We start from the raw sequence: 265,502 nt of genomic DNA, 5'->3' as shown, positions 1-265,502 counted from the left end.
AGAAACAACACACCTTATTTCTGCGTGATCAGTTATGCCCGTATGGAAAATGAGGAGAGTATTTCACAATTGGACAACTTAGATACAGTTGTAGCTCTTCAAGAACCTGATGCTTGTACTCTAGAATATTCTCTTTCTGTGCCAAACTGGTAAAATTAAAGCAGAGATCCAGAAGCCCTGAAAGGAAAATCTACTGGTTTGTTGAAGAACAGGTGGTCTTTTCTGGCAATGTTTGTTTCAGCTTGTTGTGGCTGTACCATTCTTTTAGCTAATGATTAGCATCATTTGACTATGGAAAAGCTGATATGGGATAGAAACGTCCTAAGTGACGAGAGGATATTTCTGTGGTGAAGCTGAGCTGAAGGGAGTGGAATTCATGCAGTGTAAATGATTTAGGTTTGGCTGGGTGTTTTTTCAGCTGGTTTGTTTTGGAGGTGGGTGCAACCGGTTGCTTGTTTTGTGTGGCTTTCTCTCTGAAAATTCGAGTTCTTGTATGTTACCCCTTAACTGCTACTGTTGGTCATTGTTCCCTATGAGGGTGAAGGAAACAAAACGCTTTAAAAGCTGATGGAGTACCTTCTGAATCACTTCCCTGTCCCCTGTGTCAGATTGCTATATGTGGACCCAAGACCACCCTACTTACAGCTCATCCCATACAAAGCAGGCTGCTTCAGTCCCTTAGGAAGATGCCTAGTGGGAACTGTGAGGTAGGCTTCTGCAGTTGTGACCCATGTGGGTCTACAATGGCTCAAGAGCCACTGTCATGGTGGCCCAGTCCATAGGCATATATAGCTTTTTTAAAGCTGTAAGAATTCCTATTTCCTATAATCCTCAAAGATGAGAAGAAAGCTGCCTCACAATGTGTTGTATTTTACTTCTTTTACAGTTGGACAACCTCTGCTTTGTGGGCAGAGGCACGTGTGGGTGTGCCTCCCATGCAGAATAGCACCGTATGATGATGCTTGATGGAGGGTGTGCAAAACCTAGTGTGGTCTTGCTGCCTGCTGGAGCAAACCCAGGAGCACTCTAACCACAAAAGCACTCCTGGGGTTTGTCTAGGGAAGGAATCTGCAGTTCTATGTAAGCAATCCTGGCAGTGCTCCAGCACCTGGGTACTGCCGGAGGTGGAGGAAACTGGACTCCCGAGTAATAGGAGTTGAGCCACCCTAACAGCATCAACATCTTTGGGGGAAACAACAATAGCTTGTAAGGAGCAGCAGGTACCAGACATCCACTATTAAGATGACCTGAAAAGAAGGACACCAACACATTTAGTGAAGTGAGATGGAAGAGCAGCAAGATGTCCTAAGGGCTGGGAGATGCATGGCCCACCACACTCACCCTAAAGGAAACAAAAGGCAGAAGGGAAAGACATGCCTCTCTCCCAGCTCCATGGAGTAGTCCAAGAGACATGCTTCTCTGCTGCTTTCCCACTACCTCTTGTCGAGTAGTTACTACTGCCCAGTGGGGAAAACAGCATGAGGACAGCAGAGATCAAGAAAAAAGTCATGATGGCTGGAGACAAAGAGCAAACTGGATGATGGTGTGACCAGAGTGGGTGGTTTAGGGACAATCAATCCTGCCTTGGGGGCAAAATACAGATCAGGGAATGGCAACGCTTTCAAGGTTATGACACCAAGCTCTGGGTGTTGGTTTTTTTTTTTTATTTCCTAAAATAAATTTGAGAATTGGGAGATGTTACCTCCTAACCAGGGCAGATACTGACAAGCGTGTCAACAAGCTACTTGTCAACTGGTTTGAGTCTTTCTTTAAGCCTGGAGCTTGCACAAGTCCCTCTCTTAAGAAGGCAGACTTCCAGTTCTCAAGCAAAGTATCAGTAAAAATATATCTGTGTGCATGTCCTCTGGCATTCATCCTTGGTTATAGATCAGATAACTTCTTGAAAGAGTTTCCTTGTGTCTGTTGCAAGGTTCTGCCGCACTAATGCTGGTTAAAGTTGTGATCTCTTCTCCTTTTCAAGCACACTTGAAACAGTTGTGAAGTGGAATAGCCTTTCACCACTCAAAGTCCTAAAGCTCCAAAATGCCTGAGAGGTGTGCTCAGATTAGAGAAATGCTGAAGGCTTTTCCACTGGTACAAATACTTCAAATTAGCTGTCAACAACCCTCTACTAAAAACCACCTGGGAGTGGGTATGCTGGGGCACTCAGTCTTGTGTCAAAATAAATGCTATCAAACAAGGCCCGCCCCTCTTGTTTGTGCTTGTTCAGCTGTCTCACGAAGTTTTGTTTCTGTAATGAACATAAAAAGGCGTGTGTGGGCAGCCTGGGCAGGGACTTGAGGTATGTACTGTGCTTGTGGGTCTAAACTGTCTGTATGACCCATAGGGTGGAGAGCAGCACTATCAACTGCAGATGTTGTCTTTCAGGAAGCCTTATTCTGCAGCTGGCTTGGGGTGCTTCTTGTTTTTTAGTGTGTGAAAGCTCTTGCCTCTTTCTGAAAAGTTATAAACATATTTTCATTATCTCCACCTTTCTTTGATGTCCACTGCCATCAAGCTTAGTCAAGAAGAATGAAGCAACGGGGTAATGATGGTTGTTACCAGAGCAGGCTACTTTCCTACCTGAAAGGAGGACGGAGCAAGGAGGTGGCTGGTCTCCCAAGTAATGGGATGACAGGAAACAGTCTGAAGCTGTGCCGGGGGATATTAGATTGGATATTAGGAAAAAAATCTTCACCAAAATGGTGCTCAGGCATTGGAACAGGCTGCCCAGGGAACTGGTGGAATCACCACCCCTGGAAGTGTTCAAAAACTGTGTAGATGAGGCCTCAGTGACATGGTTTAGTGGTGGACTTGGCAGTGCTGGGGTAATGGTTGGACTTGATGATCCTAAAGGTCTTTTCCAGTCTAGCTGATTCTGTGATTCTGTGAGCTGCCACAGAACTCCACAGGAGCGAGCAGCAGGTTACTGTGAAAAACTTCAGAGATTGCTATTTATTGAGAAACAAAGGCAGCATCCATTTCCTCATTACTGTAAAACACAACTCCCCAATGCCTTAAATTAAAAATTGAGTGAGATGTAGAAGTAACTAAATACAAGCAGAGTCAACTGATGAAATGTGTCTTCTGACACCTGTGCTAAATCATTCTGCTTTTCCTGTACAGTGGCTCTCCTGGTTGCATCTTCTATTCCCTACCAGTGTTCCATTCCCAGGCATGACTACAAAGCAGCACAGCTTTAGATAAAAAACCAACCCTTTTACTTCCTGCTCCCCTCTCGATCACATTATTAACAGCCTTGTACCTCACATGCTTGGTATTGCATGTACAAGCATGTGCAGCTTCCCCCACTCCATCAAAGCGCCATGTACACACTCCTGTAACCAACACAGCTTTTCAGTTTGCCACTTTGCTGCAATATTCCAATCAAGGGGAAGCTCCCAAGGAAGCTGTGGCTGCCCCATCCCCAGCAGTGTTCAAGGCCAGGTTAGACGTGGCCTTGAGCAACCCAGTCTAGTGTAAGGTGGAGGTGCCTATGGCAGGGGGGTTTGAACTGGATGACCTTGAAGGTTTCTTCCAACCCAAACCTTTCTCTGGTTCTATCCACCACTACAGCTTTGCCTTTGTGGCCCCCACTATGCACACTGGGAGGTTTTTGCCAGGAATTACACCATTCTTGCGTCATTACATCACACCCTGTAGCTAACACGCACCATCCCCGTGGCTGCCGCTGCACACAGCCAGCACGTGAGGCACGCAGTGGTTTCACACCCTCAGAAATTCGCACAAGCGCAGGCCCGGCCTCGTTCGCAGCTGGGCCCCCAGCGGCCACGTTAACAGCAAACTTCCACGTGGATTCCTGCAGAAGCCTCGTTTCAGCAATGGCGGCTGTCAGCCTACTTGCTGAAGTAACGGTCGGGCAGTACGCGAGGAGGAAGCACGGGCAGGATGTTGTGGCAACCAGCCGCACCGCCCTGCCCCGCGCCCCCAGACACCGGCTGGGGCTGGCTCCTCAGCCCGGCCCTGCCCGCGCCGGCGGGCAGCCCCGTGTCCCGCAGCGATAAGGGGGGACGCGGAGGCGCCGCGCGCCTTCCCGCGCTTTGGCGGCGCGGCTCTACAGGCCGAGGACCGATCTCGCGCCGATGCTTCCCGCGCGCCCGCGCCGCAGAGGCGGCGAGTCGGAAGGCGCGAAACTCCCGCGCATGCTCCCTGCTCCCCGCGGAGCGGGCGGGCGGTTGGCTTAGCCGCTCCGCGTGTGCCCGTGCAAGGCACGCTACACCCCGTGACGTCAGCGCGCAGCGTCACGCCGGGGGACGCACAAAAGTGTAAGTTTCAATTTTTTTTTTTTTTTTTAATTTTTTTTTTTTTACCCCCTCCCCGTTTGCAGGAGAAAGAAATTAAAATAAAAATAAAAAAAAAAAAAAAAAAGAGGGAAGAGCGGCGGGTTGGAGCGCGCACGTCCCGCGGAGGGGTTGCCCCCTCACTCCTCTTCGCCCCCCCCACTCCCCGTGCAGCCCCTCGGTGGCTGGGGCGCGGGCCGGGACAGCGGCAGCGGGCAGGTGTGCGGGGCCGCGGCCCGGGTGCGGGTATGTGTGTGGTGGGACCGGGGGGGGCGCCCGCCAAGCTGGCGACCGGCGGGGGCAGAGGCGGGTCGGGAAGTGACAGCCCGCCCGCCGCCGGCGGAGACCCCCTCCCCCCCCCCAACTCCTCCTGCCCCTTCCCCCCGCCCCGGAGCGCGCGGAAGGGGGGCGGGCCCAGGCGGCTCCCCCCCGCGTTGTCCCCCCCCCGTTCCCCCGCCCGAACTGCCGTTGGGGCCGTTGGTCTCCCTCCTCCCCTGCCCCCTCCCGCCGGGCTCGCCAGGCCCGCGCGCGCGCCGCCGCACATGTGCAGTTGGGCGCCTCCGCAGCGGCAGCAACAGCAGCGGCGGCAGCAGCGCGGCGGCGGGCGGGGGGTGCTGCTCCCGCTCCGCGCTCTGGGTCCCTGTCTGCGGGCGGCGGCGGGGGATGGAGCCGGAGCTCTCCGCCTTCGGCCGCTCAGGTGCGGGCAGCCCGGGCCGGCCTGCAGCAGGAGGAGGATGGGGAGCGCTGGGGGGTGCGATGGGGTTGTGGAGGAGGTGGAAGGGGGTGCTTGCTGCCGCCGGTCGTACGAGGAGGATGGGGACGGGGTGGACCGCGCGCCCCGTTCCCCTCCCCCTACCGCCGGCAGTGCAGCCCGGCGCGCGGGCGCGTCCCCCCTTCGTCGTGCCCCCGCCGCCTCTGAGGCGATTAGCGCGGCCCCTCGCTGCCGGGGCGGGGGGAGGCGGCGCGGGGCTTAGGGCTTCGCCCGGGCGGTGAGGCCCTGGTCTGGGGGCGCGGGGTGCGCGGGGTGGCAGCTGCCAGCCTCTGCCGTGTGCCCGCTTGCCTGCGAGGAGGAGGAGGAGGAGGAAGAAGAGGAAGGGGGGGTTGCAAGGCCCCGAGGGGGAGCTGGCCCCTGGGGCCTACTTGTGCCTGCTGCTAGAAATGGGGGTGGGGAGGAGGAGGAGGCGGCCGAGGGAGGGATCGCTTCCCCCGCCGCGCCCCGCGCTGCGGTGTTGTAAGGGGCGCAGCTGGACAGGGACCCCGCTGGGGTCGGGTCCACGCTGGGCTGAGCCCCGCTGTCGGGAAAGGAGGGTTTCCCACACGTGATCGTGAGGAGGGGGGGGCCTTAGGGGATGAATTGGTGATGACAGGAAACTTTTTCCTTTTTAAAACCGGTTATTTGAACGCTGAATTGTGTTTGGCAGTAGTCAATAATTGTAAAAACTTTCCCTCCTTTCATTTTTACAGTTGATGTTGTCTTTACTTGTTTTCCAGAAAATAGCACCATTGTCTCTGTGTCCTGCAGCTGTCAAGATTTTAAGAGGACTGATATCTAGTCTTTGGTAACATGGCAAAAGATGTAAGTATGTTTGTAGCACATCATAGGTGGAAGCATAGCTCATGGAGTATCTTTGTTTCTGTTAACAAAAGCAAGCAAGGTCATGCTTTATGATAGCTGGGATTAATGAGTATATGAAACTTTGTACATCAGGCCTAGGCTGTGTTTCTCTGTAGATGCAAAAGCATAAACCAGCTTCAGATCTGCAGCCATTTTTTTCAGAGGAATTAATCTTAAAAATTCACTATGTTCATAAAAGCACTTGGGCTTTTGGTGTCATGTGCATTCATACTGAACACTAAAACAACTTGGTTTTGAATTGATTAAAAAAAAAAAACCAGCAAATACTGTTCAGATGACAGATTTGTCATTGACTATTGTAGTCAACTAGCATTTCCTTTCTTGAGTTCAAGGAGGCATCATCTATATTCAAGGGAGTGAAGATGGTTCAGTCTCTGTAAGTGTTCATTGTTTATCTACCAAAAGGTGCTAGGTAGTGTATGCGAAAACAGGCTTTGGGGACTTTGATCATGGACTTACATTACCATTAGCATTAGTGGCTCTGATTCAGGAGCCTATGTCTTGAACTGTATTTACTCTTTACTCTTTCTAATACTTCTAAACAAAATTTAAACAGGTTGTGCCTTTAAGATGTAGTCCATTGTTAATACTTAACAAAATGTGGCTTTCACATTTCCTTATTGAAAATAAGATACTGCTCCATATTCAAATTCGAATGTATATCCCCTTCAGAGAAAAAAACAAACCTCAAAAAAGTAAGAGCATATAAGCTAATAAAAAGTGACACAATTCAAATTCTTAACCAGCAGGTTACAATCTAATACGACTGTGTTAGGTTTCAGATGGCAAGCACTTCCATGAAATAGCGATCAGTTTAACAAACTAACCTTGTAGTGAGTTTTAGTAGTTCAAAAGCAATTGAAAAACATCTTAATGCGCAGAGAAGCAACCAGAAATGCGTAGTCGCTCAGAGCTTGCCTGGAAGAGATAAGGGTGGCCAAGTACGTTGCAGATAGCAGAGTTCAGGGAATGAAAGGCCGTATAAGCGGGAAGAAAATGAAAGGGGAATGCTAAACTAGATGAAATTGAAACAGTTCAAATTAACTGAGCTACTCAAGTGCAGTTGTTTAATATTAGCTTTTGGGGGAGAAATCAACTAAGTGAAGAAGTGCTAGCACCTGAATACAGATGAATATCCTGGGAGGTCTAGGGGAGCAGAATGAGAATAAGACGTTTAAGAACAAGCCTCATTTTTGAAAGACATAGCTTATTCTAGAAAAGGGAGGAATGAGATATGATAATAAATTTCAGAAATGGAAGAAGATGCTACAGATAGAAAAAGAGAATGTTTTCAGTGTCTATTGCAAGAATTAATCAGCTGAATTTGGAAAAATGAAAATCTAGGTCAGGTTTTAGGTAAAATATTTGGTGTACTTGAGCGCCCTATTAGGGTAGATAGAAAGGGTACGCAAGCTTAAGTGAAGGATTGTCTAACCTGTTCTTAAAAACCCCTGTACATACTTAATCCTGCCTCAGGGAGGAAAGATGAACTGCTTAGCTTTTTGCAGACTATTACATACCCCACCATTACATGATGTCTAAAACGTGTAGTGAATGCTGGGAAATGTTAAATTTCCAGGTCTGATTATGGGTCATATTAAGTTTGGTTTAATGCTGGAAAATAGAGATGCCATTTACTATAGCTCTTTTTCAGAAGAGAAGAGAATTATTCCCGTATTTTTTGTCCAAAATCCAAGTTCTTTCCCAAGGTAAATAGTGGCATTAATCATGATAGAGACAGTATCACTGAATTTCTCGGTAGTGAATCCATGAAGACCTGCACCACTGTAAATTTAAACATTCTGACATGGAAATACGGCTGTGATGAATGGCTCGTGGTTCTGCCATGTCACCTATCAAGTGCACTAACTGACTGTGAGATGTAGTGGAGAAGAAGATGGCATAGTTGATGACTGCCCCCACCCCTTCCTTCCCTTTTTCTCAGCAGAGCTGAGATGGCTAAACTGTGGTAAGAACCGTGCTGTTACTATGCTAAGTCTGGGTTTCAGGTGGCATTTACATGGCCAAACATGCTTCAGTGTGCCTTGGAACACAGGCTTGGTGCATGTCCTGCTGTTGTGCTGCTGTGGCCTGTGCTTGCTGTGGCGTGGCTGCAGCAGGCAGCTCTGCAGAAGAGGAAGGTGTGGAGCCAAAGCGCCAGGAGAGAACATGCTCCTTCTTAACCCCTCCTCCCACCTGCCACGGGAGAGAACACTTTCCCTTTTGTTGCTCTCTTCCAGCTCTTCTTCTGATACCTCTTTACAAAAACTGTAATTTGAAAAGATTTCTTTGAAAAGTCAAATACTTGTAAAAGTTTGCAGACTAGGACTTTACTGGGTAACTGAACAAACAGGGAGCATGATGGAGAATACCAGTAAACTCCAGTGTTTTTATAAAGGATTAAATAATTACAGAGGTACAGATTAGGTAAAATGGCAAGATAATGCTCATCAGCTATTTGACCCAAGTCTAAATTCTGTTAAATATTACCTTAAAAATGTATCCCTCTAATGCTTTTCAGAGTGTACAATAAAAAGAAATAAGCAACAAAGCATTTTTTTTTTCCAAAATACTCCTATTTCCTCAGCAGTGGTCAGGAAGCTATTTGGGGCAGGGGGAAAGATACCTTCATATGGAGCACCTTAATTAAGAGCCTGGAGGTGGAGTTTTAAGAGCATAATCACAAGTAATGTTATAGCAGGATAAGTTGAAAAGTAATAATGCAAAAAAAATAGCTGATGAAGGTTAAAGTAACTGTGGGTATATCAATATATTTAAAAAACCACAAACATTTTATATAAAGTGTAGGGTATCTGGAATGCAGTAAATGTAAAGCGGGAAAAAAGAGAAGTGCATTGTGGCCTGGTAATAGCAATAAGCATAGCAATTTTTTAGTTTTATGCAAATGATCATAGTGTGGTGGAGCTGAGAAGCAATTCTAACAGAATCAGGCAGATTGGCCATGGAATATCATTCACTCAGTTCAGAAGCCCTTCATTATTTCATTAGAAGACTACCTTTTGTGTAATTTAAAGAAACAATGAGAAAACCCACATGTGGACAAGAGAACACCAATTACAGTATCTCAAGGACTTGTGTACCTTGGGAGTGGGATCATTCTATTGCTTGTCAAGAGGCTGAATGACAAATGAAGTTGAGGTCAGTGGAGTTTGGTACAGTTTGACACATACATTTGCACTGTGTGGGAAGTTTCTTGGTCTGAGACAGAGGGGGTCATCACATGCAGACAATCTCCAGAAACTCCATCTTAGCCATCCTCTCTGGTTGATCAGGGTCGTTTGCTAAGATTGCTGAGTCTACTGTAAACTCTTTCACTGCTTACAAATGTGGCACCTTTCAGACAGGACCTGGAGGAGCAGAGCCAGATGTACGCACTGGGGTCCTCAGCTGACTTCTACTGCTCACTGCATTCATGAGATTAATAGTTTGGTGAGGAGCGCAGTTCTCTAGGTGGAACTGTGACCTGTCCATCCTTGGCATGCTTAAAATTAGGCAGGAGGCATCAAAAGAAGAAGCAGGAATTACCGTAGCAAGAAAGTAAATTTGGTAACTTCCTTTTTTTGTCTTTTAGTTCCCACTCTTACGACTGAGGAATACTTGCTGGGCACCCTTATATTCTGTTATGTATTGAGAATTATCAGTAAATTAAGGCAGCAAATACTTTCTAGTATCAACAGTTAACATACCTTCCATAACTAAATTAACAATTCCTGTAGCGTAGCTGAAGATCCAACTTGTGCTGTGACTGTGTTTTGCCTCTCAGGTACTTCTGTTGCAAATGGACTGTTGGGGCCTCTTAAGCAGTCATAAAGAAGGAGAAGCTTGTGGGTCTTTTCTCTAAGACCTACTGTTTAGGTAGAAGAGAAGAAGCAGGAGTCACTTGCAGGAACTGTGTCTGTTAGGGGGGGTAGTCCAGTGAATGGTGTTACTGCGGGTACTGAGGAGAAAGGGGCTAAACAAAAGGAATGAGTGGCATTCCTTCTGATCTCAGTAATTGCATGTATCAAAATAGGTAAATTATATAAACAAAATACTGTCTATATTAGCAGTTGCTTATGATCATTTCAGTTGTTCACCAGCATTGTATTGACTCTTTCCCGTCATTTAAAAAATACATAATTGTTCATGAAGAACAGGTAGTTGAAAAACTAATTTGGTATTTCATGAACTTCTTAAACTGACATACCACTGTTAGCCTTCAGAGTTTCTCACAGACTAAGATATCTTTCTTGAGAGCTGTTCTTCTGGAAAGCTCACGCATTTCAGTGTTTCATAGGTTGCTGGCCATGGCACTGGCTTTTGAACCGCTCATTCTAGAACTGGATTATAATTATTTTTTAAATTATAGTTTACTAACGTCTTTTACTTGAATTACATTATGAAGGATTTTTCTCTTCATCTCTAGGTTGCATAAAACTTACTTTATCTCTTCAGTATTTCCTGGTGCTTTTGTTAATCTTACTGAATAGCAGCTATGACCCAGGTATCTAACTTTTTGCAAAGAAAGCAGTGTGCACATGTGTAAATCTGAGGGATACCATGTAAGAAGTGCTGCCTGAACAAAGTTCAGAACCTGAACTAACATTACTGTGTAAGAGGCCTAGAGATATAGGGATTAATGTTGATGCTTTATTTTAATTGAGTATTCGGAGTACATTTGGGTATGTAGTTCAATCCAATTACATTATTTTACAGTATTAATAAGTATTTCCCTCAAAGGATATTCAACACCCCACAGCAAATTCATTTCTTACCGCAGCTTTACTGGGTAGGTTTGCTAAATTTTGGGGAAAAAGCTCTGCACTTCTGCGTATTAATTTTGTGAGAACACCACAGAAGTTGTACGTAATAACTTTCCTGTGGTGCTTCTACATCAATCTTGAGCAAGTCTTTGTGGTCTGAAAAAGTTACATTTGGGATGGATTAAAAAAAAAGCCTAATGGAAGTAGGAAAAAGATGTATTTTGGATCTCTTTTGCATGATGCACTTTCAGTGCCTAGAAAGTATTGAAATCTTCAAAATGTTTTTCAGACTTTTCTTAAAATACCAGCATGTGTTTCTCCTTTTATGCTTATTTTTGGTTATATACTGGGAATTTCAGTGAGGCAGACTAGAAAAGTTAAGTCTTTAGTGAATCTTAAGTGAATCAGCTTTTTTTTTGATACCATTTTAGTTCAGTGACTTCTCAGTAGCTTGATATATTTCTGTTTGCCCTTAGTGAGTTCTGAAGTGTTCAGAAGATTGCAAACTGAAGAACAAATAGGATAAAATTATGTCTTCTAAAAAGGCATCTCAGTCTGGGATTTCGAATGTTGTTAAAATTTTAAAACATGCTTTTCCAAAGAAGGCAGAAGGGAAGTGATCTTTAAGATTTTTACATCCCAATTACACAATAATAGTTTCCCCTTTTTTCCCCTTTGTATTTGTAAGTCAGAAAATAGCAACTCAGAAATTGGCCTTTCACCTTGCCAGTTTATTTGTATAAATAAAGCATTTTCTTTTACCTTTCAAGTTTTTTAACTTCTTTATTAATTGTATATGTTAGTTAATGACAGTATAGATATGTATTTGTAGTATTATTGGGTAAACACACTGTGCTGTCAACTTAACACACTAAACAAAAATGCAGCTTTTAAAAGTTAAGTTACACTAGGGATCGCTTACTTTAGTGTTTGCCTGGGTATCATTTAATGGATATTTATTGTGGCTAATTAGAAGTGAGGAGAAATGGGCCAATCTTTGATAAAGGTCTCTGTGTTGAAGTGGTTCTCAGACAGATAGCAGACAGCTTGATTTTAAAGATTGTCAGTGGTCCATATCCCCACAAATGCTTCTAGCTACCTGTCTTGTGTCGCGTTACATTTGCAAAGTGTCCCAGTATTGCATTAACGGTTACACAGTCTTGCTTGAAAATTACATTGTGGGCTGCTGTATCTTTATAATAGGCTGATAAGGAGGTTGGTGAGGCAAATGGCATTGGAACAAGTCCTTTTTAACAACAGTTTGTTGGTTTCGGCTGTGGTTCAGATGCTGTTGAACAAATGGCAGTAAAGATTTAATTTGGCTGGAAAAACAAAAGTCTGTTAATGTCAAGTCTAGAATGGCACCCGGAGCTTGCTGTGGAAGTGGCTGCTGGTGGTACCTCTTTGCATATGAGTGTTTGGTCCAGCACGCAAATGATGATTTTTATTTTCTGATTAGTTTCTGTGGTAAAGTGGCAAACCAGTGTTTTGGTCATGCTCGCCGTAGGAATCTATTTTGATTCACTATTACAGCTTCACCGTTAGATTTTGGGGTGTCAGCTTTAAATTTTGCAAGACTTGTATCACTTGAGCAATTGAATTACTCTTAAGAAACAACACAGTGTAATGACTTTAGCTCCAGTGGTATTTTTGGTCTGTGCTGCTGCTTAGACTGGACCAATGTTTGACTTTTCTTCAAAATGAATTCTTCACTTAGTTTTTGCAAAATTCTAGATGTGCTGCTCTGTGTGTTCGGAAAGAACAGCCAAGAAAGCTGAGGAATGGTCCTGATACATCCTGCAGTAAGGAGACCTCAGGTGTCATTCTTTGTACGCTCAGTGTCCAGCTTATGCGTAGATTTGGTAGAGCCTATATTCAGACCAAAGTTTTATGTATTTAACTGAGATACTAATCTGTATTTAGCTTTTATCTTTGCAGTTCTGTGTGATCCAGATCTTTAATATCTAATGCTTTTACTAGCCCTTGCTGGTTAAAGTGCTAATAATTCCAGTATACTTTTTTGAAAGCTTGTTTCTATGGTATAGCTCATCTCTGGCTGACAAAACACATTAATCTTGAAGGTGGTGCCATCAACTAAGGATGTGGTACGAGCTCTGTTTCAGAAGGCAGCTACTAAGACTCAGTGAAGTAATACATCTGAGGATTTTGCAGGATCAAACTCCTATAGCCTGACTATGAAAGTTCTTTTGTATTAATTTATATAGTAAAGAATAGTTCTTACTGACTTCATTTGCAAAATGAAATTCTAATGTTTTAAATTTAAGAACTTTGTTCCCTTTGCTTCAGTCCTCTACTTCTTAAGTGCCTTTTAATTTCTGTGAAAAATGAATTCGATGTCCCATAAAAAATAGTTCCCTGCAGTTACGTGATGATTCATTTCCAGAGCATGTTTGCTTTGGTCCCTGAATGAGAATCCAATGGGAAAAATAGTGCATTATCATCTTGTTGCAAATGACATGCGCTTGTGTTTTTTCCTGAACTCAGGACAGGCTGAAAGAAGAATTAAGGTTGCTTAAAGAGTGTTTGTAGCTGTGCTGATTTTTCCCTTGTGTTTGTTTGTTGCTTCCTAATATTAAAGTAAGGCAAACAAAAAAAAAACCCAAAACAAACCTCAACATTGTCAGTGGCATGGCAAGTAGCAAAATTGCATGTCAAAAGGCCTTTACATTTATTGCCTACTCTTAACCAGCGAAATGCGTAGAGGTTGTCCTCGTGTACCGATTGAGTTAGGTGCGGTTTGCACAAGATGGGTGGTTGTTGACTAACAGGCTTTGCAAACACCTGTAGACAGGAGAAGCATCCTGATGATGTCTTTGACAACCTTCGGGAGGAAACGTACTCTTAACAGGAGTACTGTTCCTTTCCAGTTCCTCTGTTTTCTGGTTCTTTCTTTACTGTTTCTTTCGTGATACATTTTTAAGTTCCCAGTCTGAGTCCCAGCTTATTTATCCTTTCAGTCATAGTTTAGAATAGATTTTGTCTTTCCAGTTCCCGTGTTCTTCCCTTCTCCTCAAAGGATCCAATCTCTGTCTAGTGAAGATTTCTCATAGATTCTCCTCAGTTCTGTTGCCTGTACTTTTTCAGTGACTCCCAGTTTCTCTACCCTTAATCTGCCATCTTTCATCTAATTTTCTAGCTCATTTTCTGTTTCTTTCCTAGACAGTGCCCAGGTTGTCTGGTTTTCTGTCTATCCCATTCTGACTCCCAGTCTGTAACAATTATTGTATATTTGGGATGAGCACCTCGTGTTTTGTTGGGGAACCCAGTGCTTTGCTTCAATCTAGAGGGCTTAATCTTCTGTTAGCAGATTTCTATTCTCAGTAGCTTTTGGCAAATACTTCTCTTTCCATTTCTCTCTGCCCATTTTGCTCTTCTTTCGTCTCTTTTTCATGGAGTGTACTTAAAATGGTCTTGTTATCTGAAAGCAAGACAGAAGAGGGATTTCTGTGACATAAAAGCACCCTTCGATTCCCCATTTTAGAGTAGTGGAGAGACCTTACTCTCATAAATGTGATAGACTTACCATGTGTACATGTCCAGTCTTGTTTCAGTTAAGCTTCTTGGTCATGCTTTTATAGGTTGCTTGTCCTTCAGTCCACATTCAGCTTGAAGCTTTTCTGTTCAATGTAAAAGTTTAGTGAATAATTTAACATCAGTTTTTATTAAAAAATCGACTTGGCGAGTCTGAAAAGCTGTGGAAGAAATGATACTTTTGTCGTGAGAGTGTTTCTGGTGCATAATTTCTGGCTTGTTAGTAAGATACTAAATTATTCTGTGATAGTCTGCACCAAGGGATTTATTAAATAAGTGCAATTCTGAGCAAATTTTGTTTCAGATTAAATTTAATCCCAACAAAAAGATGTTTCCCAGTTTAGTGACTTTCAGGCTGAGGGCACTTTTAGTCTTTTTAGCTTTTCCTTGTAAACAAAACAAAAATAGACTTTCCAGCCCTTAGTCCCCTGGCGGCTGATGACCTCATAGCCAGCCAAAGCTAACTTCAGTTGAAGTTTTGATATGTTTAGAGCATCAATTGATTTCTTTTCCTTAGAAGTTCTGAAGGATGTGATGAGACAAAGCCCAGGTAATAGTTGGGGTCTCCACTCCAGCGTAGTTTCCACAACTAAAATTACCAGACTTACTTATTTGTCCAGTGGTCTTTAACCTTATTCCTCTGATTTGTGGAAAGGAGATCTGAAGTTACTACAGTTTAGAATCTATGTTGAGTGTCAAGATTTTTTAAACATTTTTTTGAATTGCTGATTTTGTTGTCATGTGACAAGGATAAAGGGTATGTCTGTTGCCTGTTTAGGATGTTAGGAGATTCATTATGTAGCCAGAGAACTATACCTAGCTAGCCACAGTGTCTCTTTGAAGAGGAAAGCGGTACTAAATTGTGAAGTTGTATGCACTTAATAAGCTTTCAGAATTGAGTATCAAGAGCATGGTATTATTTCAAGCAGCCCTACTGTTATCAAAGGAAGTAATGCATCTTGAAATTGAGAATCATGGAAAGATAAGAAGAAAATGTGGAATCATAATAATAATAAAGGCGTTATCAGATGAAAAAAATAAAGTACCTTGTAACAAGTAGCTTGATAAGGCCTGAAAGCTACATGTTTATTTTCCCATCAGAAAAAAAAAAAAATTCCTTGATGTCTAAACCCTCCTTGGCAGAAGGTCACTTTTCCATTGGGGAAAAGCAGATACTTCTTGCTGGTGTGTTTGGTATTGTTGCTGGGGTGTGTTGTTTTGGGGGAGGGGGGTTTGGTTGTGTGGGGTTTCTTTTTTGTTTGGTTTTTGGTTTTTGTTTGTGTATTGTCCCTCCCCTTGTGAATCTGTGACTGAGATAGACCTCATGGGAGCTATGGTCACATTTTCCTGTATTTCTTTTCTTTCTTTCTTTTGGGCACTGTACTATGCTATGTAGGTTACAGGGGAATAATCTTGGACTCCTGTCCCAAATAACATGCTTGAAAAATGGTGGGAATTTATCTGAAATACATGGAAATATTTATTTTAGTATTTCCATTTTAGAACAAAGACACCAGAATTTCATGCACGACGAGTTTTGCAAAAGCAAAAAGTTTTGCTTTTTTGTTTTCTCCCACCAAAAGCTTGTATTTGTGACTGAGAAGACTCAAAACTAGTGGTAAATTTTGATAACTTTAGAATTGCATAATGTATCCACAAGGGTGAAGAGCATACTAAGGCTAGAATAACAGGATTTTCATTAGAAATTAGTTTTCATTATCAATAATAGCAGCTGAGGGTGCTATTTGCTGTGGGATTTGGTTGTATTCTTTCCAAATAGTTCTCTTGGAGTCTTTCCTATGCATACTCTTACAAATAAGTTGGATATTTACCAGGTATTTTTAAGTGCTAGAGCTGAACCTTCAGTAAGACAATGGTATGGAAAGGTGGTGGAATATTACTGCTGTACTCTTCATCAGTGTTGTGGTTCTTGAAGGGATTAATCTTGTCTTTCAGTGATTGCTGTTCTCTGATATTTCTCAAGTTGTATTCCTGTATTGATTAAATGCAGTGTTTTTTGCAATGTCCTCCAATTTGTCAGTGACTTGCGTAATTCCAGTCACACAATAGCATGGTCCAGGACATGTAGGACTAACCTGACCCTTTGTAATGCCAGGTTAGCTTGTGGGTTTTGGAGTTGCATACTGTTTTGGCTAATATGTATCAGTGTATATTTTAATTAGGTAGAAGAAAACTTGAAGCTTGTAACATTATTTGATACTAGGGTATAGTGGTTGGTTAAATACTTGAGGATAAAATTAATTAATAGAAATGGTTATATTTGAGACCATAATAGTTAACAAAAATAGGAAGGGACCACTAAGTAGCTGATTACTGAACTGCCTGATTTGTAATTGCTGAAATAGTGTTTTGTATTTAATACTTGAGTTTGCTGAATATCACAGCTTAAATATTTGGCTTTGGATTGTCATTGTAACTGATGTGTGAGCTTGATGTAAGTCTGCTTTTGTGTATTAAACCGATGAATGGATTTAATAATTCAAAAATATTAAATTCATGTGCTTCTAAAAAGAAAGACATTACAGATTAAAACAGCCATTTTATTCATGGTCCATTGATCACAAACTCAATATACTAAATGTCTTTCCAGTCTCATTGATATCTTCTTGATTTTCATGGAAAAGCGAATTTGCAGGAATACTTGCAGGAGTATAAGCCGCCTCTTTCTATTGTTGAATAGAAATTGTGAAGGACTGCATTTAAAAAAATAAAGGCAATGAGACTGCACTTCCTGTGTGGTTTAAACACTCCTGTTGTGAAATTGAGGTAGAGTGGGAATATAATGTAACACTCCAAAATTCATCTTCATATAGCCATTGGGTTCCAATGTTCTAGAATGTCAAATTGCCGTACAATGTAGCTGTAGTAACATCTTTGTAGGTCTAGTAACATCTTTGTACATGATACCAATTCATGCTGATGAGTATTAACATCATTCTCTGAGAGTGTCTGCTATAGTCTGTTACCCTTCTGAATTATGTAGTAAGTGTGACGAAGAATTAAGCTTATAAAAAGCTCTGGTGCCTGAAGTAGGGCAGTATAACTTAATTCCTTCAAGTGGACCTTTGCATCCGTACTGTGGGCAAGATGGAGAACAGGCACTGTTTGTATACTGGTAAATTCTTGAGGTTGGCTTAAAAAAAATGCTGATTTGATACTTGGTGGTTCAGGAGGGGAGAATTGGGAGAATGGAGGACAGAACTGCCACGTGCTGCTCTTCATTCTACCCATCAGTTCTGCTGTCTCCTCACTTATGTTTTCTTCGTGCTACCAGACCCGCACCATTGCCATGCCGTTACAGGCCACTGCTCTTTATGCTTCTATTAGTAAAATTTCTCTTCTGCTCACTTTCCAGCCTGTCCCCAGGGTTCAGTCATCTTTTTCTTCTCTCTCCACTTTCTTTCACCAAGGATAGAAAGTTTCCTGTTTTGTGAAGTTCCCTGTCTTAGAAATCGTTGCTGTCATACACCTGGCAAATAACAGCACCACAGCATCCTCTAGCGGCTCGCTTGGTTTGCTGAGCTTCTGGCAGAACATGACTAGGGCTCTTCAGGTAGACTATGAAGGGAAAAAGCTTTGCTGCTTACTGACGGCAAACCACTTAATTGTCTTTTGAAGACTGGCAGACTTGGCAGCCAGCAAAAATGCCAGCTATGCACAAAATGCGGCTAGGGACTTTTCAGCCTCTGTAACACGACATGCTAAATTATGGTTAAGTACAAGTGTTAACTTTTGTGCTGTTCTTTCTAAATGGAAACAGTCTGTATGTCCTGTGTTCTTTTTTTTTCTTTTTTTTCAGAACTGTTTAGTCTGAAGATGCCAGGGAATTACTGCGTCAAGTACTTAATGTTACTAATAAATGTTTTCTATCCAAAACTTATTTTTAAAAATAACTTGTACTGTGATCTTTCTGAAAGGATGTTGATTATTTTATGAACATAGCTCTTCCACTTAAGGGCTCAGCATGTTTCTTCTTAATGCCTTTTTTCTGATTAAAATGGGTTAAGGTGCTCTTTACCACCTCTACTGTTTTTGCTGTAATGTTTTTAACTTCTGTGATAGGTAAATAGTATCTCCACAGAGAATGGTGTTGTCACAGATGTCAATGGTTCTAATTAGAAGGGTGTTCAGATGCCTGTTAAAACCGTGCATGTACACTGTAAGAACTTAGGACAAAATAGCAAAGTAGGTATAAACTGATTTTCTGCTTGCTTTTTAAGAGTATGGTATTTAGAAAATCAAGTTTTAAAAAATTTTGCAAATACTATGCCACAAACAGTGCCATTATGTAGTGTCAGTTCTGTGACCAATACAACTAGTAGCAGCAGAGACTTCTGGTATGTTATCTTCCATTGTTAACGGTAAAAGGTATCTCTGTTTGTAAGTTTAATAAAAGTTACTTTCTTTAACAGGCTGGACTAATTGAAGCCAATGGAGAGCTTAAGGTGTTTATAGACCAAAACCTAAGTCCTGGAAAAGGTAAGAACACAATTTTTAGTAGGACTCTCCATTTTGTGATTTTTAGTTGTTAACACTTATTACTGGCTTTGAACTATTTAAACTTAGCGTAGTTTTTGTAAAGCTTTTCTAAGTTATAGCACATAATCGGCAAGCAAACTGTAGATTTATTTTTTTTCTGGTTTATCACTGTCTTTAAACTGTGTGAAGTTCAGTGGTAGTTTGTTATCCCATGTGTGATCTCCTTAGTGTAGCTTGGGTTTAAGTGTAAAGGCCAGGATGGTCTTAAACATGGTTTGGCTCTGTGTTCTAGCAAATGGGAGAAATGCAAGAGTGTAGAAGCTTAAAATGGGTTGTGACAGTTTTTATGATAGTGCCTACACATTAGTGCAAGCCTATCTGAAAAAACATTTTCAACAGAACCGTTTTGGACTTTCCGATAATGGCTGTGCGTGCGTGATAGTGTAATGTAATCAAGCAGTTTAATAAACCACAGGCAATAAACTTGAATTTGATATTTAAGCTGAAAACCAAGAGTATCTTAACTCTTGGGGAGTCAGGAGCTGGACTTTATAATTAGCATAGTGGGAGATAAAAACAGAAGCACTGCTGAGTTCCATTTGCCTGCAGTTCTGGACAGCTGTGTCATACAACCTCTTCTTTAAACTGATGGTGCTGTACATGAAGATTAGGTTTTTATTCCCTGTATTCTTGTGGGAAGGCTGTTGCATAATGAGACTGTAGAAATATTCTGTGATTTCCAGTTAAGTATATTCTTGCCAGTTTATGCATTTTGCTGGTGGCAGTGTTATTTTTTCACTTAATATTTTTCTCCAGTGTGTTTACGCATTCTTTACAAATAACAGTAGGGTGTCTGAAGAGTTTCTAGTTTGAGAGGCCACCTAGCCACTTTTCCTAGTTTCCTGAGTACGTAAGTTCTTTTTGTCCTCTCTATTTTCATTATCGTCCCTCCTTGACCCTGTTTGATGGCTTTCATTAACGTTCTTGAACGAAAGTGAGCATATAAGATATACAATTCCCAAGTGACGTGTCAGTCCTATTTATATGGAGGTATCAGTAATGTTTTTTATGCAATGCCATGTTTGGTTCACAGGCATCTCACAATACATTTTGGTGAAATGGCTGTTTTCCTTTGTTGTTGTTTCCAAATTACAATAGTCGAGTTTAATCTTGTGCGTGGCAGATGGCGTGCTTTGATAGGCTGTACCAGGTAGGGTAAAATTCAATAGGACAGAGTCACCTACTTATTGTCTGATGTTCTCGTAAACCTCACTGTTGACAAATCTATTGACTTTATGCATTATTGGTTCATGATAGTACTTTCAGATTAACCTGTAGTCCAGTACAGGTGATCTCCATTAGTGTTATTGCTCTAGCCTTTTATATACCATTTCAGGAAACCCATTTAAACATTTGCTTTCACAGCGTGCAGATCTAAACAGTTTCTGTTGCCATCAGTTTAACTTGACAGTTTTTCTAGTTACATCAAGTATTTGATTGGAATCTCACTTGGTTCTCTCTGTGACATTCCCTTGTCTAAAATATACATTGCTTCACAGAAGTGGGCTGTCTGACTAATTGCCGTGATCTGCTTTTGATGAAGAAGGCGCTAAGGGTTGAGTAAGTGACACTTACTAACTGGTTCACATGTATGTTCATTGACGTAGTCTCATACACCTGGACAAAAAAAGTGTGCTAGTAGATACCTGTTCCTTAACAGCTATACCATTTTCCCTACCCCTCTTGGCAGTAAAACCTGTGTTTTTCGTCAAGGCAGGTACTTAGAGAACATTTTGCACCCGTGTAGGTATCTTTGTCTAGACCTTGTTACAGTCTTGTTACAGTAGGGAGGTAGTCAAAACAGGTAGTGCAGTCTAGACAGCAGGAATTGTAAATGTTAATCTCCCATTATTACGTAGCTGTTTAAATAGAACTGGGCAAAGTAAAGGCCATTTTGTTGTTTATAGTATTTCTAATATGAATTCAGGGGAATTGGCTTGCAGCTCCCCCAGTTTGAGAGTCGTTGAAGCTCTATTCTTGGTGTATATCAGCATGAATAATATAAGTAAACTAAGCTATCGTTGAATTTCTGTACCTCACTGCTTTTGAGGGACTCTCTTAATATTCATAGACAGCAGGTAAATCTTGAAAAGAAACAACTGTTTCTCTTGGCTTGATCATTTTACATTTCTTGCCTCTAAATCGCCTGTGTTTTATATGCAGGCTCTGTAGTCTTAATCAGAGCTTAAAATAACTAATATTTTGTCACTAAAGTACTCAGATATGTATGAGAATTTATTCAGTGAAGTAGTATTCATTTTCTGTTGCCACTTTTTTATAATTTTTATGGGGGTTGTATAGTCTTTACATGCTGGAATTTAAAATGTAACTGCTACACACAAAATTAGTACGTACTCTCTAAAAGTAGCTGTCTACGTTACACACTATTATATGAAAATGTTCGGTCCTCTGCTGTCTTGCTAAGTTTGTGCAGAATTTCAGTTCATTTCAGAAGTAATAGGATTCACTCCACAAGAATATATTTAAAAAAAAAAGCACCAAACAAATGCAAACCCCAAACACAAAGGAAGTGTTTTGCAGGGTAGCAGAAGTGTATCTGGTGTACCACTTAAGATAAGTTGAAGGAGGTCAGGAAATAATCTTTCTTTTCTTCTCTTTTGGTCATCATTAAAAGTGGAAGGGTTTTTGTCGTTTGTTTTTTGTCTTCCCCTTTGGCTTTTTATTTTTTAAAAGGAAATAATCTTTCCTGGAAATTACGAGTCAGTCACAAGGAAAGTTTGAGAACTGCTTGCATCAAATCTCCCTGCTGTCAGATGAGTGGTTTGCTTAGCCCAGTCTGCTGCCCCCAACAACAGTAATGGGGCAGGCTCTTTGTGGGAGAGTGCAGGAGCTTGTCTACTTTTTGAAGTTAATTCTCCTTATGTTCTCATAGCACTCAGGGTGTCATTGGATTAGTAATATCAGAAGGTGCATTCCACCATTTTTTTGAATAGTCCAACTTTGAACAGCTCGGCAAATTCAGAATGCAGCCTTGACAAGAAACTTAAGACTTGATTCAGTTTGCACATGTTGCCAGCCAGATGTGAAAGGAGAATGCGCTCAGCTGTCAGAGGAATAAAGGGTTTAGAGGGGTGGTAGAGGACAAAAAATGGCTTGTCTGCTGGGTCATAAGGACATGCTTGCATGAATACGGTTTGGGAGAAAGCAGAATATTTTTTCCTGAAGTGGTTCCTCAACACTTAATTAAAGTTCTGTAAGGTGTGTACGGGATGAAGTAGGTATATGAATCAACTCTGAAAGATAAGCAAAGGTTGACTATTATGACAAAAACAGGTTATTATGCAACAATTCTTACAGCCTGAACAGCTTTGCTGCAACACTTTCGGAATAGCCTGTGAATGGACTTACGTAAATTTTTAATTTGCACTGGCAAAAATCTGGGGAACTGTGAATAGCTTATTTTTAGACTGAGCTTAGTTAGGGTGTGTAGTGGTTGTTCCTTAGATGAGTGACAGAAAGGGAACATCACTCATCTTGCTCAGCAGTTACACTGAACAGTTATGCTGAACAACCTCTGGCTCATAAAGTCCTAAAGCTGTAGAATCTGGAGATTTGTTCTAAGAGGAGAAAGTAGTAAAAAAGAAACAACTCCAAAACCCACAAAACTAGACCAAAAAACCCAAACACGCAAACCAAACCCAAGAAAAACAAATAAAATCCCCCCAAAACAAACAAGACCCAAACAAAACATGTATCATTTATAATGTATATAATTTTGAGAAAATTGGTCATGGACATAAAATATCATTCTAGAAAATGCTCCAAAATTGTCCATCTTTGAAAATCTATATGTGGTGAAAAAGCTTGCAAGCTTGTGCTTCTTCTAGTGCTTGTACAACTTCCAGGAGAGGTTGGGTATAAATTAATTTTAGATGATTCAGAAAGAAAATTCAGATTTGTCATGCCACTAGGTGGCATTATTGGTATGTAACTAGAGAATACTTGTAAAAGTTGTCCTTAGCTCCTTTCACCTCTTACGCTTTAAGATAAGGTTTCATATTCTGTGGGCATAAAAACTTCGGTTTTATTTTCGTTGCAGACTCAGTAATTGAAAAAATGAAGTCAAATATGTAGATTTTAAAGGTGTATTTAGACTGTCACATTTCAACGCTGCCTAGCTGTAAGATTGTCTTGTTCTTTTTATTTATATGACAAACTTTTGCAGTGTAATGTTACTGTTAATTTGATTTGCAAGATCAAACTCTCTGGTTTTTGGCTGTGTCTGCAATTTTTCCTCTAAAAGAGAGCTATTTCAGAGCAAGTGGTTCAGGCTTTAGCAAATAGATATATGCCTGAACATTGGTTATAACATGCCTGTGTATTATTGCAGCTGAAGTAAATCCAATTATTACTGTTATCGAAAGTCAAGGTCTGGAAAGAAAATTGTTGCTGCAAGTAAGAACAGTATTTTGGAAAGTCTAGAAAGACTTTTAAAATTCTAAAGGTAAACCACACAGTTTATTTCAACACAGACATGGAAGGACAGGTTTGTAATAGCCGAAGTATTAATAGTCATATCTAAGGATGATAAGAATCACCTAAAAGTCTTGAGTTGATGTAAGAAATTACTTAAGACCTTAGTAGTACTAGACACTGAGGAAGATTGATGTCTTTGTAAAAAATGTTCAAAACTGCTGTATGAGCATTTTTGTTGTCTTAACAGGGTAGTGTGATACGTTTAATGGGCAGAGATATTTTTAATTTATTTGGCACACGGAGACAATCCTGTGTGTGTTGTCTCACCTTATGGTAGATTGATACCCTCAGAAAAAGAGTTCAGTGTGAAAATTAGCATACAACTAACTAACCACAGAGTATCTGTGGTGTTTGAGGGAGAGATGTTAAAAACGGCAACTTCTCAGGAGTGCCGTCTGAGGGGTCAGCTCTTGGGATATAATTGTCACCTCTGTCTTCTTCCCCACATCATCTAATTACACTCTTTATACATATTCTGTGTATATATGTAATCTAATAATCTAAAAGAAAAGAAGAAAGCAGTGTTTTAGGGTCAGTGATTTAGGGTAGATTTTGTAAAGCAGAATGCACTGAAAATACTGTAGACAGTCCTAGAGGACACTACTTAGCATTTGATTTCTATTTCCTTTGTATCTAGTGTTGGGATTGAATGACATCATTGTCATGTATTGTGCTGGACACTGTCGAGACAGGTTAATGGATTTGAGACTTTGGTACACCATTTCGTGCTGCCGTGATGCTTTGAGGTGGAGAAAGAGGTGGGAGATGTAATTCGTAGAGAAAACTTTTCTTGTTTTGATGTTGATATGGTACCTTGTAGTTTCAGGATGTTTCTTTTAGACCTTTCTTTTGATACCTGTTGTTCAGTGTTAGTTGCGTAGATGAGTTGGGCACTCCTCTCAGCCTACTTGGTTGTGTCCTGATGGCTGTACCAGCTTTCTGTACCTCTGAGATTCTTACTTTCTGTGCATTATTTCCCATCTTGACTATGGATGACATTCTGACCCCTGCTTCACCGCACAGGTGCCCAATCTCTGAAATGAGATAGAGAATTAATCCTGTTTTGGACAGCAGTGAAGATTTGGAGCCTTCCAGAGATTCTTCCACTTACCAAAAAGAAGAAAAAATCCACATACAGAAGACTGAATTTATAACTTTTTTTTTTCCAGATAATTCTCATGGCTTTTATGTCATCTTATATCAACATTTGCATCTGAAGCAGGGCAGGTACTCTGGCTTTGGAGAAGTTCTATTCCTATTGTTTTTTTTTTATTTATTTATTTTCTAAATTCACAAACTAAAGAATGCAATATTCCAGATGGCACATGCCAGAAGTGATGATCACTATGGAATTTAGTGTCTGTGTCAATTCCATAGACCTTTTGTTCATGGAAAGTCTCACTAGTCTCATTTGCTTTCCCAGAAGAGACCTATTGGTTCTTCAACTGATACTCCCTTAGTTATGAGTTCTTGCGACTTTTCTTAAAATAACCTTTTGCTTAACTCCTAACCACTGATCATCTAGAGTATTTACTACAGATTTGTCTGCTGGACAGAGTTTGGTTGAGACTATTGCAGGAGACAGTAGGAATTACTTTGCATTCTGACAAGCCACTCTTATTCTGTGCATTCTTTTGGGGAGGTTATAATAATTCAGGAAGTGTTTGCAAAATTACCTGCTTACCAAATCCAGTTCTTGCCTGTACTATATTGCTTCTATGCTAGAAAACTGACAAGACTTAGTTTGTTAAAGACTTCATTATCAGGAAATAGACTTGTTCTGTTGACTGCTCTCTCTTTTGTAAATAAGGAAAACACAAAGACAGATTGTGTCAGAAGATGGTGGAGCACTTAAAATGGATGAGATTTCTGCTTATGAAGCTAGGAGTACCTCAGGCTATCCCCTTTGATCTGAAGTGGCAAATTCAGAGCTGGTACTGTTCCATGAACTGGAGCAGTCAGCTCTTGCAGAGATCTACTGCTTTGTCTGTAGAGGGCAGTCCTTTCTCTACTGTTAGATGTTCTGTGTCTTCCTGTGGTTTCAGGCTGTTTGAAATGTTCATAATTGGCTGTATCACCAGTCCTCTTTACTGCTAAAATTCTGCAAAGGGTTCTGTCGTCTTGGTAAAATGATTTGATTTATTTCTATATGCAAGCAAAGGTCCAGTTCAGAAGGCCTCCCCTAAATGTAGCAATTAACCAAAAGCTGTTTACTGCACGCTGTATGAAGAGAGCACTTGCATGGAACAGTTTATGGACAGATAAATAACAGATTTTGTTAAAGGGTGCTGCTCCTTCTGCTGTGCAAGTTTTATTCTGCATTACTCCTTGATCCTGTCTGTATCATTATCTTCTGTTTGGAAGCATTCTGGAACTTCATCCTGATGGAGCTTTATTTCCCCATAGGGTTAGTGATTGCTTATAAGGTACTAAGAGTAATCTTCTAATCTGGTGATGTTTGGGAGACTGAGAATAGTAGTTATATCCTTCTGTATAAATTTATGTTGTGCTTTATTTGGCCTTTTCCCATGTTTTTTGAGGTCTTCAGAATGGGGGATGGGAGGGGTGGAAGACTTGCCAGAGCTAGCAATATTAATTATGTTTTTGTTTTGAAAAGGAAGAAGAGTCAAAAAAGAGACAGCAAAGCTGTTTGCAAACTTGTGGTTTTATTTCTACATGCTGTTACATTCACCATATGCTGGCCACAGAGTACAGGGATATTCGGATTTCAGTGTTTGCTGTTAAGAGTAATTAACAAATAATCAGTAAAATTCTTCTGAGAAACTGAGCTGTCAGTCACTTGCAAAGTGAAGTTAATAAAATAAGACAAACAAACAGCAAAGCCACACTCACAAAAGCACTCTGAAACAAGAGCATTGTGAGCCTTTGATGAAAGTGCAGGTGCATATGAGGAAAAGGCTTGCCCATGAGGTAAATGAGAAAACAGTAGGATGCACTTGGGCAGAGGCAAATTGAAAACACCCCTTGGAAAAATAAAACAATAAAAAAACCCCAACACACCACAGCTCTTCCCACACACATGAAAAAAACCCCAGAACTAAACCCAAACCCTCAAAACCCACCACCAGATGCCCTCAATTTTGTCTTTTCTCTCTCCCCACCCCCATTGTTAAGCAGTTATGCTCTTTCCTATTTAGAATTTCCTTTTATAGCTTGACTTTGACTTTGCTTTGAGCTGTGAATTGTGTTACTCTTATTCCAGTGACATTTGTCTTTCCTTGCCAGTCAGTTTACGTTGCACTTTCTGTATAGAGCCAGGTTGGTTTAGGTGTGAGATTAACTCTGGCACAGAATCACAGGAAATACTAATGTAGTTTGAAGAAGCATATAGTGTGCTTTTCCCTTCATGCAGATTCAATATAGCTGTTTGCACTCACAGGATGAAATGAATAAGGAGGTTGGAAGCCATCTGATCTAACCATACAATCAAACACGGCCAGCTTCGAAGCACAGAGTCTTCAGTAGTTGAATATTTCTGTATATCTCCAGGCAATCTCCCAGACAACCTGTTGCTGTGCTTTACTGTTCTCATTGTGACTTTTTTTTCCTCATATGTGGTTGGAATTTGCTGTGCAACAACTTGTGACTGTTCTCTCTTTTCCTTTTCTTGTGTGCTCAGTCAGTCTCTAGAACTCTCCGCTTAACAGAAGGCAGTTACTAGATTCCCACAAAAAAATCCCAGTCCTTTTCTGCACATTGAACCCTGATGTGTGCTGTTGCGTGGAGTCACAAGTGCATTTTGTCTTTTTTTAAGTCATAAAAGATTTTAAGAAAAAACATGATAGCATAAGGAATTACTTTATTCTTAAACGCACCAGAAGAACGATGTCTCTGAGTGCATCTAAGTGTCAGTAGATGGTCAAGATGATTATGGGGAGTCTCAGGGCAATACAGTTCTGTATGAAGTTGTCCTACTAGTGTTGCTAGAAGCTGTTGTCTTAAGAAAAACCTGATGACGTGAATGGTTATAAATCACCTTGTCCAGAGAATTATCTTACCTGTGAGTTCCTAAAGGGCCTAGCAATGGTACTTCTGTGCTGCTAACTCAGTGTATATATATAATTCATATAGTACCAGAAGGATAGAAAGCCACATTTCATGCACCAGTTTCTGAAGGGCTCAGGTAACCGCAAATGAGTAAGTCAAACTTTAGTTAGGCACATTGGCTGAGCACATAACAGAGGAGTAAGACATATGGACAAATGTGATAATGGGCAGGCATTAACAGGGCTTTTCTAGAGGGAGAGGAAAAGGGAAGTTGTGGAGTTAATGTCTTTTCAAAGTCATGCTTTGAAAGAGTCAACAACCATGTGGATAAGGGTTATCTTATCAGTGCCATGCCCTTGGATTTCTTAAAAGTATCAAAAAAACTTTGGCTATCAAGGTCCTTAATCAGCCTGTTAAAGAAACTAAGGTGTCAGAATGGGACAGTCCTCCCCTGGATTAATAATTAGTGAAAATCAGACTAGATACAGTAAATGTCCCAAGTGGAGCTATTAGCACTCTAGAAGATCTTGAAGTCATGGCAGGATATGTTATTCAAGTGTTGTATCAGGGTTTGGTGGGGAACAAGCACATTGAATTTTGAGAATTGTTTGGAAAAGAACAGGCAATAAAATAGAAAATGTTCTATGGAGTTTTCTGCTATAACAAAGGAATGCCATATGCTACAACAGCATATGGCATTCCTTTGTCATGAACAATGTGTGTCCATCCCTGTCCTCTGCAAAAATAAATCTCAAAGGCTAGGAGAACTAGAAAGTGTATGGGCAACAAGAACCATCAGAGGTAAGGAGAGGTGATCAAATAAATGATGTGTTTTAACACTGGAAAGCACTTACAACTCTGATTTTATACTGGAAATATAATCTTCAGGTTGCTTTGATGTTTTTAAAGCAGTGAGAGGAGGTTAAAAAAAGACATCCAGGACATCCAAGAAGCTGAGAAGATACACAAGCACTAATAGCCAGTGTAGTTTATATTGCTTTGCTGTGTTTTGCAAAGAAGAAATGCTCACAGAAAACAGGCTGTGCTAGTGATAGGTGTACTTGAAGGGAACAGGAAAGAATAAGACATCTATTACAAACCAGATAGCTGCTGACTCTCTGAAAGAACACTGGAAAGTTGGTTAATAATGGAAGAATACAGGCTGCTGTATGCAGGTTTGGGGGACTGAGAATAGGTTCTTGTGTGAAGCTATTGGTTTGATGTGGTGTAGTAATAGCAGCTAAGAAGTACAAGCCTTTTGGAAAGCAAAGGCTTAAACAAGATTGGAGTTGTCTCAACTCTCTGTGGACTACCTGAATGCGTAAGAGGGGTGGTAGGCACAAAGGACTCATTAGGGCCCCTCTTGATGAAATTGTTGTAAAGATGTTTGCTTATTGCTTCTGTATTGTGTAACATGGAAAAGGAAGCAGAATGGGAGTTGTGCCAAGCTCTTCTGGCCTCATTGGCCCCTTTAAATGTGATCTGAGGGAAAGAACTGCTGATGTGTGCCCTTGACAGCCACATGACAGATGTCTCCAGTATTTTAAGACTTGTTTGTCCCATTATTCTTTTTCTGCAGTCAGTCTTTATTGCTTCTTTTCTTTGTTTTGTTTTTTAAACTGGCTTGGAGCATCAAATTGCTGGATACCTGAGTTGGTATTTGGTAGCTGAATTTTTGGTTTACATGGCTTACCTATTGATGCTCATTGTGGATAGCTTAGGAACAGAGAGAGAGCAGCTTTCCCTGCAGGCTTAGTCTACTGTGTTGTATATATTTTGCTTGAAGACTTTTGTTCTGTAAATCCCTCCTTCAGCTTGGAGGGAATACTTAGGGGAAAGTTGGGAATACTCTCTCGGAAAGGTGTGTGCTAGCCAAATCTTATTTATTGGAGCCCAGTGTGTCTCAAGACGGATATGTCCTACCCTGGGACATTGAGCTTGTTTTTCAGGTGGTGTGGGAAAAGATTTCAATTGATACAAAGAACAGGGATAGAAGAGGAGATGATTACGCTGTCAGGTGCCCATTGCCTCTACTACTACGCTTTAAGAGAAAAATTCGGTTACAAGAAATTCAAACATGTTCGTACTAGGCTACTGACTTATAAAGCTACATAGGAGAAAGTTTGAGAGAACATACTATAAATCTTGATTTCTTCTTTTGGTTCAAATGTGTGAATGTTACTTTTATATTGACTCTCTATGCAGTTTAGAGCTAGTTTTTATTAAGATGCATTGGTAGTATAGATGAAACTGGAATTACTAAAATAATACAATGTGGCTGACCTGAAGCTATCTACTTGTATTTTAGGGGTTGTTTCTCTATTGGCTGTTCATCCTTCTACAGTAAATACGCTTGGAAAACAGCTCCTGCCAAAAACATTCGGACAGTCTAATGTCAACATTGCACAACAAGTGGTAAGGAGACACTGGGGTTTTCGTATTGCTTATACTATTGCTTACATGTACTGTAGATCTGACCTGTAGTTTGGTAGTTGGTACCACTTGTCATCGGTAGACAGTCTAAGCTTGTTTCTGATTTCAATAAACTTATGTTAAAACAAATGTACTTTTGCATAAAGAAATGCAAAGATGACTCTCAAAGCAACATGCAGATACCTGAATATTCAGGTGGCTTTATCTTTTGCTAGTCTTGGCACTTAAAATGGGTGGCTCACTCAGGCTCTGCTTGGGAATCTGACATAGGGAAATGTAAATGAAGTCCAACAGCACATGCTTACTGAACTTGAAGTTTGTTGGAATGAAACTGAAAACAGAGCTGCTTTTCTTAGTGCGTAATTTAGATACCCTTTTGCTTAAATACTTAATGTGAGCTTTGAGTGAGGAACATGAAATTAAGAGGTTTTGAAGAACTAGTAAAGCAATAAATAATACAAAGATTATGAGAAGTAAATTATAGTGATGAAAATTTAGTGATATGAAAAGAGTTGATCTCAGTTCATGTTCTGGAAGGCAACTGTAACATGTAAACATTTGAAATGGAATTTCTTATATTGGGGGTCCTTCTTGATAGGAAAGCAGTTTCCCATCTGCCTTTCCCAGCTCTCAGCTTTCAGGAGTGGTCTATAATTGAGGATGCATGAATCTATAAACTCTGCTTCTTCAGCTGTACAGATGTAGTGCAAGTCATTCACTGTGCTGTATTTCCAGCAGTGGCTGTGAATAAACTACTTGCCAGCAGCCACTTGGAAGTGTTGCTAAATGAGTTTAACTGAATGAAATTGTTCCTTCAGTTGGAGGTCTGTTATCAGTAAATTTCCAAATGAGGAAATTCAGAGTAGGTAGGCATTCTTTTAATTTAAAATCAGTAACCAGAAGTAGGAAAATAATATTTTAACTAGATATCATAGGTCGTAATGGCACAGAGGGGGTCCCTTCTGGGCATTGCTGTGAGACTGTGTGCACACTTGAGTTGAATGTTGTAAATGAAGTGTTCGTTCGAGTAACTGAGGAAATATTTTCTTAAAGTGCCAAAACAAGGGGATAACAATGAAATTACCAATAATCTGATGCTTTTTTAACTTTAAACAATCAGAAAATTAATTTTTACAACAGTGTTGATATACCTATAAAATAAATCCTTGTGTCTTCCATCACAAGTTTAAATTGACAAATCCTCATCTGTATTATATTATTCTGTGATTCTGTGGTATTATCTATGATGAATTTTACATGGTGGTGTTATTAAAAAAAGATGTGATTCTAAAATAACAGCTACTCTTAATAGTGGTTTTGTTAGTATGATTACTGTGGGAAATTTACATTTGGCAATCATATTTTTCAGCACTTCCTTACTCAAATCATACTAGCATTAATTTTTTTGTGAAAGGAGGGGCCCATATCAGCATATTTGCATTGGCTGTTAGCAGTTCAAAATTAGATGCTTAGTTGTATGTCATTAAAGAAGAGATGGAGGTTTTGGCTTGTGTATATATAGAGAGAAATTTTGGCTAACTTCCTATTGACTTTATAGTCCTTAAGGGGATAGCCAGAACTATAAAAAAAACAAGTGCCTTTAGAACCCTGAAAACAAAGGGGGGTTGAATTTTCTGTTGTTCTTGGGAAGCAGAATTGAGGAGTTGGCTTGTGATCCTGCTCAACTTTTTAACCTTTGAGTGGTAAACTCACATTTTTAATACTTAAGTACTTCATTTTCTGAACCTGTGTTCTTTGTTCAGTTAGTCTTTCTTTTTCAAAGACTGTCCCATGTAAGTTTTTCTGTTAAGAACAGCGGAAGTGGAGTGTATGGGCTGTCTTGCTGCTTTCCCTGTTGTCCTGAACTTTTTTATTATTGAGGAGCTAAACTGTAATCTTATTCAGTTTCCTGATTTCAAAAGGGAAGAGAAACCAGAAGCCCTTCTTTTTCTACACCCCCCCCCCCCCATCCCTTATTCTCTAAAACTATCCTCTCTAATTCTGTCTACAAGCTTTAATTTTAGGATGTTCCCAGTGACTTTTCGTTGATGCTCTTTTCATTGAAAGTCATTGTTGCTTATGAACTTGAGAATAAAAGTAGAGGCATCAATGTTTCTATTAAGGAGCCAATGATACTAGGTAATTCCTTATGAGATTGTGAAACTCCAGACTCTAGGGAAGACCCTTAATAACAATACGTTAAAGCCTACAATTCTGGCTGGTTTGCAGACTTTTGTGAGTTAAAATGTGGGGCAGGTTTTGAATCTATTAAACAGAGTTCACTTTTCCACTTGAGAAATGAGCCTGTGAATTTGTACCTGCTTCCTACTTTATTCCTTTTTTCCTGCTTTTGCTTCCTGCTTTTTCCTTTGTACTCTTGAACACTTAAAGACGCTACGGAGTGTGGTACATGCACAGGGTTTGCCGTTACCAAATGGCTTGTTTTCTTCTTTCCCCTGGCTTTCATGTTACTGCAGTTGTACAAATTCTAGATATGGCACCAAGGTGATGGTGGAGCTGCTTGTGGAATTAGGAAGCTAGGGAATAGAGTGAGACCCTCTGATTTTTTGCTCCTGCAAGCAAGATGTTAATATCTCTTCTAGTCCTCTGTAACTACATTCTAGGGAATAAAAACTGGCTAACAGCTTTCCTCTGTTCTCTGTATTGTCTGTTACTTGAATAGCACACGGGTGGTTTTCAGTCTTTTGAGACATGTGGTGAACCAGACCAGTCAGCAGCAGAACTGGCAGTATTATTTTCATGGGGAGAAAGTGAGCTGGTTCATGTCTCTCCTGTGCCTGTTTGGCATCCCCCACCCTCATTCTCTTTTCCACAATCAGAAGTTTCAGTTATAAATAGTAGTAGAGGAGATTAGATGACTTTCTTTAAGAATTAGAAACAATTTAAGTATGTAAAAAAAGCTACAGGAAAGAGGAGGAGGACCTGAGATTTTCCAGCTGTCAGAAGAAGGTGTAATGAACTTGCATGCTAACTACTCAGGTGGCATTATATAAAGAAACAGTAGTATGGGAAAGATCACAGGCAGCTGAAGTCTGACGCATCTAATAGTCACTAGACTGCTTTTTGCATTCTGTATTTAAAGGTTATTCAGATTTGGTTTATTTTAACTTTAATGCATAAAATATTTCATTTTGGTTTTTTCAGGTTTTCTGTTTTACTCTTTGAGGCTAAGGTATTGAAGGTAGCCTGAGAAAGAAATTTTTGTTGGTGAGGCAGAATGTGGCTGCAGAGCGTAGCAAGCTTCTGGATGTAGGTTCATTTGATGTTTGTTTCATATGATGCCAGGGATGCAACATACTGTTTCCACTGGGAGGCAGACATACCTCCGAAAAGTTGTCATATCTTTCTACAGAATAGAAATCTGTACAGTATCATTTTGTTTTCCTCAAAACATATTTTCTAGAGTGTTAAATTTATAAAATTTTGGAGATAGAAAACATCATCTGCAAAAGTGGAAGTTCTGCTGCAGCGAGTTTCAGTTAAGGAGAGCATGGCTTCATGTGCAAATGTATGTATTAATTTGTGATCAGAATAGCACAACTTCAGGACTAAGACTGTGATCAGCTGAGTGTCATCTCATAACATGTTCAGGATGGAATTGTTCTGCCCAAATTGGTCTCATTCACTGCAGTGATAGAGAAAGTTGGCTGCTATTCTTCCTCACCTCGTAACATTTTGGTTCTGATTCTGTAGTGACAGAGACTTGACTGCAGGAGAGAAATTGGCCTTTCTGGCAGTATCTCTGCATTTTCTTTCTGCTTTTACTGATTTTCAGATCCTACTTCCTGTATTTACTGCAACTTCTTATACATAGTCTGGTAGGATTTGGGGGTTCTCCCCCTACCTTTATCCCTTTTTCTATTGCGGGAGAGGACTTGTGTGTGTTGATCTTGTCAAAGTTAGTGTTGAATAATGTTAAGAAATCCAGGAAGCATGAAAAATTCATGGAAGGGATAATACATAAATACTCACTACGTAGGGAGTGCACTAACTGTATAATCTGTATAATCTGAAGGGTTTTGTACTAATGTGTATAAAATCAATGCATCCACTAGAAGTAGGTAGAAGAATAGTAGTGTTTGCATCGTGCATCATTTGAATCATGCAGCATATGAATATCTTGGAATACTTCTGATAATTTTCCAAATTATTTTATCTTTACTGTAGGTTATTGGTACACCTCAGAGACCTTCAGCGCCAAATACTATCCTGGTAGGAAGTCCACATACGCCTAACACACATTTTGTATCGCAGAACCAGACTGGCGATTCTTCACCGTGGTCTGCTGGGTGAGCAAAATAAAAGTTACAAAAGACTAATACATTATTTGGAACTTTTGTTCTAAAGGTTAACTGTGGCAGTGTATGTACTTCTCAGGCTAGCAGCGTGAGAGACATGGTGTGTTCACCTTTCCACCCAGAGCACTTCAACATTAAGTATATTCTATTAAGTGAGGAGTAGTTGCATAAGAATGAATACTCCCTCATTTGTCACAAGAGGAACGAGAATATTTTCTGTAAACACTGATAGATATTCTCACGTTACTTACATTTAGAGGATTTTGCTCCTAAAAGAACATGGATTCATCTGACTTGATTAAGCTTTTAATTTGATATTGCTGTTTTGCTGGTTTATTAGAAAAATACAGCGCCTTTCAGATTGAACAAGTGTATCGCAAAGTGTCATGTGAAATAAGAATGTAGTCCTTATTGTGGAAAAAGTATTAGATAAAATTAATGCATTCCTCTGGTGTCTTTTCTCATGCAAACTTGTTTTTAAGGGTCTCTTGTGAAATGTAGGGGTTACTTTTAGGACAAAATTTATCATCAGTGTCTTGTTACACATAAATAGATTTCTGCTTTGGAATTGTACAGTGAAGTGAGATGTAGAGAGTTAAGAGAGGTTCCATTGCTGATAGTAATTTTGTTGATATTTGCATTTTTCTTCAAGTTACAAGGAACTTTTTGTTGATACTTACGCTTTCCCTCAGGTTCAAGGAACTTTTTATTTAGAAGATATGCAGAAAACTTTTATAGTTACTATATTTTGTGACTGGAGTTTTCGTAGCAACTTCATATACTGTGTAACTTCAGATCTGCAGTTTGGTAATCATGGAATGTTTAGTGAGTTGAGCCAATATCAGACTTCATCTGTTCAGTCGGTATCAGACTTATGCAGAAAATGCTCAATCAAGTCGTCTTTTTTTTCTTGTGGTCAACTTAGATGGGCTATTTAAAGTTATTTCCTGTAATTCACCTTTCATGTTTTAGCATTTATCCCTTTATTCCTTCTTTTTCTTGATTGGAAGATTAAAAGGGTTTTTTTTATTGACTTCTTCAGGGGATATCCCTGTTAAATTATCTGCTACTGGAGCTAGCAGAGTTGACAAAAGAATGAATTTGTACTGTGTTTCAGCATCAAGACACTAGAATTGTTAATTAGTGGAAATTGTAGGGGAAAACATTATAGGAAAAAATGCTGGGAAGGGGTAAAAGCAGAACAAAAGGGAAAGCTTGGTTTTATGCAGCAGTGTGCCTGTGTTTGAAAAAGAGACATTAAGTATTCCAAGGTTAAAATCATCTTAAAATATGTATTATGCGTATATTTAGGAAGCGGAACAAAAAAGGAGAGAAGAATGGCAAGGGTTTACGTCATTTCTCTATGAAGGTTTGTGAGAAGGTACAAAGAAAAGGAACTACCTCATACAATGAGGTGGCAGACGAGTTGGTTGCAGAATTCAGTACCACTGATAATCACATTTCACCAAATGAATCAGTAAGTATATGGGAGGTCAATTACATGTGAACTGAATGGGGGAAGAGAGATTCCTTATGAGACTTTTCTGTCTTTTCCTACTGCTAAATTAAACAGTTCAGACATTACCCAAGTTTACCCATCTACTGTGATGTATTTATTTTCAAATATTTTTGCCACAAGTATGTTTGATTAATGAACTATGTCTATAGCAGGCTTATGACCAGAAGAATATTAGACGACGTGTCTATGATGCCTTAAATGTCCTTATGGCCATGAACATAATCTCTAAGGAGAAGAAGGAAATCAAATGGATTGGTCTACCTACTAACTCGGCTCAGGAATGTCAGAATTTAGAGGTATATTTATTAGGAAGTTCACAGTGGCTTTGTGTCTGAGTAAATGTTTACATCCTTAATTTGTTCTGATACAACAGAACGTATTCTTGCTATCTCCTGAAGTAACAAAGTACGATAGTATGATCCCTTTTGACTCTCTTATTTGTATTTACAGAGTGCACATTTAAATTTCCAGATTGTTTTATTGGTTTTGGTTGGTTTGTGGTGGGTTGTTGTTTTTTTTTATTCTTCTGTGTCAGAAATACAGCTCTTGTCACAGCTTTTAGATTATATGTGAAGTGAGTGGAAGTTAATCAGACTGAAAGATTAATGTGTATTTCCAGCATTGCAGTGGTGCTAAAGAGTTACAAAGATTATTTTCTCCAGAGGCCAGACAAATAATACATCTGTGATGATAGATTTTGCATGTAGTTCACCATATATATGCATTGCTGCTCTTTTATTGCTGCAGGACTTAAGTACTTATGACATGTAGCAGCCCTCAATTAATTTTTCTTAGTTTTTACTTTGTACAAGGTTTGCTTTTAGTATTGAGTCATTTGTGGCAGTGAGTATCAGGTGCATTAGAATCTTCTTAGTCCGTGGCTTAGTAATTCAGATTTTTGGCTCCTGGGGTGTACTGAGCTGAATGTTTTTCTAGGTGCTGTAATTTGTATTTTTGAATATAATTTTTGAATATATTTTTGAATGTCATTTTATTTCTAAAATATGCATGGATGGGATTATGTTTTCTAACACATACACATTACCAAAAATAATGATGTAATCACTCAATGCTACAAGACACTTTCAAGAGGGCTTTATGATGAGCTGTCTTACTACACCAGATGACCCAGCATTGTCAGCACAGGCTGACATCACTTACAGATAGGAACAGCCTCACGCTTGAAGGCCCTTGTCCTCATGGGGGACTTCAACCATCCTGATATTTGTTGGAGGGATGGTACGGCCCAGCACGTCCAATCCAGGAGGTTCCTCAGTTGTGTGGAAGACAACTTATTCCTGCAAGTAGTAGAGGAGCCGACAAGGAGAGGTGCCATGCTTGACCTCGTGCTCACCAACAGGGAAGGGCTCATTGGAAATCTGATGCTCCAGGGCAGCCTTGGATGCAGCGATCACAAGATGGTTGAATTGGAGATCCTCAGGACAGTGAGAAGAGCGTGCAGCAAGCTCACTGCCCTGGACTGCAAGAAAGCAGACTTTGGCCTCTTCAGGAACCTGCTTAGTAAGGTTCCATGGGATATAGCCCTACAAAGAGGGCAGGGGGGCCCAAGACTGTTGGTTGATATTCAAGGATCACCTGTTACAAGCTCAGGAGTGTTGCATCGTGACTAGAAGGAAGTGCAGCAGGATGGCCAGGAGACCTCCTTGGGATGGATAAGGAGCTGCTGAGGAAACTTAGAAGGAAAAAAAGAGGCTTATAAAAGCAAGGACAGGTGGCCTGGGAAGAATACAGTGATGTTGTCCGGGAAGATAGGGACCAGGTTAGGAAAGCTAAGGCCCAGTTAGAATCAAACTTAGCTAGGGATGTTAAGGAAAACAGGAAGGGAGTCTATAGGTACATCGTGAGTAAAAGACAGACTAGGGACAATGTGGGCCCCTTCCAGAAGCTATCAGGAGAATTGGCTACCCTGGATTTGGAGAAGGCTGAGGTTCTTAGTGACTTCTTTGCCTCAGTCTTCACTGGCAAATACTCCGACCATACCATCTAAGTCTTGGAAGGCAGATGCAGGGGCTGTGAGAATGAAGACCTTGGGCCCACTGTAGGAGAGGATCAGGTTCAAGAGCATCTTAAGAACCTGAATGTACACAAGTCCATGGGACCTGATGAAATCTGTCTGTGGGTCCTGAAGGAGCTGGCGAATGAAGTTGCTAAGCCACTGGCCATCATATTTGAAAAATCATGGCAGTCAGGTGAAGTTCCTGATGACTGGAAAAAAGGGAAATATAACCCCCATTTTCAAGAAGGGGAAAATGGATGACCTGGGGAATTACAGACCAGTCAGTCTCACCTCTGTGCCTGGTAAAATCTTGGAGCAGATTCTCCTGGAAGGCATGCTAAGGCACATGAAAAACAACAAGGTGCTTGGTGACAGCCAGCATGGCTTCACTAAGGGGAAATCCTGCCTAACCAATTTGGTGGCTTTCTATGATGGGGCTATGGAACTGATGGACAGGGGAAGAGCAGTTGATGTCATCTACCTGGACTTGTGCAAAGCGTTCGACTGTCCCACACAACATCCTTCTCTCTAAATTGGAGAGATATCAATTTGAGAGATGGACCACTCAGTGGATAAGGAACTGGCTGGATGACCACACGCAAAGAGTTGTGGTCCATGGCTCAATGTCCAGCTGGAGACTGGTAACGAGTGGTGTCCCTAAGGGATCGGTGTTGGGACCAGTCTTGTTCAACATCTTTGTCGATGACATGGACAGTGGGATTGAGTGCGCCCTCAGCAAGTTTGCCGATGACACCAAGCTGTGTGGTTCGGTTGATATGCTGGAGGGAAGGGATGCCATCCAGAGGGACCACGACACACTTGTGAGGTGGGCTGATGCCAAGCTTATGAAGTTCAACCATGCCAAGTGCAAGGTCCTACACCTGGGTCAGAGCAATCCCAGGCACAGCTACAGGTTGGGCAGAGAAGAGATTCTGAGCGGCCCCGCGGAGAAGGACTTGGGGGTGCTGGTCGATGAGAAAATGAACATGAGCCGGCTTCAGTGTGCGCTCGCAGCCCAGAAAGCCAACCGTATCCTGGGCTGCATCAAAAGGAGTGTGACCAGCAGGTCGAAGGAGGTGATCCTGCCCCTTTGCTCTGCTCTTGTGAGACCTCACCTGGAGTATTGTGTGCAGTTCTGGTGTCCTCAACATAAGAAGGACATGGAACTGCTGGAACAAGTCCAGAGGAGGGCCACGAGGATGATCAGGGGGCTGGAGCACCTCCCGTATGAAGATAGGCTGAGAAAGTTGGGGCTGTTCAGCCTGGAGAAGAGAAGGCTGCATGGGGACCTCATAGCAGCCTTCCAGTACCTGAAGGGGGCCTATAGGGATGCTGGGGAGGGACTCTTCATTAGGGACTGTAGTGACAGGACAAGGGTAACAGGTTAAAACTTAAACAGGGGAAGTTTAGATTGGATATAAGGAAGAAATTTTTTACTGTGAGGGTGGTGAGGCACTGGAATGGCAACAGGGAGCTTGTGAATGCTCCATCCCTGGCAGTGTTTAAGGCCAGGTTGGACAGAGCCTTGGGTGACACGGTTTAGTGTGAGGTGTCCCTGTCCATGGCAGGGGGGTTGGAACTTGATGATCTTAAGATCTTTTCCAACCCTAACTGTTCTGTGATTCTATGTTGTCATGTAGCTATTCATTTTCTTATTCTGATCCACGGTAATTTGAGTTAACAGTCTGTAAATGAAGTCCTTGTTGGAATCTGCTGGTGAGCTTCCTACACTGAGAAAGCTGTTTATTTCCTACTGTTTTGTCTCCTATCTTTTATGGTATTAGTATGCATTTAATACTGTGAAGACTTAACCTTGGGCTCCATAGAAACGTCATTTCTTTTAAGCATCTTTTATGGATCTTCTCCAGTATCAATAGACTACATGAAGAGCCTCTTTGCCTCCTTGAATCTGGATATTTTTCTGAGGCATAATTTCTATTTGCAAAGATGTTTTTACCCTCTTGCAGATATATTTTACTTTATTCCCCGGTGTTCTAATTCTGCACTTTGTTACAGTAGTACTGATGTGAGTCTCAATAGTTAGAGCTCTAAATTATCTGTAGAACATTAATGACTGACATCATATGCCCTACCTCCAGTTCTCTGGTAGTGAGATGATTTTAAGGGGAGAAAATGTTGTTATAAAATGCTACATAAAACCAATAAACCAAGCAAACCTTTTTCTGTCCTAAGGTGGAAAAACAGAGAAGACTTGAGAGAATAAAGCAAAAACAGTCTCAGCTACAAGAACTCATTCTACAGGTACAGTCAAGGTACTCTTGTCTATAGGGCAAGGTAACTTATCTATATTCCTGTTGTTTTATCCCAGTGAGGGATGGGAAATTTCTGTGAGGTGAATTTCAGGATAAGGCATATGAAGTTTTAATTTTGCAGTGTAGCTTAGCTGGGACTGTGCTGTTGCCCGTTGCTGTTGGGAAGCCAGCAACTTTCCATGAGTTATGATAAATTATGTTGCAGCTTAAAGTATGTTCAAACAGGTTTTATGCTGACAGGAGCTGTAATTCATACTCTGCTCTCTGAATTTTCCAGTTCAGTTCCTGTATCTAGAATGTTTTTCTGTGCTCTAGAGTCCATAGGTAAGATCAGATGACTGTGGAGGCCATGTCTTATAATTCTCTGTGTCTTAGCTTTCTGGGACATGACTGCTTGTGCTGTGTAAGTAGGTTCACCGCTGCAAAACAGTTGCTGAGCTCCTTCACCCTAGTACACTGTGTGATAGGAATGAGAATCTCAAGGAGAGTATGCAGAAAGAAAGAACAGACAGCTGTGGGACAGCAGTCTCAACAGCTGTCTGATTTTTATCAGCCTCTGTGGTGGCTTTGGATTTTGTTTTTAATTTGTGTATATTTAATTCGATTCCATGACTAGAAAAATACTTTTTCTTAGTTTGGTGTCTTAAAAGATTTATACTTGAGTTTCAATGATTAACTTGAGCTTTTATTTTCTACAATTGCCAGTCTTTAAAACATGAATATTCCATTCTGAAAAGCAGTTTTGTTAAGATCTGAGAGTAAAGTCACTAACCTTAACTGAGTAATTCGGAAACCTAACATCAGATATTCAAATTCCAAATGTTAACTGGCTTTTAACGTATAATTTCAGGAAAAAGACAGTATTAATCCTTTGACTGTTCTTGTGGAGTGCAGTAGCTAACAGGGAATGGTGAACAGTGAAGTAGGATGCTATATGAAAGTTCTTCCTCCTAGTCACTGTTATTTCTTCATTCTGTCAAGGATCTGTCCAAGAAACTGTCCTGATGTAGTTATTAGAATATGCATTTTTATTTTCAGTGAAATTTTATTGCGTTGCATTTTTCAGTACTCTCATTTGTCTCTCTTCCTGCATCTTAACATGCAGGAATATGGTGATGATTCTGTCCTTTTCTGCATTTACTTGCTGCAGCTATTTTTTGTAGCTTGCTGGTATTCTTTAGCTGAAGGATTTTGTTGTTAACAGGATCTTAAAAGTTTAATTCATACTTTTTGTATCACTGTTGCTTTTTCTAGCAAATTGCCTTTAAGAACCTTGTTCAGAGAAACCGTCAAGCAGAACAACAGGCAAATCGACCACCACCTTCCAACTCTGTCATCCATTTGCCGTTTATCATTGTGAACACCAGCAAGAAGACAGTGATTGACTGCAGTATTTCAAATGACAAGTGAGTTAACAAAGTTTTCTCTCAGGCTTTTGGTATTACGAGTTTTATGTCCATGCTAAAGCATTCATCTAGATTTGTTAAAGATGAAATACAAATAAATTTACTTGTGCCTTTTGTAGATTGAGAACATGCAATTTCAGTTTTATAAAGCTTTTTAATAAATAGGATAATTGCATTCATAGAATCATAGAATAGTTAGGGTTGGAAAGGACCTTAAGATCATCTAGTTCCAACCCCCCTGCCATGGGCCAGGAAGCCTCACTCTAGACCATGTTGCCCATGGTTCTGTCCAACCTGGCCTTGAACACCGCCAGGGATGGAGCAGTCACAACTTCCCTGGGCAAGCCATTCCAGTGCCTCCCCACCCTCACAGTAAAGAACTTTTTCCTTATGTGCAACCTGAACTTCCCTTAAGTTTTAACCCATTACCCCTTGTCCTATCATTACAATCCCTGACAAAGAGTCCCTCTCTGGCATCCTTGTAGGCCCCCTTCAGATACTGGAAGGCTACTATGAGGTCTCCATGCAGCCTTTTCTTCTCCAGGCTGAACAGCCCCAACTTTCCCAGCCTGTCTTCATATTTAATAATTTTTTTTTAAGGCATACTATGGATAGATGTTAGAAGCAAAATAAGGCAGCTGTGCTAAAGTTGTATATCATACATACACCGAGGAGTGTTTTCCTCTGACTTCAACACAGGGAAATGCAGATAGCAGAATTGAAAATGGATTTTGTTTTCAGAACTGCTGTCCTCTACTTTTGGTTCAAAAAGCTGGCTTTTTCATTTGCTAAATAAAATCTGAATGTAGCAGTGTATTCTTGCGCTATTAGCTTACTAGAAAACCATAAAAACAGGGAAAAAAAACCCAACTCCAATTTCTCTTCCTACTCTGTAAAGAAAAAAATATCAGGCATGCAAAATGTTTAATTAAAACTCTGTATCTCTTAAACCTGTTAAAGATTTATATAGTGTATATAATGATGGTTTTAGTTGCTTGCTACCAAATACATGTACCTTGAAAAATTTGATTGCTTAATGTGATGTATTGCTAGCACTGTGTGTTGAGCTTTTGAAATGCTGCAATTCCTGAACCTAGAAAGTTACTTAAAGTCATTGAAGTTAACAGAGATATTTTTTTCTCTCCAGATTTGAGTATCTATTTAATTTTGACAATACTTTTGAAATTCATGACGATATAGAAGTACTAAAACGAATGGGAATGGCTTGTGGGCTAGAATCTGGAAGCTGTTCAGCAGAGGACCTAAAAATTGCAAGGAGTTTGGTTCCTAAAGCTCTGGAACCATATGTGACAGGTCAGTTACTCCAAGAAGAGTTGTTTTGTTAATATGAGACTCAAAAAGCAATGTGAGAATACCTGAGATCAGTTAATTTAATTTCCACTGGTTTGTTATAAAGATTTCTAACAAATTGTCAAATAAATACACTTTTTAGCATACCTTAGGGATCATAGAGAATGAGCTATTGCTTTTCACAGAACCATGTTTTGCATTATACCACACAAGTAGATCTTTGCATTATGCAATTCATTTAAGAGAACATTTAGAGTTGATGCAACTGCAAAAGCAAGGGATAGTAAGTGCGAACATGGTCATGGCTTCATTTTATATTACTTTATTGTTTTCATTATATAAGCAGTACTGGTGGCTTCTGACTTGCTCACTTCAAAATTAAATGTTGGGGTTTTTTTAATGTACTTTGAAATTTTTGCTGTTGCACTAGCTCCTTGTTTTTTAATTATGCTGTTTTTGATATAGTACATCAGTATGTTCTCTTGGTTTGGTTGCAAGTCTCCTTTCTGGACTTTAAAAGGATTAAGCATTTACCTGAATTACATGAGTGTTTTGAAGTATTCTTGAAATACGTATTGTTCGTTTTACAGAAATGGCTCAGGGATCGATCAGCAGTGTATATGTCACATCTTCATCAGGTTCTGCATCAAATGGCACAAGATTTTCAGCCAGGTGGGAGGAAATTATCATTTTTTAAAATCTGCGATAATCAAATAAACTTAAGTAGGGGTTAAATACTTGATGAAAAAAGTTTTGTTTTGATTAAATGTGGTATTGGTATGTGTTTTAAGTTTATTCTCGGGCATCACTTTTACTTGAGTAGTAGTAGTTCTTACTAGTGTCATTAAAAAAACCTGTTCCTGTATAGTGGAAGAGAAATTGATTAGGCAGTGTTAATCTTGAATGTATTATTTTTGTTTAGTTTGGAATTTGTGACAAGAAAATAGATACTTCCCTAAAGATACAATCTGGGCAAGGTTCTCCATTGATCATTAGTGTCTAACTTAAAAAAGGGTTCTTGGGTTTTGTGTTTTAACCATTTTCAGAAATTGGTAGAGTGATAAACTGCAACTTGTGTTTAGCTCTTTGTGGACGTATGTAATTTCTGAACTTCAATATTATTTTTCTCTTGCTGTGTAAGACACTTTTCCTTAGGTAGTCACTACTGGATAGATTCTTGGTGTTGCATTTATCAACAAGTTGTCCTTGTTTATAAGCAAGTTCTACTAAGCTGTAAAATGAGTTAAACATCATATTTTTTCTTTAACTGAACATACCGTCTGTCTGTTTGAAACTCTTTCTCCTTGTCTGTCAACTGCATGTGCTGGTAAAACATCATTCTCAGTATTTCTTACAAGCTCTCTTTGGATACTGGAAGGCTGCTATAAGGTCTCCCTGGAGCTTTCTCTTCTAAAGGCTAAATGAGCCCAGCTCTCTCAGCCTGTCTCCGTAGGAGAGGTGTTCCAACCCTCTGATCACCTTCATGTCCCTTTTCTAGACCTGCTCCACCAAGACAGTATGTGTCATGTGTTGGGGGCCCCAGAGCTGGATGCATTACTCATGAGAATGGAGTAGAGGAGTAGAATCACCTCCCTGAACTTGCTGGCCATACTCCTTTTGATGCAGCCCAGGATACAGTTGGCTTTCTGGGCTGCAGGGCCATATTGGCATTTCGTATCTAGTTTTTCATCCACCAGTATCTCCCAGGTCCTTCTCTACAGGGCTGCTCTCAATCCATTTATCCCCCAGTCAGTACTGATACTGGGGATTATCCTGACCCAGGTGTAGGACCTTGCACTTGGCTTTGTTGAATTTCGTGAAGTTCATGTGGGCCCAACTCCTTCCCTCAAGTTTTATCAGCAGCACCATTCTGCTTTGTGTGATCTGCAGACTTGCTGAGTGTGTGTGCTCAGGACCACTGTTAGTCATTACTGAAGATGCCAAATAACTCTCGGTGCAGGTGTGGACTCCTGAGGGACACAACTCATTACTGGTTTCCATTTGGACATGTAGCTGTTCACTATAACTCTTTGGCTATCGTGCCAATTTCTTATCCATCAAACAGTCCATCTGTCAAACTCTTTACTTCTCCAGTTGAGAGGTGAGAATGTTGTGAGGGACTGTTACCAAAGGCCTTCTGGAAGCCCAGGTAGATTACTTATTCCCTTGTTCATTGATGCATTTACTCCATCATAGAAGGCACATTTTGGCCCTCCTGTAAACCTGTAATCACCTCCCTGTCTTTTATATATGTGTCAGCGTAACTTCCAGAAGGACCTGTTCCATGATTTTAGCGAACACTGAGATGAGCCTAGAAAGGAGAGAGCAAGTTCTAGATTACTTCACATCTTTCTACAACGAGTGTTTTATGTTAGAATCACTGTCAGGCTCTGCCTTGTAAATTATTTGGGAAATTGCTATACCATGAAAATTCTTAAGGAAGTCCTAATTTTTAGGCCGTTTAATCCATTTGTGTTTAAAGACAAAAATCCTGTATTGATGGCATTTCTTTAGACAAGGAATACAGCTTTATTCTTGTTCTCCAAAGATAATCTGGCAGCATTTCCTCTCCCATTTGCCTTCTGTCAGAGTTGGAAGGAGGTCTTTCTAAAGATACAGTATCTGGGTTACTTTAAAAGGATGATACAGTTACATTTCTGAAAGCATTTTTCTAGTCAAATGCCTTTTATAGATAACAGGTTTACTTGAATGCAGGGTAAAAAGAAATAACTTGAAATAGTTAAGCTCAGGGATGGGCAAGACTAGCAATGGTGAGGAGCGTGGTTCATGCTGCAGCCCATTCCCGCAGCCCAGAAGTGTGAGGAATTTGTCCTGTTCTGTGTTAGGGTACTGAAGCTGAGTGAGGATATTGCTAAAATATCTTTAGAGAAACAGAACTTACACAATATATGAAATCTTATGTTCTTACTGAGGTTCCTTCTGTGTTAATGTACATGGAGTTAGTGAAAAAGAGCCCATGTATTTTTAAGACTTTGAAATTAGAATAGGCCACTACTAGCTAAGAGACCAGTAGAAAAAATGGAGGCTGACTGTAGTTCATAATCTTGGTGAGAAGCACGAGAACTCCTTCTACCTCTGTTTCTTAGGAGGCTGGAAAAAGGGAGTGACAAATAATGTCTAATTATAGTACATGTATAAATATTCATGGCAGTAGGAAACTACAAGATATGTAGCTTTTCTGGTACCAAAAACTGTCAAAGAAAGGCTGCAGAAGACTGAAGATGTTGCTACCGATGCCTTCATTCCAGTTTCTTTGTCTTGCTAAGAAGCTCAGGTTATGAAATCCAGTTCCATGTTTATCCAGAAGAGGGGAGACAGGTTTTGGGTTTGTACTTTCCAAGTTCACAGGAGCACAAGCATATTTTTTTTGTTGTTGTTTTTGATGCTGCTTCTGCAGATAATTCTGGAGAATATAAATTACCTGACCAGAGCTAAACAGGTATCTTACTATCTTCCTTCTGAGTAAGAGCAGCAGAAGCTCTTGAAAGTGTCTCACTGGACATACGTTTTCCATGTGAGCTTCTGGGGCAGTTTCATTCTGTGTGGTTACAGACTGTTGAACTAGCTCCGTACAACGGTGTGCATGATAGATTATGTACATCAGCTGGATTGAAAAATGACTAGCAAACATATTCTTGGAAGCAGTTTAAAAATGACGAATGTCTTCCAAGTTGGAGATACTGTTTCTGTGAATTTCAGAAAAACATTTTGTCAAGAATTTGGGACCACATTTGATAAAAAAGATTGGCAAAATAGCAAGTAGTACTGGAGGCAGGAATGTTTTGGCTCTTAAAATAAAATACCTCTGGATACTCATCTAAGTTAGATACTCATCAATTAACTCATCTCGGAACAAGATATTTCAGACCATATTTACAATGCATGTGTGTATTTTGGTGGAAAACGAATCCCATTCAAGTAAGAAAATAGATACTTTCCAAATCTACTTGCTGATCCAGGAGATATATTTTCAGTGTCAGTGAATTTTCAGTGTACGTAGATGTCTACAAGAGGGAAAAATACAAGCTGTCAAAGAAGTATGGTTTTTTTTTCTCTTGGGGAGAGTATTGGTTTTGGGGAATTTTTTCGGTTGTTCTGAGGTTAGTGGGATGGGGTTTTTTGTTGCAATTTTTTGTTGTTATACAGTGTTTTTTTTTTTTTTTTTTTTTAACTAGGAAAGTATGAGAAGAAAACCATTTCAAGTTAAAAATACGGCACATGTAGCAATGATAGTTTGCCATGTAATAACAAAGTATTAAGGAGGAGCTCTTAATACCCAATTTTCCGAGTCTTTTGAGTCAAGATCAGTGCTTAAAGATAGGATTCACTTGTGATGCAAGTGTCCTGTGCTACTTAAAAATAGTAAAGGGCTTAGATAGTTCTGTAGCTTTAACACTAAATGTACTTCAGAAGTTACCTGGAAAGCATACCTCTAAGGCACCTGTGAAAGGATTTAATCCTTATATTAAACCTAAAGGAAGAAACACGGTAAGAACCACTTCAGCATTACTTAAACTGTTTCTGCTTTTGAGAAATAATTTAGTCATGTTCAATACAGTTTATAAAATAGCAGTGTCAGATTCATTAAAGGAACAGACTAGGTGCATGATTACATTTAAGAGCACGGTAAACTGGGAAAAATCATTACTTAATGCCAATTGACCTATGTTGTTGGGTTTTTTTGTTGTTTTTTTTCCTTCAGTGACTTTTCCAACGGTGGAGATGGGATGTTGGCTACAAGTTCCAACGGATCTCAGTACAGTGGCTCCAGAGTTGAAACACCAGTTTCTTATGTCGGGGATGACGATGATGACGACGACGATTTTAATGAAAATGATGATGACGACTGATGCCCGTTGCTTGTAGACTATTTTTTGTTAAAATTCAGCAAGCTTCAGGAATAAATTGTTCTAGGGAGAAGTGTCTCAAATAACTTTGCCCCATCCCTCAAGGAGAATATTGGTAAGCAGTTCTAAGTTTAGAAATTGCACCTCTGATAAGCAAACAAGGATTGTTTTATGTAGGATATTTTTAAATGTGGTGTGGACGTGTGTTTTTGATACCAGTGTGTTAATGCAGAGCCTTTATTTACTCTTGTTTTAGGGGGTTTTGGTTTGTTGGTTGTTTCTTGTTTGTTTTGGGTTTGCTTTTCTTTTTTTTACTTGAAGGAAAACGGATTTTGCCCCAAATGTTCTTGCGAAGTTTGCTAAAGAAAATGTAGACACATCATTGAGAAATAAAATGCTATCCTTCTGTGGAAAATGAATACACTGAATGGCAATTTATTTGGAGTGTATTTTGATGATGCCACTTTTGGAGGAATAGTGAGCTAATGTAGTAGTGTTTTTTGTTAATCACGCAGTGTCCAAAGAGCCAAGCAAGAAAGATACGTCCTACTTTTTTACATGTTAAATTCCAGAAATGTTGTTGTGAACTTATTTTCCCTTAAATTATATCTAACATGATGATTCCCTCAAGTTTATATGCTTTTCACTGTATGTCGGGACATATGAGTAACAAAGTTTTTGGCAAATGTTTACTGCCAGTTGGTGCAGCTATATAAAATGTCTTGAAGGTTTGGAATGATTTATTGCTTATGGTAAAATTTGCCTGATTTCTTACAGGCAGACTTTGGAAACTTTTTATTATATAGTTGTTTACATACTTATAAGTCTATCATATAAAGACATGTACTGAAACAAATGTTTGTATTTGTTTCATAAGCATCTTCCTGTAATCTATTATAAAGTTGAAATTAAATATAGAGAATGTTTTAAGTTTTTTAACTCAAAATTTGTCAATCATTTTTAATAGTTCATTTTTATAAAACGAATTTCAGGGCAGGTGGTAGTCTTTTTGAATTTATTCACAAACAATTAACTGCACAAATACTGTCAGCTGCCTCTTCTAAGACAGTAGTCTTTTTATTGAAACACAAATAAACTTTTCTGTAATATTTTATGGAATATAAAGAGACTATAATTGTTTGACTTGTTTAACCTTGGCACTGTTAGTTTTTATTAATAAAACGCGCATGGGCATTTTTAACAAGCTCTGTGGTTTTTCTAATTTTAGGGTCATTTTAGAGCATTTTCCTTCCTCTTGTCACAAGACCTAGAACTAACTGTCTCAGCGTACTGTATCTACACTACAGAGGTCCCAGATTTTTTGCTTTGATGTAGGAATTTGTCCTTACAGCTCTTGGTAACTTATGATATCTTTATACTCTATTCTTTCATATCTCCTTACTTCAGTCATGTTGCTACCCAGCGTGCCAGGCCAGTCTTAGTAGTCCAGTCCAGCTTCTCTGTTTAAAATTGCAGATTTACTGTCCTGACTTTTCATCCCATGTTCCTCAATCCTGGCTTTCCATTGTACATTCCCATGTCCTCAAAACAGATCTTCATTTATTTTCCATATATTTCACCTTCACCTAAACATTTTTTTGCTCTACTCACCTGAAAGTGCAGCTTACAGACTGGCCCAGTCACTCTGCAGGTGGCTGTCAGTCAAGATTTGTTGTTTCCACAAACTCCAGGAAGTTGCTCAGAGGTAACTTACAGTCTAATAACTGTGCTGTCTGTGATAAGGGATCCTGGATACTCTTAAACCCTGTGGTAAATATGAAGTATGTTACATGTGTTTTTTTTTCTCTGAAAGACTGTGTCGTCACTTGTCTTACCACCCTTCTGTGGTAAGGGGGTGTGGGTGCTTACTACAGAGCAGCTGATACACAGTGAACTGTATCAAACCTTGTAATATGAGTGAAACAAGCGAATTACTTAATTTTATGGGCCTGGGAAAACCATTTAGTGGTAGGTAATTGCATGCTTGGCTTCTCACCAAAGATGCCATTCTTTGCAGTGCTAGTGCTAGAAGCAAGGTTCTTATCATGGTTGAATCAGCTGATTCAAATTATCTTTGCTGTTGAATGGCAGTTTTCTGTGTGGAATCCAACAATAGTTATCATCAAGGAACTTCTGACAGGCCATAGGGGTTGTTTTTTTCCCCTTACATTCGAAATCTCCATTGTATGATCGAAGATTTACCTGCAAAGAGTACAGGGATGCTGGGTAAGAAAAGCTGCAAGCATCTGACAGTTTCCTTTTGGTTCTCATTAGTGGAATAGATCTCGGATGAGACAAGGTCAAGCTGGGAGTGGAAGTGTGCAGAACATAAATTTTCTAAGACATTACTTTGCTTTTGGTTGCTGATGAATCTCTGAAATGGAATTTGAGAGTTTAACGAAAGAGCATTGGAGTGGTCTAGGGAACAAATCTAATTATATGGTTGGACTTGATGATCTTAAAGGTCTTTTCTAACCTAAATGATTCTTTGATTCTATATTACCATGGTTTCAGGAGAGCATTCTAGTAAGGGTGACTGCCAGTAACAAGAGAAAGTTTATTGAATTTCTAATTACGTGCTAGATTTTGGGCAGTTAACCTGGTCATTGTGTTTAAGTCAAAAAGGAGGGTGAGGAGGGAGAAAAGAGAGGGTGAGGATGGAGGTGGAAATGAGGAAAGCCTTCAAATCAAGGAGACTCTTAAGAAGCAGTAGGAGGGGGCCAGAAAAGGAAGAACAGATTGAAACGTAAGTTTTCACAGAGGGAAGAAGGTGAAGTTAGGAAGAGTTAATGAGGGGAAAAAAAAGACTAGTAGTAGAAACTATTCAAACAGGAAAAAAAAAAAAAGGAGCAAATATGTAGTACAGGTGTAATAATGTCTGGTGCGAAAAGAGCTAGAAGGTAGGAGATAACTGCATGGTTCTTATCTCTGAAAAGGGTGACACCATAAGTACAGATGGAAAAGGAAGATCAAAAGCAGGAACGGAATGCCAGAGGAAACCATGGACAGGAAATTGTTGAGAAAATCTGTGGAAGTAGAAAATACTGTAAAGAGAGAGAAGCTAGAATTCAGTTTAAGGAAGATTAAATGATGGAAAGGTGATAAGAATAGTAATAAGGGCTCAGTTTGGGGAAAAACATTATAAGGAAATAATGTACTGTTCCTGTCTTAATCTGTCAGTACTTTTTGTGATCTGAAGAAGAGGAAAAGTCACAAAGTGTGTATTTGTATCTCTGAAATGGTTCTGCAGATAAATCCTGGGACCAATGTGCATCTTTCACTGTTTTTCTAAAGTGATACTGAGCTTCAAAAGACTGCCCCTCTGTTTTGACATGTAATACGTTAAGAAGGATTTCTTAGGTTGTTTCAGAAGTAAACTGGTTTGCTTTTCCTTTAGGAATTTGATTGTCTTAACTAAAGAGAAGCAAGCGTGACTTTGGAAACTTCTTTAAAATCTTCCTTCAACGAAAAGCAAACCATTGCGGAGAAGAAAAAATCAATGGAGCTGATAGGACACAGGTCTTTGAAGATGACCTTTTATTTGTTTATAGAAGGAGGTAGCTGTCATAAGATTAATCTCTGTTTCTGTATTAGTGAGCACATGATACATTGTGAAATCTGGACATTAATGGGAAATCTGAAAATAGGAGGCTGCTTTAACTTAAAAAAGGAGTGGGGGGAGAGCAGTGATGTAATACTACTGGAATGGTCATCAGTAGAAAGGAGAGTATACACAGTTTTTTCCAGATAGTTCAATTGCTTCCTGTAGGGTTTTTTTTTTTTCTCTCATCTGCTTATGAGAAGAGTGCTATTTATCTTGACTGCTACACTGAGTTAAGAACTTTTCAGCTCTTCTCAGATCTGTCTCCTTCCAGAACGATGTGGATATCATCACAGGTGCTTTATTGTTAAAGCCTTGCTTGTTTTACTTTAATTGTTGTTCACTTATCAAAAAGCCAGCAACTTTGAATGTCATTATTTTGTAAATTTGGGACTTCAGCTTTTTCAAAGGTTATTCTTGGGCTCTGGTTCCTCCTTGAGCTTCTGTGGGTTATGGAGGGTTACCAAGATGCTCAGGGGTCTGGAGCAGTTGCTGTATGAGAAGAGGCTGAGGAAGAAGGATTTGTTAAGCCTGAAGAAAAGGTGCCCTCAAGAGACCTAATGGCAGCTTTTCAGTACTTCACGCAGGTTATTGCAAAGATGGAGTCAATCTACAATGATGCCTGGTGGGAGGATGAGGGACGCACAACACACACAAATGAAACAAGATTATTTCCATTGGAGTTAAGCTGTGAAACAGGTTTCCCAGAGGAGTTGTGCTGACTTAGGGTTCTCAAGACTAGATGGGATAAAAGCCCTGAACAATGTAGAGTCGGACCTCCCAGCAGACAATGTTTTGAGCAGGGATGGACTAGAGATGACCTGAGATGCCTTCCAGCCTGAATTACTATATGGATCCCATAAGAGAGATGAAAAGAAAACAAACAACATTTTAGAAAATACTATGTATCAGTGTCATGAACAGACTAACAAGTGGGTCATCTGGATTGCCTGCAAAGACTCAGCAGGAAAAGAATGGAAGCTCAGCTCATACTCAGAAACCATCAAAAGTTGCCGAACTCCTATGATAGAAAAGGTAGCTAGATGAGGGGATAGAAATGAAACCTGTCTTCCTTTACGGTGAGAGTTCTGAAAAGCAGAAGTGCAGCTGATGCTGAGAGCAGAATGAAGAAGGGCAGTAACTGACATGCATGGGGGTTTCCTACTTCCAACATTTGATTTCACTGGTAGTTCTGGCATCATGGTGGTCGTCACCTAGCTGCCTCTGCCTGTCCCTCAGTTGGGGAACTGCTGTGTCCAGAGAGACATTCAAAGTATGTCAGCACTAACAAGGGAAACATTTGTCACAGAAAACTATGATTGTTGATTCACAGCTTTGCTGTGATAAAGGCAGAATATCCTGATATGGCAGAGAATAGAGACTGGTGTTAATCAAGAATCACCCATGAAATACCTTTACAAGTACTTTTCTTTGTTCTGCTATGACTTCTGTTCGATTTTTGGATGTTTTGAATGGATTGAAATCCAAACTTAGGCTCAAAGATTTGATCTTTTAACACATCACTGGGTACGCATCATGGTACATCGCTGTAAGTAGTGCAATGGCATGAGCCCTGACCTATCAGGAGGGCTGCTTAGAGCAGAATGGAAAGTTTCTGCATTGTAGCATGTTAAAAGAATCATAGAATCATCGAATAGTTAGGGTTGGAAAGGATCTTAAGATCATCCAGTTCCAGCCCCCCTGCCGTGGGCAGGGACACCTCACACTAAACCATGTCACCCAAGACTCTGTCCAGCCTGGCCTTAAACACTGCCAGGGATGGAGCATTCACAAGCTCCCTGTTGCCATTCCAGTGCCTCACCACCCTCACAATAAAGAACTTCTTATATCCAATCTAAACTTCCCCTATTTTAAGTTTGGACCCGTTACCCCTTGTCCTGTCACTACAGTCCCTGACTAAGAGTCCCTCCCCAGCATCCCTATAGGCCCCCTTCAGGTACTGGAAGGCTGCTATGAGGTCCCCACGCAGCCTTCTCTTCTCCAGGCTGAACAGCCCCAACTTCCTCAGCCTGTCTTCATACGGGAGGTGCTTCGGTCCCCTGATCATCCTCGTGGCCCTCCTCTGGACTTGTTCCAGCAGTTCCATGTCCTTTTTATGTTGAGGACACCAGAACTGCACACAATACTCCAGGTGAGGTCTCACAAGAGCAGAGCAGAGGGGCAGGATCACCTCCTTCGACCTGCTGGTCACGCTCCTTTTGATGCAGCCCAGGATACGGTTGGCTTTCTGGGCTGCGAGCACACACTGAAGTCGTCTTGTGCTCATTTTCTCATCGACCAGCACCCCCAAGTCCTTCTCCGCGGGGCCACTCTGAATCTCTTCTCTGCCCAACCTGTAGCTGTGCCTGGGATTGCTCTGACCCAGGTGTAGGACCTTGCACTTGGCATGGTTGAACTTCATGAGGTTGGCATCAGCCCACCTCACAAGCATGTCAAGGTCCCTCTGGATGGCATTCCTGCCCTCCAGCGTATCAACCGGACCACACAGCTTGGTGTCATCGGCAAACTTGCTGAGGGCGCACTCAATCCCACTGTCCATGTCAGTGATGAAGATGTTGAACAAGACCGGTCCCAAGACTGCAAAAGACAACAAAGTTGCAGACTTTCAGGAAGCTTTGTGTTCTTTTATCATGTGAACTTCAGAGAATGTGTTCGAGTAGAACATTAAGCCGGTACTTGAAGCTTAATGCTCTTGAAAGAGGCAACCCAGGTAGCTGATGCTAGGTAGGGTGGATCTCTACCTTTCCAATGCTGATTTTTGATGAACCTTGAAATAGCGACTTCTTAAAGACTAAAATAATGCTTGAGTGCCACTTTTCAAAATGATGTGAGGAAGTCCTGTCCAAATGTAGTCTAGACAGCCTGAGGGCAGCTCTGAGCCTCATTACAAAACCTGTTGAAGGAAACAGCTAAAAGAAAATGAAAGGCCTGGAAGGTTAAGTGCTAATGGCAAAGTACGGAATAGGTCTTGTCAAATGAATTTGGGAGGAGATTGCAAGTTTTTAGACAATTATGGATGTGTTTCAATGTATTTGAGCCTTTTCTCCTTCCTTGCATTCCGGTTTTAAGTATTTTATGAATGTTTACTGCTGAATCAAGGTAGGTTTTGGGCATTATCAGTGACTGAACAGCTGTATCAGGTAAGATTGTACTTCTGTTTGATGTTTTCTTTAATAAATCAGAAGAAAAGTAAAAAATATTTTTAAATTATGCTGGTTAAAAAGTAAATTTTGAAAAGGACACATTAATGCGGATTGCTTGGCAAGCAGAGCATGTCCAAAAATATGTTATGGTTAAACTACACATCCTTTGAACAAAGAATTCAAGCTACACTTGCAGGAGGTAAGACTAAATGCTGAAAATACAGGATCCTAAAAATGACCTGGGTGTCAAGGTGGACAAGAACTACATATGTCTTCTATGTGGTGTTCAGAGGAGCTAGCTCATCTGATTTTAGATGTAGAGATGAAACTAATAATGGATTAGAAAGGGGTGTTGCATCCAAATACATACACTGAGACCAATAGTGAGCACCTTATGTATGTTTTAGCATTGTCATTTAAAAAGGGTATTGTAAGTATAGGAAGAGACACAGAAAAAAGCTCTTCTCCCAGTTACTTGATACTTAAGGCCAGGATCTTTTAGTAAGAGACTTAAGGAACTCCATCTTGGTATAGTAAGAAAAATAAAAAGGAGACCTTACTGTATTTATGTCAAGTCACACAAAAGGCTAGCATGTTACCAGGCTGATCAGCACTGGAGAGACAAGTGACACACGATTTGTGGACTGGGACTTGAAATCAGAAAAATCAATGTTAGTTATCTAGTTTATAAAGATGGTAATAAGTCCCTGGAACACACTGCAGTTGGAAAGGTAGAATTCCCATTTTGGTAACAGTAGGACTACATGTAAATACACACGTTAAGTTGAAGGGCGTTATCCCAAGGGTCTTAACAGAATTCAGTTGCTTCTCATTTTAGGCCAAATGAGAGCGATATAGTGGAATCCTAAAAAGGGAATTTTCCACCCAGTTTCTGCTCTTAAACTAAAACTTACTGGATATAAAAAATCATGGCATGTCACTGTCTTCCCTATGCTTCTTCTCGTGGCTAACCTCTCCTGCACAGCCAAGAGAAGAAAGGGAAGACAGCCTGGCACAGGCAGATGCCCAGTTTTCTTCTCTGGTAAGGGCTGCCTGCCCCCTCCGCTGCCCCAGAGACGTGGACTGACTGCTGGTTCTGTTGGGTCACCCAGAAAGGCTGCGGTTCTCCATCCCTGGCAGTGTTCAAGGCCAGGTTGGATGGGGCTTGGAGAAACCTGGTCTAGTGGAAGGTGTCCCTGCCTAAGGCAGGGGGTTGGAACTGGATGAGCTTTAAGGTCCCTTCCAACCCAAAACTTTCAGTGATTTAATGATTTTACTGTTTTCCATGTTACTTTGGAAAGATGAGCAGGGGGAGACCTGTGTTCCGACAGGGATCTAAAGTTCATTTTCATTCGATCTCTTAGAGCGCAGGCAAAGCTCCACCATAAAAGTTTAAATATGAAAGGTTGGGGTGTGGGGGAAAATTCTTACATGAGGATGATTTTTTTTACTGTTTCTGAAATGCAGAATGTCCATTTTTTCTAAGAAAGGCTCAAATACCATTTTTGGTGTTGAAACAAATAACTCTCCTCCAACTGGTTTCTTTCTGTGAGTTGGCTGTCTGAATATCACTGTAGTAAAGGAAGTCAACCTGTTCCATCTTCCCACCTCCTAAGATGTCCAGGCAGTGAAGGTGTAAAATTATTTCTTCTCTTTAATACCTTTTTGCTTGTGTGTGTGATGTTTATTCTCTGGTGGAAGCCTCCTGGCCTTCAACTAACATAAATGAACTATCAGACACAGCAGTCTTGTGTCTCTGCACCATATGTGGTTGTTAAGACTTCTCTGATTTCAGATTAACTTAAAGATTCAGTCTTACTTCAGCATCTTTCAGATCATTCCAAGTAACCCCAATGTTATCATTGCAATACAAGGCTATCCTACTGGAAAAACAAACAAATGACAGCTTCAAGTAGTGAAACGAGCACAGTTCTCCCGGGTGTAAGTGGATGTTACAGTCTTACCAGACATTTTTATTAAGTTATATACAAACAGAAATTGCAAGTGGTACAATAAAAATCTGTAAGCTAGAGGACAGATTTCAATTTCTTTTGCACCCATTGATTTGTCAACTACATAAACCCAAGTTGGCTGTCTAGTAAAAAAACCAGTGCATTGGGATACAGATAATTTTAATATACTTTTATAATTTATACATCCTATACAAGACAGACTGAATTATGTGACTTACTAGTATCTCAAAGTACCAATTAATTTTTCTATCAAATTATTTCTCGATACCCACCATTCAGTATCATACATATATTATTTATTATGGTTTGAAAAGTGACAAAATGTTTTGATCCTACACTTATTTTATATGAATGCACAGCTGCTCGGTTTAGAGGAAATTTGTTTTGTACAAATACCTGCATGAAGGCAATAGCATACAATAGCCATGGAATATTAAACTATGTACATCGAGTTAAACCTCATCTCCTTCATTGACTGAGAGTGGTATCTTGATTTTTAGCTATATGGCTCATCTTTTAGTAGAAAATGTCTCTTTGCACTGCCGTTTGCATAAATTTATATGGGAATCATAGTGAGAAAATAAATATGGATGAATGTGCTAAGAGGTGAGTTTACTCTTCACATGTGTTTTTCAGAAGTGTCTTTGTTGCTGCTCAGTCTTCGATTTTCAATTTAAATTCCACTTTTCCTTCATATGGATCATGAACGTTATCAAAGGTAATTCCAGCTCCAATGACTTTGCACACTATTCTATGTTCTATGTTCCTCGTAATGTTGAGAAATTTCACAGCTACCAAAGGATTGCTGTAGCTGGGCTAGGAGGAGGGGGAAAAAAAGTACTTTAAATTTACCCTTAGCAATTGAAAAATTAAAGGCTTATAATTAGCCTTCTCTCCAGTTCTTGTAAGACTGAAGAAATGCTCCATATGTTTCACCTAATGCAAAGGTAAAGAAGAAAAGTGATACCGAAATATATGAGCACTCACCTGTGCCTTTTTTCCATAGTAGGGGAAGTAGTGCAAGTTGAAGGTGCCATTCGCAGGGTAGTAATCCACTTCCAGCAGGCGAGACTCATCACCCTGTTTGTAAAGTAAGGAAGACGCTTCACTGGTTAGGCAGTTAGAAGCCAGCCCTGGGAACATGCTTTGCTACTGCCGGAAGCTGCATAGTCTGTAGTAAAACTCAAGTTCAGCAATCTGGTTAGCACTGGCCTGAGCGTTACTTTCCGAATAAAAGAGAAAATCTCCTTCTGTTACTATTGCCAAGGAAAAGAGTCAAGTGTTCTTTCATAGCAGTTGTGGATTCAGTGAATGGGGATCTGCTGAAACGGGCAGAGAACCTGAAGGAACTGTGCTGAGGCACAAACTTCACTACTTGGAGCTGAGAGAAAACAACAAATGTTCTCTGCAGCACACAAAACCAATTGTGATGTAAAATAAAGCAGACGTTTGGTTTTGGTGTGGGTGGTTTGATTGGTTGGTTGGGTTTTGTTCTTAGGCTGTTCTTAGGACAGGATGGGGCTTTAAGAAACCTGGTCTAGTGGGAGGTGTCGCTGCCTGTGCAGGGGGGTTGGAATTAGATGATCTTTCAGGTCCCTTCCAACCCAAACCATTCTATGATGCCTGCTGGTGCAAGACCTCACACAGAACTGAGAATACTCCCAGTACTTAGCCAGAATGATCTGATGTCCAGAGCTGCAGGGCGATCTTTCTGGTTGGAACTGCACTTGACTCATTCCCAGAGCTGCAGTGATTGAAATTTTTGAGACTCGGACCTCATACACTTACCACATATGTGCAGTTCACCCTTGGTGCAGTGCCATTGCCAGGGAGAAAGTTGATAATCTGAAATAGGAAACACACATTTGGTCATCTTGGGAATTGTTTTGAGATGAAAAAGAGCAAATTATTATCTGAGCTTCAAAGGATGGCTGATGTATTTCTGCATAAAGCACTGTCAACCAGATCATCTCATCTTATGTACCTGGGTTAAAAGCCATGTTATGGCTGGGTATTTGGGAAGCAGGGCTCTGCAGTGCCCGAGATGGTCATGGCAGATGGGCTCTAGCCTGGATAGGGCAGGTGGCTCTGAGCTTCCTGGCAGGTCCAGCCCATTGACCCACATGTGCCACTTGTTCCTGATGCCCAGGCAGCCGGGGGTCTCTTAAACCAGCTAATTGCCTGACGACAGAGGAAAAGCTGAATTTCTTTGGTTTTCATCTTATGCCTTGTTAGAATACTTTGGCTTTGGCAGAAACCCCTGGGTCCATTTGATCCTGCAAAAATAGTGGGCTTGCATCGTATAGAAGCAAAGGTGGATGGAAGTAAAGCTTCCCAGGCACTATCCTGTCGTCTGCCAGGGCTGGTGTGCAGCCTTGCTGAAGGCAGCACAGACTTTTCTTGGAAAAGCCTGCCAAAACTAGAAGCACAGCTCTCCTCTCACAGTCAGATCTTGCACAGATTGTTGAAGATGTTGAGGGTGAAAACCAAAAAACAAGTGATTTTACCCATCAGGAACTGGAGGACAATTTGAGCTCTTTCTACCAAAACTGAGCCAGAAGGCTCAGGATTTTACCTGAAAACAAAATAAAATGCTTATGCTTCTGTCTGTGTCCTGAAAAAGAAATAAATAAAGGAAGCTTAGAAGATTCCCTTTTCCGTCTCCAAAAAACCCACGTGTTGGTGGTTTTCACTGAAGAAAATATCCACTGGGTTTGAATTCTGGTTTTGTAGTTCTGCTAAATGTTTTCTTTGCTGCCTGGAGAAATAAGTTGTGCAAGTATCACCTCTCTGGAATCACTTCAGTTCCTATCACATCTTAGTGCCTCAGCTGAACGCACATGATCATGGTATTGCAGAACAAAACTCTTTTAGGTGATAGTTCATTTGATGAGAGTGCTATGGAAAGGTTAATAAAACTAAATGAAAGCCAAAGCTTTAGAGAGTCAGTTCAGACATCACTTTGACCTACGTTACTTCTCTAGGGGTAGTGCGCAAGTCTCATTGTTTGCCTGATAACACTGGAGTTTTCTTTGGAAAAGCATATGAATTTCTCCTCCCAGAATAAAGCAGAGATCAGAACCCATGGCAGCAGGTGAAACAGCAGCTCCCCAGCACAGACTTGAGCTATTAGGGGTTTCTTGGTGCACTTTTTTTCTCTTCAGCACCTTGAGCTTGTACTTACCCTGTTCATTTTTATGATAAAACAGGGTTTTCCTTCTGGAAATCCAAAAGTCGGATCTGTGATGCCAGAGCAGTTTTGAAGCATATCTGAGGTAAATTTGCAGGATAGTTTTGTTTTATTTGGGCCGTCAAAGGTGTCCTGGAAGAAGTAGGTGTCACTGGTGCAGTTGATGTTCAGGTGCTGAGCAGCTGGCGTGTATGCTAGATGTGTGAAGGGAGAAAGAAAAATTCCCCTCTGAAGTTCTTTCATGTGTAAGTTATACATCCCAATATCAGGCTGAGGGTTATATCATGGGAACATAGTACCCAGACAAAGCAAGAAAAAAGAGATCAAATGGAGTTAATACTGTCAATTTGTGTTGATAGCTCCATATAAAGCCAATTTCAAATGAGTTTTTTTCAGTATGGGTATGAGATGATATATAGGCTCAAGAGGAACATAAATGCATTAAGATATAAACAGGCAAATGGAGCATCTAACCTTCTTTGACTATACTCCCTGATGGCACTATGCAAAGGCTTCACAAGACTTATTAGGGCACTTTGATATTTGTAGTCATGGATGGTATTAGATTAATTTAGACAGACTAGTTTCAAAGACCGTTTTTTCCTCGCTCTTCCTTCAGAATTTTTATTGGCCTGTTTTATTAAGGCTACTTAGGATTAAACAAAGTAAAAGCTCTGAAGCAGGGCTCTGCTTTTAACAGACATGTTTAAATATGTTTGATTTATAAATTCATGAGGCGATTTGCTCGGCCCTTTTAGAAGATGCAACTTCCACTCAAAATCTGTGATTTCAGAAGGACAGATGTAAAACGGAGACACTGACTTAAGGTCCTCAGACCTAACACAGGAGATGTGACAGCACAGCTCTTCAATACTTATGCAGGAAACCTCATTTTACCTGTTAGGAAAGTCTGAAGAGTTGTCACTAAACCTTCCCAGGTTTTGTTGTCAGATACGTTGTAATAGATTTGCAGTCCTCTATCCCCATAAACATCGGGTCGTAACGTTACACCTTTATGGGAGAAAAAAGGGAAGGCAAAGCGAAGGAGAGGTGCCAGACACAGATTTGTTTGTTTAAACTGACAGCAGCTATCACACTGCTTCAAGACTCATTATTGTAAGTGTAGGAGATTCCCAGGCTTTGCTGGGGACGATTTAACCCTGTATGGAAACCATCTCAGCAGTGAGTTGCTCAACCAAAACCATAAAGCCTCTAGTGCTACTAAACCCTATTCTTTCCACGTACGTGTGCTGTTATCAGAACAGCTTGCAAAATCATTCCAGCAATTGCACTGGATTTCCCCAGGACTTGTTCAGAATCACAGCTGTAAGAGTCACATCAGGTTAAAAGAAACAGATCGCACTGCAGTCACACGGAATATTTTACAGGAATTATTTTGCCAGCAAACACCAAATTTACTGAGTGTTGGAAACTTCAGAATACAACAGCAGTAGCTGTAAAACACCACTGGGGGGAGCGAAGTTTTAGCAGTGTGCACTGACGCTCTCTCACTGACGATCTTCCCAGTCTCGTTTCGTGTCCCACAGATCTTTATTCCTAATCCCAAGTGTCTTTGTCTTCTGTTTATGTGCTTGGCTGCTGGCACCGCAATCCCGCTGGGAAAGGGTTTCTGCTGTCCCAAGACCTTTCCGTGCTGCCGGCAAGCACGGAAACCCCCCCCCAGGCAGCTCACCCCAGCACTTTCCGCCTTGGCAGGCAACCCAAAACCCTGGGGCGCACATGGGGGCCAGAACAGAAACCAGGAGTCTCCCAGGGGCTGACCCCTGCCCTGCAGCTTGGGAAGGGCTTCCCCACTTGCAGGTGACTGCTACAGGCAGGCACTGGTTGTCTCAATGGCATGATGAAATATAGATTCATTTGTATCATATTGCATCATATTAATGTGTTATATTTAATTAATATATTTTATATTATATATAAATATAAAATATATAACAGAACAAATGAAATAAATGCACCAATGGTTTTTTTTTAAGCCTTAATGTTTTTTCAGACGGAGGTTACATTTTGCAGGGGATGTTTGGGCAGGATCGACCTGATCCATTCCACATTTGTCTTCCCTTGCCACCCGGGCTCTGCCAGTGCCTCTCAGCCCTGCCCCATACAGCCACTGCAGGACCCTGGGGAGCTTTAGCTTTCCCCCTGAGCAGCAGGTGCCTGGACCATGGCAGTACCTGGGGATTTCAGCTGGTCTTGGTAATCCGGCTCGTATGGATTCACTGTCCTCATTAAAGAATAGATGGAGAGTGCGAAGAGCCCTGACATCACCACGTAGAAAGCCAGGTAGTACAGGCTGATCCACACTGTGGGAAGAAATGGGGGCAAAATCTCATTTTTCAAGCAAGGTGATGCAATGTTCCCTCCGTGGCTGGGACCATCCCGGCAGCAGAAGCCATCTCCTATCTGTCCTTGCTCCTGGGGATGCTTTCCCTGCAAAGGAACAGGTGTTGTGGATCTTCTTCTCTACACCCAAAAGAATAATCTCCTAGAAAATTTTGGCTGTAAATTTGTTCAGTTTCACAAGGATTTTTGCAGTACTTGGTGCTTAGCTGTGACTAGCTTAAAGACTGTGTGGCTTCTTGAAGTAACTTCATATAGTAAGACCATTTATCTACTTACTACATATGGACTAAGCAACACAGTTGAGGTATTTCTTCAACAAAACCAAGTTGCTCTTGTGTTATTTGGATGACATATGTCAGCATTTCAGGTGTGCTGATTGCAGACCTGTATCACTTCACTGCCTTTTACAGCTGAAATCACCTTCAGCAAAATGTGTTAGTTTTTCCTCTTATTCTGGTGTAAGATGCAGAATAATGTTGTGTTCCTGCCTGTGCGCGGTTTTTGATGCAGCTGTATCCTGGGCTGCATCAAAAGGAGCGTGACCAGCAGGTCGAAGGAGGTGATCCTGCCCCTCTACTCTGCTCTCGTGAGACCTCACCTGGAGTATTGTGCGCAGTTCTGGTGTCCTCAACATAAAAAGGACATGGAACTGCTGGAACAAGTCCAGAGGAGGGCCACGAGGATGATCAGGGGACTGGAGCACCTCCCGTATGAAGACAGGCTGAGGAAGTTGGGGCTGTTCAGCCTGGAGAAGAGAAGGCTGCGTGGAGACCTCATACCAGCCTTCAAGTGTCTAAAGGGGGCCTATAGGGATGCTGAGGAGGGACTCTTCGTCAGGGACTGTAGCAACTGGGCAAGGTGTAATGGGTTTAACCTTAAACAGGGGAAGTTCAGGTTAGATATAAGGAAGAAGTTCTTTACTGTGAGGGTGCTGAGGCACTGGAACAGATTGCCCAAAGAAGTGGTGAATGCTCCATCCCTGGCAGTGTTCAAGGCCAGGCTGGACAGAGCCTTGATCAACTAGCCTAGTGTGAGGTGGCAGGGGGGTTGGAACTAGATGATCTTAAGGTCCTTTCCAATCCTTTCTATGATTCTATAATATGTCTTACATACAGCTGGTTGCCCTACAGGAAGCCAGTCGTTATTTGTGGGGGTGGGTGTCAGAAACTGACTCCCAGTAATTAGCACCTCATAAGATCTTCTTCTCTCCAAACTGGAAAGGCTGATTTTGGTTTAATTTTCTGTAAAAATCTGGTGCTAAGAGTAGCCAATAAGCTACACTCATGGGCTTCCCAGCAAGAAAAAATCACCTGGAAATTTGCAAGAGCAGGCATCCTCCTTACAATGGTTAGGGTTACCCTTCCCCGAATGTAGATCAGAAAACGCCTCTTTGTCATAGACACAAGTTTGGCTACAGGCAAGGAGACTCAGCTGAAATACTCACTAGCATGCGGTGATTAGAGATCAGAAGAGCTACTGAGCAGACGATAATTTTAAAAGGAATTTTGGAAAAGCAGAAAGTGTTTCAAGAGATTTGGACAAAGCCCACCAGTTAAGCAGAATTCTCTATCAGAACCCCTTTTAGTCAACAATGTCAGAAGCACGTTGTAACCATCACCCTCAGCTATTAATAAATTAACTGTTAATGTGTAAAGTTTTGTCCTTCTGAAGTATTTGGTCCAAACCCAGTTTTAAATCTTCTTAATATTTGCAGGAACTGCTTGGATCAATGTTTTGATCTAGTTGATTCTGAATGTGGCTCAGAAACACATATAAGAACTGGTGTCTTCAACGTTTCCGACATATCTGACACCACATTAATATTAGGATGGCCCTCCACCCAAAGTTTTGAAGTGCACCAGAAGGAAGAGAGGACTCTTGTTCGTGAAAACGTACCCCAGTTAATTAAGGTCCTTCCCATGAAGAGCTTTGTTTCTGGATTCCAGACAAAACGACGGAAATTTTCCATCCGTTCGCTGCAGGTCTTTTTTTCATTTAAAGTTGCCATTTTCTCACAAAATTTCCCCAAAGGTGTCTTCCTTTGAAACTAAGAAATTCAACCAATGCCCAAACAGTCGTCTAAGAAAAACACTTTGGTTTTTATACCTTCCCCACTGAAGGTCACCGAGATTACTTCCTATACCAGTGAAAGCCCCTGATCACTATTATCAACCCACAGCAGATACAATTCTTTATAAAGGGTGTTGATAATGCTGGGGTCAAGGCTGGCGAGGAAAAGTTAGTTCCTATCAAATGCCCTTCTCTTTTCTTTTGACTGCGTTAGCAGGTCAGCAGAGTTACGCATTTTGCCAAGTGCCTGTAGGGTTTGCGATAGACTTACGGTGATAGCTGTTATCAGAGCAGATAAAGTGAAAGGGAACTTGTTTCTCTCTGAGCTTTCTTTCTCTTTTTTTTCCTTCCCATTAACCTGCAAATGGTGGCTACAATTGTGCCACTACAACCCATAGCCATCTGTTGGGATATAGAGGATAACAGCAGGAGTGGGTGAGGGAAGAGCACCGTTTCCCAGAGCGTTTGCCATGTTGCACAGCTGGGGAAATGCAGATCGCTGTTATGCTGTTTTCTGCAGGGAATGTTTTTGGATCTCTGATAATGCTAACTCAGCTGCAAAGTATGTATAATGAAAATTTTGCCATGCAGCTATATGATGAGGCAGAGCAGATAACCTACAGGTGTTATCTAGCTACCTTTTCAATCTGCTTTAAACTAAAGGCTCCTGTGCCCTCAGAGGCAGACACCCAACCCTAACCTCCACTGTGCCCACAGGAGCAGGACTGAAACTGTTCCCAGCACCTTCACACAGATAGAAAAGCAAAGGACTCATGGCAAATGGCAGAGCCAATGGGTTCTCTAACTGCTGCTGCTGCAAGGGGAGACTGGGTTTTAGAAAGCCCTTCTGGGCTCACTGGTATCCTTGCTGCTTGTCAAAATTGTTTGCTCGTGCTCTTACTCTGTTACTGAATCCCGTTAATATCAAACCCCAAATTGCCTCATGAATTCAGCAGGGCCAGGGTTTTATCCTTTCTAACTAGGTATATTGATGTGCCTGTCTTTCACTCACTTCACAGGATGACTAGTGGGGGTGAAATCTCTAAAATGGGCACATATATAAGGTTAGCTGAGAGACTTCGGATTAGTTGGACATTGAAAGAGCTGCAACTGAGCCTGTCAGCTGGAAAAATATGGCTGTTCTGTGAGTTAAATACTGCTGAGTTTCTGAACAGAGGTTTATTGTGCTTTTCTGCCTCAGACCAGGCAGCGTGATAGTTTAGTGTAATAGCCACCATTTGGGGTGATTTAACTTCTTTTCAGATGATGAAATAGGAGCCAGACCAAGTAAAAGAAAAATTAGATTTACAGACATTTGACCAGTTTCTATTTCCAATAGAAAGAAGAAGAGGATGAACAGAAAGGTACTTGCAGTCACTGTACCATGAACTGGCTGATTTTCAGGACAAATAAGTATATATTTTTTAAGTTAAAATAAGACAAGGAGATTGGGCAGTGGCCTGAAAGTGATGGTAATGGAACAGGTGCACAGAGGTTAAAAGGCTTGTGAAGGCTCCCATGCAGCAAGACCAGAGGCTTGAAGAAGTTAGGGGGAAAAGCAAGGAGGGATGTAGCAGATCTTAAGCAGGATTCAGCTTTTGAGCAGGAGCCCTTCAGGTGAATCCCATGGAGGAGAGCAGCTGTACTTGAGATGTGGAGTTAGAGGCTTTCTGGAGAAAGAGAACTTTCTCCTGGCAGAAAGGTGATACTTTAACAGTACACAGACTTCAGCGGGCAAATAAATGTAAACAAATTAATTATTAATAATTACATTAAATCCCAAATTATGTTCAAAAGGAAAATGTTACTTCTGTTTTCACACAGTGAAGATAATGTAGGTATCACCAGGGTACTAGTGTCTGTACCGGAGGCAAAGTGGAGCCTCTCGAAACTTAGTGGTTTGTACTCTAATGAAACTGAGGTCAAGGCTTTTCATGTGCTCTTCTCTCTTATATTATACCTGTCCCCATCTATCATTGGCTGGGGAACCTAAAGCTCTGCTGAGTTCAGCAACACTTGCCCAGCTGCGGCTGCATACTGTGAAGGAGACTGCAAAACCAGGAGGGCAGAGCCACGTGTGGGAGGGTAAGAATGGCACAAGGCATCCCAGGGGTACCATGTGGGCAATAGAAGAGGAGAAAAGTTGAATGCTTTCATTTCAACTGGGTCAAAGAAGTTCCTCAGGATTTGTATACTCCAGAAGAGGCAGGGAAACGGTGGTTGAAGGAAAAGCCAGATTCCAAATGGACGGGGAGTGCCTGGCTGCTTTTAATGCTGCCTGTAACCTGTACATAATTTGCTAGCCTAGATTCAACAGTGCTGGCCCTATTAGGCAAAAGTAAGAAGGCCACATGATTCAAGTGGATGATTTAGATTATTCCTCCTTATTTATGAACCAGGGTTAATAAAGTTCAGCGAAAACTGAAAACGAAAAAGCGTCACTTTAACAGCAATATCTACAATAAAGGGTAAGAATAAAGCAGAGAAACAGTACAGATGAAAATCTGTCCTGACTAGAAGCTACAAAAATGTAAATTAGATAAATGCATTAACCACATTAATCTAAAAGTGCAAATAGAATTAGTATGGCTTTATTGTATAATACGCCCTGTACATAGCACAAATTATATACATAAATATGCTAAGCTAAATAAATTACAAAAATATGCATTTACATGAAAAACAGAAATAAGAAAAACAAAGTCATGTAAGAGTGGTCGCTTGTATTAAGATGGTTTCTGTCTTAGATTTCTCCTCCAGTATTGGAAACTGGTAATGAAAATGTCAGATATTTCACAGTGAAAATTAAAGACATCAGTATTTGGAGAGGGAGTGATACATCAGTAGATACAAGCTGATAAACTTGCGTTTTATTGATGAAACCACCAGGACTTCTGAGCCAGCAATCGAACTTAAAAACAAGACTTGCTTGTGGAAGTGGTGCTGTCTGTGCCACCCGCCAACTGCTCGTGGCAGTCGTTTGGTGCTTGCGAACAGGTACTTTCTATTTAACACTGGTTGAATAACCGCAGAAACAATTTTTGTTAAAAACCGAATTTCGCTTGCATGATTTTGGCAACTTGACTTTGAAAGTGAAAAATATTAATTTTCTAGGTTTATGTTTATTAAGTAGCTTGTTAAAAAAGCCCAAACAAACAAAACCTCAGCACAAACAGCAAACAGTGTATGTAATTCGTATAATACAGGTAGAATCAAGCAACAGGACCTGGGGATTGCAACTACTGCTAAAGAAAAGCGTCAACAAGCCTGGTCACCCAGGTGTCTGAACCCCATCCCTGAGCATGCAACAGGTCCCCTCTGCTTCATATCAAAAAACCAGGCCGATGGACTGCCTGCTGCAAGACTTAGACCTGGAAAAATGTGCAAAAATATTGATTATGTCTTCAGTGAGACCGAAGAGACACCATGAGGGGCTTGGAGGAGACTCAGGGCTGTGTGCTGCATGCTGTGGATGCAGCCTGGTCCAGGGACTGGCACAGCCATGTTGCCTTCATGGGCTTGTCCTCTCTCCCTCTTCTGCTTCACAGCAGCAGAGACCACGAGAAAAGAAGGAAGAGCTGCATCTTCCTATGTGCCTGAGTGTAGAATTTGGGGTTTTCCACCACCCTGCAAAGAAACTGACTCAGAACCTGGTATTTCCCCTGAAAGGCTGGAGTAAAGTTAGGGATGAAAGGAGCAGAGATTTCTAATGACAGATTTTCCTCTGGGTCTTTTCTGAACATGGAGAGAAATCTGTCTCCACAGAGCTGAGCAAAGTCCTTGACACCTTTATTTACCCACTGAACTGCACAGGAGGCCAGGGGAACCTCCTCCCTCTCATCTCCTGCCACATGAGGTGGATGAAATACTGGAGATGGAAAGCTGTGAGCAGAGGGTACTGACACCTGTGTGTGTGCAAATGTGGGGTGTAAGGAAGGGTGGCAAACCTGCCGGAGGAGTGGGAAGGGAAGTGTTGGTGCACAGAGCTGAAATCAGAGCTCCATGCTACGCCATAGCACGGCTGAGCCATGGGCATGACCCATGTGCAGCTGTGACAAATATGGAATCCTTCTGTACAGTTTGTGAATGCAAATGAGCACTGTCTGTCTAAGGGGGTTTATCAGGGTAGGATGGAGTGATGGCTGCTCTACGGGATCTGCTGAAGGGCTCCTGGCCACTGCAGTGATTTGTCACTTGTCACTGACCAGGGGACAGCTCTTCACAGCCCCATGGGAGGATTACTGGTCTGAGCACCCTCTTGCTGTTCAGGACTGAACCAGTGCCTGCTTTCCTCATCCGACCATACAGGTCTGCCCTCAGTACCCAGTACTGTCCCAGTGCCCTGCCTTTGTGGCACCCGGTCCTGGTGCCTTTGCTGTGCCAACCCCTCAACCCTGAGCCTTTTGTTGTGTTTAATGTACCCAGAGCTGCTTGAAGAAGGACTGATGTTTGCTTTCCTTGGCTGGTGCTTATTGCCTGCATTGATGACCTTGGGCTGGCCAATGAAGGGAAGGACGGCTGAAGGAGAAGGTGGCACAGGAGCACGGGGTGAGACCATGGCCCCGCTTCCCCTCCCAGGGTGGGCAGCCGTGCTAGCACCAGTGTTACGGTTTGCTCAGGGCACACTCTTCCGCTTACTCCGGGCATGGTGTCTTGCAGGACAAAGCAGCCTCCATTTCGTTTTCCCTGTGACCTAGGTGCCAGCAGGGCGAAACATGGGCCTGGGGAAACCCCGACTCTCCAAACCAGTCATGGACAATGCGCACAGGACCGCCGCACCGCTGTGATCGCAGGGAGCTGGGTTCCTATGTGCAAAGAGGGAGATGAAGACCCTTCCTCACCTGATGGTTTGCACATTTAGCGAGCTTGAGGAATGAGCCTGAAGGCCACTTCTGTAGCACCATGCTTTAAAGTTTAGATCCGGGCTGAGGGGTTATCTCCTGGAGATGGTGCCCTGGGCAGAGCTGTGTGCTGGCACGCCGCAGCAGGCTAGGCATGCTTTACACAGAGCTCCTGACACTCCGAACTTGCATGAGCTGCTTTTCGTTTGCTCAGCACCGAATACATCAGCATTAATAAAGCATTAACTTTGTTCGCTCGTGATAAGAGCACTGATTCCTTGTTGATGGGCAAAAGGGATTCTCATCAAGTAAAGCCAAGAATTTATTGTTAGTGTAACTGAAATCTTCAGATTCTATTCATTATTGCTCCAATCCAGCTTATAGAGGAAACAATAATGATATCATATGTAAATAAAAAACAAGGAAAGCAAACATGCCAAGGACACCTGGCCCACTAGAAAAGCTGCTGCTACAAATAAACCAAGTAAACCAGAGCTGCTGGGACGTTGAGAGAGGCCCTCACTGAATGTGCCTGATGGGCCTTGCTCCTGAGACTCGTTAGCAAGCCCATGGCTGGCCAGTGGTGATGGCAGCCCTGTACCAGAGCATCCTGTCACCCCTGGGCAAGACAGGCAAGTGTTGTGGGTGGCAGGGACAGCCAGAGGCATTCCTCACTGGAGAGAAATCCCATCTTATTGAAGTTATGGTACGCTCAGCCTTCAGATCTGTCCAGGTGTGCCAGGCTGGGCTTCTCCGCATCTCTGCCCCCACCGTAGCTATAGAGGCACTGCCACTTTGTGATATATTGCTTCCCCTCACCATCCTCTCCTTCCTTTAGGCCTCCCTGCTTCAAAGACTGTTGAGAAATTGCTTAGCTAAGCTATTAATAATGTAATAACTCTTCCATCTTACTTCCTAAGCCAGCTCTCCTACACTCTGTTACTGCCACTTTCCTTTGAATTTCTCCCAGCATGTCAGTGTCTTCAGGGTAATAAGGTGCCCAGAATTGAATGCTTTGAAGATGTGGCCTCACCAACCACAAACCCACTAAAACCAATGGCAATGTGCCCATTGGCTTAAATTTACTTTGGGATCTGTCCAAAGAGAACACTGCTTTTCAGCTTGTTAACATGATGTCTCAGCATGAGCCATTCAAAATGACTTAGGGCTTGCTGTATTTTTTTACACAGCCCGATCAAATTGCAAATCCATGTGTAGTTGCTATTCAGCAAATTCTCCAAACTGCTTCGAGTGCTGCTTCTTTACACAGTCCTTCCTTATAGCTGTTCATGTATTTTCCCTCTAGTTTTGTATCTTGTACTTTGCCACACTGTTATTTTCTGTTATTTGGCCATGTTATTTTGCCATGTTATTTTCTGTCCAAGTTTCTAACCTGCGAGATCAACTTGTGCTCTTGCTCCATTTCTGTTGTGCAAGTCTGCTGCAGACAGGCTGACCATTTCTTTTGCACCAGTACTAGATGCACACTGATTCTCAGATGGGTTTATGAAGCTTTTGAGTATGCTGTTTTGGACATTAACTCTGCATCAGATTGGGCAAGCAAGCAAGGGTCAGTTTCAACTGGGCGAGAAAATAATACTGAGTAGAAAGCAGCATCTCGAGCTGTGGGTATTAAAATACCATTGGGAAAATACACTTTTACAGATGCCCCTCATGCTCATTGAAAATTTCCCTTAAGTATGCATGGCTGATTCCTCCTCTGTTATCAATCTAAGTAATACTGTATTTGCCAAGAGCTAAGTCCCCATAGGCCTTATTTCCCCTGCTGGTGCTAATGAAATATGTGTGTGTGTATATATATATATAAAATGTATACATCTATGTATTTTTTTCCAGGCTGATACACGGAAACAAGGCCAGCTAGAAGTGCAGTATTTTCTTCCAGTATAACCACATGGCTGTTCAGTGGCTAATGAGCTCATTTTAGCATGCAGGCATCCTTTGACACTCCCTGTCTCTCTGGAGCTGCTCAGCTGTCCTCCTGGCCTTGTTATAACAACAGACCGATGCTCCTTTAATTGGCATAGTTTCTGTTGCTGCATAAAGAGATATTTGTTTGCTTTGAATAAAGTATTCCTAGCTATCAAAAAGCATGATGCAATGGTGCTATGCTATTGTCCTGGGTTCAGCTGTAGCAGTCATTTTCCTCCTTCTTAGTAGCTGGTGCAGTGCTGTGTTTTGGCTTCAGTCTGAGAACAGTGCTGATAACACATCAATGTTTTCAGTTGTTCCTAAGTAATGCAACAAGGATCAAGGACTTTTCAGTCTCTCATGCTCTGCCAGTGAGGAGGGGCACAGGAAGCTGGGAGGAAGCAGAGACAGGACACCAGACCCAGAGTAGCCAAAGGGGTGTTCCATACCACAGCACATCATGCCCAGTACAGAAACCGGGGAGAGTCACCTGGAAGGTCCAGATCACTGCTCGGGTCAGGCTGGGTATTGATTGGTGGGTGGTGAGCGATAGTATTGTGCATCACTTGGGTTTATCGTTTTTTTCCTCTTCCTCCTTTTAGTTTCATATCCTCTCCCATTGTTATTCCCCTTATCATTATTATTATCGGTGGTAGCAGTAATAGTTTTTAATTATATCTTAGCTACGGGACTGTTCTTATCTCAACCCGTGGGATTTACATTGTTTTGATTCTCCTCCTCATCCATCCAGGAGTGGTGGCAGGAAGAAGAGAGGGCGTAAGCAAGCGGCTACGTGGTTCTTAGTTACTGGCTGGACTTAAACCACAACAGCTGTAAATGACCCCGAACTCAAACCAGATTGTTTCTCAAAGAGTTAGTTCTCACTGCCTCTTCCTGCAGTAAGGGTGATGGTGGGGCTGTGATGCTGCTGTCCTACACCCATACATGCAGCAGCAGCAGTAAGGTGCTGGCACAGGCAGCCACCAGAGCATCCTTCCAGGGCTGCCCAAGAGCATGCAGGGTGGGGTCAGCACCCCCAGGGTCCTCTGTGGTGAGCTGTGCATATTTCTATGGCTCTAGAGACTGCTACACGCCTCCCTTTGCACAGCTCCTGCACCATGCATGCTGAGAAGCATTTTAAAACGGTGCCTTAGTGATTAACGAAATTGCAAAAATAGTGCATTCAGTCTTTATCCAGAGGCAGAAATATTTCACAGAATGGTTTGGGTTAGAAGGGACCTTAACAATCACCCAGTTCCAACCCCCTGCCTCGGGCAGGGACACCTGTCACTAGACCAAGTTGCTCCAAGCCCCATCCAACCTGGCCCTGAACACTGCCAGGGATGGGGCAGCCACAGCTTCTCTGGGCAACCTGCGCCAGTGCCTCACCACCTTCATGGTAAAGAACTTCTTCCTAATATCTGATCTAAATCTACCCTCTTTCACTTTAAAAATCCTTCTCCAGATTTCTAGTGGGCCTCCTTTAGGTACTGGAAGGCTTCCTGATAGTGTGACAGTAAATGCTAAGGAAGGATCCTCAAGAAAAGAGGAGGTAAGAGAAATCTGAGGACAAGGGCTCAGTACAAGCAGGTTTTATTATCAAATGATCTCTGTGTGCCTGCTTGTGGAGCTATTAAATCACAGGCCTAAGCTACACTGCCTTCTGATACAATCTTATATTTAGATACCTAGCATTAAAAAGGTACGTGGCTACAGATGAAACAGTTCCACTTCTAGCTATTTGGCTACAAGACTTAGAAAACTGTGTCTTCAGAGGGACAAGGTTAACAGTTTTAATGGGGGTATCATCGATACAAATGCTGGCTGAATCAACATTTCAGGGGAAGGCCAGACTGAGAAAAATATTTTAAACCTGAGAGTTTCATTAAAATGGGTTAGGAACATTTATGGCACTTTTAAGTTTAGCTGTCATCCTGCTGAGATGGGAACAGTTCAGAACATGGCTATGCATCAAAATTTAACATCAGTGTATCTTTATCTGACTGCCTGCGATCAGCATCTATAATGGGTAGCGGAGTTTGTGATCCCAAGGCACCATTATGAAGCTTCAGTATTTAGACTTAACTACTGCTAGAAGCAGAAGTTGTGGAGATACTTGTGAATACAGGCCTGGCTCTCAAGGTATATTCCAGTTATGTAAAGAACTTGTTCTGTTTCTAAGCTGTAAGACTGGCACAAAGATGTATTTATTGCATTAATCATTTGCCTTGTACCTGTAGCTAGATTTATTCCTTCCTGGAAATACGTACTAAGATTGGCAGACTTCATGGCAAAGGTCACTAACTACCTTGCAAGACAGTGAGCCTGCTTCTTATCCAACTTTTACAGCATCACCAGAAAGCCGCACATGTAAACCTGAACCATCAGCTGAAGAGAGAGAAAACTACAGATCTGATTTAGCTATCAATTTACCCCAATCACTTGAAAGATGCTGTCTGAACAATGTGCTTACAAGCCTGGGGTCTCATGTGAGCTGTCTGCTTTTGGTCCCCACAGCGAAGCCCCTCGTTGCCTTCAGAAACCTATGGAGCACGATTTGACTTCTTTGATTCATGAAGCTTCTTTAGTCCTGGTGCTCTGCATCCTCTTAATGAGTAACAGCACTGCTTCATACACAGCAACAGAGAGCTACTTACCCTGGACTCTGAAGCATTCTCAAAAGGAAGGCCCCTTGGGGTGCTTACAGAAGGGAACATGGAGATGGGGGGCATTCATGAGACTTGCCAAAAACATATTTTGGACATGACCAGGTTTGATAATTCTAGACCAGCTTTTTCCAGCCCTGCAGCACAACCTGTCCAGAAATAGATTTTATCCAGTACTTTTATTTTCCTTCCTGGCCAGACTCTAGCTGAGCATGAAAACGAACCATGGGTTTATCCTTCAAGTTTAGAATGATAATTTCAGGACTTTCAACGAAATTGTAAAAGCGGATTTATTTGCTCAGTGGGGAAGTCTGAATAGGTAGTCATAACATTTTTTCAGGTTATTCTGTTTACGTGGATATTTGTATTTCATACTCCAGGACAAACCCAGGATGCAAAAAATGCCTTGCAGATACAAAACTGTGATGAAGACCTGCTTTATGTGGCAATGAATCAGATGTTAAAGGTAGGGTGATAACCTCTCACAGTCTGTACTGAATACTATTCCTGTATGAACAAAAGTGAGTAGGAAATGTCTTCTAAATAACTGATTCCAGCAGTGCCGTTGATTGGTTGCTGTCCAGAGGCGGGCATAACGACACAAGGTCTTTGGTCTGATTGCCCCACATCACTGGCATATCTACAGATGGTGCCCAGTTTTGGTTTTTTTCCCACTTGTGTTTAACAGTTCATGTTTTTCCTCCTGCCCTTTAAACTCCATGTTGCAATCCACCACTGTGAAATTGTGACAGGAGAAGTCTGACTTTGCACTTGAAATGTGTCTCAGTAACAATAGATCATTTGGAAGGTGTCTCGTGTAATAGCGGTGAGCTAAAAACAGAATGAGCGGAATGATGCACAGCAGAACCAGAGGTAAACAGGAGCAATAAGAGAGGACATAATGAATAATAACTATGGCAACAAGATACTTTCCAATTAGAAAGCCAGGGACTTAAGTGAAGAGTTTCTTTCAGTTTAGAAAGACAAAGGCTTGTCTTAAGGGTAACCATATATACATAGAAATTAAATAAATCAAATAAAACAGATATCTGTGCTTCAGTTGCTAAAGTTCAGGAACATCTTAAAAGGGACACGGGGCAATGCTTTTTGTAAACCTACTGTAGCACAGCAGAGAGGATTACAAAAATTATTCAAGGGCTCCATGGCAGACTGTTGGAGAAGAAAGACTGGGGGTGGGTCCTGGGAAAGCCAAGCTGGTGAGAGGTTAGTAGTCCTTTCTCCTCTCAGTTACCTGTGCTATGTCCTTGGCTCTTCTTGCTCTCACAATGGATAAGCAGACCTCCAAATGGTCTAGCAGACTCTGGTGTTATTTCGTCATGCTTTTTTTTTGTATCCTGCTCTTGCTCTCAGCTGTGAATGTACTCCACAGTGCTTCAGTGAAACTTATGTGCTTAGACACCTTAGGTATGTAGGTGCCTGTGTCCTGCTGCAAGTGGATAAAACATGGATGGCTAGGGGATGTGTTCATGTTGCCTGCATGCTGGTGTTCATGTTGCCTGTCACGGGGTCAGGGTGCCTATGTGACCAGTCAGGACTCCCTGCAGGGTCAGCAGGGAAACAACACCAAGTCTGACTTCTCTGAGCTGAGTACAGATTACTCATTTGAAGTTATTTCTGAATTCCCAAGGCTGGATGGAGGCCATCTGGGCTCAATCCTGGCCGTGTCATTCTGCTCGCCCAGGGTTTGCTGGGGCAATGAAGCCACAATGAACACCAATGTTATTGTGGTGCCTGGGCAGGTGTGTGAGGAGGGAGCAGAAGCTTTATACATAGGTTTCCTTGGACAGTTTGCCGATGACACCAAGCTGTGAGGTCCGGTTGATACGCTGGAGGGAAGGGATGCCATCCAGAGGGACCTCGACACGCTTGTGAGGTGGGCTGATGCCAACCTCATGAAGTTCAACCACAACAAGTGCAAGGTCCTACACCTGGGTCGGAGCAATCCCAGGCACAGCTACAGGATGAACAGAGAAGAGATTCAGAGCAGCCCTGTGGAGAAGGACTTGGGGATGTTGGTCGATGAGAAAATGAACATGAGCCAGCTTCAGTGTGCACTCGCAGCCCAGAAAGCCAACCGTATCCTGGGCTGCATCAAAAGGAGCTTGACCAGCAGGTCGAAGGAGGTGATCCTGCCCCTCCACTCTGCTCTTGTGAGACCTCACCTGGAGTATTGTGTGCAGTTCTGGTGTCCTCAACATAAAAAGGACATGGAACTGCTGGAACAAGTCCAGAGGAGGGCCACGAGGATGATCAGGGGGCTGGAGCACCTCCTGTATGAAGACAGGCTGAGGAAGTTGGGGCTGTTCAGCCTGGAGAAGAGAAGGCTGCGTGGGGACCTCATAGCAGCCTTCCAGTACCTGAAGGGGGCCTATAGGGATGCTGGGGAGGGACTCTTCATCAGGGACTGTAGTGAGAGGACAAGGGGTAACGGGTTAAAACTTAAACAGGGGAAGTTTAGGCTGGATATAAGGAAGAAATTCTTTCCTGTGAGGGTGGTGAGGCACCGGAATGGGTTGCCCAGGGAGGTTGTGAGTGCTCCATCCCTGGCGGTGTTCAAGGCCAGGTTGGATGAAGCCTTGTGTGGGATGGTTTAGTGTGAGGTGTCCCTGCCCATGGCAGGGGGGTTGGAACTAGATGATCTTGAGGTCCTTTCCAACCCTAGCTGTTCTATGATTCTATGACAGATTCAAAAGTTTGCACATTCTCAAGCTGTGAAGCAAGCCCATTCACAATCCAACCTAGATCAAGGTGGGATCCCTTTGTCTCCCTGTTTGACACAGCATGAAAAGAGCAGTGCAGAGAATAGAGGAGGGAAGCAGAACACTGCAGCTGGACCCTAGAGGGGCCAGATCCCTGAGGAACACAGCAATGCCTACTTTTAACTAAACAAAAGTGATTTGCAGCATTCAGATCTGGGATGCTGACATATCCTTGCAAGCTAAATTTAGACGTGATTGAAAATCCGTTAAAGCTCATGCCCATTCTTAATAAAGCTCCATCATGACTTTGGTCTGAACTGTTGCCATACTGCTGAACTCCCAAGATTTGTAGACCTACAAAAAATCCCATTTCTCACTCCCAGGACTCTGTATTGCAGTTGTATATGTGGGTCCCTCTGCTTCAGCATTTATCACCTTGCGACACTAATGTAAGGATGGGGGGGAGTGTTGGTATCACCGTTTTCAGGTTGGAAATGGAGGCAAAGACAGGCTCAGCAATGTGCCCAAGGTCACAAAGGTAATTGGTGGCAGAGGGGGAACTGACAAGTCCCTGAATAGCCCCTTCATTAATGGCTGCTCCAGTTGGTCACATAGACAGTCATGACCTCAGTTGTATGTGGAGCACCAAAATGTCCTAATATCCAAGCACTATCTCCCTTCTTCAGCTGCAACACCAATAGCATCCCTCAGCGTGCAAGTGAACAGAGCTGGCTGTTCCTTCCTGTGGTCCTAGGACAGCAGCACCCTCTTAGGTGGGGATGTAACGGGCAGAAGGGCTCACTGATGATGCTTTCCGCCTGCTTTGTGACTGTGTCTCTGTAAACAACTTCTTTTTCTTGACTCAATAAAGTCACTTTAAGTGCCAATACTGCAAAATGCCTTTCACGATAGATGAATTATTAGTGGGTAGCTCTGAGGATGGGTAATGGGATACAGAGACTTTCAGCGAGAGCTCACAGTACCTGAGCTGAGGCCAAGGTGCTCTCGGGGGCATTTAACACTTTGTGACCAGTCTGATTGCCTGCTGGGCTCCAAAGCTGCGTGTGGGGTGCAGTTGGGTGGGTACAAAGGATATCAGCCACTCCTGAAAAGGACATCTGGGGCCAGACACAGGCTGTACTGAGCTAGGGTCCGAAGTTCATAGGATCATCAAACGGCTTGGGTTGGAAGAGACCTTGAAGATCACATAGATCCAACTCCCTTGCCATGGGCAGGGACACCTTCCACTAGACCAGGTTGCTCCAAGCCCTGTCTAACCTGGCCTTCAGCACAAGATCCCCAATGATTTGCTGCCCCCTTCAGTCAGTCAGCACAACTGCATGTGAGACCGTCTGCAAGCCCCTTGCAGGAAGGGGTGCCCTGGTTACAATGAACACCTACACTGCATGGCCAAAATATTAGAGAAATGTGGGTAATTTCCCATTCCATCGTATCCTGTCACCATAACACACACTTCAGGGACCCAGAGCTCAAGCACTGAGACCTGGATGAAGCTGATGAACTTTGGGAGAAAAAGAAAAGCTTCTGATATACCCCGAGGATACAAAGGAATTCAGTTTTGATCCCTGTTGAGGTTGCTCATGCTTTCTTCCTCTTCTGTGCACTGCTTTGTTTCTCTCCTGCCTTTTACCTTCTCCTTCCTGGCCTCTGCCTTTTCAGCTGCTCTGAGATCCCGCTGCTCACTCGGTTTCCTCTCCAAACACATAACCCACTGCATCCCTCCAGCTTTGTCTGCTTCATGCTTATGACTATGGGATGCTTCTAGGGGGGGAATCTGACCTTGTTCCTGGACATGCCAGTTGTATTCATGTCACAGGTTGTACTAAAGTTGCTGGTTTGGGGGATTTCCATCTCAGTCATGTTAACTGTTTGAGGGTCTGTCAGGGTCCAGGCCACAAGGCAAAATGCATCAACCTGGGCTCAGGAGGAATCATTCCCTATGAGCTGCCAGGCAAAAGTCCTGCAAAGAGGATGTGCTTGTGCTCACTTGCTGGCAATGCATATGCTGAAGAGTGCTTGCTGTCTACTACACGCCTGAAAAGTATGGGCTTGCTAAATCTGTCTTATTTAGGAAGTAATCTAAAATAATTGTTGTAAATGTTGAAAGTGTTCCTAGTTGAATTCCTATTTACATCCCCACTGGTTCATTGCTGGACTCACTAACAGGAACCAGCAGTCACCCAGAGCTCCCAGAGCCCCCAAACTTACTGGATACAAACAGGGTAGCTGGGTGTGTAAATATATCCCCATCACTAACTCATATGTGGTTTCATTCTACTGAAACACTTAAAGACTAGTTGTTTGTATCATATGTTGCTGGGGGAATAGGAAGGAGAATGTCAATACAGAACGACAGCACTTTCTCTCTTTATTTATATCCATGAGGAATGCATGTGTCTGCTCCTTCCTAAGCATTCCTGCAAATATATCTATGAATCAATGTCATTTTAGTCAGACAGTCAAGAGGATCAATAGTCCCTAGCACTCAGTATACTATACAGCATTGATCCCCCTCTCTTATTTGCACAATATAGAGTAAAAGCTGAGTGTGCCTGGTAGCTGTTAGAAGTTGCCTTTCAAGTTATACATTTTAAGGATGCACATGTGCAATTGCACTGATCCAAAGGATAAAGGGCTAATTTGGTGGATATATATCTCATAATGGATGAGATAGCGGGTTGTGATCTACTGACCACATGCGTCACCTGGTATTTCCAGAACATCATCACGTGTGCAAAGGTTCAGTGTGAAGAGCAGTAGAAGGAGGAACCCATAAGATCTTTTGGTTTATTTGAAGGTTGGGGTAATAGCTGCTGTGAGAGAGCCCTTCAGCAAAATCAGAACTGCCTCTGCGAGTGAGGACCTGCCTGTTCAGCTGTCCTCAGCACAGAGCAGGAAGCACAAAGGCAGAGCTTTTGGTACTAGTGTGTTTGAATGTTCATTATTGGTCACCTTGAAGAAAGGGCACAATCAATAGAAACTATATATATATATATACATATATTCTGAAAGTTCTTTTTTTCAATTGAAACAGCTTTTACTGCTACTTAAGGTACTTTACTGGCAGAAAGCTAGGGAAATTAAGTTTCTCCAGAGCTAAGTGTAAAGTACTGTGTATCAATGTCTTATGTCTTTATGTTCTTCTTGGGAACTTCTTCCACAGGTTTTCAGATCAATTGTAGATAGCTTCTAAACTCTAAGCTAGATCACTATAGCAAAGATTGAACAGAATTTCGTAGCATGTGTTGTATACTGAGGAACAGGAGTAACGAGAAGGGTATTCTCTGGCCCCCAGCAGCAGCACAAAGCAGAGTGGAGAGGGTAAGGAAGAGTCTCTCAGGGACCATACTGAAAGCACAGACTCTCCGCAAAAAGGGCAAACACTGCCGAATGCTGTCACCAGCAAGCACATGGACTGGGCATCTTCTTGAATCTCCACTGCCTGTTGCTTCTCAGGTTCTAAGAAATGCAAGTCATGCAGTGAATGAATATGTGAAAGTAAAATGCTTCTAAATTTTGGTAATTTTAAATGTATTTTACACGTTACGAATTAGTAAATACCCCTTATTTTCTCTCGGGTTATAAATGGCCAAAAGCGGCTTAAAGGTGGTTAGATAGGGGTAAAACTGGGGTAGGAATGGCCAAAAATTGCTTAAAATGGGTTAGAAGTTTGCAAAACTGTGCTAGAAATGGCCCAGAAGGTTTAAATTGGGACAGAAATGGTGAAAAATGGCTTAAAATGCGTTAGGAGTGAGCAAAAATGGGTTAGAAATGGCAAAAAATGGCTTAAAAGGGCTTATAGATGTGCCAAAAATGGTTGGAAATGGCCAAAAAAGCTTTAAAGCGGGTTAGAGATGTGCGAAAACGGGTTAGAAATGGCCTAAGTTGGCCAAAAGCGGGTTAGAAATGGCCAAAAAGGCTTTAAAGCAGGTTAGAGATGTGTGTGCAATGGTTAGAAATGGCAAAAATGGGTTAAAGCAGGTAAGAAATGGGGAAAAGTTGGTTAGAAAGGAAATAGAAAAAACCTTCAAACGAGTGGAAAGTTGGCAAAAATCGTTCAGGTAGAGCAAAAAAAGGCTTAAAAATGGGTTCATCTGCTAAGTGCAGATGCAGCACCTGTGTTGACGCTGACTCTGAAAAAGCTTTACACAGGGAAGAAAAGTGACCTTAGCTAATACCTTCTATTCAGGAAATTATTATTTGCTTTCTACAATATATTATGCTTATTTTTCTCCAGTAACAGTAATACAGCTGTTAGTATCTTATATCCATCTGGGCCACGGATGCTGTTGATTCTCGCAGGATGCCTTTCAGCTCTGCTTTTGCAGCATCCCCCCATTTAGGCTCTTATGGTTGACCTCGTACAGGCTTTTTAGTTACCAAACCAAACCAGTGGAATCGTTAAATAATGTAAGTCTGACTATTTGAGGAGCAACCTGAGGAGGGCATATAAAGTATCACCTGTGCACGCACAGGATGCTGAACGAGCTGAATATGATCACATGGGCTCGGGGCCCCAGGAGAGAGGGTTGGAGCTGGGATGACGGGGTGCACATACACTTTGCATTCAAATTACTTTTTGGGTTTGTGATTTTCTGGCTTTTTTTCTTGTGCAAATGGTTTGCAGGACATTGCAGAGAATCTGTGATGTGGGGTTTTTCCCAGCTCAAGTGGGGGGCTTTGGTCCAACTTCACCAGACAGGGAAATGCTCCACATCCTAAGATCACTCTCCCAGTGAGAAACAAGAGGGGACCCTTCTGGCCTTATACAGCCCCACCATATGCCATGGGGCAGGAAACCCCAGAGGATCCCTGTCCTCAAGCAGCCACCACAGGCTGGGCTGCGTGTGGAAGGCAACTGTGGGGCTCCTGGCAGCCTTCATCCAGCTGCCTGCCATCATGTCTGGGCATAAAACCCAGACCCAAATGCCCCCAGGGGATTAAGGGGACAGAGGGACACTTCCACCGTCTGAACCACAGGTGATGACTCTTTTTCCAATAGGTCTGGGTATTTTCTGAGCCCAGGCGACCTTTTAACTTGCAAAAGGTCCCAGCCATGGCAGCCCACAGATTAACTGCATAGTATGTACACAGCTCTTTTTCTGTTCTTTAAAACTGCTGCCTGGCAGTCTCGCTGCCCTGTGCTTGGATTAGAAGAGACAGCCATCAACTGTTTCCTGATAGCTTTCTTCTTGCCATTGGCAATCTTACTGATCTCCCTTATGCCACCCCTGCTCATCTCCTTTTCAAACAGAAGAGTCCTCCTTGATTTAGTGGTTTCTGGGGCAAAAGCCCCTTGGTACCTTTGATTGTCCTCACTGATGATGCACTGATGCATTCTGATGCATCTCAGCATCTTTTCCCATCCTGCTGTAGCTTTCTGGATGCGGGGAGAAGCACACAGTATTCAACATAAGAAACATCTCCTCCCCCTAAAATCAATGTATCTGTCCACTGCAATATTAACAGTGCCTATCAGTCACAGGGCAGAAAGCAGGATGCATCCAGGAGGGTCAGACAGTTATTCAATCCCATTAAAGCCCAATGAATAAATGATAGATTGCATAGTAGAACAATCTGGGCTATCAGATGTCCTTCCATAATAAGGAAGTGTAAAGCCTTGTTTCTCGCTGGAAGAAGGTACCCCTAACCTGCATGGAGAGGTATTACTGGCCATCGTGTGTGACTTTGCTGGGTTCTGATGGAAAAATTTGCCTCTCAGCTCCTATACCTGCAGTTCATCATAATATCTTTCAATAGGCTTCACAATTTTTCCAGGACATTGATGGGATATTGTGACAGAAATCACTGTATTTGCTTTTGTATTCAGGAAGCCACCCAGTATGCCACCACTTGTGCTCAACACGACTATGCCGTTTGAACTGCATGAAGAAGAACTGCTGTCCTCTTCTGTATAAGAAAAGTCTCCTTTGGAGAGGGGCATGAAACGACAGGACAAGGGCTATGACAGGACAAGGCCTATGATAGGACAATGGCTATGAAGGGATATGATAGGACAATGGCTATGATGCCCTATGATAGAGCATGAAACGATAGGACAAATGGCTTTAAGCTGACAGAGAGTAGATTTAGATTAGCTACTAGGAAAAATTTCTTTATTGTGAAGGCGCTGAGTCCCTGGCACAGGTTGCCCAGAGAAGCTGTGGCTGCCCCATCCCTGGAAGTGGTGAAGGTCAGGTTGGATGGGGATTTGAGCACGCTGGTATAGTGGAAGGTGTCCCTGCCCTTGGCAGTGGGGTGGGAGCTAAATGGTCTTTAAGGTCTCCCTTTCAACCCAAACCATTCTGTGATTTTGTAATGGAGAAGCACAACCCACGACAAGACAAGATGGAAACCGACTTACTTTTTACTAGATATCCCTTTTCTGTAAGTGCTTGGCCGTAAGCACTCTGCAATTGATTCTTGAAGGGAACAGTGCCAGGGATGGCTCCTGCACATTGCCTATTAAAGTTGTTCACAAAAGAAGAACAAATCTGATCTCGTAGATTAAACAAAACTGAGCTGGACTGAACTAGTTCAGTACAACTCATCTGTTTGCAAATCTATTGGGAAGCTGAAAGCTGGAAAGGAAATTCATCTATGTGCAGACATGTACTTGACGCTGTAAGTGTGAACGGTCCACCTGGGTTTTTGAAGCTAACACTCCTCTGACAATCTGACAACTGTTCTGTGATGAGCAGTCGGCAGAGGCTGTTTCCGTTTTTCTCGCCTGTGTAACTTTTCCCATGCCTCCCAATGTGGTTGATCTCTCCTTGAAACCCTTCTGAAGCGAATGCACTAAAAGTTACTCCCTCTCCCTTCGTTACCTGGTTGCCTCTTTCCCCAGCAATGTTAACTTTGAGAGGTCCAGCCCTCTGCCAAGTGTGATTATGTTTGGCCACTGGGTTCAAATGTTATTACAGAGAGTAGATAGGCAGCACTATTGCACAAGTCTTGGCTCCAGATAAAGTCTACTTTATCCTCCAGTAACAAGGACAAAAATCCTCCAGAGAGAATAAAAAGAGTAACATGATTTAAGAAACCTCCAAGCATTCATTGGCTAAAACATGGGTTGAGCAGGGCTTTCCCAGGTAATGCTCTTCTTCCTAAACAAGGAGAAGAACATCACTGCATTGCAGATAGTTATCACAAGGCTGGACCTACAGCTGTTGTAGGGATAGACATGTTATCTACATGTCAGCTGACAGTAACCTGCAAAAGAAAAGAACCTTACTGTTACTCATAACACAAAGACTATAAAAACCGATATGAGTTTGGTGCCTCTGATGGCTATTTTGGATTGCAAAAGAAGGGTAGACATCTCACTTAAAAGGTCCTGTATTTCAAAGGGGAGGAACTTCTTCCAGGTTTTAACAGGCAAATCAGCTGCATGGAGGATTTCTATTTGTAGCTGCACATGCAAACCCCTGTACTCTATTTACCTCATCTAACCCAAGCTCACTAGTCTCTGAATACCATGCATATGCATTGGTAGTGCATGTGTAGGTGTAGATATACTGTATATTCCTACATCGGAGATATACTTCTGCCAAGTACTAGCTCTTGTATAACAGGCCTTGTCAGGATGTGTGGATTTGCTTTCTTAGTTCCATGAATGTGGCTCTGGAACCCAGGTCCAAAATGCCAGGGAATTTCCATTTTGTGACTGAATATTTGGGGGGTAGACACGTCTGTTTTCACCCAGGAAAAAGGACAAAAGATCTTAGATTCCTCCTAATATGGGATGAAAACTCATTTTTTCTGTGCAACTGATTCTTGCTTTGTGGCTTTATTGCCTCTTTCTGCAGTGATGCCCTTTAGAGCATATAATGTATTAAATTATGTCTTTCTAAAGGAATGAGATATCACCCTGGATAGCCTTAGAGCTCCTAACTGACAACCTAAGCAACCCAGCATTATATATAAATGAAAGCAAAGCAATCGATAGCAGCAACACAGGCCCAGTATTCAGTATCCCAATCTGAAATTTCCATCATTGCTGTACTCAGCACCTCTGCTTGGAGCTGGCTGTTGCTGGGTATTTACCAACCAAGCATATAATAACTAGGTATTCTGGGTCTTTTTGCACCTCCAGTGAGGTCTGCCTCTAGTCAAGCTCTTTCTTTCTTGTTTCCCAACTTTCAGGCCAGCTTCTTACATGCCAGCTGCTTGCCAGTTTTTTACTTTCATGATCCATAATATAAATATATGGATTTATTATCTCTTTCATTTATTCCTTTCCTCTGCTTCAGCCTCCAACTAATGGCCTGATCATCTTCCTAGCAAGGAGGACTGGCTGTCTCCCTGGATTTTAATAAATAAACGTATTTACTTCAATGACTTTGAGGCAATTTCTGCCTGGCTGCATGCAGGGCAGGTGTGAGGATTTTTAGAAGGCAATGACTGCATACATGAAACATTTATTACGAGTGCATTTTGCAACCTGTGCCATGCACTGCTTGCACTATGCCAGTGCCTCTGGACCACAATGCAAAATCATTTCTTCACCTAACACCTGCGGGCTGGCAGTCACCACTACATTTTTTTATTTGCCCTGCTGAAGATAGCCAGGGCAGTGTGGTACCAAAACTCATTCCCATTTTGTAGCACAAAGTACCTTCACTCTTGGGCTTGCCAAGCTATTTGAAGGCTGCTATCACATGCAGGTCTTGCTGGTTCAGGGTCTTCACCCCCTGAGGCAAAATTTGGATCACCAGCACCTGTAGGAACTGCTCCTGTTCTTGGCCAATGTCAGAACTCAACAAGCCAGAGCTTCAGGTGAGAGATGAACAGCACTAAGACAAGCAGAGCTGTCAAAATCACCAAAACAATCTGTTGCACCTGAAGGTGACAGGAAACAATTTGGGACCTTGAGGGGTGTCTGTTGTAGTTAGCGAGAGGCAATGCAGAAGATGAAAAGCAGATGAGAGAAGAGATGGAGAGTGATCAGAAGCAGTGGATAATAATCAGATAGAAGGCACAATTAAGAGTGACTGTTCTGCGATGCCAAATGGAGGAGGGGAGATAATATAATTCCAGAAGTGCTGCCAGAGCACCACAATACTCTGCATGCCATATATTTAGGCAGCAGGAGAGCACTACAAAATGCACACCATCATTATAGAAAAGAAGCTTCCATTTCTCTCTAGTTCACTGTGCAATTAATTAAAAAGTCATTTTTTATTTGTAAAGTCATCCTAAGTCTGGGGTCAATGTATGTCCTGTTGAAAGCACAGTCACTGTTTGAGAAGTTAAAATGCTGCAGCATTTATCATCTGTCCCCCTCCTGGCCCTCTTGAAATTCTTCCTCTGGCATTCTCCTTCCTCTGCTGAGATCTTGCGTTGGCCTTTTGGTCCCACATGACCCTCTGTCCCTCATGACTTGTCCCTCTGTGCCTATCCCCATGCTTACACACCTAAATATCTCAGAGAGTGTCTGTGTCCAGCCACTTGAGTGTTTTGAGCTGAAGTCTAGGGGTGCTCCTTTGGCCAGGGTTCAAAAGTTGTTAGTGAAACACCACTCAAAAAACACTTGCAGGCAGCATAACTGCTTCAACCACATTTCCAGAGGAGAAAATCAAACCAAAAGCTTCTTGAGTAAGCAGGACAAGGCCAACCTCCAACCCTGTTAAGATTTTCACATCCCATTTTCTTTCTTTATATTTCTCCTTAGGTTTAGGCTTTATAAAGCAAGAACCAGTTTGTCTTTTATCCTCAAATGAGAAGCCAGGACATATTGGTGCTGCATGAACAGCACATACACAGCAGAATAACTGTACACATTCATCTAAAGGTGTCCTTTATCAAAATTAAAAGGATAGAAGTTTCCACAAACAACTGTCACACATAAATAGATGAGGAGGTGATATTAAGATTAAAGACCTGCATCCTTGCTTGGTAGGGGAAATGTAGGTTGCTGTATAGCAGGCAATTTTTGCCGCTATAAGAAATTTGCAGATTCTACATAAACAAGCAGCTTTCCGTTAAAAAAACAAACCAAAACAAACCGAAGTCTAAGTAAGCAGTAAAAAATGGAACAAAGTTCTTTAGGAAGGAAATTCTTCATATTTGTTTCTGGTGCACTATAGTTAAAAGGACAAAAGAAATGGTATGCATTTATGTCCAAAGGAGAGCCAAGCACTCACATGCATACACGTGTGTTGTTTGCTGATAAATAGAAGTCTCTGAAGGCTGGGTTATATTAAGCTTTGTTGTCAATACACGGCCACAATCTTCCAGACTGATGAAGACAGTTTTGTTCAACTGTACGGAAGTCCTCTAGATTTATGAGGATTCTGTAGTAATTAAAATTATTAAACGTTTGTGTTAAGAAAGAACAACCTAAACACATCCCAAAGCAGAATGATGTGTATTTTTATTCGACTTCTTGCAAAAGTCACTTGCATTATAGGAGGAATCTTGGTCTCAGCTCTTGTTTTATTTGTGCCGCTTAATTATAATTTTTTTAATTAAACATCCTTTTTGTTTCAGTGAGGTGGAAAGTGTTTCTGTGTTTATCATGAATAAAAGCCACACACCCAGGCAAGGCAGGAATCTGATAGGTACGAAATTTAAGCGCTAGTTCAAGGCATACTAAAAAGGGGCATTTGCCTAGAAGCTGAAAATCCTGCAAGTTCTCTTCAGATTGAATTCAGATCTCTAAAACAGACAGCCCAGGGACTGTTATGTAGAGTATATGGAATTAGACCTCCTCACATGGGATCCCAAGTACCAAGCTTGTTGAGGAGGGACCATGAAGAGTAGTTTATAGTAATCCTATGCTTTAAGATTCAGATACATCCCAAAAGGCAGCAGGCGAATGCCTCTCTATATTTAGTCTCCTTTATAGGGAAAATTCCCCCTGCCTTTGCTTCCAAAGCATCAGTGGAGCTAACACTTTTCTATAACGGCTTGGCTGAGCACATGGGGGCTGTGGAAGAGGTAGAGTATCTTGCCACAGGTCTTTTAGTGATCAGAATACTTGCCTGACATAGGGCAGTTGTGTCTCATATGCCAAGAGCTATTTGTGCATTTTTCAGTGAATACTGTCGGGATAAGAAACAAAATCAGTGCTTCCTTTCCGGCTGAGGCACTAATGATAGTCCATCTTCATCACCAAATGTAAACAGTAGCAAATGTACTCCTCCTAGAGTACTGTTGGCCTAGTGAACACAGGCTATCCTCAGGCAGAGACTTCCCACTGCCTGAATGAGTGCAGAGTGCAGTTGCCATGAAACTGTTAAATAAAGCGTGGTTACTACCATAGTTTCCAAAGGCACTTAGGCTGAGGAGAAGTGCTGAGCTGCTGAGCCTGGCAATGGCCCTGGAGGCTTGTGGAGCTGGCATGCTGCTGCTGGAGTCAAGCAGGGAGGTGCTTCCAGTATTATTTGGCAGCTGCCTGAGGGTTTTTTGGGTCACAGGTTTGGCCATCAGCTAGCTTCAGCGTAGTTTCAATTCCACCCCTTGAGCTGTTTCTTCACACCCTAAGAGACTGTGGCATCTCATGCTGAGTATAAACACTCAACCTAAAATGGCCAAAGGAACAAAAAGAACTTGGTTTCACAGGTTGGATTTCGCAGTCACTGACTCAGAAGTAACGTGTAACAGCCCCAGTGGTATTTCTCTTCTTTCATACTACAAATGAACAAAAATGGGACTAGGTTTCAGCCCGGGGATGTTTGTGCCAGCGAGATGTTCCAAAGGCATACAGGTGAGAGAAGCTTTTGTGTTTCTCCATCCCATCGTAGTCAAGGGCAACTGAGGACCTGGATGAATGGTATGCCCAATGTTAATGGTGAATACAGACCATAGCCCTGTAACACTTGGCTATCTGCTGCTAACAAGATAAGGTTTGAGGGAATAATTGGCAGTAACTTGTGGGGAGAGTTAAAGTAGAGGCAGGAAATGACGCCTGGCAAAAGGACCTTTTCCAAAATTAGGTCTTTAAAGACACTTTGTCCTATATGCTGATATCAAATAACTCTCATATTCATACGGAAGTTTGAATGACTTCTGTTGATGTTTCAGCTGAGTTCTATCTGAGTGTGCTCAGGAAACCTGTGTTCAGTTTGAACCTTGAATACCACTAATACTTCTCTCATTTTGTTGTGGGCTGTGTGAAGTTCTGGTTTCCAAAGACTGTGACTTAGCTCATTTGACTGTGCTAATGTGGACTATGCCATATCCTGACATCATGTATAAAAGCTTCAGTACAGATGTAGGAGGGTCCAGGCTGAAAATCTTAAATAATCTTAAGTGTACTGTCAGGGCAGAAAGCCTTTGGGTCTGATGCCACTTGCCTTGTACATGCCAGGTTGGCATGATGCTTAGGAGAAATCTGGATGCAAAGGAAATGCGAAATCAAGGTAATCCCTAAAAGCTGATCTGGTTTAGGACATAAATGGTCCTGAGTGACTGAAAAGTGACACTGGAAATGTGTATCTTTAATCTGTTCAGAAAGCCCTTCAGGGGCAACAGCCAAGTAGACCAGTAAACTTAGTCATTACTAAGGGAGTTATTTAAGAGAAGAATGCCTTTACCTGAACCTAAATCAAAATGTAACACCCAAATGAAGGCCCTTTTTTGAAAGTTCTATTAAAGGATAAAGCAGTAAGTACCTGTAAGCACTCAAAACAAGCTGCTATAAACTACTATCTGTGATCTCATCTACTGACTCATTTGGACCTTGGGGTATTATTTAAAGACAGTGTGTGCACAGCTGGTTATTCAAATGCAGAAACCAGCTATTTTTAGCTACAACCTCTGTATCCTTTCTGTCTTGTGTAGCCCAACAGGTACAGGGAACCACAAAAACACTCCCTTGACCAAAGCCAGATCTCTTTTGTGAACATTGATCCAATTCAAGTTTACCATGAAGTCCTGGTTTCAAGGTCTGTTGGTCTGGATTTACTATAATGAGCCCAGTACTAAACTAGATTCACAAGCATACCTTCTTAATGACTGCTAAATATGTAACTTTTGTTACATGTTGTTCATAACCTTTGTATGGATAAGGTTTTTTGTTTGCATAGATGCTCAAGAAATGGCTATTATATACTGATGAGCAAACAATACTATATGGAGTATGTAAAATTGTTATTCCAGTTCATCTTAAAAGGTTCATTTTCCTCAGCAAGGCACAGAGGCATTGGGACAGGATAGGTACATTTGTGCAATGAAGGCTGAAACCTTGGGTTTGGGAGCCATTAGGTCTCCATCATGGTGAGAAAGACTCACGTCTCCTTGCTCCTTTGTGGGCATAATATGAGGCTGAGAGTATACAACAATACTGAGGGAGTATTCTGAGGGCAAATCCTTCATTCCTTCCCTCTGGGGAAATCCCATATCATGGGGTTGAACAGCCTTGAGCCTTGAGCCTTGGAGGTAGATGTCTGATCGCACACAAGAAGAAGAGAGAAACAACAAATAGATCAAGTAAACAGTTTATTTCTCATGCTATATTGTGTCCTTAGGATTAACTACAGTAACAAGTAAATACGTAGATCTTAGGATCAGTTCACAAAGAGTCAAAGTAAATTCCAAGACTTACAATTAGTTAAAAATGAATTAAAAAAAAGATAAATCCTAGTGGTTCTGAGCCCCACTGAGAACTTATGGTATGGCTCATATATTTATGAATCAAACAACATGTTTTAATGGGACACATCAGCATGTCTGTACGCATATTTAAATAGGAATAGATATGCCTATATAAGGGAGTTATGGAAATGTTGCAGCTTTAGCTATGTGCAGTTACATTTCATTCAATGGGCACTTTTTTAAAGCCTCATCTGGACCCTGTCCCACTAATTTGTATCCTTTGGGCCCAGTTTGCATGCTATAAATTCCTGATACTTTCAAACTGCTTCTGCCACAAAGGATGAATAAGTGATGCCCTCCCATTAGCATGAGCTCTTAGCAAATGTTCCCTTTCCAAAGATGGATGTTTCACCGACTCCGTCTCCACAGTGTTTTTATATCTGTCCTTATACCCTTCCCTATCCTTCCCAGTGACCCAGGCAGCAAGGCAATGAAGTACCCTGAAACAGGCTTAAAACTTAAAATCTCAACATGCAACAAAGCCAGGACTGAAGGCTTTGTGCAAATTAAAATGGAGATTCCCACTTTTATAGCTGATCTCCTGACTGATAGTCCAGCTCCTAAAACTGATGTATGATTGCACATTGAAAAGCAGTTTTAAATAACAGTCAGAGAAGTCAGAAACTTACTAGTTAGCTTCTCACTGAGTCTGGTACCTCTGGAGGGCAGATGGGTACAGAGTCATGTGAAAACTGTCAGCAGTGTTGTTTTTTAAGTATCTTTGAAAGAAGTAGCTACATCAAGTTTTCTACTGTGGTGTGGTATATATCTTGTACCCTTTAGGTAGTGCTTGGAGGTGGTACGTGTTCTGAATGGCCTGTCTAAATCCTTCAGGCCTTTGCCATATAGCAGTTGCTCAGGCAACAGAATAATCTTTATTACTGCACTTCTATTAGTTCTTTCGCTATATCTTCGGCAAATACAAGCTTATAAGCTTAGAGGACCCAATCCTGCACTTACTGTGTGCAAAGAGCATTTATATGTTTTAAAGACCCTCTGAAGCTCACAGGCCAGGCTGAAGTCAGAATTTGCCTGTGGGTTTGTAGGATCTGTCTGCTTCACAGTAGGACCACAGCAGAGATGCTGAGGGTGCCCATGGAAGACAAAAGGATGAACTGTAGGGCAGATTAATCATATTATTGTTGATCAGATGCCTTCTAGGTTGCTGCATCAAGGTTTTCATTATCTATTTCAATGGCTTCATTGTTAACAACAATTATTTAAAAAAAACCCACTTTCAGATGTGACCTGAAAAAAAACCAAAAAGGAAATCAAGATGTTACAGAACTGGGCTAAGAGGTATTTTCTGGTTTACCTACTGGAAGTTTCACAGAAGATGGGAAAATGCAGCTAAACAGAAAGACATGATGCTGACATGGCACTTGTGACTTCGTTGTAATAACTGGATAATATCAAGGTTGATCTTGGAAAAGGAAAGAGACATGAATATTAGCATAAATAAATATTCAATATTGTATTTTTGTTGGAAGTAGCCAGTACCTTTTTTAAAATATTCCTTGTATTATTTAAATAACGCATTCATTGAGAAAAACACAGGTGTTTGAAGATTGTTTATGAAAAAAATAGGTTTATTACAGCTTCATTTATCTTATCAACATAAATGAATGCTCAGCTTGCGGATAACTGATCACAGTTTCATGGATCCCCAAGAAAAAAGGCCAGGAATTCGTGAATCATCTGTTGCTGTTGCATCTATGTGGAACCATGTAGATGCTGTGGATAAAGGGAGCACCCTGAAAAATAGTATCTTGATCAGAATCTGGAAAGGAACTGTAAGAGGCCTTGGAAGCAAACCTGTAACAACTACTTGCCACTTTAGGTCTACAATTGTTCAAACAAACAGTGATGCAAGTGGACAAATTTAATGTAATATCAGATATAAACCATCATTCATAGTCTGTGAGGCAAAAGAATGGCCTCATTTATCAAGGTATCTGTTTACTAGGAGCATTGAGCTCATCTCTAAATATAACCTATTTTTTCTTCTAAAAGCCTATGAAATGAAGAATGATGCTGGGCTTCATTTGCACATTTACCTCCATAGGTGTTTCAGTGCTTGCCGCCTACAGAAGCTGATTGGTTTCACCACTCACACTACTTTTTCCCCACCCATAGTTCAGTGACCTTTTTTTTTGCTGTCACTGAAAAAGTTCATGACAGGGAGACTGTTTTCCTGCTCTCATTCTAGTTCTCTTACCTACCTGCTTTCATCTGTGATAAGCAATGAGCATGTTTCTGGTTTTGCTATCCAGGGTTGTAGCTTGTGCTGTCTTCAGTGCGGGCACTTCAGGAGTCTGAAACACTTCTTGACTAACTGCATTTTGTCATCTTTTTAAGTGCCTCCCTGGGCTGCCACACTTCAGATCCCCTGTACCACTGCCAACATTAGCAGGGCTTTCTCCCAGGGCAGCAGGCAGTTCTGCATGAAGGAGAACAAGTAAGACAGAAGGGCTTTGATTTTGTCCTACTCCTGAAGCACCCTCTTCACCTCTGCACAACTCCTTGCATCCTACAATCTAAGGGCTCCGTCTGTGGGGGTCCACAGACAGGAAAAACAGAGGTTTAGTACCAGGGATGCAGTCCTTGCAAATACCAGCCTGACACATGGTTGTTTTAATCCAGCCTCAACATTTATTCATGGCTTGAATCTTTTCAGCCTAGAGAGATTTCTCTTGGGTTCTTGTGGGTGTTGTCCTTCACTGTGGAAAACACTGTGCTGAGGCACAAGAATTCTGCTGCTTAAGTGACAGCTTTGAGGTCAGGAGAAATGTCTATGACTGACAACTAAAGGAAACAATAATTAGGGCAGGAGAAACCTAAAAGTGATGTGTGCTTCCTAGACTGAGTTTATTGCTATCATTAGCATCAGAATATGATGACTTCACAGAACACTTTGTTCGGTCAATGAGGTTGGAGGGAAAAAGGACAACATGTAATGTGTTCCCCTTAACCACCATGCATATATGAGGGCCTCAAAGCTGAAAACCACAGGGGGGTGAGGGCTGGTAAAACACAGTTTAAAATCTCCAAATGTAGTTTTCTTCTATACACTTCTCCCTTTGTGAAACACTTTGGGCTGCAGTGGCTCTGCATCTTTTTTCTACTTGGATGTCTATATCTTCATGGCAGCAAGCTATAGTCCATCTCTTCATGGTTAAACCTTCCCAGAAGGAAGTTATGGTCCACCAGCTACTTTTAATGCTTTTTCCCTTATTGCCAATTTGATACTTTACAAAACAAAGTGCCTGGAAGACTCTAAACTACTGCTGAAAGTGCCTTGGCCCTGAGGGTAGAGAATGCATTTTAAAACCTGTCACCTTTCTTTATTTCAACCCTATATCTCCTTTTTATCTCTCCAAGTAGCCCATGTCACCACATGCACCATTAATTCGGGTACTTTCAAATCAAGTAGAAGAAATAAACCAGGCTGTAACCCTTCCTTTGTGCTACCATAACGAGCCAAGCTAGGAATTTGGAAGATAAAGTGCTGACATTTTAACTTTTAATTGAAGAATTTCTTCCCCACAGAGCTATCAACAGTGAATGGAGCATCATCCTCCCTTTTAAAATTAAAGGCCAAGTTCCTCAGCTGTTTTTGAACCAGAGTAGGCACAGCTACAAGTGGGATGGCGTAAAGGCAACCCCTTTTAGGGCTGAAAGGTGCAGCTGGCCTTAAAGCGGTGGCCATTAGCAAGCTGGGGCTAGTTAGTGAGACTGGTGGAGAGTCACCTCAACTCTGACACCACGAACTCACTTGCTGCTTGCACATCCTGGGCTGTCTACAGCTAAATGTGATTTACCCTTTTCACTGCCTTATTCTGCCAAGTAGCTAGGAATCCTTATTTATCCAGCATCACACAACATCCTGCAGGAGGACCCAGCCTTTAAGCCAGGTTTTATGGCCTTCTTTCTGTTACACCTTCACATCTTTATGGAATCCTAAACACAAGATTTTAAGAATTGGCCAGCTGCTTCTCTCCTGTGTGAAATAAATGTTGCGGTTGTGATATTTTCAATGGCTGTGAGCATTGTAAAACTGACGAGACACTGTACTACAGTAAGATCCCATGGTCTTATCTCTCTTTAAATACCAGGGTGGTTCCTAAGGAATGTTTTGGGAGGGAGAAAGAGACCTGCTCTGTATTACTGGGACACCTCTCCATGACTGATGCACTGACACACTTGTCTCTGTTCACCTTCTTCCTCTTCTCTCTTCTTCCAGTTGAGCCACTTTACTGTACCACTTACCAACACATTTTTAATGCAGGGGAAATGGCAGTGCATGTCAGAATATTATTCTAATTTCATATTTTATTGTTCAGAGTTTCTGAAGAGTACTGTAAGTTATTTAAGGAGTACATCAGTAAAACAATTAGAAGATCAGTCTGACAAATGTTGCCATAGATTACAACTCTCAAGGGGGTTCTCTGTGGAATTTGGCTCTTGACTCTCCTCAATTTCCATTAAGCTGCAAAATAGCCTGTCAAGGGAAAGGAAGAAAACCTCATGACTAAAACTTTAAAACTGAACTGAGCAAAGCTGGTCAGCATACGCTGAGGAAACAACATTGCATGGGAAGAGAGAGGTACAAATTGCTCCCTCGTCACTGAGACTGTTACACATTGTCCTTGACTTCAACAGTGTCTACTAGAGCAGATGTGAAGGGCACCTGACTAAATCAGGCAGCAGCTGATGTGAGGAAAGGTACAGGATGCCTCACTTTTTTCTGGGCTTTAAAAAAAATTATAATTTGAATGGCTAGTACAATTCGCTGTGCTACCAAAGGAATTTCTGAAGATGCCTTCAGCTGGGCAAAATAACCAAACTTTATGGTTACTACTTAGAAGTGTAACTGAAATTATGCCTGGTATAAAAATATCATTAGCACATCTGTATTTCAGGCTGATAGCATATTTTGAAATTCAAGCTCCATTTTCCAGAGGAGTTTCCTCATGCATTCCAAAACCTGATGACCTGTTCTTGTTTGGACTAGTATAAATAGCTCTGTATATACATTTTTTCCTATGTAAAAATTGATGTAACAGTTCACAACACAAATAAGGGTTGTTTATTCTTTTTGTTCAGTCACACTACTGACGTGTTATTGTTGATGCATTTCAATGCACCTTTGTTAGTAATCTTTCAGAGGAACACATACAGTTTATATGAACTTATCAATGTAAGAATATTTCAAAATAAAAAAAAACCTTTTTTTTTACTTTAGTTTTCAGAGTTGTTTGGGGTTTTTTTTCCACAAAAAGGCTTTCTGTTGTGCAGTCTGCATTGTAACACTAGCTAATTCCTACCAATAGGAATTTCCTGAGAAAGGTCAGGTATGTTCTTTCTGTATGTCTCAGTCGTTGACCTACGTCTACACGAAGAAAGTCACCTTAATCTGTCAAAGGAAGAGTTCAATTTTCACCAATTTTGTTTCTATATTGGAAGGCACCTGAAAAAGCAGACATTCTCATGCTTTACTAAGCCTATGGTTACTGTTCCATGAAGTAAGGTTAAGATACGGTGACTTCATTTAGTTGTTATAGATTTATGCAAATCCTAAGCGTGTTCTATTTTTGTAATAGCATGTTCACATCATGGGTTGTACATCTTCTGATATTTCATGTCTTCATAGTCTGTGTTAAAGGAGACATAATTCATAGGACTCTGAATACTTTATATCTGGCATATTTATTTTTTATACCTGTCTCCAAACTTCTGCTGAAGACTTTCATCTCTGCCTTTTGGTTACCCCTTGCATTTTGTTTTGTCTTCCTTTCTGAAATCCTTTGAAAGCAATAAATTCTTTTCTTTCACTGAATGATAAGATTTTCCTGAAGGAAGCAGTGTTGCCATCAGCCCAGCTAAAATACACTTACCAGTCTTCAGCAAAGTCAAGCCCATTTCTCACAATACTGCTGCCTTGACATAGTTATCAGCTACACCACAAGAATGATCTCCAGAGCACCATACAGAGGAGTTATTATTATCTAGCTTTATTAAGAGATAAGTAACATGACGACTTTTGATATCATGTAGCAATTGTGGGGGGTTTTAAGGGCATTGTACATTTCCGCAGATGTCTTCTCCTAAATGTACCTGACATTTAACTTGACTTAGAGCTTGCTCTTTTCAGTTTGCTTCTTGCTCCCCCTGTCATATCCCACTTCTTCACACAGGTACCCATGGAGCTCCTTGTCACAACGTGTTCAGACTGCTTAAAGTCTGTAAAGTTAAAAAACTGACTGCACAAATTGAAAGGTGAAAAGTCTGCTGAAGTCCATTAAAGACTTTAAACCTGATTTTAACAAATACGTACCCGTGTGTCGTTCATTTCTCTCTGAGCAATGTTACGTATCTTCTTCTGTTCCCTTTTAAGCTGGCAGACAGTGTCTTTTAAATCTTCTGCTAATAAAACCACACCACAGCTTGGAAACTGGCTGGCGCCAGGAAGAAGAATTTTTGAAGTGAATTGTCCAGCAATTGTCTTTTAATAGCCAAATAGTCAGTGGCCATTAACCTCAACCTCATGACTACTCTTGTTCCTTTCACTTCCTGCATGATTTCCTTATACGGCCCAGCTGAACTAAGACAATGTATTCCTAGGGGGATTGTACCAGTAACCATGCCAATAAATACTGTTTATGAATTATAAACAAAGGAAATCTAATTACCTCATTGTCATGACCTCGTGTGACTGGGCAAGCTTGCTCAGTTCTTCTATTAAGAATCCCAAGCTTAGCCTCAGCAATGACTGGCTTATCTTTCTGTTGAGGGTTCAAATAATGGGAGAAGAAGACCCAAACTTTTTCAGGAATACAAAAGCAGTCCAAATACTACGGTGAAGAGTTAAGAGCATTGGGGCCATTTAAGCTGCTTCACACTGACAGTCTCTGTGACTGCATCTCTGAGCCTGGGCGTGGGAAATAAACCCCTGCCGAGAGCAGGTGCCACGGAGGAGGGCTGCAAAGAATAGGGTTTTTGCTTTGAATTTTACTAAAAACAAACAACCTACTTTCCCCCAAAGACAACATCACCACCACTGAAAGCCCACGATGGATGCCCAAAAGCGGTTCCTGAGAAAATAGCTCTTGCAAGGGAAAGAAACCAATATAGCAGGACTTAGTGCCAGACCAGACCCTTCTACAGAGAGACAGTGTAAATGACAATACAATAGAAGGGATGAAAAAAGTAACTGGAGAGTCACGCCTATCTATGGTACTGGAAGAGGAAATGCTGAGGTCTTAGCATTGCCTGGTACATTGTCACTGGTGGCCTTGGGGTATAAAGTGTATTAAATTTGCTTAGGACATAATGTTGGGAGAAACTGTTGAATAACTTGGAGTACGTATGCTGGTAGACAGACTTAGAATTCAAAATAACTGAATATTGCCCAGCCCCTGGGCATCACCCTTTAAGAAAGATATGGCCCAGGCACATGACACAGTGACTAGAGGGAAGCCATGGGAATACCCACTAGCCCAGAAAACACAGCTTTTGAGGAAAGACCAAACAGATTTGTCTTGTTTAAAACAAAGAAGAAAACACTTCAGGGACACACAGGATACAAATTTCACATGTGACCAACCTCAGCTCCAAAGCATTCACCACCATAATGATGACCTGTAGGACAAAATACAAAACCCTTCAAAGCTGCAGTGTGCCCTAGGAAAGGAACAAGACAGATCAAAAGGGCATCACAGGGGCCTTAAAGCCCAGTGCTGACAGGGTACTTTTCAGGTGAGAGTACAAAGATTATCCTGACTAATACACCATGTTCCATGCAACACTCACACTAGAAGAACTCCAGCAGTCTTGTCAGCTTAACTTACAGTGTGGGGACTCCTGGCCACAAATGTAGCAAATGATTTAATTTTGACGTATGAGCAAAGTACATGAGCCAGGCACCTGAGAAGCAAAGACCTCAAAAATATTAAGAAAATTTAGATTCAAGTTGAACCCAGGACAAAGTTACACAGCAAAATGGTGAAAAAAGCCCTTGTGGCTTTAGAGAAAATAAAAACCATAAATATAAAATTAAGTTCTACCAGACTTACAATGCATTGAGCTAATTAACAAGTATTAAATAATGCATCCTAGAGCACATCTGTTCAGCAGTGTGCGTTGGCATTGTGCAAGCACTGCCTGTGATACACAGATCCCTCCCCAATGACACTGAACTGGGAAGACTCCAAAGTTACAATAAAAAAATTCACGGTTAGTTTTTAAGCTTGTAAGCTCCACTTTAACCCGTTTCCAACATGCTAGTATGCTCCTGCTCCTGTAGTAATAGCAATGTCTACCAGCTTTGTGATGGTTACACACTTCATAACCAGACATACACTCCTTAAACACAACACCACTGGTGATGCTGCCTCCAGACTGGTCCCTCAGGTGCACCTCAGCCTGCCTGCCTCATTCGGTATCTTGGCTTCCCTTTATCAATCTCCACACCTGATGGTGACCCATACTTGCAGCTGTCTGCTTCATGTTAAGTCATTTTCTCTGAAGGACTCTATTAAATGTGTAGCATAATCCAGACAGATTTGCTTCACTGCACTGCTTTTGCTCAGGAATCACTTACCTTGTCAAAGATCTTGATAGTCTGACATGATCTAGCTTTGATGAACCACACTATAGTTGAACCCATTTTTCACTTACCTCTAAAACTCTCCACAGTTAAATAAACGGGGCAAGGAGGTGCTGTTTCACTTACTCCCTCTGCCTTTTGAAGACAGGTTGCCTGTTCTCCAGTAATAGTGCTTTGCCTCCAACATGACTGATTCACTGTAAACTTTGCTCAGGACTGAAAAGATAGCTCTTAATTCTTTCAACATTTGGGGTGCAATTTTCCTGGACCTGACACAAGAAACGTCATAAGTTACTCTTCCATTTCACATCTGCTAAGGTCATCCTCACTTGCTTTAGGTACTCTGCCAATACACTCATAGAAATACTGTTTTTACTGAAAACTGAGGCAATGTATTCATTCAAGATTTGGAGCAGCCTCAATCTTCATCCCATCCCTGGCATTTATCTTCCTTCTTTGAATTATTTTAACTTACATAGTTGAAGAATTCTACCAGTTATCCTTTTCCTTGCCACATCTGGCTTGGCTATATTTTTATCCATTCTTTCTCTCTGGTTCTGCAGTTTCTCACCCTGCAAACTGTGGCTCTCCTTTCTCATAGGTTTACTCCCTACTTTAATATCCTCTTTCAGGTAGCTACTCATCCACTATGTCTACAGTTGTTCTTGACCTATTCTAATGTCTTTTAGGGGATGAAAGTGCTATACAGGTTTTTTCATTTCGGACTTATAGTAAATCCATGATTTTTCAGCATCCAAATGCTTGGGGGTTTAGGTCCAGGCAGCCTCACCAATCATTTTTCCATAGTTTCTTAATGCTTACCCTCTGATATCCAGGACCATAGGATCAGATCTATTTTTTACTGTACTGAAATTTGCAGTAAAAAACATGAGTCATACATCAAAGGTTATTTTCTATAATAAAATTATCTTAGAAAGGACTTACAACTTCCTTTTTGTTTACTGAAAAGAATTCCAGAGTTTCCCTTTGTCCTGTTATGTCTGTTTGGTGGCTGCTGCTAGAAAAACATTATTGCCCATCACACCCAAGAATACATGCTGCATATGGTATTTGTTTTCCAAATGGTTTGAGGAACTAAAAGTCTTCCTCAGCCCTCCATGTTATTTAGTGTTGATGGAAATCTCTAACCATAGCCATCCCTGAACCTGAGGCTCTATACCAGATTTTGAGGCTTTTTTAGCACACCTATCAAAGGCCACTTTTGAATAAATGTTTTACTTGTACCATCATCTTGTCTGTCTTCTCAATCTACTACATCATTAAATTATATTAATAATTAGTAATTAATAGTACAAGTACTACCTCCATTGTCATTTGTCTCTTCAACCCCTCCAGGTTAAAGGATGCAAAGAGAAAAAAGTGTCTTTGTGCTTGGCCTTACATCCTGGCTTACTTTGCTTCATAGACTGGAGCTGGTATCAGAGAGAGTGGTCTCTTTCCATTGTCTACCATCCTACCATTCTAACCATTTTCTGTGGAAATCAGCCAAAGACTGAAGAAATTATTATGAAAGTTAAATACATACACATATATCCACTTGCAGGTTTGAGCAAAAGAGAAATAAGAATGTTAAATAAGAGCTGTATTTGTTGCAGATGGGACAGCACACTTTCGTGTACACAAAGTGCTTGGCAGCCTATCAAAAACATTGTCCACAAAAAAATGTCCTTCTGTTCTTTGTATAGGGAAGCCTGTAAAAGGAACAGCAGGCACCAAACCAGCATAGCTGTTGGCTGTTGGCTGTTTCTTCTTGGTTGTGCCCAGACTCTCTCAGACAGAAGTCACATATCCAGGCAGTTGGTAGCACTAGCAGCTCCAGGATAGCAGCAAGACAAGTGGCAGGATCTGCTGTGGGAATGAAAACTGAGACAGGAGAGAGAAATAGCGAGGTTGAGAAATTGATAGACACCGCACAAGAAGAACAATGGCCCTACATGATAATTGATGCTGCCTATCGTAGCCCCTGCATTCCATAACCTGTCTCTGAGATGCCGGGTTTTGTTACTAATTTTATTAATATTTCTGGTAGTGGTAGTAATTTACTCCTGATTGGTATCGATTGTTTTTTAAAAAAGGGGAAGCGGAAAGCTGAAAGGAAAGCTTCATCTCCACCAGGTGACAAATTGGTCCCCTGCCATAGGCCAAGAACGGATCAAGAAGCGAAACCAAGCCTGGGACACAGGTGGGACGCAAACTGAATTAAGCTATCGATCACCGGGCACATAATGACCTAGGCCGTGCTCCTCCGGCCCCCCACCCGCCCAAAGGTCAGCCTGGAGATGACAGCACAAGCACAACGAGCTGCTGGCCCGGCGCCACGAAGCCATCGTCGCCGCGGACAGCGCCGCTCGCCCCGCCCCGGCCCCAGCTGAGCTCCCCCGCGGGGCGGAACAGCCGGCCCCCCGCACCCCGCGGCCAGCACCGGCCGTGGTGAGGCGCGCAGCGGAGCGGAGGTGTCCGCGGAGGATGATGGCGCCGCAGCCCGCCGCCGCCGCCGTGTCGGGTCCGCTGGCTGCGCTCGACCCTACAGGTGAGCCCCGACACCGGCCCCGCCGCGACTTCCCTGCCCCGCCGAGTGCGGGAGAGCCGGAGCCGGCTGCGGGGGGCGGGCGGGCGAGGCTGGAGGGGAGCAGTGGCTTCACCCGCCCCGGGAGGGGAAGCTGCCGCGGGTGCGGCTGCCGGGCTGGAAAGGCGCAAGCGGGGACTCTGCCCGCGCTGTGTCCCCAGAGTGGGGCACTGGGGGATTTCAGCCCGAGACTGCTAGTGCGGGTCGTGCTGTCTCTCTGACACTCACTGGGGTGTTTTTAAACACCAGTTCTCTGGAGCTGTCTGCCACGCGTTATGAGCTGCTGTGCTGATGGTTTAGCGATAGTACGAATAACTGTATGTGGGGCGTCAACAGAAAAATCAATGTGAGAGATGCCCTTATGTGCTGGATAAGAAAGGGCAGGTGCTGTGCTGGAGCAGGTGGCGGTGTGAGCAGGGTGCGGAGCTGGCGGGGGCAGGCAGGGGCCGTCGCAGGGCTGTAGCCCTTCAGTGGGTTCTCATCCGGCTTGGGTTTCTTTCCTCCTGCTTGTACTAATGTAGTGGTTTGCTGCTAAAGTGGTGTGCTGGTTGTATTTACAGTGCACGTCCAGGAGAATAAAGACATGCGCAAAAGAAAGGACAAGTATTTCATTATTCCACTGAAATTCATTAAAGTTGGAAAATACAAAGCTTATTGATAGGAATTACTCTGCGTAGTGTTTGGAAGGATAAACGCAGACTTTGCTGTGTACCCAAGCATCTCAATAGCCAGTTAAGATAACGCATTAGGTCTTACCTTTTTCTCTTGCAAGTTTAAGAAAAAAAAATATTGGTGTTGAAAAGGTAGCAGTGGAAGATATGCTTTCAAAATGTAATCAGCAGAAAAAGAAGAATCTGTACGCTAGCTTTAAACTAGTAATTAGCTGCTCTGTCAATTATTTATTAGTGAAACAATTGCTGCTGAAGCAATGAAGTCATAGTGATACTCCACCGTATCACTTACTATGGCTACACTACATCATACAGCAAGGTTTGGGGGATTGTTTTTTTTGTTTGGCTGAGTTGTTTGGGTTTTTGTTTTTAAATGGAGTTGTGAAAGAGCTCAGTAGTGTTTCCTACGGTCTTGAATGTGTAACACACTCATAGATTCTTCATCAACAAATTCATAATAACGATAAGATGTGCCTGATAAAACCTGTGATCTTGTGGCTTGAAACAAATGCTGTTGCATCTGGTGTAATTAGTTCAGCACTCTGGACAAGTCAGGCATTTAATCGGAAAAGGGAAAACAGTCACCACCAGCAGGTATGAATATCTCTTCCAAGTATCTCAGTCCGTCACATTTAATTGTGGGACGCAATGTAGGATTAATTAAAACTTGCTGGCATAAACCATTTTTGAAAATACACAATGAAAACTGTAGCTGAGAGAGGTGGCACTGAAGTGAGCACTGCAGCGATTAAAAGCTATTAATTAAGCTCCAAAGATCTTCCCTTAAATATTTTTCTCGATAGCAGCAAAGCAATGGATACTTTTTGTACTACACTCCTCTGTTTATAGTGAATTACAGCTGAAATCATCTTATATATGGTTAATGCCACTCCTTGAAACATGTCAATATTTTTAAATAGTATTCATCAGGTAATAAAAATGCACTGCGCTTTCTGCTACAGAACTTTCCTCCCTCTTCTCATATCAGGATGATAATATACATTGGGCTGGGGCACTTATTTGAAATGAGTGTTTCCATTTAGATCACCTTAACTAGATCAAAGAGGAAGGTATGAAACTGTGTGGTGCTAATATTCAACAATTGTGATTGTGATCCCCGCAAATTGTTACATCCTGCAACGATTCTTTCCTTGCCAAATATCATTCCATGCTTTTTAGCAGACTTTATGATGTCTAGAGCTGGATTTTAAAAGGAGTGGTGAAGTTAGCAAAGCATAGTTGCCTTGGTCTAAATGTAGACTTTTTTTTACTTAAATTGCAGGCCATATGCAAGTTTTCCTCCAAGGCTGAGAGATGCTCTTTCGCTCTATTCTTTCTTTCCCTTCACCCCTGGATGCATTCCATGCCATGTTTCGTCATTAACTTGTTCATACTCCTTTTAAATTCACCCTTTGCTTTGTTCAGATCTGGGTCCTACCATTCATCATTAAATCCACCGCTTTGCTTTTTACCAGCAGCCTGACCTGTTCCCCTCCCCACAAAACCATTCATTTTCCATAGTCTTCCTACAAATTGAATTTATCCCCCAGCTACCGTGAACAGAGCACTGTAAATATAATTTTGTTTCCTGCAGCTGATGAACGAACACGAGATTTTGCTGAGTCCAGCAGAACTTGGTCTTCAGCAGGTATTTTTTTTCTTTTTTACTCTCTGGAGGGTGATCTCAGTTTCTCTTCTCATGTGCCTTTCTGTCCCAAGGAGGCAGTACTCTGGTGCCTCCTTGTTCTGACAGTGTTCTCTTCCCTTCCTTTGGGGTAGCAGGGCTGAGTGGCTTGAGAAGGTACTTTGCCTGACAAAAGCAAAGCAGAGTGTTTCCTTGACTGTTCCTTTTCATGAGCAATTTAAGTCTATGCAGGGCAGAGCACAAGCCAGTGATGTGGAAGCAACATTATCCCTCTAATTTATCTCCCAATTTTTACTGTAGTGCCCATTGCTACCACATCAGAACTCAGTTTATACTTTACTGACCAAAACTGCTGAAGAATATTGCCAATAGAAGGTAATAACGTGTTCACATCCTCTGTTGACCGCAGCCTCAAGCTAATGCTAATAAGGATGCGACAAGAAGGTTTCTTCCTACATGCTTGATTTTTGATATGCTAGAGATAAGAATTTGAAGCTATAACTAAACTGGATTAAGGTCCAAACTAGGAGTTTATAATGTTCATCCTGAATCATTGCTGAAGAAGTTAAAGGGCATAAATCTCAAAATTATTCAGAGACACGCTTCAGTATTGAAAAATTGGAAAGTCAATAGTCTACATTAACTGTTGCCTGCATTACAGGAATGTCAGCTTACAGGAAGGAAATTCAGCCTAGAAATACTGACAGCAACATTTCCTCTGTTCTTAATTTAACTGCTATTCTTGTGTATGGTCAGCCTTCAGTCCAAGCCCTGTTACAGGGAGTGTCAGGGAAGAAGTTTGGGCCAGCCCCCCTGTCTGTGCTGTCGACAGGGCTCCTGAGGGAATAGTCTGGCATTGGGTTTTGGATGGGAGATGTATTGAAAACAAATCCAAAAAGCTGCATGGCAACTGCTACAAACATCACTAAACAAAGACTCGACAAATCTTGGGAGCCAACATGACCAAAATACCAGAAGGAAACAAATAGTAGGAACGCTTTGCAGCTGTAGTCTTTTTCATCTGATTTACAAATATTCTTTAGGCCTCGCAATATACTGGTGACGTATGTACATGTAATTATACACAGTTTGATATACAGCAAAGATTTTTATTGACGTGACTAAGGAAAGTCCAACAGCTAGAGCAGAAATCAGTTTAGTCCCAATTTCTACCCATCTTCTCGAGAATATAGCAATCCTTGAGAACAAGACCTTGTGTCTGCTCCAGAAGGGGCCTTTTCTACTCTCCTGCCTGTAAGTTATCTCTCCTAAGGGTGGAGTTCATAGCTACCTACATGTAGCTATGAGTTTCCAAACAGGAGTATGAAAAAGAAGAGATGTGGTTAGATGTTTTTAGTGCGAGGTGACCCTGCCCATGGCAGGGGGGTTGGAACTAGATGATCTTGAGGTCCTTTCCAACCCTAACTATGATCCTATGATTCTATGTTTGCCTCTGATTTGAGATGCAGGTGGTAAAACATTGATGAATGTAAGGACTGAAGGGTATCTCATACATAAATGCCTTATGGCATGGGTAAATTTCAAAGTCAAAATGTAGTTCAGTCAAAAAAAAATTACCCTATAAATAATGATATTCTTTTCTGGTTTAGCTCACTAAATCCACATCTGTTTTACTCCAACTACATACCAAGAAAAAGCTTTTTCTAAGATAATTTGAAGCAAACTCAGTTTGGGCAATCAGACTCATGTCTTTCTTCTCTGCACATCATTACTGATAATCAAAACTCTGGAGGACAGGTTGCACCCTTAGTCTATCTCCATGCAAGCTGGTTAACCTTTTCCAGTACAGGTGTTAATTTGAGAAAGATGTGGAGGCTTAGCTCCTCAAGCACTTTTCATAAAAGCATTCAGTGGCTTCAGAAACACTTGGCTGAGAATCATCTGTCCCATTGGCTTTCAGAAGGTTTGTGTTCCTACTTCCTTTTAGAGTATGTCTACACTGCAGTTGTAGTTTCATAAGAGAGGATATGAGGGATTCTGGGGAGGGACTCTTCATCAGGGACTGTAGTGACAGGACAAGGGGTAACGGGTTAAAACTTAAACAGGGGAAGTTTAGATTGGATATAAGGAGGTAATTCTTTCCTGTGAGGGTGGTGAGGCACTGGAATGGGTTGCCCAGGGAGGTTGTGAATGCTCCATCCCTGGCAGTGTTCAAGGCCAGGCTGGACAAAGACTTGTGTGGGATGGTTTAGTGTGAGGTGTCCCTGCCCATGGCAGGGGGGTTGGAACTGGATGATCTTAAAGGTCCTTTCCAACCCTAACTATTCTATGATTCTATGAGCATATATACCCAAGCCACCTTTAGCCTAACCTTGATTATCATAAAACCATAGAGTCTTAGAAGAAGTAGGGTGGGAAGGTTCCTCAGGAAGTTGCTCAAAGCAGGGTCGACTGTGAAGTCAGACCAGGTTTCTCAGGGCTTTTTTGATTGATCAAGGATGGAGACAACACAACCTCTTTGGGCTCCCTGTTCCAATGCTCGACTGTCCTAATGATGATTTTTCGTTTTTTTCTCCTCCTATAACCAGCCTGAAGCTCTTTGCATTTCAGTTTATGTCACTGCCTTCTGTCTTCCTGCTGTGCACTACTATGAAAAGCCTGAGTCTGTCCTTTGACAACCACCTCTGGTAGCCCAGCCAAAAGCCCTGTCATCTCCAGGCTGAGCAGACCATGTTCCTTCAGCCTCTTGTCATACAGGAAGTGCACCAGCCCCTGACCTTCTCTGCGGTCCTCTGTTGAATTCACTTAATTTCCCTCTGAACACAGCAATCCAGCTAATTTCTTAACCATGTGCTTGTCCACCTATCCAGGCCATGATATCCCAACTGGTTTATGAGAATGTTATGGGATATCAAGTTAAAAAGATTTAAAATAAAAGACATCCATAGCTCCACAAGTCCAGTCATTTTGTCATAGCAGGCAGGTGGGTTGATCAGACATAGAATCATAGAATAGTTGGGGTTGGAAAGGACCTTAAGATCATCTAGTTCCAACCCCTCTGCCATGGGCAGGGACACCTCACATTAAACCATCTCACCCAAGGCTTTGTCCAACCTGGCTTTGAAATGATTTGACTCTAGTAAATCCATGGTGACTGTTGCCAGTCACCTTTTCTGTATGTGCCCAGAAATATCTTACAAGAGGAGTTGCTTCATATTTTCGGTTCCACGTTCCCAGGATCCAAAGTGAGGTTGATGAGGCTGTAATTCCCCAAAACATCATTTGGGTCTTTTTCAAAGATAGGTAGAGCATTTGCCTTTTTTCAGTTACTGGGGATTTTCTGATCTCTATGAATTTTCAAAGATGATAGTGTGGCAAGGGCATCAGATTTTACTTAAAATTTGGTAGATATATTGAATGAATTGTATTAGGCTTTGGGAAGGGCAACTGATCTGTGGAGTTACAAGTCTGAAGTCTGCTTTCCCCTCTGGCCATATGAACTGGCTTCTTTGAAAGAACTGCCTTTAACCCCATACACTTGATGAACTGATTAATAATGACGATCCTCTCTGTTTCCACGTCCCCAGTGACCTTCCATGGATTAACAGTGAATGGGCAGAGGCAGAGAGCTGGGACACAGGCTAGAGGGGAGATGTCTGGAGGGTCTTATGAATTATTTCTTGATCTTTACCTGGAAGACTTTGTACATTACTTGCATAAGCTCAACATATGATATTTATCTTCAGCGAAGATGCTTGCATTTCACACTGAAATACTGGACTCATTCTGTCTGGTTGTTCTACTGGGGAGATGTCAACAAATAGAGATTTTTATTATAAATGCGTTTATTAATTGAAATTACTTGACTTGGTTTGCAAATATGACTAATCCAGCCTGGCTTTTGAACTGTAACCAAGTTACCTGACTTTAAACTCAAGTGACTCACTGCAAATGGTTTCTGCTTGCTTTTTTACTTTCCTGCATTGCCCCTGCTTTTGGTTACAGCAGCACCCTCAAAGTCTGACCCACACAAGGCTGCCTTCCCCTGTCACCTACTGCACCCTGGTGAGGGCTGTTGCCTCCGGTACTCAGTGCAGCACCACAGCCTCTGCCTCATCCTGAGAGCTACCCTCAGCTTCATGAGGCCACAAAGGGGAGAGACGTTGCCACTGTCTTCTTGTGTTCTTTCTGGAGCTCCATGCTGCCCAGTTACAGCCTGGGGTGGGATGGTATCCCATAGCCCAGTGCTCCAGGGGTGGTCCTGCACACTCCTGCCTTGCCATTCAAAGTGAAAACACCAGAAAGGGGGACCATGGTCTGAGTCATTGGGTGCCTGTTGTTAATTAGGGTCATGTAGCATAGAATCACAGAATGTTTTGGGTTGGAAGAGACCTTAAAGCTCATCCAGTTCCAATGCTCCCGCCATGGGCAGGGGCACCTTCCACTAGACCAGGTTGCTCAAAGCCCTGTCCAACCTGGCCTTGAACACTGCCAAGATTCACTTCTGGATATCTGAATCCAAATCCCACTGATAATGAATGTGTTTCAGTAAGCAGCTACTGGTTTAAAAAGGTAATCCCATGTATCACTCCCTGGTCAACTGTGTTACAGCTTTGCTCCAGAGGTAGATCGGCTTGCTTACTTCAGTGAATAGGAAGATCACATTTGTTTTCATGATATCATGCAGAGCTTCTACTCATCCTGTCTAAAATATGAATTTTTATGTTCTGTCCAGGTAGAGTCACATTGGGTAGGTAGGTAACTGTCTAGGGCCTGCAGGATCTGACTTAGGGATGTGAGCAATACTTAATTATAAATGTTGCTGAAGATAAGGTGTAATTATCATTGTCACTGACTTTCAGTTCAGCTTAATAAAAACTCTTCTCGTGCATGTACTCGATGCGTGTGCATTAAGCTATGCTGAGCTCTATCTAACTCTGTGTTTTTTAATTCCTTCTGTTGTCTGCCAGCAATTTTCCTTAGTGGGAGAACAAAAGCGGGTTACCAACAGAGAAGATTAAAAAAGAAAATCTTTTGATATTTTATATTTATTCTGCCATGATCACAATGAAAAGCTCTTTTTTTTTTTTTTTTTTTTCCTCCCCACTTCCTACAGGACAATTTGCAAAAAGAAAGAAGACTTCGCTTTGGTTCACAGTCTCTCTGCTGGTAGTGTCTGTTTTCATACTGACCATAGGTCTGGCAGCTACTACAAGAACAGAAAATGTTACCGTGGGAGGCTACTACCCAGGCATCGTTGTGAGTACAGAACCCTATTTTAGATTATTAGGTACAGAGATAGCAGGTGATAATTCAGAGAAATTATTATCAGCTATTATGGGAAGCTCCGATAAAAAAACCCACAACAAACCAACAACCAAACAAAAACAAACAAAAAACCCCAACCCTGAACAGTCCTGTTGCATTTCACAGGAGAGATGTGTGTCTTTGGTTTGACCTCTTTCTAGCATGTGTGATAAGGTAGGGGGGTAAAGTCGGTCTTCTGAAGTGTCAGAGGGGGAAGGCTGTTAGGGGGCAGAAGGCGGGCAAGGCTGCACTGCACAGCAGTATGCTTGGTACAGGATTCTGCGTGAGAACCTGTGCTTGACTTCCAACTGGTCTCTATTGGGTGTGTAAGTGACTGGACAGGAGGCATGGGATAAATTTAAACAGCCTTTTAGAGGTTTACTGTTTCAATAACAGAAAAAACCACTCTGCTCTCTTGTCCATGTGCCTGGAATTCTGCTGGGTCTATCACAGGGAAAGCCCTGTGGATGGGCACGTGGAAACTTCTCCCTTGAGCCTGCCTAACATCCTCTTGTGCAGTCTTGCTGCCAGTCCTCTTGTACAAGATCCTCTTTCAAAATCCTTAGTCTTGTTTTTGCCTTGGGAACTGGCCGTTTAAACATGTTCCTGCACTGGGCACAAGATTTGAGTTGCATCTACTTTGCCCTGTGGTGCTTCTGTGACTTCTGGTGAGGGCTAGCCCTGTCAGACTCTTGTCAGTTCAACCCCCATGGCCCATTCTGATCTCAGAACAAGGGACTGGTCATATCCAAAAGCATGGAAACCCCTGGAGTCAAACCCCCCAACATTTTAAATACCCAGGCAGTGATGTGAAAAAGAGCGTATGGGCAGCAAATTAAAAAAGGCCCATCTGCATCATTTGGTCACCCCAAGCTAGCCAGGAGGCAGAGGGTGCTAGGTGAAGAAAGAAATTTGTGTAGTTAGGCACCTGCTTATGTATGTGACTTCACCACTACCAAAACGTGTTGTAAGGTACTGTTATTTCTTGTTCTCTCTGGAACGAAATGCCCAGAGAAGATGGATATGTATCTTTTAATACTGTGCATACATTTTGCATTCCCATTAATAACTGCTGAGTTACAACTGTTCCTCTTGAGCAAGTGCTCTTCTATCTTAGTGTCATGTTAGAACTGTTCCTCCTAAGCAAGTTCTCTTATATCTTAGTGTCATGCTGAGAATAGGTCTTTCAGAAAGATAATTTTGGAATAATGACCTATAAGGAGTCATGTTTTAAAATTAGAACAAAAAGTAGTTCCAAGAATAAAACCTGGAAAGAATGAATTTTCCTTTCATTAAGCTAAAATAGATTAATTTGAATTAAAATCTTTTAGAAGACTGTATTACCTGCATTTGTTCCCTAGAAAGAAGTTTGATTTTTAAACTGTTGCCTTTAATAAGTGTAATAGGTAATAAACCCATATGCACGGACCAGGTTATTTCAGCACTTAGCTTCTTTTAGGAATAACAAAATGGCATTAATAACCAGATAGAATAGCTAGAATTTATCGGAATGCTTTGAAAACAAAACCTTTTCTTAATCATTTTCTCCCCTCAAAAGATGGTGAGGGCTAAATAATTTTCATAAAATTCAGAATGTTTTGTGCACATGAGGGGTTACTGAAGTAACTGAGAAAGGGTGATGGGTATTGTCGGTTTAAACTTCATTAATCCACTAAATATGACAAACCTTTAGCAGGAGTTAAAGGTGCTATGCAGACCTTGCATGCTATCTTGCCAAACGCCTTGTCAGAGGTCTCTGACGGCACTGCTGCATTCGTGCCTCCAGTGCAGCACTGGCAGATGGACCACGGGATGGCCTCTCCTTTGCCAGTCAGCAGTCAGCCGCCTCTTTCGGGATGAGATGACCCTCAAAAGGTGCTTCTCTTTTTCTGGTAACAGCAGGGGGAGCTTAGAAAACCAAGACAGAGCTGATCCCGCACTTCGGATACCTAAAGCTGGGGTGAGAATGCGACACTACGTATTTAACTACTGGGCTCAAAGAAAGGAAAGGTTATGAGGTCAGACTGTTAATTACAGCTGAAAATAAGAACTAGTTCTCATGGAATCCAGTAGCAGAATATTAACTTCAAGGGTGGTGGGTGAGATTTAAATCTCCACCGACCTTAAGTAAAGGATCTTTGTCTTAAAACCCATGCAGAATTAGGCTGTAACTTGCAAAGCCCTACATAGGTGAGTAAGACTATCCACTTGCATAGATTTACTTGCATCTAGAAGCATTTGCAGAGCAGGGCTTCAGGGCTAAGTCTGATATAATATCTAATAATATAATATCTATAAAATATAATTTGGGCTTCTGTTTAGTTCCCACTGGCTTCAAGAAATTAAGTTAGGTGCCTTAATTTCTTTGCATACGTGGTCACTGGTCATTTGTTTTGGAGAAAGCATTTTTATAAATACATCTTTATAGTGCTAGGTATTATCTGCGTTTATGCATCTAAAGTAATTGAACATAAAATATTTCTGTGTGTAGATGAGTTAGTGTAATGTTCCACTTTGGAAAGTGTCTGCATTTAGTAGATTATTGCTCGATCATCTGTTTAGGTTTCGGAATGTCTTTGTGGAACAGACTGCAAAGCCAGACAGAGTTGGAGCTTGTTCAGCCTCACTTCCTTATAAATACTGTTTATACTTTAATGTCACTTCTCTATGACTACTGCTTGTATTATTTTCTTTTGCTATTTTTATAAGGCTTCAACCAGGAGTTTACAGGGTCCAATTGTCCCAGTCACCATACTGATCTGGACTCCCATTCCCAACCCAAATAGCCTATTGTCTAAACAGACAAGAAACCAAGTACATATGACTCTAATCCAATCTCAGCAATGCGTGCCTTACAATGTAGTCTCTATGGTTCTGCTTCTTCTGATTTAATTGTCATTGTTCTGAATTTTCTCATTTTTTCTTCGCATAGGTAATACTACTCCATTCTGTGTCCCCTGCATCAGCCATAAATGGGGCTTTATGGATTGCTCCCATTGGCATGAGAAATGGGGCTTAGAACCAGGTGTCATTTTGATGTAGTTATCTTAATTTACAAAGTTGCTGTCCCCTGAACAAAGTGTCCTTGTTCACAGTTCCAAGTGTCTCTCTTATTCAACTGTCAGCATGGATATTCGTGCTCACTCTTTCAAAGTCTCTGCTTTTAGTCCTTGTGCCTCCCTTTCACATAAATCTTCCCAAAGCACTCAAGAGCAGCTCTCTTTTCTCTACATTTGCTTTCTTGAGAGGGTGTGATGGATTCCTGTTGTGATACTGAGCGAGTAAAGTGCTTCCAGGGGATGTGCTTTCGGCTGTGAGCAGTTGTGCATAACAGCGAGGAGTTACGGGCATTGCTTAAGCCCTTGGCTGGGACATGCTGTCCTTAAAAACTTGTGCTTGGAGGAAAGGTTCTGAACCATACTTGGGGCTCTCCTTCCAGAAAGGGCCTTAGGTTCCTTAGACCTGTCCATGCCCTGTCCATGGGTAGGTTGGGTGGGAGCTGAGGAGGTGACTAGGAGTGAGTCTGGGAATTTCAGCCCTAGTGAAGAGCACAGCAAGGAGTGTGGAAGTGAAGTGGGTTGATACTGAGGTGACTGCAGGGCAGTGTGTGGCCAGGCAAGTCAATGGAAAGAGCCTGTTGACACCTGTGCTCCTGCTGCAGCTGTTTCCGAGTATGTGGCCAGTCGCATCTCAGGTGTGTGGCACCAGGAAGACCCTTTTTCTCCAAGCCCACATAAGCTGCTGACTGCAGGAAAGTCTGATGAAAGGCTGGTCTCACGTGTTGCTGTTGTACCTCATGTTAACCATGAATCCAAGGAGTTTCCACCTCTTCCAGCTTTCATGGACCCATCATAAGGAGGGAACTTTTCCTGCCAGCATGGTGTTGAAGCAGTACTTGGAGGAACAGCAAGGCCAGCTTACTCCAGCATCCCTTCCTTTCCTCTCTCCTGTGGCTGTTGGTGCTGCAGCTGTCCCATGCTGAAACTAACTGTACTGGTCCTTTTGCTGTTGTAGTGAGGAATTTTTCTGAGCTATGTGATAGTGTTTAATCATTAAAGTCAAACAAAAACAGTCCTAAGGGTCTGAACTTGGGTTACCTACATGACAGAAACATGTTAATTTTTTGAGGAAAACTCTTTGCCTGCAGTTGCCTAAAGCTTTGCAATTTTCCAAAATAATGATATATGGGCTAAATGTAAGTGTTCTTTTCTCTCATTTTGCTTAATTTTTAAAAAGAGCTTAAAACTGTGTGACTATAGTTAACAGTATACAGATTATAGAAGCATATGTCTCTGCAGGCTTCTGTTTAGTTCATGGAATCATAGAATAGTTAGGGTCAGAAAGGACCAACCCTGCTGCCATGGGCATGACAAGTTTTGCTCTGAATTAAAGAGCTGCAGTTGTGGTCATTCCCCATTACATTATATGATTTATGTCCAGCAGTAACTTCCACCCATTCCCTTGACTCACCCAAGTTATCCCATCTGTATGATACATCAGCTCAGACATCAATGTGGTGCATTTGTATCTTGACCAAATAAGCTGACCTCGTGTTTCTGTTGGTTTTGTTCTTGCCTTAGCTTGGCTTTGGATCTTTCCTTGGGATTGTTGGCATCTACCTGGTAGAGAACAGACGACAAATAGTAAGTAACAGCCCTTTTCATTTTCTTTTTTTTTTTTTTCATATCAGAATGTCTTGAAAAGCACAAAAAAGCAGGGATTTCCCGTTCACTTAAAACTGCTGTATCTGACTTAAAATGTTAGTTATTTGTTTCACCATTTCTGAGAAGTTTCAGAGAATATGAGTTGCCCAGTGACTCCATCTGTACAAGGCAAGGGATGGTCTGACTGCTGAAAGAAGCAGCCTGCTCTTTTTTACTGAAGTACTTTGCCGTTGGCTTAGTGAGTTGAATCAACCAGGTAGGATTAGCTGTGTGACAGAGCTTGGCCAGGACTGGGAAAAAGATGGGGAGAGAGACACAGTGCACAGGTCATGTCAATTTGGGCAGGAACAAGCCCAACACAGTCATATCAACAGTAACAGGTGACCTCTTCCTGTGCAGTTTTAAGTCAGGAACACTTTCCTGAAACTGTATGTGTTGAAAAGAATTAAAAAGCTGATAGCTCTGGCTGTCAAGATTCCCTGGCTAGGTGGGACATGATCTGACAATGCTGTGTAATTTGTATTTGGATTTAGCTTGGCTTTGCAAACCCCTTGTTTTTATTTATGTGAGGAAGTCAGTCTTGTGATTTCCGGTGTTCTTCTTCATGAATGCAGCCTTGTTCTCACTATTTGTAGGCAGACTTCTTTCATAATACCACTTTTTTTTTGCATTGCCTTTAAGTTTCAGTGATGTACTAGCAAGTATTCCCCTCTTCTAGCATTTTTTTTCTAGCTGGGTTTCCCAAAGGAATGATATTAAAAAAGCCATGATGTTTGTGTCTTTCTCTGTTCCCTCTTCCATTTTTTGAATGTGTTGACCAGTGTCAGGTGAGTTCAGCAGGGAGGCAGAGTCTTCAAAGGTGTGCAATTCCTTCAGGTTTCATGAAAATTCATAGGTGGGCAGAGGAGAGAATTAGGAATTAGTTGCCATATGGTGGTAAAGGCTGCAATGTCAGCTCACCTCTCATTAAACACTAGAGAATCCAAATGGGACATGACCCGTGAGACAAAAATCTGCATCAGGCCAGGCCTCATTAATTTTGCTACTGACAAAACAGCTTACTTGTTTTTAGGAATTATTGCCTCTGATGTCTGCATGTTTAGCAGGTTTTAAGTTGCAGACCCAGTGGTGGGCAGATGAAAATAGCTTTGTTTTCCACATCAGTCGTGCTACTTTACTAACAGGCATAACATTTTAGGGTTGTTTTATCTTTCATCTTTCCTCTACTCAGCTTTAGTTTTCTATGGTTTCTGTCCTTAGCAGAAAGTAAAATGACTGAAAACCATGTAAGATGGGTAAGCAGTGGTTAAACTATGTAATGCTCAATATTTTGTGTCATTTACACAAGGACTGTGGAGAAATAAGTGCATGGTATGTTTGGTATTAGTGCCTGTTTGCGCTTCCCAGCATGAAACAAGGAAAACTGCTTCCTGCTAATTACACTTAGTGATGATCTGACTGCTGAAAGATTGAGTTTCTGGGGAACAGACCCAGAAAATAACTAGAAAGTTTAATTGTGTGTCTTGCCTTGAGTACCGTCCACAGTGGGCTAAGCCTTTTCACACCGTCTTTGCAGAGGCTGAGCTGCTTGTTCTCAAAAGTTACAGGGATGAGATTGAAAGGGTTTATGTCGTACTGAACTGAGGGCAGTAATTATTCCCCGGGGTGTAACTGAGTATATTTGCTTGAAAGGGTTTAGGGCAGCTTTACAAATTTGCAGCCATCAATAAGATTGTAAAGATTTATACAAGCACAGAAATGTAACAGAAATATTGTAGTCCTGTAACTAAAAATTCCATGCATTGCAGCAGGACAAAAGAGGGTGGGAGGGAAAGGAAATTGTTTATTCAATTGCTTCTATTTTAGTGTGATTTTCTTTGAACAGTTACTGCAACATACTTTGAGTTTAACCCGGTGTAGCTTTGACAATTATCTGGCTTTTTTTTTTCTTTTTTAATTGAAAATGAATGTAGATCTATTTTAAATTGACCTTTTCTTGCGTAAATCTATTTATCTTTTTTGTCTTGAAGTTCTGTTTCCTTGCGACCTATCCTCTGTAAGTCCAGATAAGTTCGTGGGTGATGAAATGCAAAGTGCAATATCAAATATGTAATGACTAGCAGAACTAGTACAGCAAAACCCCAGCACTCAATAAATGCGGGCATATGGTTTGAGAAAGAACGAAAGCACAGTTAGGCAGAATGGACAATGTTCTGTTCTTAAAACACAGCATTAATAATATTGCACCTCTTTGACCTCATTCTTGGCATCCTAGGGCCCACAGTAGAAGTTCAATGTGCTGACCAAGGTATAACCCTTAATTCAAAGGAACTGCTGCTTGCAGAAGCAGGCTCTGCCTCATTGACTAGCATGATTTCACTTCTGCTCTTAGCATTTGTGCTTGGCTCTGCTATGCAAAACTTGGCACCAGAAGAACAAAATTTCCCCTTGATTAAAGATTTGCACTGATTTGGGATGTTTTTAACTGGCAAACGGCAAAAATTGAAGAATGATATGTTACTGTCCCTTTTTGCTTCTCTGTTCCCTGCAAAGCAGGTTATGGATTGAAGAACAGAGTATGTTATGTTGTTTTGTTCCAAAAGCACACTTAGTGCTGGATGGCTGGAAAATGTGATACTGCTCAAATCAAATAGATTTCATTGTAAAACATGAAGTGCCCTTGCTTGTTTCCTTGCTTGCCATCTCTTTACATTACAGTAAAAAGTATTTCCAATTAGAAAATGAGATGCTGAAGAAAATCAGATGAGTATAAAGGGGACAGAGAGGACAGGGAGGGGTTAGAGAAGCAGAAGTGACCCCTCAAGAAGTGTGAGTTAGCTCAAACCTCAGCACTGTTTAGGATGAAGACAATGGTCTGCAAAAGGTCTGAGACCTGAATTCATTCATTGCTGAGTCTTACTTGTTTTTTCTTCATACTAAGACACACCTAATTTTCTTTCTGACATGTCTAGGAGATCCTAGGACAAAAATCTACTGCTTAACTGGCTCAAACTGGTCCTTGACTTGTTTAGAGAGATGACTGTTGTGATTTTAGCGGAGGAGACACTGCTTCTGACAAAAGCAGAATTTGAAGACATGAGCAAAGTTAAAACATGGAGCTCTGCACACAAACAGAAAAGGCAAAGCTATTTCTTCAGACTTCTCAAGGGATGCTAAGTCTACATGCCTAAGTATGCTTGCTTCCTAATCTCTGTCAACAATAATTGGATTTCAAATTAAGTGCTGAAAACCACCTATAGCAGAAGTTGGAAAAAGCAGTAATTTTCCCTCCTGTTTTTAATGGTAGACTTCCCTGACAGTGCATGTGTTCTTACCCTATGTTGAGAGGTATGTGAGGTAGTATTTCAGTATTATCTCTGATTATTTTCTTGCCACTAGACTTTCAGCTGTTTCCGAAGAAAAGCCTTGTTTTTAAAGGAGTTACATGTGTGAGCCAGTTTTCAGAAAAGCCAAACCTCTTTTTCTTTTCAAAATTGAAAGTCTTGTAAATAGGTTATGTCCATCATAAAAAGCCCAATGGACATTTTGGGTAAAGATAGTTCTTATTAATATGTACACCAAAAAAGGATACTGATATATATATATATATATATATACCTGTTCAAACTGTGTGCTTCATCTACTTCTCTAGGCAAATCAAACATCTGGAAGAAATTGAGTTTACTGCAGATTTTGATCAGAGATGCTAATTGCTGATGGATTCCATATTGCACATTAAGCTAATTAAAGCAACTTGTTCACATAGAGAGAAAAAACACTGAAATTCTCTAGATCTCCTGAGACTACCTTTGATGTTCTTGAACAAATAAATGATAGAAGTCTTTACTGTAGTGCAGGGGACATGCAGATAAAGTAAAGGCAATCTTTGTCATTACCAAGGTAATGGTATTTCTCCCCTGAATTCAGGTGTCTGAGGAAGTCAACATCACTTCTTTTTTCCAATGATTATCTTTTGTGTGATCATACTTCATATAGTTCAGGGGAAAAACAACACTGATGTAAAAATAATAATAATGGAACAAATGAGCAGTCATCCTTGTCTTTTTTAACACCTTTAACATCATTAAAATTGAAAAGACCTGCTGCTGCTATATTTTCAGTCATAAATGTGTGCTAGATTTTGTGGTGTGATCTAACTGCGCATTTCAGAAACAGACAAGGAGATTTATATAAAGATAATTAGTAGGTTGACACACATGCTTAACTGAGGTTAAGATTGGCTCTTGTTTAGGTGTTTGCATTCCTTTCAAAATACAACAGAATCTTATTAGCTGGTGTGATCAAGCAGCTTATTCTTTGAAAGTATCTTCCTGGTCTCTTATGCCTACCTCTTAGACCTCTATAATGAGATGCCCTTTGGAGACATTTTGTTCTCTTGTTAGGTTCTGGAGGGAGCCTTGAAGGGTGATTTAGACTAGACTCTGGAGTTTCAAGTAGCTAAAGTGTAGTAAGGAGAATCCTGTGTAAAGTGATTATTATATTGTTCTTCTTTAATACTGAGGAGATTATGAAAGAGATAATACTATAACTCTCTCTGGCTGTGAGTTTAGAGCAGAGCAGCCTATGTGTAGACTGTCTAGTCTCCTTTTGCGCTGTTGTCCTGGGTTTAGCAGCAGCAGTCAGTTTTTCTCCTTAGTAGCTGGTGCAGCGCTATATTTTGACTTTCAGCCTGGGAACAGTGCTGATAACACTGATGGTTTTCAGTTGTTGCTAAGTAATGTTTACTCTGACCAAGGACTTTGTGAGTCTCATGCTCTGCCAGGGACGAGGGGAGGCCGGGAGGAAGCAGAGACAGGACACCTGACCCAAGCTGGCCAAAGAGGTATTCCATACCACAGCACATCATGCCCAGGGAGGTAACTGGGAGTTACCCAGAAGGGTACGGACTCCCTTCCGGGGGGGGGGGGGGGCGGGGATCGAACTCGTTCGGTGGTGGTATCGTATTCTCTTCCCTTGTTATTTTCTCTTATCAATATTATTATTGGTGGCAGCAGCAGTGATTTGTGTTATACCTTAGTTACTGGGCTGTTCATATCTCAACCCGTGGGAGTTACATTCTCTCGATTCTCCTTCCCATCCCTCCGGGAGTGGGGAGGGGGGGGGGGGGGAGGTAGGGGTGGGAAGAAAGAAAGAGGGAGAAAGGAGGTGGGGGGAGTGAGTGAACTCGGTTTAAACCATGACAGCTGTAAACATGGTGAAGTCTTCAGAATTAGCTGCCTTATTTGGATGGAATCAGCTTTGTGATCCCTTTTAATCCTTTTTGGGAAGGATTTTAAATGCGGTCTACCCATGGTATGCCTGGGAATTCTGAGTTATTCCTTGTAATGCAGGACAGCATTCAGCAAAAGTCATAGGTAGAAGTGAGATAAATAACTGGAGATGTTTTGAAGGCTCAGTTATTTCAGCTGAAGAGGAGGAGGACAGGTGTATGTCTGTGGGTGTGAAAGCACCATCCAAAGTGAAGGCAAGTGAAATTAAAAGAAGAAAGTTTTACGGACAATTAAAATATCAACCGTTGAAAAGTTGTTTGCTTTATTTGATTATTTTACTTGGTATAATACTATGAGAGGCATTTCACTCTTATTAGTAATACATATTCCATGAATGAAGGACGGAGTAAAATATTTTGGAATTTCTTTTATTCATTTCTTTGATCTTGTGGATTTAAAGTGAGGATTTTCAATTTATAATAAATATGAATATGAATATCCACTGCCACAGAGAAGCGTTCCTGTCTCCTCTTCCCTCCTTTCCTTCTTCCTCTATCTTGCAGATTCCTCCTTTCCTCTTCCTTGCCCCAGCCAAAACCAGTTTCTACTGGATTAGTGAGTGAAAAGACTCATAGCCAAGTGAGCATCAGACATAGCAAAAGTAACTGGTGGGGCTGCATGGCTGAGAGGGGAGTCTGTGGGAGGATGGAACAAGACTTGTCTCTGTTGCTAGGAATAAAGTGTTATATCAACTCACTATGCCATGAAACCATCGTCTAAATGCTGTCAGTGAGTTAAATGCCTGAAGTATAAGTTTCCCCAGAGTGTCTTGAGGACTTTAAAGTTCAGGGACTCAAAGACAAAAATAAATGCTCTCACTGTGTGAATTACCAAAGGAAGTCTGGGGGATATTTCAGCTCCTGTCTGCCTCGTTCTTTAAGGATCAGTATTTCATGTCACATATCTACAGGTCTATGCTTTCGGGTTTTAACAGTGCAGATTCATCACCTAGTCATGAAATACATATATGTAAATATTATAACACATAAATGTACTATGACATAACCATGTGTATGTAACATGTAATATATGCTCACACACACATACATGTTCTTACAGCTGACACGAGCTGGCAAATAACCTGGCATAATGACAAAAACATCTATGCCACTCACACTATGCTGTATTGTGCAAAGTGCATTTTGCAGTCCTTATAGGTGTGTCTGTCAGGATGGTTTAGTTAGATGGGAAATACGGTCATGTCTGTAGTGTTCTTTCTATTCCGTTGTCAGGGCTGTGTCTTTTTGACATACCTAGAGTGATGCCACCAAGTTCATCCAGCTGTAGGCTAGCACAGTAGCTCTTTCCCTCTCATGCAATGCTACACTGGTCTATTGGTTGTACCAGTCCCAGGTCTTACCCAGCCCAGGTTCCCCAGCCTGTGACCCAACACAGCATTAGCTCAGTCTTGGATGAGAAACTACCATGTTTTCACTGTCATCGTTGGTAGAAAGAAATGGAAAACTTATTGCAAAGGGATAAAAATTAGGACAGAGTTTGGCTCCTGTTTGGAGAGCTTTCTTGGCAAGCAGAATGGCTTTTTTTTTTTTTTTTTTTTTGCTTCTGTAAGCTTAAATCCTATAGAAACAGAAGGTGTATGTATGTATATGTATATACGCACACACATATATATGTGTGTATGTATATGAAAACACTCATGCACCAGCACAGCTTATTTTTGACACTCCATTTTTAAAGGCTGACACTGTTCTTTTGAGTCAGAGACTAGAGCCACCGATTCAATTCAAGTAAGTCCTCTATCATAGTAAGTGGATGTCTTTTGGGATGTGGTTCCTTCAAGATTTGTGTTTGAAAACAGCACACGGAATTAAGTGCATAATAGGACACTTTTTAACTGCCAGTGTTTTCTTGTGCTGTTTATGTAATGAAAGCATTACTGTCACAATGCTGAAAAAAAGTGAAGCTTATGACCCGTGAAATGTGTTTGTGGAACAATAAAGAAATTTATTACTCTTCCTAGCAAGCAGGAATAGGGGATAGAAAGTATTGGTGAGGAATTTAGGATAAGTGCTCATGTGTGTCTGGTGGAGAAGGTGAAACGAGGGTTGTCCTATAAAAGGACAGGCAGTTTTGATCCTCTTGTTGAAGAATTTGATCAAGTTACACAGATGAGTATCCCTGTTGGCCAGATACAGTCTTCCAGACTCTGCAGGTAGAACTTCACTACATGAAAGTTTGTAATTTAATGGTAATGTGTTTCTGATAAAGAGCGTGTGGTTTTGTGTCTTAAGAAACCGGTGCAGTCACTGCAACCTGAATGAGGATTTGTAAGGACACTAACAGACTTTGGTGTAAAAAAAGTTCCTGCTGCTGAAGCAGTCAGCCGCAGCAGTCTTGATCTATGTCAATTCCACCATTTTTTTACCAGGAAGCATAAACTTCTATGACACATCATATGCTATTTATTTCTGGTTTATTGTTCTCATACTGCTCTGAACAGCTACCTTTGTCTAAGTGATGAAATGAGCTTGTTCCATTTTCATCAATAAAAGATGGATCCTTATAATGTCAGCACTGCTGATCAGTGCATCTAGATTTATGTTTCACTTTTGTCTGCTTTCCTTTTAATGCAGTATCTAGTTTTTGCTTCCTGACTATTTGATATCCTTAAATCCATAATCTTTTTTAACCGTTCTTAGATAAGTGCTTTTGTTGACGTTTGCAAGAGGGGAATTTTTACTAGTTTAAAGTGCCTACTGGACTAAGGCTTGTCTAGGCTGGTTCCAAGACCATTAGCATTTCTCCAGCTGTTATCTCCAGCTGATTTTTTATTTAATTTTTTTCCCCTGGACAACATCACGCTCAGTCTTCATCAAATCCCAGGCACCCTTCTCTCCTTCCACATTACTCCCTTCCCTCCCTTGCAAATCCCTGTCAGATGACTGAAGGGAAGTTCTGAAGTGAGAAAGCACAAATTGGCACAGCCAACATCGAGGGAATGAGAGAAGTGTTGACAAGATGTTAGCTTTGGCAGCACCGATACTTCCTCATCTATGATCACTCTATAGCCAGTGGAAAAAAGATACCATCAGAAACTAATTCATTCCATTCTACTGTGGATATAGAAGGTATCTGGAAGTGTCTGGATCTCCATTGACTACAGAGGAGCACAAATAACCATCTGAGAGAAAGACATATTTTTTTTTAAGTAGCTGGAGTTATGTAGGATTAAATCTCCCCCTGAAGAGAATTTCCTTATCAGCTTCACCACATACAAGTCACCACAATTGGTACCACCCAGCAGCTTGGATGAGAAGTACTGCTTCACTTTGGATGGAGCACCGCGACATTCCTGTTTCAGAAATACATACTTGGGCATGCGTAATTTTGTCTCAAAAGTCATCTGGAATTAGTTCATGTGATTTACCATGGAGTATGGAAACACACCTCTACGAATTAAAAAGCTAAAACCCATATAGATTTAAAAAATATGGAAATGAATGAAAAATTACATTGCCAAAAGACAGGCCTTGAAACAAAGTGATAATCTGGGGGTGCCAACTCTGATTCTGAAAGTAACTTTGGAATAGGGTGACAAGGACTTGTGAAATAACGAGAAGATGGCCCAGGAGCGGTGTTGCCTGTAAAAACACAGTATACCTGAACTGCCCTGGGGAAACTCAGTGTTCCTCTACCTATCAGTAAGAAGCTGAAACAGGGGGAAGGGGTTTGATCATATAACTAGTGCCCTATTTAATGGGCTAAAAGAAAAGTAGAACAGCTATTTAAACAAATCTCTTTAAAAGCAGCTAAAACATGGGTAGAACAGAGCATATGTATTGCACCTGCTTGAACTAGAGAGGCTTAGTAATTAGAGCTGTGGTATCAGCTTAGACAAGGGAGAATATACAGCAGTACCGGTTGAAACATCTGAGTGAAGCTGAGAGTTCCTTCTAGCGTTGCCGCTAGAAGGAAATCAGTAACTGTGGTATATTGTTGCTGGGATATGAACAGGGGTGCTCAGATGCTGTGGGGGCTTAAAAGAGCACCAGTGGTGAAACTAACCCTGCCCCAGGAAGGATGCCTTCTCTTTCTTGTCACGGAGAATGTGAACCAAGTACAGTTCAGTGTTTCTGCCGGCTGTTTTAGTAACATCTGCTGTGGTCCAGCAACTCTCCCAAGCTCCCAGGAGACCTGATAGTGTGTTGTAAGTGGTGATGTTTTTAACTGATTCAAGACAAGCATTTACTCATCAGTGAATGAATTATATAAATTTAATATGTGTTCATTTACATGTATCTCAAATTTATATTCTCTGATTGCAGTCTAACTGTGCTCCAGTTTGGAAGCTTAATTGCACAGAAACTGCATGATATAGGTTATTTCTTTCAGTAGACTGGTCATTCTAGTAAAAATTTGCTTATAAAAAAATGTTAAATAATTTCCTGGCTGGTTTAGGTCTGGTTTTGTAGCTGGTATTAGATTATGAGAGAAGAAAGAACATATTAATCAGGTAACCCTTCTCAATAACTTTGTTTCAAGTTTCGTAATAGCCATTGGTTTAATTCCCACCATTCTTTAATTGCTTTAAAATAAAAATACAGGAAAATTAATCTTTATTTCATATATCAGCTTTCACAGAATCTACATCTTCAAATGCTTTAGCAGGTTAGAAAGAAAGACAAATTACAGAAAGAGTAGTGCAAAGTGGATTGGTATAAATTACAGATCAATGTTCAAGGCAGCATTTCTAGAGGGTGAAATCAACTTCAACTGAGAGACCTAGACAAGGGAACTGTCAGAGTTAACATGGGATATTTATTTGGATAGCACAATGTTAAGGAAAAAAAATTCCATGCCACTTTTCTAGATAACTGGGGTTGCAACAGAGTTAAGTCGCTGTGCTCAACATCTGTGAGAACAGCACAGTCACTGCTAGCTGACAGGGAGAGGGAGAGGAAGAGAGATGCTTTAGTGTGGATGGCTGTGCAAGCCTTTTGAAGAGCTTAACAACAAGGGTACTAAACTAGGTAGTTTTTGAACCATGGGCTTTCATCCACTAAAGAGAAATGGGAAGCAAAAATGGCCATGTGAGCCATCTCCTGTTGTGGGACCCAGCACACCCATCATGCAACTCTAGGAATGTGTCAATGTGATCAGATGCTAATTTTCCCCATCTCTATAACTGACTGTCACAGCAAATGGCGCAAATAAAGTTCCAAATAACTCAGTAAGTCTATTTATCTGACCAGTAATGAAACAGTCTCTGTCCTGAAGATCTCTATGTGTGCCTGGAGGAGCTGGAGCAAGCAGACTCAGAAACTGTGCTCCCTTTCTTGCCTTAACTGTGCTGAATAAGCCCTCTTGGGCTGGAAGAGAGCTGGGACCATTGAGTCCCCCTGTTGCACATTTTCTGTTCATGGGCACTCCTGCAGTCCCTTGCCCTTGTGAATAGCCTAACTGATGAATTAGCTGCAAAAGTTGAGCATCAGCACCACGGGAAGAGGAGGAAGCAATATGCATTCACTATGCCTACCTATGATAAAAATTAACTGTATCTAAGGCATAACAAAAGATATTGCAAATTCTGCCCTTTATCATTCTGCCCTTCAGAATGTGGGGCAAGAAGAGAAATTTATTTGAATGAAAATACCACCCTTATTTTGAAAGTGGGTTTGATCTTGTTCTTTCTCCTTGGCATAATAATTGATACCTCTCACGGTTTCTGTGTTCTTTCCCAACATTTGTTCATCTAATTCTGCCTTTTTATGCATGTGGGGTTGCTTAAATTTCTCATGAGACCTCTTCCCTGCTTGTGTTACACCAACTGGCCTTTTCATGTTCCTATTTTTCCTAATTATCCCTAACACAATATTGGAAAAGTGCGCCAAAAGTCTCCTTGACCACAAAGAGCAAAATAACCCCAGTCCGTATAATTCATTCATTATGGCTAAGACCTAGCTTTTACTTTGATAATCCCTAGGAGTGCAAAGAATGTGAAATAGGTGAGACAGCCTAACAGTTGCTGCCAGCACTTCTACCTCCTTCCTTTCTATCTTGGCCACATGGACTCACCCTCTCTTTTGCACTGGCTCTAGTGCTTGTCTCTCCTTAAAGTTGCCAGATCTAACTTATCTGGTGGAACAGATAGTTTTCTGCCTAGTGAGTGAATTGCACTGGCTTGCTGTGTCCTTGGGCAAACATAGGAGCTGGTATGCAGAGATGCAACCCTTGGGGAGAGGGATCAAGAGAGAGGACTGGTGGACAGCAGGGAACCAAACTAAGACAGGAGAGTAAGGTGCCATTTCAGATGACAGTGAGCAGTCACATAGGCTCAGCTCTGTGCCCTGAAGTGCTTTTAACAACAGTGAGAGGGAAGAAAATCTGAGTCAAAGATCTGTGTTGTTGCCGATAATATTCAAAAGCATGTAACTGGACTTGCTGAATTCAGCAGTGATGATACTGTGGAAAGGCTTTAGATTTCTGATGTGCTCACTTGATCTAAGCACCAGACTTGAGCTGAACACCTGACAGCATCATGTGTGTACTGTTTCTGTGTGAAGGCCTTCCTGGTAATATAGGTATCTGCCATGGGCATTGGCTACATTATTAGGTAGTCATTAAGTGTATTACAGTCAGAAGCAAGTTATGTGTTTACGCATGGGATCCCAGTCCCAGTCCTTGTCTTCCTGAGCTGTACCAAAACTGGTGTTCTTGAAACAGGAGGCATTTTGCGCTTATTTTTCTTCCCTCCTTCACCTAGAAGCCAGCCTAGGACACAGTTCTTCAGGCCTAGGCTGGGCAGTCATAGAAGTCTTTCATCATTACGAATTTGTACCATTGTAACTAGTGCTATGACTGGGATTGGCATTAATGAATAATGAATGTGACATAAACCTATCTCCTGCGGTGCGACAACGGAGCCGCAGTTACAGCAGTGCTATTACTGAAGAGCTAACATTTGGAAAGAATAAGTTGGCAGGCCATATATTGTGAAGTACATTACCTGGTGTATTGAGAAACCCCATAATTAGACCAGCTGTGAAAACCTATGTAGTAGAGCCTTGCCTGAACTGACTTTTCATCACAGCCGCAGAACTACAGTCCCAAGGGCAGGGGGAAAAAATGGCCATTGTGGGAGGAGATGGGGCCACACAGGAGTGGGCTTTACAAGGTAGAGAAAAAAACCTCACAATTAAAAGTGCTTTTATAGCATCCCACTTCACAAGACAGGCAGTGCTTAGTTGATAACAACATCTGGAATGCAGTGCAACAAGTTTAGTTGTGTTAATTTTGCAGGCTGTTCATCTAAAACCCTGCTGAGGTGCCATGGTAACAGATGCAGCTCTTGGCTGAGATTGTGCCAAGGGTGGAAAATCGTTCTCGGTTTTGGATTTGTGATGTACTTTTTGTAAACTTCTGCTCTCACAGCTTCATCCCCAGCATACCGAAAAACCACAGCAGATTTATTTAAGCCTATTTTAAGTTCTGAACTTGGAGACATAGGGATGTCAATCCAGTAGAAAGGCACACAGAATTGAACTGTTGTTTGGAGAATGTAATATAAGGGGCAGCCTACAACAAACTGCTCCATGAATTTCTTTTCCAAATATGTTTACTTGAACCTGCGTGGGGATAAAAAAGGCTTTACAAACCTGTGGCATAACATTTACACAGCCTTTTGCAAAGCCTTCGCTTTCCAGCACCACAGGTATTGGATGACAACGTTTCTCAATTTACATTGATGAGGGTAATTGTGATTCTTCCTCTGTCTGGAAAAAAATCCCAGACTTGATGAACAGCACAATACTTGGAGACATTGGAGGCTGTGCAATGCAAAAGTAGCCATTTAGCATGAGCTAAATGAGTCTGTTAGAGATAATGTAATTTACATCTGATACTGAAGTGATTTCGAGAACAAAAATCCATGTTTTCCAAAGTCTTAGAGCTACTTAGTCTAAATCAGGAGAATGAGGCATCTTACACAGCATCTGGTGCTGAAAATGACTGTCATTATCTGAGCAGTTGTGCCTCTTCACTGAGAGCAGGTAAGGGCTAAATTAGAGCTATGAAGAAACCAGGTATGTGTGAGAATGTAGACCAGGAGCCTAGCAAGCTTGAGAGAGGAGTTTCACAGCAATGCTGGAAACAGCCAGCGGGGTATCAGCCTGTAGCGAGCAGGTGCTTATGAGCAGTGTGATTTTCTGTGTCTGCTGGCAAACACTGGCTGCACGTCTCCATGTGCCACAGAGCAGGGACAGTGACAGCAGCGTGTGATGCAGCCCACAGAGTACCTGGGGACCTGCGGTGTGGTGGTTGCATGACAGTATGGCTGCAGCCAGGGTGGCTGTGTCACATACCCCATTGAATTGGGTCTGTGGCCAGCTCTTGGCTCCAAAATCATTCTTGGGAGTTGCTGTGGGAGATGGTGGTTGCCAAGTACCCGTGCCAGGTGTATTTCTGACAGCTGAAGAGTGTCCAGGACCAGCTTTCCTGGCCACAGAGTGCCCCCTGGCTCTGTTGCCTTCACCAGGCTCACCTGCACAGGGCACAGTGCAGCCAGCAGTGCTGTATGCCTGTAGAAGGACAAGAGGTTGTCTGAGGCAGGTGGATTCTGCAATAAAATGCACGAGTTTTCTGAGAGAAGGAGTATGCAAGAATTTAGGATTCCATCCTTGCACTAGTTTTGCATTTTTAAGTGTTTTCGTAGTTCTGTGTTATGACTGAAGATAGGTAACAACTCTTCAGTTAATACTGTGTGGAAAAGTCTCTCATTCTAAGTGTTATTTCCTCTCCCTTTTGTTAAAACACCTCTGTCAAACAACTGGCTTTTGGGTTTGTTTTGACAGGCCCACACGGTACAATTCTCAGTGCTCGTTAACTGGCTTTGTGGTGCCCTTGTGAACAACCAAATTCTTATATTCTGTACCAGAACCAGGAGTAAAGGTTTTCTGTTAGCGTAGGCTGCAGAGAAGCCTGGCTACACAGCAATGAAATGGCAAAAGCAAAACTATTTCTTAAATAACAGCTAAATATGTTGTTATAAACAATGAATAATTTTCCTGACGAACCATAGTGCTGTTACAAATGGAGATGAGATGATGTGATGGATCGATTCTTTTTAAGCGCTGCTTCTTTTACCTGTCAACAAAAATTCTCTATGTTTAAATGGACTGCCTGGCTTTTCTTTCCTGACAGTGCTAGGCTCATGAACTCACAACTCCAGCAATCACCTACCACTCAGGAAAAACAGCTTTTGAATTTACAACAGCTCTTCATTTGGCTGTCTTGGCTGCAATTTAAAGAAGTAATTAATTCTGTACTTTGTTTACGTGTTTCTCAGATTCTCAATAAGCAGTGGGAGGTTTGAGAGAGAATATAGATCTGTAATTTTATTTTAAGGGTTTTTTTCTTGTTGTTCTTGTATTATTATTCCTTTTATCATTTGAATATACGTATAAAGTAATTTAAATCATAAGAACCTCTGAATGTCACATTCTTCCACTTCAGCATTGTAATAAATATTACTTCGGTCAAGAGATTATCCTCTCAGTTTCGAAGGGACTACTCACTGAAGTAGTTGCTTATAGGCATGGATATGAACAGTAGGCTGTGGCCGAATGGGTAAATGGTCACCAATATGACTGAGGTGTGCAATGCCACCTCCATTGTTCCTGTCTATCTATACTATGACTTACTGTGCACCTTTATATGTGATCTCTTATAGCACCATGGTAAAATTGAAAGGCCAGGTATACATTAGGTGATTTAAGATATCTCCATGAGTGGAAAACGTTGGTTTGGGGATGGTAGATCATCAATAAATTGCTCATGTGTGAAATGAAAAGCCACCTTGGGGTCAGCTTTCAGTAAATTCATCCTGAGCTCAGGCAATTTGGAAACACCTGGCTATGCTCACTAATTATCTGATTGACTGCTATGACTTGAAAAACAAGACAGAAGTGTCAGACAATAATGACTTAATCTGAACTTTTAAACACTGCCACTTTTTCCAATAGAGATCAGTGTCTGTAGCAAATGCAGCTGCCACCGGGCAGCACATCCCTCTGGTCTGCAGTGATAATAGCTCTCTACAAGAAGCTCACAGTCTTCTGGATCTGATGAGCTGCACGCTAAGATCTTTAGACATGACCCACCGTAGTGGAGAGCCAAGGGACAGTGGAGTTAAAGGGCGATGCAGCCAACTGTGCTTTCTTAGGATTTCCGCCTCCTTGCGGCAGGACGGAGCCGGCTGCAAGGGGCCTGCAGCAGTGATCAGCCGGCCCCATCAGCCTCAGCCGCTTCTCTGTGCCCCTTTCCTCCCCGTGCTGAGGATTCTGACTACACAGCAATCCCTATGGCGGTGCCGGCTCGCCTCTGATTACATGATCTGAGAGCCGTGAGCTACTGAGAGATGAAGAGCGTGTATCAGAAAGCATTTGTGATTCTTCTGCTTTTAAGTGGTTCTTTTTGCTGATTCACTGAGAGCTCTTATTTCCAAATGTTTGATATTTCTTTGACCTGTGTGTCCATAAGCTATGGGTTTATATAGCTGTAATTTCTTACTTGCCCAATATACATTTTTTTTGACAACAGTTGTGTCCTCTGTTGATGTTATTGACATTGTACTGTTCCTAGGTTAACACAAGCTAAAAAGTCAATTTTTCAAGTGGGTTTGTGATGCCTTATGAGTTTTACACATGTGAAAACAGTATTTAGGTAATGCAGATATGGATTCTATACAGGCAGAAGGGATATATGGACTGTAATTTTGGTAATTATACCTGAGCATTTCTGAAATACATGTTGTGAAGGGGCAATTAATAATTACTAAATAACAAAGAGGTCCCAACTTTGTAACTGAAACCTGGTCCATGTGCTCTATCAAGTGTGGATGCTGCTCTGTCACTTTTCAAGGGAATTTCTTTGCCTGTTGCAGGTGTTGACTATAAATTAATACTGTTGTATATTAAAATTAACCGATCATATAGGGTACTTTGAAGGGTTCCTCTTCTGACTTTGAGAAATGCCAGAGACATGAAAGCTGTACATTACATTATATTAAAAACATAGCCAGAAGGTCCATGTTAGATTCACCTTCTCTCCTGCAATTACCCACTCATTCAAACTTACGGTGCAGAGTCCGCCAAGTCACAAAAAACCTGAGAGAGGAAGCAGTGACAGCATCTTTCCCTCATCTGACGGCACTGGGGCTAATGAGCCCAAGGAGAGCATCTTAGGCGTACACAGGGCTTATCCTTCAGGACTCAGTTCATGTCACCTTGCTCACAGCACCGCATCCTTCAGACATGCCCTCAAAACAAGCCAGTGTGTGCTAGCTGCACACTGGTCTCTGATAGAGATTAATACCAGTGCTCAGACTTTTTGAGTCGTATTGCTCTTTTCAGAGTGAGTTGGGCAGTAAGCTTGCCACAGCTGGGGTTGTGCTAGCTCTGCAGTTGCAGCTAGAGCTGCAGCTGTAGTTACCCTCAGAGATAGAGGGAGCATGGCTAGCAGTGGGCTCAGCATGCCCAACCTGCACAGCCTTTTTCCCCAAGCTTCCCATCCCACCATCACTTTGTTGTGCTATTGGCAGTCCTGTTGATAAAGAATAATGCTTAATGGTGAAGCAGCTTGGGAGGTAGAATGTGGCCTGAAGTTACAGCCAGTAGGCTAACAAAGGCAGCATGCTGTCTGTGCTGCATCTGGGGCATGTACCGAGTTCTGCTGTGCTCTGCCATGCCCGCTCTGAGACTGAGGGGGCAGCTGGGAGCTGATTTTATTGCGGCATAAGTTATCATAAGCTATATGGGAAGATAGAAGCTTTCTGAGAGTTGATGGGCTAGTTATTAACTTCCTTCATCTGTATGTATGAAGTAGTACCACTGTCATAAGGCTGTAGAGATTGATGTGAGCCAAAAGCAGTATGGCTTTTCATCCTATGGACACAACTGCTGTTTATTAAATAAGTTGATTTAAAAGAGATCACCATTGAACTTAGTAATTCTTACAGCTGACATGTTTTTCTCTAGAAAGATTTAGGCTTTTCTAGTACACTTGATAGTATGTCAACTCAGCATCAAGAATTTCTGCCCTTTTCGTTGTGCATGGCTGCATCCTGCCGCACTGATCTTAAGTGAATTACAGCAGGGGGAACCGTTGTTTAAGAATACTAGACAAATGAGTGTAATTGTTTTACTTAAAGAAATATATTGAGAACATTACTCAATCTGTTTTTCTCTTCTCAGTTAGTAGCCTCCATCGTGTTTATCAGCTTTGGCGTGGTAGCAGCATTCTGTTGTGCAATAGTTGATGGAGTATTTGCAGCACGACACATAGTAAGTACAGCAATTTTCTGTCATCTTCCATTTTTGATTGCTTATGTCATTTATAGCAGGAAAGCATTTTCTTTTTGTTTATGTCTCATGGTATGTTAGGTTTTCTGATAGTTCTCCTATCCTTGGAAATCATCAGGAAAGCCCATCATGCCAATACCTAGACATGGTGCCAGCTGCTTGCTCATATCTTATGGAGTTCCAAATGTAGAAGTGATGCAAAATGATGTAATGACAAGTGTGATAAATGCATATCTACTTAGGAAAGGGAAGATTTTTCAGCCACCACCACCATTTGTTCCCTTTCGCACAAAGGCTTTGTGGGCATGGTAAGCATTTTGAACCACCAGATGGTGATGAGCACCAGAAGTCCGGATGAGATCTTTAGAGGGAAGTGGAATGCAACAGCACAAAGAAAACATCTTGTTGGAGCAAAGACAGTGAGAGGAAGTGGCAGGCTTTGATTAGACGTGACATGAAGGGGTCACTGAGTGACAAACAACCCCAAATTCACTATCTGCCTGCCTTCGAGAAGTGGGTGGTTCACTTAACCAGAGTGTTTCACTTAACCAGAGTATTTCCAGTGTGTCTTCAAAACCCAGTCTTCCTTCTTCCACCAAACCTATTGCCATCTCTTCTTCAAAAGGACATTTATAGGCTTTCACAGTACTGCAGTTGCAGTATTGTTACTAGTATTTCATTACTGTTTGTGAGCGCCTAGGAGTCTTTCTCACGACCTTCTTGTGTAAGCACTAGACAAACATAGAACAAAGTTGATTTTGTTTTTATTTTGGCTCACAGATTTCAAATTAAAATATGAGGCAAAAAGGATAAATAGAAGTACAAGACAGACTGGATTGCGGGGTCACTTGAATATGCCGATTTACATATTAGATATGTGTTGTTTGCTGTTCTATCTTTTGTGATAGAATACCTAAAAATCAATCTAAACCCAGTCTTTTAATTGAGCTTTGATTTCCAAAAGCACCAGAAAATAATTAATTATATGTTTTAATAGACACTAGAGCTCAGATGTAGTGTGCTACATAATACAGCAAGTATGATGGTGTGTGTTCCTCTCACTGCTACAAAATATCATGGGCCTGTTTGCCTTTCTGCTTTATGTTCATTGAGGGGCAGCATAACACCACTGGCATCAGTAGAGCTCTAAATTTTCTGTTAGCAAATGCATCAGAATATTAGGTTTTGGATTGAAGCTGTAAAGTGATTTCTTTTTTATTATTGAGGAGGACTCTAAACCAAATGTGGGCTTCAGAACCTCACTGCATTTGAAACGAAGGAATAATATTGATATAAACAACAGAGTTGTACAATGAGAGCATGAATAAACACTCTGGTTTGTAACAATGTACTGTGCTATATAGACTCTGCATGATGCTGAGGTGGCCTGCTTCCGCTTGGATTTGCCCTCCTCTGGATTGACACCTGGTATAACTTTGTCTCTTGTTGCTGCTTTGGCCACTTCCTTAGGGGAATAACTGCTGGAGAATTGGACCAAAGTGTCCCTCATTCATGGAAAGGACAAACTCCTGGCATATCAGAGAAATGCCCAGGTCTACACTAAAACCATAAAGTTTTCATGAGGAGGAACTGGGCAGCATTCACTTTTCTGTATCCAGTGTCAGGGTGCTGATAGCAAGGCTCCAGGTCCCTTTTCTCCTGAAGGGAGAAGTACTAGCTGAAGACAAGCAGGCTTCAATACAACAACAAATGCAGCATTCTTCACATCAGTTTGAAATAAGAAATGTCCCGTTTTTCATTTTATTTTTAACTTCATCTGATTTGGAAGGGATGTGAAGAGGACAAATAACATTACTATAGATTTTTCTTAGTGTGTGCCAGCTGTGGAATGGAGACTATTACTGTTGCACATTTCCTCCTGCTCTTGTAAAACTGTGGATAGCATAATAAAATACTTTTTCTGGTTTATTTTCTTCCTGAGGAGGCATAAAATTGACAAGAAGTCTTTTAGGAAAGGGAGGTATTTCAGAAAAGAGGTATTTAAATTATATAAGGCTAATTTTAAAACACTTTGCTTATAGAAAGCTCTGGAGCACAGCACTTACAAAATGAAGAACACCAAAGGAAAAGCAGCCTGATTTAAGATAGCAGTAGCTTATTTAAAATATAATGTGTGGATGTAATTTATTATTTAATTTCTTCGTTGGTCCCTACAGCTGCAGTTTCCACCTTAAAACAACAAGAACAACAACAAAAAAACACACACCAAAAAAACCCAAATTAAAAAATAACCCCAAACAAAACCCCAAAACAAAACCCCAACAGAATCAAATTAAACAAATCAAAGTTGGACTTACTGCACAGTGATGTTATTCCAGAAAAATATGGTGGTCACAAGAATCTGTTAACTGCATTTGTGTCTGCGTGAAACATCTTTGTTATTTAGCAGATGAGAATAGCCCAGTTGTGCAGCAGCTAATGGAGATAATTCAACAGCCTCCTCTCACCACACAGAGAGACCCCCTGTCCCACTTCACATACACATTCTCTGAAGTGCTTACTACCCTCCTTTTCATGTCTGTAAGCCTATACATGGCCATTGCCATGTGATCCTTAGCTTTGTAGTTATCCTCCAGGCAGAACATAAAATAGCTAGCAGCAAGAAATCCAGATATGAGGTGAGGAAATTGCCTGAAAGATCTTCTTGAGAAGGTTAGGAAGAGGTCAGGTAGCAAAAGCCTGGGACAAATGCTTTGTATCATCTTTTCGCATGCTCAGCTGGGAACTGTGGAACATTGGTACTGACATATGGCCAGTTGCATTTTCCTGAAGTGTGGCATAAAAAAAGAGTTGGGCATGCTTAAAAGCTCTAGGAGAAATGAAGGGCTCAGGCAGGGGAAGTCTTCTCTGCTTGACTTTAAGAGCTGCTTTTTGATCTTACTGAGTGGAATTCACAGACCACATCCAGACAGATTTATTAGAGGGGATCCAATAAAAAGAAAAAAGCAAAACTGAAGAGCTTGGCTTAATGCCAGTGAGAGCAATAGAAGATACAGCAATAAAATTGTGCCTCAGCCAGGAACTGCAGCAGTGGTGCCCAGCATCTTCAGTGACAGTCACTGCATTTTAGTACAGGGTGACTTCATGAGACTATGGCATGTAACACAGCTTAATATCACACCCCAAAGCCTTGCACACTTCAGGCTAGATGTCCTAAAAAGCCATTTGACAATGTTATGAGCAAGCCATTTGGTATTTCCTTTGAAGAAGAAAACAAATAGCTGTATTTCTGTCTAATGAAGTTGTAACCTTTATGACTGGCAATAGAAAACACAAGTCAAATAAGGAATTTTTCCTTGCAATTCAGTTAACTACCTTCTCTGGAGAAGAACACTAAATGCATTTTACTTTCTTGATACTTCTACACAAGACAAAATTACAGCTAATTGCTTTAAGTTCCATTTCCATCCTGTATGGCTCACTAATATAGTAGCATGGCATAGCATGTACCACGAACGGGTTTAGTGTTTGGTGTGTCATAGCAGAGTGAACACTAAGCATTTATAAATGAAAACTAGCACTAGTTTAGTAGTGATTTTTGTATTGATGGTCCCCTAAAGTGAAAAATGTTTTATTGATGAAATTTTTAAATACGAAGCTTGCAAGCAGTGCATTTTGAAACCAATGGTCAAGTACCCCACAGTTCTGATACTAGCATTAGGCCTTTCATCTGACACTGAGATGGGAAGCACAGACTGCATTCCTACAGTACTAATTAATTACAGGGGGGATTAATTCTGTTTTTATTAATTTAATTTAAGGGTTGGAGGACTCTTGCAACTATTTTATGCCAATCTGCCAAGACTTCCCTTTTGTACTATAAGATGACCACAGTCAAGTAGCAGTTATCTTCACGCATCCAAGCACAGCTGAGTATACTTTGAACTGAAGGATGAATACTCTTCTTTGAACATTACAACCCAGATGGTAGAAGAGCTCCTCATGCTGGACAGGTGTCCAGCCTGACTAGGAGCCCTAGAATGAGTAACAGATATCTACAGATGCCTTGTGCTTCCAGCCACATCAGAGCTTGGAAGCTCTGCGTTGCTATCCGCCCTGGCACACTCAGCCAAAACCACCTCCTTTCAGGTGAAGATCTGCTCTGCAGTAACCACAGTTATATTGATGCTGTTGTAAATTATTGTGTTTTTGCCAGAAGAACTTTCCTAGGCCAAAGGAGGGTTTTCTAGATGCCTTTTTATTTTTATTATTTTTTTTTCATGCTAGTGTCTCTTGATACATAATGAGCAGAGCAGAGAAAAAGGATATCCTAGCTTTAGTATGGATCCCCTGTGTTTTAGAAAGCAGCAAGTCTGAGGAAGGATGAAAATCAACGTGGTGGAAAATGTGGACATAATCTTCCAGGGAGATATTGTAGCTAATTGAACTAATATAACCCATGAGTTACTGGCCAGTAGTGTCTAATAGCACGATGACGCTTGAGGTACCTATCCTGACAGGTGTTTTGTAAGGTATTAGTGGCCATGTCTAGTCTGCTGCTATGGGATAAACTGAAGCATCAGCCCTCTGTCTACAGGTCAGCTGCCGCTTCAGCTCACTTTCAGAGCACCCCTGACTCTCTTTAAAACAAATCTTAACAAGAGGGGTAACACTGAGCTGTGTGGGTGCGAGCAGTGTGAACGGGACCATATGGCCTCAGGACTAGAGACTGATCTCTGGCTTTTAGTGGGCAATAGAGGCATAGGTCGTGGGATCATTGCTATGTTACTGACTCCAGCTCTGGTGTTTCTTTGTGCTTTGCAAAGGATATTACCAGCTTGGAGGGAGTTCAGAGAAGAAAAAATTGAAATTTGGGGTGACAGGTTTTAGCAGCAAGGTTCAGAAGTTTGATTTATTTTGTTTATCAAAGAAAAGGTTGAGAGGTGGATTGATCTTGGTCTCTCTAAGGTATCTACATAATCGAAGGTTATCTGATAGCAGAGGGCTTTTAGTCTCTCACACAAAAGCACAAATGCAGTGAATTGAAGTCAGTGCTAAACAGATTCAAACTATGAAGCAGGCACAGTCTTGACAATCATGAATTACAAAAACAGCTTTGTTAAGGACATGGATAGTTCCATGTCACTGAAATATTTAAATTCCAGACTTCTTTTGCATGATCTCATGAAGCTTATTCAAAAGTTATGAACTCGATGCAGATGTCTTGGAGTGAAATTATTTATCCTGTATTACCTGGAAGGTCATTCTAGAGCAGGGTCTTCAAAGAAGGGTCCTGTGAACTATTTTTATGGTCAGATAGAAACTCTTATTACCTCTCGTCAGAAGGTCTCTCTGTGTGGTGCCAGGACCTGTTCCCTGCTGCAAAATATTTAGTGGTTCACAGATTAAAACCAGTTGAAAACCATTTATAAAGATTCATGATTTAGGTTTGCTGGTTTTCAAATCTACGAAGAAAATACAGTCTTTAACATGAGCATAACTGAAATAATGCCTCTACTAAAAACACTCTACCTCAGATATCGGTAACACACAAGACAACTCAATGATGAATATATTGGATGCATCAAAGGTCTTGTCAGCAAATCAGTCATCTCACTAATGGTTTCTGGACTAGAATGCAGAGACAGGGGAGGGCTTCAGGGTAGTTTCCTCACAGCTCTGCAGTCTGATACTCTGTTTCTGAACAGGTAAGTACTACGCAAACAGCGTGAATATATTGACGTCAGAGAGGAGCTGGTATGGTGCTTTAGTTTGGTTGCCAGGTATTTTCCAGTAAGAAAAATAATGGCAACCCGTTTCTTTTGGAGAATGCCTTAAGATCCACCCCCCTTCAGTTTGCAGAGCCTCTCACATTGGCAGGAACAAAGCCTGCTGGTTATACAGCTCCGATCTTTTTCTTTTTCTTTTTTTTTTTTCATTGAAATTCCTTTTGGGTTTAGCCAATTGCAAATTCTTTAAAATCCCTTTTTTTCTTTCCTGCTGTGACTTGTTTTCCTGAGGGAAAAGGGCTGGTGTTCTGCCAACCAACCAAACATCTAAACCAGTAGGCAGCACACACATTGTGTTTGGATGCCAAAGAGCAATTCACTTGATGGAAAGTATAGAGAGATTCCCCTTTCCTGTCCCAGCAGCATGTCTCTGTATCTACCACATGGTCTCCTGTTGTTGTGGAGCCCCAGGACACAGGCAGAGAATATGCTGTCTCAGGCAGTCCCGGCTCTTCATCTGCACCACTGTGTAGGACAAAAGCCTGCACTGCTGGGAAAAACAAGTATTGGTCCGGCCTCCCTTAGCCCAGTGACACAAGCATTGGTCCATTGGCTTGCCTCACTGAGATGTAACAGCCCACATTGAGATCCCTCTTCAGCGTCATTATTTTGGTCATCCAAGCTGCAGTAATCCACCTTTGAGGTAAAAATTCCCTGAAGATGCATTAAGGGACATTTTACTACAATTGAATGCATAGGAGGGAGGAAAAATACTCTTTTGTTTTAAATTAGGAGTTTGGCCTTAGAAAACATTAAGTGAATGACCCACACATTTGAGCATATGAAAGCTAGTGGCTAAGTAACAATGACATTTAATTACACAGTCCTGTCTCACAAAGAGCAGAATGTCAATCCACAACAGATTCTAGGTAGGTTCGGGAAAAAAAAAACAAACCCCAAAAGGCAGAGTTTTTAGTGTGCTGGGGTAATAGCAAATCTGGCTCTTCCAAATTTCTTTGGCTCCAAAAATTAAATCATTTTCTTTTAGCTTTGCTTCCATTTTAATTAGATAGGTGTGAACTCCGCTGAGTATATTGTAAATCATATCCAGAGGTATGGAGGGAAATCCTACACATTTTACTAACATTAATAATCATATTATTAATAATGACATTAATAACGCATTTGATGTTGTACATATTATGTTAATAATATTAATAATCATATTATTAATGTGATAAATAATATGAAAGGTGACAACGATCCATGTTTAAAATTACATTAGTGTTTTAGTTTCCATAGGTCTTTTGTGTTTGTACATAGATTACAGTCTTCTATAATCTGCATCTCTTTCCATAGATTATAGTCTTCTGCATCTGTGTGACTCCTATACATCCAAAACTCAGTAGTTGGGGGAATTTATTTAGCAATGTAGCATAGCAGCTTGGATCATGGCAGATTTACTGTCTACTTCCACCTTTACCCTTACTTTACAAAGCAGTAGCCATGATGGAATTTATGCAAAGCATACAAAGCAAGTTAATTACAGTTTTATCCTAAGAAAGGTGAGTAACTTGGGCAAAGGGCTTGCAGTCTGCTCTGAAAAGCATAATCTTCTTTCCTCTAATGTGCTGCCAGCATAAGATAATTTCCTTGATTGTTCCCGATTCTCAGAAATGTTTCTAGATTATCAACAGATGTTTCTGTTCTGTGAAAAAAATTCAAAGCTGGTACGCAGATACATAGAAGAGGGAGTAATCACCTGCAGAATACAGACTACAGCAAAAACACTTAGCAATTTTTTCCCATCATTTCTCAAAGGAAAACCAGCGCTTTGAGTTGCCCTGTGCAGAAACTAGTGGAGTGAAGGAAAGGAAAAGGAAAAGGTGCTGTTCGTTTATGTGGCTCTAAATAAGCAAAGCACATGTAAGTCCTCACATTCTACTAGAGTAAAAATTTGGGGTATTCAAGTATGCTGCATTTTGCCTTAGCAAAAGATTTCAAAAAGGCAGAGGTATTATTCGTTTTATCTTTAAGAAGAAACCATCATTATTATGAATAATAATATCATGTAGCAGGGATTTCTCTCTCTGATGATTATTCAGTTGCAAATAATGTCCATGCTCCCAGGTACTGAATAGTTTTGATTGATAAGCATTTATGGCTTTTTTAAGAGCCTATTAACATGTGTTCACCAGATAGATTATGAAGGTTCACACTTGTATTTAGTCTGATGGGAAATTACAAATTTAAAAGAAAAATGGTTCTAAGATATCATAGATAATTTATTTTTGTTTACTGAACCTGCCTAGAATTTTGTGGTGTGTATACCTTGGTCCAGTTCTCTCCACACTCCCAGCCAGCAGTATACCAAGTGGCTTTTTTGCCTCTGGAGTATTTTAACAACTCTGATCTTCAGAAATGCACATGAGCTTCAAAACGACAAGCTAGCGGAGATGGGGAAAAGCTCATGGTACCTGAGCAACCAGGGTATGCATGTATCATCTCACGAACTGTTTAGACTATCTTAATTTTATAACTCATGTCTTCCTTGGGGCTACTCTTATGACTTTTTACTCTTATTATCTGGGGCCTAGTCCTACAGTCACTTCCATTTGGGTGAGTTCTGTCAGCCTACCTTCCAGTGTGCCGTGGTGTGTGTCGGTAGAAGTCTTCCCTTTAGAGTGGTGATAGGGAGTTTTCATGGCAAATTGGTGGGCATAAACACTGACTTTCTGTGTTTTTTCTGCTCAATACCATAAAAATTTTATACATTGAGTTGTTATTACATTACTTAGATCTTAATGGGTCAGTGTGTGTGCCATGCCCTGAAAATTAAAATCAGCACTGCAACATTAATTAAGCCTCTAGCATTTTATCTGTATATGTAGATATTCAATATAGAGATATATATAGTTCAACTGGATGCATGTAATGCAGCCTCTTTTCCTTCTCTTTAATGTAAAATTAATACAAAAGCATAAAATGTAAACCTCCTACCTTTCAGTCACCAGGATATTCAGTATTTCAGATGTGTAAAGGCTAGTTTCTTGCAAAATGGCGTTTCTTGCAGTAGCATACTTACAGACTTCCATGTTTCTTACATATTCTGATAGCATTAAAGCAAAAGGGAGGAGATAGGTTGTATTTCATGTATTTGAGTTATATTACCAGAAGCAGAATAAACAGTTCTTGCATTTTTGTGGAAAAGTTAATTACTCACATGGCACAACATCATTATAATCAAGACAGAGCAATCAGTTCAGAAAACAAACCCTATAATCAAGGTAATGTAATCAAAGTAAGTAATCATCTATAACAAGCAATTAAATATCAAAATGCGTCAAGCAATAACTAAAATTACAGCCTTGCATAATATCAGCTAATTGCATCATTAAGAACTTGTATAAAAGCCAATGGCAAATCTAAGTTTTTAACTACACAAAACAGCTGTTGCAGGTTTCATAGGAAGATCTACAGCCTCATCCTGAAAGACATTAGCTTGCAAAACTTGACGGAAGAAAAGCAGTTATATTCCACTTCCAAGGTTTGCCAGACGTCTGGGGCGTTAAGGCGGGAGCAGGCTTTCTCATCGGAGCGTTGTGTGGCTCTCCTGTACAGCCAGAGCAATTGCTTCTGATGACCTACTGGTTTGCAGCACAGCAGCACCTGAGCAGACAGGCGTGGAGGCAGCAGCTTTTGCACACACCTCTTTTCTCCCTGCTAACCTAAACCTCCATCGGCTAGAGGCACCCAGGCTGCTGAGCCTCCATGGGGTTGTGCAGGGCAGTCAGCTGCCATTTCTTCTCCTTGTCCCACTGCACTGTATATGCTGGAGAAGGCTGATGGCCATGTCCTCCCACCTTCCTTCCAGGGAGTGTGCACAAAAGTCATTGAAAGTAAAAAGATCTATTTGAAGATGATTTAACTGCTCCTAATAGAACTGCATCTGTATGAGAACAGACCTGTCTGTACACATCATAGAATCATAGAATCAACTAGGTTGGGAAAAACCTTCAAGATCATTGTCTAGCAATGAGGCAACTCCAGCATCTGGAGGCTTTTCATCTGACTGTGACAGTACTACAAGCCCACAAATCTCCCCCAGATAAAGGAGACTGAGACTGAGGCTACCACTACGAAATATTTTAAATAGAAAAAAAAATCAATGAGGAAATACGAAGTGAGACAGATCCATGTATGTGTGGTTTTTAGCCATGACAGTATACAGATACTCTAAGTACTTGCTGGTTTGAAAGACCTGAAATGAATTTCTACTGCTCCCAGGCATTAAGAGAAGAGGATTCTGTAGGATCTAGTCTTTCAAATTTAACAGAAATCTTAAAAAGAGCTCCTGGAAAGCCCAGTGTGAAGTAAAGCTGGTTTGTGGCATTTAAGACACACAACTGCTTCTCCTATTTTCAGCATTGGAGTTGGTTTATTTCAGCATAGCAGACAAGACAGGCAGGGTCCCTAGGCTGGAGCCCTGCATTTCTGGAAGGAGATTAGCTCTTAAATTCATGCAGGGCAAGTGGAGAAACACAAGAAGGAACAAGTGCTGACTGCAGCCTCGAGTGAAGTGTTCAGCATTGCTCTCATGGCATAACCTCCCCCAAAGCACACAAACAAATACTGTCACGACTGCCTTCTAAGTATTTAAACAAAACCGGGAAGGCATAATTTGCACCAGGGGATTGCTAATGTGTGGTAGTTATGATACGAGTGTGGCATGGACAGAAACATCCTATCTCTCTGTCTCACTCTATATCACTTTGAAGGATTTGTTCAGCTGTACATTTAGGAACCCTTGACAGGAGGCAATACATTCAGGAACTGAATCAGCACACACTAGCCGAGTCTGCAGCTTTAGTCAAGAGAATATATGAAAACCTCATTCTAGGACTTACGGTTTCTTAATATAGTTTGCTAATTATCAGCTGAATTTTGAAAAATATTGAAAGAAAAAAAAGAAAAAAGTGGAAATTCTGCTTCTGAAGGTCCAGTCCATGGCAGCCCTTGGCAGCAGCATAACCTCAGGGCTAGGCTGCTGCACAGACATAGGACTGTGGGAGTCCAGAAGCGGCTTGCTCTTTTTTTTTTAGCACTCAGTCTTCCACATCTGCACCAGCATGCACTGTGCACTCCCCCTTCAGCCCAGGACTTCCTATGTTGTCAGTCAAGGTGATGCTTTCAAGAGGATGATACACAGAAGAAAAAGTAGGAAGCAAACATTAGTATCACAGGGGAGGAAAAATGCAGAAATGCAGAAATGGAAAGACTTTGAGGCCCACTTGATGAAATAAAACTAAACTGACATTTGGATTCAAAAGCTGATGATGAGCTTGGTGCAAATGAGATAAAAGCTGTTAATAGCTAGAAAAGACTCGCTTGGTGCATGGCAGGAATTATCATAGAATCATAGAATCATTTAGGTTGGAAAAGACCTTTAGGATCGTAAAGTCTAACAGTAAATTTAACACTGCCAAGTCTACCAGTACAGTTCATTTTATTCTCATAACTGCACTTTCCCAACTTCCTTAACTTCAAATAAAATTCAGATTATCTTTTTTTTTTTTTTTTTTTTTTAAAAAAAATTCCTGTCTTTCAGGCATCTCTCCATAGTATTCAGGACTTTATTTTCTAGTATCTGGACTCCCTTTCAAGTTTTGTAGCAATCACAGCATTCCAGGTTGCTGTCAGCCAAATGCTTACAACCAGTTTATTATGTGTTTTGAGTTTCTTAGTGAATGAGAGAGACAGAGATGCAGTGGCTGCTTCAAGTAACAGTCTCTTCAGCGTCCCTGGCACAGACTAAAAGAGCACATCTACTCAGCCAAGTGCAAGTAAAGGCAAGGATCTGGTGCCTGGCACTCCTGTAAGAGCAGTCCCTGGTGCTGAAGGATGAGAAGAGAAACCCACTGAGCCCCATGGTGGTGATGGGCAGCCCCAGGGCGCTGGTCTGTCCAAGGAGGCACCTTTTTCTGTGAGAGCCATCCTGCCCAGAGGTTTCTATAGTTGAACAATGACCCCTCTAATCTCAGCTGCTCTCTGAAATGCAAAAGTTATGAAAATAATGCCATTACTTAACAGAAATAAGTTTCAGTGAGGCAAATGAGCAGTAGTGTTATAAAAACTATCAGTAAACTATGGGTACAAGAATCTAACATCTTGTGAATTATGGGTACGGCATTCTGGTGGTCTGCCAGGAGATTGAAAGTTCTTTGTCAAGCAGAAGAGGAGACACAGTCTGTAAGGAGCTAGCCAGTTTAAAACGGTTGCTGTCATTAGTTTATTTTCTTTTCCGTCAGTTGATGTGTGTTCAGTATTTGGAAATCTGGAACTGGATAGCTCAGGGGGATATTATTGCTGTTCTTTTCTTAAAATAGTGAAATGATGCGAGATAAATTGATATCTGAAATCCTCTTCTGCTCCAGAAATTGAAATCTGAAAACTGAATGGCACGCTTAGCTGCCAATGAGTGAAAGCCCCAAACAGAGTGAAAGCCCCAAACAACTGTCCAAAAAACCCACTGTTGTTTCTGATTCCAGAAGATGTTTTGTGTGGGAGATGCAAGGCTGGGGAGCAAACAGAAGTATGATGTTTCATTTCTTAAAGCTCATAACCCCTCACTGCAGTATTGAGGATACTGACTTGTACCTTAGGCTCAGGTGTTCCTTAATACCTTTCTTGTCGCAGCTGATATGAAAGGAAGCTCTTAATAAAATTCTGAAAATCCACTTTTTTGTTTTATTTTTTTTGCCCTTTTTTTTGAGTGAAAGAACAAAGATGTCTGTATTAATCACTCCTGTGAATCCCTGGCATCTCCTAGGTCTTCCTCAGGAGAGACCATCTCATTGAGAATGTTGTTAAAAAAGGCTGAGAAACAGCTCTTGGTCAGAGAGACAGGAATGACAAAAGGCCTGTAGTATTTCCTCTCAGTATTTGTACAGGGTAGGATGCAATCAGCTTTAGCTCGGGTCCCCAGACAGTGATCCAGTCTGCTTGTTTTCCCAGACTCCTAATATGCTGGCAATTTCTTTCATGAGATGCTTCTGTCTCTGGTCTGAAAGCTGTTGGGGTCTGTATGCTCCCATGTGCCATGTGGTTTCAGAAGGTCAGTGTGAAGCAGACGCAGATACCTGTGCCGGTAACATCTGTCTGTTCATGTTTTCATGCCTGCTTTCAGGAAGCTAACAGAATGGCCTGATCTTGAAGGGAGTGATAATCTCTACAGCACCCATGTGTTGGCACAAGGCTGAGCTGGCACTGAAGGGTTATGTTCTAGTTTACTTTTAGGATTAAACTTGAAAAATATTGGCCTCTCACTCTCCTATTTGTTGCCAGCTATGCTGTAGACGAAAGGACCTACAAATACGTTGTAAGAAGAAAAAGGAAAAATGAGAAACTTCTAGTTAATGAGACACTGAAAAATTAGTCTGGTTTTGGACTCTTCAGTTTTATCTATATTCCTCATGTGCCCAGGACTGTTCTGTGGTCCCCAGGCCAGCTGGCATGGTGAAGTCCATGCCCTTACTCTCAAAGTCTCTTATAGTCACAGGGAGTATGGCAGCATCCAGATTACTCACTGGGAATGGTTCCTGGCCCACACAAAATTCTAAGCCATGCCCAGGAATGATTTTGGAAGAGTAATAGTTTACCCTGGCCAAATCCATCACAGGCACAGTTCTAACAATTTAATGGGCTACATGATCGAGTTTCAGGCCTGGGAACATTCCCTGGCACTGATTAATCTACAATTCTATCATTGCAGTCATGGAAGCTAAGACTAAATAAATACTGTAATTGGAAAAAAATAGCACTCCTGTATAATTATTTCAATAAATTATTAGCCATGTTTTGTGTCTGTAAAGTATAGCATAAATTTCAGTCAATACAAGTTATGGTACATTTCAGTTTTCAGAAAGTGGACTTAACACATAACGGAGATGGAATTTTCTCTATGTTATCCCAAATATATGTGTTCTCCAAGGAAACAGAAACTGGAATAGGCAAATCTACTTTCCATAGCCCAGTTAAGAAAGAGCCATACAACCTCCTCCCCACAGACATTGTACCAAATCCACCACAGATACTGTTGAAACAATACTCTCCTTACACAAATGATGTATTGCAATGCTCCCACCATCAAAGAGAATGTGGGGTTTTTATTGTATGCTCTTAAAATAAAGCAACCAAACAAACCAAAACTCTCTGTATTTGAACCAAATCTTCTCTTCCTTGGCATAAAGCCTTCCCTCTTAACTGCCTGTTCATCACTCCCAGGTTCTAGTATATACTCAAGGACAACATCAAAATTGGAAGAACAGGGAGAGCTATGGTTTACTCTGCTGGGTTCAAGGCTGAGCCATTCTGATTTGACTGAAATTAAAAAGAATTACTGGGTGTCCAGGTTTCTTTTTGACACCTCTGAAGAATTTCTAAACTTAAACTGATGGCAATGTGACTGTATCTGCCCATTATTCACACAGTCTCATAAGTAAATATGTAAGAAATCATCTTTTCTAGTGCTGAGAAGGGTTGAATAAAACTCATCCATTTTTCCTTTACACTATTAAAGAAACCCAAGCATGCAACTACTTTTTTATACAGAATTCTCCCTGTTTTGCCAGCCTGCTCGTGTTTGTCCTCTTCATATATCAACAGAGCTCTAATCAACAGATCCTTACCGCTGGCCTGTTTCCAGTTAAAGAGAGTTTCTCAAAGAAGCAGAGAAGAGGAATGCATCATTTTTTCTATATTAATATATTACTATAACATTAGTAGTGTAGTGAGAGGTATTGCATAGCTCTGTTCCAATAAGAATGTTTGAGGAAGTTCCTGATATCAAAGGATATCAAATTAGTTAAACAGAACATTGTTGCTATAAAGCAACTCTTAATGGATGAAATATATATACTTACATATGTTGTATTTAAATTAGCTCTGTCTCTACCAGTATTGCTTTAACCTGTAGAATCAAGTAGAATCAAAGACATGTAGGTTTCCTATATTCATACACAGTCTGCAGTGAGCAATGTGAAAATATAAAGTATTGTAATGAACAGTCTGTCAGGAATACTTTTATACCTTTGAAGTATGTCTCATTTGCCTTAGTTATTAGAGAGGCCTATGAAATCCAATGGGCATTAATGCAGTATGACTTTCTGTTGGATAATTTTAAAACACTTTTTAATGTCTCTCTCGTACTTTATTCATATAAACACCTTAGACAGACAGACCACAGCACTTCTGTGGCATTAAAATCTAATTCAAATGGAAGCTTTTACCAAGGCAACCTTTCGGCATCCCCAGTGTACCTCTACTTGAAAGCTGCGTGCTTTAGGTTTTGAGTTCTGTGGGTGCCTGGATAAAGTTGATGTTATCTAATTTTGGTTATTTTTATGCACTCAATCATCATTCATTTATCTGCTGTGGGGACTTCCTTTTTATGTCTGAGTTATATCAGGAACTCCTTGTTCATCGCTGCAGGCGTTCGTCTGCCTTTGATCGGTGTCCTGTTAGCTGGGATGAACTGTTCTCAAGTTTGGAGAAGGTAATCCTTGAATATCAACCAGCTCTTCTGGACCTTGATGCTTTTCAGGACTATCCCATGGGATTCTTCCAAGCAGATCACTGAATAGGCCAAAGTCTCCTTTCCTGAAGTCCAGGGCTGGAATTCTGCTTTTTTCCCTGCTCCCTCCTCTCCATATTCTGAACTCCAGCATGTCATTCTTGGGGGCAAGGATGCCCCTGAAACATCTCTGAGCAATCCTTCCTGTTCATACATATGAGGTCCAGCAGAGCTCCTCTCTCCTCATCAGCTCCTTCATCGCCCATGTTAGGAAGTGGTTGTTAATGCCCTGCAGAACCCTCATGGATTGCTTGAGTCCTGCCGTGTTGTCCCTCCAGCAGATACATTGTGCTTCACTCAGACGCTGGGGTAAAGTCCTTTACTACTTTTTGGTAGTTAAAGTACTCTGCATGAGCAGAGTCTCCAGCTGTCTAAAGGAGCCTCACTTACTTTTTCATGATTGGGCAGTCTATAGCAGACACCCACCACAGCATTGCCCATCCTGGTCTGGCCTCTAATACTGACATATAAGCTCTCAGCTGTCTTCTGATCTGTCCCTAAGCAGATCTCCATGTGTTCTTGCTGTTTTTTTTCATAAAGAGCAACTCTCCTTTCTTGTCCTTCCTAAAAAGCCTGTGTCCATCCATAGCAGCACTCCAGTCCTGTGAGCTATCTTACCATGTTTCTGTGATCCCAGTTAGATCATTGCCTTGTGACTGCACACAGAACCTCAAACTAACTGCTGTGTGTTAGCGTACAGATACTTCAAAGAGTGCTAAGCGTCCTAGAAAAGGGATGAGAGCTTTCCTTGCGCTGTCCTGTCAGTGCTTCCTTATTCATGTGTATACATTTGAAGTGGGCTCTATGCAGCCTGTTATGTTGATTATGAGATTTATTTTGGCCACATCACCCTGTTCACTTCACTTATCTCGTTGGTCAGCTACTTCCTCACTTGATTGTTGTTCTTCATCTCCCACCTTGTTGATCCTAAGTTAAAGCTCCTGTTGCAAACTGACTAGACTGCAGGCAAAAATGTTATTCCCCTGATCAATCAGGTGAATCCTATGTCTTCCAAGAAGTCCTTGATCATGAAAGATATTGTCATAAAAGCCAAATTCCTGTGGCTGACACCAGATGCACAGCCACTTCTTAATCCACTGGATCTGCCCAGTCCTCAAGCCATTTCTCATCACCAGCAGGATTGAGAGCACCACTTGAGCTCCATGCACTTGAGCATTGACCCCTTCCAGGATCCTCCCATATCTGAAACTTGTTATTGTTGTGAATACAATGGACGGAAGTTTTTCATGGACTTGCTTCTCATGGCAGAAAAAGCCACTTTTACTCATCACTCCCCTTCTCTCTCATTTCATCCCCATGCAACAGAGGAAACCAAGGTTGGAATACGATGCTCTGTGAAAGGAGAGCACCTTTGACTGATACTGTGCTCCCTGGGTTAGCAGAGGAACTACAGTCCTGTTAGTCCTCTCAACCAGATATGTCCCTGGAAATTATGACTAAAGGCGAATGCTTTCCCAGGCCTATGGAAGAATGTTGTCCTAGTTCAGGACATGGCATGCTGTTTGTATGGTGTTTGCTTTTCCTCTAAAGAAAAAAAATACTGAAGACTTTTTACACTTGTGTAATATAAATATTTTTGGATGCAGCAAGCTAACCTTTCTCTAACCCTTGGGAGTTGGTGTCCAAACTTGCTTGGGTTTGCCAGAGTAATCAGAAAGGCAAACAAACTGATGGATGAGCCTTATTCATTGACCTGTCTGCTTTCCGGCATAGCTCTGCATTTTAACTGATTATGTATTTTGGGTCAGCAGATTTATACAGTTCACACTTCATTATCCAACAAGCATAGAATACTCAGAAGTGGTCTTAAGCAGTGCAGACCTTTCTGCAGTTTCTGGGTGGGTCATAAAGCTTTAAAATGCAGTGAAAGTTAATCAGCACGGATCTCTGCTAACAACTTAAGTAGTCTTTTGCTTGTAAGTTAGCATGGTAAGAGGGGATGACAAATAGTGGGTTCCATCTTCTCTCTTGGAAGTGATCTGACTGACGATATATAGGGGAGCACCTCAGTGATTTTGAAAGCACAGATCAGGACTAGATAAGTGACAGAAAGACAAAAAAAAACTTTTATTTTTTTCCCAACATAAGTCATTCCCACACTTTGCTTTGGAGTAGACATCTGATCACAGAGCACTCTTCAGTTGTCAAATATGGTCTAATCCTGAAACTGACTGAGATGTGCACCCTCTAGCCTTCAAAGTGGCCATTTGCCATGTTCAGAAACATACATCTTCCATCTGGACAAGGAGATTTCATTATGTTCTTTTATATCAGCTTGTGGGAACTGTTACAAGCAAAATATGAAATATGAGCAGTGAATGCATCTTTTGCAATAAGCATAAATGGAAAATAAGGCAAAAACTTCCTCCTTATGTGTTCATTTCTTCATTATTCTTTGTTTTGATTTGAGGAGTTGAATTGTATGTATGTAGGTGGAATGCCTTAAAGAATTAGCAATTTTACTTTGTTTTCAGTATGGGCATTGTTGATATACTTTAAAAATAAAGACCCAAAGTAATTCCTTGCATTAGGTAAGAAACTGTACCAGCAAAAAGAGCAACTGGACCGTTCTCATAGAGCAGTACTATTTGACATCAAGCAAGGAAGTGGTTAAATGCCAGGGGTGATGTCTTCTTAAAAGAGGTGACTGGTACAGAGAAAAATAAATGGTACTCACATGCAGAGTGAGGAAAGAAACCCTGAGGGGAGCCATTCTGGAAAGAAAGCCAATGTTGGGGGTGTGTTTGCTACTTATCCAAGTGTCTGCATTGCCTGCAGCTCCACAGCACTGTAAGCATCTGGCATGGAGACATGGGACATGGTGCCTTCACACTTCCTCTAGACTGAATATGTTTTTGGCTATTTTTCTCTTTACAGGAACCCAGACCTTTGTATAACAAAAGGTGCCAGTTTTATTCAAGTGGAATAGGATTCCTATATGATGCCTACCAGACAGAGGTAAACAAATTCACCTCATCACATGTTCGTTTCTGTTGTGCTTTGAGGGGAGGAGGGACGCAGGTGTTTGAGAGCATGTCTGTGTGTCTGTGCATTTAGGTCAAGGGCTGATAGAAACCCTACAGGTTTTACTGTTTTTTCTCCCACAAGTGACTCCACACTTGTCCAAGCCTCTGAGGATTACAAGTCATTACAATCACTGGGGTTTTGACTCATCATCAGTGTTTCTATCCAGTACATTACTCTGGGACTGGAATGAATTTCCTAGTCCATCTATACTGTCTGGGATGCGTCTGTCACACTGGCATCTTTCTCCAAGGATATTTTTGTAGCCTTCGAGTGGAATAGGAAATATCTAAATGAATCCATTTGCACGGTCCAGAAGACTTCAGATCTTTTCTGTATTTATCCAGCACAGGCCAAGAATGTCAGCAGTGTGAATGCAGCTTTTTTATTATTATATCAATAACATTAACATGGTCAGAAAACAGCCCATACCCAAGTGGCTAGCCTCCTGAGAAGTCCAGATTTAGTTTCTTTTGCTATATTTCATTTTATTATTGTGGTAAATTGGTGGGAGTGTAAAGAAAATCAAGTAGGGCAGGACTGAGAACAACTACACAGTGGTATAACTTACAGGAAGCCAAATGTCCTTCATCACCATTCCTCCCCTGCCTAAGAAAAAGTGTATGGGGAATGTTACCATTAATAATTCTAGGCAGCTTAGCAAAGTATATTACCAGGTTAAGAAGCTAATACTCCTTAAGTCTTGCTGCTGGGACACCCCATTGTTGATTCCAGAAAATGTATGAGAAAAATATTTCACTGACCTCCTTACCTATCCAGACAAACTCACAATGTGCAGCAACACCCTTTCCTGTAATCTCTTCTAAAGTGTGCCTGCGCATACAGACATGGCCTGAGAAATGCTTCTGATTCCTGTAATAAGTGTGTAGCTGGCATCACACTGACCACACATGACTCCCTGCAGATGACCCCAGCCTTGGGGTTCTGGCCAGACAGGTTTCCCCAGCTCTGCAGATTCTGGGTATGTCTGAAAATGGGGCACCCACAGCTCACTGCTCTATTCTGGCAAAACCCCCATGTCTGTTAAAAGTGTCGTTAGTTTGCAATAACATTCTTGTCTGGTTGTCTGCTGATCTAGACTCAGCATGGGCTAATTCAGAATTAATGATCTGTGGCATTTGAACTTGGATTTTGCTTTTCCAAAGTTAGCCAGCTAGTGAGCAGGGGGCATGCTCTTCATGCCAGGCAAACACCTAATTAGGAAGGCAGATTGTTTACTGAGTGCAGGTTTCCTTTGAATTGCCATCTGTAGCCTGTGAGTGGCCCCCAGTTCATGTAGTTTGCCTGTGTTGGTTCTTCAGTTTCCTCAAAGCAGAAAGAATTTGATTTTCTAGCAAGGTAAGAACATCTCTTCAGTTGGTGCTGAGAGGATAGACAGGCAAGAACAGCCACAAACAGCCAGAATATGTAAAAGCTAAGTGACTGGTCACTAAAATGAAATAATAGGTCTTGACATGCACAATACCCACAGATGGCCTGTTTCCACCACCCTTGTGCACACCACACAGTAGTTTGTTTATTTTGGTTTATTCACTGTTCTCCTAAAAAGGAGTGTCTTGCTCTTTGCATGTTTTAAGAGTGCAGTGATAAAAATAGACAACTACAGTAACTTCTTTGGCCAATAAAATAGCATGTCTTGTAACCCAGAAGCAAGCAAAAACTATGTGTAAGGTCTTGCCATTCTCTGTCTTTCGTACTTCTAGCCTTCTACAGTATAAAGGAGCAAACTGGCCTTCTAAATGCTCAGAGAGGGAAAACTACTTTGATTTCCTATCAGAAGTGGTCCCCAAAGACATACATCAGAATAAACCTTAGCAGCCCACTCCATCTTATGAAGCCCCCTACTCTCAATAATGCATATGTAATGGGAAAAGGGTATTTTAACTATACAAGTCCTAGGCCAATTTGACCGCATACAGTGGGTCAAAACCGAAGTCTTAAGTTCCCCTCAATCCAAAACCACCAGGGCATTCCAACAAAATAGCTCTGCTAGCAAATGCATTGCTACACTCTGCTCCAGGATTAGTTTTCAAACTGCTTCGAGAGGGAGCCAGGTGTGATGTTTCAGTCACTTCTGAGCAGGATCTTGAGTAAGCCTACCCTGTCGTTGATGGTAGATACTCCTCTTCTGCAGTAAGTTGCAGCTCAGGCTGAGGACAGCTGTGGATGAATGTGACTTCAGTCTGACAAGCCCTCATGTGAAGCCCCAGTAAGTTCAGACACAACAGAACAAGGCTGATGAAACAAGGTCCTACCTCAGGGTGAGATATTCTTGTGACAAGTGCAGTAGGTCTGTACCAAGCCATAAGCTCCATTTCCAGACTGCAACCTAGACTGAGACCATCCTTGTATAACCAAACTTCCATTTTGAGTTAGAAGAGCTCATTTGTATGAGACACTAACCACACTAACCACAGCCCTGCCCTGGGCAGCAAAGCAATCCAAAGGCATCATTTTGACTTTAGCTTTGTCACCCGACTTACACTGCTCAAGCAAATTCTGCTAAGGACAACTGTGGCAAGTACGAGACAAGCTACAAGATGAGCTTTCTTTGGTGCTGAGTGTATGTGTTTAAGGCTTTTCTTTTGTTGGGAGCAAACACATGAGGAGCAGATTCATCAACAGTGGCAGTTCATGTTCATGGCTAAGCAGAACAGTCTGACAGAAGCTTTTCAGAAGTGGGCATGTATTTGTAAGCATGCTTCTTTTACTTTTTCATTACAGGGAATTTTCCATCCAATAATACATTTTACTTGCATTTTACAAACAAAATACTTCTTAGTGGTTAAAGTACATTTTTTCTATCAAAATAAAAACTATAGGAAGAATATCTTTTCTGACCTGGTACCTTTTAAAACATGGCAGTTTTCCAGGATTTCAAAGTCAATAAGCTAAAAACATCATGGAATAAAAAAAAAGTTTACACATAAAATATTTCAGTTAGTCTGGAGTGCAAAACAAAATTTATTAATGCTTACCATACTTAAGCAGTCATTAAAATGATTTCTTGTCTGGATGGAGAGCAGGCTACCTGTGCCTGCCTTTATTGTTCTAACATCTGTCCATCCCTGCAATTCCTGCTCACACAAATACACCTTTTCAGTTTTCTGCTCAAGAGCCTACAGTAAATGGTATGAAGTGCTCAGATCTTTTCTAAGCAGTTTTGTTTATGGATTTGAAGACTGTTCTTACTGTTGTTCCTAATTCTTTCCTTTTTCTACTGAAAGGACAGAGCTCCCACTTACTGGGAGCTGTTCAGATAAATTGGCCATTTCTTTGCCATAATGGAGTGGCACTCTTGCCCACTTCAGTAGCTTGCTTTGCTGTACCTCCCAAGACCCATGGTCTCTGTGTCACTGCCAAAAGGGATCTGTATCTCACAGCTGCAGACCCTGGCGCTCAGCAAAACAGCACCATGCAGTGCAGCAAAGGGTTTGAGAACTCTGGCAGCCCTGGCTGCAGATTGTTGCTGGACCCTCTGGGCTCCATGGTGCAAATGCCTGGGCTGATGTCCCAGACGAAACTTCTGGGAGCTCAGGGAGGTCCTTCTGCCCTGCTGTCATGGATTTTGGAATCTCAGGATCTGCCTACACAACAGGACTGCAGCTACAGCACAGCTGACACTACAGTAGCTGCTTCTGTGTGGTCAGGAGCTTGATTCACATAATATTGAAACACTGAGGATAAAAGTCAGTCTCTTTTCTTTTGGCAGGTGACGTGTTATACCTTAAACAGCAGGTGCCAGCTGAAAGTAAAGAGTAATACGTGCTACTGCTGTGACCTGTACAACTGTGAGAAGTAAGTATCTGTGTGCAGACAATCGCCTCTGAAAAATCCGTGATTGTTTGTCCCTCTTAAGTGATTGTGGCGGGTGCCCTTAGGGCTGGAGAAGCAACACAAGGGGCTTGTATGCTGAGCAATCCAGTTCCTCTGAGACTGAGGTCCTGATGCCAGCAGAGGAGAAGTCAGCAGTTGAGTATTAGTGTGGGCGTTATTTCCGTTTCTTTTTCTTTAAATATGTCCATAAGCTCTTTGCTGTGTGATCAAAATCGACCATTTAGTCATAGCCCTGTCAAGATTTACTGTTGATCATACAATGCAATTTCCCCATTAGATTTAATGAATTTTTTTTTTCTTTTTCCCCATCCAAACTGGGGGAAAAAGATAGAAACATAGGTGTCCATAAGCAGAGACCATGTTGTAGGTATGTGGAGAGCTCTTCTGTTAGCTCTGTAGGCATGGGATTTTGCTAAATTATCATAGGTTAGATAGAGAGGGTCTTGTGTTTTCTGAATCTGTTCATTTGATTTCATCATTGCCAAAGCATGACCTGTCAGAAGATAAGGAAGGAAATGTCTGGACATGCTTATGAAGATCAGGTGAAGGTTAGCACGGGGCTGCCAAGCAGTGACTTAACAGGAGTAAAAGAGGTGGTAAGGAAAAACTACATCACAACAAAGGTTTATGATGTGGAAGACAGATGAAATGAACTCGCACAACTGACTGGCCACCTGGAACATAGAAATTTCAACTGCAAGCAGCCATAGACAAGAAACTGAAGAGAATTTCCTAGAGTTGCCTGACTCATCCTCTGGGCACCTCAGTGTCATCTTACCATGCATTCTCATGCAACCTCTGCAACCCTCTACAGTTCACCCACAGCCACTCTTCTTTCTTTCCTTCTATGTATTTCTCACCTTCCTTCCTACATCTCCTATTTTGTTCTGGTTTTGTCTCCTTTTCACATTCTAGTAGCCCTGAATAAGCCCTGTCCCCTGTAAGTCTTGGCTGGCATGCTGCCAGCCATGAACATTTTAAGTGTAGGGCAATAAGGCTGGCACAGTGAGGCTTCCACACAAGGCCTGCCTCAACTAGAGAAGCACAATGAAATTTGGTACAAGAGGGAAGTCATCTATGCATGTGTATGTCTCATGTACATAAGCGACATAGTGAGTGCCGGACTACTGAATGGATTAAAACCCACTATGAATGTTAGAGTCTTTTGCTTGTGTAGGAAGTGTTAAATCTGGGCATGATGGAGGTATACAAAACAAATGAAATGGGAAAGGTAGAGTATGTACAACATTGGTACCTTTTCTGTGATAGACAAATGATGGAATATCATAGTTGCAATGCAGTATGTTTACACTGTGCTGTGGTTTAAGCCCAGTTGCCAGGCAGCCCGCTCGCTTACTTCCCCCCTTTCCTCCCCCCTGCTCCCAGAGGGATGTGGAGGAGAATCGAAAGAATGTAACTCCTACAGGTTGAGATAAGAACAGCCCAGTAACTAAGGTGTAACACAAATCACTGCTGCTGCCACCAATAATAATGATAAGGGAAATAACAAGGGAAGAGAATACAACTGCTCACCAGCCGCCAACCAATACCCAGCCCAACCCGAGCAGTGATCTAACCCTTTTGGGTAACTGCCCCAGTTTATGTACTGAGCATGATGTGGTGGAATACCTCTCTGGCTAGTTTGGGTCAGGTGTCCTGTCTCTGCTTCCTCCTGGCTTCCCCTCCTCCCTGGCAGAGCATGCGACTCACAAAGTCCTTGGTCAGAGTAAACATTACTGAGCAACAACTGAAAACATCGGTGTTATCAGCACTGTTCCCAGGCTGAAAGTCAAAAACACAGCACTGCACCAGCTACTAAGAAGGAGAAAAATGACTGCTACTGCTGAACCCAGGACACACTAAGAATGCTTTCTTCCATGGTACACAACTAACTGCTGCATGTTAACACTGAACTGAAAAGCCCATCCCAATACAGAAAAGAACAGGGGTCTTAAAGGGGTGAAAGCATTCAGTTATCAAATAAAGTGACTGAAACTCTGTTGCTTAAAACATAAGGTAAGAAGGGGACATCAGGAATGCTCCTCTTCCAGTGGAAGTTCTTAGTGCCATTTTTCTAGCACATTGGGTTTGTCTGAAACACCAGAGACTGAGCACTGCTGTAATAATAGAATCATAGAACAGTTAGAATCATAGAATAGTTGGGGTTGGAAAGGATCTTAAGATCATCTAGTTCCAACCCCCCTGCCATGGGCAGGGACACCTCACACTAAACCGTTTCACCCAAGGCTATGTCCGACCTGGCCTTGAATACTGCCAGGGATGGAGCATTCACAACCTCCCTGGGCAACCCATTCCAGTGCCTCACCACCTTCACAGTAAAGAACTTCCTCCTTATATCCAATCTAAACTTCCACTGTTTAAGTTTTAACCCATTACCCCTTGTCCTGTCACTACAGTCCCTAATGAAGAGTCCTTCCCCAGCATCCCTATAGGCCCCCTTCAGGTACTGGAAGGCTGCTATGAGGTCTCCACGCAGCCTTCTCTTCTCCAGGCTGAACAGCCCCAACTTTCTCAGCCTGTCTTCATATGGGAGGTGCTCCAGTCCCCTGATCATCCTCGTGGCCCTCCTCTGGACTTGTTCCAGCAGTTCCATGTCCTTTTTATGTTGAGGACACCAGAACTGCACACAGTACTCCAGGTGAGGTCTCATAAGAGCAGAGTAGAGAGGCAGAATAGCAATCCACAGTGAGCAGCAAGATCTTATGGCACTGGCATAGACAAATCCAGAGTAAAGAAGCAGTCACACTGCTCCACAGTCCTGGCAATTCCAGTTCATAGGACAGCTAGAGAGAAGTAGGAGGAGACACAGTCAGACAAAGTGACTTGGTGTCACCCATGCAACAGATCAGTACACAGCCAGGATCACAAGTCAGATTTCCTCAAACTCATAGCAGCTGAAGCTACAGGCTTCATGATGAGCCCATTTAGTTAAGGTCGACTCATCATAGGGCTTAAGTGAATTCAACTTTAGGGATTCACCATGCCCGAACCATGCCCCAGAACAATTGATTTGACATTTCCAGGAACTACTGTGTTTGGCTTGGTTCTTCCCAGAAATGTTCCTCTACCTGCTGCCTTCCTCTACAGAGCTTTCCCTAACCACCATCTCCTCTGCTGCCCCATGCACTGTGGAGGAACGGAAGAGTGAGCACGAGCTGCTCACTTCTGTTTTCCCCATGATCTGATGTCAAGTTCCTAACAGTGCGAAAACTTGGCATTTAAAAAATCTTTCCAACTCAGATGGCTGCTCTAGGAGCCCATTAGTGGGATAGCATTAAGGCAAGTACTGGAAAGAGCTGCAGGAAACTGTGGTTTCAAATTTTGCAGTAGGATACTTCTGACTTTCGTCAAGACAGTGAGGATTAACTTCACAACATGCCTGATTTACAGTAACTGGTGCAGTGTAGAAATATAAGCAAGAAAGATTTCTGGATAGTACAATTCACAGTGTAAGTGCACATCTTTATACTGTACCATATTGCATCTGTTAATTTGGAACCACAGACACAATAAACAAAGGTAGCCAGCTGGCAAAATCTCCTTGCTGTGGTTGAATGAATGCTTAAGCAACTTGCCTTCCTCAGTTTCAGATAGGCCAGCAAATTTCCAGGTGAGCTGGGGAAAAAAGGCAACGCTAAGCATGCTTTAGCTGGTAGCTAAATGGCAAGGGCAGCATCCATACACCAAGACTGTGCTTCTGTTCAGAGACCCTAAGCAAAAAAAAGAGTCCCTGCTGGTACATCACATCGATCAGCCAAGCTAGCGTTGGTATTAGTTGGACTACGTTTAATGCTGGCATTAGTAGAGCCAATTTTTGTCTACAGTAGAGCTTTCTCCAGTTCATCTGAGCAGTATTTCGTGGGAGCATGGATGAGCTACTCCACCAAAGTAAGCAGGAGAGATTCAGATCCTCTGGTGTTCTGCATTACATCAAAACCATTCCCACTGCAATGATGTCTGTATTCCCTTTCAGTTCAGAGCAGTCCTCCAGCTACTATGAATTTCTCGGTGTGAGCAGCTGCCAGGACGTGATTCACCTGTACAGGCTGCTGTGGTCCTCCACAGTCCTAAACATCATCGGGTTGTTCCTGGGGATTATTACGGCAGCCATTCTTGGGGCATTTAAAGACATGGTAAGGCCCATAGTCTTTTGCCTTATGTGGGGACTTATGTGCTCATTGATGTTATCAAATGGGTTAAAACCAAGGAAGTGTAACTGCACAAAGGAAGCACTTTAAACATGCTTCCTGTGTGATCTGGGATCCTGGAGTAACATCTTTAGGCTAAGCTGTTGCTGGCTGCTCACAGCTAAGTAGGTCAAGCCTGGTCAAATACAGGAATGGAAGAGAAAAGACAGGTGTCTGTGTGAACAGATGCCGGCGATGCGCTTAACAGCATCTATTTTTCCTTTTAATTCAGAGCTGACTATATGGGCCAGCACAGAATTTGAGGATACAAGTCTGTAGCTGACACGTGAAACTCAAGTCCTAGGTGTGACTATTTAACCTCATGTAGTTCTTTTCCTAAGAATGGGGATTAACTCTCAAGTACCACTCAAGTTCTTATTTAAACAGTCATATTTAGGTCACATTAACCTAAAGAATGGCACTTTCTAACTGCTTCCTGTGGTACACCAGCACCTTACTAGCTGCTGTGCACCACTGCATTCAGAAGAGGCTGTGTGCTGAGAGGGATTCTGTAATACACTGACTCATCTGCCTAGATTTCCTGATATGTTAAAACAGTGAAAGTACCTGTTCTTGGGATTATCAATGTCAGTAGTCATGTTTGCTAAAGCAGTGCCTAAAGACCAACCAAGAATCTCATGATTTACTAGGCACTTGGAAGAGTAGATGGTCCCTGCTCAAAGAGCTTCCAAACTAAACGGGCAGAGGCATGGGGATGGGCGTGAAATGCAGGAGCCAAAGGGAGGGGTGAAAGCAGCACAGGTCATCTTAGATCCATAGTATTTCTGGTAACTACTCCAGGGGGAACATAAAGACAGGTGAAAGAAAAGAAGAGGGGGATGGAGCAGGAAAGAGAAAGCAAGAGAAATGGGTGAGATGTACACTGGGGGGGCAAACTAGAAAGAGGGAGGTGCTCAGAGCTGGCAGCCAGTGAGCCAAGGCTCTGCTCTGACCACCCGGTGTCCTTTAGCAAGCATGTCCATGCTATCTACAATGCGTTGGGTGCTTAAAACTACAGAGCAGGGCCCTATGTATTACTTGAAATTCACCTTTTTTAAGAGTCGCAAAATGTTTGCTCTCTAGCTTAAGGCAAACAAGCACACTGAGCCTCCACACGTAAGAAATGTGCAGCTGAACTGTTCTTTATGTGAGGCGACTCTTGCAAGGAGTTGATAACAAATTGGAGCAAACCAGAGAGGAGTTGTGGCTGCCTGATGTACCGGAGTGGAAGCACCATTCCCAGCTTAATTCATCCCCTCCCTGTGAGGGGAGCAATGGCAGAAGGGGAGCAGAAACAACCACAGTGGGAAACATGGGGAAGGGCAGCTTCATGGTGAGGGGAAGGCAGGCATCATCTATACAAAATCCTTGGTACAGCACTGCACTTTTCCAGTGCTGCTAAGTACTTTCCCCTGCCTAACAGATGGGTGCAAGTAGCTCCACCAAGGGCACCTGAGGGAATTGATAGTGCTCCCCTGAGATGGGAAAAGGTGCAGAGAGTCAACCTGAGTCTGATCTATCTTGCCCAAAGAGAGGCTTATGTTGGATTTGGGTTGATGGTTTGTAGCAGGGTGAGCTCCAGCCTAGGCACACCTCTGGCCCAGAGGCCATCACTGCACTGCTTGTGCCAGGGATACCAAGCCAAAGAGACATTCCTGGGAGAACTGGGGTCTCCATGACCTTGCACATTCCCCTGCTAAGTGTCAAAGCTTGGGTCACAGGCTGGGTCCTCTGACTGGGTGGCATGAAGCTGTGCAAGGAAATAGCAGCAACACTGGATTTGCAGCTTCCTTCAAGGATCTGCTGGACCGTCTGTGGGGCTCCAGCCAAAAACCTAACCCGAATAAGCTGTTTAACGTCTTCTCTGCAGTGGGAGCAGAAAAAAAGCCCTCACTAGCTTAAAGGAAAGATGAGTTTGTGTCAGTTACCTTAGCACAGGAGCCATGCTATGCTTGTGGAAGCCTTACGAAAGCAGCAATCCAAAATGCAATGACTGCTCCTTCCTCCTGCCTGTCCTTTTTCAGGATCTGAAGTGAATGACTTACCAGAGCTGGTTTGCTCATCTGCTGCTTGCTTTTGTTACTAAAGGAGTAATGCTTGGGGGAAGACAGGAACCAAGAAAACATTAAGCAGAAGAGGGAAAGGGTCATGAGACCAAAATACAAAAAGCCACAACTTCAGAGTATGTGGGAGAACGATTTTCCTTCTTTCGGGATGTCGCCTTCCCACAGAAATGCTCCCTGGCATTTTGCAGGGAGAGCTGCAAAGCCCACTCTGAAACGCCTCAGGGCATTACTCCAAGGTTGACTTCCAGAAAACACAGGGCCAGGCTCAGCAGTCAAACAAAAAACCATCATGTTTATCTCGGGGGAACGTTGGCAGCCAAAACATGTTACAAAGGGGAGAGTTTGCAAAACAGCGCTGTTGCCTCTAAACCCATCGTATTTCCTGGACAGAAAAAAAATGAAGTGTTGTTTTGGTTGTTGCGGGTTTTCATCCTTGTGACAAATTCCTTGCAGACCCTGGCACGCTCCCCATGCTGCCTGCCAGGGCTGTGCTTGCTCAGTGAGGAACATTTCAGGCTCCCCTGGTCCCCAGGGTGTCAGCTGTCAGTGGCCCCTGTCTCCTTTGTGGGGCTGCCTGCTGTGATCTGCTGGGGAACTGCAGTGGTTACAATGGTACCCTCCATTTCAGATCTACAGTATGCTTGGGTATAGAATGGTGGCTAGGCAGTTACCTTTAATAAAAAGCCAATTACCATATAATGTAAATGGAAGTATGCATTTGGAATAACCAAAATGGTAAAACACCATGATTATTTCTTACAGAAGACAGAGGTAAAGAAATGCATGGGGAACTCCACTTACTGGTACTAAGAGTTAATCTGCTTCCCTGCCCCAGTATTCATCTGATGACTTGTAGATGTTCTCCTGACACACCTTGCCAAGGAATCTGCCTGCCCTGGGTTTAGGGTTGCATCAGTCAGAGCTACTGATGGTGCTGGAGGGAGGTCGCTGGCTTTTTCAGTTGTCTCCTTCTCGGAGTCCTCAAGGGAATCTAAACAGAGTAAACATCATTCCCTTATCCCTCTCCTCATCCCTGCTCTAAAAAATGTAAACAAAATGAACCCCTAATTGCTGAGCTACATGCCATGTGTTCATGTCTTAGCACTCATGCAACTGCAGGTGCAGTCTGACATTAAAAGTGGTTGTAGCTCAGAAATAAACACTTTGGCAGGGCTGTGCCAGATCGGTGAGATGACCTGCCTTGCTCTGCAGTGCACAGCACAGCACAAAGTGAGCAGCAGCTCAGCCCCTCTGGCCACCGCCTGGCTTCCCCATGCTCAAAGCGCTGCCAGCACTCTCTGGCCAGTTCATAGCTCCTTATCTCTTTGATGTGGGTGGTGTTTCAGTTTAAAATGCCTCCACCTACCCTTGTATTTTATGTGACTGATTTAACATAGTGTCATTACTGGTACACTTGATAAAAGCACTTAACCAGCTTCTATACCCGCAAATCATTGCTGGCTCCAGGCTGTGGCCAGATAGCCTGATAATAAGGTACTTTAATCAGCAGATCTGGGACATCTTCTAGGACTGTTGTAGCATTCATCCTTAGCAATTGAAGCATTGCTGCTGTGAATGCAGACAACATAAGAGGGCTGAGAGAGGTTCCTGCGAGGACAGCAGCACCCAAACCAGCAAGTTGGTGGCAGATGCCAAACAGGCATCTGTGTTTCACACTGGTCAAAGCAAGTGTTTCTTACTGTGTTCATGTCCATAATGAGACGGATCTAATCACACCAGGGCCTCGCTTGCCTGAAGAAGGTAATGCTCTGAGTGCAAGTTCAGCCCCAGCTGGGATGAGCCACGTTGCTGACCCGAAACCTTAGCTGTCTCTCACTACACTGTTCTGAAATACAATGTCCCATTCTTTCTTCCCACCCCTCAGGGTTGGTAGAAAGGAGGTGTTTTGAGCAGGGTACCTTGAAGATGACAGACTTGCCTTCTTGCGTAAAATAGGCTCTCTGCTTTTGACCCCAGCCTTTCTCTGCACTAGCTCCTGCGGGGCTAAGTTTCTCCAGAGAGCTAAAGCCTAGATTGTCAGGTAACCTCATGTAGTACATTGGTGACCTCGATGATGCTTTCCACGTACAAACACAATTAATATACCTCTTTCTCAATCACAGAGATATCTCACACTGTCTCCGGAGGATACAGTGGTTTATGTCTCTCACTGAAAAATCTGACAGGAAATGCCAAAAAGAAGAAAAAAAACTAAAATAAAATCCTGGCTGCTGCTTTTAGCACTTGTCTGGCAAACACTGTATTTTATTATTCAGTAAAAAGAAAATTCCATGCTCTCACATGTAGAGGAATCTGCTAATAAAAACAAAGGAGAGTAAAGAAACCACTGGATCTGTCTCACTTTGCAAAGTGAAAAGACATGGAAATCTTTCACAGAGAGCTCTATTGTCCTTCACAAAGGGTTATGTAGCACAGGGGTTAGGGTTTGACACAAGCCCCCTTTCCCATTCAGCTTTTCTCTTTCCTCCCAAAGTTGTATTAGCAGGTTTAATATGAGCTGTAACTTCTTCCTGCAAACCTCGTATCACATTGTAGTTAAGTGGCATGCCAATAAAGCCACAAGATACGATGAAGGATTTTATGAAGTACAAATGAGATACGCAAATGGTGGGATGATAGTGGACAGCCAGCAGCAAACTATTTCACAAGACAGAGGGAGCTGTGAAAGCAGAGCAGGTGGTCTGGGAAAGGAAATCATTGTAGATCTGTGTAGGAAAGCACAGAGAAAATATACGAGGGCATCAGGTAGTTGCTGTTGGAAAGGGTCTGCAGCAAAGCGTGAAGGACTGGATGTTTGGTGCTGGAGCGAATAAGAGAGGTGGTCAAGGCTGTATGCTGTACTCTTCACGGTGTCTTAGGTCTGGAGTACTGCCAGTGCTTCCATAACTGGTGCTTGGGAAGCACCAGCAGTCTTTTTCCAAGGAAAAAAGATTAAAATAGCTGTGTATTTCTGGTCAGAAAATTCACTCCAGATACACCTCCCTCTCGTTCTGTCTGCTCCTTGGGGTTTTTTTTTTGAAATATCAGAACTGTGTTTGAAAACAGAAAGTTGTTAAATTGCTTAGTTGCTTGTGTTAGGACTAGTTCCTGCTCCAGCCCTCTCTGCACTGTGCTGATATATTGTTGTCTTCTGTGCTCAACAGGTACCTCTGTCCCAGATTGCTTTCAGTGCTACTGCACCTCCTCCTCAGATCCTGTACAATCCTGCCCAGCAGATCCTGACGTACGCTGGTTTCTGTCCTTCTGCAGCAGCTATATCTACATATCCATCCTACCCACTGCCTCTTCAGGTACAGTACAAAATGGCACCCTTCTTACTCCATCAGAAAAGCATAAGCTGCTACTCAGTACAAACTCTGAGGTGGTAGATCTTGTCCTTGCCTCATTTCAAACTTTCAGGAGCCATGATGATCCACACCAGTGAATTGTTAGCAAGTTCCTGGCATGGGTTTGGCCCAGACCATTTAACAGTCTCCCAGCAACACACAAGAAGGGGTCAGAAGATGGCAAAAGCAATGGACCATTCCTAGTAGACAGTGTGCATACAGACTGTGTGGTAACAGGTGGTAACAGGAATGCATTTGACAAGGATTTAACCAGTATTTCTTTTGTTTACTATGGCATGTGCTAACAAAAACCCAGCATACTGTTTTCATGGTAAAAGTTCAGTTGTAGGGATGCGATATGTATTGTGCCAGTTGGCTTCACAGCCAGAGAACAGTCCTTGGCATGTCTTACTTATTAACATAAATGGGGCCAGACGCTTTTGGAGCCCATGGGCTGAGAGGAAAAATAGAACACTTCTTTTTGTTTGCTTTCAGTTAAAAGCTGTGCTGTTCCACAGAGTTCAGTTAGCACGTAGCCAAGAGCAGAGAGAAAAGGGGATAGGAACAAATGAAAGAAAACAATTAAGTTGAAAAGATGCATATAAGTAGTCATGAGGATAGACTGTAACTGTTCAGCCCTGTGTCCACTGAGGAACTGAAATGTTTCCAGTATCACATTTACCCCAAATTTTTAACTGCATTCCAAAGTAAACACAGGTTTTCACCTAGATTTCTACTTATCCTAAAAGCTGTGTTCAGCTGTTTTTTCTTACCTTCAAAACATTCAAAGGCAGGCACCACCAGCTGTCCCTATGCCAGGAGAGGTTAGTAAGAAGCACTGGACTCCAGAAGGGAATGCATTTAATCCTTTTTGTGGGGTGGGGAGAAGGAGGGAGCAATCTGCCTGCCTGTATGTATGAGCTCATTACATTGTAGTTCGGAGAGAAATAATTTCTGCATCAGTATATAAGTTAAAAAAATCAAAATAAACTTACTCAGAGCCAGAAATGGTGAATGTTAGAAGTAGGCCTGATGAGGAACAGCCAGAACCTTAATCACCATCTGCTTCCATTACTTGCAAGCTGAGTGCTCCAAACAGTGCCCAGCTCCTAGATTCAGGTCTTCGTAAGCCCTACTCAGCTGGTCCTAGTCCTTAAGGCAACTACAGGCCCTAGGACTTGAATTCATTTGTCTTTTGGCATGTAGGCATCTAGTGATGCCTGATAATGAGATCAGGTAATTACCTGATTTGTGAGTTAATGAAGTAAAGCTGTCAGCAATTAATTACCAACTAACAACTGGAGTTTGAACCTTTCCCTCAACCAGAGGAAATCTACAGCCATAGTTCCTCCTCCTGGGGATACATCTGGCCTCAGATTAGTCTGGCATGCAACACACCTAGCGCGAGTGCTGCTCTGCTTGCAAGGGCTGAAGCCCCATTAGCTCAAAGGCTATAAATTGAGTTCACCTGTGGCTCCCACATTGCGCAGATTATTCCAGGTCCTCTGCTGAATCCAGTATCTCACTGAATAAACGTTTGCTGGACAGGAAAAGTCTTTTAAAAAATCACAACCTGAACTGGTGGTAAATGCTCCTCCATTCACCTCATGCTTCCTTGTCTACAAGCAGAAATCAGTCAAGTTTGGAAAAGAAAGGGTGATAACAGGAATGCATTTGACAAGGATTTAACTAGCATTTCTTTCGTTTACCATGGCATGTGCTAACAAAATCATTCATCCCTTACTAGTGCAGTTCAGTCACTACTAGTCTTGGTAACAGGCTTGCCAACTGGTCAGGTAAATGATTAGCTGTGCAGGGACTGGTAGTGATGACAGCAGTAAGGGTTGTGCCAGTCATTCCTGCCAGAGAACTCAGTACAGAAGCTATTCCAGGCAGACAGATGGAAACAGTGGCTGCAGTTTGATGGAGCAGGGAAGCAACCACTCCAAAATAAATAAATAAATTAAAAAACAAAACAAAACAAAACAAAACAAAAAGACAACCCTCCCAAAAATGCAACAACTGGAGCTAATCTAGCTACTGGGTTTGTCCGTGTATCTGCACTGCCTCCTAGAGAGTTAAAGGGCACAATCAGCCTTCCTGTCAGGACATCCCCATTTTCACTCACCAACCACCCTATGGTATAAATGCAGGACAGCATTCTCCTCTCCTGCTCACCTGGAGCCCAATGAAGAAACCGTGCACCATGGCATAACGTCTGCTGGCCCTGGGCAGCTTTGAGATGCCATTGTCCAAGTGCTAACCCTTATACTGGCTTCTAGGTGGTGATTATTAACTTTTATATTTATTTTTTTTTTAGCAGCAGGGAGCGTTTCCCTGGATTTTTCATTTCCCTGAAAAAGATCCATGACTGCTATTGGTTTGGTTTGGTTTTTTAAATTCTGGGCACTTTAGGCCTGAACCTGAGGAAAGCTGACCATAGCTCTTCTGGTGAAGCCCATGGACTGGCATGTGCTGGCATACGAGAGGAAGAGCGAAATCCTGACCCTCTTGAAATCAATGACAAAATTTGGTTTAAAGTAGTGTTAGGTTTTTATCCAGAACATTAGTCCCAACGTGCATCCTTTTGTTTTAACAAACTGCTTATTCCTGAACATAGGCTGCTTCCTAAGCTCTATTTTCCACGACTCTTTCAGCCAAAGCAAAAGACCTACAGGGAGACCCACCTCTAAAATTTTCTTTTACAAGGAGTCTGCATTTGGCACAGGAACAAGACCTTGCTTTTATGCAAGCATTATAGCTGAGATTAATTACCTCTGAGATAATTGAAATTTCACAGGGATGCCTGAAGACAAGCAGCTACATGTAACCTAATCAGCCAGTCAGGTGCAGTGCCTCACCCAGGAAGCCAGAGCATCTTTTCCTGCAGAAATTCCTGTTCTGCTCTAGTGCCTAGCTGTATGTGCAATGCCTGTTAAAGAAGACTTGGGTTACAGATGGAATCTGTGTTTCACTCGACACCGTCGTTGCTATACTTAAGCTATACTTTGAAACTGAAGTGAGTGTTGTGCTGCAGTGCATTTAATCATGGGGCTTATTATATAACACTTACATGGCAAACTCTTCACACAGAGCTGCAAACGGGGACGGGGTTGTAATCCTTTACTGAAGAAGGTGTTTTTCTTTGTCTATATGCAGCCCGCCAGTAATTTTCCAGGAACATCATCTACTGACATTTCGTTATCAGAAGAAACTCAGCCTCCATCTCAGTCCAGCTCCAGCTATGGTCTTCCCCCCAATGCTCCAGCCCTCTATACACCGACTTACTTGGTGCCTGGAGAAAAGCCTCCACCATATGCACCATAGAATAAAGAATTTATTTTAGGTAGCTGGTAGGCTTTTATCTGATTTTTAAGAAACTTCTGGAAACTCTGCTGTACAGGCACTTGACCTCCCAAGGAACCCACTGCAGAGTGTGCTAACAGCCACTCTGCTTTTACCCACATCTCACCGTGAGCAGAGCAGAAACCTAAGGGCAGGAACATCACAGCGGGGTGACCAGTCACCACCCAGTTTGCCTGCAGTCAAACGCAGTGTTGCTTCCTGGCATGAAATGTTTCCTTCTCAGTACACTGCAGAATAACTTCAAGAGGAGTAATGAAGATGCTCTCTGGATACACATTCTGCTTTCGTAAACCAATATAGAGAGGTTTAGCCTGTGTTGTCTGAGTGGGTAGTCAGGTGCTCTCTGAGGCAATCATTTCAAATAGGAAGAGACCAGTTTTTTTGTTTGCTTGTAGTATTTATTTAATAAGCCTTTTTGGTGAAAGTGTTGTACTAATAAAGAAGTGTGGCAATTATTTTCCAATAAAATTGACTGTGTATATTTATATTGAACCTAAGACTGTGTATATTTGTAAGGACAGGAAAACAAGAGAGGAAAAAGTACCAAATAGTTTCAAGTTTCAGACAGAAAGAACTTTGGGCCAGTCCAGCTGCATAGTAAAAGGTCATGTCAGAGTGCTAAAGGTGCAGTTTCCAGAGAGTTATTTTAAGCTGCTCGTTAGTGTTTGATTTAATTCCTTTCTAGTCAAAATAGGAACCAAACCAACTCTATGTTAAACCTCAGTTATTTATTTTTAAATGGATCAAGACCTGATCCAGGTGTTTTACAATGACTGAAACAGAACATATGGAGGGTCAGAATTTCTTCCTCTTTTTTTAACATTTTCTCCTATAGTGTAGAGGCAAAACCACACTGACGCGGCTAAGCAGCAATACCTGTGGCAGTGCCATTGACAGAACAAAGTCGTGTCCCTGCTGCATGCACCCTGCCCCCTCACTGTGCATCACGTTAGCTGGGATCCCTCTTAGCTCACAGCTGCCATGTTTTGGGGCAAGAGTGGCTACACCAGCAGGAAAACCCATCAGACTGCTGCATCTCTTCCCTGCATTTTGCTCCTGCAGGAAGGGTGGTGGTGCTGCTTGCTATATAGCTCTTACAGTCTAGACAACAATGAAGCCATAGAAATTTCCTGAATGACGAAAGAGCAGAGCAGGGAAAGAAAGTTATTTCTCATTAACTTCCTAAGCGTCTGCTTCATATTATGAAAATATTAAAAACCCCTATATAAACAAAACCAGCTTACTTAAGAGTTTCTTTTGAGAAGAAGTGACACCATCAGACCAGCTGAAAGTAGAACTAAGAGTGATCATCCTTCAACATAATACTTTCCACCTTTCAAGGAATTTCTGTTATGTGCTGTACCTCTACGTATAGCAAGCAGATTCAGTACTAATACACATGAGGTTAGAGGTTAATTTATACGGACCATAAAAGCCATATTTTATTCAATTAAGAAGGTTTTTCTGAGATGCACAATTTTAGGCCAGTGGTATTAATTAACATCAGGGCCAACGTGCCTTACGTGTACTGTTGACAAAGGTGAGTTACATGAACCTGGTTGAGAGGGACAGAAGTCAGAAAGGAGACCATTATTTTTCTTTTTTCTTTTAAACATCACTTTAACACATCCGAAATGCTCAGTCCTTATGCAAATGCATGCTGTGAAGAGCACAGTCACCCTGGCCTTTATGTAATTGGAACTACACGGTTTACTTGCTATGAATGTTAACAGGGGAACCACCTGGGTTCATTTTGGTGTCTCAAAGCCCAGAACATACTTGCTCCCTTTGAGCTTGAGCACCTAGCCTGGTAACAGAACACAAAGGACACCAATGTTTGCCTTGGGTTGGAGTACTGTGACTGAGAAGGAACAAAGGAATGCTTATCACTTTCTTCTTTTCAATGGTCTATAGAAGCAGCTACCTCTTGTTCCAGCGTGGTCTACAGTAGAGTATCAAAAACAATCCAGCTTGACGCAAAATAATATCCCTTTTCTGTTATTGTCCAGATTTATAAATTCTGGCTTTCTCTTATAAACCACATTTTGGGTCAGGGTACATTCTGGTCTATGCAAATTATCTTCACATACATGCATATAAATACAAAGTCCTGGAGAAATTTTTGCTCTGAATTTGATTGATTTAGAAAATGGAGTTACAGTCTTATTCACATCTGAAACTGCAAAGTACCATACTCTACCACAGTATTCATGTTTCCAGGATCCAGAATAATTCTGGCCTCATAAATAGTACCGCTAACACAAAGGTCAGACATGTTTGTGATTCATTTATGCCACATGGTAGGTTTTTTTGGGAACTACCTCAGAAATCAGACAAAATTATCAGCCACAAGACTACTTTGCTAACATGCTTCCTTTGAAAAGAACAAAGTGAAGCAGGGTTTGTTTCATTTACTTGCTTTAAAAAATAGGCGTCTTCTAAGTTTGTACTGTTTTCTTTAGAGCTACTCCAAGTTAAAAAGGTGGAAGATTGTCATCGTGTAACCCCAGCCAGCAGCTCAGGTCCACACAGCCACTTGCTCACTACCCTCTGCTGGAATGAGGGGAGAAACAGAAAAGTGAGAAAACTCAGGGGTTGAGATAAAGACAGTTTAATAGGGAAAGCTGAAGTCGTGCATGTTAACAAAGCAAAACAAGGAATTAATTCACTATTGCCCATCAGCAGGCAGGGGTTCAGCCATCTCCAGGACAGGGCTCTATTCCATGTGACAGTTACTTGGGAAGACAAACACAATCATCCCAAACATCCTCCTTCCTTCCTTTTCCCAGCTGTATATGCTGAGCATGATGCCATGTGGTCTGGGATATCCCTCTGGTCAGTTGGGGTCAGCTGTCCCTGCTGTGTCCCCTCCTAACTTCTTGTGCACCCCCAGCCTGCTCACTGGTGTGGTGAGAGGCAGAAAAGGCTTCGACTCTGTGCAAGCACTGCTCAGCAGTAACTGAAACATCCCTGTGTTACCAACACTGTTTACAAAATACAGCCCCGTACTAGCTACTATGAAGAAAATTAACACTATCTCAGGGAAAACCAGCACAGGGATATATTTTGGTAAAGGACTAAAATAACCATAGAAAAACACATTGAAAACAAAACACTGCAGTGTGGAAGTGCTATTGACCACAGTATCTTCAGGATTCCCAGCTCTCACTGAAGATGCTAAACTAATGCTGCTTGGGTTCTCCATCATATTACAAGTGATCAAGAGCCATCAACTCCAAAAGAAAGCACTCTTGGGAATAATGTGGTTTCCCTTGCTCAATTATAAAAAAGCAAAAACATAGAACTACTTAGAATCATGGGTTAGGGTTGGAAAGGATCTTAAGATCAACTAGTTCCAACCCCCCTGCCACAGGCAGGGACACCTCACACTAAACCATGTCACCCAAGGCTACGTCCAACCTGGCCTTGAGCACCGCCAGGGATGGAGCATTCACAGCTTCCTTGGGCAACGCATTCCAGTGCCTCACCACCCTCACAGGAAAGAACTTCTTCCTTATATCCAATCTAAACTTCCCCTGTTTAAGTTTTAACCCATTACCCCTTGTCCTATCACTACAGTCCCTAATGAAGAGTCCCTCCCCAGCATCCTTACAGGCCCCCTTCAGATACTGGAAGGCTGCTATGAGGTCTCCACGCAGCCTTCTCTTCTCCAGGCTGAACAGCCCCAACTTCCTCAGCCTGTCTTCATACGGGAGGTGCTCCAGTCCCCTGATCATCCTCGTGGCCCTCCTCTGGACTTGTTCCAACAGTTCCATGTCCTTTTTATGTTGAGGACACCAGAACTGCACACAATACTCCAGGTGAGGTCTCATGAGAGTAGAGGCGCAGGATCACAGGAAGTTACTACTGTCTAGTGAGCAACTACCCTTTCAAACTTGCATCTGGTCACACCTGAGTGTAAAGAGTCTTTTGACATGTCTTTCTGTAAGTGTAAACAAGTTGAAAGTGATGAAGCTCTGATCTTTTCTGCCTTACTGCATTACTGCTGACAGATTTGCTTACAATACAGAGTTATGATGTCATGCTGGCTAATGGCTAATAGAGTACCATCCTCTTCTCTGGTAAATAAAGCAGGGATCCTTATCAGGAATATGTTTGGAATAGTCTTCCCCCTCTTCCATCCTTTCCTCTGGGACACATATGCCCATAGCTCGGTCACGGATGATGTCACACATTTGAATTATTAAGGTAATCTGTCATCTCTGTATTTGATGAGGCAGAACATGATGTAGATGACCAGGAAAAATTTATAAAGGACCTTGTAGAATTAGACCTTTTCTGTGTTAACCCTCTGAAGCATAGGATAAACTTATTGACCCAGTATTCGAATTCCCAACACAGCATATGCCCATCTGTCTCAGCTCATTGATCTGATGCAAAACAAGGACCAAACAAAGCAAGACTTGAGGGACTCAAAGCAGGCTTGGCAAATCTTACCCCAGATTCACAAGGATAGCTTCAAATGTGAATGCACTTTATGACTCTACAACCTCTCCTGAGTAAACCCCCACGCATATTCTCACCACACGGCATTCTGGCCTGGCTAACTCTAACTCTCACGCTCTCAAGCCTCTCTGCTCCCACTAGGTTCACAGTGAACGAGCCAACCTAAAAATTGAGCAGCAAAAATATGTCATCACCAGATAATATTCTCCAATTCTTGACACCTCATCATTCGTTTCAGCAGTTATTGACACAAAAGCCATATGGCTTTCAACTTATTGAATCTTTTCTACTAATTGTTTCCTGATGGCACAACTCTGTTTTCCATTTTCTGTTGACCAAGAGTTTTTCTATAGGTCACAACTGGGTCTTCTATCTGTGGTACTAGAAAGAGGCAGTAAGCAATATAGCCTCTTTTTTGCTCAATAAGCAAAATAGCAATAAGAACAGCAGCAACCATTTGCTCTCCAGCCCAGAAGATACCTAATACTGACAATAAACACAAAAAGACCCCACCTCCAAACAAAACCCCAAACCAATGTAACATAACCAACCACCCAGTGTAATCTCCACATCAGACATAGCCTGAGTCATTATGTCCAAATAACAGAATACAGAATAATCTCAGTACAGATATATTAAAAACTTGTATGCAAATATTTTATTCTCTCATATTTTGCAAATCAGAAAGCAGTGTTTGTTAATAAAAAATAATACAGAATTATTATTTTTCTTCCAGTCCACACTCATATATTACCAGGTTTTCCACATCACAGATAAAACTGTCTCTTACAGACTAAAGATAACATTCACTTTCTGTATATTCTGTACTTTTGACTTATTTAACATTAGTCTTCTGAACTATTTACAAATATATTACAACCTTTAAACCTCAAAGCAGAGTATTTCAATAATCAACCTGACACAAGGATCAGTAGCTCCTACATAACTTCAGTGTTTAAGAGAAACTATACACGCAGTGCGGTAGGTCAGAATAATTTATATCTTTAAAAAAAAAGAAAAGCATTGAAAGTTTCTGAATATAAAACCTTCTCATTGTAGTGGTACCTACTGACCCGCCTCGACTGGAGGACAGGAATGTGAGGTGATGTCACTGTGCTTGTAGAGAGCCTCGTCTAAGTCCAGTGCCTTGTTGCTCAGCTTGATGGTCATGCAGCCGTGGTAGGATGCGGTGACTGGAGTGGAAGTGACAGGAACATCTGTGTGAAAGGGAAGACACACATCTCTGATGGCTGCTTTTGAATAAATACCTGCCTACCTATGCACAGATGACTGTCACTTGAATGGTTTCAAGCTCTCCTCCACTCTGGGATTTCTACCTTCCTCCCGTCCCTCTCACTAAAAGGCAAGAGCACATTACCAGACGTGTGGAAATGTCATCTGCTCTCGTGCTCAAAAGCCCTTCTCCCAGGCTGAAGTCTTCCTCAGCTGCTCTGTGTCTCTGTAAGTCCTCTAGTCCTGATAAAACTATGTGCTGCACTGCAGCAAGGCTTCACTCCAGTGGTGCACTGTGTTCACGACACTTTCTGTCTCAATGTTTCTCCCCCCTCCATCTCTGGGTCCTTTTCTTTGTCATCAGTGCAGTTGTTATATATTCCCCTAATCCTCTCTCTATCTCTCCAAAAAATTATTGGAAGAACTTCATGACAGGAAGTCTTTTCCTATACACAGCCTCTACCACTCAGCAGACTCTACTGTGATTATGCTACGTATCAGCACAAGGAGGTTGCTGGCATTCATCAGAAAGGTGCTGGAATACATCAGCTGAGATGGTAAGACTAATGAGACTAATTTTGCTAAGAAGATCCACTAGTGACATACTTTTAATCAGTTTACCAAAGGCAGAAAAACAAATAGGAAGGAAGACATTAAATACAATCCAACAGACTAGAGGAAATTAGTAAATCTTATTACCAACTCCTGTAATGTCATATTCACATTGAATTTAAAGAAACAAAAAACCCCACACAGTAACATAGTAACATGAAAATTTACATACACTATGTCCTCTACCCTTTCCCAGAGGTTATTAGTTTATTTACAACCCAAACCTGACCCAATCAAGCTGGTTGTGCAATGGAAACCAATGAACGTCTCAAAGATTATTTAACTTCACAGTGATGCAGGTAGCTAAGTAAACTGCTTATCTTTACCCTGAGGAAAGGACAACTGGAACAATAGATTGTCCTATTGACCTGAGATTATGTGCAATTTAAAGGGCTCTGCTGCAAGACATGCAGGGCCAAGTTTGAAGCTGATGTGATCAAACACAGCTCAGGCAGACTCTAGGACTAAGTGAAAGAAATTTGCGTGGGATCCATAAGCCACAAATACTACACATGTTCCAGCTTGATGGCTGAAAAGTACTACTGCTTGGTAGCTGCTTAACCTAGTCATTTCAGCCATTTCTTATCCCTCCCCTTTTATCAAATTTCATCTGTGAAGTCTTCTTAAAAGAAGGGGCCATCTCTGTTGGAGTACTCACATGAATGTAAACTGAATTTTGACTCAGAAGAAGTAGAAGTGTTGGCTTGAACACTCATCTAAGGAATCATGCAGATTGCTGTTACATGTGTGGGCTTTCAGAAGGATATGTAAGATACTACCAAAAATAATTAAAAGAAAAAAGACTCAGAAGCCTTTTTTACAGGTTCCTTCCCCAGTGGTATAAATATTACCTGGAAAAATACCTATGCATCATATAAATTATAAATTTAGCTTTTACCAGAACTGAAAATAAAACAGAAAAGGTAATAAATGCCTATACATTCCCTCTTCTCTCTTAAAACTCTAAATGATTTCTTCCACATCTGCAGTATTACCTGTACTTAAGATGGGACACAGTCTATTTTTCTTTATTTGTGGCAAATGGAATAAAGACATGAAGTGTGACCACTATAGTTTGTTTTTGCCACAGGGTACAGAAGCAGGAAAAAGCCAAAACAGACGTAATGTTTTCAAAATCTCAGTAAGCCAAACTCACTTAGATTTGACCATTTGGTATAGTTATTTAACCCAGAGTGATGACTCCAACCAAAGTGCTGAAATATTTATTCGTTTGGCAAATTACAATGTTTCTTGATGCAAGTGCTGGGCTCCTCTCAATGATAAAATCAGACCACAGGCAGAAATTCCTGTTGCTGAGCAGAACAGTTTGAAAGGGGGCAGTAGCTAAGCCTACAGAAGTCAGCTATGATATCTTGCACCTAGTTCTGGCTAATTAAAACCTGTGCTTCACCCAGCATAGACTGAGCCAACCACAGAGAACTTGGAATAGTGATAGAGTGGGATTGTCTTCTGAGCTGTGAAAGTATCTGCTGTGCATGTGAGAGCTATTTGAAAGCAAGCAGGTGACCTCTCTTGCTTGTGCAATGGCCAGCTCAGACAATTCAATCTGACATAGGAAAATGCCACATTTGGGGATTCAGCCTTGCTCCTGCCAGTGTGTGAACATCCCAGAGTGTGTGGCCTCCCCCTTTGAGGTGTGACTAGATGCCACTTACATTATTGGCATGAATGCTCTGTAAACTCTTGTTCATGGTGGGAAAGTCATGCTATGGCACCTCAGCCACCCTTTTCCAGCCTGGCTGCTTCAGTGCCTACCAAGAGACCAACACTGCTGCCTCTCCCTTGCTTGGGCAAGTAGGGGCAAGATTTTGCTTAGCTGCTTTCAACAAAATAAGATGTACTGCTTTTCATCTGAGACGCAAGTGTTCCCGTAATTGCATTTCTCAGCAGCAGGGACTGATAAACCAGTTCACCCAGAAGAAGAAACAAACCCCCACACTTGGCCAAAATTCATGATTCAGATGAAAGATTGATCTTCCAGCTCCAGAACAGAAGAGCAAACGGACCTCTCACAAGAAGCCCTGTTGCTGCTGAAAAGCCAGCAAAGCTATAAATGGTGGTAGCCCTTTGGTTGTGGCTCTACATACCCTCTCATGAGAGGAAATCTGTTAATTGTGCAGTGCTGTGATCAGTTCAAACAAAACATCAGCCAGGGAGAATCACCACACTGGGCTTCCCCAGTTCCACTCAAAACAATGTGAGGTCCTAGTACTCCCCACAGGGAGCACTCACACATGTTCATTACATTACTGAAGCACTGCAGGAGCCTGTGATCTAGCTCCTATGAGTTTTATCAGGTCTAGGATAATGAACCTGCTTACAACTATTCTTCATATAAACTATTCCTATTGCTGACCAAGCAAAACCTCCTGCTCCTGTTTTGGCTCCGTATGTCCACAGAAGGACACCCTCATTCAAGGAAAAAAGATAATTGCCAAGTGCACCTTTGCATCTGTTAAGAACACGTGCCTGAATTGCAAAGCCTGCTCAAGCAGAAACAGAGAAAGATGCTCCACGCTTGAATGAATCGAGACAGTTTTCCTCACTGCCAGCTCAGCAAGGTGGGTTGGGAGTTTGTAATCCATGCTACAAAATTGGATGCTCACCTGGCAGTCCTCCCAAGTACGTCTTCACCGTTGATTGCAAAGAGTTCTCCAAGATGGATAGACTATCCTCTAACTCAGAGATGCTTAGTTCACCCTCTCCTGCTATCCCGTCTACCCTCAGGGATAAGTGATCTTTCTTGACGAAGATGTCCACAGAGTGTTCCTTTTTATCACAAAGATTTATTGCCAGTCTGGACACAACTGTATTCTCCAAGGCCACAATGATATACTGGACAGCAGGGAAAAGAAAGAAAAAGAAGCAGTGAGCAGAAATATACCTAGCCATGCATATCCAAGACCAGGATGGCCCCACTGTGGCCTTGTTTACAAAGATTTTGCAGAGGCACTAGAGAGTTAGTGTTACTAATATTACTGATTGTGTTCTGAACTCATTCGTATAGATGAAAAAAAACAGTGTTCCAGTGGGACTGTTAAGACATAACCAACTGTCTTCTCAGAAAGAATTCTTAGTGGGTCTTACAAGTTGCTATATTGCACTGGAACCAAATACACTAGAGCTGCTGTACTACAAATGAAAAGTAGGCTCATGGGTTTTAGTGAACTTATTTCTGGTTTAGACTTGTCTAATGCCAGAATCTAGCCCTTTATTATGAATACCATTAAATCAGTAGCTTCAGCACTCCATTGTGGAGGATTGGCTTGTCGAAAAAAGGTCAAAGGTCATGCTCCCATCAACGAGCTGAAACAAGACATCTGTGTAGAAGATGGTGCAAACCTCTCACGCCAGATAATGAGGAAATGAAGGACACCGGCAAACAGCAACATACTATGACCAATCACAGCCAAGGCCACTAAGTGATAAGTGCATGAGAAGGAGGATGGTGGGGGGGTGCACGGTGTAGCTGCAAAAATGTAGAAGCTATAAACCAATGATCTTGTAACATGTAAAAGCTATAAGCCAATGATCTCTCTGTAACCAAACTATAAACATGCAAGCAAGGTATATAAGTATCGATCTGCTTAGCAATAAACGAGACTTGTCGGTCATCATCTGATGAGCTCGTCTCCCGGCGATTCCCACACTCCATCTTAACTGGCCTTTCACAGCACCTGGAGTGACACCTAAAGCCTGTCTCTTGGAAATTTTGGGACTGTTACTGGTTTTGGAGCTCTGGATGAGCTCCAGAGAATGGAATTTCTATGCTTATGGCATTAAACAGCTCTGTGCCAGAAAAACATAACAAAATATGCCTGCATGCAAGAGACTAGTTCCACCCAAGAGACCTAGACCACATTTGCAACTGACAGCTGTTTTTCGAAAATGACTTTCGATTCCCAGGATGCAACAAGGAACCCTCTCTAGAAAAATGCTTACGTCTGTACCTGTTGTTTCAGTTTCTTTGTGGAGTGATAGTCAACCAGAGACAGCGATAAGGGGACAGACGCTTCTTCTGTAACAAGAGCGAACAGCACACCGGTGTCTGTTGCTGGTTGAATCACAGCATTTACTTCTATTTCCCAACTTGTCTTGGTTTCATTTCCTGAAATAGGTTGCACTGCAGAAAAAGAAATGTGTAGCATGACAAACACAGGACAAGTCAAATGGTTAGGGTGTGCAGTTTCTGCTTGGAGAGGAGGATAGATGGATGAGAGTATGGAGGGATGGCCACATTTATTTTACTTTAAAAAAAAAAATAAACAAAAAAAATTCCAAAGCACCTGAACATAAAATGAGAGAAGAAAATGGCATCGGTTTCCTCTTGTTACGTTCTGCATTCTGCTACCTTTCAGAATGTCAAAAGACAAGGTTAAGCTTTTTTAATATAACAAGAGATTCAAAATCCTGTGGCTGTCAATCCAACACATCCAAAAACATGCTAAAAGACAGGGCACCCAATTTTTTAATTGTTCTTGACTGTCCAAACATCACTGAGGGATCTAAGTACAAATCTCACACAGAGGAAACAAAGTGAAAAAGGACATAGGCCCACTACACTGATCACCTATCTAATCAGTTCCTGATCACCAACCTCTCAGAGGCACGGGATGTCTTATCTCACCTGCTGAACTCTGAATTAAACTCTCTGGCACCCTTCTTGCTGCTGCAGTGCCCTTGTAATTTTAAAGGTGGTGCTCACTACAAAGAAAGATTTCAATCCTGCCTCTGCAACCTCCCTTCATTGGAGTATTAGCTTTGCTCATTCACCACATCTTGAAATACAAAACAATAAGTTCTTTATAAAGCTTACCATTACAAAGCCCCAAATAGAGGTTTGTTGTTTGTAAAAACGAAAATATGAAAATGCAGGTGCAGAGGCCTCATTTCTGCCGAGTGCTGTCATCTGCACTTTAGATGCTGCCTTGTCTGTACTTTGTAGCTTTTGAATCCACATGTTAAATGAGATGACAAACACCCGATACTCCCTAATTTACAACGGCACAGCAGAAAAATCCACATCATGATGCACAGAAGGCTTCTGCACAGGAGAATTTACATGCCAAACTAAAATAGATGGTTGCCATTTGTACGGGTTTCAAAACACTGACAGCTGATTGCACATATAAACAGACAGAATAATCTAGAACAAAGAAAAGGTGCCTTTCAGAGTGCTTTCTGAGTATGGCCAAGTTTGGTTTAAAACTTGTTATTACTATATCTAGGCCAATTTTATTCAGCTTGTATCAGAGATATGCTTAGCATTTTCCCCAGGTGTAACTAATACCACCCAATGATTAAAAGTGAATCCAATCTTAGACATTTTGCTACAGGCAATAATGATTTTCTGTCCATCAGAAATTCAAGATACAGCACGACAACTTGCAGCCCTCCCTATTTAGCAGAAAATAGTCAATAAGGCTGGAACCACCTGCACTGCTGACAGAGAAGTGAAGGCCCTAATGTTAAGAAGGAGCTGGAACTGGCCTGAATGCATTGAAATGCAATGAAATGCATTACTGGAGCTACACAGAGAGAACCTAATCCATGCTAGGCATATTCGTACTGGCTCTAGCCATCATTCGTAGGTCGTCCTTTGCTATGAACTACAAGTTTAGCTATTACTCTCCATCCACAGCTGCCAGTCTTTTCTGCATTGATCAACACTGGCATACATGTAAGTTTTAAGCTACTTATTAGCCAAGTATGGTTAATGGCAGAACAACAGGTCAGAAATAAAAATGCAACGTACTTACCGTAAGTAAGATTAAATACAGCAAAACCTCGGCCAGGATAGAAAGACCCTCGTCCTGCTACAGAAAAGCACTGCATCTTTTCATTCATCTTTATGGTCTCTAGGATAGTGAAGTCCTCCCCATTCAGCCAGTTCCATGCCTGCATGCAACCATCCAGCCGAGGGTTTATCTAGGAAGACAAAGCAGTATACCATACCTCAAACTACTGTTCATTGAAGAATAAGTGATTTTGGGTGCAGAGGAATACTGAACAGCAGAAATCATTTTGATGTGTTATGCTCATGCATAACAACTGGAGGCAATCCCAATCCTGCAAACCCAAGCAAGTAAGTGGTCAGCATTTCCCAGGAAACTCCCCTGAGCTCAGCTTGTCTCCACAGGTCAGAAGGGCACTAGCTAATGCAGGTGCTGATTTCATTGTACTGGTTCTGCTAGCTCCTCTATGTGATGCACATCATTAGGGTGATTTACTTCTAAAACTCTGTGGCCAAAGCTATGTAACTCCCATAATTCTGCATTGCAAATGCTGGAGGCTAACTTGAAGTTAAAAACCCCAGTCCTTTGTGTCACTGCAAACAGCCTTCATGACACACAAGATGCTGGACCTGATCACAGCATAAATTGTTGGCTTCTGGCTCTAAGGGAGGGGTGCTTGAGCCATAAGACATGCACAGCACTCCGTACTCACTTGTTCCTTACAGCTTCTAGTTATGTTATCCTGTACCAAATGCCAGCATTAAAATGTGAGACAGTATGTAAAGAGAAGGCTCCTTTCAAAGCATCTAAATCAGGACCATTACTGCCAATTAACTGAAGCAGAGAGAGAAGTAAGGGCATGAGCCAGGATAAAAACCTCAGGAGTTTTTGGCTCTCAATCCCATATGCAGACCACACCCCAATTTTAATGGTTCAGACAAGCAGTGGCCCTGAATGACTTCTTATGAGGAACAGGAGCCTTCCTCAGCTGCTGCATTCCCAGTCACAGAGCCGCAAGCTTGTCACCTCATTTAGAAATAATGAGATGCCAATTTGGGTTTCAAGGTGCCAACTCTGTGTGCGGTGGACATTCAAAACAGCATGAGCAGCAGCTATTTCAGAAACACAGCAATCATCCAATCTCACCCAAAGAGCGCCTTAGCTTTTATTCATATGCCCTGTCTACTTGAATTAGGAGGAAATAAAAAAAATAGGCTTCTGTTTCTCCTTGGGTCTCACTAAACTGAAACAGCAAATGCAAGCAGCAAACTTGCGATACAGTATACGTGAAGCACAAACGTTGATCACAACGCAGAAAGTGCTCCAGCGTTGTTTCCAGACTTGGTGGGTACAGTGGTACCCTCACAAAGCTGTGTGTCCACTGACCACCCCAGCACCACTCAGGGTCTCCAAGCCAACATGAACACTGGTAATTTTGTCATGTGCTCCAGTTTTGTACGTCCTAATTCTGCAGGCAAAGGGTGAGACACATCTCACCCAAACTTAATCAAAAAACAGGAGTCTCACCTTTGCTACTGCCTTAGGCTCCCTCTATAGTCAATGGAGACAAAGCTGTATCCAGAAGGTGATAATTCCACCTGTTTCAGGGCAGGCTGAACTGCTCTCAGAAAGGACCTACATTACCCCAAAAGAAGATGAAATCAAGCCCTCCAGGCACGCAAAAGAAGTGTTATACTTACCGGTAGAATGAGGTCCTTTGTTTTGAAAGGAATGCCTCCTACTGTCAAATTCAGCTGATACAGCCCTTTTTCTAGAGTAAACAGATCCCCTGAGACAGCTATTTTCATAACTGCATCCCTGTTGACCTTTATAACCAAACTCCTTTCGAGTTCTTCAACAGAGATCTGAAAAGGTAAAATTGTAAATAGAGTAATTCAGTATAAAAAGAATTTAATATCTGCAGCCTCAGCTAAAGGACAGACACCACCAGTGAAATCCCCAAGATGGAGAAATATTTTCTGTCCCCAAGCCTCTTTGTCTACCTTTTAAGTTACATCCCACATTGATCAGTAAATCTTTACTCTAGAAAGCTGCCTGGAGTTGCTGTAATGGTGAAGACAGCCCAGATACTTCAAAACAGCCACACAAAAATATGAGAGGATTAACTACATGACGTTTGGAGGCTGCTTTACACAAAATGCAAATGCAAGAAAGAGTTATTAATGAGAATCTTCTTATTGCAAATGCACGTGAAAGGAAAAGCTGGAAAGACAGGTATCTTTTATTGGATCAGTGGAAGATAATGCAGAAGCCTTCCAGCCACAGTCTTTGAATATTAACCTCTGAAAAAAGAATGACAGAAGATGTCATTTTTGAGAGGGCAATAAAAACGTGTAATTGGCAATAATTTTTCTCCCGAAAGGCCACTGTAAGTTTTAGTTCCCTGTCTCTAAGAGCTACTTCCAGGAAGGTCCCATCACCACTGACATTTCAAAAAAGAAAAAATCATCATTTTAATTATGACCAGGCTGCACAGAGAAGCACTATATGGCAGCCGGCTCTGCAACGGGTGAGGAGGTGAAGCACAAAGCTGACATACAGCAAGATGCTGAACAGCAGCATGGATTCGCCTGCCTTGGGACCTGGGTCCTGCTACTGATAGGGTGTTCTGTGGCTCTAGCAGAAGACAACCCCTTTCTTCCTGTAGAGAAGAAAGGAGTGCACCTCTGCTGTAACAATCTTCAGCACAGCACTCTCTCCCACTTACTCACTCTTCACCTGTACAGCTCTGTTCCCTGGGGCACCCAGATGCTGCCTCCATCAGTGAGCCACTGTATGGAACCAAGTACCTACTTGAGTGGCTGTTTAGATTTGTTCTTCCCTCTCTCTGCTAGTAGGCCATGTTATGAGCGTGTCTTTCTCTTTGCATTTTGAGAGCAGCTGTCCCCAAACTGTTTCTATCAATCAGCCATGCTGAGCTCTCACCCTGTGGCTGTAACAAAGGATGGCAGGGTTGAGCAGGTTGATACCTGGACGCTCTGTCTGGACTGCAGTAACGAAGATTAAGTGAATTTGGTAATTGAAAAGGTTATTCAAACTGTCAAACATTTTCTTCTCCTGTGGATTCTAGTACCGTCTGGTTTACATTGCTAAAACACTGTTTACACCTGGCATGTTGCACTCTGCTGTATCCTACAGGACACGAATTTACTTGTCTGAAGCTTGCTTGTTTTAAGTGGCAACTACACCTCCTGACTGCGTTCCATAGAGTCACACAGGCCAGTCTCAAACAGGCTTTTTTGGGCATTGGCAGGCTGTAATGTCCACTCAGTGGGTGGGAACAGAAGACCACAAGCCCTGGCAGCCACAGCCCAGCTACACTGGCTATCTCACTCGGATGTCTCTCGTTGGTGGCACTGTCACCACTGCCCTCAGGCACTGGGGTATGGAGTTCCACAAGGAGCTGGCACTGACCATCTCCCTGCTCCTAGCACAGATCTTGGGCAGCAGTGGAGCAAACAGGAATGGGGAAAAGCTGGCTGCAGCAATGCCCATACTGTGCTTCTCTGTGAAGAAATCCTGCAACTTTCAGGGCCACCAGAATTCACTAAAATTTTATTAGATTTTCTAGAAAGTAGTAACATGGAAATTTTAACAAATTAGGCCAAGCTCTTAGCTGCTTCTGATCATCAATATAAACAAACCCAAACCAGTGGAAACTTCCACAGGAGAAGGGGTTAAACCCTACAGAAACTCTTAACTCATTCCAGTTTAGGAAACTGCATTCTGTCTGCTTCACACTGCCCTCTGGCAGTTTCAGCTTCGGTTCCTTATACTCAATTATATTTAATTGCTGGTGCACCACCATCACCTACAAACCAAAAGGGGAAGCAGTTCGGTAGTTAACAGGTTGCTCTAATTCCCTCCTTTTGTTGTAAGGAGAAGCCTGCCACAGCGTGCTTGGGGAAATCCATGCAAGTTCTTGTAGCTAAGGGTTCCCATATGGTTAGCCATAAGGGCGGTCAGCTTTGTCTTTCGGGTTCATGCCCTGGATAACTCATAGCACACAGCCAGCCTGTCTGCTCCTTACTGAAAGGCAAGTGGGAAGCACTGAAAAGGGATGGGACTACTGGCAGCCACAGGGTTAATCCCAAGTATGAATCTGCTGCTGATTGCTTAACCTTCAATTCTGACATTTAGCAGTGCAGGTAAATTACTATTTTTGCCAACCATACTGTCCTCAGAGCAGTGCTAAACTAACCATTGAAAATAAGACAAAATGATGACTTTTTTGGAAAGGCAAAACAAACAGAAGGCCACCGCTGCACTCTCTGCAATTATGAGTTTATATGTACCACTTCACCCAGCTGGACTACACACAAATAACTACATTAGAAGTTTTTCCCAAGACTTTCTTGTTTCTGTTTTCAATGCTGGGAATAATCATTTTAAAATAGATTAGGAAGGATCAACATCAGAGAGAATACCAAGGTAGAAATATTGGCCTGAAGTTTTGCAAATGCCTTCATCTTTCTATAAAAGTATGCAACTTTTGCTCAAGAGACCGAAAAACGTACACTGCTGGTGTTTCTTCTCATGTTTTGCTTTTAGATAGCTATTGTTTTTTCATCTGCTGAAAGTTAAATTGTAAAATTACTATTTTCTCACAACTGTTGTAAAGTTGTCCGAAATATCCAAACTCCATTGTTCCAGGTCTAATCAAAACTAAGTCCTTAATCCTGTGCATACTGAAGTCCAGACTAAAATTCACAAACTGTGTTTGAGTCTGGATTGTGACCTCTAAAGGTTCTTGAGGTTGTGCTTCATGGAAGGTGAGGCTGAAAAGTATGCACAAGTCTATAGCGAAAATGAGATGTGTGGCTACATGTTTTATGAAAGGAGATAGGTAAAAAAAAGAGCAACCCCTGGCCACAGGATTTCCCAAATTAAAAGCCATACTGAACAGAGGAAAAAGGAAACATGAGGGAGGGGGCAAAATGGAGACTGGTGGATCGCTCAGCCATATAGATTAAATGGCATTTAGAGACAGGGGTGACCTTAGGTGTTAAGCAGAAGGAAACAAAGTACCTGCAGGACAGAGTCAAGGGATAAGAAACTAGAACAGAGAAAGGAGAAATCACCCCAACAAGAGAGAAAGCACCCCAGCAACGTAAGCAGCATCCCAAGTCTCTGAGGTGACTCAACCATGAATGAAGTCAAGAGATTAAAGACTCCTTCCTCCTGCTGCATTCTTCTGTGGGTAAATCCTTCTACCTTTGGCCAGTATCAGACACAGCATTAACAGCATTAACTCAGAGCGCAGTGCTGCAGCAACTCAGCCGGCCAATTTCTTGGTTATAGAATCATAGAATAGTTAGGGTTGGAAAGGACCTCAAGATCATCTAGTTCCAACCCCCCTGCCATGGGCAGGGACACCTCACACTAAACCATCCCACCCAAGGCTTCATCCAACCTGGCCTTGAACAGCGCCGGGGATGGAGCACTCACAACCTCCCTGGGCAACCCATTCCAGTGTCTCACCACCCTAACAGGAAAGAATTTCCTCCTTATATCCAATCTAAACTTACCTAGGGATAAAAGCCCTGATACTGATGGCTGACAGGAGACCAATAATTCTTGCCTAAAAATTATACTTTTATCATACTGCCTTCTCTCCCTGCAAGAGAGCAAGCACAGCCTTCATTTACCCCATTACTCCTATGCATTTGAACATTTTTTGCATGGCTTGATTAAGAAAAAACACATTTCAGCTGTCTCCTTAAAACTAACATTGGAAAGTTTGTAATTACATCATAATGAGGTCTGGCACTTAGCAAGCATGTTATGCTCCATGTTAAATGGTTTACCTTGGTAACGACTGTTTTTTGTGACTCCCAAGTCACCCCAGTGTCATCAATGCTGCTTTTCACAATTTTCATCTCCATCCTCTCTGTGCAGGCAATGAGAATTGCCATATTTCAAATCAGCAGAACAAATCTTACAACAAATTTAGTAAGAAGTGGCTTGAGGCTATTCCTACCTGTAAAGATCCAGCATGTCATACATTTTATCTGCAGCTTTGCTGTATCTTTATAGCTCTCTGTTTGGAATCTAAATTTGTTTCACTGACAGCAAAGGAACTGAATTAAACATCACCTCGTTTCTTGAAAACATTACCAAATGTCAGTAGTTGACAGTGAATTCGCTCAAGGACTTCTTTACTTATTCATTAGAAACAAAATTTCCCCACCTTGCTCTTTTTCTTAATGCATAATTCTGATTTTTTTATACTTTTTTTTTTTTACACAGAAAATTCTTCAGTTACCAGTATCTGTATTTGTCTCTCATGTGAGTTTACTCAGAATTTCCCACCCATTCCCCAAGATGCACATCAGTTTAAAAGTCAAAATATCTAATCTAATTAAGTAAAACAAATGAAAGGAAAAGGCAGAACTGAAGAGGCATATATAAATTGCTAATATCTACTGTAGTTCATGCTACAGGATGATCTTCATGATCCTGTCACAAATGGTAGCACCCATGATGCTTCCAGAATCACCAGGAAATGTTCTGCGAGAGTGTCAAAGAGCATGAATCCTTACAAGCTCCAAGATGCACATCATCATGAGATTGCTTGAATTGTGTTATTAGCAAATAGAGAGGTTCTAATAGACCTCAGATTTCCCTAAGAAGGGAAACAGTCTACTTTGTGTATAAATAAGCCAAAAGACTTTAAAAAAGGATAGGGTAGGTTAAGAGACTTGCCAAGTCTGAGCCCAGCGACTAAACAAACAAACAAATGAATAAACAAAACCAACCACACAAACACCCTTTGAAACTTCCTTAAAATAACAGCTGGAGTTCCTTCCTTCTTACTCTCTTTCAACCCTCACGCAGAGGGCATCTTCTCAAACTCATGTGAAGTCAGCTAAGCACTGCTGCATCTCAAAGGCCCTGTGTCTGCTGTGGTTGTGCAAATTAGTGATACAATCTAGCTTATAATGCATATAAAGTGTAATTCAATTTATTAAGAAAAATATCCCACTCTCACCTTAGAATGTATAATGTACTGGCATGCATTGAATGGATAGGTGGGTTGGAAAATCATCTCCTCAAGAATACACAAAGTCTAGCTGCACTTCACAGAGCCCATTGGGAACAAGCCAAGAAAGGGTAAGATCTCAGCAGTGGTCTGGACTCACCGTTTGCCACATGCCATGGTTGATAACCGGTCCACTGCTGGTCACACGGCCTATCCCATTGTATTTCAGCTGCAGCTCTAGCCGTCCTTTGCGCAAAGCCAACACTACCCATGTGCTGTCTTGATGGCCTCCAGCAAAGAAAAGGATACCTTCAGGATCAAAGGTTCTAAAGTCGAACTCAGCCACAAGTCTGACCGCACAGGTGCCAAGAAATAAATTAGTTATGCAGAGTTCAAAAACCACAAAGTACTTTCCATACAGATAGCATCAACTCTAGCAGTTATAAAGCTCTGTTAAAATACACTAGCTTTTAATGCACTCCTGAAAGACTTAAGTTGTGAAGTCAGGTTTTAAAATAGTGTCAACAATAAAGAATACATTACTATACTTCAGCAATTATCCTAGGAGCTCTGCGGTCAAGGCTGCCTTTCTCAATTACTAGTTTGGATAATGTTTTGCCTTACAGAACTCCATAATCCAAACAAATAATGATGATGACAAGACTAATTGTTACTGTAACAACTTAACTCCATTGCATGCATTAAAGCCAGACGGTGCATTCTAAACTGTCCTCACCTCGTCAGTTGCTTCCTTTTGAAGCGCAGCCTGATGACAGGAGCGCCGCTGAACATCCTCCCCAGGTACATAGATTTAGCGCTTTTTCCAACAGCAAAAGGCACACATGGTATTATGTTCTATAATCAAAACATATTTTTGAGTTTTCTCATCACACAGCAGAATCACAGAGTATGCCTCCTCTTATTTTGTCATGTAGTTGCTATTCACATAGTAGGTTAGGGCATTTTAATGTTTATACTCTCAAAATACAGTTGTTTTCATACTGAGAACATTTCCTCTTTCCTTCCCTCCTCCCTCCTATCTGCCTTGGAGGAATGTTTTCCTGCTGCAAAATGAAATCATACTCATAAGGTACAGCACAAAGTTTCTACTGCAGCATCATGCCCGCCACAAAACATATGCTAAGAACTTGCTGTTGGTTGTTTACTGCAGAAGCAGCCTATGCCACTGAAGCCCATCCACCCCAAATGCCTGGAGGAGAAAAACATTAAGTGCCAAGTGTTGGTCCATAACTTACACCATCCACCCTGAGACCTTCACACTGTCCTACTGGTTCTATATCAGAAAAGCTTGTGCAGCCATAGCCAGAGGGTGGCACAGCTATCACTGGCATGTTCTTTCTGGAATGGGGACAGGAGGAGCCTGAGAAGAGAGACTTTCAGAAGGAAATTTCTTTTCAGGAGAACTACTGTCACCAGTTCACATGACTTTGCCAATATGATACTCTCCTGCTGGTCACTCAGCTTAGATGGTTTTGGTCCAGAGCTCCATCAGTTACTCTTAACTGCAATGTAAAATAAAGGGCTGTTCTGCAGTTACAGCAATGAAGACCAACATACCTCACAGGTATTCATGTCCCGAGAAAGTTTTACTCCCCCTCTGCCATCGCAATGACAGGTATAACTCCCTGGCAAGTTGACACAGGTCTGTTCACAGAGCTTCTCTTCACATTCATTTATATCTGCACAAAACAAGCAAGTAAGAGAGGAGAAAACACCAAGTTTGTTTAAACATGAATCATCTGAGTGAAAAAAAAACACTATCAGTGCTGTTTTGTAGCACCTGTCATTTGAGCATGGCCAAGTGCTCTGTAGCCAGTACTTACCCTATGCTCTATCTTTATAGGAAGGAAGGGTTAGAATTCGCATCCGCACAAATTTGTTTTCACAGACAGATTCCAGCTGCCCAAATATACACAGCAAGTCAGTGGGAAGGCTGGAAACAGAGCTCAGCTCCTTGGCTACTGGTGCAGAGACCTGGCCTCTGACTTCTAGACAAGACCTCCTCCCTTCATGCCCTTCATGCCCCTTCTGAATGCCTGTGCTGAATGGTTCCTCCTCCTTCAACTCAGGTTCAACTCAAGGACTGCTTGCTTCATTGCTACTCAGCTGCTGGATCCTCAACAAAGTAAAAGCTGAATTTCTCATTCATTATTTTCTCTCTTTTTTCTTTTCTTTTTTTTTTTTTTTTTTTTTTGTGTTTGGCTTGTTTTTATCCTCTCACAAGCAAATGCAGGAAAACAAATCATGATGGCCCACAGGGATCTCTTCAGGCAGGGATAAACACTTACAGCCCGGCAAGGCTGGGTGGCTTGAGATTCAAGTCATTATATTAACTTAGACAAAAGGCAGGGAACAATGCTAGTTTTGGAACGCTTTCAAAACTTACTCTGTTGAGAAAGCTTGCAGGCAGTGTAGCCAGCAGAACTGCATGGTTCCAATGCGTATTAAAGTCCTAGTTCAGTGTAATATCACAAGGCAGGTTTTGAAAGAACAACAGCTACTGCTCTCTAACTTTTCTTGTCCTACAAAGAGAGACAGCAACATGCACAGATGCTTCTGAGCTTCTACCAGATCTTGTACTTGTCATAAATTCAAGAAACCTCAGTACTCTGGCTCATACAGCTTGATTCAAGTCATCAAAGATGACTGTAAACTCAATGAACTCAAGGATGACTGCAAACTGCAAACTCACAGCTACAGAAAGGGAACAGAAGACCAGGGTGTAAGCAAGATTTTTTTAATGAAAAGCTTTTACTGAAGTCTGAAATTAAATTTCTGGGGTCTTACAGATTTGAATCATGCAATAAATGCTAACATGGTGTTATTTCATGACCTTACCTTGACAAGTCTTTTTCACATCATCGTACTTGTAGCCTTCATCACACAGACATTCGTATGAACTTATTAAATTATTACAGTGAGCTTCTCCACAGATGTCTGCTGATGCTGCGCATTCATCTATGTCTGCAAAACAAGCAATTAAATAACATGACTTCAAGAGTGTAATCACTTTGTGTTCACACACTGGAGTGGGCTCAGGGTCAAGAGAGCCCTTTGTTATTTTGGTAACTAAAACAGTATCTTTAAGACTCTATCTTTAGGGTTAGCTAGCTATACGAAGTGACTTCAGGCTTTCAAAACTAGTTGATCTTTCTTTCTTTAAGCCGTTAACCACTACTTGAAAAATCAATGCAAAGCAAGCCAGGAGAAAAGTTGTGAAACAGAACAACTCCCAGAAAAACGAAAAGCCCCCCTCCATTCAGGGGGCAGAAAATAGAGATTGAAAAAGCAGCAAACAGAAAAAAAGCAGGAACTGAAGAACAGTGAATATGCATTTTACCTAAACACAGAAGGAACATGCAGCCTGTGGAGCATCACAGATTTTTCTTCTCCTTCCTCAGACAGGCAAACAGTAATTTTTCATGTATTCACAAAACTAAGGTCTAAATCTTCTGATCTGTAGTGGCAAAGGGGAATTGAAGCAGCCCAATTTGTCAGAGAGAACAAGTCATGATCCTGAGGTCCTTTCCAACCCTAACTGTTCTATGATTCTATGTCTGAGAGATGTTGTGGGCTTTCACCATGAAGGCAGGCAGTTGGCTGGAACTGGAGGACCATAAAAACAAATAAGTGTTTTTCTAACATTTTAACTAATACCCAGCAAAATCCTGGTGTTGACAAAACATTTGCAGTGTACTGAGAGTTTAATATTTACTTTTGCTTTCTAGGACATATTAAAACTACAATTACATGTTCCATGCGTGAGTGAACTGGCCGATGGTAGTCTATTCAGTACGCTATGTAACGTAGTCTAAAAATCAACAGACAAAACCTAACTTTTTGGTATGTGCACATAACGACAGGAATAAATCTGAAAGAAAACTGAAATGCAATGATAAATCTCAGCTAGCAATAACCACAGCTGACAGAAACTTCATAAACAAAGGGTCACATGTTGAAGCTGCAGAATGCTTATACACTGTGTTCACAGTGCTCTAGTAGACTGTACTAGGGTATTATACAAATATATATACATATAAAACGAAATGTAATTGTGAGCCCACTCTCAGTCCACCTGTCTATGCCAACTGGCACCAGAGGACAATTCAAAAGTGAGGCTGGCTCTTCTAAGTGGTTGCTGCCATTAGAAAGGAATACCATGTAATCTACAGAGTTGTCACTTTTCACAGTGGAAGTGACAGAAATAAATAAAATTTATTTATGTAAAGTGACAGAAATAAAATCCTGATCTGTGTGTTTTTGCTGGTAGCATTAATGATGTTGTTCAGATCAGGTATGCAAACTGTTTACAAATGTGTCATCACATCCATCTATAGAAGGTACATACACAGACTTGCCTGTTTCTTCGTGAGATACACCTACCTTTAACAGCCACCTGTGATCACTAACAAGTCTGCCTCAGCATGCAGTTTCTTAACACTTAAAATCTCAGTTGCTCAAGTTTTGGTTATGTAAATTCATTCTGCAGTTTCAATCAAATACTTCAGATCCTCACTTTCTGTTCTCAGCTGCTATGTAAAATAGCTGCCAACCTTCACTAGGGCCTTTCTACAGCTATTAATATTCAGTTGCAGTAATTTATCCATCTGCACTATCTGAATTCATTAGCTGCTGCATATATCCAAATTTAGAAAGTAAAATAAGAAACATACAAAAGAAAAACAAATGGCTCGTATACTACAACAGCATGAGACTGGAAAGAATCATAACAACGCATTTGGCCGGCCCTTCCCTCTCCCAATGTCAGGATGAGTACCGATCGGCAAAGCCAATTTAGCACAATCCAAGCCACAAATCCTCTGTGAATCACGCCTGTGTTATGATATTGGCAAGTAGCATGGTGTGACTGCTGACAAGCCCAGGCATGTAGCATTGGCTGGAGCACCCAGCTAAGAGGAGCTACCAGCAAGTCTCTGGTAGTTGGGCTAGGGAGTAGAAGAGGGCTGCCCAGTGCTACCCAGCTCTCAGAAATGAGAGTCACAAGTCACTAAGCATCCACTGAAGCAAACTGGGAGGCCCATCAAAGCTTACCTTCACAGGTTTTGCTGTCTTTAAGAGTGTAACCACTGAGGCATGAACAACGGTAGCTGCCAAGCTTGTTGAGGCAGAGTTGGTTACAGCCACCATTCTGTGTTCTGCATTCATCAATATCTACATCAAAAAAAAGTGTCACAGTCAGCTTTTCAGCTATGTAAGTCATCTGCAGGGTGAGAATGGGATAAGCCTTGGGGAAGAGAAAGACTAAACAAGAAACACTGTTACAGCTGCAACATGATGGTTACAAAAAGCACAGAGATTTCATTCAAACACTTCAAGAAAGTTATCTTCAAGTTCATTTAACACAAAAAAAAAGACAGAAGGAACTGTAACTGAGTATCTCCGTCACAGCTCTAAGAATGCAGAAGAGTATCTTCAGTCACTGTTTAGAAAAGCAAACTAATTATAACTAATGTATTTTATATCATAACTAACTCTTAAAATTATACTCTGACCAATAAGCTCAGGATGAAAGCTTTAAATAAAACAAGAACACTAAATCCTTACTACTACGGAACTCATGAGAAGACAAAAATCTTCAAGTTCACAGCTATTGAGCACTGTGACCTAAACCAGAAGAGCACAGATTACACCACTGATCTGCCTTACGTGCTCATTATATCCTGCTTGTATATGGGACTCAGGAGACAGCTGATGGGTAGGACAACACATTTCATGGCATTTTATAAGAAAAAAAGGGGATATGCTTCAGACTAATCAGCTGCTGAGCTCTCAAAGCTGACTGTACACTGATCAGCCAACTGTCTCAAATGCTTAAATACACTGCTTGTGAGGGATCCTGTAATTTCCCCGCAATATTTACATCAGAAGGAAAGGCTTTGGCTCTCATGCTGTTTTGGTTGCCACAATTCTTGACCGGCTGAATGTGATTTCTGGCAATAACTTCATATCGGAAGGCAGAAAAACAGTGGCCCTAACAGGAAAACCTGCAGGCAGAGAATTAAAAAGGAACCAGAAAACAAAGTGAAGGAAGATAACTTCAGTATTTCATAAGAGAATAGAGAAAATCCCTCTGGGGGCCTGGAACTTCTTGCACAAATAGTTTCTGCCCGAACATTCTCTTGGAGGTGATCCAAATACACACTGGAATTAAGCGGATGAGGAATAAGGTCCTAGTATCAAGGAGGTTTTAGCAGATTAATTTCACTGGTTTGTGTATCATCAGACTCAGACCCCAACTTGACTGCTGAAAGTCACCATTCCCGTTGCAGGCATGCTAGAAAGGAAGGTGGGCCAGCTTCTCTGTCTCTGCAGTCTGTGATCTGTTACATCAGGGTTCACAGCAGCAGCTGTTGCAGTTTTGCTTGAAAAGCCACTACAACTCTACTTCTGCTGCCTCTTTCAGAGAGGTGACACAGAAAATCGGAGCATAACTTCTTAGAGTATCTTGCTGAGACCAGGCTGAGATCTATTAATGTCTAAAAATGTTGATGTGAAAGAGTTACCTGATTCACAGACGATAAAAACATGAGCAGCATGCAACCCAGGTTCAATTCTGTGACTTTCAAATTGCGCAGTATCAGAGACTATTTGAGAATATCACAAAACCCAAGACATGTTTGTTACAAGTATAAAAGATAATGAAACCCAATTACCTTTTTCACATGTTTTTCCCTGCCAGCCATGCTTGCATTCACAATAGAAGTCCCCCTTGAGATCTTCACATTTGACAGTCCCCTCTTTGTGACAAGGATCAGGAGAACACTGGTTTGGCAAATCTGATTTATATAAGGAATAAAAACCACAAATAAACAAAATGAGAACAATAGATTGAAGTAACTAACAACTAGGTGTTTCATTCTCATTAAAAGTCAGGAAGCTTAAACAGTAATGGGGAATAACTACCAGAAATACTCACACCTGACAAAACTAGAAGCTAATTCTTAGTGCTCACATGCTGAACAAGCTGTGCCAGGAATTTTGTAGAGCACATGCAGTGGAATTCATTTCATTGCAAAAGGGAATGAGCTACCACCCTGTATCTGAAGGGCACACCCTGAAAGAAGCAACTCAAAATAGCTTATTTTTAAGAAAGTTAATTTCACACTCCCTACTTTGGAGAAAATACAAAGCAGGTAGCAACTAAAGTAATAAGTACTCAAGGAAGGATGAGTTTGCTTTTAAATTACTCCAGTAGTTCAACTGAGGATCTTACCAGGGCTGATAGATTTGTAGCTAGCAAAAATTTATACCTGAAGTTTTTGTCAGAGCTGTCCAATTTAGGCATTTTTATTGCATAGAATGAGAATAAAAAAAGAAAGACCAATGCGTTAACAGCATAAGAATGGCAAACCACTAATCCAGTTTACAGACAGCACGCTGGATTTTCTCCATAGAAAAGCAGCAAGAGGATAGTCACCATACTTTGGGGAGGACTGGAGGAACGAATATCAAGTTATCAAGTAACTGTTTAACAAATGGATGTCACCTGTCCAAATTTACCTACCCACCTATCTGCAAAACACCCAGGCACAGTGCTTGGCAGAGATAGCTAAAGGAAGGATAAGGGAATACCCTTGTCCCAACAAAAAAGAGGCCAGGCCACACAAAAGAAAACACAGCTACAGAGGCTGTCTGAACATACACCTGCCAGAATACCTCCTGATAAATCACTGCCGAGATAACACACCACTGGAGGTGGAGAAGTCAGGGAAGGAGAGGGCAGGTTAAGGCAGAGTAAGCTCTATCAGCATCTTTCTTTTCCTAGACAGACCAAAATTTGTGTACCGTAAACAGAATGGTTTAGGTATAAAGTAAGCCAAGTCTGGAAGCAGCACAATCTAAGCCTCCCAGACATGGCAGTGTTTTCAAAGTCACTTGATAAGCAAAACAAGTCAATAGGGTTATGCATGACTTATCTGGTATATCCTCAAGCTTCTGATTCTTTCTCTCAAACTGGATTCTGATGCGTCTTGCAGAGCCAGATGGAAGTAATGCTGCCCAGCTGAATACCACTCTATCACAACCCATGGTGAATGGCAGGAACAACCTCAGACACTTCTATCACAACAACACTGTGCCAGTACTTTGCTCCTCTTATCATGAGAGCTTCAGAACACGAGGCACAGGCTTATACTCTCCTGGTGGCTTCATAGCTGTCTAATTCTGCCATCTTCACAGAAGGTGCTCCTGATTTAAATCATCACAAGAGAAAATGGAGCTTTTGTTTCCATTCATTTACGTGACAGATTTTAGAAGCAATGAAGAGCATGACCTTTTAATATTTCTCATCGCACATAGATAGGTCATAAGTGCAGGCAGAGAATAGAACTACCAGTTCCATTTTTGAAGTCTATGGAAACAAGGCTTTACCTAAGTACACAGCTTGCTGCTTCCAGTTCGTTACTCTGTGCTGCCAATTTACTTTTTGATATTCACAAAATAGTGCAAATTAAAACTTCATCAGGAAAATGATAGGTTGTGAAGATTATGGCACTCACTATTAAAAAGCAGTCATGGGTGTAACATGTACATGTACATGTAACATGGGTGTAACAAAAACCCCATTGAGCTTTTTAAGGTCACATGCAGCTTCATTTTAAAAAATTCATGTGGAATTTTCCAGACAAGTCCTTAATTCTTGGCTGACATCCTTGCAGATCTGCAGATGAAAGTACAGGCACCTGTGTGTAAGGTAAGCATCTATCTGCAAAGCAGTTGTTGTAAGTTCTCATTGCACTAAGTAGAGATCTAGTCAGTACAACAAAGTCCATAGAATGATTCAGCTCTTCCCAGAGCAGACACAGTTCAGTCAATGGAATCCCTCTAGATTAACTCTCCACTGATTGTGATGGGAATACTGCTCATGTAGGCACCCATGCTGGAAACACCCGCATCTACCTCTCTGAATCCAGAGCTGAATCCTACCTGTAACCCCGATCTAAAGATCTTATGAAACTGAGAATCCTCAAATACTCTGCTAAGCTACCTAATTACTGCCACAGTTAAAATTTCTACCCTATTTCTAGTATAAACTAGTCTAGTTGATCACCCTCCAGCCTTTAGATTGTGCAATGTCATTGCAATGCCAGATTAAAAGAGCCTTCCACGACCCTATTTTGAGAGGAGAAAGGCTGTTAAGAGACAAAATTTAAATGTGTCTTGTGGGCACAGCCTCACAGAGCTACAGACCCTTTTGGCAGCATCTGTGAAGAATTAAGAGGCACATTGGAACCAGCCAAGCACAAAGCCTGTCATTCTTCCAAGTGTGTCTCAGTCTCCTTCTCCATTACTTCTCCCATGAATTGACAATGGCTAGCCAAAACTCAGCCATTTTAATACTTTAATGAGAGAAAATATTATCATTTTATTTCCAGACTACTGCATCTGCAAAGGCCAAAAATCCCCAAAAGCAATTATTTAGTTTTTATTTTTTCATCACTATCATTTAGACTTACATTTCTAAAACACTGATTAGCTGTTTAGAACAAGTGTTCCCAGCTGATAACGTCATTTTCAGCAGAAACTCCTGCCTCTTCACTGTGCCACACACATGAACAAAAGGAAGCATTCAGCCTTACGTCCCACTTTGAACTACCTGGCATACCGCAGCTGACATGACTACCATAGATCTTAAGAATTCTCAGTTAGAAGGACTCGAACATCTGTAAGTGGTACGACTGCATTATATGAGGGCAAGTCTTCACATACCACTTACAAACCTTGGAATTCACTCTTCAGAAACAGCTGTAATGAAGTTTATAAACATGAGAGGTTGACTAAATCCTGATGCTCCTTTGGCAGCACTGGTACAAAGACATGACTAATCAAGCCTGTTCACAATAAAAACTGACCCACAGGGGTAAAAATGAAAATAAATGAACACACATGTGATTTCCTCCCCATGTGAACCGATCTGCTCCCAGAACATTTTTAGAACATTTATGCAGCTTTATACCTTTAGCACTGCTAAGCTTCAAGAGGGAACTGGGAAAGTATTAGAAGTGTTCATTGCATTCTGATCTCTAGTGTTAACGGTGAGCAAATATACCCCTTTCCCCTCTACGAAGATAAGTTTGACATCCAAATTGATTTGAACTTGTAAAGGTTGCAGTATTTAAAGCACAGTCACGTGATGCCTGAAACCAGTATCCTTGTAAAGAAGCCTGACACAAGCCTGTGTTTGATTTAAAGATTTTTTTAAGGTTCCTTAACAGGGGTAAGCTATTAAGGTTCCTATAACAGGGGTACTATTTAAGAGGAAAGGCAATGAAAAGCCAAGCATAGTGTATAACGTTATGGTAAATCCTATTTTTCATCCCTCTTGCTTCTCAGTTTATTCAGACCTTGGGAAATTGGTGGGAAAGAAATGTTGTGCATCATAAAATACCAAAGCACCGAAATACAGCAGTGAGGTGGTGACAGGTTATAAAAAGGAAAAGATCTTTTTTTTGCTGTTCAAATAGGAAAAGTGATATGGAGGCTCATGCGTACAGAATAGGAAGATCACTACTAAAATACTATCAAAAATGGAGATGGCTGAGCTGGTCCCACTCCTTCAGGTAGAATGAAAGAATATTTAACTACAATATACAAAACAAAAGTGCTTACTATGAACGCATGTAAGGAAATCAGGACTCCTTGTATATGGCGACCCATATTTCTGAATACAAGCTGCAGAACAGAAAACGAAATTATTATTATTATTATGATGATGATGATGATGATGACATGGCAGCTGTTCAAAGTGTGTCAAATGATACCTGACCTGCTGATTCATTGAGCAAGGATTTGGAGGATGGAGGCAAAATCGATGCAATTTTATTATCTCCCAGATGTCTTAAAATTCTCAAGTCCACTAAAATATCTTAGCTTGAGTGTACAGTAGAGTTATAAGCCATCTGAAAAGGATGATCACTTAACCAGATGCTACTATGATTCTAAAAGCATGTTAGTAGCTCATCAAATTTGACCAACTAAATCTCTTAAAACATCTAAAAAGCACATGGAGTTCTCTCAAACTGTCAGCATTTGTGATCTTAAGTACTACATATTAAATGCAAATAAAAACCAGTATGGTGCCATGACTATGATACAGTCAATAGAGTAAGCCAATGGTTTAATAAGTAAAGGCATGTTTTTATTTTTAAGATAAGGAGAATAGTTAATAGCTGAGTTAAAAAGGGAAGATAGAAGAGCTAAAATTATTTACTGATGATGCAAGCTACAGATATAAAGGCAACATCAACATTTTAACATGCAGAAAACATATAAGGATCTCTGTATGCAAATCTATACATAAGTAAAACACACCTCAAAATCACATAAGGAGCTTACAATCTATCTTAAAAGTTATCAAAGCGTGTTTATTGCAATCAGATTTCCATCACTTTCCTTAGCAGAGACTTCAGCTGTGACAAGCTCCAGTGTTAGGCACCAGATACCAACACTGCTACAAAGTGCAAGTGAAAGCTCCAACTCACCCAAGTACTTCGGGTAAAAATATTCCTGTAGGAGGAAAAACAAAACAAAAATAAAGATTTGTTTAATAATATTTGCTTTTATCATCATACTTATTTAAGAGCTGCCGTTCGTTTGGTGGTCTTCGCGTGGCAGTCGTTTAACAAGGTCCAGACATCAACAATTCCTTTTTATTCAGAGCCAGAAGTAGCACAGTATCACACATGCATTTCGTCTTTTGAAAAGAAAGAAACACTAGCCCCAGTCTCCAAGTATTTTTTTGACGACGGCTGACCTGGTAAGTGGCAGAGCATGAAGCCACTTGCCCACTATCCAAGAGGTAACAATGCTGATGATGGCATAAGGTAGGGGAAGGAAGAGGAATCTAGAGATAAAACCACAGAGGGAAAGTACGTTTAGTCACTCAGTGCCTCCTCGGAGGTCCTCTGCCGATGCAGAATGCAGGCAGCATGCTGACACCACAACCACTAAAATAAATGGTACTATTTGCTCTTACAACAAACATCCTACAACTCTAGAAGCACCCATTGCCGTACTGCCCACTCCATCACATCGTGGAGACAGATGGTCTGCTCACATCAGGGAGTAACGGAAATTTGCAAGTGAAGGGAGACGACATTCATTAATCTCAAACTAGACTGAAAAAGGCGTTCCCACTCCTCTCATGGTACATGGCCTCGGGTTGCTCTTCCTTACCTTGTGCCAACAAAGCATAGCTGTACAAGGAGAGCAACAGTTTGCTCCTGTGATGTGGATTTAACTTTGCATGCTAGAAGAATATTCAGCTTGGTGAGGCATCACCAGTGGCACAATTGCTTGCACCAGCACACAACAGCAGGAAACCGCAGCCGTGCTGTATGGAAGGGTGGGAGACTGGCCTGAGCTGATCATCAAACCGCATTCTTAAAAAAAATACAAAACTTCATGGCCAGGAAACAGCATTTCTTTCCAACTTCACTTCATACCAGATCTTGTAATGCATAAATACGAGTTCAAGTGCTGTTAGAATTGTCATTGGGGCATGCAGTGAGGGAAAACTTATGGATTCTATGAGTGTTTATGCCCTTTTTTCTTAAAATGAACCAATTCTCAGCTAATTGTGAAAGCATAATTCTCTTTCCTACAACATGAGGAAATTTCATATACCACTATCTGCAGTGAGACTGGGACAGTAAATACCCTGTATTCTACAAAATTAATTTGGTCTATACCATGTGCAAGATAAGAAACTATTTTATCTTCTCCTCTTATTACAGATGTTTGGATAAGCTCATGCATATATACAGGCATGTACACACAACAGAGACAGGCACACACCATGATTCAATTTGACCCAGATTGCCTAATGCAATCAATTGCATTGCTGCCATTCACCAGAAAAAACAATTGCTTCCGGCAAATACGCTCCACTTACTGAAATGCACCATGTAAATATTCAGCCTAAATCATGAAAGCATCAAGAAAGAAGTAGTTTACACTTATTCTGATTTTCAGTTCTGACATGAGGGTAACAGGCTTGGCAACTTCTGGGGTTAAGCTCTGTCGTATCTCTTTGGGTTAACAAACTGAGTGAGGAGCTCAGATCTCATTATGAGCCCCTCTCCCTCTTTTATTTTTAAGGTTTAGTTTCGGAAAAGACAAGTAAAAAAAAAAAATACAGTCAAAATAAATGTGAATCTAAGCAGTCCAAGTACTCAGATGAGTGAGTGCCCAGCTGTGCTACAGCCACAAACTGAACTTCAGCCAGTACTCAGGGAGAAAAAGACAGCAGCATGTGATGAAATATTCCGAACATGTTTTGTACTATTTCCTCTTTATTCAGTATACAAAACAAAAATGCGCAGATGTGTTTAACCACCAACAGGATAATCCAGACACTGGCAAGAACAACTTTTTCTGCACTGACAAGAAATAGGAGGTTTCATATTCATGGCCACCAGCCTAATTGTTTCAAGTAAGTGATGGCAAAGGCATAAAACTTCATTTTTCACTTGACCTCTGATAAATGAGTTGAGTGCTAGAAAAGTTGCAGAGTTTACTTTTGAATGAAATATTATGGTAACTAGTTATTTTCATTGCACAAATAATCTTCCAAATGCAAACTGACTGTATATTGATTCAAAGACAGTTGAACAGCAGAAAAGTGAAATTCCAAAACACTGTACCACCACAAGCTTCATTTCACAAGATACATAACAGAGGCAAGTGATTTAAACAGGAGGCTATTAATAGAAATTTAACCCAAATCTACTTGCTGATCAGAAGCACTTCTCCAGGTCTACAGTTTATGCTGATAATACCATTCTAAAATAACGTAACATCATTGCAGGTTCTAACATCACTCATTCTTGCTTGATTAACTTTTCAGTTTTCTCCATAATTAGTTTTCCTTACAAAAGGCGTCTACAAATACAATGACAATGTATTTCCATTTAGGCAAAAGATGAAGCAAAAAAATCACCACAGAATTATACTAAGTGTTAAATTTTCAGCTTGCACTCTAGTAAAAAAGTCAACATTTAAATGTTGTCAGCCCTTCCTCTTTGGATTTGCTTTCCTAATTAGTGCTTCAAATAAAAGCAGAAGCAATAGGCTTTTTAAATAAAAAACTATAAACAAATACATGTTGGACATAAACATCCTCTGTATAAGCTGCTGTACAGACACTGACCTCACCAAGCTTTCTATTCAATCTGTCCAGTAGCAATGTCGCAGTGCATGCAAGAAGACGATACCTTGCACTTCAGTGAAGTGGAAAGAACGGCACAAGGCCAGTCGCCCCAGCCAGATGATGACTTGCTTATTTCAGATCACTTCAAGGACCCTTCCCTTGATGTCCAGGTGACAGAGCTGTGCTTTATCAGGAAAGATTTAAGCCCTGCTGCCTGTGTCCCTTTCACACGAACGCATCTACATGCTAGAAGCAAGGCTTTCAATGTATTAAACACAATTAGTGGTTTCCACAACTGTAGTGCAAAACCTAAGAGCCCATGCTTTTATTCCAGGGTAGAGCGACACCAAACACTTCTTCATGGGGTTAAGAAGTTCCTCTCCCACCTACATCCAGAATTTGTTCCTACCTTTATAACAGTCATGCAACACTTAGTATGAATGTCTAAAATGAAAAGAGAGCAGAAATTTAAAAATATCCTCCAAAAAAACCCAACCCAAACACCAGGATGTTCATTTTTATATTTGTTTTTTCTTCCAAATATTAATGGTTGCAGTGAAATAGTGAAGAACAGTTTGTGTGGAGCTACCCTCACAATACCCTGCACTGAAACAGCTGAGGAGAGCAACAACATGAAGGTAACAATTCCTAGGAGAGCTGTGAAGTTGAAGGGACAGAAGTATCTACATCAGTTTCCCTGCCAAAGGAAACCTACAAAGTGACAGGGGTAACCATCTGTTTTCAACTCCATTGCCAAATTCTCTCTTAAAGGTAAAATCCAGAAGTTTGTGAAATTATACTGAATATGCATTAGTCCTGCTTCATTTTTAAAGAAGGTGGAAGAACAACAAATCAGAACAGGCGTTAACATGACTCACTGTACAAAAATAGCCCTTCTGAAAACATAACAATGACCCTGTCTACACCAGGAAAATGTACTCACTGTGACTTAAAGTAATTGACAACATTGGAAAACTCAGCCAAAAGGGCCTGCCAACTGCTTCTGTCTGTTTTGCCTGAGGACTAGGTCAGGTAAGCCTGATCAGCACTGAATCTAATCAAGATCATGTTTGAGCTGCAGTGGCAGCGCATAAAAGACATAGTTTACAGAAGGACAGTTCATGTTCCTTGGCAATGGGCTCTTGGTGGCCCTGCTTGAGAAGGGGTCTTGAACCAGATGGCCTCCAGAGGTGCCTGCCAGCCTCGGCCACCCTGTGATTCTGTGACTGCAGCACTGCTAACACTGGAGGATCTCCCAGACTTGTGTTAGCACTGGTAATTTTAAAAAGCACTTTCTTAGTTACCTAGTTACCTCTTAGAGAGCAGCAACAACTCCCACATCATGCCCTTTTCTTATTTCCACATAATGACTCTCCCTTTTCCTCTTTCCTTCAGGACTGAATGTTTGTCTTGGGCATGGCCAGACCTCCTTGTTTATAAATGTACTTCATGTATCCACACTGCAGTCCTGCGCTGTCCTTGCAAAGAAACAGCCGCTACCAACCATAATTTGCTATAACACAGTGTTTGACAGCTGTTTAACTGTTATAACCTGAGAATGCAAATCTCAGTAATGCTCAAGAGCTCTCTGCATTTTTTGAAACTCAGCCCTAGGCTTTTGATGCATGGGAAACCTGATGCTGACTGACAAGGCCTTCCTCCCATACAATGTAACTAAGCAGTCCTGCAATTCAGATCATATGTAAGTAGAACCTATAGTTCTAGAAGTTATGCTCAAATCAATGCCATGTTGCTAGAACATGCTTTCCTTCTCATTGTGAGGATACCTACACTCAGCCAGGTTAGATTGCTTCCTGTTTTGCTTTGGCCCTATCTGCCCTTTCCATGCAAGGTTCTCAGCCAGGTTAGACTGCTTCCTTTTTTGCTTTGGCCCCATCCACCCTCTACATGCAAGGCGCTGAGAGAACTTCTCTCCACAATTTGGCAAGTGAGGCTTTAAAGAAGCAAGCAGGTCATGGTACACTACAAAAGCACCCTCAAAGTCTCATCTCTTACTACCAAAGTTACAGCTGCTTAGGGTAGCTTTTAGATTTTGTGTCCGTTTGCAAAGTATCCACACTGTCCAGCTATTCTGGTGCACAAAGACTGTGACTGCCCCTTCCACCATCTTTCCAAACAAGAAGCATTCAAGACCACCCTCTCCAGCATCGCCCATTTCATAGAGAGCAGGCATCCCTGCAGAATCCTGAAAGCTCGATCAAAAAGCATCTATTGTCACAGCTTCCCTTGTCCTGTTCTGAGGGGTAGGAATATATCCCACCAGCTTACTGAGGTGCCACTTCAGCAGATGTTGCTCTGCAATAACAAAAAAACCCACCAATGATTAGAATGCACAATTACAGGGGGAAAAAAAAAAGTAATAAAAGGAAAACATAAAAAAAACCAGTTCCTGCATGTCCCAGCCGACAAAACCACAGATACTTTACATTTGTAAAGATGTAGGAGGGGCAGAGAGATGATTTCTATATGTGGCCTGAGATTTGATTGCACAGTAATGATGTGAAATGGATGTAACTGGTTCCAAGGTCCAACTGGTTCCAAATATTCCAACAAAAATAATTTAGAGTCATTCCACTGATTTGGTTGTATATGCTTTTAAGTTATCCTTCATGCAATCCAACCCCAAATGTCTTGAGGTTTCCTCCTCTGCTTCAGAATCATAGAATAGTGAGGCTTGGAAAGGCTACTTTCCCTCCAGCTCTATTAATGTGCAATTTGAAAAGAAGATCTCAGTTTAGTAACAGATCTTCACACAGCGCTGCTTGTTTGAATCCTTATTTGTAGCAATAGTTACAATATTTTTGTGTGGTTAAACTAAGACTCACTTAGAAACTTCAGACAAATTAAGCAAAACAGCATAAGTAAAAGGCTGTCACCCTCCAACATCCTATATGGTGTCATTACTCTGCACTTATTTAAGCCATATTTAAAACAGAATAGATTATATATCCTATCCAACATGATTTAAATGTTCGTGATCTCTCTTATAGATTCTGTAACATTTTATCCAGGGAAGTGAAGAAATACTGCATTTTTCCCCTTTTGGCAACCTAATTTTATTTTCTTAAATGTTTCTTAAGATTTGGTTAGCTGCAGAGGTTGCAGCTCACACTAACAGCCCTTGTCCACTCTAAGGAATTGCTGGATTTGGCCTCAGAGGGGACAGGCAAGCAAGGTATAGGGAAGTGACACCTGAGACAATACTAGACCCTTGTGACAGAATCTGATCTCATACTTCCCTATTCATTATTTTAATAACTAAGTAACTTTTGCTCATCTGTTCCTGTCCTAAATGTCTTCTGGAAGTGAATCAGGACTCCCTGTTCCAGGAATCAGCCAAAAGTGGTAGCTCTCCAGATGCGCAAGATTTTGTACAGTGCAAGCATGACCCATTCTCCTTTTACCTCTTCACTTATGCACCCTTTTGTCCTGGCAGGTGTGCACGGTGAAGACAACACCAGCACTTGTCCCCCTCCCTGAGTAACCTCCTTACTTTCCAACTTTGTTTTTCTTCTAGGTGTCACTCAAAAGAACAGGAAGAAAACCCAAAACAATAAATAAGGAAACTTCCCCACAGTCATGTGCACATGTGCAAAGCCTCTAGGACAGCAGGTTGTAACAAAACAGTGATGAAGATAGAGATACAGAAGGGAGACTTGATGAAAAACTTCAATCAGATTCTCCAAGGCTTGGTTGTTCATTGGCTTGAGAATTTTTCTCTCCAGACTACTCTTCTGCAGATCGGTTACTCACAGCGGCCCATGCAGTTGCACAAATTGCTGTGCAGTAAGGATGAACAGAATAGGCAAGGGAGTTGCTTACTCCAACTACATCAGCTGAGCTCCCAGTCATGAAATCAAAGCCTGAAAAGTAATGTGAGGGGACTAGAAGTAAACCCTCTCCTCAGCCTCTTACCTGATTCTTAGGCAGCTGCATTCCTCAAAAAAAACTGCCTTACCTTAACTTTACCTGGTTTTCCATTATCATTTCTTGACCCAAAGCTGTATAATCCCACCGCTTCAATTTACCGTTCTTTGCATCTTTTTCTGTTCTATCTTAAACAGCTCCTCAATATAATATTAGCCACTTTTGTCTTCTCTTGTTCCTTCTGTCCTGATGCGCAAGGGGGTTAGCACATAGCACTTTCATGATGTGGTGTCTCAGTATTTCCAGGTCTATTCTGAACTTCAGGGGTTAACCCACGAGTGGAAACAGTTGAAGATCAAGTAGGCGTGAGTCTAGCAAAGCTAATGGAGCTGTGTCTGCTTCTAAAAATAGCAAGCTTTGTTCACCGTTCTCAGTAGCTTTTGATAAAGCAGCATTTAGCTAAAAAATGCTTTCTAAAGCAGGCAGGAATATGTTTGTCACCCTCCTGCTACTGAACTCCATCGCCACAAATGCTGTGTCTGTACTGCCAAATAGATACATGCATTCTGCTCCACAGTCCCAACCTGTTTGCCTTCCAGAACAGTTAAACCCACTGGATTTTGGTACAATGCTCTCCCGTCCTATGTTTCCTTTATAAGAAACTACAGGGAGAAGAAAGAAAGGGAATGGAGAACATCTGGTCAACATGCAGATTTCTTCACAAGGAGATCCTCCTTCTCTCCTGCAATACATTCCTGGGCAAAAGTCTAATCTCCCTGTATTTTCTTTTTCAAAATCTATTAAGTAGGTACCACTGTGCCTGGGAATCCATTCTTCCATATACTGAATCCAAGCAGGCTAAAGCACCAGCACAGAGTTTTCCAGTAACTTCTTCCCTCTCTCAGATGAATTCTGCACCGACAAGAAAAGATAGATCAATTTATACCAGCTATAAATCTAGTCCTTCTTCCACACTTCCAAAATGCCATAACAAGTCAGCATATTGAGAAGAATTTTCACAACAGATAAAACTAGATTTTTGCCTGGTTCTAGTGAGGAATATTCTATAGAGGGATGATGACATCTGTCTTTAAAGATGGCATCAGTATGTTTCATGTCTAGACTACACAACATTCACTGAATTACTCCCAAGAAATATTACACTGCTTAACATTCCCAGTAACTCCTCTTCTCCCCCTACATGACTTCATACTTTTCCCATTAGTATTTACAAGTGTGTATTTACCTTGCTATTCTTAGAAATAAGACCTAAATATTGTCTGCCAAGCACTCCTCCTAAAAGATCAAAGTTTGGATGACCCTAGTCTATGCATGCAGCTCATCTGTGTTATCATGACCCTGTCCACATAGTGGAACAAATAAAGAAATAAAACCAATGAACCACTAACATTATGAAAACCAACCAAACTGGCCATTATCACACCCTGTACATTGTTTCATCTGCATTTCGGCTTGTCCCTAACCCAGCCTAGCAGAAAGAATGCTGACATTGCTGGATGCCTTGTTAGGATCAGTAATTTTCAAGACATGACTGCAAAAAGCCCTGAAAAGCCTTGTCTGGTCTCATTGCCGCTCTTGCCATTAAGTGGGAAACTGGACTAGATGGGTGGACTACAGACCTCTTTAGTCCCCTTAAAGTTACTCTGTGATTCTCTGCCCGTATTTTATGTGTAGCCATAGATTTTAACAGCAGTTTGGATGCAAGCCCCTCAAGAAGTATGAGAGCTTTTCATGTCCCTGCCTGTCAATCAGATGTTCATTCTGCACACATATGAAAACCAGCTAGCTTTCCAAGGTACTCTATTGAGGGACAAATCCATAAACAGTAAACACAGGCAGCCAGGCTGACCTATGTCAGATTTTTCTGGTGGGCCTAACACCTTTCGAAGCATTCAGCATGGCAAATCTAATGGTGACCTGCAGGAAGACCAGTAATTCTTCAACAATAACAACAGCAAGCAAGATGCGCAATGGCAAATGCTGTACTGATAATACTGTGATACCAAATTGCAAGAACGCATTTGAATGCCTTCCCTATGCTGAGCCTTTCAAAACAGAGAAACTGCTTGCACATTTTGCTGTGTTTACTCTTCAGCGAAATCAGCATTTCCAAGAACACCATTAACTATGCTCCCTTCTGCCCCTTGGATGACCACATTCTTAGAACAGGTCAGTGAAATTCCAGGGCAGTTTATCAGTCAGTTAATAAGCTGTAATACCTTGACTGCATACCAAGGTTAAATATTTCTGCAGTACTGCTTTTTATAAGGCCCCATCAACATTTCAAGTAAGATAACATTCTTATCTCTATCGCAAAGATATTTTGCAACTTCATCTCATCTATCACACCTAGCATATCTTTGTAATAGATCACAGTCAGAAACAGTCCTCATACCTCCCATGAACATGTTTTCCGTCCTTATTTTTTCACAAGGTATTATTTTTTCATGTTTCTGTTTGGTACCTCAATCTAGCAAAACAGGAACCATCCCAGAATTCTGCTGTAATATCTAAGGATGTTATAATCAACATCATGAAAAAGATAGATAGGCTGCAGGACTCATTAACCCAGCTCACACTTGTTTTTACCATGTATAGTCATAGAAATGGCACAGACTGAGTTTTGTTCTGCCCCCTAAAAAAAAAGGAAACAATCTAAAAATGTTTCAATTGATCTTCCTTCCTCCAGTCTGGGTGAGCTGATATTTATATTTTCCGTAACATAAAAGACAAAAGCTGCACTGGCCTGCGAATGAATGACTATTTAGCCCTGCCTAATACACTATTCTTAGCAGTTGATGTAAGTAATCACACATGTGGCAACACCCGCATTCAGGTTTCAGAGAATGTGTATCTCCTGCTGACTGCCTGCAGATGTTGCTCTGGAAAGCTGATCACTGAAACAGTGGAAGGCATGCAAAAAGGGTATTATGAGATATATATAATATATGTATGTGTGTATATATATATATATGCATCACAAGCTACACTACAGCCTTTCTTCATCTGTCTGATTGAATCAGTAAATGCACTTTCCTATCACATCTTCAAGTCACAGGTCTTGAAATAAGGCCTGCAAATTCTCTTCACACGACCCTAGGAGACTTAAGAATGGCAAGGTTTTTAAGGAAGACTCATACGTTTCCTTTACATTAGATCACCTAATGGAGGGACAGGGAAGAGAATACTTGTGCTCATATGGCAAGCCTTTCTTCAGGCCAGAGAAACAACAAGCTATTAATGAATCTCAAATTAACCTTCAGTTGTCAAGGCTGCAAGACCATTGCCTCCATGTGACAGAAAACAGCCAAATGCCTACATTCACACTCACTTTATGCTTTAAAGCATAAAAGCTGGGAGATACAGCAGCACAGATGAGCAGTGCACTGATGTGTTCCTCATAGCTTGCCTACTACACGGTTATCCCCAGGGCTCAGTGCAGTCCAAAAAGTAGGTGTAGCTGTTTCTGCTATGACCTAAGTAGTTACTCCATGTGACCAGGTTCAGCAGGCAGAAACAAGTTTCAGCCTCCCTAAACTGCACGGAATCACTCCTGGTCAATAAAAACTCCTCTCTTTACCAGCATGGACCAGCTGCAGCCTGACAACACGCTGAAGCGTGACTGCAGTAATTCCTCAAACTGCAAGGCTTTGTTTATCAACAGTTTTCATCTTTCCTGAGTCAAGTCTGTCTCAGCTAGATTCCTTCTTCTGTCAGTCACCAGGATACAACATCCTGGTTGTATCCTATACAGCATCAGTGAAATGACATATCTTCCTAGCATTTAAGAAACACTTCCATTACCTCAGGCACACATTAATACTCAAATCCACAGATACTGCCAGAGGAGCAGTCACCTAAGCCTTACAAAGCACTGGAGGCTTCCAGTGTGTAGAGTGATAACAGCCTACACACATGAACTCTGCCACTGTGCATTAGAAAACTGCTACTGAACAGCAGCTGCTGCCTTCATGCCGCATACTGATTGCAGAATGGATAGGAAAGGTCGTAAAACCCCCTGACAGGGAGCACACTTGCTTCCCAGTCAAATTGAAGCAAAGTAACAGCAAGCAGTAGGTCATACTGCATGTAACAAGCATGTTCACAGCTCTTGGGAGGTTTGTGTCTCAGAAAAGGTAGGCTCTTATGTCACTGCAGACCTAAAGGCATTACAAAATACAGCACTTTGGTGCAGAAGCACATGTAAAATAAGCAAGGGGCACAGACACTAGAAGCTCATCTAGCCTTAGTGATATTTCTTCGGAGGTCTTCAGAACTAGAGAGAGACCTAGCAGTAGTAACAAAACAAATGCACCCCAAAAATCAAAATCATTTGCAATGACAGAAAATTTGCATTGTCCTGCCAAGCACACTTAAAAGCATGACTGCATCTCCTTAGACAATTTATATTGCACGTAAAAAAAATGTAAACCAAAGTGATTTCACTGCTTTCATTACAGTAGCAGAGCTATGTATTTTTTCCAATATACAAAATAAGTACTTATATTGCTAAAGACTCCTGACACATTTACAGAGTCTACCACCCTCTAAACTGATCTATCCATGCATTGCCTTCGGCTGCTTTCGTGGCCAGAAGCCTGTTAGCAAAACCAGTGACCTCAGATCACCTTTTATCCAGACTGACACAAAATCATACTTGGGGTATTTTTTCCTGCATTCACTACTATACTGTGAATATTTATACTGAGCTTAAAGTTATGTTATTGAACATGAATATGGAAATTGCTGTGCCAGCTAGTCTCGCCACATTACAGTTATCCATACTCTGTATTAGCTCAGTTTTAGAGGACAAAAGCAAACACTGCTGCATGCAGATGCACACGTCCACATAAGAGGTGTACCATTAAACACTGCCTGGGCAAGTGCTCTGTATTAAGCTCTAAATTAAAGATTGTCAAAAACAAAAGCCAGCATCACAATGTTTTTACTGTACTTACTACTGCCTTGTGACAGCAAGCTACTGCTCTGTATATCCAGCACTGAGCCTGCTAATGAAGCACACATGTCAAGACTTGTCTGACTGAAGCATTAAACAGCTCCTCAGTCCCTCCCTTGCCTGTGGTGTGTCTCTGTGTACACACGCACTCACAAACTCTGTCCTATCTTCTCCCTAGAGCATCATACTGTTAATAGGAACATGCTGTGCAATACCAAGCTTCAATCTGAACACCAAGAAAATCCACTTCCCACTGCTAAATCAATGCCAGATAATCTCTGCAACGAAAACAGCCTATCCAAAACAGCATAGAAAGGAGGTGTAAAATAATTGGAAGAGTAAGCCAAGCTTAATTAAGCAACACAAATGCAACTGGATGCTGCCCGAAGTGAAAAGAAGACTGAAGTGAAAGTCAGCCTGGAGAAGGCTGGAAAAAGTCAGTTCTGTGTCCAGTGTGCATGCTGTAAATGTGAATTCACACTTAGTGTTAGATGTGCAGCAACACCATGTTCTTGTACATGTGCTCTCCTTCTGTTGCAGTGGTATGTCATGAACCTACTGATTCCAAAATGCTGACCAAGCTGAATATGGTCCAAAAGGATTACAGTGTGTTTATGACATACTTCTTCTGAGAAACCCCTAATCTGACATATGCCACAACATTAAGGGGATTTTAAATACAGCTGAGATTGGAGGCTTAAGGAAAGCGGGATGGTAAGGTGTCCAGGCAGAGAAGCCACGGCATCATGTTGCACTGGTCTTGCTGTGTGGATTCACACCATGGGTGAACAGGGACCTTCCACTCTCTGGAGAGAGCAGTCATACAGCAGGTGCCAGCCTGCGCTGCTCACCCAGGCCATCCTCATGGAAGCATTTTTAACCCTAACCAGACAGAACTTACACAGCCCTTGCACAGGCTGGGTGCTAGTTATGCTGGGTGACTTCCAGTCATTCACCTAATGGTCCCAGTACCTCCTTCTCCTCCTTTTCCTCCTCCTCCTCCTCCTCCCAGTGGCTTCACCAGCTGTGCAGGCAGCTGGCACCCACCCATAGATGGATGGAGGGATGGAGTGATGGAGTGATGGAGGGATAGAAGGATCGAGGGATGGAAGGATCGACAGTGAGAGGGAGGGCAGAGCGGACAACCCACTCCCATCTTCGCGGCGGCTCTGCGTCCTTACCGTCTCGGGGTCGTTCTCAAACACCTCCCGGGCCTCCTCCTTGCTGCAGTGCTCCTCCACGCACTCCCTCTCCAGGTGCCCTTGCTTGGTCTCCTCGAAGATCTGGTAGGCTCGCCGCTGCCTCTGCCTCAGGAACTGGGCAGCCTCCGGGGCTCGCAGCAGCACGGCTGGGCCGCCGGTCGCCGGGGGTGTGCGGAGGACGAGGAGGACGAAGAGGAGGAGAGGAGCAGGAGGAAGGAGAGGCAGCGGTGAACAGCTGAGCCTGCCCGGCCGCCTTGGTACCCCCGTCCGCGCGCACCACACCGCTTCGCCGGGGGCAGCGAGCACACCCCCCTCCCGCCCGGGGGTCGCTGCGGTGTCGCTCAGGGCCCTCACCCTGGCGGCCCCGCCGCGGCACCGGCATTCCCTGCTGCTACCGCCGCCGCCTTCCCGTCCGCCGCGACCGTGAAGCTGTTCATCCACACCCCCCCAACACACACACCGCAGCCCAGCACCTCCCCGGCCCGCTCTCACACACACGCACACGGCGGTGGGGGATGCTCGGGATGCGGCGTGTGCCGCAGAGACGGCTCCCACCCCCTGCCGCGGTACTCACTCTGCGAGGAGTCCGCCGCCAGCAGGACGAGCAGCAGGGCGGCCCCGAGGGGCGCCGAGGGATGCGGCATGGTGCGGCGGCGGCTGGGGCCGGGCCGGGCCGAGCCGAGCCGGGCTGGGCCGGGCTGGGCCGGGCGCTGGAGGAGCGGAGCCGAGCGGAGCCGAGCGGGGCGGGCGGGCGGCGGCGCGGCTGGGGAGCGCGCTGCTACTGCGGGAGCGCGGCGCCGGGGAGCCCAGCAGGGGAGCCGGGGAGCCGCTCGCCCGTCCTACCCAATCGCTCGCCAAGTCACCGCCACCCAGGGACACACCTCGCGGCGGGGAAGCGCGGCCCCGCGTACCTGCCCGGCCCCCGCGAAAGGCCGTGCTGAGCCGCGGGGCGGAACGCGAGCAGCGGGGCTGATGGGCGGGCAGCCAGCCCCGGGGAGCTGGCGGGAAGGCGGCTGGCTCCCGTACTGCCGGCTCCTCGCTGCACAGGGAGAAGCTGGCACGAAACCCAACCCAGTGCTGCCTTACGGGAGAAGCTTGGGTCCGGCTGAGAGAGTTGGGGTTGTTCATCCTGGGGACGAGAAGGCTCCGGGGAGACCTTAGCGCAGCCTTCCGGTGCCTAAAGGGGACCTACAAGAAATATGGAGAGGGACTTCTTGCGAGGGCATGTAGTGACAGCACAAGGAGGAATGGCTTTAAACTGACAGAGGGGAGACTTAGATTAGACATTAGGAAGACAATCTTTGCTATGAGAGTGGTGAGACACCGGCACAGGTTGCCCAGAGAAGCTGTGGCTGCCCCATCCCTGGAAAGCCCCCCAGTATGGGGCTTTGAGCAACCTGGTCTAGCGGAAGGTGTCTCTCCTTGTGGCAGGGGGGTGGAACTAGGTGATCTTTAAGGTGCCTTCCAGCCCAAACCATTCAGTGATTCTCCCCACACCCCAGTACATACATTTTTCGCAACTAAATTTTCAGTTTATTCCAGTATTTTAGGGTAAAATCTTCTGGAAAGTTATGGATGTAGTTTACACTAATATGTTGCAAGCCATCCTTTACCATCCCTTGTCCATGTGTACATGCCAGGACACGTCCAGTGTGGAAACCCTGTTAGCTGTTACCCAGCCCTGTATGGTCAAGGCTGCATGTAGACTGCCCATCGCTACCCCTGTTATCTGTACTGCCCTGTGGTGGGTATGACCGGTAACTCCAGTAACACCAAATCTATATATTTGTCAAGAAAGCTTTAATGGCATAAGAAAGTTGATGTGACTTCTCATCAAGTCAATTTAGCTCACTAAGGCAACAGAAAAGGATTTATTTTTCCTAAAAGTCTTCTGAAATGCTCAATGGCCAGTTTGGGATTTGGCTGTTCATACAGATTTTGTGTTATCTGCCAACTGTCCTCATGGTACTCAGCTTCTCCTTAAAATTTCTGAAGATGTTGAACAGCAGAAATTTTTGTGGGTTCTGGGAACAGCTATATTGTGTGATCTAGTGATGAGTTTCCTTTCGTTTAAACATTGTTTTATCCTTTTCCTTTCATTCCCCATGAATACACTTCGAGAGCCTATGGTGAAAGACCAGGTCAGAAGCTTTCTGAAACCCAGGTATGTCATATTATCAGAGCCATCTTATCTATATTAAAAAAAAAAAAAAACCCAACAAAAAATATTACTTCTTGAAACTCTAACGGGCTTGCAAAACATGGCATCCTACTTGATACGTAACGCTGATTCTTCTCCAATATGTATTCAGTTCACTAATTCTCTTCTTTATTATAGTTTCCAGTAAGTTGCCTGGCACAGACATCAAACGCTGATTTGGGTGAGCCCAGAAATCCTTTTAACAGTCACATTTTCCACCTTCCCTTCTTCTGGCACTGCATGTAGCATTTAAGGCAGATTTAAGTGAAGAGTTGCATAAAGCAAGTTTCATTTTCTTCAGAATTCATGGCTTTATACCATCTGATCTTAGCTATCACAGTGAGGTCTTACAGAACATAACAAAAAAAAAAAAAAAAGACAGGAAAAATCATAGAATCATAGAATCATAGAATAGTTAGGGCTAGAAAGGACCTCAAGATCATCTAGTTCCAACCCCCCCCCCCCCCCTCCCATGGGCAGGGACACCTCCCACTAAACCATGTCACCCAAGGCTTCATCCAATCTGGCCTTAAACACTGCCAGGGATGGAGCACTCACAACCTCCCTGGGCAACCCATTCCAGTGCCTCACCACCCTCACAGGAAAGAATTTCCTCCTTATATCCAATCTAAACTTCCCCTGTGCAAGTTTTAACCCGTTACCCCTTGTCCTGTCACTACAGTCCCTGATGAAGAGTCCCTCCCCAGCATCCCTATAGGCCCCCTTCAGGTACTGGAAGGCTGCTATGAGGTCTCCACGCAGCCTTCTCTTCTCCGGGCTGAACAGCCCCAACTTCCTCAGCCTGTCTTCAAACGGGAGGTGCTCCAGTCCCCTGATCATCCTCGTGGCCCTCCTCTGGACTTGTTCCAGCAGTTCCATGTCCTTTTTATGTTGAGGACACCAGAACTGCACACAATACTCCAGGTGAGGTCTCACAAGAGCAGAGTAGAGAGGCAGGATCACCTCCTTCGACCTGCTGGTCACGCTCCTTTTGATGCAGCCCAGGATACAGTTGGCTTTCTGGGCTGCGAGCGCACACTGAAGATGGCTCATGTTCATTTTCTCATCATAATTCAGGAAACATTAAAACAACGTTATATGAACTACTTGTACTCTCAGCATGTCCCACTCTAGGCTCCCTTTTGACTTTAAAATAATCTAGGTACAGAGATTTCCAGATGTAAATCTGAAGCTGTAGGATTAGATCCCATTGGTTTATAGTCACTAATCAGAAACACACACCAAATTTAGCAAATTTTGAAGGAAGTGATCAAAATTACCAAAGGTAGCAATTGCTTTTCAGTGTAAACCAGTGCTTAGTATGTAGCTGAGCTGCACAAGTGTAGTGGAAGAAGATGTAACTGAGCAAAGTTCTTTTAGGTCCCTGCAACTAATTACATTTGTAGGTACAAAACTGTAGAATGAAATTAAAATGTACTAAAAAGAGATAATAGGCCTCACAACTTCATAGTTGAAGGTACTGAGTTATGGAGAAGAGGAAGGGATTCCAAATTGTGCCTTTCCTTCCTTCCAACCACCATTCCTTCAGCAAGGGGCAGTACTGGGGGGTCGTTCTTGCTAACTTTTGAAGGACCAGCTTTTCCATGTATTTGTAACGTACTTGTTTGACATCAAGGAAAAACTGATTAGACTTATGTCCTACAGTTTGTCCCACAGTGCCAAAAGTATCTCAGATTTTAGGGACAAGTGGCTGTTTCACATACTCATTCCATGTTCATCTGTTGTCATTTTTCCTTCAAAAGCACTTCAAAGACTACTTTTTTTCTTTTATTTACAAGGAGGGAGGAGTAAAAGGATGTGAGATTGCGTCAGGATATTTAAAATATTAAATGACTGTGGATGCCAGCATGCTTAACCAGCAAATCCCAGTGAGAGTAAGCAAGCTGATTCCATGATCCTTGACCTGAATGCACTACAGGCTGGGCACATGCCAAATATGTGCAGCACATTAAGATCTGGAACTTGCTGCTTAGTTGTGTGAAGTACAATTCACAGCCTGATGCCAGAAAATAAACTGAAGGCTTCAAGGACAGGAAGCTGTGAACAGTTATAGTCCCCTCTGTGCCTGTCTTGGTTCCAGGTCAATGAGATTTCCTTTCATTAAGCATCAAGATGGTGCTGAAAATGGCTTTACACACCAGCAAAACCAAATTGTTCAATCTGAGCAGTGGCACTCCCTCTGCAGCAAGTGAGACGAGGTACAAACTCCTGGGCAAAACACGCCGATGTCCTGCATGTCTCTCAGACACTCCACTAAATGGCACTGAGCAAAGCACCAGAACTCCTGCCCCAGCCTACAGTACATCTTGGCTCCCTGTTCGTTAAATACCACTGCAGGTCACAAAAGGGATGAGGTGGGGATGAGGGACCAGAAGGTCTGTTTTCTGTGCAATCTGAGTCACCATGATGCAGTTAGCACTGAGGACCTGGGAGTCAGGAAGCCCAACAGGGCTGTTGCCTTTGTCATTACAAGAAGAGGTTGCAGAGAGGAAAGAGAAACTGGAAGAGGTCTTTATGTATCTGACTCTGCTTTCTACTTTTTATTCCCTTTGGAATGAGTGAGCTTTGTTTCCTCCGTTTTGGAAAAGACCTCTGGATCTCTGTGATCCAAACATTAGACAGTGGAGCTAACCACTTTGTCAGAGAAGCCCCGTTCCTTTGCCATGCACAGTTAAGAACATTACATTTAAGGTGTAATAATTTTCTTGCTTGAGGATAAAGCACCCATCATACCATCACTAAATGCTTCTATCTCCTTATGTTGCTATTTGGCATTAAAACTCTCTAGAGGTTGATTTTAAATCAAACATCTTGATTTTTACCCACATGTGAACAGGCAGAGTAGGGAACTCACAAACTGGAAGCATTGTGAGCAGACAGATTATAAATAACTCTAGGACATCACTGATAGGGAATTTACATCAAAAAAGCAGCACCCCAAATATCTTACTGTCTCCACGCACACACACATGCAAAATCCCTACTAAAACAGTGGATTTTTGAAAAAGAGCTGAGGATTTGCATTTCTGATTCACGCAAAGATGAAAGAGCTCCTGTAGCAGTGTATGGAGCTTCCCCACATGGGCCTAAGTTAATGAGAAAAGGTATGCGTTCCCAGGCTACAAAATGAAGATTTCTTCTTGTCACCAGCAGGAATTGAACCCGGAGTGCAAGACAGGAACCTTTCATGGTACAAGTGTAACCCCTGCTGCCTCGGAAACCCATGTGGAGGATCAGGGTGGACCTTCTCCTGAAATGCCACTGACACAGATAAGCTAGGGCTTTTTGCACAGCCAGCACTTTCTCTTTTTAAATATGACTGATATTGAAATGCATCAGCTTCACTTCATGTCTGGTTGTAAAATGAATCAAGATAAATCAAAATTATGAAGTGTTTGTATTAATGAGAAGAGAAAGCTGAAAGAGTTAAAAAAAAATAGGCCACAAGTCTTCAAAGAAGATTTCAAGGCACTCAGCATAATGACGATGGTCATGCGGTTCTGTTGAAGGATGTTACTAATGTATGTATGAAACCTCATTCAGAGATACCGATTGATGTAGAATGAGAACAGTGATGAAAAAGAATCTGTCAGAAAGATGAAAAACTGCCACTAAAAACAATTAGAAGCCATGCTTTAATTCAGGCTATTTTCAGATTCCTAGATAAATAGGAAAAATTACTCTCTCCTCCACTCTTCCAAATATAAATCCTTCCTGGAGCCATACAAACGTGCCTGTGTTTAGATCAGGTCAATGCTTTTGTTGGAGGGTGTGACATTTCATCAAGAAGTCTCCAGTAATGCTAACGGCATAAATTTCCTCTTATCCGGTATGTTTTGTTTGAACGTTTTTGAATGAAAACAAACACAGAAAAGGTCCCGTTATACTGCTTAACTCTTTTTAACAATTAGCATATATTGACTCAAAGAGAAAAAAGTTAACTTTGAATATATGCTTCATTTTAGTGGAGGAAGAAATGGACAAGAAGAATAAGCAAATGTAGATTAGAGAGAGAAAAAGAGACTTAGATAAAAAAGTGAAAATGGATGCACGGAGAGAGATCTAGAAGAAAAGTACCCCGTAACTAGTATCTCTCTTCAGTAATGGATCTAAACCCCATTTTCTGACATGGATGCATTATGCTGGAGGAAGAAAAAGAGAAAAGCTCCTTGTCCTGCAGTTGCTAGTCATGGCCATGTCCATATGCTGGATGGAATGACCATAGGAATAACCTTTGCAAGAACCATTTTTTCCTCAGAGCTGTTGGTTTGCCTGCTGAATACTTCTCTGCAGCCAACTAAATCTTGCGTTGAAACAAGCATGCACCAACATGTAAGCATCTGTTTCTTCTCTCTTCTCTAATGTCCTCATCCCACTGGAAGTGTGCTAAGTTAAAATATGGAATATCTTGTGATGAAGAAACTACGTCAACCTGTCCAGTTGCTGGGAAAAAGTCAATAAAAAAGGTGGCGTCAACATACTGAGCCCATTTCTGACTTACACCAAGAGGCTTTGAGCAACCTGGTCTTTAGATCGGATATGAGGAGGAAGTTCTTTACCGTAAGGGTGGTGAGGCACTGGAATGGGTTGCCCAGGGAAGCTGTGAATGCTCCATCCCTGACAGTGTTCAAGGCCAGGTTGGACAAAGACTTGGGTGGGATGGTTTAGTGTGAGGTGTCCCTGCCCATGGCAGGGGGGATTGGAACTTGATAATCTTAAGGTCCTTTCCAGCCCTAGCTATTCTATGATTCTATGCTGTGATCCTAATGGGAGGTGTCCCTGCCCATGGCAGGGGGTTGGAACTGGATGATCTTCAAGGTTTCTTCCAACCCAAACCATTCTATTATTCTGTAACAAGACTTCAACACGTCTGAATTCCAAACCAGGCTCTGTGAATATGAATGAACTTTGGAGTGAGGTAAGGTATTTAATAAATGTTGCTGTGGATGTGATTTGTGTTGTATTAGGCCAGCTAATATACTATGCATGAGGTCATCGTGGTTTCTATTCCTATGCATTCCATATGTGCTTGTTTTCTAGGGTATTTTTAGGTACTTGAATAAAGGCTAAAATAAATTTAAATAAATTCAAGGGTGGAATGAAGAGTAAAAGAACATTGCAGCAAAAGAGTAATAACAAATATAAGCCCATACAGTGAGCTTACAAAGCTGTGTGAGGGATAACATAAACACCAAGTTGGCAGGTGGGCTTGCTGAGAGACTACATGAGTGTGAGCTGTGTGTCGGAGGCAGGAGGGAACGTACTGATGCCTGTTAAAGGCTTTGAAATGGGCTTCTTAGTGGAAGAACATGATGTATTCTTTATTGTGCTCATTAACTCAAAGCAATAAACATGTAACTTAAAAATTGCATATTTAGACAAATGTTGGCTTGTTGGAAGTCAGTGGCTAAACTCTCAGCTGTATAACACAATACAATGGGATGGTGAGAGAGAAAGCAGTAGTTTTCATGAGATACAGCTCTTGCAAATGCTCTGAGCTCTTAGAGGGAAGCCCACACCGCAGCAGCCTCTGAGCATGAGTCTGGGTGTGGAGGAAGGGAGAAGAGCTGTCACTGCAGAGCAGCTCCCAAACCCTGGCCCCTGGGGCAACTGCTGGTGGTTGGGAAGAGTTGCCTGGTAACAAGGAACTGCCTTCTTCTCATCTCCAGCTGTTAAATTGCATTGAAAGGAGCTGAATAATACCAGAATAGAAACCTAGCTTATTGTCAGGTTTAATATAATAGAACAGAAGCCATTTAATGACATCTCTAAATGGTTCACCAGGATAACATAGTTGCTTACCGGCAAAGCAATCAAAACTCTTTTCAACCTTTTGCCACAGACCATTTCTCCTGTGGACTTGTTTGATTTTAAGCAGGTGAAAAAGCTGGTAAACACTTGCACTGATCAGTGCTGCAACGCTTTGGTTTTGTCACCCACCTTTTTCTTATTAGCAGCAGGAAACACTGCCCTCCTTGATGAAGCCAACTGAATCCATTCTTTTATTGTCCCTGATTGAACAAAAAAAGGAGTAACCTAAGTAAAAATTTCACAGCTGTGAAGAGCCTTAAATGTAAGTCAGTCATTATTTCCATATTATGTGCACGCACAGCCCTGGCCTCCTGTTTGTGTGTACATAGGGATATACAGACTCACTGGCTGAAAATGTGTTTAGTAAATGTGGTGAGGGTGGCATTTTGCCCTCTGGACTACATCTTTATCATTTTGCGTTAGAAGGAGACGAGCCTTTGCAGCAGAGTTCTGGCAGGTCCATGTTACAAAATGAAAATGGGTTTCTGTAATCTTTTATTGATTAGCTCCTTGTTCTGACAAGGTTTGCCAGTGCAATGCTATAACCTCCAGCAAGCACGAAGGATGGAGAAAGGGTAATCGCACAGGGGATTGTACCAGAGCAGGATGAGAAACAGACATAACCAAGACACTGAAAAGTCATTTTTGGAAAGTGCACTCAAAAATGTATGTTAAAATATAAAAATTTAGATTTTCCTTTTGAATGGAAAATAGAATAATTGATGTGCTGGTTTCTCCATCCAAATTGGAACATGCATATTTGTATTTTGTTAACAATAATATTAAAAGCAAAAATTCTGAGTTGGATTCTAAAACAGAAGGTGTTCTGTTTTGGTTTTGCTCTTTGGGCAGGGGGAGGGAGGGAAGAGGGGGAAAAAGGGAAATTCTAGCTGTCCAGTTTGTAAGGGAATGCGAAACAAATGAGGCCTGTTAACACCTTTGTGGGAGACAAAGAAAAATGGAAGTGGTGATCAGGCCAAGCAGATGGTTATCCCACTGTAAGCCTGCCATCATTGCAGGAAGGAGTTTCCAGATGTCATGTTGTTGAGCAGCCTGTGATTGACTGCCATGAAATTTCCATCTCCCAAAGCTAGAGGAAAGAAGAAAGCCTACAAAAACCCAAAGCAGCACACTAAAAGGCGTTGTGAAGAACAGGGGATGGCTCACATGTCCCGGGAACAAAAGGTACTATTGATGTGGTCTTGGGTGTGGGAGGCAGCCCGACAAAGAGCTGCTCATGGAGCCTGTGTCCGCTCTTTCAGGGGGTGCTGGCAACAGAAAGAAAACAAGATCTGGTTTGGTTTAAATTCAGAAAAGTCAGTTTAGTGTGCTGGATTTGGCTGGGATAGAGTTAATTTTCATCATAACAGCTAGTACGGGGCTATGCTTTGGATTTGTGCTGGAAACTGCTGGTTACACAGTGCTTGCACAGAGTCAAGGTCTTTTCTGCTTCTCACCCCACCAGTGAGCAGGCTGGGGGTGCACAAGAGGTTGGGAGGGGACACAGCCGGGACAGCTGACCCCAACTGACCGGAGGGATATTCCAGACCATAGGGTGTCATGCTCAGCATATACAGCTGGGGGAAGAAGAAGGAAAGGGGGGATGTTTGGAGTGATGGCATTTGTCTTCCCAAGTCACTGTTAAGTGTGGTGGAGCCCTGCTGTCCTGGAGATGGCTGAACCTGCTGCCAGTGGGAAGTGGTGAATGAATTCCTTGTTTTGCTTTGCTCACGTGCACGACTTTGGCTCTACCTATCAAGCTGTCTCTATCTCAGCCCATGAGTTTTCTCAGTTTTACTCTTCCAATTCTCTCTCTCTCCCATCCCACCAGGGAAGAGTGAGAGGCTGTGTGGGACTGAGCTGCCAGCTGGGGTTAAACCATGACATTCAGTAACATGCTATATTAACCAGGAAAATTAGGGAAAGAGAGGGATGCCCTAGGTGAAGCATGGCTTTCCTTTTCAGTTATAGATTGCTTTAAAAGATATGTTAATGTGAGAGTACTTTGCTAGTGAAAGCTGGTTTTGAGCCTGTTTTGTACTATGCTCATCCAATACCAAGACTTTTTAACACTGGTACTTAAAATGGGCAAAAAGTACCTTGTTAAGAAAACACATTTCCTGCATGTGCAAGGTAGTCTTCAGGCGAATGTATCACTGCTCTCTTCTCTGTAAGAAATCTTTGTGCTTTAGGAAGACAGTAATATTGTGAAGAGCAAAAACAGGAGGGAGGCACAAAAATAAGGAGTCTGCACCTCCATCCATAGATGCATACAGCTATGCACAATTATATACCTCCATATATACAGTTCGTCAGGGACTGTAGTGACAGGACAAGGGGTAATGGGTTAAAACTTAAACAGGGGAGGTTTAGATTGGATATAAGGAGGAAATTCTTTCCTGTTAGGGTGGTGAGGCACTGGAATGGGTTGCCCAGGGAGGTTGTGAGTGCTCCATCCCTGGCAGTGTTCAAGGCCAGGTTGGACGAAGCCTTGGGTGGGATGGTTTAGTGTGAGGTGTCCCTGCCCATGGCAGGGGGGTTGGAACTAGATGATCTTGAGGTCCTTTCCAGCCCTAACTATTCTATGATTCTATGATTCTATATCCACAAATATTTTGCCATAGAGTAATAGAACAGTTGGGGTTGGAAGTGACCTCTAAAGCTCATCTAGTCCAACCAACCCCCCTGCAATGAAATGGGGTACCTCCAACTAGATAGATAGCTCAGAACAGCATCACACCTGACCCTGAATGTTGCCAGGGATGGGCCATGTCCCAGCATTCTACAAACATGAATCAGTTAAGCTTCTCTGAGACAGGAAGGTATTATTCCTGTTTACAGACTAGAAAGCTGACGCCTCAAGGTGAGGAAGTTCAAAAGCAAAACCCGGGATAGGTGGAATTTACTTTATTTAAGTCCAGGGTGGGTTTTTTATGTGCAAGATTTACAATACCATCTTTTCTTCCTAGCATTTGCCTTGATTTCAGAATTTCCATGGCAAAGAGAGACAAATAATGGGGTAGAATAGTGCCCAAATAGAAGGAGAGAATTATTGTTTCCTTTTAAGCTGAGAAAGAGAAAATCTTTCCCCCATCTTAGCTTGTATCAGAGCAATAATTTGAAAATGAAGGTCAGATTCTTCAGAAAGCAGGGTATTTTTGCTTTCTGACTGCCAGCTGGGTCTGCAAGCTGTACCACAGGAAGAGGTGAATAAGCATTTGAGAAAACCTCTGAATGAATTTCACTCAGATCACAATAATCAAGTCCCTTCTTTGATCTTAAGGGCTGGAACCAGAAAAGCAATGTTCTGAAAGACCCAGTTCAGCACCACTACTTTCTGGTATCAGCAGAGCAGGGTGCCACATAAATCACAGCAGCAACACCCTTTCAAAAGGCATAAAGAGGGCAAAGATGGTCTGGAGGGGCAGTAACTCCTTTTAGAGTGGTTCAGTGGGCAGATTTGTCCATCCCACCTCAGGACATGGGCTGGGGCATTCTTCAGCCTGTGATGCTGACCCCTTGCCCCTGAAGAACACACTCTCACTTCCCATAAGCAACACTAGGAAGCAGTAGAGGTGATGGAGGAGGGAACTGTGATACTGTGACATACAGAGAGGACACTCAGCAGGGAATAGGGTATCTTCTATGTTAGCCTCTTCTAGTATTTTATCCAGTGACTGTATTTTGTATGCAGGACCCAGCCCAATACTGCATACTGGGCTCTGCTGCAGATTCTTGGCTAGATTTACTCATAAATGACTTGCATTGACTCCAAAGGAAACCCGGTCACCCAGTGGTTGCCCTTTGTCTATAATCACTTTGCTTTCATCTATGTTTTGGCACCAGCTGCACCAGGAAGAGGCACATAATTATTGTTTGCTTCTAAGTTATTCAACCAGAAATTCAAATTTTAAGTCCCCAAAATTACACATTGGTTATAACTAAGAAAAAAAAATAAGTCACATATCCTTTTAAGCAACCAGTGTTAAGCAGAGTACTCCTGAGTAATTCAAACCTATCACAAGAAAAAACTCCTCCATATCTGAAACAAACCACCAAACAACCCTTAAAGAACTTCAGTTGTTTTTTGGCTGGAAAATTGAGTTCTGCTCTTTTCTGATTAAATTATTCCAGTTCTTATTTTTATTGTGTTCATTGTTTATACATTGTGCTCTAGAAATATTTTATTACGTAAATATTTGTATTGAGGGAGGGAGGGAGGAAAGGGTGGGAGAAGAAAACAACAAATAAAGCCACCCTTTTTGATGCTTTCGGTCTGTATGCATGCTCCAGAGAAGATCCTTACAGTGTGGCTTACTGTGTGCCATACGCATTCTGCCTGGAAACGTAGCTCAGCTTCCATACTACCATCGACTCTGTCAAAACTAGAGATCTTTAATGTGCCCGTCACTTGTGCAGACACTAGTTCTCAGGGTGGGTGCAGTAAATTCACCAGTAATGCACATTTTTGGGGTGAAGCCTGCTAAGTCCCACATGCGGTATCTTGAAAGACGGGGACTTGCTGCTTGTGAGCTGTATGATGGAGCTACACACCATCAGCAGAGCAGCTCCCCTCACTGTGCAGTGTGGTGGGGTTATAGAAAGGAAAGCCAGAGCTTTTCAAGGTGCTTGGTGGGAGATGAAGGGGAATAGTCTGTACTGCTGCTGCCCTGTGTTTCCCACAGGCAGTGCCACATTCCAGCCTTCAGGCAGAAAAGAGCTCGAGGTCAAAGCTTTGAGTAAGATGCAAAAAGTTATGAGGCTGTGGCAACATCATTGGTATGATGCCAATGGCACGCTGGTTAACCTATTAACACATGTGAGTTCATGTGTGGTCCCATGTGCATATGTCCTGAATAGCTATATATATTCATTGCACATGGTGAAAATAACTGCCCTCTGTGGTGCCTAGGGTTTCTTGGTTCAAGGTGCTCGGTTGTGCCTGTATTTAGAGCACGGAGGAGGGAGTGATAAAACTTGACCCCAGAACCACTGCAAGCAGTAGCACCTACTTACCCGGGGGAGCAGTGGCATCCATCCTCAGAAGTCCTCTCCTGCCCTCTCTCCCTGTGTTCTGAGGTATCTCCTGAGTGACCCCTACATCCTGATACCCATCAATGGAAGCAACAGAGAAGCTGCAGCACAAGCCATTCCCATGGAAGGGTCCTTCACTCCAGTCCTCTCTCCTCATTCCTTGCCAGGCCAAGGGATCAATGCCCCTATCCCACTCCCTGAGAGGGGCATGGAAGCTCCTCTGACCCCTGCCAGTTGCAAGGGGGATGCTCAGCTCCTCCTGCTGTGCCGGGGAATGCTGTCTCCAGCCCAAAAGGTCACTCTCCAGGTGTGCTCCCTTTTTCTTTCCCTGTGCTCAACTTTATATATTGCTATAGCACTGTGCAGCTTCCAATAGGGGCAGATAAGCAGATTGCAAAAGCTCTTTTTTTTTTTTTTCCTGGAAAGGTAGAAAGCTAATGCAAATGAAATTTACTGTGGATTTTGATATGTGCAGCTTGATGCTTATCAGCCCAATTGTACACGAGGGGAAAAAATGGCAGGATTGTTCTTTTTGCCCTACATGGAGTTTACCAAGACAAGCTGTGAAACTGTGTTACAGTCATATGTAACTGGGGCCTTTTCATTTCCAGAAGTAAATTGAGCTTTCTGGCCTAATTGAAGAAAGTGGAGAATTGCCAAAGAAAACATTTTCGTCCAGCTTAGCTTATCTGATGTTACCAGCATCTAGTGATACTTTATCGTAGCAAGTTATTTCCTCTTAAACATGGAAGCAGGAGCAAGTATGGATAAACAGTGCATGCAACCAAACCCCAAGCATTTAACTATTTTAGCTTACCTTGGAGAAGCAGGGGCGGAGGGGGAAGAGATAAAGAGGGGAAGAGATAAAATTAGGCCCTCAAAGAGCCCAGCTACTGCTTTCTGTGCTGGAATTGCCTCGATGAGAGAGGAAAGCCTGAAGCACAGAGCAAGTGGCTGTTCTAGAGCCCAGGTTTGTTGCAAAAGACAGGCACTGTGTGGGTCTGGGATGGTAACTTGGGAAGGCAAAACTCATATCTCATGGCTTGGAAAATGCACAGGAGGAAGCAAATCTCTCACCTAACTTTAGATGTGTCTGAAGCAGATGTTTGTGACTGATCCATTCACTCCAGGCTTTCCCCAGGGCTAGCAGAGGTATGTAGATACCTTTAGGGGCACGGATCATATGAGCTATTTCAGGTGCCTGCTTTGGGTTTAAATGATTCACACCCTGAATACATACTCATCAGTTTAAAAAAGATTACTCCATAGTGAATGTCTGTGTCATAAACATTGATATTTCACCAAAAGAGCCCATAGGTCAGCACAAGACTTCCTCGTGGCTGTTGCCATCAGCCATCATCTTTGGCCACTGGAAGCTGCATGGCTCTGGCCGCCCAAGTGGCAAAGGGGGGAACTGGAAACCAGAAACCTTCCTTCCTGCCAATGAGATACTAACCCTCCAAAGCAAGCATGTAAACCTGCATTGCGGCAAACAGGAGTGGCAAGAATTGTCTCCATAGATAATGCGGTTTCACAGTTACTTATCCCTCCATCCTCGAATCCTACAGTTGAAGTATTTGGAAAATTCCAGTGCATTCCAGGCCAGAAGCCTCTGAGCAAAACAGCACCTACAGAAAAATTTAGAAGAGAAATTATATGGTGCAGTGTTACTCACTGCTCCGATAAACCAGTGTTTAGCCCAACAGCTCTGTTGCAGAGCTGGTTTTTAGGAGCTAAATGCCCTTAACACATGAGGACACTGGGAGGTGACAAGCACTCAAGAATGAGGAGGGAGGGCAGATGTTGGTCCTCCTCACCAAGGAGGCCATGGCCAGTCTCGTTTGATTTACAATTGCTTGAAAATCTTGTTGGTTAATTACGATTTAGTGTGATGCGTGCATGGTGAATTATGTGGGGTTATGAAAGGAAAGCTTTGGCTGAATGTCTGGAACAAGGTCTGGGTTATGAAATCTCTGTGTGGTGGAGCAATGATGGCTCAGCCAGCCTTCAGGGCTGGCTCAAATAAGGCTGTGTCAGCACCCTGCTACTCATCCCATTGCCTGGAGAATGACCCTGAATGCCATTTCCTCACTGATAATCCCTATTCCAGTAGGCCTTCTTTGAATGTAAAAATGTACTTTGACATGTTAAGTTCCAACTCCTGCCTATACTTTTTCAGTTGAGTCGGGCAGGGTGAAGTACAGCCTTTTCTGATAACATATACTGATTCATAAGCTAGGCGTTCATTGGCACAGCAGCAAAAAATGCGTTTGCTAACTCTTATGCACATCAAATAGGTGCTAATGGCAAAATCACATTCTGCAGAAGGCCCCAGGGAACATAAAGCCTGAACAGAGTGCTGTAGAGTCACAGAATCACAGAATCACAGAATCCCAAGGGTTGGAAGGGACCTAAAAACATCATCTAGTCCAACCCCCCTGCAAGAGCAGGGTAACCTACAGTACATCACACAGGAACTTGTCCAGGCCATTGCATTCCCTGCCAGCAGTCCTTGGACATCACCCAAAATTACCTGTGGCTTCTTGGGTGTAGTTCAGTTGGAATTAAGAACTAGCAAGAGAAGCATGTATAAACATCTATGTATATGTAGACATAGAAAAGCAACATAGAGAAGACTGTATTTTAGTAGCCTACAAGTGTAAGGGAACATTACTTTGACACGCTTGTGAGGTGGGCAGATGTCAACCTTACGAAGTTTAGCCATGCCAAGTGCAAGATCCTACACCTGGGTTGGAGCAATCCCAGGCACAGCTACAGGTTGGGCAGAGAAGAGATTCAGAGCAGCCCTGTGGAGAAGGACTTGGGGGTGTTGGTCAATGAGAAAATGAACATGAGCCGGCTTCAGAGTGCTCTCGCAGCCCAGAAAGCCAACCGTATCCTGGGCTGCATCAAAAGGAGCATGACCAGCAGGTCGAAGGAGGTGATCCTGCCCCTCTACTCTGCTCTTGTGAGACCTCACCTGGAGCATTGTGTGCAGTTCTGGTGTCCTCAGCATAAAAAGGACATAGAACTGCTGGAACAAGTCCAGAGGAGGGCCACGAGGATGATCAGGGGACTGGAGCACCTCCCATATGAAGACAGGCTGAGGAACTTGGGGCTGTTCAGCCTGGAGAAGAGAAGGCTGCGTGGAGACCTCATAGCAGCCTTCCAGTATCTAAAGGGGGCCTACAAGGATGCTGGAGAGGGACTCTTCGTTAGGAACTGTAGTGATAGGACAAGGGGTAATGGGTTGAAACTTAAACAGGGGAAATTTAGATTGGATATAAAGAAGAAGTTCTTTACTGTGAGCGTGGTGAGGCACTGGAATGGGTTGCCCAAGGAAGTTGTGAATGCTCCATCCTTGGCAGTGTCCAGGGCCAGGTTGGATGAAGCCTTGTGTGGGATGGTTTAGTGTGAGGTGTCCCTGCCCATGGCAGGGGGGTTAGAACTAGATGATCTTAAGGTCCTTTCAAGCCCTAACTATTCTATGATTCTGTGATTATAAAGAATATATGTATTTAAGGAGTTATATGTTTTCTAGTAGACACTTAAGAGCCACAGTTTAAATTCATGATGCTGAAAGTCTTGGTTCAGAATGAGATCAGTCACCACCGAGTCTCTGGCAGGAGCTGGTGCTTTGCATTTCATTACATTGTCACACAGTGGACTGAGCTATATCTTATCAGGCTTCCTGAACTAGGTCTAGTCCAGAAAAGCTCTCAAGTGTGTGTTACATCAGGCATGCAAAAAGGCCTTTGTATGCCTGTGATTTGAGCGGGGCTACTTTATGCTCTTCTGTGGTATAGAGCTGTGCATCCAGATTCATGAGTAGGAGCCAGATCCTAATCGAGATTGAGGACATCAATGCCTTTGTGTCATTAAACCTCTCAGTCAAGTCCTGGGTATTTTCTTCCAGACAATGCTCAATATTGGAAGAAAAGAAACCAAACAAATCATTAATCTAGATGCAATCTAACAAGATTTAGTCTACAACAAATCATCTTCATTCATCAAGAGATGGAGAGTAGGGTGACATCTGCAGAAGTTACCTATAACCCTACATTTCTTAAAATTCATTCAAAAATAAACCCAGCAGCATGAAAGTCTAGTCCAAGAAATCTCTGGTTGTCTTTTGGGGAATTTTTTTAACTAATTTATAGAGGTTAAGTTAGAATAAGCTACTTCAGTACAGAAGATTCCAAATCTCATAGGAATTTGTGAGTAGGCTCTGATTGGACTCATTCTGAATAGGGCAAGGTAGGATAAACAGTACATAGATATCCAACTGCATAATACTTTTCCTAGCGCTCTTGCTGGCATGTCCATTTAACATCTAAAACTGAGTCTAGTAAACACCAATGATTTTGTAGGTGTGAGCAGAAAGAGAAATAAAACTAAATCAAACAAACCAACAGACAGATTGCATTGTACAGAAGTTATTCACCATTTCGGGGGGGGGACAGTAGTTGCATTCACACTGAAACAACTCATCCCCACCTACCATGCTCCACCTGCCAGATACAGTGTCCTGAGAGGCAGAATATCAGTTCAGAGGTCATAGGGAGCTAGGAGAGGGGCATAGGGAATCTTCTGCTTTAAGTGCTTTTTGACATTGGCACAGTCAACATCAGTAGGTTGTTTTATGGTTCCAGTGGTAATATCTCCAGGAGATCTCAAGACCAGGGCATCTGGGCTTGGTCAGGCAGCACTGCTGTGCCCAGCAGCTTGATTGCTCCCATCCATTGGCCTAACAGTGACGCAGGCAGCGATATCAGAAACCCCACATTGGGGCAGTCTGCTTTTGTTTCTTTGTGGGAAGTGTACAGTGAACTGTGATTGGAATCAAAGGATTTACACTGCGGAAAATATAAAAACCCAAGGGATGCTGACTGGTTTGGAAGACTTCAAATTTGTTTACATCCACTCCTTTTGCCTTTTGCCTTATTATCTGGGGCTTTGGATGTAGCACGGAAACATCTTAAAATGGAAAAGTTAGGATACTCATGGAAGGTTACACACTGAAGGGGGTTCCAGCACCAAATTAAGATCTTACGACTAGCAATAGTAGCGTGCTCAGGGTTGCTTCATGTGTGGGCTCCAGACTTATGCAGCCTGTCTTGATCCAAAGACCTTATAGCTCCCTGCAATTATAAACGGCACTGACTGAACTTTTCAGCAGCCCTGTTTATATTTACACATTCTTGTCTGGTTAAAAATACTTTTCTTGTTTGTTTTTTGTGGGTCCTTTGTGTGACTGCAGCATACTTGAAAAAAAGAAAAAGCTGAAACATCTGTATCAAGAGGGGACAACAGTGACTGCCTAGGATTGCTCTAAGGACTTTCTTTCCTACAAAAGAAGAATGATAAACTTTTATCTGCTTTTATATATACAGGAACTTCTGAAGACTTCCAGGAATTCTCTACTGTTTCTTCTTAATGTTTTTATTTCTTGTTTTAGAGGCTATTTGCTTTCCAAAGCCACCAATGTGACAGAAATGTGTACTTCTCCCGTTATAAAACATGTGTTCTCCCATAATTAAAAAAACTCTTAAAGACATTTGAATGAATGCGTTCTGCTAAATCTGTGTCAATCAGTGAGACCAGCAAAATTGAGATAACTTCTTCAAATATTGGGGTTTCTTCTCTCTGACAGTCCTTCCATCGTTATTCCACCAAAGTCAATAGAAATAATCAGTCTCAGAGTAAACTTATAGAGACTTTTCTGACATCTCTACAATGCCAGTGAAGAAACATTTTTCATCCCTTTGCTGAAAAACGCATCTATTACCACAAATCTTTCTGCTTCTGCTTTTTTAGCAAGGAATACTATTTCCATCCTTGCTTAATTCTTTCTTGAAACTTGTTTTGCTATGTTCTCTTCCCCTTATCCATCTGCAATACACAAAAAGCACTTTCCTTTGCCCTTCGGCCTCTATTTTCCTTTCTCTGCTCTCACAGTGGGTCTCTGGTGACTCAGGAGAAAAGGAGTCTGTCATCTGTTGTATAGAAGACATGCACAGCCCAGCATACTCTTTCCCACTTTTCATAGCAGCTTGACAATATTCAGTCATTGCATTCGATAAGCCACTGAAAGTTGCAAACCTTCATCTGTACCTCCTCACAGCACACTGTGTATAACCATTTAGTATTCACCAAAACACCTAAATTCCTAGTGGCTAGATGTTATTTGATTATATTTGGTTTTCAAATTGCAGCCTGTGGTAGGAAGATTTAGAGGGTACACCATGGGGGAAGAATTTCAATTCTGCAGTATCTGCCTCCCTCTGCTCCAGTAAAATCAGTGCAAAACTTGCTGACTTTGGTGAAAGCAAAGTTGATGTGGATGTGAGTGATTCAGATTGACAAGAAACTCAACATGAGCCAGCAGTGTGCACATGCAGCTCAGAAAGCCAGCCATATCCTGGGCTGTATCAAAAGGAGCGTGACCAGCAGGTCAAGGGAGGTGATCCTGCCCCTCTACTCTGCTCTCCTGAGATCCCACCTGCAGTGATGCGTTCAGCTCTGGGGCCCACAACACAAGAGGCACGTGGACCTGTTTGAGTGAGTCCAGAGGCCACGAAGATGAGCAGAGGGCTGGAGCACCTCTCCTGTGAAGACAGGCTGAGAGAGTTAGGCTTGTTCAGCCTGGAGAAGAGAAGGCTCTGGGAGACCTTATCACAGTCTTCCAGTACCTAAAGAAATCTGGAGAGGGACTTTTTACAAGAGTGTGTAGTGATAGGCCAAGGGTGTATGGTTTTAAAGTGAAAGAGGGTAGATTTAGATTAGACATTAGGAAGAAATTCTCCACTATGAGGAAGTGAGACACTGGAATGCGTTGCCCAGAGAAGCTGTGGATGTCGCATCGCTGGAAGTATTCAAGGCCAAGCTGGATGGGGATTTGAGCAAGCCAGTCTAGTGGAAGGTGTCCCTGCCTGTGGCAGGGGGTTGGAACTGGATGGTTTTTAAGGTCCCTTCCAACCCAAACCATTCTGTGATTGTATGATTCTGTGTCTCAGTGTCTTTGAAAGCTGTGTTGTATTTGATCTGCTCACTTCAATTAGCTTAACAATACATACCTTAAATAAGAACCTACTGGACAGCTTTTTCACCTCGCATCCTGGTCTGCTGGTCTGCTGGTAGATGGGAATTCCTGCACCCTCCTCACAAGGGGTTGCAGCAGATGTGGGAAATGCTGAGATCCCTGAAGGCAACCCCTGCACCAGACCCCAGCCCACCCTATCCATCCTGCCCACTAGCCATTCCCACTGGGGCTCCGGGGGCTGCAGGGCTGATCCTGGAAGGAGCACTGGAAGATACAGAGGTCTCTCTTCCCAAGTCAAGGTGAGCTTTAGAGTAGAAAGGTTTAAAAATGCAAGGAGTGTGTGTACTTGTCCTTAAACCACCCTTCCCAACCACAACTTCATGATTTACTGTCCCCTCCAAACCAGGCCTGGCATGGCTAATGTCTCAGCAGGAAATACCCAGGGGCATTGTGGCAAGTCAGAGGCAGTGTAATTTGTATTTTGTACCCCTGAGAAGGGACGTAGCCTGCTCATGTGCATCGGAGTTGGCAGAATTACAGTGTTTCCACGGGTCACTTCAAGCCTATTTCTGATTTTCATGGCACTAATGGTGGTACTAAAACTCCCTTTGGTAGCAAGTGAGCATAGCCCATTCATTTGACTTAACAAAAGTAAAATAAACATAACATTTTCCTTCTGAAAATAAATGGAAACAATATCTTTTTAAAATGAACCTAAAATAGATATTTAAGTCATGAAAAAGACCTTTCCTTTTTGTTATTTCAAATCATAATAATTTGTATTCATTTTGGCTCCTTCAACAGCAGCTAGTGGTGATGAAGTAACTGAGAAAGAGCATAAATCACTGAATCAGAGCTTAGTAAGCCATGAAATATCATGACCTATATATTCCTATTAGCTGACTTGCTACACTTGCATGGTTCCAAGTTGGGAAGAATGTGTGTTTCTTTAGGAACATGTAGCTGGGTGGCTGGAAGAAAAGCATATAGAGGATAATGATAAAAAAAGCATGCGACTGAATATGGAAAGACCAGGTTGTGTGTTACTGCCGTTGTACTTTTTCTCAAAATCCATCTGTTTATCATCAATTTTCATGTCTGTGCAAGCATATTAAGAGATACTCAGTGATGTGGTAGTTACTGGAATCACTGCAAAACCAACAAACCTGAGGAGAAAGCCAGTTTTTCAGTATTTTATTTACTACATAGGACAAGCAATAAAACACACTTGCAAAATGTTGAAACTTCACAGTAACACTGAGCAAGCACTCAGTGAGAAGAGCCCAGTTTTGCAGCAGGTTTCAATTACATCTGCAGTGGATTTCAAGGCTGTTACATCAGCCCCTATATGCTGGGCAAATCAAGAGGCTGATTAGCGCGGATGCGTTGTGCAAATAGACAGACTGTGGTTCCTCTCTCAGTTATTTCACCTCTATTTTCTTCTGCTACCACACAGGTTTCCCAAGAAGCAGCCGCTGTTTTCAAAATAGCCCTATAAGGAACTGTAGGCAAGATTTTGCCTGTTCAGAGATCAGGCTGATGGTGAACTGGCCTCTTCTGAGAACCCAGGAGTCTATGAACATGTTGGCTATATACTTGGGTTGTCTATTCAGGTTTACTTTAAATTCTTATCTTATGCAGGTAAGAATTCCTTGTTCCATTATCCAGAAGGGAAAAAGAAAAAAGGAGCAATACATTTTCCAGTTTGACCATTAAGAAGCAGACTGCGATGTTTTAAATACATTTTAAATAGGAAGAGGGTGAGACTGCCCAAAAGATTAAATGATTTGTTATTTGCTGATGTTCTAAAAGCAAACTGAGTGTTGGAAAAACCAGCTGTAGGCTAACTATGGCCTCCATAAGGTTTTTAAAAAAGCCAGTACAGAGCCCTGCCAGGACTTTAGGAATACCATTTCTAAATCAGCTAGTCAAATACCATAATCAGTTGCTTGTCTAGACATAGTCCTCCCACCTCCTTTCCAGCCTTCATCTCCATGGCCATTCCTGAAATACCTTGGCAGCAGCATCCTGCATATCCTTTCAGACAAGTGAGGAATCCCTCTGTAATGGTTCAGACATCCCAGCGATTTATTTCTTTCTGCCATTTGAATCAGGGAAAAGGTTTCCTCAGAGGCAAGAGGAAAGTGAGGAAGAAGCATAGGACCGAAATGATGTCCTGCGGGCAGGAAAACATGAATGCAGCGCAGGAGATGTTTTACACAGATCAAAGGGGGCTGGTGTGCCTGTTGCTGTGGTGATGCTTGTGCAGAAAGTGAGCTTGCCAAGCTGTCCAAAGAGGGAATCATTTTTACCGCCACCAGTGCTCCCACCTGCAGTAGTGGGGCCCCATGTGGGTGCAGGAATCAGGAACTACCTGCTAGAAGGTACAAGCAGCCACAGGAGGACTCTTTCTTCGTCTGTACCCCCTTCTCCTGGCCTTTCTCCTTTGCTCTCTGCAAACTTGGAGGTGAGGAGAAGACTGCAGGAGCTGCAATTCAATGCTGAGGCTGAGATGGAGGCAGGTGGGGTGTCTCCTTCTGACCATAGGAATGTCTGGCTACGGCCATGGGCCACATGGGCTGTGGGGTTCACAGCAGCAGATCCCAGATGTAGGGAAGGGGTGAGTAGGAGGAAGGCTGGTTCTCCAAAGGGTCCCAGAGCTGCTGTACAGCATGGTCTCTGCACAGGCACTGACAGGGCTGGGGGCTGGTGGAGGTACAGGGCTGAGACAGTGGTCAAGGAGGCTGTGGAAAGAGGTTTGCTGGAAGCTGGAGTGGAGGGCGGGCATTACTGCAGAAGAGGGATAGGGATCCCCAAACCCATAGAGCCATCAAATAGGAGCACATTAGAAGGCCTTCAATTGAGGCTGAGGACTGCAAAGATATGGTGAAAAGCAGGACAAACTCCTGTCCTGGCATTGCATGGTTGGCCAATGGCTTAAGAAGAAATTCAGTGCAATTTGCTTCCCAAAAGAAGATGTTGTTTTGAAGTAGGCCTGTACATTTCATGGATGTGCCAATATACTGGCTAACACAGATCCTCCTCCAGGAGAAGGATACATTATTTCTCCTTGATAGGAGGTCAAATAAAAAAAGGAATGGACTGAACCCACATTCCAGTATATTTGTTATTTCCAAGCTCCTAGTTGAGAAAAACAGAGTTGCACAACCTTTTTTAGCGGTTTCATCCATGATAGTTCTCTGAGGGATCAAACATTACAAGAGACACTCATGTGGACAGCCTGGGCAAGTATCTCCTTAGAAATTCCAGCAGGATGAAGAACAAGGTTTTCTGGAAACCACTCGGGACAAAACACTGTCCAAATTCTAATTGAACGAAAAGGCACATCCACAAACGAAACATGTGGACAGCATTCAGGCTTCAATGGCAAGTCTTGTTTAGCTCCTCTGCTGTCAAATGGAAGACTCCCATACTGTTAGAAATGCTATAAGCACCAACACCTCTTTCCCCACACACCCCCACCTCCAGTACCCCCCCCCCCCCCCCCAGCAGGATCTTGTGGTTTCAGCTTCTCACGCCTGGAGTCTTCAGAGTGAGATGTTATGGGAATAACATCTATTCTGCTCAAGGGAAAAGGGCTGGGGGGCAGAGCTCTGGACAGCTGATTGCCTGAGCACAACACTTAGCTGTTTTGGACTGTTCTGCACAGCTCTTTGCGGCAGGAGCCTGACCTAGAAGAGCCTTAAGCAGCACAAATGTGACATGAGCCCTTCAGTGTTGCTTGGACTTGCTCCATGGCCCTAGTTAGTTAAGCTGCGAAGAACTATCCTCCAAGTCCTGTTTCTCTGGAAGAGCTGAGTATTCACAGCAATTGTTTTTGTGGCATCTTCATGGCACAAACCCCTTAAATTCAAGATTGTTGAATGCTTACATCTGGCTTAAAGAAATCAGTGAGCTCTTGTCATGTGCTTTGGGGATGTTGTGTTAATTGACCTGAAGGGGGCCTATAGGGATGCTGGGGAGGGACTCTTCGTTAGGAACTGTAGTGATAGGACAAGGGGTAATGGGTTAAAACTTGCACAGGGGAAATTTAGATTGGATATAAAGAAGAAGTTCTTTCCTGTGAGGGTGGTGAGGCACTGGAATGGGTTGCCCAAGGAAGTTGTGAATGCTCCATCCTTGGCAGTGTCCAAGGCCAGGTTGGATGAAGCCTTGGGTGACATGGTTTAGTGTGAGGTATCTCTGCCCATGGCAGGGGGGTTGGAACTTGATGATCTTGAGGTCCTTTCCAACCCTAACTATTCTATGATTCTATGACATATTTTCTCTTCTTCCTGCAGTTCAGCACCCTGTTGAAATATAGGATTCAAGTTTTGGAAATCCATGATAGTTCACTGCTCTGTACTGTAATATTGGCAAGACAGTGCTTTGCCTGTGATGCCTGTGCACCATGCATGTCTCTGAAGGGCTGGATGGCTGATTTCATGATTGTTTGCTGCACAAGATGCCGGAAGAGAGGCACATGTTGGAGTACGTCAGCAGAAACCACCTTCAGTCCTAGTGACAATGCTGCAATGGCAGAGGAATTTATAAACTGAGGTTGTTTCATGCCTCTGGAAAAGTGGGACCTGCAACACATGTTTTGGTTGAAACGAGCACCATAAAATTAGACATTGTGGGACCATCCTGCACATAATGTTAGGACAATAGTTACAGATTAGAAAGACCCGTCAGGCTCTCCTGCCTGTCTTCCGGGCTAACACAGGATATTGTTCTCCATTCAAGTTTCTTCAGCTGTGGGATTGCTGGGACAGCATCCCACCAGCTGAAGGACTATGTGAGGAGTTTCACCCAACCCCTCTGGCTCTAAGTGTCAGACTCCATTTCAGAGGTGCAGTTGTATCTCAATATCAGACAGGAAACATAAAAAGCCATTGCTTTTCTTCATGAGGATTTCTAGTGCCTAAACAGCACCAGCTCCTCCCACAGGTAGTGACTCTTCACAGCCACCCTCTCAGTCAGTGCAGTCTAAGCACAAAATGCCTCCACTGGACCTGTTGTTGCAGAATCATTTCACAAAGGAGGGGAGCTACACCCCAGTTCTCGGACAAGCATGTTCGAGGGACACCAGTGCCTGACTTGTATTTCTGATACTGCACTACATCAAAATCTTCTATTGAGTCACTTGTTTCTGCTCCGTGTCTGGATGCCCCAAGGCTCCCCTGCCTTCCAAGACCTCATGGATCTCCACAGTTCCTGAAGAGGGGAAGTGGTGAGACAGGTGCTGATCAGTTCTCCTTGGGATCCAGTGACAGAGCTGGATCAGAGGAGGTTCAGACTGGGCATTAGAAAGCATTTCTTTACTGAGTGAGTGGCCAAAGCCTGGAACAGACTTCCTACAGAGGTGGTTGATGTCCCAAGCCTGTCAGTGTTTAAGACAATGCCCTTAACATCATACTTTAACTTGGTCAGCCCTGAAGTGGCCAGGCAGTTGGACTAGATGATTGCTATAGGTCCCTTCCAACTAAAATTATCCTATTCTACTCTAATTTCTTTCGGGGCTCATGACTCTGGGATTTTGCCTTGTGTTAATGTTCAGGTTATAAGGCTGAATGCAGGCTTTGATCTCACAATCTGATCCTGTTCCACAAATTTCATGGCAGTTAAAGGGGAGGTCATCACTTTCAGTCTGCATCTGTCTTGGTGGTGCATCTGCAGCACAGAGTGTGACATTTACACTCTATCTCTTTGTGAAGAAAATAAATCGGTGGCCTCTCACTGGTCACTATTCTCCAGCTCAGACTGGAACACAATCACTGTGCAGGGACCGCATGATTTAAGTGGAAGAAGACATGGTCTGAATTCTCTTGTTGCACTTTCTGCTTGTGGTTTCAGACGCATAGCCATGTACCAAAGAGTGTTAAAGAGAAATCTGTCTCTCTGAGTAAACCTGCAGCGGCCCAACTCTGCACGTATCCAACAGTTTGGCTCTTAATGATGAGACACATTTACAAAGGAAGTATAATTGCTCATTCAGTAGACAGTCATTGTGCAGCTAGCAAACACACTCCTGCATGCTTGAGGAAATCCAGCAAAGTACAGTAAGTGGAGGAGTCAAACAAGGGGAAGAAAAATCTGAAACGCTATAATTAAAGCAGCCAAAGGAAACAGAGTTCTGGAACAGCAGTTATTTACAGACAAAAGCTCTTATACACACAAAAGTTATAGTACGTATTAGCCTGATTTCCAAATGCAATGTGACCTGTGCAGCCATAGTGCCTGTCTCTGTCTTTAACCTCCTTTCAAGTTTTGACACACACCCCCCACTGCCAATTTTGGGTAAGCAAGACTGCAGATAGCACAGGCTTATGAAATCAGCAGCCATGTACGGGAGAAACGTTCAAATAATAGCTATGGTGAAAGGGAACCAGAAAGAGCTCCATCCTTACCAGCCCCATGCTGCAGCAGCCAGGTGTGCATGGTGTTGGGCAGCACAGCTGGGAGGGTGACCCAAGCAGGTACAGGTGGCATAGGAAGGAACTAGGAAGAGGTTGGGAGTCTTGGGAAAGACATGGTGGTATTCCTTTGGCTGTTTTAATTTTGGAGCTGTAGTTCTCGTCGCTCTTCTTGGGCTTTGTGTTTTTCTTTCTTGGAAATAATGCTGTATGAATTCAATTGCATATGGGATAGGTAATAACAGATAAATATAGATAACATAGCCATAAAAATAAAACAAAATCAAAGGAAAGCAAGTGCAGAGGATGGGACAGTGGCTGGGGTTAGTGCAGTGGGATTCTAGTCCCCAGACAAGGGAAAAAAAAGAAACCAATACAGTAGACCAGATTCTGTTTGCTCTCCTTCTCCCAGAACCAGCTTGGGTTCTTTCTGGGACTTTTTTCCTCTCTTATTACTTTCCAGGTGGCTAAATTTCTCAGTAACTCCTCAAATTCAAAAGCAAACTGTGGCTACAGGAGCACGTCTGTCTCAGCAGTCACAGAATTGCACATTCTCACTTTCCCTTCTACCACCAGCAAGCAGTCCCAAATCACAAAATTTAGGCCACCGCTTGAATATTTGCAGAGCTCAGCCTGTGCAAGCCTGGGGCTTTGTGACATGAGGGCACCAGCTGCAAAAAAAATACCAAACCCAAATTGCCTTGAAGCATCATTATCTTGCATTGCGGGCACTCGTGCAGTGCACAGACCGAGAGTAAAAATGTTACCAAACCAAGTCATCACCCCTGCGCCCCAGGTGACAGGGAAGTTGGCAGCCTCACAAGAGCCTCACAAGCAACCTCCAGAGATGCGGAGGCAGGACCTACACCTCTTCTGGATAGCAGGATTCTACGGTTGCCACAAGCTCTCCTGAACTTACCTACGTTTAAACCTACCATAAAAATTATCCTTAAATGACAGCATTTACAGGGCGCTATTTACAGGAAGCATCCACAAAAACTTTAGAGAAGCAATGCATAAAGGAAGAACTAGGTTTGCTCTTCCTCCCATGTGGCAGCTTCCAGCTATGCACAATTTAACGTGCAAGGGGTCAACTCCACTCTGCTTTCTCCTGAGGTTCCTAACCCTTATGTTTTAGCAACCCATTAAAAAGCATGTTCAGCTTTACCTCAAGCTACCTCACTGCATCATCTCAAGCATCCTTATTCCCTCAGGCACAGACCATCACAGCAGACCCAGTTTGCAGGAACCAGCATCTCGTGATCTGGAGACTGCATCACATTGATTGTCTGGGCCCCACATTTCTGCCACTGCTATTGCCACTGGTATCTCTCTTTGTGTAGTGCCACTGGTGGGGGGAAAGCCTACGATAGTCGTGCACCCACTGATCTGTACTTACAGCAGCTGGGCTCCCACTCCCTATTTCTCTGTGTCACACCAGGATCAAGTTTGTCTCATCCTAACAAGTAGAAGGAAGTTATTTCTCTCCAGGACATACACTGATTCCTAATTCAGTTTGCCTCAATAAAGGGAAAAGACTGAAAAGGACAATATTATGTATTTCATCTCAAGGCAACTTCATCTTTGCAAGCTTCCCCTGCGAGAGGGCAGATCTGTTTGGGAAGCACACCACATCCCTAAAGAGCAGCAGAGGAGGTGGGTGCTCACCCTGACCCATTGCTGCTTAAGTAGCTGGCTTTTGATGTAGATGTGGCCTCATTTACTGGAACAAGGATCGACACTAAATGTTTACTAGGCAATAAAGCCTAACGAGCCCTTCTTTTCTCAGCATTGTCACATTTTCAAGGTGATCAGTAGGCAAAAGGCACTGCTGCCCAGCCATTCCTGTCTGATGGCTCTCAGATAAGGCAAAAGTCAGTGATTTCTGCTTCTTTGCAGTGAAAAGAATGATTATTGTTTCTGACTCAGCTCAGAAGATTTTGTCATGTCTGATTTTGCTTAAGGCTCCAACCCTTCACGCCAAGTTATGGTATCACACTGCAAGAACAGCTAAACAGCCCCAGATGGCCTGGTTGGTTTGCGTTAGCCTCCTATGTTTTTAGCAGCACTGTCATATACCCTGTTAGTCTTGGACAGTGTAGAGGTTGCTTTTCTGAGCCAGGTTTGTCAACAGTCTAGGTGGATTCTCCAGGGCTCTGTTCTGGGATCTGGTGCGCTTTGGCTTGGCACGTGCTTAAAGTACACTTTGGTTTTGAATAAATCATATCGCCGTGCACTACCATAAAGGAATGCGGATGATACTTCAGTGGTTATCCACAACATCTTTGTGGAGATTTTGGGAAGAAAAACAAATAGCAACCTTCCAGATATTTTGAAATGCTACCTCCAACTGAGAGGGAGAAAAAGTTTAAAGAGAAATAAAACTGTCATGAGTTGTTTGGACTAATAACCACTGGTAAAAGAATAAGCTAGCTTCTAAAAATATTGTTCTGCTGAAAGCTTTTTTTTTTTTTACTGATCCATGCAGTAATGCACACACTATAAATACAGGTTAAATATTCAGTGACTTGAATATTCAGCTGTTGAGCTCTAAAATACAGTTTCATCACACACATATTGGCCTGCACAAACAGAAAGACATGGCAAAGTTGATGCTGTGGAGAAGCATCCATCACCATCTGTCATCTTTTAAGGTGGCTCATTCTCTTGGTATCAACTTCAGGTGCGGTCTCAGTCAGGACACTCTACCTGCAAAGGCTGAACTAACAGGATCTGCAGATACTTCTCATTGTGGTGCAGTATAACAAATTTGCTTGATTTATTGAAGTGTTAGGCTTGGAATTTGCTATTCAAGCCTTCCTTCATAGCGATGCAACAGATATTTGGATGACTTGTTCAAATGAGAAATCTGGTCTCCATTATGTGCAAGTGCTGTGTCATATTAAGCTGAAATAGGAAGACACTGTTCCTTTAGCTCAGCTTGTGTCATTATGACGGTATCCTGCCATTGATCTATATCTGGGTCTCCAAGCTATGCCCATTAAGAGCCCTGAAAAAGTATCAATGGCAGGATATAGCCCTTTGTTCTTTCCTATTACAATCACAAGGAATTCGAGTAGGGTCTGGCTCCCAGGACTCTGGGCTGGCCTGCAGGGATTAGCTTTATGAGAATGGCTTGCATCCCTCCATGAGAGAAAACTCTGGGAAAACAGGCCATCATCCGGTAAATTCCAAGGTCTGACATTGCCAAGCAGCAACTACTTTCTTGTCGTATGAGCATATCAGCCATTGCAGAGGTCTTTGGTGGTTGTTTGTATTTAATGACACTGTGCTCTTGGGTCCTTCTGGTAACACTTCTTGACCTACCTCCATTTATTATGTTTTGATCCCTCATCAAACAGGCATTTCATTGTCTCTTTTCCACAAATGCTTTTGCACACTGCATTAGCCCTGTCATGCATGCTTGGCCTTGACAGCAGAAGAGAGGAGGGAGGGGAGAGCTCAGAGCATCTCCCTCTTTGAGCGTCCGAAGCTGCCTGGCTGCTAAGGGCTCTTCAGGGTCCTTAAATCCCTGATATCCTTGACACAGACCCCATAACCTTGCATCTTCCATGGTTGTGCACTTTGCAAAGGACAGTGATGGACTGCTCCACCCCTGGTTGTGTTCAAGGCCAGTTTGGATAGGGCCTTGAGCAACCTGGTCTAGCAGGTGTCCCTGCTCATGCCAGGGGGGTTAGAACTAGATGGTCTTTAAGGTCCATTCCAATCCAAACCATTCTATGACTCCATGAAACACTCTTGGCCGTCCCAAGGAAAGCTCTTTCTCTCCAGTGTCAGGTCCAGTGTCTTCCAAAGCCAAGACGGAGTAAGGCTAGAAACATTTCAAACCCCAAACATGTGAAATGCATTTGCTACAGCTAGATGGCATAGTGTCAGCTCAATAAAGCAAGATTTGATCTGCTGTCATAAATGTCTCTGTAGAAACAAATCTTGCCAATAATGGTCCAAAGAAAGGTAGCAGCCTTGCAGTCAGTGCTCAGAACTGGTTCCACCCCCTTCCATTCACAACCCATCCGAAGTTTTGCATTTAATGCCGACCAGAACCCCATCAAAGCTCTTAAAGTACTCGAGTAGGAATACTATTCTGGAATTTAAGCCAAGTAACTCAGACCAATTCATTTGTCTAAATATTCTCCTTGCAGAAATTTATTTCCACCCAGAGCACTCTTGTGAACATTACTCAGGCATTGTATCTCTTCTCAAAAAAACCCCAAACATCTCCTCTATAATTTTGCAGTCTCTGGGGGTAATTTAATATTGAATACTATTAATAGACCAGGTTAAAAAAAAATGCCTTTTTTAAAACTAGCTCTTGCCACTAATGGAAGGAATTTAATTGAAGTCTTTTATTCGTACACGACACACGCAGGAACCCAAGACTCTATCCTTCTGCCTGTTATCTTCTTAAAAGCTTCACAATATTCTTCAGAGCTTTTCCAGAAGTCACTTTTACAATGAGATACTTGTTGCTGAAAGGAGGATGATTTTGGTGACGATTTTATGGACAAATATTTTCTAATCACAGAAAATTTGCAACTTATTTCTGAAACCTTTTTTCCTTATATGCAAAACATTAACAGATGCGAAGAACAATGCAGAAAAGAAGTATCCAGAGACAAAGGTCTTTAAGCACAACATTATGTGATGCTTCAATTGAGTTATAGAAGACTATTATTGTAGTGCTCTATGGATTTCTCACATGGACTTTTGATTCCAGAGGATATGTGACTGACCAGCTTACCAACTCTCAGTTAGCCAAAGCTAATGTACTGGTCACGTCCAACTGTTAATGTAGCTGGTTTTAAGTATTTTGTGGTTCAAACCAACATTAAAAGGAAAACATCTTGTAACCCTTTAGAAATAAAGTCTGTTTCACTATCAGTCACCATACTTGCATATTACTTCACTGCCAGGCTGACAGCAGTATCATGGTGTCCATAACATGTAGGAAGCCGTTTCAAAGCTGTTTGCTTTAAGTGCAAGGTCCAAAATCACTGGAAAGGGCAACAAGAATGGCAAACCCGGAGCTCAGGTGGGTTCATTGGTTGCACTGTCTCTTGACTCCTGCACATTCGTCTCCGCCAGCCCCAGATCTCTGGTTATTGTACATATAGTACATATATGTACTACATGTACATAGATGTATATATGTATATGTATGTGTGTGTGTACGTATATATATGTGTATATATACACATATACACATATATGTATATTTTCTTTTGCTCTTTCTTTCCATCAGTTTGGAAGGAAGAACAAGCTGTTCCCAAGAACTGAAGGAAGTGGATCCTGAGAAACACAGGCACAGGAATGCAGGTGGGCTGGAAGCTTTGCATCCGTAAGACTCAGTGAGAGAGCCTTTGGCACGTCCTTCCCCTCCAATCCCTTTTACCCTGGCTCATTGAAGAAACCTCTGAGGAGAATGGCAGCACTTTGAAATTCAGGCACAAAGAGGCACTTGGAGGGTTTGGGAGAGGACACGAGCTTGGTCAGTAGGACACCATTACACTGAGCTTCTTTCCCCTGCAAACACTCCTCAAGGTCTGTAAGTGAAGATGCAATATGATGTCTCCTGCTGGCTCCAGCCATCCCTGCGTAGGAGCAGAGCTCTGAATTCAGTTTACACAAGGGAGATTTCTTTTTCTTTTACTTGGATAGTGGTTAAACACAATATTTGGGTTTATGTTTCTGTCCTGCCTGAAGCAATGCCTCCCCTCCATGTCCCAGACTGCTGCTGCTGTATGCCGGAGAGGCAAAACACAGGCTTTTGTTTTGGACTGCTCATGGGTCTGGAGGCATTTCATGCCTCACCATAGTTGATGCTGGGACTCAAAGCTCTCCTATGTTGTGTATGCTATTAACCAGCCAGCAATTTTGAAGATATTTTTATTGCTGCTAATTACCCCTCAGGGAGACTGTAAAACAGCCTTTATAGGAATCTCTGGGATGCCTGTGCCTGGAGGGAAAAATATGAGAGTGATTAGCCACGTCTGCTAAGCAGAGCATCACAGCGATTGCTTCCATGTCCCTGTGCCCAGCTTGTGCCAGGCTGCTTGGGGGGTGTTTATAGCTTGTCTTCTCACAGCTATTCCAGACACTGATACTTGCTTGGGAGGGGAAAGAGTCATAATTCATTAAATACCTTCCTGTGTCAGAAATCGGCACTTCATCCAACCTTCTGCCAGTGCAGACGTCTTGGTTTAAAGTGGCTACACTGCAGTGGCTCGGTCAAAGGCAGCTGAGGATGGTGGCAGGGTGCCTTGGGGACAGGCTGTCCATACAGTGCTGAGGCTACAGCCAGGTTTACTCCTGGTGCCCATCTCCACCATAGTACCCGTGGCATCCATAGGAGTGGGGTGCCGGGGAAGAAGATCCTGTGGGTATTTGGGCACCACAGAGTTGTAGCTCTGTCCTGACTTGGGCTGCCCTACAAGGGCTGCCTCAGGCCAGCCTAAGTCTACATGCAACCAAAAGACATCCCCCAGCCTGCTCCTTTACCTCTGGCTGTGTAGGGTTTTCCCCTTTCTTTAATGCCAGCACCAATGCTTCTAACACAACAGATGGCATGTGGCAGAAGATGAGTGAAAGAAGGGTGTTCAAATGGCTGGGGACTAGACAGTGCTAATGCTGTGCCTCCTTTGGTCATCATATAGATTCTAGACACAAAGAGAGAGAAAGAGGTTATAGCTCAAGTACATCATGAAGCTGCACCACTGTGTCTTTGAGCTACACATCTGGCCCTAGATCTGCAGAATAGGTGCTGTCATGCTACCTGTCCCTTGGGGTTTCTGTGACACCACACTGAAGTGCAGCAAAGAGCCAGCACTGTGTGCTACTGCAGCAAAGAGAGGGTTTGTTTGTGTTCAAGAGGAGAGAAAAGAAGGAGAAAAGATAGGAATTACATAAAAAATAAATAAATAAAAAAGGAAAGAGATGTAAATAAAGACATCACAATTCCTTCTAAGGTACTGAGGAAAAGAAGGGTTAAACCTGATGGGAGAAAGGAACCCGGTCCCAGCAGCTGTGCAAATCCATGGACAGCCTCGAAGCAGCAGGGCTGCCCAATATTGCTGTAAAGGAGCTGGTGGGCACTACAAGGCTGGGGAATATGCCAGGATGCCATCCCTGTCCAGCTGGGTAGGTTGCCTGCCTTCTGGCTCAAAAGGAGATGCAACCACAGATTGTTCCCTCCATGCTTCCCCTTGGCCTCTGCACAGACACTGAAGACACAAAATGTTGGTCCCTGCCTCCACCCATGGAAACCTGGATCTGCTTCTGGCCCCGGCCCAGAAGAGTCATGCTGGGCTGGTGGTGCGAATAGCACCTCATTTTGTGGATTTGAACGTTGCAGGGCAAATTTAGGACAGAACATTTTCTTTAAACTTAAAGTGACATGCTTCTGCTGAGTTTGAGTCACTCTGGAGCTATTTTAAAACTCTCTTAGAATGCTTTATCTTATTTTTCAAGAGTACTAAGTGTAGCTGGGCCAGACTAAAGGTTGTGGCCCAAACAGTGTTAAGCCTGGGTGGGGGGGTCAACAGAAAATGACATCACAATTTTCCAGTTTGGCTCATCCTGTTGTAGGAGACTTTTGGAAACTGTCTTGTACCCGAATGCTCTTCGCGCTCGAGGTTTTCCTTCCACAACCTCACTTCTTTTGCAGCTCATCAAAGTCCAGCTTGAGTACTTGATTGACTGTGATGAGCTTGATTTTTAAAGCAGCGGGACTCCAAAGGCTGAAGATCTGGTAGATCCCTGCCAGACTGAACTGTGAAGTGGAGTGGAAAGCAGCAATTTTGATTTGAAGTACTATATGCAAAACACTTCCTAACCCAGGGGAGCTTGAACCCAACCGGCTTTCTCTTCGAAGGAGCCAAAACTTGCAGCATGAAACCGTTCCTGGAAAGAGTTGCATGCTCGAGCTGATGTGATCATTTGAGGACTTTGTCCATAATCACAGAAACTGAAAATCAGAATACATTTACTGAGCCTGAGCCTTATGTCTGTCAAGAAACATCTCCTTTTGCTAGATCTGGATGCACGCTCCTTCTCCACCTGTGTCTCGCTTGGTGCTGCAAGCACTGAACCACCAGGAAAGAGGTATCCTGCAAGTGCCTGGTGTCATCCACATCAATTAGGGACTGATGCCTACCTGATTCGTACATTACTTGTTCCTTTTGCTGTCTGGTACTTCTTGAGATTGGGGGAAGGCAACTTCTGAGGTCCCAAGCGGCAAGCAGCAGTATTTCCAAGTCACAAAGCTGAACTACTGGCATCCCTAAAGTGCTCTTGGACATACAGGTGAGCAGCAAGGTCTCCCATGAGTCCTGTCAGTACTGCCAGCTAGAAGTGTGTGGAGGTGCTGGGTTGGTAGCATGCCTCCACTGAAGCCAGATGCCAGGAGCCAGAGCAGCAGCACAGGAGGCAGACAAAATGAGTGCAAACCAAAGGTCTTGCTGAGGTTGGAAGGGCACATGCACACAAACATGCACACACACATCCCTGCTGCCCACACCACACCAAAAGGCACTGGACCTTCAGAGGTGCAGGGGCTCCAGGGGACTTTGTGGGCCAGAGAGAGAAGAGCTGTCAGTTGAGGAAAACACAGCGTGATGCCCTTGGCATAGTCACTTCAACCCATGTTCCCCCGTGCCCTTCTCCCAGACTAGTACTCTTATAAATAACCCACTCAGAGGGTTATCTCTCTCTGAAAGCCTTCCAGGCCTTAGCTTCGTGACAAGATCTCCCAACACACAGAGGTAACACTGGGTGCAAAGCTGCTGAAGGCGTCACCTTCTTCTGTTTGTGTGCACTTTTCTGGACTTCGTGAAGAGCAATGACAGAAGGGTTACAAGAGACTCGTTTAAATGGTTGCCAGGAGGCAATTGCAGACAAGCCTCGCTCATGACAAATCTCAGCTAACTGATGTATTGTTCGAGTGGCACGCACCTTCACGTTTCAAAGGCCAGGGAAGTTTTGGCAGCAGTGCCAAAATATGAGCAAATAACACAAAAACTAAATAGCCACAAGCAGAGGTACTGTATGGAGATTCAGTCTCAGGAGGTGCTCTGGTTTTGGGCCCTGCCCAGCATGAGCCACAATCCCAGAGTGCCCTGTGGAATAACCTCATTCAGATAAAATGATAGGTTGCTATGCAGCCTTTCCAAGGAGGTTGCACACTTGCTAGGAGCCTTTTTCAAAGTGAAATCCCCTGGAATTGTCTCACTGAGGTTTTTGGATCGGGCTTTTCAATGTCAGGGGTTAAAGAAGTATGGATGAGATAATTTCCAGCAAGAGCATGGTAAAGGAATAAATGTCTGCAGCTCATTTTTCTGTTACATTTCTCTATATAGGAATTGGAACTCCTGGACATGAGCCCTCCCACATCATTATGTTTCATTTCTGGAAAATGGCGAGGACAAGAAAAATCCCAAACTCCAAAGTCCGGTCACAAAGGGGTCAGGCACCTTCCCCTTGAGTGGCATCTTTCCCATGTGGTTCCCATCTTGATACCAGCCATTGGGATGAGCCGGTTTATACAAATCTCTGCTTTCCATGTTATGACAACGTCCAGGCTGGTAGAGTCTTATCCAGTAAGACTTGAGCTGCGATTTGTGATCATTCTTCCCATCCTCAGAGCTACAAACATGGCTAGAATCCTGACTTTATGGTAATGAATGGTAAAATGTCCCTGTGCACAGGGGATGTCAGCTTGTAATTTTACAAGTCTACCAGTGCAATAACACACTATAGAAAATACGATTGCTGTCAGTCCAGCACAAGGTAATTAATTCTTTATAGACATGGTAAATTCAATCCCAAAGCGATGTAATAATTTAGATAATAACTCACAACAGCCAGCAAAATCAGACAAAATTCCCATTGACTTCAGGGAGGGCAGGATCAGTCCCGGGGGACATTCTGGTTTGCTTTGGCCAAGAGCTTACAGTATTTACCCTCACGTTTTCCAGTGAACAGAGCCACGCAAGCCATCTCTTACCTCATTGTGTCCCAGTGCTCTGAGGCTGCTGTAAGAAAACATCTGCTGAAGGAAGCACAGGAGGAAAAGACGGGACCCTGTGGGTCTGATTTAGGTGCTGAGCTCACCCACGTGTTTCAGGTGCCAGCTAAAGCTGTTCCCCAGCACTAAGTGCCAGTGTGGCCTGTAGGGTTAAAGGTGGCTTTGCAGGTGTGCCCACACACAGTACCTGCCAGCCACGAAGCACTGGTGTGTGAAGGGAAGCCATGGGTCTTGGCTCTAGCCTGCAGCTGTGGTGATGGTTGGGCATCACCTCATCCTGGGCATGGACAGCCCCCAGTTCCTAAATAGTCTCTCCTGTGATGAAACTCCAGACTGTTTACTGCAGAGGGCGAAGTTTTCTGGTTGCTTTAAACTGATCTAAGTGAGGGCTGATGCTGATGGGAGCCATCTCATACTTCCCTTTGCCTCTGGGCTGGTTCCTGCCCTCCCCTGTACCGCAGGGGGAGTTTCTCTCCCAATCATCTCATTGTGGGTTTGGTAGACTTTGCCTGACTTCAACATTCAGCCTCACAAGCCCCAGGTCCAGGAGAGGAAAACTTGTTACGGGCGGGACTGACCTTTCAGTGGCGTTGCAAAAAGACAGCCTGTTCATGAGCAGTCCTTCTCTTCATCAGTGCCACATGCAGAGGGGAAATCCTGAGTTCTGCAGCAGACGGGGTGCCTGGAGCAGCACAATGCAAGGATAAACAGAGAGAAAATGTAATGGCTGTCATTTAAAGGTGGGGCATAAGCTTTATGAACGAGGTGGACGTAATCCCTGTGTACCACAGCAATTTAATAACGTACACCTTCAGCAGCCATGTAAACTCACTTGAGCTGATCACAAAACCATATCCTACAAGAGGATGAACAGCTATAATCTTTCCAAAGGTACTAAAATAGCTGGCTAGAGAGGGTGTCAGCTCTTATAGAATCATAGAATCACAGAACAGTTAGGGTTGGAAAGGACCTCAAGATCATCTAGTTCCAACCCCCCTGCCATGGGCAGGGACACCTCACACTAAACCATCCCACCCAAGGCTTCATCCAACCTGGCCTTGAACACTGCCAGGGGTGGAGCATTCACAACCTCCCTGGGCAACCCATTCCAGTGCCTCACCACCCTAACAGGAAAGAATTTCCTCCTTATATCCAATCTAAACTTCCCCTGTTTAAGTTTTAACCCGTTACCCCTTGTCCTGTCACTACAGTCCCTGACAAAGAGTCCCTCCCCAGCATCCCTATAGAATCACAGAATCACAGAATCCCAAGGGTTGGAAGGGACCTAAAAAGATCATCTAGTCCAACCCCCCTGCAAGAGCAGGGTAACCTACAGTACATCACACAGGAACTTGTCCAGGCGGGCCTTGAATATCTCCAGTGTAGGAGACTCCACAACCCCCCTGGGCAACCTGTTCCAGTGCTCTGTCACTCTTACAGTAAAGAAGTTCTTCCTGATGTTAACGTGGAACTTCCTATGTTCCAGTTTACACCCATTGCCCCTTGTCCTATCACTGGATATCACTGAAAAAAGCCTAGCTCCATCATCCTGACACCTACCCTTTACATATTTGTAAACATTGATGAGGTCACCCCTCAGTCTCCTCTTCTGCAAGCTAAAGAGACCCAGCTCCCTCAGCCTCTCCTCATAAGGGAGATGTTCCACTCCCTTAATCATCTTTGTGGCTCTGCGCTGGACTCCTTCAAGCAATTCCCTGTCCTTCTTGAACAGAGGGGCCCAGAACTGGACGCAATATTCCAGATGCGGCCTCACCAAGGCTGAGTAGAGGGGGAGGAGAACCTCTCTTGACCTACTAACCACTCCCTTTCTAATGCACCCTAAGATGCCATTTGCCTTCTTGGCCACAAGAGCACATTGCTGGCTCATGGTCATCCTCCTATCCACCAGGACCCCCAGGTCCCTTTCCCCTTCACTACTTTCCAGCAGGTCAACCCCCAACCTGTACTGGTACATGGGGTTGTTCTTCCCCAGATGCAAGACTCTACACTTGCCCTTGTTAAATTTCATCAAGTTTCTCCCCGCCCAACTCTCCAGCCTGTCCAGGTCTCGCTGAATGGCAGCACAGTCCTCTGGTGTGTCAGCCACTCCTCCCAGTTTTGTGTCATCAGCAAACTTGCTGAGGGTGCACTCAGTTCCCTCATCCAGGTCATTGATGAAAATATTAAACAGCACCGGTCCCAGCACCGACCCCTGAGGAACTCCACTAGTCACAGACCTCCAGCTAGATTCTGCGCCATTGACCACAACTCTCTGCCTTCTTCCTTTCAACCAGTTCTCGATCCACCTCACTACTTGATCGTCAAGCCCACACTTCCTTAGCTTATCTATGAGGATGCTGTGGGAGACAGTATCAAATGCCTTACTGAAATCAAGAAAAACTACATCTACCGCTCTACCATCATCCCTCCACCTAGTCACTTCCTCATAGAAGGCTATAAGGTTGGTCATACATGACTTCCCCCTCATAAAACCATGTTGGCTGTTCTTAATGACCCCCTCATCCTTGATATGCCTAGTGATGGAGTCAAGAATAAGTTGTTCCATCATCTTTCCAGGGATGGAGGTAAGGCTGACCGGTCTATAATTACCCGGGTCCTCCTTCTTGCCCTTCTTATAGATTGGTGTGACCTTTGCCATCCGCCAATCCTCAGGCACCTCGCCCGTTTCCCACGACTTACCAAAGATGATGGAAAGTGGCCTAGCAATGACCTCCGCCAGCTCCCTCAGCACCCGTGGGTGCATTCCATCCGGACCCATCGATTTACAGATGTCCAGTTTGCATAGCTGATCCCTAACCCAATCCTCATCTACCAAAGCAAACTCCTCCTTTGTCCTGACTCCTTCTGGGGCTATAGAAATCCGGGGCCCTCGGGGAGAGTCTGCAGGAGTAAAGACAGAGGCAAAGAAGGCATTTAGCACCTCTGCCTTCTTTATATCCTCTGTCTCCAGGGTACCCACTTCGTTTAGCAGTGGGCCTATATTGCCTCTTGTTTTAGTTTTATTTGCTATGTGTTTGAAGAAGCCCTTTCTATTGTCTTTAACCCGACCCCCTTCAGATACTGGAAGGCTGCTATGAGGTCTCCATGAGCTATGAGCTCTCCCAAACTGTCCTTTGATCTGTGTTCTCACAAACTGTCCCAGGTGAAGGACTGGGATGCCGAAGACCGGAGTATCACGTACCACAGTGAGAGGTGTACCCAGCATCTCGGGCCGACACCTGGCCTGCTGCCGACCTGAGATGGATCTCTTGCACGTAGCCCAGCTCCTGGGGATGCAGAGGGGGTCGGGGTTCCTGGCAGAGGCCTGACACTGCCCCCAGCTGTAACAGGCTTAGTTAAACCAGAGTTCCAGACACAAGAAGGACAAAAGGTTTTGGCAGCCAGGGGTATCTCGAGAAAACATAAGCTGCAAAAAGCAATTTAGGGATCAAATCTCTGTAGACGCACCCTCCTGACCACACGTTCAGCACAGCTGACTGAAAACATGGCAGGCTGGTTTTGCAGGCTTGGCTCCATGCCTGTGCCCAGCAGCTCCACACCGGCACAGCAGCCAGCAGGTCCTGAGGATGCTGCAGCCCCTCTGCACCAAGCCCAGCAGTGCTGGTGTAATGAATTAGGGGACAATGTGAAACAAAGCAATAGCTGAGGGTTTAAACGGGAGCAGTCTGGCTCCAGAGAGGCCACCAGACCTTTTTCCTTTCTTTTGGGGCTGTACAGAGGCAGCAGCTGAGAGGCGTTTCTGTGGGCTCCTGACTCAGGGTCAAGGCAGACAGCTAGAGGAGACAGGATGGTGAGGATATTTAGTTTCCCAGGCACTCATGGGGTGAAACTCTGGCCATAGCAAACTCTGCCATTGCCTTCCTCTGAGCTGTGATTTCACCCCGCAGGTATTAGTTTTCTCTCCCCTCCCCAGACCAGTGTAGATATCAGAAAACCACAGTTATCAGGGTGCTGCAGATAAATATTGCACGCCACAAACCTGGTTTCTTTGTCAAAAGAGATAAAATGAGCCTAAGAGTACAGGCCAGAGAGCAGCAGGAATGCAACACAGCAAAGTGCGATTAACACAACGTGGAATAGACAGAAGAAAAAGGAGATTCTGTCCTTAGTAGGAAATAATACTGTGCTCTGCAAAAGCGATCAGCTGACACATGGAGCTTACAGCATGCTGTGAACTTTATTTTCCTGTGGTTATAAAGTGTGTCTTTCACCAGTACAAGGCACAGAGCCTTCGACTGCTTTTCTACCCCAGAAGCACACAAATCTGATGAGATGATTTAGGACCAGCATGACAGACAAAGGCTTTTCCTGATAAAAGATCATTTTCTTGCTGAACTAAGTCTAAACGCCAACTGTATCCTGGGCTGCATCAAAAGGAGTGTGACCAGCAGGTCAAAGGAGGTGATCCTGCCCCTCTACTCTGCTCTTGTGAGACCTCACCTGGAGTATTGTGTGCAGTTCTGGTGTCCTCAACATAAAAAGGACATGGAACTGTTGGAACAAGTCCAGAGGAGGGCCACGAGGATGATCAGGGGACTGGAGCACCTCCCGTATGAAGACAGGCTGAGGAAGTTGGGGCTGTTCAGCCTGGAGAAGAGAAGGCTGCGTGGAGACCTCATAGCAGCCTTCCAGTACCTGAAGGGGGCCTATAGGGATGCTGGGGAGGGACTCTTCATTAGGGACTACAGTGATAGGACAAGGGGTAATGGGTTAAAACTTAAGCAGGGGAAGTTTAGATTGGATATAAGGAGGAAATTCTTTCCTGTGAGGGTGGTGAGGCACTGGAATGGGTTGCCCAGGGAGGTTGTGAGTGCTCCATCCCCGGCAGTGTTCAAGGCCAGGTTGGATGAAGCTTTGGGTAGGATGGTTTAGTGTGAGGTGTCCCTGCCCATGGCAGGGGGGTTAGAACTAGGTGATCTTGAGGTCCTTTCCAACCCTAACTATTCTATGAATCTATGATTTTATCACCACAGCATTATAAAAAGAATGAGATGGTGGTGTGGTTTGTGGAACTGGGGAGATGGGGGTGCTCCTCTTACGTTTGGTCTTTCCCCAGCCTAGGCCAGAAGATGCACCGTGTTCAGTTTTCACGTAGGGAGAAGGTCAACAGTTACATTGGCTAAAACCTCTTATTCCTCTTTCTTACATCCACGTGGTACCACTTCACCTGGTCACTAGGAGTGACCAAGTGATGGTGCCACATCCATGACACACACGGTCATGAAGGCGCTTTCCATGGATGACGCTCACAGGCTGCTTCCTTGGGCTTTACCTGGGAATTAACTGTTTTAAGGCGGGCTAGTTAGGAAGGTCTGGTGCTGAGGAAGTGCTGCATAGTTAACACGGCTGCTCCCTGAAAGCATCTCATCATAACCTGGACCACTGCCTGTTTCTGTTGAACATGACAAGGAGAAAAGCTGATAGAGTGAGTATAGGTGAAGATAAACAGGAAAACAAAACTGATGGTGACATCAAAAATATGGATTTGGAAGGGTGGCTTCTGTAAGACACTTGTCTTGGTGTAACCCGGAGGAAATCAGCTGTGTTGCATATGTTTTTTTTAAAAGGGTTCAGACTTGAAGCCTACCAAGTGGCCCGAAAGCCATGCTGATGGAGGGGGACACAGTGCTCTGTGGCTGCCAACCCACAGGTATGGAGAGAATTTTGCTCAGTATTGCAGCTGGGGAAAGAAAAACAATTCCTTTCCAAAGAAGACAGCTTGCTCCAGATAAAATCTGCTACATATTACTGACCTGTATCAGTAACAAAGGTACATACGCATTTACACGCTGCAGTCAGATGTGGCCTTCTTACTTTCAGGGTTTCATATTTGATGTGCATATGAAGATACAGAGCTACGCTGAGGGCTCCTGCCTGACCAGCCTTCAGGACCTCGCACAGACAAAAGCCCAGCACTGAGCCCATGGCAGAGCTGCAGCCTCTGCACTGACGCTGAAGAAATCAGCTGAGCCAGTGAATGGGCTGTGGACACCGTGGAGTCCTGGTCACTGCTTTTCTAATGCAGAGGGGAGTTTCTCTACATAGAAACCATTAGGATCTTTGAACTGGTTTGAATCCACATTTTCCACCCAGGCATTATCTGCTGGGAGCAAGGTGATCTCATGGAAAGCCTTGGCGAGCCTTGCTACTTTCCCTCAGTAGAACAGGGAGTTTGAAAAGGAAGAAAAATGGTCTCAGCTTTGATTGAGTGGCTTAAATTTCAGTGGCCACCGGCACTGAAGAGGGCAGCTGCCTGCTTCCGATGGAGGGAAACAGTTGTCACAGTTGCTTCCACAGAAGTGGCTAAAGTTGAGCGACCAGCTCAGCTAAAGGGGTGTCCACAGCTGCCATGAAGACCCTCCAGAAGAGGAGACAAGAACAAGACCAGAAGCATTTCCAGACCCAGACCTCCTCAAGACTTGGAGGAAATCTCACACCAGGAGCCAGGGCACTGAGTAGAAGGAGCAAAGCCAGATGTGCCCAGATGGATATTAGACAATAGCAGCTCTTACAGCAGTGAGGATCCTGGTGCAGGGAGGAGGGGGAGAGGTTTGCATGGAGCATTTTTCCCCCTTGGGCCTGTAGATTTTGTGAGTTTTGCCTGTGACTGGTTCAGAAACTCCTTTGCATGATCCGCATCCCCTTAACCATCACAATATTTAATATACGGAGTGGAGCAATAGGTTTCAAAGTATTGCTCCACTCAGTAGTTTGGAAGTATGCCGATGAAAAATACCCAGAGAAGTAATCTGAAACTTCAGAGAGATCAGTAGGCTCAGGAACAGGCAGCCTACAAGAGGATTCCTCACATAGAAACTGACAGAAGTCCCTGTCAATGGCATCTCCTCTCCTCAGGAGAGGGAAGATGAAGGGATTACACAACCAGGGGAGACCTCGTACTGTGTCTCTGGGAAAGACATACTGGAGGTAGCATGAAGACAAAGCTAACGTTAAACCCATCCTCTCAGAAGACTGAAACTTTCCACACCACATGTCAGCCGGGAGCTCCCACACGAGCAATACCATGGGGCTTCCTGATGACTTAAACTTGTCAGTTTAAATTTATACTTAAACTGAATGTGTTTTCAAAGAAAAACATGCCAAAAAAGTACTTTGGCCGGGCTCCTAATCCCAGCGACTGCGGGGATGCACAGAGCCAGCGCCCCTCCTGCCAGGATTCTTGGAATCCCTGTGCCCCCAAGGCCAGGAAGCAAGCAGCACTGGGACATTGTGTAAACCTTCCTGTAAGTCACCCAACACTTCTTCGAGGTCCCAAAACAGGGAAAGGAGAAGCCTTCCTCAGCTGAATAAGCCTTCATTCATGTTCAGCTGAGAGGCAACCCTTCCTTAGCCTTCATGGATACTCCCTTCCACTGCTGCTGCTCCAGCAGCCCCCAGGGCTGTCTGTTGCATTTGGGTTACACCACGAAGCTCTCATCAAACAGAAGCCCTTGTTTACCAACTGCCAAAAGCAACAGATTTCAATTTCAGTTTGATGCCTTGTCCCCAGCCCTGTTTCCATTCATAACACCTCCTGCCCCATGCCTCTGCTGGGAGGGATGCTCAGGAAGGCAGAGCGATGTTAGTGCCAGTGACAGGTCCGAACCACCACGTACTTTTGACTCAAGCCAGAAGGCTGATCAATAGAAAACTCAGAGTCCATCAGACGAGGAGAGTCCTCCACCTCAGCTCCAAGGATGGTGGTAGTGCCAACAGTCATTGTGGCTCCCCCATCTAGCTCCTCCTGTGTGCTGGTAGACAAACCCTTATGGAAAATAGTTTCAAATAGATTCTTACAGATACTCATCTCTGGCTGTCAGTACGTTTGCACTCTAGGTCATTTCAGCTAGCAAGGTGTGTGCGCCACATCTCCAGAAGAATGGTCACAACACAGCCTTTCCCCAAAGGGTGGCTATTTTTCTCCCATGTGTCTCTGTCACTGGGACCCCCAAATCTTGCACCTTATCAGGTCCAATATGGTGTGTATGGGGCTCATTTTGCAGTTTGCTGCTCTACTCTTCTACAGAGCCGCTGGGGGAGCTTCTGGCAAGCAGAGCTAGCTTCTTGTGCATGAAGTGGAGGAACTTTCTTGACAGGGGTCTCACAATGGCTAATGTGATGAAGGGCAGATGACTGCTGCTCCCAAAGTGGCTGCAGCCAGCCTCAGTTGGTGGGGAACCACAGCAGGCTTCACTCTGTACAACTCCCTGGCTGCAGCAGGCTTTGCAGCAACAGCAGTCAACTCACAAAAGCATTGAACAGGGGGATATGGTCCCACCTTCCATGTCCGGCTGCAAAAGCACATGGCTGGGGCTGCGCTGTGGGGCCTTGGGTTACTTCTGAGCCTTTGCACGGAAAGGAGACAGCAAAACAAAAGCATGTCTTTGGGTCAAAGAGGTGCCACCCCAGGGCAGGTGTGATACAGAGTGAAAGAAGCCAGCATGGCTTAAATCTTCCAAACATGAGGCAGGGAAAAGGCAGTGGGCTCATGATGGATCCCTAATCCTCTTTTATTTAGCAGCATAGAAACACTATGCAGCGGGGCTGGAAAGAAGCTGGTGAATGGGTATGAGAAGTTTCCAGGCCAAATCATGAGTCCTTTATAGTGTGTTTTGATGCTTGATCTTTCTCCCGGTAGCACTGAAAGAAAAAAAGACAGGTGGCATCCAGTGGGGGAAAGAACAGAACTAATCAGGCCTCCACCAGCCACCGACTGAGAGGTCTTGAGCAGTTTCTTTATGGCTTGTTCTTTAACTCCGTTTTCCCTGAGATAAGGCACTGTGTTTGCAGGGGCAGCTGCGATGGCAGCCAGCTGAGTACATTACATGTACTTGGATGTATTTGTCTAGCAGTAAAAGACTCCTGTAGCAAGAGTCTCTCATACCAGTGGCAGGAGAAATCCTGTCTGGCTCTTGCAGGGGAATAAAGAATTAAAGAAACAGGAGGACAAAGTAGTTTTCTGTGCGGCCATGAGGTAGCACCGTTGAGCTGTTCACAACAAAACTACAGCCAGTCTACCCCCAGTTTACAAGCAGTGCTGGAGGCAAAAGCCGCATGTCAGTTTACACTGACCAGCTCAAGGCATTAGGTTAACCGCTGTGCTAATTCAGTTTTGGTAACGAGTCAGGCCGTGCCTCTCTTAGCCATTTCCCCCCCTCTATGATCTTTCCAATTTCTTACATGAGAATCAGCATTTTGCTGATTGTGCCCATATCATGCCCCTTACCAGGGTGTCTCTGGGCCCCTGGTGAGCGCTGGTGAATGCTGGTTCTACCAGGCTCTAAGCAGCAGAGCAGTGCTCTCTGCAGCCAGTCCCACCACACAGGTCCCCAAGGCACAGAGAATGGGCAGAGAAAGCTGGACAGGCTCAGAGGGTGGCGAAGTGGAAAGCAGGGGCTCTAAAACAAGAAAGGCTTGAGGGAGGAAACACATTTGAGATCCTAGTTTCAGGCTGTAGCAAGAGGGTTAATGTGGGGTTTTTTTTCACTAAGCTCATGAAGAAATAGATACAGAGAAGAACTGGCAAATCTGTTCTTGGACAACCAGGTCTGTTTGTGTTATCCACCTCTCAAAGAGGTTGAAGAATCGGAGAAGAGTGCAGCTTGCTGCCAGGTGGAGGCATTGGCTGGAAAACATCAGATCAGGGCATACAGGACGTCCACTTTCCTCCAAGGCAGCTCCCTGCATTGCTTTTGTATGTGGTTGCCAAGCAAACCGGTTGGTCAGAATGGGTGAAGAAATCCAGCTTGCAGAGACACCCTGCTGGCCCCCTGCAAGCCCGTTGCTGTAAATAATGCATTTCCTCCAGTAAAAATGATCTCAGGGGAAAGAATATAAGAAGAAAGGCTGTCTGATGAATAGATGTTTCCATCTGTAGCAGCAAGGTTGGTGAAACCTGTCCAAAGGATATTAAAGTGGAATTTTAGTAGTGACTAAAGTGTAATTCAAGTAGTGACATTACTGTTAGCATTTCAAGGAGGATGCATGAACATCAGGTGAAGTTCTTAAGCCCTGGAAGATATTTACAATAGGAGAAGGAAGCGATGCTCTCCAGAGCTTCTAGGGAGACAGGCTGTGCTGATGAGATTTACTTCCCTGTGCAGCAGTGCCAGAGGCACTATAAGCATTACCCAATATTTGCTGATGACTTACCGGACATACAACTGGTTTTTGCAATGACTGGTTTGGTTGCAGCAAAAGACAGTGTTGTGCTTTTGAGGAATACAGCAGGACTTTCATGGGAAGCTAGTGGCAGAGGGATGCTGGTAACTTGGAAGAAAACATGTCAGTCCCATTGATGGAGGCAGGGCAGAGAGGGGAAAATATTACTAGAGAGCCATGGGGGAAATGGGATTTTATGCAGCTTACTGACTATTCAGCAACAAGCCTAAGATGGAAAACGACCTTTTGTTCCAACAAACACCTTAGGGCTGCTGATGTGAAGACAAGCCCTATTGAAAGGAAACCTGTGGTGGAATTAGGATATTTGTTGGATGCCACAGCCTGAGCCAGAGCAGCTGCGCTTCAAACAGCCCTACCTGACTCAGTGACACCCCTCGGGGGTCAGCTCTGCTCAGGCTTTTTGGCCCCCTGGCAGCCTGTCTGTGTGGAGGTTGGCTGGGAGGCTTTGGAGGAAAGCAGCTTTCCCCTTTCTTTTGTGATTCTTACACTCTACAGACGCAGCACTTTCTGCCCCCCTCACTGAAGGGCAGACAAAACCCTCACACTCTAGGTCCTTCTAATCCTCTTCAGTGAAAAACAGCACATAAACCCCCCACCTATCTCAGTGAAAACCAGTCCTCTAATTAAAATACAGCAACAGCTCCGTTTGGTGCTGTCATAGGTATCAAGTGCAAACAGTGGTGGCACTGAACAAGCATTGCTGAACACACACATGTGATAAGGGTACATACATATCGCCCCCCTGCAATGCCATTCTGCTGCATCTGTCTCTACTGAATTTAGGCTAACAGCGGCAGCGACGGAGCTTGTGGCTGGTTGTGCAGCTTCCAAATCAGAGCTTTAGAGACACAAGCTCACATTGCCCAGGGGGCTTGTAGGACCAGTGGCTCTCAATAGGAAATGGAGCAACCAACAGAGAAGTTTAGGAACTGCTGTCCTGTGCAGCCTTCAGGGATGGTGTGAGATGGGATCCTTCATACCCAGTGATACATACACTCCCCTTGTACTCTCCGAAGCCTTGAGGCAGGAGAGTGGTTTAGGGGACAGGAGGAGACAGGATGCTGGAGGGATTACTTGGGGCAAAGCGCAATCCACCAAGCCCGCACAAGTGAATCTGAGTCTCATTTTGTTTGCTGATAGCTCAAAATGCCGAGGGTAAAGCTTTTAAAACTCATTTGACACGAGAAAGAGTATGTGACCTGATATAGGTGGTTTTTACACTCCCTGTACCAAAAATGTCTCTCAGAGCCACCTTCCTGATCCCTGCTCCTGAGTGAGGGGGAAAAAGTCCCCTGTAGGTGAGTCCTAGAACACCGGACGGCCTAGGTATCATAGGGTGGTCTAAGGTATATCTTAGAAATGAGCATCACAGATCACAGCCTCCCCCTGCACCAACAGCAGTGTCATCTAATGGATGTTAGTCCTCTGTGTAAGGCAACCTGCACATACGAACAAACCAGGCTGAAGCTCTGCTTTTCTGCCTTAATTAACATCTACTCCTCAGCTGGTCCTTGTCAGCCCTCATAGCCAAGGATGAGATGCTCCAGCATCTGGAGACAGACACCTCAGCCAGCCAGTGCATGGAACATCCAGTCTCTGCCAATGCGGCTGAAAGCAGCCTGTGTCACAAGCATGCGGCTCCTGCCAGCCCATCTCCAGCCAGCCCTGTCCCTGTGTCCGCCCAGGGGAACGGCACAAACTGCTGACATTCAGTGGGGCTGCAGAGGAGGGGCTGGCTCAGAAGTGCCTTACTCCCAGGTCCCACTGCTGGCTTGAAACTCAGGGAAGCATTTCTTAAGAAGAGGTATCTGCAGATAGAATCGTAGAATAGTTAGGGTTGGAAAGGACCTCAAGATCATCTAGTTCCAACCCCCTGCCATGGGCAGGGACACCTCACACTAAACCATCCCACACAAGGCTTCATCCAACCTGGCCTTGGACACTGCCAGGGATGGAGCATTCACAACTTCTTTAGGCAACCCATTCCAGTGCCTCACCACCCTAACAGGAAAGAATTTCCTCCTTATATCCAATCTAAACTTCCCCTGTTTAAGTTTGAACCCGTTACCCCTTGTCCTGTCACTACAGTCCCTGATGAAGAGTCCCTCCCCAGCACCCCTATAGGCCCCCTTCAGATACTGGAAGGCTGCTATGAGGTCTCCACGCAGCCTTCTCTTCTCCAGGCTGAACAGCCCCAACTTCCTCAGCCTGTCTTCATACGGGAGGTGCACCAGTCCCCTGATCATCCTCGTGGCCCTCCTCTGGACTTGTTCCAACAGTTCCATGTCCTTTTGATGTTGAGGACACCAGAACTGCACACAATACTCCAGGTGAGGTCTCACAAGAGCAGAGTAGAGGGGCAGGATCACCTCCTTCGACCTGTTGGTCACGCTGCTTTTGATTTTCCAACCCACCTATCCATTCAATGCATGCCAGTACATTATACATTCTAAGGTGAGAGTGGGATATTTTTCTTAATAAATTGAATTACACTTTATATGCATTATAAGCTAGATTGTATCACTAATTTGCACAACCTGTGCCTGGCGTGATCTGTGCTGCCTCTTCCAGGATGTGCAGGGCATATCTCTCTTTTGCAGACTCTCTGGGCTCGCAGAGTGGTGGCTATTAGCCTGTGGGGAGAAGGATCTCCTCCTACAAGGAGAGGTGCCAGCAGCCACCCCCAATGGCACTGGAGGACGGTGACAGCAGAAGAAAATGGGAGAGGTCAGGTTTGGGTTAAGGTGTGTCAGGGAAGAGGTCTGAATATGTGGTGCCAGGGAGGGAAAATGAAAGGAGGCTGGTGGAGAAGGTTTCTCCCCTGTCCAGACCCCTCCCAGCCAGGTCTGAACAGTTCCTGAGATGTGGTAGCCTGTTTAACACTGCTCTGTCTGCTTCTCCTGCCCCGTCCAGCCTGGGAAGCAGCCTGGCTCCTCAGGGGCCTGGACACCATCGAAGAGGTGGAGATGGTTTGCCAGCAGTCCCTGCTAACGACTCTGCACCTCTGTTAACCCCATCTGACTCCTGCAAATGAAACAGCACACAAAGGAGTCTTACTCCATGTTAAGGAAGTGCTTCAGAGTTGATCTTGGTCAGACAGCTGAGGGGCTCTAAAAGAGTCTTCACCTGGCTTTGTTTCGCAGGACTGATCAAATATAATAGCATTCTTGTTTGGTTAGCGCTCTCAGAAACAATAGGAGGATATCCCTGCTCCCAGATTTAAGGATGCCAGCATCCTTCACGGTTTTTAGAAACCCTCTTTTTTTTTTCAGACCTATTTTCAGAACATAAATTCTTTGGGCCACCTAAAATATGGATGCAATAGTTACTGTAGTAACGCTGTAAAGCCCTGTGCCTGGGTCCAGCGTGTTGGCACCGGCTGGTCAGCAACGCAGGGAGCAGGCGAGGGGGCTCACAGAAAAGTGCTTACGAGCTGCTTCTCCTGGTTGGGATTCTTGCAAAACCTGGGCGTTGAGCAGGACCCTGGGGTTGTGGGATGGATCCCGCATGAGAGCACCCCCATCTAGTGGCCTGAGCAGTGCCTGTGGCACCAAAGGCAGGAGGGAAAACCCTGAGGAGAACCAGGGCCAGCAAGAGAATCACTGCTGCGCAATGAGAGTCAGGAGAGTGACTATGCGCACCATAGCAGCTAGGCTTCTCTCTCGTCACTCTGGCTGGGAGTCATCCCACCAGCCCTGTAAGCGACCATGCCGGGTTCCTTGCGGTCAGCAGAAGGGAACTGGGAATTTTTATGGTTTGATTAATTTCATCCTAAGGTAGGCATCTAAGCTCTTGAGTCCCATTCTAGAGGGGCCTCTCTCTTCCCCCTAGCTACTAGAGGTTGAGTGACTAACTGAAATATCAGCATCTACGTGCTGGACATCTGCATTTGAAGAGACAGATCCCATCTTCTTTGTCTTATGGCTGTAACTGAATTAATTAGGAATGCAAATCTTGTTTCCCATGGGTGTCAACAAGACATCAGAAATTGTCTGGTTAAGTAATGCTCTAACATTGCTGTCAGAGTTGTATATGAACATATTAATAAATATGTATAATAATTAATAACATATTCATAACAAAAAATCAGAACATCATTCCCTACCCCCTGCAAAAGAAAACTCACTCTGATTAAACCAGTTTCAAAGCCTAATCTCTGTTTTTGCACACTCAGCCCCTGATACATATAGAGATGAGTGAGATTTTAGAGACAAAGATGCTGGCGTAGTTGCCTATGTCAGGGAAAAGCTTCTCCGTGCATCCCATTAACTCCAAGCAGCGCTGAGGTTATTGTATTTGCAAGGGAAGAAAAAAATTAAGACACTCCACTGAGAGCCCACCAGCTTCCTTCCTCCTCCACTGCAATGTTGTATCACTGCCTAAGACACCTCCTTGACGAGTGAAGCTCCTGCCTCCCAGACAGAGCAGTCGAAAAGACCTGTCTGATCCGAGAAGGAGGTGGGATGAGGTGGACCCCAGAGGCCCCTTCCACAGTGAGCCCTTCGGTTCTCTAATTAGTGACGGCAACCAATATGAGGGCAGTGGTGAACAAAAGGTCTGAGACATGGGAAGGGGCAGCAGGATGGGCCTGATGCCTGAGACAAGAGGAAGGCACTTGGGAGCAAGGGCTGTCCTCATGTCTTCTTCCTATGCACCAGTTGGGCAGAAGAGATGGGGAACAGTTTCAGAAGAGCAGGGCCAACCTGGTACATTTAGAGGAAGGCAGGCAGGCAGGACTGGCAGAAGCAGCTTTGCCAGGCAGACAGCACCATTTCCTGCAGAGCTTGGAGGGACTCCCAGCGTCCCCATCCTGCAGCACCCACCTGCAGGGAGCAGGGGGAGAAGGCCCCCACTCTCCTCCTTGCCAGCAGCCACTGCAGGTGGCCCATGCACAGGCGGTTGTGTGGTGGCTCTCAGGATTTTCAGCTCTCCCTCACACCAGGAAATGCTTAGGCAGGAAAAACCAGAAAACGCATTACTGAGCAGCTTGGTTAAAGGAATATCATTCAGTTTCAGCTTTGAGAGCCTACTGGGCATGATCAGCTCTGATTCTTCTGCTTGAGCCTGCCCAAGGCCTCTCAGCTTTTGTGTTACAGTGACTGTGTCAGGTCACACCCCAAGAGCCAAAGGGGCTCTCAAGGACCAGGGCACTTGACCCGTTCCAGCCCAGGAAGATAGGTCCTGCCTTCCTTCAGCCCCATGAGGATTTCCATGCCTTCCTCCTCTGGATAATACGGATTGATACCAACTACTGTCCAGGCCTGCCAGTTTCTTCATCCCCTCCATTCTGCACTCACAACTTCTAAATAAAGCAAAAGCATTGGCCATCTCTTTCTGACACCAAAATAACCTGGGCATCAGCCACACTCTATTGAGAATCAGTGCCAAGTCCCCTCAGAGGAGTCTCCAAACTGCTCTATGGCTTTTCACTTACTGTTCCCCCTTTGGGGCTCCTGGCACCTTTGGTAGAAATTATGCCAAAGAGACTTCTCTGGGGTGAAAAAGGATGACATTTTACAGAAAAAAAAAGAGGTTCAGGCCCAGCTCTCCAGTGGAAAACCTGCCTTTGAGTCCATGGAATTCATCAGGGGAATTCAAAACAGCAAAGGGCTGGTGGGGAGGGTGCTGACGCAATTATAACAAGTCCAGCTCATTGGTAAACCCTGAGCAAACATGGTACTGTGCTAGCAGGAAGACACAAATCTCGGAGCTGAATTCCCCTCTGGTTTTGCCTGGTTCTCCCGCTAAAAGAACATCAGGACACTTGGGCAGCTGCCAAAAGAAGATGCGAAAGATGAAGATGAGAATGGGGGTCACCTAAACAACAGTGCATTTTGCAAGGGAGGAGATGCATACACAGGCAATACTGGCTTCAGAAGAAGGTTGTGTTATGTCTGGTGCCGCACATTGGTGATTCTAACAGGGAGCATGAGGTGGGATGGCTCTGGAAGCAAATGGACTTGGAGCATAGCTGGAAGATGAAATCACCCTGTCAGCAAAGCCAGCAATGTTTGTCCTTGCTCATCAGGTGTTCTGATCTGTTTGTGAGACTGCCATAAATCTGCCAGATAGATGGCCCAGGGTTTTCCAAAACCTCCACCTTATTTAACAAGTCCCAGTAATTTCACTGATTCAATTGCACCAGCGCTACTAATAGGATGCTGAACCGCAGCCAGGGTTGGGGGAGCAGGAATGTCTTTAAGGGGGCTCTGCCACAAGAGGAAACATACCATGGGGTTGTCCTCACAACACCGTGGCTCAGCAGGAGGCGAAGCATTTGCATCTCCAGACATCACAGATGAGCCTGTCTATTTTTAAGTTTGCTTTTCTCAGCTGTGAGCCTCTCCTGTCACTGCCATCCTAGGCAGAGGATATCATGGCTGCCAGAGGGTGGCTTCTGGAAAGGATAAGAAGTAGGAATTATAGCTGAGCTGGAACACATTAAAACTTGCTAAAGAAAACAAATCAAGGTGCCTCAGGGTGGCCTTTTTTGTGCAGAGTTTCCCTTTTCACAAATAATTTCCCTTTTTCTTCCCCTGTGATTCATACAATTCAATTCCTGTATTGCTGTCAGCAGGTTTCTCTACACAAACATGATGACTACAGTTTTAGCTTCCCTCCTCCAAAAAATAATGACTACCCTTATCCAAAATGCCTTTCTTAATCAAATACATTTATTGATTCTTACCTCTGGTACCTGATGGCAACCCTGTGCACCACTGTTTCCTCTATGAAGACTTACTTGTTTTCACATTAGAGTCCATATCCAGGCAGTTGTGCGCTCAAGTAAATAACGACATATTTCCTTTTGGCAGCCTTAGGGCAGAACAGTGCAACTGCAACAGAGGTTAAAGATGCTGAGTGAATTTAGTAAAATTAGTCAGACACCATACAGGCCCCACACTTGTGGGGAGAAGTTTCCTTCAACGTTAATCCCAACTGTGCCCATCTGGGGTATGATTTTGGTAAGATTCAGCATAGCAATGGTTTCAAAATAGTAAAAACCCTTTTTCCCTTTTTACCATTGAAACATTCTTTACGTTTAGCCCATTTAGGCTGCTGGTGAGCTTTTTCTTTAATCAACACACCCACATTAACTTTGGAAGCAATCCTGCTAACACCAGGCAACTTTGTGGTGAACAGTAATAGCTCTGCACAAACATGATATACTTAATGATTTGAACTTTATGGAGTAAATCAGAGCGGCTCACATGGAGCAGGAGATGAAAGATGGGAATTGAAATAGAAAAAGGCATGCGTGATTTGCTCAGAAGTCAGGATGAATCTCCTAGGATCCTGTTTTATTTTAGGTTATTTTAGGAACTTAGAAGAATTATTTGCTCCGTGAGGGCTCCTTCCAGTCTTTTCCTATGCAGCCCAGATCCAGAAGCTTACACACACAGGAGCATAGCATTTCTGTCTTAAAACCTTGTCTTTTCCTTGGTACCCATTTGAGATTTGAAAAAAATTATTTACTCTTTAATGACAGTGTATCGAAGCCAGAAAGAAATCACTTCTCCAGTCAGCCTGTTAGCCCTTGTCTTCGGCTGTACTAAGTAGAGGTGGCTTGTGGGGAGATGATGTTCTTTATCTCCAAGCACCACCCAGCATCAGTCCCAGCCTTGGGACTGCCCTACACCATAGTCCTCCTGCAGCATCCATCTCCTGGACCTAATGATGGGGGCTGACAGGGTTCACACATTCTCCTGCTATCCATCCAGGCCAGCTTTTCACACAACCCTACATAAGCATGCTTTACAGGATTACAAGCTGAAATTACCTCCTTGGAACAGCATGGAGTACCACAGAGAAGAGATGGAGACAGGAAGCACATCAACTCTCAAGGGCCTCAAACAGCTGTGTCATACAGCCAGCTGCCTTAGCTCCAAAATCAGCTTCTTATGTAGACGTAACTGCTCACTGGTTCCTCGCGGCGTCTCACATAGCAGTCACTGTCTCCTATGAGCCTCTTAAGGATGTGGGTAGGTCCTGGGTGTTACTTGCATTAACTGCCTGCCATGCCCATGGCATATCATGCTTTTTTCCCCCATTTGGCCGTTTTTACATGCAAACATTTCCAGACAAGAGCCATGTTCTTCAACCCTCTCATCCATACACAGACCTCATTAAAATTTTACTGGGTGAAGAACCAAGTGCTACCTACTGGTGCCAACAGAGCTTTGAGATATCACTGGCACATGCAAGGCTTGTCACTCCTGCTGCCAACTGATTGCATCCCAGCACAGCTTCAGACACAACATCCACAGCACGAGAAGGCCCTAATAGTGACTTGTCAGCACTGCAGCAGCTGCTTTCCATCTCTACTGCATCCACCTATAAAATACACAAGTGAACAAGATTTCATCTGTGAACTAAACCCGCTTTCACTGCCCTAGGAAGCTGTTAAAGAGGAATCTTGCCTCCTTGGGTGTGCAGTTTCACAGCCGAATCTCCCACTCTGAACTCTTTACTTCTGAAATGCACAGAGACATTTGCCTGGCCAGAGACACCACCTCCTTCGAACTGGAATGGACATAGACTGGGGTCACTTTGGTACTGCTGCCAGGTCACCCCTGCCCTAGTGCGCTGTTTCAGAAAGGGAGGAAACAGACATGAGGATCATCTTTGGTATCAGGAGTCCCAGGAAAGAACATCCCAGTTTCTAAATATTGTCAAAAATCTTTTTCTTTTTTTTTTTTTTTTTTGCCTTCCAGGCTGGAACAGAGGAGAAAAGGAAAGAAAACCGACCTGACATGCTTACTTATTGCTGTGCCTTTTTATTTTTAATGTAATTTTCTTCATTCCAGATATGAGATGCTGTCCCAAGTGTCCCTAGCAAGTCATCTGTGTTGTGGGCTGGATTTCCTGAGTATATCTGAATATAACATCAGAAACATATGCTGCAGACAGACAGGCAGAGGCTAAGCAAGTATTGGAAGCCCAGTCTTAATTCAACCCCCTCACCAACACTGTTAATTAAGCTATGCCACAAGAAAAGCAGCTTTCAGAGATTTCCTACTGACTTAAGCTAAGACACATTAGCTGGGAAACAAAATGATTGTATACACTGGATGAGACTGAGTGGAAAACAGCCAGACCTGGGAATGGTGTTACAGTACTTCTGCATTTAAGTCTGCTAACTTCTTACAAACCCTGTGTCAGTTAAAGCTTTGTTTTTGAGACGAGGTTTACAGTTCCTCAGCAAAAACTCACACTCATGTTATTGCGGTCAAGTTCACCTTCACTATGACACTGATCATGTCTTCCACTGTCAGTGTGGTTTCCTTTCCTGGCTGTGGTCTACCTGCTAAACCACTGCTGCCAATCAGCTAGAGTGTGCCTGCAGAAGCTCTTCTCCAGAAGCTTCTCAGAAATGCGTGCCTGCGTTCTGGTCACAGAGACACCTGATACAGCAGTATGGGTTACCTTGAACACAAGGCTAGTCTAACACACACTGAATGAGCCTGTCAACAGCTTTCTATCCTGGAAGGGCTGTTGCCTAGCCTTCTTGCAAACACTCCCTGAGAGAACTAAGGG

General features: G+C 42.7%; 4 protein-coding genes across 8 annotated transcripts; 2 read left to right on the top strand and 2 right to left on the bottom strand.

Annotated features, from left to right (window-relative positions):
• Nucleotides 1–4,188: 4,188 nt before the first annotated feature.
• Nucleotides 4,189–48,667, top strand: TFDP1 (transcription factor Dp-1). Of its 3 annotated transcripts, none has more exons than XM_065677866.1 (12): nt 4,189–4,286; nt 5,793–5,877; nt 18,686–18,752; nt 29,626–29,732; nt 33,939–34,060; nt 35,381–35,546; nt 35,738–35,884; nt 39,799–39,867; nt 41,133–41,284; nt 42,432–42,598; nt 43,186–43,267; nt 47,319–48,667. In XM_065677866.1, the coding sequence occupies exons 2-12, from the start codon at nt 5,866–5,868 to the stop codon at nt 47,464–47,466; spliced, it is 1,239 nt and encodes a 412-aa protein (XP_065533938.1). In that variant the 5' UTR covers nt 4,189–4,286; nt 5,793–5,865; the 3' UTR covers nt 47,467–48,667. The 3 variants fall into 3 exon arrangements, with proteins under 3 accessions (XP_065533938.1, XP_065533939.1, XP_065533937.1); XM_065677867.1 differs by lacking the exon at nt 4,189–4,286 and adding an exon at nt 4,824–4,998 and having other exon boundaries at nt 35,741–35,884; XM_065677865.1 differs by lacking the exon at nt 4,189–4,286 and adding an exon at nt 4,824–4,998.
• Nucleotides 48,668–56,168: 7,501 nt separating this feature from the next.
• Nucleotides 56,169–63,810, bottom strand: ATP4B (ATPase H+/K+ transporting subunit beta). Its single transcript, XM_065675768.1, has 7 exons — nt 63,652–63,810; nt 61,587–61,715; nt 60,289–60,402; nt 59,386–59,585; nt 57,990–58,046; nt 57,189–57,281; nt 56,169–57,017 (listed from the first exon to the last, which is right to left on the bottom strand). Exons 1-7 carry the CDS (start codon nt 63,761–63,763, stop codon nt 56,856–56,858), a joined length of 867 nt encoding a protein of 288 aa, XP_065531840.1. The 5' UTR covers nt 63,764–63,810; the 3' UTR covers nt 56,169–56,855.
• A 36,847-nt stretch (nt 63,811–100,657) lies between these two features.
• TMEM255B (transmembrane protein 255B) lies at nt 100,658–165,986 on the top strand. 3 transcript variants are annotated; one of them, XM_065675765.1, is made up of 10 exons: nt 100,658–100,763; nt 103,065–103,118; nt 108,193–108,335; nt 112,964–113,026; nt 130,548–130,637; nt 148,875–148,955; nt 152,755–152,840; nt 156,874–157,033; nt 162,318–162,464; nt 165,660–165,986. In XM_065675765.1, exons 1-10 carry the CDS (start codon nt 100,700–100,702, stop codon nt 165,825–165,827), a joined length of 1,056 nt encoding a protein of 351 aa, XP_065531837.1. In that variant the 5' UTR covers nt 100,658–100,699; the 3' UTR covers nt 165,828–165,986. The 3 variants fall into 3 exon arrangements, with proteins under 3 accessions (XP_065531837.1, XP_065531838.1, XP_065531839.1); XM_065675766.1 differs by lacking the exon at nt 103,065–103,118; XM_065675767.1 differs by lacking the exons at nt 152,755–152,840; nt 156,874–157,033.
• Nucleotides 165,987–170,964: 4,978 nt separating this feature from the next.
• Nucleotides 170,965–209,924, bottom strand: GAS6 (growth arrest specific 6). The gene is made up of 15 exons (XM_065677864.1): nt 209,771–209,924; nt 209,176–209,342; nt 196,460–196,484; nt 195,588–195,650; nt 191,633–191,755; nt 190,011–190,130; nt 187,797–187,922; nt 186,516–186,637; nt 185,674–185,792; nt 185,098–185,287; nt 179,635–179,799; nt 177,959–178,127; nt 176,150–176,322; nt 174,806–175,034; nt 170,965–171,550 (listed from the first exon to the last, which is right to left on the bottom strand). The coding sequence occupies exons 1-15, from the start codon at nt 209,838–209,840 to the stop codon at nt 171,399–171,401; spliced, it is 2,013 nt and encodes a 670-aa protein (XP_065533936.1). The 5' UTR covers nt 209,841–209,924; the 3' UTR covers nt 170,965–171,398.
• Nucleotides 209,925–265,502: the final 55,578 nt, after the last annotated feature.

This window comes from Lathamus discolor, chromosome 4 (assembly GCF_037157495.1).
Source record: "Lathamus discolor isolate bLatDis1 chromosome 4, bLatDis1.hap1, whole genome shotgun sequence".
Taxonomy (NCBI): Eukaryota; Metazoa; Chordata; class Aves; order Psittaciformes; family Psittacidae; genus Lathamus; species Lathamus discolor.
This window is presented reverse-complemented; position numbering and strand designations above follow the sequence as displayed.

Bases quoted from the DNA above. Each gene is read 5' to 3' on its own strand.
- TMEM255B (XM_065675765.1), top strand. From the start codon at position 100,700: ATGATGGCGCCGCAGCCCGCCGCCGCCGCCGTGTCGGGTCCGCTGGCT. The intron at 103,119-108,192 runs GTATTTTTTTTC...CACTTCCTACAG, and splicing joins CAGAACTTGGTCTTCAGCAG to GACAATTTGCAAAAAGAAAG. The intron at 148,956-152,754 runs GTAAACAAATTC...TTCTTTTGGCAG, and splicing joins ATGATGCCTACCAGACAGAG to GTGACGTGTTATACCTTAAA.
- ATP4B (XM_065675768.1), bottom strand. From the start codon at position 63,763: ATGGCAACTTTAAATGAAAAAAAGACCTGCAGCGAACGGATGGAAAAT. The intron at 58,047-59,385 runs GTAAGTACAAGC...TTCCTATTTCAG, and splicing joins TTATCATAAAAATGAACAGG to ATTATCAACTTTCTCCCTGG. The intron at 57,018-57,188 runs GTGAGTGCTCAT...CCCTCCTCCTAG, and splicing joins ACTATGGAAAAAAGGCACAG to CCCAGCTACAGCAATCCTTT.
- TFDP1 (XM_065677866.1), top strand. The intron at 35,547-35,737 runs GTAAGTATATGG...CTATGTCTATAG, and splicing joins ACATTTCACCAAATGAATCA to CAGGCTTATGACCAGAAGAA. The intron at 35,885-39,798 runs GTATATTTATTA...TTCTGTCCTAAG, and splicing joins AGGAATGTCAGAATTTAGAG to GTGGAAAAACAGAGAAGACT.
- GAS6 (XM_065677864.1), bottom strand. From the start codon at position 209,840: ATGCCGCATCCCTCGGCGCCCCTCGGGGCCGCCCTGCTGCTCGTCCTG. The intron at 175,035-176,149 runs GTACAGACGTAA...CCTGCTGTCCAG, and splicing joins CAAAGAAACTGAAACAACAG to TATATCATTGTGGCCTTGGA. The intron at 171,551-174,805 runs GTGAGCATCCAA...CCTTTCACACAG, and splicing joins GTACTTGGGAGGACTGCCAG to ATGTTCCTGTCACTTCCACT.